This window comes from Columba livia, chromosome 1, assembly GCF_036013475.1.
Source record: "Columba livia isolate bColLiv1 breed racing homer chromosome 1, bColLiv1.pat.W.v2, whole genome shotgun sequence".
In the NCBI taxonomy this organism is placed as follows: domain Eukaryota; kingdom Metazoa; phylum Chordata; class Aves; order Columbiformes; family Columbidae; genus Columba; species Columba livia.
In genome coordinates, this window is record NC_088602.1 from 191,380,126 (window position 1) to 191,668,483 (window position 288,358).

At 36.7% G+C, this 288,358-nt stretch overlaps 4 long non-coding RNA genes across 5 annotated transcripts in view; 2 read left to right on the top strand and 2 right to left on the bottom strand.

The window, feature by feature from the left end:
- Positions 1–1,734, bottom strand: part of LOC135578972 (uncharacterized) — a 10,594-nt gene extending 8,860 nt beyond the window's left edge. Inside the window, exon 1 of the long non-coding RNA XR_010471100.1 lies at positions 1,426–1,734. This is a non-coding gene — a long non-coding RNA (uncharacterized LOC135578972). The remainder of the gene's footprint in view (positions 1–1,425) is intronic.
- A 39,829-nt stretch (positions 1,735–41,563) lies between these two features.
- Positions 41,564–116,226, bottom strand: LOC135578222 (uncharacterized). 2 transcript variants are annotated; one of them, XR_010469597.1, is made up of 5 exons: positions 116,001–116,226; positions 107,882–107,960; positions 97,039–97,097; positions 96,040–96,145; positions 41,564–43,963 (listed from the first exon to the last, which is right to left on the bottom strand). It is a non-coding gene; the product is annotated as an uncharacterized LOC135578222 (long non-coding RNA). The 2 variants fall into 2 exon arrangements; XR_010469596.1 differs by lacking the exon at positions 41,564–43,963 and having other exon boundaries at positions 93,326–96,145.
- Positions 104,793–165,934, top strand: LOC135578223 (uncharacterized). The gene is made up of 4 exons (XR_010469598.1): positions 104,793–104,863; positions 140,925–140,999; positions 161,557–161,653; positions 165,647–165,934. It is a non-coding gene; the product is annotated as an uncharacterized LOC135578223 (long non-coding RNA).
- Positions 165,935–204,998: 39,064 nt separating this feature from the next.
- On the top strand, positions 204,999–217,301 carry LOC110364687 (uncharacterized). Its single transcript, XR_002423612.2, has 2 exons — positions 204,999–205,477; positions 216,834–217,301. It is a non-coding gene; the product is annotated as an uncharacterized LOC110364687 (long non-coding RNA).
- The last annotated feature ends 71,057 nt before the right edge of the window (positions 217,302–288,358 follow it).

Here is a 288,358-nt window from a genome sequence, read left to right on the forward strand (position 1 = left end):
CACGTGCTCCCGCCCGCCGTCACAACAAACCATTAAAAGCAGCAGCTTAAGACTGATTTAGGACCCTCTGGTCTTTAAGTGGTGTCTGACTTTTTTGATCTGCTAACTTATCACAGGTGGATGAAAGGGGATCTCGGAGACAATTAACTGTGAATTCGACAGGTTCACTGTTACAGGGAGGGACAGCTAGTATTTTACCTAGGAGGGCATTAAAAAAGCAACATTTGATGATTGCCATGGCAAAGGCATGAATGAAAAGCAGAGGATGAAAACATGTTCTGCTTAATAGCCATGCAAAAATTCTGCCCTAAGTGTCACATCCTCCTGATTAAATTCTCAGTTTAACCCTTGATAATGTTGTGTTTCAACAGCATTAAATATTCTATGACAAATACAAGCACAAACACAGCTAAAAATGGCTGGGAAAACATCATGCATAACAAAACTCCAGCAATGGCTGTGAAAGTCATCATTTTCAGTAAATAAACTAGCTATATCTTGTTCAATAAACCTAATAATTTTAGAAAAAGTATTCCAAATTGACTAGGTTAATATTTAAGGTTATTTTTCTTTCATGGCCTTCACATGATCTTAGTATTATACTTAGCAAAGGCTGAGACACTGAGGTAGGACACCCATGTCAATACCTCCAGAGGTAGCCAGCTGAAGTTTCCCACCATGGAATTTCAAAGTAACTATTATTTACTAAACACTAATAACTGTTATTATTATTTTGATAAATGTTATTGTTAATTTCAAATAGCATCAAATACATAATTTCAGGTCAACAGCCACTGTTCCTTATCCCACAAATTCCTTATTCCACATGAAAAAAAGGATGATAATTGCACTATTTTTTGACCATGAATTTTTTCTTTCTTGAAATAGAAAATTGGTACATGAAGTCATCAGACAATAAAAGTCCACCCCTACTGTATGCTTAACCACTGAACCAATATGTCTTTTTAAAATTCCTCCATGTGAGAATCGATAGGTTTGGCTGAACAGACGACTGCTGCTGCCTGTGGTAGGTAGTGATTTATTGGCAATTTGTAAGAAAGGAAAAGTCATAAAACATTTCATTTCACGTATTTTTTTATTTATAGCTAAGGCAACTAGAAAAAAATGCTGTTCTCTGATTTTATGAATTAACAATACATAACACTGCACTAACCATAGTAGGACAAAAAAGGATCTTTTCCACAGAAAACAGAAAATCCTTTCTTTTCCTCCATTTTAAAATCCTCTCCTTACAGATGCAACTAAGTGTGGCCTTGGAGGGGCCACATGTCAGCTAACATTCTGCAGTTGCTGACGTTTGCCCCCGTCCCCTGACACACCTAAATATATGCTGGTTTTGCTCATTGTAGGACAAGTGATTCTCAAAGACAAGGTAAAGAGGGACAGATAAACAGGAAATCAAACCTGCTCACAAACGTAGGCAGCTCTACCAAGACCACCTGGCTTGGAGGAATTGCAGCAAGAGGAGACCATCACTCTGGTGCAGTTGGCTCTACAGTGTGTAGTCTCACACTGGGCTCTTTCTTAGTATGGGTCTGCTTTTTTTAGTCTCTCAAGGACTCTAGACCTGCCATGATGCAGTATCTTGCCTTTGGGCATGGTAAGCTCTCAAAATTAAGAAACAGCAGAACTGGTAGGATGACTTGTATTTGCTAAATCTCTGTATTTACACCACTTTAGCTTCTTAAGACAGTCTCCAGATGTAGCCTGACTTTCTGCTCCCATGTTAATTGCATCTGTCTCTGCAAGGGATGTCGCTTACTTGTAATTTTTTTTTAATATTACAATCACTTTCAAGTCTTATATCTGATACAGTCCTAGAAAAAAAGTAACATAGGAGACTGATTACAACGTATGTATTTTTTTAAGAAGGCAAAAAACATTTTTAAAAGATAAATTAAAATGTAAATGATCAAAATCTCTCCAACTAGTGGATTTTATTTTTTTTTTTGAGCGCACATTCCCCAAAGAATAAGGAAGAAAATAAGGGAGTCTCTATACTGTTGGAGGTAACCATTGCTAGTAAAACACTCTTTCAGCCTCCTTACTCTGTTCCAGTTGTTTGTACTATTTATTGGATCATAAATAATAAATCTCCCCTAAATTTTTTGGTGTTCCACTTAAGTAAATGCTAAGCTGTTGTCATGTGGCCTCTGCCTGTGCTGCCTTCATCCCTGTCCATGACTTCATGACAACATCCTTTTCTGCATTTAGGTTTCCTTTAGAAGAAGACTGAGCATGCACAAGTGGAGCCCTCATGCTTTCCAATAGCCTCTCTTATCTGGATAGACTAAATCAAGCATCAGGTTGCCTCTACCTTGAACAACAGCCATTGTTGAACTGCCCTCAAATGCAGCAGCCCTGAACACACCAATTCCCTCTCTTGGTACTGACATCAGTTATGGCTGTTGATTGCACTTTTCTTCCAGAAAAATCTATATATGAAAATGCCGACCATGGAATGGCCCCTAAAACATTATCCTTTCCTCTTTTTGGTGCCTTCTAGAGAGCTACTTCTGCCAGAGTGTATTCAAGAGAATGGTAATGTTTAATAGCTAGGAAGTAGGAAATAGAAGAAATCATAGAATCATGTAATGCTGCTTTAATTTATGGAATGTAAAAAATGAGACAAAAATATAAGTATGTTTCATATTTACTAGTACAAGAAGTGTAACAGAATGCTGGGCTGCGTTATCCCACTCTACTCAGAGCTTGTCAGGCCACACCTGGAATGCTGTGTTCAGTTTTGGTCCCTGCTATACAAAAAAGATGTGGACAGGCTGGAGAGGGTACAGAGAAGGGCCACAAGGGTGGTCAAATGACTTGGAACTGCTGTATGGGGAAAGTTTGAGAGAACTTGGTTTGCAAAGCCTTGAGAAAAAGAAGGCTTAAAGTAGACCTTATCACCATGTTTCAGTATTTAATGGGTGGCTACAAAGAAGATGGAGACTCCCTTTTTATAAGGAGTCACATGGAGAAGATGAGGGGTGATGAGTACAAGTTGCTCCTGGGGAGATTCCAATTGGATACATGGGAAATTATTCACGCTGAAACTAATCAGCCACTGGAATAATATCCCCAGGGAAGTGGTGGAGTCCCCAATACTGGACATTTTTAAGATTCAACTGGACAGGGTGCTGGGCCATCTTCTCTAAACCGTGCTTTTACCAAGAAAGGCTGGACCAGATGATCTTTGTGGTCCCTTCCAACCCGGTATTCTATGATTATAATGTACATTTTTGCGGTACACAGCTTACCCTTGAATGACCAGTTTAAATAGCAACCTCTTGTATTTAAGGTACAGTGACCCCTAAAATGGTTCGCTCTTGTGAGATGGTTCCAAGTCGAGATTACTGTACTTGTGTTCTGCTGAATCATACATACTACCATAAGAATATAAAATATTATTTTATCCATTGACATTATCATGTACATAACATCACTATCCTGAAATCTATGTTCTTCTCTTAACATTTCAAGCTGGTATTTTCCACTTTCACCTTGTCTTTTAAAAAACTTGTTGGCATCAAATAAAAGCATATATTGCATTTGCTCTTCTGAATTCTTTTTTCTAAGATGACTGTACAAGATAGAAGACATTGAAGTGCTGTCAGTTTTCTCAGGGTAAAAAAAAAAAAAAACAAAACTGGCTTGTAGCTTGTCATTTTAATGTCTTAGCAGTCTTTTTGGTATTTAGCAAAAAAAATGGAATTTATTTCAGCTTTTCACTTGTTTTGATATTTTTTTCATTTAATATTGCATAATTATTTTTTCTTTCATTCCCCTATCTAATGTAATGGATGTGATAAAGAACGATTCAATAACTTTCATTGCAGAGAAACCTTTAGATGATTTCTCATTCCATGCTTGTTTTCGGAAATGAATACCTATTTATTAGAGTTATTTTTCCAGTTAGTCTGTTAATATGTACCTTTTCTACAAGAAAATTTCTCTTAGTGAAACATGCGCATCAACAGAAAGAGAAAAAGAAAACCTGATAAAATTAGATTAAATAAAAGTAATGAAAATTGCACCATTGTTCTTTCATACTGATTTCTTTAAGTTTTTCTTATTAACATCTCTTAGACTACTCTCTCTTTTTACTTCTGAGACTCTTTACAAGTCCAAGTATAGTTCCAAGGAAAACAACTAAAGGAGTCAGTTTAGTTTCCATCTTACTTGGCAAATGAAAATTCTGGAGAACTGGAGGCCTGAAACTGCGCAACAGCTGACTCACTCTGTTTTCTCTTTTCCTTAGAATACAATTTATATCTCAAGGACATAAACAGAAAAAAAAAACCCTGAGGAATTAAGTCTTTTATTTTTATTTTTAAGAAACAGCTTCATTATGTGATATTAATCAATATTTCCACAACTTCTCAAAGAAAATATTAGAGTAAGATCACAGACAAGTAAAACTATGACATTAGCTAAAACCTTTTGAGGTCTTCAAACAAATGGCAGCCCTGCACAAACTGAAGAGCCTCACGGGACTGCTGAGTAATACTCACGTTATTTCCTCTTTTTTATCCTCATGTGCTTTTATATATATATATATATATATATATATATATACACATACATAAAAATTTTGAGTAGCTCACACTGTTAACAGTAAAGGTGCGTGCTTTTAATAAGAAATATTACTGTTCACGAGAAACTTTATAAATGAGATACACCAATTGATTTTGATACGATGGTCACTGTCAAGATCAATTTTCAAAACATTTACCTTTCTCACATTCTGACTAACCAGACATAATTTCTGGATAAGCTGAGATAAACTGTGCTTTGACAATCTAAATATGTTTTAAATGAATTCAACTATTTTATGGTAATTGCTGTTAAGTGTTTGTTAATGAGTTGTTTAGACTGCATCTCACTTTGTGCAAAGCTATATTCCAACACCACGAACCCAACAAAAAATCTCAACTGTCCTTAAGTATACATTTGGCCTGTGCAAGTCCTTAGGGATGTGAGCTTTTGGTTTTTAATTGACATATTTCATAGCACAGCCCTAGACTGCCTTAAGCCTTGACTATGCCAACCACCCTGCCCTCATTTGATTTTCTTCATGTTATTATGATGGAATGTCAACTCAGACTTCCTTGTTTTACTGCTTTTAAGTACCAGTCTAAGACTCTAACATCTGCCTCTGTTGTTCTGGCCTTTAATTTAGTCTACTGTCCAGGAAGTGGCCTATTTAATACCCTCTCCCTTTTAGTTAACTAAACCTAGCTTGAAATTTCTAAAAGGAAACAGCTGCACTTTGGTAAAACAACAAAATCACTGGATACACTTCCCTTTCCTTCCTGGGACTGAGGGGGAGGATGGATTGCTAAAACAGAAACAGACATTTTGTGTGCTAGAAGGTGGCTATGCAACCTTTATTCCACACAACATCCAGATTTTGCCTTCACCTAAGATTTGGTCTTACGCATGAAGGAAAAACCTGGCACAATGGACCCCACAAGTAGAAGTCCTTTCAATTTCTGAAAATAAAGAGTTAAAAATTGAACTGAAAAACAATGAAGTGTAGTCCAGATTTTTATTTTCCAGTATTCTCCCTGACTTGCTTAGACCACACAGTGTATTTTCCAGAAAAAAAATCTCATCTTCCCTAAGAGCCAAGCTGAATAACAGAAAATTGTGGCAGTGTAAAAGCAAACTAACAGGCTGTGTCACTTACTGAGAGAGCAGAATATCTGGCAGCAACTACTGACCTCTCATATTATTTCTTAACTTTGTTACTGGGAATTCCAGCTGCAGTCAGGTCCAGCATCCTCATATATTTTGTTGCTGCTTTTGTGCAATATCATCACAACTCTCCAGTGTAATTATCGGAATAGGCAGCAACTCTTACCAGTGGGGATTCAGGGAAGGGTGAAAAGTTCCCTTTCGGCTCCAGTGATACAACCCAATGCACAAAGTGGTTTTAAGAGAACATGTTATAGGGAGGAAAAGCCTTCCCGTGCTGCCCTCTCATCTATGGTTTGCAGCTGCATTGGGTGGTACTTACATCTGAGGCAGTCTTTCTTTGCAAACATACTGCACATTCATTATGATTTCTTTTAAAGGCTGGATTCCTCATATTACAGAAACTCTGGTTTGCTAAAATAATCCTAGTTCTTCTATATCCAGAATATCTTTCTGAGGCTTTTGACAAATGTGGCCACATTTCTGTCAGACAAGATTAGCTGGGAAAAAAAAAAAAAGTATCAGTTTTCTAGGAAGTATAATATGTTGGCCTCTTCTCATCAACAAAGCATGCCACAGTTTGTGTCTTAGCTGCCCAAGACCTTCTCCCTCCCAGCACGTGTTGCTGTGGCAGCTGAGTCAGTATTTCAGTACCTAGATATAATATCTGAGACTGGTAGCAAGGTTCTTCTTATTAATGAAATTGCAAGTATATTTTCAACTTTGACCACATTTTGACAAATGGTAATAATATCTTCATACACAGAATGATTTTTTTCATTTCAAACCTGACATCAGTATCAAATTTCACACAAGCCAGAATCTAGGGAAGGAAGTTCTCTACCTATTACCATAATTCTCAGAGCTAGTTGCTGAAAATTCAGTAAGAAGGATAATAAGAAATATTTGTTGGGCGAATTCAGAGATATGCATTGAAAGACCATACTTGATTGTACTTCACTATTGGATTGTATGTTAAGAGCTGCTTGCCTGCTTGGCATGTTGATACTGTGGTCTGCTGGGTGGTGGGCAGGGAGGAGGCCACATCCCTTATCACTTCACAGCTTTCTCTAACACTTCTGCTGCTGGCCTGCAGAGCTGAAGAAACGGTGTGTTGCACTGGGAAGGCAGGAGCTCCCTACACTCCTTTAAGCATGTGAAAAATGGAATGAGAGGTAAATCTCCCTGGACACTGAAGTAAATCTCAGACTCTGGATGAATAAATGGCACCTACTGTCTTTTTCTCTAGCAGGCTGGCACAATTCACGAAAAACCCTTTAGTTCTTGCCTTCAACGCTCTTACTAAAGAAATGGAAACTTATCTTCTCAGTAGGGGTTGGTGAAAATGTATGACAATTATTTTTTAACCTTGAACAGGTTTACGTTTTATTTCATACTGTTCACATTAGGTCATCAGTGAGACTTCAAGAAGCACACAATTAGAGGAACATCTGGAATAAATTCATTCCCAGGAACAGAAATGATACAGGACAAATGTAGCAGGCGATACAGAATTTTTACAGAGAATGTCACCAGGTACCTCATGACTGTGCAGTTGCTGAAGTTTTTCTTGTGCTTTCCAGTACAGAATAACTTTTCCTTGGTATAGGTTCTTGTGCACAACTGCAGTACAATGAAAACCATTGAAATTTTGTGCTGGGTTGTCACTATGATTTTCCAACTGAGACTTTTTTTGCTACTGGATTTTTGAACCTTTCTATGATGAATTAATAATACAGATGAAATATCTATCCACTGTACATAACACATCTATCTTGTTTGGATGTTTTGGACAGTTTAGAAGTGTTGATAAGTGGTAGCAGTTCCTCACCAAAGAGCAGAATATTCAATCATTAAACAAAAAAGAAAAAAAAAAAAAAAAAAAAAAGGGGAGGATTCATAATGCTCAACTTCAGACGATTTATTCAGCCAAATGAACTAGACATATGGCTACATCTACTGTAGGGAACAAAACACGGAGAAAGTAAAGACTCAAGGCAAAGTCTTGTAATTGCCCTCATTGCTTAATTCTTAGTTCACACCTAATGTGATTTAGACCTGCTATCCCAGGTGACAGAGTAAAAAGTGTTCCTTGTAGGTATTCCCATTATAGTTTCAGGCTATAATGTTCTACTCCGATAAGCTTCAACATAGCTTTCTTAGTACTGCAAGCTTATCAACATGAGAAAAATACTCACAAAACAGCAATTATTGTACAGTTATAACTACAGTAGTTATAACTAGCAGTGATGGTAATAACTGGCCTCCAAGGGAGCATTTGCTGCCCAGCCAAGGCCCAGGGCTTAGCATTATTTAGCATGGACATAAGACGGCCTGACAGCTCAGTCTCTTTATCAGCTATCAGTTCCTGACCTTGTTTCATTTACTAGTTAGGTGTATCCATATTCTCCTTTTATTTCTTTTAATGTCTGTGTAGACATATAGGTTTCACCAGGCAGTGACTCAGGTGACTTAAAATGGACTCATTCAACTGTCCAATTGAGAAGACTTGTTTCTGTTGGCTGAGAAAACAAACCAAGGAAGATATTGGAGTAAATATGTAGCCTTAGACTGTAGGGTCTTATTGCTCACTGTGGTTGCACAATCTTGTCCACAAAGCTGGCTGAGGTTTTGACAAGTATAAAGGCAGGATGGTTTAATTTTATTTTTGTGCCTGTTTACTTTTCTTCTTGCTTTCAAAGAATGGAAATGAAATTGGAAGAACTCACAATTTTTATCTTTCTCTTTGAGATACACATTTTCTTGTTCAAATTAGTTTGTCATTTATAACTCCAGTGTAACTGTGGCCTGGAAAAGTGGCACAGGTAATCAGAAAAATGAAAACTAATTTTGTACAGTTAAATAGACAAAATTTGTACTATTCAAAGCGTTTCATAACAGGCTTTTCCTAATAAATGTTTTCAGTAATTTTAGAACAGGCCTGCAATTATTTTAATACAAGAATTTTGTCTTTTACTTTGGTCTCTGTATAAAATATTGGCCTAATATTCTCAATCCATTTGATTAAAAAAAAAAAAAAAAAAAGACAAAACTGTTCCTAGATGCTTTCACAGGCAGTACAGGTGTTAGAAAGAACGTCTTCTTGTTCTTAATGGTTAATTGCTAGACATATTTCTGCAAGAACTAACTACTTACATGTCAGTGTAGCTAAAAAATAAATTCAGGCAGTTATACAATGTGAGAGAAATGACACACCAACAGAAAATTACTTCTGCTAGTACTGTGTTCAAATACATCTTTCCTCTCAATTTGTGGGAATAAAATATTTACATACTTATTTTTGAATTTCAATACGAATTTTTCAGAGGTTCTGCTCTCTTTCTTTCCCTCACCTTCAAGATACAGCATATCTGATCTTAAAAGACCATAAAATTAAAAATCGTACATGGATGCTTGCTGTAATCAGCAATACGTATGTTAGGAATCTAACTTTCAGGTTACCTAGAGCTCAAAAAATTTAAAACTACTTATTTGATTAGCAAAAATCGGATATCAGAAGAAACTGGTGAGAGTAAAATATGTGCAGCTTAGCATTTACTATATTTTCTGTTGTTGTTGTTTTGGGGTTTATTTCTCAATAAATTCTGCATCTTGACTGACTCCAAAGCAGAGTTTAATTTTTTTCTGAATGCTTTATGAATATGTTATCAAAATGTAATGATGACACTAGATCTTACAGGAAAAAAATAATGAGTGGTATTTACATACAGAAGTTTGGAGCCATTGAAAAGAATAACATGATATCTACCAGTTCAGTCAGGTGAACATTTCATCATAACAGTGTACAAGGCAGTCTTAAAAAGAACTGAAGTTCACATTGAACTAAACTTTTTATGCCGTTACTTAAAGCTATTTACAGAAAATATTCTTTCCCCACATGTAAATAACCAACATTGTATACAGCAATTCTCAAGTCTGGGCAAGGAATCAGTCACCACTAACACAATAGCTGAAACACAATTGTTTCTTCAGGGAGAGCAGAAAGTTGTGCACAGCAGCTGGAGCTTTAGGGAAACTGACAAGTTACGTTTTTATGACCTGCTTGAAAAAAATCTGTTTCGACATTTCAGGAATTACCACAGCTTCTGGGAGAAGCCAAGCAAACAGTCTGAGCCCAACAAGCCAGTACTCTGTGTTGAAGTTTAATTAAGCCACCTACTGAGAAAACTACCATAGGGGAAGCTCTTCTCTGAGCGTGGTATTTTCAAACCAGTGGAGAGCATCCAGAGAAGACAGCAGTTTCAACACCCAATATATTTGCCCTAGTTCCTATGAATTACACGCCCTATTTCTTATGAATTATGCATATTTAAAGCTTAGTTAGGAATAATGTTCAAAAATTTGTTACTTATGATGCTGAAATAGTCAGTGTATCAATCCATAAATTAAGTACATGTTTTACCCACCCTACTATTTCAATTTTGTAATTGAGTGGCATAGTTAGACTTAAATTAGTTTACAAATTGCAGTTACCACAATCTATTTACTTTTTAAGCTTTTCCTGGTTTAGTTTTCCTCCTTCAATACCAGTAAAATTATAGAAAGTTTGGTGACATGCTGCAGTACATCATTTGTGTCCTTAGCATGATAGTGGAAGGAAAACAAGCACCACGTCAGACTGCAAAAATCATTAAATGGAATTAAAGATGTTGTGTGTAATAGGTATCATTTTATCTTAAATTAGAAAATGAGCTACTCTAGACCATAATTCATTTTTGAACTTTTCAGTTATATTTTCAAATAATTGTTCTTTAAATATTTTCTGTGATATATAATGAAGAAATTATCAACTATCTTTAAATAGATATTGCATTGATGTCAGTGGGACAGTTCCTGTGAGTTAAACTTCCTAAAGTTAGGACCAGATGTGAAAAGTTTATGTGAGGTTTTTTAAGTGTATGTACAGCTTGATATTCATTGGAATTTGCTAAAATTAGGTGTTAGATCATGCAAGGAAGTGAAACGACAACATTTTTCTTCTTACTCCTTCCCACGTATTGCTGACTTCAGAATTGGTCCCATGTTCTGCATGGCTCATGGAAACTGTTTTTCTTTTATTTTAGAATGGCAGTCCAGTAATATTAGTATTTTTGTGACACCTTTGTAAAATGTCTTCCACAACACATTTGTGTTTTATTGTTTCATCTAGTTCTATATGGCACTTTAAAATGTACATTTGGTACCTATTTTTTACAAACATTGTCTTATGTGAAAAGGAAATAGGTATTTTATTCAGGAAAGTATGCTAAGTTGCAATACTTTGGATTAGTGATGACCTGTAGCATTTAATTTTTGCTTTTAGTAATTAATCATTTTCTGAAAGGGAGGAAAAAGACGGGATTTCTCTGTTGATCTCAAGTGTAATCTTAGCCTAGCAAACATCCCAGAGGTGTTAGAGAACCATATTTTCATATACAGGCCAAATAAATACTTCGAGGTTATCTTTCACTAGCATATATAGTTTGCTTTTATCATCTGTCTACTGGGAAAACCAGAATATTTAAAAACAGACGTGTCATATAAGGAAGGTATAAAACAAATATGCTTTCCATAGATGAGTTCTACTACTTGCCAGTCACAGGTAGTGATACCTTCAGCTTTGAAAATTTAGTAATTTGTACAGAACACATGAAGAGGGTTTGCAAGGTTGTTCAGTTTACTGGAAACACACTGTTAGCATTTTTTTAAGTATGAAGAAATTCCATGGCCTGGGAGCTATTTTCTGAGACAGTTTCCTTCCTTTGAAGATTGTAATAATATTTCTCTATTTTTCACTTTTAAAACTAGAATCAACCTTCACTAAAATCACAGGAAAAAAGTTTTACTGGTTTCCTTGAAATCTTGAATGACCTTTTACTTCTTTGTCTAATACTGAAATGTTCTAGTATTCTCTAAGTCTTCTAAAACATAACTTCAGGGAATCTTTATTTAAGCCATTAAGTACTTCCCAGATTTTTTTTTCTTTTTTTTTTTTTAAGAAAAAGAGATAGTATTAGAATTAAAACCTTGAAAAATACTTTAGATTTATAAACATGATGTAGAAAATACGTGTTCTTCTTAATCAAGTTTTAAAAGCATTCACTAAAGAAAAGACATGAAATAAATGCACAAATTACATATGTAGTTTGTCCAAATGGTAGATTTTATAATGACATTATAATTCACTTGCTGTAATTCTGAGATGATAGCAAAATAATAAAATGAGATATCAGCTTTACAAATCTAAGTAACAAATGCTTATCATTAAAGGCTTTTTGGGGTTAAAAATTTTAAGGCTTAATAAATATATATGTATATATGTGTAGATGCAAAATGTTCCCACTGTACACACATATATATATGCTGAAATAGTTAAACAAATAGCTAGAACTAATAAGATTAAAATCCTGAAGAATAGAGTATACAGGCAAAAGATTCCCAGATTAGTTTCGCCAGACACACAGAGGTTATTAAAAGAAGCTGCCTATAAGCTTAGAAGCCTGAGCATCTGACAGGCAGAACAGGAAAAACAGCATGAGACATGCTGGGCTCTAAGTCACATTTAAACACCCAGTAAATGGATCTTTGCAAAGCTGAACCTTCAGCATCTGAGGGTTTTATTAGCTGTGTCAGACAAGGCAGGCTGCAGGGATCAGAGCAGGGTGAAGGGAGCAGCTATGGTGCAATTGATGGTCAAAGGGCCATATGTTCTTCCTGGTTGCACAGCATGTTGTGGTTTGTAGCCACAAAAAATGAAATCAATAAACTAGGTGAGGAATGACAATGGGAGTTCCACCGTAGAGAGCAGAGTCTGGACTGTAAGTGTCATCATGTCCCAGGAGGAACTGTTCAAGGGACAGAAAGGGAATGGGCTCCACCAAAGAAAGAACCTATTGAGTCACCGTCTGAGTCTGACCAGTACTGTTTCTCCTGCTTTGACCTGAGCAGAAATAGTGAATGATGGTATCCGTATACAAATAGCAGGAAGTGAAGCAGTGACCCAGTTTGAGTTGTTTTGATTTAGTGTACGGATTTTTCTTTACAGGACTGCTAGAACAAGATGAGTTCCAGTAACCTGACTACTATCACCTGTATGAGAACATTGATTGGATTAATTACTTCAAGGTTTCTTACACATGACTGTGATACACTTAAATAAATGTTCTTTATTCAGCTGTAGATTTTACTGCAAACAATACTAATAACTAAGAATATTCTCTTCAAAATTTACAAAGTTGTGTTGAAGGTACTATAAATGTAATTTGTGATCATGTTAAAAATTAAAATAATAGTAGCTACTTATTTACATTTCAGTTGAATCAGAAGAGAAAGCATGCTCAGGCTCTTTGTTTTTGTTTTTGCCATGTACACGATTAGGTCAGACTCTTAGGTAACTTGGATTAGTGTCCCTGTGTAGTCTGCAAATAGGATATCTATAAATAACCTTAAATCATGGTTTAGTTGTATTTTTACAGGATTACAAGAAGGGGACCAGAGTGAGAATATGAAGTGAGCATGAGGTAAATTTGTGTATGAGGTAAGAAGAATCACCTGGGGTTGTTTCTCACAAAGTTGACTTCAGTTCAAGGCTACCTTCTATTCCTTAGTTTTGTTCAGGTATAGGAGAAAAGTTTGTTTTCACTTTTATTCCAGTTGATCAGTAAATTATTACTGGAGCACTCTCTGTCTGAATTTAGAAAACAAAAACACAGATAAATTCAGATATCAGAGAAGAGAAGCTATAATGGCAACTGACAGGTATATCAGATCAGTCATTTGTCGTAACATCAAAAAAAGCTTCAGCTGAGGGTAGAGTTGGAAGGTTAAGCAATGTGCACTGTTGGGACTGTTTTGAGATGACAGCATAAATATTGGTTTGCTTGTTCAATGAGTTATGACCTTCAAAATGCTACAGAAATAAATAAATGCAAATGTCAAGATAAAGCCTCACCTCATAAGACTATCAATACCAAGAACAATTATTGCTGATTGTTTGAATTCTAGTGGAGAAAGGATGAGGACAAATGTCATTAGTAGAAGATTTGACTTTCCTGATTTTATTGAAATAACTTTTTGTTTTTCTAATTCAGAATTTTATATTTATTGAAAAATATTCATTTTGTACAGAAGGAATGGCCCTAGTAGTCTGAAAATCTGATTTCGGATCCTACAAATCTTTCCCTGCCTCAGGAAAGAAAACGTGCAGGAGGGAAACCTCGTGTAAATCTAACTACATAGGGTTTCACTGGGATATGTAGCACCCCATACTTCTTGTGAACTACTGGTATGAAATATCTGAGTACCAAACTTTCAGTGCTACTCCTGTATACATTTCATGTTTCATAAATTTTACTGGTGAATATGCTTTAAAATGAAAAGTTCTGTACTTTTCAGTACTATATCAAAACATAAAAGAAAACTATTTTTTGTTTTCAGTTATAAATAATAAAAATAAGTAAATACGTTTAGCTAGAAGTAAAATGCAGTTTTGTCTCAGATTTTCCACTGGTAAATTTTCCACTGGTTAATTTTTTAGAGATGGGTGGTATTTGTTGACAGTCTCAAAAAAGAAACCTGAAGGAAGAAAATCTCTTATATTAGAAGACAAATGTATTGTTAAAAATGGTAGGGTGAGAGAAAGTGAAGAAGAGGAAGAACAAAGTCTGAAAGTGATACAAAAATTTCTTTACTATGTCAGAATTGACTTTGAAAAGCTCTAATCTCAGCTCTTCACACCCATTTATTGTTCAGTCCCTAGCAAGACACTTAATCTTTTTGTGCTGTATCACTATTTCCAGAGTTGAAATTCTGTTCAGAGATTGTAGATAGTGAGTGACAATTTGGATGCTCTGGATAAACCTTTATACTTGTGATGTGTGCACCAGTGTGGGACTAGGGTCCCAGTGATAGTGCTGCAGGACAAGCAACATGAAAATTCATTTCTCTGTAGCAAAGCTGGTAAGACTGCAGCCTTCTAGAGGTATTTCTCTAACAGCCTATATGAGTAGTAATAAAAATAGACCTGAAAGTGACAATTCGAGGCCTTATCTCATGGGCAATTGTCCTGGGCACTATTTCCTATGAACTAGTCTCTGCAACAAAAATTTCTAGGGGGATTTAACAGCATCAGAGGAAATATTCTATTAATTTGAGGGTACAAGGATGTAAATACTGACAAGTGCAATGTTTGTTAAATGGAAACTATGGAGGCAAAAACAAACTACAATTAAACCAGGCAAGCACTGAAAGAATGCATAGCAAAAAAAATAATTTTACTATGTGGTAATTTTTTGTTTTGTTTATTTGGTTGGTTGTTGTGTTTTGGGTTTTGTTTTTTTTTGTTTGTTTGATTGTGTTTTTGTTTGTTTGTTTGTTTGTTTGTTTGTTTTTGTTTGGTTTTTTGTTTGTTTTGTTTTGTTGTGGGGGTTTTTTTGTGTCCTTTAGTTTCAAAAAACACGATTGAAGCAGACAAGCTGATTTTCAAATTATAGTGCATGATTTGGAGAGCTGGCATAGCCTTGTTCATTTATAGCATTTAGAGATCACAAGATAATAAATCTGCTTTAGTGAAGTATGCCAGGCTTTTATGTATACTCTCTTCCTGCTCTGCTAAAAAGTTTTGCTTCTCACCCTGCTTTGGGTGTTTAAGCTCAGTGACATTGGAATGTTGCTGTTGTTGTTGCTGTTACTCAATGTCATTTCAAGTCTCATATTGCAAGCAGTTTCAAAAGCTACAAAGTCTGAATAAATAGGCCACTTAAATTCAGGGTCATTGTATATTCATTTGTACATTCCTGAGTTCAACTGTCACTAAATGATGAGCTCATAGTCAGAAGCTTAAAAAGGAAAAAGTAATTTCTGTTAACTGTCTGTGGCTTAGTGAGTTAGCAAACAGGATTGAGTAAAAATAGGACAGTTAATCATCTGTAGTACAGACAGCAAAGCTGTTTGTGGCAGGGACCAGGTCACTCAGTGCTCTCTCGTTTCTCAGTTACTATTTGTTGTGTCCACACTAGAGCAGCAATGAACCTCTTACACCACTGGTGAAGTCAGGCAAACATTCCTCTTCTACATGCCAAACCCTCCGGACAATCTCGTCCCTGCCAGATCAAGAACTGCTTGATCCTTTCTCCTTGGAGTAGCGTGCATGAACGCAGAACTAATGTGTGTATATCTAAAACCAAACACAGTGTGGTGAATCAGAAGTGCAATTTAGATGAAAAATCTGTAAACATGCAAACGGACTTCTATGGACTTAACCATTCTCTTGGTCACCTCTCTTTCTGCCCACAAGAAAGGTGGAGAGAGAGAAAGCATAACTACAAAGTTTGCAGATTCTTTACATTAAAAAACAAAAACAAAAACAAACACACACACACACAAAAACAAACAAACAAACAAATGAAAAGACGTGCAGAATCATAAGTTTCTGTAAAGCAGAAAAGATGCCCAGCATTTTAGATCTTATTAAACTAGCTTGTTTGCTATTCACTTAGGGCTTGCTTCTGCCTCACTTGGCTTACACTTAGCAGCATTTTTGGGAAAATGCCATGTGTAGAATGAGACAGGGGATTTATTTTGAGATGGACATTTCATGATGAACACAACCCTGTGCTAAAGGCTCAGTGCAAATAATGAGTTTTGGGGACACAAAATGTTGTTTTTTCTCCAGAAAGTGGGGCATTGGCATCGTATAGTGGTTAGCTGCCTCTCAGCCATGCAACAGCTAGTTTCACAAATTTCTGTATGTACATAGGTAAATGCAGGCAGACAGTAGCTCTTCCTCCTTCAGGGTACATGAGGTGCACCTTATCAGGATGATGGAAGGACTGTAATCTTGAACTCATCCTCTTCTTGTTTGTGTCAGAGGGGGCCTTTGAAGCAAGGATCATGCTTATGCCCATATCTGTCAAGTTCATTCTCCCCCACCAGTATCTTCCATGGAGCATGCTGCGTTTTCTTCCTTTCCCCACAACACTGACTGCATGGATCATAGCAAAGATCCTGTGTTACTGTTGCTTCCAAATCGGTGGTGTCACTGTCTGCCTTTAGGAGGCTTAAATTGCTAAGGCTTAGTTCACTTCAACAACTGATTGGGCGTTCAACAATCAAACACAGGTCATTTGTGAAAATGAAAAACATATATTGCTCAAATCCAAACATAAATGTTAAATATTAACAAATATTAAAAATATATATGTCCTAATTTCAAAACATGTCCTCTGACAATAATTAGGAGGATGAGGTTTTTGTGGTTTTTGTAACTAAGTGCAGTCTTTATAACTCAGGAGGGTTATAACCAGTATGGTGCCCAAAGCTGACTGCAAATGTTGCAGTTTCACTATTTGTTCTCCAGAGCTTATGCTTCCATTATTTAGAAGCCCAGAACAATAACCTTGACTCCCTAAAAGTAACACTAAATAGTGCAGTAAGCAGTACTATAACAAATATTAAAGATGTTTCCTGTCCCACTGACTGTGAGACCTCCTATATTTACTATGGTCACTGATATGTCCCTTCCTGCCCATGAGATAATCCATTTGATATTTTGAAGCAGATATTTACTATGTGATTCTTGGGCCTCTGATCAGTTGGATTTTTAATTCTTTTCCTTTCTATCATAACAAAAACTACACTGAAAAATGCAGAGGTATTAAGTTATAATTGTTATGTTACTTTAGTCAATTTTCTTCATGGTCACTTGGCCTACTCTGTAATATAAGATATTTTATCCTCCAGTAAATTTTCAAATAAATATTTTGGATACTAAGCAAGGATTTTGATTTTTATTTTTTTCAAAATAAAGAATAATCCTGGAAACTGCATGAGAAATTCATGTATGCAAATCCTAGTCAATAATTGTAAGGCAAGGAGATTTTGCAGGCCTATTTTTGGAAAAGGTTAAAAAACTGTTAAGAGACCCACAACTTTGAGTATACAGCCAATAGAAGCTTTCCAATGTCTATGGTATATTTATGATGATATGTTAGTTGTTGAACAGATTGTTCTACTAGCAATTTTCTTTGTGATGGTCCTACTATGATGTTAGGCTTGCTAAAAACCAATAAATATATTAGAATCTGAGTTCATAGTGGTTCCACACCTTTTACAATCCACTGTCTTGATTCTAAAACAAGACTTTGTGTCTTTGCCTCATAGTTTTGGGATAAGACCACATTTGCAATTCAGATCCTTACAAACCACCAAATCTCACATTTCTTTCAAATAAAAGATGACTATGAGCTTTTTCACAATCTTCTGGAATTATTACTATTCAGGTCTTCAAGAAGGCCATAAACTGAACTTGAGTGGATAGATCGTCAGTGTAGAAATAATCCGAACTAAGAAAGTGTAGTAGAATAATCGTCTAAAAAAAGGTTATTTTTAATTCATGCATGAAGGTGACCTGATGGCTCATAAAAGATGAGCTATGATTGGGCTAATTTTCTTTTTTTTTTTTTTTTCTTTCAAGTAGATTACAAATGAGACCTTATGAGTGTCTATATAATAAATCTTTGTTAAAATTATTAACCTGATTAATTTCTAAAGTGGACTAGATAATTCCAATTATGAATCTGCAAATATCTTACAAGAAAAATTCATATCGCAACTTCTAAAACCAGCATTCATTTACTGACAATTGTTTCTTAACATTCCAGAGCAATTATTTTCTTTGCATTTGAATTATGTACTTACATGGATTTGTGAGGCTCATCCAGCAAATTAAAGGGTCTATCGTAATATATTTATATGGTCATGGGAAAAACTAACAGTGAGATTGTTGACCTTCCTAACCAAGACGTGGAACCGATACTGCTTGCTGTTAAAGAAAAATAATGTATTTTCATATTTTCATTTTTTTAATAATTTGACTCTTCAAGGAATGTCATGTTTTGAAACTGCAAAGAAGATTATTCCTCTCCAAGGAAGGGGTAACTTTATGCTTTCGGTAATTACTGGTGCTCCATGTGCTCACCCTACCAAGACCAATTACTGGAGAAGACTAAAAGAGCTTTAATTAGCTATGATGTGATAGATGCTCAGTCCCTGGTTCTATCTCATTATAAGGTCAACATTGACAAATACATTTTCTTAATGTTATTCATTGTATACTGGTAACCTTATAAACACAAGCTAGACTGTATTCACAGTACCATCTGATACAATCACTGTATTGGTAGAGAAGTTTGGAGCAGACTGACAAAATTCATGCTGAAAACTCCCTGAGAAGCCACTTCTAAGAAAACTCATATTATTTCAGAGGCAGTCAATTGCTTGAACGCATGACTATCCTTCCTATGACTTACAAAGTCCTCTTACTGAAATCACTGGAATTACAGATTGAAAAATCAATATGAAAAATATCAGGCTTGTAGATTGTATTTGCACTTCAAATACTGAGATGCTTGAGCCTTTGGCCATTCTACCATCTTGGTACTTAGTCTACCCAGAGCTTTGTCATACTAAGAATTCCCTTGCCCTTGCAGTTTGTATGCGTGGATTTGTTTTTTTTTTTCTTTTTTTGATTGTATGAAATGTAGCATTCCCAGATACTATGAAAGAGGTCTGAATATCAGAGAAGAGTTCTTTTTGTTCTCTGACACAGTCCCTTAATAAAGGGTCTCATTGCATTTCTCTTTTCCAGACTAACTAGTGCTCTTACATCAGGCAGTGTAATGCTTTCATTATGATGATTTTCTGTACAAAATACTATTCAACATGATATCACTATCTAGCTGTGCATTTGCAGTTCTTAAACTCTATAGAAAATCTGTATTAATCTGTTGGAAGTGTAGCTTAAAAGAGTTAGAAATCATGCAATATCTAGGGCAAAAAGATAACTTTTCTTGTCTCTGATTTCCCTGTTAATAATTTTACACAGGTATATGAAGTAAGTCCTCTTATGCATGGGTCTAGTTTGAATATAAACCAGTTATTCTCAGTGTAGGAAAAGGTGATCACTCTTCTGCTCCCATCTTCCTCTCAATGTCTTTACTCATATGAATTGTGATGAGTTTAATGCCAGAATCATGAGGAACAAAGAGAATATCATGCATGCAGCTATCTAGAGCAGTCACAGAAGTCGTTTGTGTGAATTATTCAAGCTACTGATGGTGTGCCACAGTGCCTGTTGCTACTGAAGTGGAAATAAAATCAATTGTGTACAATATGTACAGTAATATGTACAGCATGAAGGGAAAGCAGATGGCAAGGATGCATAAAACTTTAATGTCCTCCAATCTGTTTACTTATTTTAATCAGCTATCATAATCATCACCCACTGTGTGCTTTGTTTACATGGGGAAGTGCTGGTGTGATCAAGCAGAAGAAAATCCTGAGAAATGTGCCAGTTCCAAAACCTGATAATTAGAATTAGAAAGATTGTATGCTACAAAGGATTAGGGCAGACTAGATGATACCATGAAAAGTTACCTTGTGCTTAGGACTGCATTCACCCACATCAAAACTGAGGTGAAATCTGTGACAGCACGGATTTTGCAGGTGGCATGTATGGAAAGATGCTATATCGTCACTGGCCTGTATGGATCACATTTCCACATCCCTTGAAGTGGTAACATCAGCTTCTTTCCTAGATGAAGCATGCATTTCCCTCAGTCTTTATGTCCTTCATAAAGCACATAGATATTTCTAGCTGAAAAATCCAAGAGGTAGTCCTCAATATTATTTCTATGAAGAAAACGTGACTTAAATGGAGAATGTATGTCTTTCACAGATCTTTTTACTTACACAGAACTGAATGAGTAACTCACATTTCAGCTGAAAACTTGTTTTCCAATGCTGGAAGAGAAAGAATCATCCTAAATATTAACCCCTTCTGAGATTTAAAATGTTTGGTTTTGCACAACCATTTAAACCCCCAGTAGGGCCTTCAGAAGTGTGTTTGATAAACGTCTTAACCTGGAGATATCCTCATGATGTTTAGGGTGGAGGAAACCTGCAAATAGATTATAGTACAGAACAAGTGTGCATGAATTTGTAAATGTCACATTTGTTTTAGATTTAACTGCTCTACTCTGATTCTCAAGTGTTTGTTATAGTGCTGTAAGAATTTCTCATATTTCAGACTTGCTATAGAAGACTTTGCCCAAATGAACAAAATATACTAGGAAAGATAATAAATGCTAAGTAATACTGTTTTCATGACAGATGCCATTTTGTATACACTTTTAAAAAAAAAGAGGAAGGGAGGATGGCAGAGATTAATGTTCATATTTTAAAATGTGGCACAGATATTTTTATGTACTAAACCTATGTCACAAACCACTGAACTTATGACACCTAATAATATAAATGTATAGAAGAAATACTCTGAAGGAAAGAAAGTGGCGTAAGGGAAATAACTAGTGTTGGGCAAGATGATCAGGGCCCCACAGATTCGGCTTCTTGTCCAAAGTCAATGGAAGCTCCTTTTTCCTCTTCAGTAAGCATTAGGAAATGTATCTGCTATGTACTTTGACCCAGATTTTGTCATTCTTGCGTTAGGGAGATCCTAATCTATAATTAAAAGTGAAGCAGCTAATAAACTATGGAGGAAATAGTCTCACTACAGGAAGGATCACCTGTGGAGATGTGACTGCTGACCTGCAAGTGACTGTTCTGTGGGCTGCAAAAATGCTTGATGGGGGTGAAGATATGCATCCAGGAAGAATCTGATGACAAAACTAATCTTTGAAAGTCATTCTGGGAGGGATATTCCAATTTTCCTCCTACACAGATTCTTTCAGGAACCTTGCCTGTGTAATTATCTCCTCCTCTGTAAAGTGGGCAAAATAATAATTACCTTTGAGAGCTAATTCCTGTGTGTAATAATCTTGACAATACCTGCAAGATGCCTGCCTAATAAAGATGTGTATTCAAAAAATGAATATTAATGCCTTGAACTTACTTTAACAAAGGACTGAAAGTCTGTGGAGTAACAAACAAGTCAGTGACTGTGGCTGGATCCTTGCTCTCAATATGTTGTGATCTGAACTGGGGCACAATTCTTCCTGGCAGAAACTCTCAGCAGCAGAAAGGTAGTGAAGAGAAGAACTTGAATTAATTTCCTCTGTTGTCCTGTATTCACTGTCTGAAATGAATAGCCTCACCTAAAATGCATCAAATTGTTTCCCTTGCAAAATACTGTAGAGGGGAGAAAGGGAATGACAACGACAGCTCACTAGGTTGTTTCTGTGATGGAAAAATTCTGTGCCTCCTTTTACTGAATTCTACTTTTTTTTTTTTTTTTTTTTTTTTTAATTAGATTTTGTTTAACTTATAGAGAATTTCATGGAGGGAAGGAATTAGCACCTCCAGCATGCGAAGGTATCTTCTCATCCTCAGCTGACTAATGTTGAAGACCCAGGTAGAAAATGTCCGTTGGAAAGCTAAAAAGTCTTTCAAACATCAACAGCATTCCAACAAATGGAATTATACTACCATTCAGATACAACTCCTATAAATAAGGTATTTTACTTTATTGTAATTGTCAGATATCTACATGTGCTTTTATTTTTCAATTATTGCTCTCCTTATTAACACCTATACTTATGGCAAATTATATTTGAAAGGCTTCTTTTTTATCATTATGCCTACAAGCTCATTCTGGATCCAACAGCACATACCTAATTTGCAGGTCAGTTGAGTTAACTGTGATGGCTCCTATCTTAGCAAACATAGATGAAGAATGAATCAGAGAATTTGAAAGCAAAAAACCAGACCCTTAGGACCTGAGCATTTAGTTTAGCTCATGTATGCCATGAGATGCATGCAAACAGACTGGCAAAACCTTCTCAGATGAACTTCAGCAAATATGATGGAGTAGGAGTACTGCAAAGCCTGACTTGCCCAGTCTCAGTTGAATAACTGCTTAAGAAGTTTGAGACAGTCTATAAAGCACAGATAAGGCTTACAAATCCTTCCCTCAAACTGAAGGAAGAAAATCTTAATGTTTGGGTTACACCAGTTGACCTATCCTGACACTCAACAAACCAAACAAGACTTAGGAAGTGATTGAAGTACATCAGTTCAAGTGATAATTCCTTGACTATCAGAGTTTTATTCTATCCTTGCTTGACTTCTTACCTAAGTCTCAGGCTGCATCTCTTCACTTCTGTCAAGTTTATATGTTTAGAAATTTTTGAAAGATTTAATAACAAAGTATTTTAATTACATACACTCAAATAAAACCCTAATACTGACCTGCCATGATATTCAGCCACAGTTTAAAATCAACTCACGGGAAGACAAGGTCATGTTTAGTTTGGGGAGTTTTTACAACTACTTTATGTAAACTAACAAAGCTGTTAAGAGTGAATGGAAATTACATGAGAGCAAAGTAAGAGGTCATGTCAGGCAAAACTGTTTTTTTTTCTCCTTTTCAAATTAAAACAAATGCACTTAGACATTTAAATACAAGTCTGATAACACAGATGTAATTATAACAATTTCATTTGAGTAGAGAGTTTAGTATAAAAACATAAAAATCTTTTGCTTCAATTTTCCTTCCTTAACGTTGACCTGGACCTCTGTCCATTGTTTTGATAGTAACCACATGACCAAAAGTAAGATATTTAAAATCTTGCAATACTATGTCTTGGCAGAGCAAGATACAGAATAAATTCAGAAAAAGCTGTGCAAGAATTATGAGTTAATATAGGTCCCACATACAGTCCAAAACTGCTGTATTCCAAAGAGGCAAAATATGAAATGTAAAACAATGGCATAAAAGACTTATAATGTTTTCAAGAACTTGTTTTATAATTATAATGAATGCCATGTGTTATAGTCTGGTTTGAAAAAAAAAAAAAAAAGTCTGTTGAAACTAAAGTAAGTAAGTTATTACACAGTCATTTTATAAGAAATCTGGTGGTCACTGTTACATACAGTTGAAGTACATGATGCAAAATTTAAGGTGGGAAAAATATGTGCATGAAGCAATATACTTTTGCTGTGTTCAGCAGGAATATGATGGATTTATGTGAAGCTCCAGCACATACCCTTTGCTATCCCCCTTGTGACATCAGTTCAATGGTACAGATAGAGGAGATCATAAATACACTTAGTCCCAAATCCCAGCCTTCACTTTCAATTTCCCACTGAAGTGGAGTTCAATTGTTAAAAGGTACAGAACAGGAAAAGGAGAAGTAAGTTCAGCTTTTGTAGAAAATCAGGCTAGCAGAAATGACAGGGACTGAAACATCATCAGATGGGTATTTCTTTGTATTTAACAAACTATTCATCTATCAACGGTTGTTTACACAGAATACACAAATACATGGAAACCCATGAACAACACACAAAAAGCTCAAAGTTACATTAATTTATTAAAGCAGCAAAATCATGTGTCCGAAGGCTAGGAAGTGCTGGAAGAGAGCTACCTAGGTGCTATCAATTCAGCAGTCTTTTGTGAAGGCTTCTGATTTTTACAAATTACAATGTAATTTTAATTAAATGATTTTTTTTTTTTTTTCCAGGGGACCTCTGTTTCATTCACAGTACAGAGTGGATGATACTTACTTAATGAGCAGCTGCTCAATACTTTGTTTTTGTTTCATTGTTCAGCATGTGTGGTCCCATTTGTTATTTACCAGACACTAACAATCCAGATTCCTATTGAGAGCTATTCATTTCCTCACGGACTTTTCTGATTTCACTATCATGTAGGAGTACATCACAGAAGGCTTCTCAGCACCCCGTGACACCAGAGATTATGTAATTCCTATCAGAGATGGAGATTTGATATGTGAAGGGATTTAAGTCCAACATTTCTATTGTATGGCCATCAGACAACTTTATTTATTTGTAGACTGTAGACTGAATTTAGCTTTGTATGTTATATCTATCTATTCAAATATATCTCCCACTATAAGTGAAGTAGTTGGCAGAGCAGACTCCAGGAAATCTGATTAGGCAACTTTCTGAGACCCCTTCTCAGGCACTCTCTTTTTTTGGCATTCAGATTTTTTTTTCAGGAAATCAGTTTTCCCACCTGGATAACGTATGCACAGAAGCACAACACGTGGTCCACTTCCTAATTGGTGGATCCATCTCATACCTTTTTATTAATTGGAGAATTTAGAATCTGCCACTTTTGGTTAGTCCAGCTGTTACCAAAATTTACAACCAGGTGGTACCAATTGCGCTGAGCAGGTAGCAGATTTCTACTTCAGAATTCAGAAGTTCAGTTTCAGGCATTCACCACCACACACACACACAAGTACTCACTCAATTGTTTGCCATGTGTTAGCAGTCACAATTTAAGCTATTTTTGACTACTAGCCCATATTATTTTGTTCCTTTTTCTGGTTTCTGGTGCCATCAAGCTCTCCATTTCAATCTACCTTTTGTTTTATTTCAGGCCTCTTGCTCAAGTGAGATTATTTTCTCTTTCACATTCTCCAAAGCCAGAGGGAGACTACTGGAGAAGACAGTCTGGAAAATCTGGGATCAACCACCATGGGGAAGGTCTGTCCTAAAATGAATTATTCTGAGTACATGGCATATTTGAAACCAGTTCATCCTGGAAACTATGAGAAACTTATCCGTATTCAGTGATGATGAATTCAGAGACATGATTTTTCTAACATCTAAAAGTTTCTGCCTTGCATTTATGGACTACATTTTTTCACATGATTTTAATTTGACTTCATAGGGATTAATTTCTGCAAGCAATGTCAAGTCACATTCCCAGCACAAAATATATTCCTCTCCTTTATTGGGGCCCTTATGCTACCTTTTTACAGTAAAGGCCATTCATTAGTTTGGGGTTTGTTTGATTATTTTTTTCCCCACTGGCCAAACTAAATGTTTTCATTCAGCCTTATTTCCTTAAACATCTGTATCAAATTGTCTTATAATGATAATAGCAACTGACATTCCCATTGGTATGTGTCTTTGGTTCCAATTTAAATTTCAAGATGTCAGGAACAAGTTTTCATGCAGAAAAAATATGAATAATTGTCCATGCAGCAGGCTAGCAGATGTTCCCATTATTATTTTAAAGCATAGGGTACAAACTCTATGTGCTGTACTAGGGATTGAACATTTTGCCTAAAGAAACTGAACTCAGTCCCTCATCCAAGTAATTGTTTCAGTTCAGTTCTGTCATTCAACCATAGTGTTAGATATTTCTATTTTATTTCTAAATTACACCATGGCACCATGTTTTGAATGAAGCAGCTCAGTGTGCATGTTATTGAGCCTATATAAATTTATCAAAATACACAATGTACTGTGTTCTCCAGTTATTATAAAAAGTATATTTGAATGTCCAGCCATTATCTGGTTCATAAATATCATACTGCAAGTAGAAGAATTATCAGTCTTATGGAGCCGAGAGGGAAGTTTGTAGCACAGACCCTGATGTATTCCAATTGAATCACATATTCAGAAGTTTTACAGGGCTGGTTGAGGACTTGTTTTCATGAAATGTACATAACACAGTAAACATGTAGACTTATGTATTATTTGTATCAGTACAGCATCTCTATATCCACAACAGTTTAAAACACAAATTTGGATCTGATAATAGGAAGTGAAAGAACAAGATATTAATCACTGATATGGAAATACTGAAATACTGGAAATACCTGCTAACATGTTCTCATTAAGAACTCAAAAATCTTGCTTAGCTTGAATGGCCAAACTAAATTTAGGGCAGAATCTTTACAAGCAATGAGATGAGTTGCTGAGGTTCTGTTTTGTAGTAGAGGGCTATGTGCAGATGCTCATCTATTGTTTACTGGCAGCATAAGCAAGAGGTTATCCCATTCATTCCTGAAATGTCTCCAGCAAACAAAAAGGTGAAGGGACTGAAGCACACATTCCAAGGTTACTAGAAAATTGCTCACTAGCAAAAAAAGTTAAAAAACAAGTCCTCTAAATAAGAGTACTGGCTATTCCAGTACATTTTTTTTTAACTGAAAGAGAAAGAAGATAAAGAAATGAAAGAGAGTGAGAAAGAGAGAGAGAAAGAGAAGAAAAGAGAGAGAGAAAGAGAAGAAATGATGGAGAGGAACATGAACCAACAAATTTTAACATAACCTTTCAACTATTGCCTGTGATCTGGCCCAGTAGTAGAATACAGACTTCAGAATAAATTAAATCAACTTAAGTAGGGTAATTCTGTGATGACTTCGTGAAACAAATTGACACAGAAACCTGGAAATCTTATAACTGTTTTTTAGTAGATTAACTTCAGAGCTAAAAAAGGGTCACATGAGAGAAGTACCAGTGAAAGCTATAATAGGTCTACTGTGCTAGTATTGACTACTGAGATGTAATTAATGTAGTTCAGCTGAGGTAAAGCAGAAATACTGACCTAGAGAATCTCTTAAATATTTCAACACGTACATAAAAGAAGGGAAAGAAAAGAGCAAACAGCATCACTAAGTATTTTATTTAGACAGAAGACTGTTAGATTGTGTTTAAAACATATTGTGTCCTTATAAGTGCACTAAATGTTTTATTTTAAAATATTTTTAAAACACAAACTTTAGCTGTTGCTAAAGTGAAGTTTTCCAACCACAAGCATGCAGCCACCATACGTACTTTTATATCGACTATAGTTGCAGTAATATTGCATATCACAGTTTATGAAAAAAATTGAATATTGACTTCCTAATGATTACCTCTTGAAAATATTTAAAACACAGGAGAAGTGAGAATTTGCTATCTTCACTTTTTGCACTTTGTACTTCTTACTTTTTGAAAACAACAGAAGATAAAAACTGTAAAAAATCTTAAAACAGAGAGAACCATTTTTACTTTCACCTATGAAACTGTCAAACAAAAATGAAAGAAACTGAAAGGCGTGAACATGCAAAAAATAAAAATGGAATAAATTTAATTTAATAATACCATCTGTAATGTATGTGTACGTTTCCTCTATATCTGTCCAGGTAATACAGCTACAAATGGCTAATTTGTAGAAAAATATTTATAAATATGCATTGTATAAACAATTAATGCATCTTTGTTAATAACTTCATGAGATGGAAAACCTCTTGGTGCAATTTTTTCCTGATGTTTAAACTTGGAGCCTTTCAGTATATGCTAAAGACACCAGTGGTGCTCTCACTGAAGTTCTGTCTTGGTAGAAGTAATGTTGAAGTTACCATCTAGAATATCTTTTTTGCAGTACAGATACAGGGTACCTTTCTCAGAAGAAAAGCTCATTTTATCCATGTTTCTCTACCAGCTTGCTCTTCATGCGTGAGCTGACCTATGTTTATCATGACAAGGCTATCTGTATAGAAATGTGATTTCCATTGGTGTGGGTACAGACATGTAGTATGTGTTTAAGTACAACTAGTGTGAACTTCATTGATGGTCGACACAGAATGCAGAGATATAATCCTAGAGCAATAACAGATCCTGGTCCTTCCCACCTTGGACTTCACCAGCAGCTAGTGTAGAGGTACCAAACTAATCCAAAACTTTAAGCAGGTTTTGGACACACCTTGAATGACTGGCACAAATTTACAGTGAGTTCTCAGCATACTTGTGAGTTGTGGATGAACTGGATTTTCTGTACGTGTTCATATAAAAAGTAAATTTGATTTCTGGGATTCATATGACCATCTACACTGTGCTTACGTAGTGGGTGTGATGCATCCTGAACAAGACAGTGACCCTTCATATGCACCAACACATACAATAACTCACATATAGAAAATTAATTCATAGTGATAATTTACCAAGGTATTTCAGTGTCTAGCAATCTGGTGTAGCTTGATCATCAGCTGTCCATGAAACTAACCAGAAGAACTTTGGTTGTCTAGTAATGTGTTACTAATGCTCTGAACTTTTTGCATCTTCCTCTATTTTCTGTACTTTGCAACTGTTTTGAAGTACATCGGGGGCAGTACCATGGATTGAGCATGAATTACAGAGTAATAACAGCCCAAAAGCTTATATAAAGCTTTGAGCTAGTTATTTTTAAGTCTAGCTCCATAAAAAGACGGGAACTGCTTTGCTTGTCTGGAATCAGACGTAAGTCTGCACCGATTGTTTTGTTAACTGCTGCACTAGTTTTAATTAACCTAGTCCAGGGGTGTCAAAATCATTTTCACCGGGGGCCACATCAGACTTGTGATTGCCTTCAAAGGGCCAAATGTAATTTTGGAACTCTATAAAATTTATACTGTTAGAACTGTATAACATTTAACATTTATACAGTTCTTAAATTATGTTTGGCCCTTTAAGGACAATCGCGAGGCTGATGTGACCCCCAGTGAAAATGAGTTTGACACCTCTGGTCCAGTCACCCCTGGGCTCTCTTCATACAAGTTTTCTTTCTTTTTTCCCAAGGGTAGATTCTTTTCTACAAAGATCCGCTTGATTGGTTGGTTTGATTTATTAATTTATTTATTTATCTATATTTATTTTGTTTTTCCTTTTCTGAGTCTTTTATTCCACTAACAATTACTGAAATCCACATTCACAAATTAAGAATTGTGTTTCCTTACAAATGAGGTGCATGGCAACCTAAGAAAGATTTTATTTTCAGGCAAAAAAAAAAAATCCACCAAAAAACAGAAACAACAAAAAAAACCCCTTCAACCTTGATACAGAGGTATGTTTTTTGTCAAACGATCCACTGATTAGAATTCATACAAAATGTGAGGGTAAATATCACATGAAGTTGTGACAATACCCAAGAGTGAAAGATTAGCAAAGAGTGTAATAGGAGGTCAAGCATACAGTGACATTGTCCTAGAAGACTTCATGGTTCAGGAACTTTGCAAGACACACGTATGTGTGTTTAATAGTCCCTGACAGATTTCGTTTTCTTGACTATCCACTGGATAAAAGAGTTCTTTTTCAGGGGAGGATTTGAAATTACATCACACAATTGTGTCCCAACAGGAAGGCTAAGGGTACTTAATGGCCATCAGAGGCTCTTAGTTTTTCTTTGAAGGATTGTGTATGTATTTTGCAGTAATTTTTCATCAGATGAAGTACAGCAACAGTCCAGGAAGAAGTAGTGGGAATTCAAGATGCTTTTCACTAAGGTGAAAGTTCAGCTAGAAAATCAGGCTCTCTTTGGCACTCTCCTTCCGGTCTCCAGAATCTTTAATTATTTTCTTCATAGTAGCCCAACTTTGCAGGAAGAACAGGAAATTATTTCCCTACCTATTACAATGATATATTATGGTTCAGTTACGAAATGTGGGCTTTGAACCTGTTAGGCTGAGTGCTTTGAACCTTTGGCTTCAACACTGTGAATTAACATTTTGACAAGTGTGTGTGTGTATATATATATATGTATAAAACATGGTTACACCATAGTCCAAATTCCCTATAAATTGGAATAAGATCAAGCAACCCCCCTAAATCTTACCGGAAATTATTTTTCTCACACTGTTTCCCAGGTCAAAAACAGGGCAGTTTCTCACTTTGTCATGGTATGTTTCAGTTTTGTAGCCAGTCATTTAACAGCGTACACCTTAGATCCAAATTGACAGCTCTGGCAATTGCAAAAGTTAGAAACAAAGATAGAGCCAGTAGCAACAAACTGAGTGATTTCTGTTATTCCTTTTGAGTATTTTTAACTCATTATGAAGGCTTATCAAAGTGGAGTGGAGAGCATTAAGTTCATGAAAAATAAATTCAGTATTGGTAATATTTTAAATATTCTAGTACACGCTTGGCATTCCATATCTGCTATCGCACATTGAAATGAAGTGTGTTCAAAATGATGGTGTAATTCTCTCACTTATGACAAACAGAAAAAAAGAGTATCTCTTCTGATGTTCTGTAGGTGTCTTCACAAGCCCTTGAGCCTTTCATGGCCTTCAAATCCAGTTACAAAGAGAATAAATTTTCTAGGAAATGGAAGCGTTGGTACTGTGCTAACCTATTTTAAGCCTCAGGCTATTTGAAAAATCACATAGTTGCCATGTGTCTACAGAGCTAAGAATGAAATTCAAACAGTGCTGAAAATCCCATTTTGTGCATTGCTGGCAAAAAGATTCTCTATAAAGCATAACAGTGTCCTGTTTTCTTACCATCATCCCATTTTTTTCATAAATTAAACATACTTATTTTGTCAGCAGAAAATTGTTCAACTTTTTATAAATAATAATTACAGGAAAATGTGTGACATTATGGTTCATAAACATATATTTAACAGATACACACACATAAAAACTTATGTACATGCACATGTAAATAAATCTTCTGGTGACATAATACCATAAGAGCTATTGCAATATTAAAAATTCCAATTAATGTCAGTGTGACAGTGGCCAAACATAGGAACAGCTTGTCCAGAGAGGTTGCAAAGTCTCTGTCTTTGGCAATATTTAGATCTTGCCTAGACAAGAACATGACCAAACTAATCTAGTTGATTTTTGAGTGGGAAGTAGGAGTAGATTATTTCTATGATTCTACTATTCATTAAAATTACTAGTGAAATTAGTATATGTTAATATCCTCCAAGATAACTAAGAAAATACATTTTACAGAATCTTAAATGACAGAAAGATCCCCCTAGAAAGATGTTTCATTTTTTTCAGTCAAACGTCAAGTCATCACACTGATGGGTGAAAGTACGAATTGAATCCCTCATACTCTCCTTTTCATGTTCTGTTATCTTTACTGCATGCTAATTTTTCTTTCTTGAGAGGTGAGGCCAAACAGCCACATGGACTACAATGCCTCTTCAGAAATGAACGTCTTTGGTGAGACTAGCTGTGAGGAAATACAAAATTAGAAGATATTCCCAAGGAGGTACTGGCAACTGATAAAGCTAAAATTAAGTTGTGGGGTTTTTTGTTTGTTTGTTTCATTGTTGGTGGTGGTTTGTTTGTTTGTTTGCTTGTTTGTTGTTTGTTGTTTTGTTCTTTATTTTGTTCTTCTGCTTTCTAAGAAAATGTTGATTTTCAGCTGAAAAAAATATTGGGTTTTTTGTTTGTCTTTTTGTTGTTTATTTGTTTTGTTTTGTTTTAATTAATACAAAATTCAAATCCCCAAGTAAGAAAAACCACTGTTTAAGACCCTCAGAGAGTTAAAATTATTTTTCCCTTTTCTGAGAATTTCAGTCAGTCTTATATCAGTGTCACTGAGTGTTCTTTAAAACATTCACTTCTATTAAATCAAAAGGGAAAATCTACTGAAGCATACATTTTTTCATAAAATTATAATGTTACTAGTCTGTTGGTCTACAGCTCTTTAGATGTTTTTTCTCCTCTCCTTTCCAGATCTCTTTCTGTCAAGGGAGTATTTTTCCTTTGACTGATAATTAACATTAAAATTTTTCATGCCTTTCTTCTTCTAGCCTTTCCATGGCTAGCAATGAGGTGCAAATCCACAGGATTGTCTTTCAAGAGGAAACTAGATGGCCTGTAATATAATAAATTTTTACCAAATTGAGACATTTTCACAAGAATTTTAACACATTTCTGGTATCAGTCTTAAAGATTTCTTGATGCCTTGATGGTCACCTCTTGGGGCACTGTTATCTGAAGTTTCTCATTTTGGTGGTGGAACGAATGAAGATGTGATCTAAAAGTAACCAAGAAGAGAAGACTAATTTTGTAGCAGCTTTAATGTACCACTTCAGCCCATTTGCTCACTGTGATTATTTTTTTCTCATTCTCATGGAGATTTCTGGTATAGTCAGTTTACAGTTCTTAGTCTGGTGTTTCTATGCAAGGTGTTGTGGAGCAATGACCAAGTTCAATAAATTTTTAAACTTTTAAATACAAATCGACTTGTTGTGTGAGAATAAATATGCAAATCAGATTCAAAATTAACCTTTGGCTCTCAGCCAAAGGTGATTTGGGCTGCATAAATATTTTTTAATTATGTCAGTGGTTTTGGGCTACAGATACCCAAATTCTGAATAGCAAAAGTAGTTCGTTTTGAAAGGAAAAACAATGTTTAATTAAAAAAAAGTATTCTAATTGAAAACCATGGTGTCCGATTATTTTCTCAATGAGATGATGGCATTACTTAGGAAAAAATGAATAGCTGTCAGTGGGTAGATCTACGTGTGAAGCATCAGACATAAAGACAAAGAAAGCTGTATGTCATCCTATTTTTAACCATGTCTGAAACCTGATTACTATTTTTTAACAAACCTGAATATGGTAAAATAGAAATGGACAAGCTCAGCTCAGAATAATTCTGCACTACAACTTATCAAATTATACACTGTGTCTTATGACACAGGCAGGTCTGTGAATGTGAAACCAGGCAAAAATAGTAACTTTGTGACTTTTTTCCCCCTTTGGAGCTGTTTAAGCACTAAGTCCTGTTGCCATCAGAAGATGTTTCTGGGTACTTAATGTTAGAATTGATTTGGCACATAAATAGACTCCACTCCAATCTTGCACAATTGTCCAGGCTCTGCTATGAAAGCAGCGAATCCCCCCATGTTAAAGACACTTGAAAGCATTTGTATTGATTGCAATAATTTTAGGATGATATATTGAATTAAGTGGGTATAAATACTAATAAAAATCAACAATACAAGAAATTAGTGCTCTATTAAACATGAACTCAGTGAAAACATTTCAACCTTCACATTACAGACTCTTGTAAGAGAGACCTAGTCTGGTTTGTCTTAAATCGGTAACAATATAAGTGGTATCAAAAATGGGCTACTAAAATAAATGTCCACAATTAAATGCTTCAGGCATTAAAAACTCCAAAACTTCTCTAAATACTTATTTCTAAATCTGTTCTCAAGCTGCTCTTAAGGAAAGCTAAGGAAAATCCTATTTGTAAAAGAGTTACTGCGTTTCTGTCACCAAGCCAAACTGTTAAATTATACCATTATTTTTCCACAAGGGGCGAGTACATGAACCTAAAATGGTTAATTTCGCTTTTTACAAAATTTGTGTTAAAGAAGTAAAAAACCCTACAAATCAATATCTTATTTGTCTTATTCTCAGTTTCTGAAAAGATCTTTGTTAGTGCCTGGAAAGCAATTACATCTGAAACACAATGGACATCTTTGAATTCTGTTGGTGTATTCTAAACAATTGTTATACTTTTTGTAAGCTGGAGAAACTTCAAAAGTTTGGGAGATTTAGGTCAGTTGAATAATTAAATAGGAATGTTTTTCCCTGATCTTGATGAAAATGTTTTGATCTGTAAAACTAGGTTGGAACTATCAGAAGAACTGCTTATATGGGGGAATTTCTGTTGCCTCTGTTTCTGTTTAGCTGGAAAAAAATACAGTAACAGGCTGCGGAGAAACAAGTACAGTATTTCTGGCTTGGTGGAAGAGAGACCTGTCACACCCAGAACTAGTGTTCCATTTCTTATTCTGTCTGTGGGTTTTTCCCATTAAATTTACTTTACATTCATATCATAAGGTCTTAAACTAAACACAGACATTTTAAAAGATAATATATTTAACTTGTCATACAGATCTCTATTCATCCCACACAGTTGTGGAGAGGGCTAAGGGATAAGACATACCACATTAATGGACCACATCCAGGAAATTATGATGCTAATTGTCATGGCAGATACTGTACTAAAATACTAACTTTTAATATGATTCTGGAAGAGAATCTCCTGCAAGAAAAAAGGAGCTAGAAAGCCTTATCCTTATTTGGCTCTAATATAACATTAATCTTTTCTTCCATCTTGCAAACAAGATTAAATATCCAGAAGACAACAAGATTCCCAAAGCAATGCATCATTTTCTCTGCTGTTCTTCTGGGGTGCAAAAATCTTAATCTTATCAATTAATTTAAGTTAGATTATTTAACATAGAGATCTCTCATTACAGGGGGAAAATAGAGTAGCTCTCAGTTGTGGAAAAACTCTGCTTTTTGCAAACTACACTGTCACATTCGTGCATCCGAAGGTCGTTGATCTGTCTGAAATGATTTAAGTGAGGATTGTCCTGATTTTCCAGAAACAATGGTAATAATATTATTTCTAGTATGTAGCACTATTCACTTATATAACTTCCAGACAGTTTTACAGCTAAATGTACACAGCACTGCTGAAATGTGATTGCCAATGAAGTGGAGAGCTCAGCCATCCAATATGTAACACAACAGTGAAAATTCAGAGTGTTTCAGCCAAAGGAAAAGTCACAGTGTCAAAACAGTGCAAACCAGATCCTGTTTTTAGAAACTCTCTGAGAGATCTGCTTTTAATAAGCATGTTCCATTCAGGTTATCCATTTAAAAAGGATCTGTTCTGAGTCATGTGCTTAACTCTTGTAATCTGGGACTCTTGACTTTTTGAAACCTAAAGAACACCATGAGAAGTCTTGTAAATTCTTGTAAATAGCTAGGCGTAATGTTTGCCAACTTTCTGTTAACTAGGACCTCCCCAGTTAAGTCCCTTATGTTTTCAGACAACTAGAAAGCATATCTAAGCATATCTTAAAAAGTATTATTCACGACTTCCTCCTCCGAGTTCAATTGTTCCATCCTGAAAACAATGAAATATTTCAGAAACAAACCACACAATTAGAAATTAATGAGCATTTCAGAATTGCAGCAGCTCATGTTCTGTTATCCTAAATTAGCATTTTAAAATGCTTGATTTTACCCTACTGACATTAATTAAGCTCACCATGTGCTGATATATGACAAATTAAGGGAATTATTTTTTTTTTAAAGAGCTCATCTAGCTTTAATTACAACATACTGTACATTACACAGAAAATACTGCTCCAAACTACTGCTTTCAGTTCATATCTGATGTATTTAAATTAATTAATGGCTATAATTTAAAATGATTAACAAAGAAAAAAGATAGTTAAATTGGATAGTTTAAATTGCTCTATGTCCAGCTACTTGAGAATGAGATAATTATTGTCTCACAATACTCATGGGAGACAGAAGAAAATCATTGACTAAATTAATGTGGCATAAGCTAATTTTATATTTCCACACTGTCTGGATAATTCTTTTTCAAATCTGACAAAGTCTTATGTGGCATATCCAGTCCTAATTTAACAAATTGTCCTAATTCATTTAGAGTATGTAACAGTTTGCTTAGCATAACAAGAAATTAGATTCCTTTTTTCCTTTTCATTTGTATACCTTGTTCTTTTTAAATTAATTTCTTCCAAGAATCTAAACACGAACTTTAATCCCATTTACTTCAGAGCTTTAATTTTGAAAGGCAGTTAAGCAAGTCTTTTCTGAATCAGGGCCCATTTCACTCTATCTTTCATTCAGAGTCAGCGAGTGACTATGTTTCTTCTATGGATGGTGTTTAAAAAATGCCAATGCAATGGCTAGTTAGGTCTGCTTAGATGCTTTAGTTAGTAAAGCTCAGCTAGTCTGGTGGTCTATTAATAAACTGTGGTCATGCGGACTAGTTTGGGATCGCTACCCAGCCCTGCATTTGCCATTAATGTGTGAAGAAGAAGTTTCGTGGATCGCTTACTTATTAGTTAAGTATAACTATGACCTCACTGTAATCTCCCCATCAAAACAAAACAAACAAAAAAAAAAAAACCAAAACAAGCCTAAAATCTGTTCTGAAGTATATCTTGAAAATTTTACAATTATTTCAGGAATGTAATTATTTTTTGAGACTAATTCAATTGTATCAATTTCTTTCTGGTAAATATACAATAAAAGAAAACTGAAATTAAGGAGAATGAAAAAGAGAACCTTCCCCCCCTAAAAAAAAAAAAAAAATTCAAAACCAACCAAACATTAAAAAACCACACACAACCACAAATTAACAAACAAACAAAAAACAAGTAAGGGACAAATTGAGAAACTTGATTTAAGCTACTTGGGATTTCCTTTCAAAGTGCCTAAAAATGAAGTTTCAGGGAATTAACTTAAATATGTCAAGCAAGCCATTTGGATCTTGCTCAAAGTCAATATACAGACAAATCACTCTATAAAGTCAATAAACACAGTCTCCTATGTGATGATAAAGAATAGAGAACTCAGATAAATATCAAACTGGAAGAGGAGATAAAAAGCTAAAGTGAGATACATGAAAATGTGAACAAAAAGATTTATCAAAGACCATCTCATGAATTAGCTACATTAGGGAGAGACTGAGCATCCTGCTGACAGTTGAAACTTCAAAATGTAGTATGCATACAAAGCAGATATTTCAATAAAAATAAAGTAAAAATAAAAGAGTTGACGTTTAAGCTTGGGAGAGTCAAATAGGCCATATCATTCCAACAATTAAATGTAATAAATTTGGTGTGAAAATAAGAAGCCTTATTTTTTTTTTTTTTACTTACCTCAAAACACTTCAGTACCTCATATATTCCAGGATGTGAAGTTATTAAAAAAGTATCTCTAGCAATGACAGGCTGCTCCCAAGCTGTTTTATAGATAAAGAAATAATAACAGATAAAGAATTCTAAGCACCATTTGGAAGTCTGAAACTAAGGTGAATCTCCAGGACCTGTGGATATCTACTGTGAATTTTGTTGGATATTTAAGGAGGTCCCTTGGAGGGGACTTCTAATTCTGTTGTAGACCCATTTGCTGTAAAGAGTTGATCTTATGTTGATTTTACAGGGCAAATTACCTGTGAATCATAAGAAAAAAAAAAAATAGAAAGACACTAGCAACCCAATTAAATTCCACATTCTCCTTTCACTTAAACACAATTCAATATAAATTCATAGAGGACAAAACACTTCATAAATAGTACTCAGAAGAATTGTTCATGGTGCCGGATCAAAAATTAATCAATTTCTAATGCTTTCACTGAGTTTAAGCATACTTGTAATAGAATAGGACAGAACTCCCTATTTAACATCCCTTACGAACACTTCATTTCCTGCCTGCCCCCAAGGTACTTGATGGTTGGTTTGTCTTTATTTAAGGCTAAAAACTACTGTCTGGATCAATAGGGTTAAATTAGTCTTGTTTGAAAGAGGAAGAATTCATGTCCATTGTGTTTTTTTCCTGTTGCCACTCACCATAGATTATGTTGCAAAGAGAGTAAGACCCAATGAATCCATCATAGAGATCCAACTTGGAAGAACACAGCAGAAAATATCTTTATATGGTGATGATGCCATGTTATTTTTATCTAACCTGGACAGTTGCTTAAAATAAATCCATAAAGCAATCTATGATTTCAGGAAACTGTCTGGCTATGACGCAAATAATGCCTAATATAAAGTGCCAGCGAAATCTACCTGACTCGATAAAATAATTTTACCAGAAAACACTTGCATTCTATAACTTATTCAGGAACTAAAATTCCATAAAATCAAGAAGATTTCAATAAAAACTGAATACCAAACACTGATCTATCAAACAAAGAAACATCTGAAGTGCTGAGAAGAAACACTATTCTTTAGTGTGTATTTATGTTTGTGAGGGAACCAATCATAATTAGGTGAAGTTTTGAATTGAATTATCCTTCTTATTTCAATGTTATATAAGAATTCACTCTGACAAATCTTTAATAGGTCCAGAGAAATTCAAGTAAAATGCAAAAAAGATCCAGAAAAGCAAAGTTTATATGAGAAACAAGACAATTATTTGTCGTAAACTAAAGAATGCTTAATGACAACCATATCAGTAAATCTCCCTCAAGACAATTCAACTCTTTCAGAAGGGCCTTTGACTTTCCAGAGCTTTAGGCAACCTTACAACTAAATGAATGTTTATGTTTTCAAAACTGAGTGTTACAGATCATTAGTTCATGATGTGAATTCTTGCCTTTGGGATATTTTGAGAAAATCTATTATTTCATTGATGTTATGAAAGAGTTCTACCATTCATGCTCTATAACTTCCTATCATCAAAAAGTCATAAGATATTTCAGTACAAAGAGTTAATATGTGTGTATAACTGCTCTTTGGGCTTTAAAGTCCTAATGAGTTCAAGAAACACTGAGCTACAAACTAAAGAAAAAACTCTTGCAGCAAATGCTGACATAATAAAACTTAATGGTTTTCTCTGACTCAGCTATCTATGTGAACTAGCAAGGAATGTCCATGTAGATTTTCATGCTGAGAAATTCATAAAGAGATTTTTCATTATTATCCAGGCCAGCAATTCAATCTTTCAATGTCTCCACATAGAGTGGATATTCTGGACAGCAAAAGAACAACTTCGGTCCATTCACTCAATGTTCTAGCACTTCTGTGATGATTTAGGTAGAATACATTTATTCTCTATCTATCTATACAACTCACCAAAAAAAAAAAAAAAAAAAAAAAAAAAAAAGAGCTAGTCTTCCAGATTATTTTTGCATCAAGACAAAATGCATTTAAACCAACAGAAATTATCTGTGAAGGATTTACTGAAGACATTTTAGAAGTAAAGACAGAATGTGCCAGGACAGTCTAGGATCAATACCATTTTGTACAAAATGGAGCCCAAACTTAACCTTGATCTCTTCATTTGTGGCGTGATCCCAGTTTACACAGTGAATTAGGCAAAGTGCACACAAATGAAAACAGTGAAAGATCTTAAATTTATAAAATCTAGGAACAAATAGATATAAATAGCTAGTAAATAGCCACAAAAAATCATAATAAAAATTGTTTTCAGAAGAAGAAGGGGAGAGAAAGAAGAAATGTCACTGAAGTTTCTACAAGTTGCACATTTTTTTCTCTTACAGTAGTCTACAGATTTCTTTTTAAAATTGTTTCTTTAATATAATTTGGGATTTTAGGACTTAATCTCTATCTTGTCTTCATCTTCAGATTACAGAAACAATATACATGTCATTCAACTGTATCTGTGATGCTTTCACGAGACCTGAGAGACACCAAGAAACAAGGAAAAGGCATTAACCCTTAAGCATTTGCCAAAAGTATTATATCGTTACCACAGCTATTTGTATTCTAAGCAACAGAAAATTATAGTACCTAAAGGGTTCTTGATTATAATCTGTTAATCATTGATTTCAAAGGTCTTTGGGGTAGACTGATAAATATTATTGTATGAAAAGTGTTTTAAATTCTATCTTTTAAGTAATTAATATAATAATTGACATTAAGAATGACTTGAGGTGGTGGAGGAAATCTGATATACGCTCAGGGAAAGGGGGGATCTGGAAAATATTCTGGCAGAAACAGATCTGTGCTTTGGCACAAGTTAGGTGGAAGAAAATAATTCCTGAACTATCTCGGTTTGACAACATGGATATGTTGTCTTCTCCTACCCCTTCCAAGGTGGAAAATTCCTCACCAATACATCAGAGTTCCTCTAATTAATTAGAAGTATCTCCTTAGAACAGCAGCATGTTTTAGTACCAGATCTCTTTAGCTGGCACAAATAGGCACACAGATAGTTTCCAGTTTATTACTAAATAGATTTCTGCCAGGAACTTCTCTGATTTCACATAAAAGCAACCCTTCCCCCAAAAAAGAAAAAAAAATAATCAATTTTGATGACTAGGATCAATGGTTTTCTTTCTCTTTCTAGTAGTTTCTTCGCAGTAGCTTCTGAAAAGCGCTTTAAACTGTCCATGGGGTTTCTTCACTGAAGCACTGATTCACAGTTGAACCTGATATGGTTATATTTCATTAAGAAAAAAATCTATAGTTAGAAAATTTGAAACATATTGCTGAAGCTGCATCTAACATTCTAGTAGTCATACTAAATATTTCAAGTGCCTGTATCTAATGAAAATAACAATTTGATAAATATTTGGAGAACTAAAAGAGGAAGGTAGGGCCAACAATAAAGATTCTGATGAGAAGCTCCTTCAAATCTGCAAATTTGAAACTCACTTCATGTTCTTTCCTCAAATGTAACTACTTACTGTGGGGATAGGGAAAGAAATGTGCATTCAGTTTTTCCATTTTTAAATACTATTTTTTTTTCACACTTCAGTCTATAGACCTTACTTTATATTATCAGAATTAGATTAAAAAGCTGTCTTTATATTTTCACTATCATAAATGAAAATAATTGCGCTTTTTCAGATTTAAATGAAAGATTACTGTTTCACTCTTTTTTTCTATTTCTTCATATATACCAGGAGATATGTGATTCTAATTTTAAAGGCTATAATGCTATTTTGGTATCTACACTGCACTTTATATATTTTTTTTAAAGAAACATATAATTTAAGTAAATGAAGCTACATTTGTACACCCATCGGGAAGGAGAAAACTATTATTTGCCACTATTGCTCATTAGTTGGGTTAGGAGGTAATTTTACCTTCTATCTTCATTTTGGATCAACAAAATATTACTTTTGTCACCTTATCACCAGATCTTCAACTATTTCAACTTACATACATTTTGTAAATTCTAAAATCTCAAAGTATTCAATCAAGAGGTGAAATTAGAAAAGAAATATATGACTGAAATAGTATTTATTAATATAATAAATATTTCTTATCTCTGAAGTGTGCAAATACATACACAGAGGAAGACACCAATTATCAGGCTTAGGTTTCTAGCTCAGAGTTCTTGCTTATTTATTTGTTTAGAACTTCTGTATAGATTAACAACTTACTGAACAACATCAATTTTACAAGCCTATGTTGGCACTACTAATAGAAGCCAGAACGGGCTGTATTCAAGGGATGCTCATTATACACACTTTTCCAGGACTTTGAGTGTGCTGGAATTGGTAATTGTTGTTGAATTCTAGAGTACTTCCATGGAAAAAATTATGAACTAGATATTAAATAAGTTAAAGGCTGCAAATGTAAAGGATTTAAGTTCATGACTGTGGTTTAATAGCCTATGGGAGCAGGGTACAAAGTGAGGAAGTGTGAGATGGCACTGGAGTTAGATCACACTCGTCCCATTATTCTTCTTCAGCTTCAAGAGTTAACAGCTGAAAAGGAGCTTTGATACTTGTGTTAGGCCTTGTCTTTTACACTGTGCCCTGAAAATGTGATCCAGTTGAATGGCAGTCATGAAAAAGAGCTGATAAAGCAAAACATTCCACAGAGTTAAACTGATATAAGGTTTTATTAGTAAAGTGAATATTATGGAAAGCCTATATCTACTTTTAGCCAGTCTTTAATTACCCACTATAAACTTAAACCAAAAGAAAAAGCACCAGGTATTATTATGTACTCTAAAGAGTACATAGACAAATGATAATAAAAAAACCCTAATCAAAAGTACTATTAATGCTCAGAATTGAGAAATACCAAAAAAATCAAGTAAACAAGATGTGAGGAGCTGAAGCAATCAATAGAATTCCAGCAATAACATCATATTTTACAATCCTGGTTTATTTTCCTGAAGGCTACAAACCCAAAATGATCCATTTTATTATTTCTTAATAGATTTAGCCTTTAATTTAACATTAATTTCTTCATCTTCTAGCAGTAAACAAAGTCACTTCCTGAAGTTTACATAAAGAATGAATTAATTCCTCTATCATTAGCTCTTAAAAGCAACATTCATTATGCAAAGCTAGAAAAGAACCATTATGAATTATCTGTCATTTTCATATGTTACACAAAATTCTGAAAAAGACAAACCCTGAAAACTATAGCACCAGAAAATACAGGAAAACCAAAGGATTTAGCTGGGTCAGATGCCTACACTCAGTCCTCTATACAAATTAGCATTTAAACTTTCTGTGGACTCCCACCATACTGCCAAGAAATTACTTCAATCCCAGCTTATTTATATGCACCTACAACAACTAAGGTAGCCTCACAACAGAAATCAGATGTTTTTCATTTAGCACATGTTGGAAGCTGTATCTGAAGCAGCTGTTCTTCCGTGAACCCATCACTAACAGTGATTTCAGATACCACCACTGACGTTGCACTGGACACAGAACAATTCACAGATGAGAGGCATTTTAAGAAACTACAACCTCCCTCCTATGAGATACATTTTTCTGGCTGAGAAACTATTAACTAATCATATAATAACTTGTCTTCTACTTTTAAAGAATTATCTGGTCAGCAAGAATAAGAGAGGAATTCTTAACCACAATATGTGTATTGCCCAGCTTTTCACAGAGGTAAAATGATCAAAGATTAGCACCAAATAGTGCAGCTTTTAAAACAAGCAACTACCATGCTAGTCTATTGAAACCTGCTTTGTTAAATCCAAAGAAAGAAGCTTCAGGTGAATGTTCTGTACTGTACCCTCAAGCACATCATACAGCTCTCTCAGCCCAGAAGGAGGGAAGCTCATAAATGCTTTCTGTGGTCTCCTAGTCTCTCTGGGCTGGTCAGTGGCTCAGAATAGCTCTGGTTGAAATTTAGTTGGTTAATTTCATATCTCAGTCCAATTTTTTCAGCTGAAGTTCCATAAGCCTGAGCTCCATTTCAATATTTGCAAGCACTGAGATCCCCTGTTTTTGACTTTGCAATTCCTCCTCTAGCTAAACTTAAGGCTTTTAGATGGTTTTACGGCACTCCAATATTTTTTACCCAGAGTTACAGGGATTGCAGAAAGCATGTGAACCTCATCTCCTCATTGTAAAGAGTAGGACATACCAGACATTGCAAAACAGTAAGTGAATGCCCATGAGTCAGGGTAGACAAGAATACCAGGTTGCTTAAGGTGTTGCCCTGTCATGTTTGTGTGACAAACCAGTTGCAGTATCTTTCTGCTTGAACCAGTATGATACCACATTTTTCACAGAAGAGTCAGTGTATGGTAATATGTGGCCATCACATTGTGCCCACTCACTAGAATAAATCTTAATCTTCCACATCCTTTTACTGTAAGTACTCTTGCTTTGGTATTTTACAAAGATACTTGGGGTGAAAAAACACCTTTCAGAACACTACACATGACAGTGTTTTGTATTGTTGGATTTCCCAGTGTTTAGAATCAACATTTGTTTGATTTTCTATTGACAAACATAGTAGTTAATTATTCATTCACTGATCTCCTTATAAAAGATATATGGTTAGCAGGTTTCTTTTAAAAATCTTCTAAGCGAAATGTTAGGCTTTATACATTGAGCATTGAAATACATATTTCAGGGTCAGTTCTGCAATACTGTAACAAAGAAAGACCCGCTGGTTTCATCAACAATTGAAATGACAGATTAAATTTTCTGTGCATAATTTTCAGTCTTTTAATTAGTAGGTACATCATATCTGTCTTCTTATTTTAATATTAAAACTTTGTAAACATATTTGTAACTTTGAAGAGTATTATGAACTGATACCATGGCAGCTGTCCCTAAAAATGGAAAACATTTCTGCTAAATGAAATTTATTTAGAATTAAAAGCATTCAATAGATTAGTGAACCAAGATGTATACTTGCAACTTCTATTCAGATAAGTCTCTCCCTATCTGAACTTAGTCCAGCAGCTTGATAGACTTCAAGTTGCAGTCATTGTGTGATGAAGTCTTGATTCCAGAATACCTGCATAAAATTAACATAAGTAATTAGCTGAAACCTAACTAGATTCTAGGCAAGGGATAGTAAACAAGAATGATCTTGTTAAATGAGTCATTTCCGGTTGGAGTAGATAGCATGTCTGTACTTAACAAAGATGAGGCAGGAAAGGAAGACACATCAACCATTATACAGGTTGCTATTAATCACCGTTTAAGACTAACAAGGATTTTATTTTGAGCATTATACTTCTCTGCCTAATATCAAGTCAAAGTACAATTTTTCACCACTTGCTGGAATATTAGATTACTTTCTACTTTTTCAGCATTTGGAGAGAAATATCAGGAGGATTTAACTCTGTTATGCTGTTGCAACAGATTTTGAACTGTCATACCCTATAAAGCTGTTGCCAGGACAGTGCTATTTCAAGCTTTAATAAAAGCTACTCTCACGTGTTCTCTAGTCCTCCACAGAGGAGTTCTGTATTTTCAAGGAAAGCTTAGGTAAAGTAACACTTTAAATTATGTCAAGCAATATGACCTACAAAGTAAAAACAAATGAGGGATATGATTTTCAGAAGAGGAAGCCTTGTTCCAACTCCAATGAACAGCTGTAGACGCTGGCTCAAGCTTCTTGGACTGTTTTGCTGAAATAATTATGAGTTTTAATTTGAGTCAGAGAAAAACTGCATTACTATACAACTTTGAAGATCTTGTCATCCTGAATAATATTAATTTCTATAAAAATTATTGCAATGTTGTCAAAAAAATAAGGTATTATCAAGCATCAAGCAGATGTTGAACCACATATGTGGAAGATAAATCAGGATAGCTACTGTTTTCCACTGTGGTTATGGTAAAACATTCCAAGCTAGCCAGAGAACAGGAAAATAGTAAAGCGTTGGCACAAGCACAGTTACTAAGCAGACACCATCACCAGATAACGGGTACAAGTTACTCCTGGGGACATTCTGATTGGATACAAGAGGGAAATTTTTCATTATGAGAACAATCAGCCACTGGAATAATCTCCCCAGGGAAGTGGTGGTTTCCCCAACACTGGACATTTTTAAGATTCAACTGAACGAGGTGCTGGGCCTAAACCATGCTTTTGCCAGGAAAGGTTGGACCAGATGATCCTTGTGATCCCTTCCAACCTTGTATTCTATGATTCTATTATTCTATATTAATAGCTTCACTTATGAAGATATTCAATGTAGACCATGTGGTATTTTCCATTGGTTTATGATTTTTACAGTTAGCACCTGATACTATGTGCAAGAACGCCCTTGAAGGGTGCTTGGAGCCAAGCTGATGCCCTGAGAAGGTGCTAAATAGAGATGGATAGCACAGAAGGAAGGAAAATAAACAGAATTTTATCCTTTTCAACTCTAATCGCAATGGTGATGAAGCAATAGGAGTAGTGATACCATGATAATATCTATTTATGGAATAGTGTATATTTCTGGTGCAATTAAAAAAAAAAAAGGAAATGGCTTGGGTAATACTTTTCTCAGTTGTTACTGTAAAAGGTTATGCTCTTCATGGTAAGAGTTCAGAATAACTTTTAAAATTCAAGAGGATAGTTGAAATAAATTTTCTAGGTCAAATCTCAGACAACACTATTTTCAATTTCAGAAATAGGTCTAATAATTTCTCAAAATTACCTTCTGCACAGAATCCCAGACATTGACATGGGCGTCAGCAGACAAAAAAAAGACTGAGGTAATTTTAGAAAGAAATTTCCAGCTTAAGAGAAAAGAATATAAATATGAAAACAAGGAATCTTAAAGTTACTGGCTTTACTGCTTCCAAAAGTGAGCAAAAATCCCTTCTGGGCACAGAACAAAGCAAATGAATGAGTTATTGAATCAAAATGGTTTGAGATACAGTGTCTACTGTGAAAAAGTGGGCGTACTCATCTCCCGTGTAAAGTAAAGGGAGCAATGAAGAAAAAAAGTAGGAACATTCTCACATTTTAAAAAATAAAAGGAAAATATTGAATAGACTCCATAGAACTTAGTCTTTGTCATTCACTGGAGATGTTGAGATGTGTTCCAACCACCCTGAAGACTTTGGAAGAGATGCAGTCAGTGCAGAAGTCCTGCTAGTATATCAAAAGACACTTTCAGATTAGTAATAGCAATGGTAATAATAATAAGTCTGACACAAGTTTTTACTGAAAAACCGAGAACACCATATGAATTGGCATCATATAAATCCTTCACTGTGGCCTGATCTGACCACAACAACTAAAGGAATAAAAGCAGTGAAGGCTTGGGGGTGAGAAGTGGTAGAAACAGTCTAAGCCACATCAAGATTCCTGGAACAGCTGCAATTGGACCCACTCACAGCTGTTTACCTTCCCATCAGAAGCTCCTGCCTTTACTACAGAGGCTAACATGGGGCCTTGTACAGTAATCCAAACTGCATTTTCTTTGATTTTCCTGATTATGCTAGGTTAAATAGCTGTTCCACGGGCAGCAAGACTTTTCCCTGCAAGAGAGGCACAGTTGGCACTAGGTGGCAGGAACTTCTGTGGCTGTCTCCAGACTGACTATCTCCATTAATCAAAAGCCAACCAGATTGGCTCTACATCTCAGTGATGCAGAGTGATTAACACCAGTGATGGTGGTTCTCCCAAAAGTGGTTCTCTCATTTAAAAGCAGGTGAGTTTCATTGGCTTATAAATTGATAACAGCTGATGATCCCACTCTGTATATCAAAATACAAGTGTTCAGACATGAAAACTGGCAAATCCTTTTTTTTTTTTTGTGGTGGTGAAGAAATTATCCACCAAAGTTTTTCATAAAATTTGTCTGCTTAACAGAACTTCCCTTCCCTCCAATGTTAAGCAAGCTCTTCTTTCCTCTCCATACAGTTCACCAATCCTTATGTTGATCTCTCTCTTACTAAAGTCTAGAAAATTATTATTAATCACTAATTGTCAACTGAAGTACAACCTTGAAGAAAGAAAGTTTATTGGCTGCTTCTTCAATGTCAAAAATGTTATATTTGAATTTTAATATTAGGCAAACTACTCAGTAACAGAAGGACTTTTCCACCCTTCTGCCTGTTGATCCATTGATCTACTGATCTATTGATCAACTGATCTATTGTTTGATCTATCTTTTACACATGCTGAATAATACCTTGTCTATCCAAAACTCTATAAGAAAGTTTCTGTCTTTTCCCACCAAAATGAAGTGATTTGATCCTAAATGTATTTCACATTAACATTGTTCTGTTCTTGATTTTATTGAAAGTAGTTCTGTGCCTTTTCACCAGTTGTCAAGCAACTCATTATGTAAACCATTAAAATGCATCCATAAGCTGGAGGGGGGTGGAAATCAGAAATACATAAAGAATTTGGTACAACTGCAACATAAATAGAAAAGACATTCCTGTTCTGTAACATATTTCCAAGCTGGCAGTTTATCAGAAACCCTCTCTAAAAAAAGAACCTCTCAGTTAACAAGCCTGGAATAAACTCTTACTCAAAACCAAAAGGTCTGACCCAGCTGTTGGCATTATTCATATGAAATATTTTACCGGCATAATCAAAAAAGACTTTAACATCTTCTTTCAAGTATTGTTGAATGCAAATACTGCAGGCCAAGCTCTTTCTTTCAAAATAAATGAGCAGTTGCAGAACAATAAAAACAGTTGAGGCAGTTAAGCTAAGACATGAAAAGCGGGATGCCAAGGCGAGTTTCTAAACCACATTCCAAGCATTTTAAATTCCTTTTGATTGTTACCACGAATCCACCGATTGTTGTGAAAAGGGTATGTTTCATCAAGCCACAGGCAAGGCCTTGAATAAGTCTGGCTCAGGGTTTGTGGCATTGATGTTAAAATGCCACACAGTCACAGCTATGCAGCAACTATTCCCAGTCCCACATCACCACTCTTTTGTAGGAGCACGTCTGCCTCTCTGCTAATGACATAAATTAATTCAGAAGATGCATTCAGGGACTATATGTACATTGCATTCTTCTCTACATGAAATACATTTATGATTTTAAAGCTACGCCACAAGTAAAACTACACTCTTTCATCAGACACGATTTTCTGTGTTCTCTTAAGGCTTCAAATCCTCCTAGAATTTTCCTGTCTGTTCCTTTTGTTTGATACTTCATGGAGACATACTGTCTCTCCATATTCTAATATGCTGTTTTATGCCACTCTAAGTACCAAAATAAGACTCTAAGTAGTTTAAACTGAAATGCTTCCTGCATAAATTGCTGTCATTCTCCGAACTAGTAATGGTGATGATAGCAGGGTTACTGGAGAGGATCTCGTAGGTGGGACCTCTTTAATACATTTTTCCCTGAATATATTTTCTTTCCCCACCTCAACATTTTGTTTGGGTGAGAAATATAAAAACTGTCTAGGGTTCTGGTCAGGCAGAAGCCTGTCCAGAAGAAAATCCTCAGTAAGTAGCTGCTGCAAACACACATTGATTTAGCAACTATCATGTATTCCGTCTTCGCTGTACAATTCTAGAAGACCTGATATCGAATGTGTTCAATGGCCTCATTTTAGTTAGTCTGGGGAGTCTGTCAGTGTATGTGTTTAGAAACACTTATCACCGGTCTGATGCATTGTGAGTTCATCAAGACAAGTATATCCTCAGTTTTGTTCAGAATTTCATGCATCAAAATATCCAGGAAATCAAATAAATCACATTGTCTTTGTTAATCATTATAGATTTGACCCAGGAGAAGAGCAGCAGAATGAGATGGCATTTTCTGCTTCAGAAATAACATTCAATTATATAATTCAAAACATACATGTTTTCCAATATGAGTGCAAAAGATGGGAGAACTGAATGCCAGTTGTAGGCATTCACCTCTAAATAATATTTCCGTGATGCAGATATTGCCTTTATCCTGCAGAAAGCATTCTCAATGTTACATGACAGAGATAAAACCTTAGGCAGTTGATTCCGTCATCTCTACAGACTTCACTTAGGTTTAAGAAGTAATAGAAGAAAATCTTTAACATAAAGTTGTATTGGATGGACTTCAAATGATCCAGTGAGCCTTGATATTTATCTGTTCCTCTTTGATGAGGTGTCTGGAAGAATTTCCTGCTTCTGCTGTGATTGAAAATGTTGAGACACTATCTAAAGCAGTTTCATAACTTTTCACTTCTTATGCTGCTTATAACAAAGAGAAATAGTCTTTGAAAGTTAGGGGAACTCCCTTATAAAAAGTTCCAGGAATTTTCTTAGCTTCCTGGAAGTTCATAATTTGTCTCAGTCAGCATTAGTAAGTCTTGAGTCATATCGTTTTCTTTTTTTTTCTGACATGTCAGGTCTTGCTTGTGTTTTCTTCACAAATGACTAGAGAGCCCAGGAAGAGCTTAAGAAACTAGAAACAAAACAGATGTCCCATTGTGTGCTTAGAAGTTTAACAGAAGAAAACAGAATGGAAGCATAAGGGGGAAAAATTATCTATATATCAGTTTAACAATATGACCATGTTGTTTGGAGGAATTCTTTTCCTTTGAAGAAACCCTTTCTGATCAAGAAAAACATAGATCTTCTACAGAATCTGCCAATGTGGAATCTGAAACCCCATGAGTTTTCATTGTGTGTAGAACACCTGATTCCATTCTAAAATGTATGTGCTTCAGTGAGGCCAGAAACATAATGATATAACCAGAAATCATTCTTACAATTTCAAAACCACCACTTTTAAGTTACTGGCGTTTTCATTATCATTTACTGAAATATCACATGCTAGGGTTAATGGACTCTACTTGATGTGTCCATTAGGGTTAGGACAAGGTCTAAAATCATAAGGACAATAGCTGTGTTTCTGTTCTCAAATCCTTTGCAGAAAGTTTGTAAACTGAAGCAGATAAAAGTTACTATTGAATCCTTTGACACATACAAAGCAATTAACAAGCCAAGAAAAATGTAATGAGAATTGGAATCTGATTTCTGATCCAGGTAGTGTAAATGTCACCTGTATGATAACAACAGTATTAAGAGAGAAGTGTTAATTCTAGAGAAAACAAAAGAAATCCACGAACATACAACGTTTTAAAAACTCCTTTTGCAGGCAATTTGAATAAAGATATAATTATGATTGGGACAACCTGGTACAAGGGAAAATAGAAAATACGCCAAATATTGTTTTTCAGAATAAACATGTTAGCAGCCTAATTGGAATTTTAGATCTCCTAGTACTTTTCCTCATTGAAGAGTTCACATTCAATGAGTTTTTGTGTCTGGAAAGGGTGGTAGGATTGAAGAAAGAAAGGAAAACTGGATCACAGAATAGAATAGACTCAAAAGAACAGGACAAAGGGGTGAAACTCAAAATGTCTGGGTCAAGGAATCTAAGCCAACATGCCAGTTTCTGCTGATACTTCTGTTACCAGCAAACATTCTTACAGAGGATGAACTTCTACTATTGCTAGCAGAAATTAGTTTATATGCTGGCAGTTAGATTCACAAATTTAATAATTATGGCCATACAAAGGATGAAAGTGACCACCTATATTTTGTCACCAAGTAGATTTTTTTGCATAGAAACTGTTTTGGGGATTGGCATGTCTGTTCTTTTTTTTTTTTTCTAACCTGCAATATAAGACACCTATTTCAAACATATTGAAGCATAACTACATTATTTCAAAAGATTGTAAATGAAGATCAAGAAACACCAAAACTGTGTTTTTCTGAGCAACCTAAATTAATATATTTTGTGTGTATGCACACGTTGACGCTCTTTAATTATTATTTTTTGTCCTCATTCAGTGTTCAGGAAGGCTACAGATGCGAATCAGGGTTGAAGAGTGAGTAGTGAAAGGACTTGCAGCTTCATCTATTGAAGAATCTGCTTTGTTCATTGTTTACTAAGTAAAGCACAATATGAGTGGAAGATTTGGGAATGTCTTCAGTTTAATTAGGAGAATCCTGGGGACTCCAAACCTCCAACAAATCTGATGGTGTACAAGCCTCTAACAGACATTTGCTAATTCGACACTTTACATTTTTCAGGTACCCACCATAATATCCTCGTGACATATTTGTAGAAATATGGAGCATTAATAGCTCCCTCTTGACTTACACTGAGCTGTATGTTGACAATTTAAGTGTTTAACTATTCTAATTTTTCTGAAAATACCACAAGCTCTAGACTGTTTAATGAGGCACCCTAAATTAGTGAAAATGTTTGACTATTATTTAACCTTGAGATATACAGACCCATGAATTTATGGAATAGAAATAATATAATCCCCCTCTCATTTCCAATATTAATTCCTCAATCTGTGAAACATTCACATATCATAGTGATAAATAGGATTGAAAACTCATGAGAAAATTAATATTCTGCCTCCAGAGCAATGTTTGAATAATGTGCATGAAATAGGATATTGGGCCACCCACTGAACAATAAAACAAAATACAAAATAGTTTCTCATTTAGAAAAACAATCCATCCTTTGCATTTATTGAAGCAGAGTCCTGATGAGGGAAAAAAAGTTATATGATCATGTAATTGAAAACGGTTTAAAACAGTTCTTTAATGTACCAGGAAATGCATTAAGATTTTAATCTTAATCCTCCACTTTTCTCAACACTTGAATGCTTCTCTACTAATACTATTTTTCCTTTTTTGTTCTTTTTATGTATAATTTTGTATTTCGGTCATAGAAATTTTCCCAGAACCACTTTTAATGTAAATTCTGTCGCTGTTAAACACTTTTTTCTGTTCCCAGTGTCACAACTTGTATTGACATAAACAGCTATGTCAAGATGACTTGTCAATATGTTTTCCTGCTTGTTCACTCTCAGATTATTGTAATATTCTGTTTGTGACATCCAAATCACTTACATTGCATAAGACTGCAAAGTTTTTAGAGGGTTATGGCTTTTCAGTTTACACAAGCTGAGGCAGTAAAGGAGAAAGAATTAGATGAGCTATAGGAGTATTCATTAATTTGCCATGGAAGTTTCCCTGCACAGAGGAAAATCTTGGATGCACAGCTGCTGTCTTGATGCAGTACAGACATGATAGGCACTTATGAAGCAGTTGTTTCAAGCTGCCTGGTCAGGGTCTGTAGGGGTATACTGTCTTCGGTCCTTCCTTGCCACCTGAAGGAAAACCAGCTTCTTGGAAACATATGGACTCAGTAATCCAAAGGTTAATATGGTTCAAAACTGTCTGGTGTTTTGCAGAGCTTTCCGAGTAAAGTGCTTCATGATCTCATCTGGAAAATTCCCCTAAATAGGCATAAGTAACGAAACCATGGATAGCCATTTTGTAAGCCTTCTTCAAACCAATGTCACAACATGGGTTCCGTGTGTGCAGGCACAAAAGGTGAGTGAAAAAAAAAAAATCAGCACTTTGACATAGTTAGTAAGCTGAAACAGCTGGACAGTGAAGGGCATTTAAACCTTCCTGCGAAAGGTCAGGACTAGACTGAGAATTGGGTCATGAAATATGTAGCTAAGCCAGCTACACATCCCTTAGTCAGATCATTCACTCTTTCTAAGCCCTTTAAGAGATACTTACAAGCTTAGGATGAGGCAATATCAACAGATAGGATTCCTACAAGTGAGGCAAATTCAACAAGCAAATTGTTCCATCTGTTTTTAGCAGTAGTGAATTTTTGTGGAAAGACAGCATTTTGTGAACTGTAGGCTTGACAATTTAAGCCTCTCCTCATACATGTCAGCCAGGTTTCATTCCAGTGTAGGGTATCAGCAAAGCAGAACAAGTAGCGATTTCTCAGATTCACTGTAGGGTTAGGAGCCAACTCTGTGTACCTTTGTAATTCTAATGACCACTAAAGATCAGAGTGCTATGCACATTGCTTCTCATTTACCTTCGCAATTTACAGCAAGCTAATCAGATAACAATTTTAAAGTTCAAACAGAAAAGGAAATGTTTCTGGCTGATAACACTTTTTATGGCTATTCTCATAGCAAAACTCTGGAATGCTTCCAGCTCAGAGGAATGTGAATGACTTCTTCGAAAGATATCTCCAGCAATTATGATGACTATCATAAAAGCATTAGAGGCATTGTGATAAGCTATATCTTGAGAAAAGTGACTACAGCAGCAATTAAAATCCACCCATTACAAAACAAACCAAAGATTGAACTGTGTCATGCTCTGGAAATGGAGAAAGGTTTGACAAGAACATTCGTATTTCATTTTGAATGTATTTGCTTCTTCCTAATGTTGGTTGCATGACACAAGACAGACCAGGACAACACTAGCAGAGTCTTCAGACAACTTGCTCTAATTTCAGCCTTAGGATTGCACTAAGTACCTTTTCCCAATGTCATCCATTTATTCCTCTGGCAGAAAAAAAAAAAAAAAAAAAAAAAAAAAAAGATGGATCCTACATTAGACTTTGAGTACTATCTGAACAGAAAAATACATTGTGATATGTTTGAGGTGCTTTGCATTCTCATTGTAGGGGCTACTACAGTATCAAAAGTAATCAAAGTATTATTTTCTCCAGCTACTGATTTTCAGTTTAAAACTTCGTGTTCAGAGGAAATAAAAAATCTGTAAATTCAAGAAGACAGATTTGGCATCTCCTCCAGTTTACATCACATAAAAAGGCTGATGCAAGGTATGGAAATGAAAAGTTCTGATGCTGTGGAATAGTAATTGTAGTTTGTTATATAACTTTGAGAGATAAAATATACTGTTTTGTTTTAATAGCTTTCAAAAGAATTTGATGTTATCCAACATCATCTCAGTGGTATTTGAAAGGTATGGATATCAGTCAGAGGTATCTCAACATCATTAAACTACCCTCTGATAGCAAGAAGGTTGCCAGAGGACACTTGAGGCCATTAAAGGAAGCCAGTTTTGCTTTCACATTCCAGACAACACTGCAGAACTGTTAAAAAATAACTGAGGCTACTTTGACAATACTACTCCAACCCTTCATAGCTCTCAGCATTCAAACTGTGCACTAGCTTAGGATTTTTCAGTACAATGCAAAAGAGCAATTATATACACAGAAGTATTTTGGTTATTAGTCATATTCAGTCATATGAAGTGTGTAACTATGAGTGTGTTTGAAAGCAAAAGTAGTATCATAATTCTTCACACCAAGAATACTCAAGAAGGGAAAGTTTGAATGTTTTTTTCTCACCTAAGAATTCATACTACCAAACACTCCATAAACCAGCTGCATGTGCATAGACCTTTTTTGCTGTTATTCCCAGAATGTCTCAGATCAAATTCTTCACTTTTATCCCACTAACAGTAATCCCTGTGTACTGCTTTATCATTGTTCAGATTGCTTCCACTGAAACCACGCAACTGCACAGGCATGACACAGATGCCTCTGCAGGAAAGTAGTTTTTCATTTATTTGCTAAGAGTAAACAAGTAAATGTTTCCTGCAAAGAGCTAATATGAGTATGTTCGCCAAGAGATGTTTCCTCACTCCCTGTTCATAGTTCTGAGGAAGTGTTTCACTTAAATAAGACAACAAATGGTCATATTTTCATGTTCTAAGAAACGTTATCAGATTCCTGAAGTAAAAATGTGGCTTGTAGAAGGTCTTGGTTAAAATATTTCCTCCATGGTCAAGATAAACTCTTCAATGTTAAATCCCTGTATAGAGAAAGTGAAACATTCCTTCTTCAGAGCTCTTTCAGAAATCAGGGGAAACAACACAATTTTTTCAAACTATTTCTGGAAGTTTTTATCAGGCCTTTAGTCTTTGCAAATTTCAGCCCATGCTATGTAGATTTTATCTTAGAAACAGACTTTTTTTCTCTGCATGTTGCTCCCATCCCTCAGTGGTTGTCTTACTCTCCTTGTGGTGCTCACTTTTCAAGGGCAATCTTTTAGCACATTTTTCCTCTGTTCAGGATTTATTGCAATCTCTCCATCTCTCTTTCCCTGGGAACCAAACTGACAAAGCCCAGGGAGTGACAAGGTTGGATACACAAGCAGGAACAAGTAACTGCCAAGAGGAGGTGAGGGAGGACAAGGAGGGAAATTGTTTAGGAGTGTCTTAAGAGGATATTGTTGCCCAATAATGAGCCTCAGCCCAATTATCTTCATAATTAGATGCTTGAGGTCAGCTCAAGTTAGTTGAGTATGTGAATAAAATATCTGTCCTATTTTTAAAAATAATATCTGCATCTGTGACCAGGGAAAGTGTGGGTCATAGAAGGAGTTTAACTGGTGGTAGTAATTTACATTTGAAAGTTAAGTTTGATTTAGGTCTTCACAAAATTTAGCCTGAGTTCAGAATTGACTCACAGAGACAGAGCATCAATATTTACATTAAATGCTTCAGTGTTCATGAAGCAAATGTGGCATCCTATATTTTCTTGTAAACATTCAAATTTCTTCTTGTTGCACTGCTTAATCAGGTGAACTATGCACTTGGGTAAACAAAATTACATCAGATGACCTAAGTAAATAATCAATAGACTATAAAGAGTAAATTTAAAAGATAATGTATCACCTGTTCAATGCAATGATCATTAGCAACCCAGTTATTTTCTGAAAGCATTGAAAAAAAATAGTGCCATATGACTACATTGAAAATTTCATATTCTGTTCATAATGCACTGGTAGATATATTTTTTCAGTGATGAAAAAGTTTTGAAATATGTTCTTATTAACCAGACATATTCTAATTAAGACTGGATGATTACCTTATTTAAAATACAGACTAGAATTTGCATATATTATATACTATTTGTTATGCATTACCACTGTCAAAAACAGAGAAGTACACCACGTTCAATGCTAAACCACTTCTGGGTTAATTTTATGTAATGTTCCTAGCATATACTTTGAATTTTAGGTTATATCAGTAACATAGTATCAAATTACATCAGTATGCAATAGTATTTACATAATAAACAAATTATTAACCTACATTGGACAGTGACCATAATCTATTCTTACCCTTGTCCGGTTAGTCTTGGCTAATGAGCCCTAAATTAATGAGCAAATACAGCTCTCACCAACATAGTTCTGAGTAATCCCACTGAGAGCAAAATTTGCATGCTGACAGGCACAGAGTTGAAACACTGTAGAAAATAAGGCTGAACATCCATTCAGCAGAAATCATTTGCATACATCTGTACTGGGAAAACATCAGGAATTTTTTTGTTTCTGAGTGGTAGTAGAACAGGTTACTCATAAGAACAAATATGAAATATTAGCAAAAGGAAACACGTTTTCTAGAAGACTTACAACCTTGTCCAGCTTGACATCAATAAATTAATGGCATAAATAGTGCTTTTATACTTCTTAATTTCTTCAGTATTGATTAGCCAAGTGGAAAGCAGGGATTTCTCCCACCTGTTTAGAAGTTCTTTATGTCTCATTTATTTAAAAGATACATTTATTCAGGATAAAGCACCCATACCATGATTATACATAAGGAAAGAGAGATATTCAGAGACATTCTGTACTTTCATGTGCAGCTCAGTCCTGTGAAAAGGATTAGAAGTGATTGAGGAAAAATGAGATTATGTGGAATTCAGAAGATTTGTGTCTACTGTTCCCAAAGCATCACTACTTAATGATATAAATTATCCTGTGATATACCATCATCCTGTGCACCGTATAATGCTAAGCCAGTTTGGCCTTAGTAGATCTTGGACTGTTTTCTAATATGCTTCAGTGAGAGGGACAGAGTAGTGCAATTATATGGTTATTAATGGACATTGCAATGAGTGTATCTGTTAAGAGACAATACGTTAAAAATTTATACAGATATAATATTGATAGTGGAACCATGTGTCTAAGTATTCTAGCACCCATGATGCTAGAATACTTAGATACTAGGTTTATGACCTAGTAAATGCCAACTGCTGACTTTTTCCCTGAAGGCAGAAGCTTGCGTGTGTGTGTAGATAATTTTAAAATTACTATTAATTTTGAGTGTCCATTTCCTACTAAGGACCTTCCTTTCCTTATCTCAGGCTCAGAGGCATTCTATAAAATCTCAGGGAAGGATGTTCAGACACCCACTATTACATGCCTGTGATATTACAGACTGCAGATAAGCTGTTTACTTCCATTGCCTACACGTAGTCTCTGAAGTGTACACTAAGATGCCCAGAAGTTTGTAAGATGTTCACAAGTTGTTAATAATTATGACTAAGAGCTTACAGGTGACTCACGGTCTTCTGTAGAGGCAACTGTAGGCCAGACAAGGTATCCTACAGCATCTCAGAACTAGACAACCCTGTCTCGGTAATGGTACCTAAACTAATATGTAATCAATGGAGTTTAGTTAATACAGTGGCACTCTTTGGTAAACACACATTTGGTCAACTGATGTTTAAATTAACTGACTTGTTGTCTGGGTTTGAACAGCTATATGACTTTCATAAATTTCTATTGACTATAAAGTCTAAACTATAATAACACTATAACATTTATAAAGCAGACATACACATTTTAGTAGCTTGTTCTGTGAGCTGAATCCCGTGCTATAGTCTCCAGAAGGGTCTGACTGCCTTGTGTGTCCCAAGTCTTATCTGGAATTCCTAGGAGATCTTAGAGGGCCACTGCTGTCTCTGTGGGCAAATGAATCAAACCCTGGATGTCTAAAGTCAGGTGAGGTAGATCCCTGACTCTAAAATATATCAGAAATGTTTAATTTGGATTTGTCCTCATACTTTGGTATTAGTGAGGAATCAAAAACATTTTAATAAACAGATCTTGTCTATTAAATGAAGTAGTATGCAATCTATAGGAAAAGACAGAATAAAACTTCCACGATGCCAAACACAATATAAATTCTCGTTCTGTTTTTAGATACATCTTTTAGTGGATATTTTGCCCACCATAATTAACTGATATAACAGATATTTGAATAACTATCTGATTGGTTTTTACTGAATTTGGGTGTCTTGTAAGAAGATATAGCTGTCCTAAATTGCTGTTTATTCTACCTTAGACTGTGAATACTAGCATGCAGCTTAAAAAGAAAGCCAGCTTTTTGACACAAGAATGCCTTTTTGGAGACTCGTTCAAACATTCAAGTGAGCTTTTCTAAGAGACATGTTCTTTTAAAAATCCTGAACTTCAAGGAAAAAATTATTTGAAAATGTCATCAATATTTCAATGCCTTATGTGACTTAGATAACTTAAAAGCAAACATAAAAAATTATCACAGTATCACAGTATGTTTGGGATCAGAAGGGACCTCAAAAGATCATCTAGTCCAATCCCCCTGCTGGAGCAGAAACGCCTAAGTGAGGTCGCACAGGAACATGTCCAGGCGGGTTTTGAATGCCTCCAGAGAAGGAGACTCCACAACCTCCCTGGGCAGCCTGTTCCAGTGCTCTGAATTATCCTTTTCTTTGTTACCTGCAGGGGGTAAAAAAATGCTTTTCAAAGGGGTTTTATAAAAAATACATGAACAGGGTAGCCTACAGAGTATTGTGTGTTGGAAAGAGTGTGTATCCAGAACAATCATTAAAAATCAGCCTAAAGAACTGTATCAAAATAATTAAGTTAGTAATTTAGTTACGTAGCACTTTGTATCAAAGTTCTCATGCTTTATAGAGGTTTGGTGTGTCCTGATTTTGGCTTTGATAGAGTCATTTTTCTTCATAGCAGCTAGTAAGGGGCTATGCTTTGGATGTGTGTGCAAAATAGTGTTGATAATACAGGAATGTATTAGTTATTGCTGAGCAGTTCTTACATAGAGTCAAGACCTTTTCTGCTCCTCACCCTGCCCCACCAGCAGGGTAGACTGGGGGTGCACAAGAAGTCAGGAGGAGATTCAGCTGGGACAGCTGTCCCCATCTCACCCAAGTGATATTCTATACCATATGATGCCATATTCAGTATATAAGCTGGGAGAAGAAGGAAGAAGATGGACATTTGGAGTGATGGTGTTTGTCTTTGCAAGGAACCACTATGTCTGATGAAGCCCTTCTGTCTTGGAGATTGCTGAACACCTGACTGCCCATGGGAAGTGGTGAATGGATTGTTTGTTTTGCTTTTCGTGTATGTGCAGCCTTTACTTTACTTATTAAGCTATCTTTATCTCAACCCATGAGTTTTCTCACTTTTACACTTCTGATTCTCTTCCACATCCCACTGGCGGAGAGTGAGCAAGTGTCTGGGTGGTGCTTACTTGCCAGCTGAGGTTAAATCACAACATGGTATGTTTTCCCTCTGTGTCAGGTAGGTGCTCTTAAATACAAAATGGAAAAATAACTTGTTCAAGGTTTTTAGTGGCTTGTGGTAAACATAATTGTCTCAAAAACAAACCTAAGTCCTATCCACCACCTAACACAATAGCATTTTATTGAAATTGTTATATTCCAGTTATATTCCAGTTAGAATGCCGGAAATGGTAAAGTTGTAACTGTCAAATAACATAATAGTTCAATGATCTTCAAGACACTGAATAAATTAAAACATCCCCCAAACCATTACCTGATTGATACAATTACATTTTTTTATATATAAGGTTCTTCTGAAAGTTACACCAAGGAAACTTTCAAATATGAAAGTAAATTTTTAAAGCACATTGTCAGACAAAGATGACATTGGAAGCATGTAGGCGTGTGATTCTATGAGTGTGGGCAGCCCTATTGAAATTAATAGAACTGCTAAATGGTGTCATAAAAATCCTATTGAAAAAACTGGAAATGCTTCCATAGACTTAAATGGGTCTTATCAGGTCCCATCCATCTGTGTGTTTTTGGGGTCATAGCCTGTGCTCTCATGATTGTGTTTTGGAGCTGTACCAACCTGTCCCTCTGTGTAGATGTGATTACAAACCACTTTCTAATCAACATTCCCTGTGCTCACTATGACAGAATTCATTACTGATTACTTAAAACATTCCTATACGGGTCTGACATTTTTCTGTGCCCATTGTAGCTATTTCACCCGTTTTCACACTACCACTATGTGGCTGATCATATTGAAAGATTTTTTAGAACTAAAACATATTACTGAATCCCTAGATTATATACCCTATTGGCACAGGACAGTTTATTTTTAATAACATGGACTAGAATAGGAACATTTTCTTACTAGCTGTAAGGTCTAAATGCCTGGCTGAAGATTCCTTTTAAGTAGAAGACTTTTTTTTAGATACCTGAATTACAACATTTGAAAAGAAAAAGCTTGGACTGGGCTCATATCCTAAGATCGTAAAGGAATACAGAATGGTTTTTGTGTTTACATTGTGCCACACTACCACACTGTGTGCCTCCTTCTGCCACTTACCACTTTTACTAAGACTGTAAATTCCATGGGGCAGAGATTTTCTTTTCGTTCTTTGTTTCAGCATTACCTGACAAGTGGGCTTCTAAGCAGAAATAACAAACAAAATGCAGTATATAACCTTTTTTTTATTACCTCTTACTGTAAATTTAGCCTTAATGATCACTGCAAGATGAAAAGCAGGGATGAGTTGGCCTCCCCTGTGTCCCTAGCAGGCTAAAATGTCTGGGAGTTATTGCCCTCATAGCTCAACGCTATAAGATGTGAGAAAGATTCCTTGGATAATTTTACTCCACTAATTAGGCAGATGAAACTTGTGAAGACCTAGGTCTGAATAAAGGTAATCAAGAACATTACGATCCAGACTGAAACATACAATACAGTGATACGAGAAAAGATGCGGAGATTTTAAAACTGAACCTTCTAATGAAAACACATGTAACATATGTATGTTTAGAGACTTATATTTCCAATGACATCTGTTTTGTTTAACACTCTTGTCTCCATGTGTAGACCACAGATGGACTGGCAAGCAAGTAAACATCATGTGCACAGAGAAAAATTATTTTTGATATTTTATAATGATATATAAGGATGATGCACACATTTCTGGAAAACATGAATAGCCAACAAAAATAGTGCTTTAATATATCTCAAATAACTCTCTCCCTGTCAAACTGTAACAAGGAAGAAGACCAGCATGCTTTTGGTTGATGCACTGTAAGGAAGGACAGCCGAACCATTGGACTAGAACTTCAAAGATCAGGACACCTGGCTCTGCCAACAGGTTTCCTGAGTGATTTTGAGTATGATGCCCATTAAACCTCAGGAATTCATCAGCAAAATGTGGTAACGTCTTGCATGACAAAGTTGCAAGGAACAACAACATGACGTTATGAAGTCTGAAGAGACTTATATGGAAAACAAGCTTGTCCCCTGTTTCCTTTTTACAGGCATTAACAAGCTGGGGATTATACACTGTGTCTGTAGAAATCAACCCTCACTCTAGTCAACATGAGGCTTGAATCAAAAATATTTTAAGTGTCCAGCTGTTTTCCTGATGACTGATGAAGGAAATACTTGTATAAAGAAAATACATAATCCTTTAACACTGATGGTACTTAACACTATTCCCGAACTGTGGATCAAAATCTGTTCTCTAGACTTTCAGCCAGATGGAAAAGCACAGCTGTGATAATGTCTCATCTTTCTTACCTTGCCTGCTGTTGTGAATGGTCCCTGGCCTGTGCAAAACCTACAGTTGTTCCTAGGAATTGTTTTAAATTTGCATGAACCATTAACGGCTAATGGTCCTAGCAACTTAGTGCCCTGGCCCTTAAACTGTGCTCAAATGTCATAGGACTAAAAAAAAGAGAGAAAGAAAAAGAATAAATAAAATATAAAAAATAAAGATAAAAAGAAAAAAAAGTATTGTATTTTCAGAATCCCCTCCAAAAGCATTTTGACACAAATTTCATTTCCCTGTGCTCTTGATCAGAGTAGATGGTGTTACCTAATTCATGGCAGGACTTGTTTTAAGGACAGGGTTTTAAACAGCCATTTTATCCATCTGATTGGTTCCCCCACCCTACTTAAAAATAAATTACTGTAATTTGATGTTACCTGCAAAATTTTGGTCTCAAAATGTTTCGTCAAAATATATTAAGCATCTATGATGGAAGGAACTGAGTTTTGTTTTCTTCGGTTTTTCTTAATCAAGGAAAGCTTCCAGTGTTTATTTTGACATAATTTTCCCCATTGTTTGCAAAATTGTTAATAAGTAAAATTTGTTGACTAATTAACTTTATTGACCACTCATTTTAAGCAACAGAGGAGTTAAAGTGAATGCTCACATGCTCTCTCTTCAGAAAGGTAATTTTTTTCTTCTGTTCTCTTTTTCTCTTTGTCTCTCCTTCTAGGTGTGAATAAATGCCGCATCATTGCCGGCTGGATGCCAGATACAGGTCTTTGGGGCTCTGGCTGCCTGATTCACTGTTCTAGCGCAGCTTCTCTGGGTCTATGCTTTTAGTTGGAAGCAATAGCTCTCAGAAATTGTATTTACATCATTCAGCATTTTCTAAGCCATTTCATTTGGTACAGTAAATATTAATCAATGGTCTTAGAGTTTGTCCAATAAATTACCAACGAAATACTTCATTAACATCATCACTGTAATAGATAGACCGTGTAGTATGTGACATTTTGAAATCCACTATCATGTTTCTTAGAAAATCAGGTGTATATATATCTTCAAAAAGTTAAAACCAATATTCAGAATTTTAAACAGGGTATAGTGAGTTATTACTTCCAAGTGTTTCTCCTTTTTACACCTTTCCTAATAATTATTCCTATAGAGATTTCACCAACAATTTTTGCTTGATATTTTTAAGGATATTCACATTTCAGACAACTACTGTTTACACATACCTGTGAAGAAATTCTAATTAAATCATGGATGTGTATACCAAAAATATATTGCTATGTGCCTGAAAAAAAAATCATGCTACAGACACTGCTTAGAGATTAATTAGTAACTGTCCAGAAGTCAGACTAAGAATATAATGCAATGTGAGATCTGATGTCCATGAACAAGACAAAGGTAAGTGTCTCACCACCAGTAACTGTACCTCCAGCAATTTTCTCCGGTTGTTATAAAAGACACATCATGTTGATTTTCTGCACACAGATGTATTAACAATATTTTGAGACCTACTACATATACTTAGTAAAGAGACATGGAAGCTGCCATGTCAGTGGATCTCAAATCTCTAAAAATATTGCCTTAAGAGCCAAGGATGTATTTTAGAGACTCATGATAAATAGAAAAGTTGTTTTAAAACTTGTAGATCATTACCTTTTTTTTCCAGAAACTAATAACATCACTATTTGCATCTTGTGACATTCACCCTGTGTTCCAGTCAAAATCATTATAGTTATGAGGACTAAACAAATGTTTCTTCAAAACATCTCACTTTTACAATTATGTTTGCCAAAGCAAAAATTCAGTCTCTTTCTTTAATCATTGTGATATACAGTTCCAAAGGTAAAGTGTAGCTCCTGAAATACATTTCCTAGGGTAGTCTGATTTCCATTGCCATATTATAGCAATTTGCTTACTTTTGTAGAACCAGCCATAATATTGTTTTTGAGAAATGCTACCGGTTGTACTTTACTTTTTCCAATATGATTAGCATTTGATTTTGATTCTGTTTTCTTAATTGCTAGTAATAAAAAGCAACAGAGTTCCTTATGTTCAATATTTTCTTTACCCACTGTATTATTATCAAGATTGGGATTGTCCATATAACTTTTAACCTGTTAATCTCTTTTGGCATATACATAATATAGTGTTTATTTGAAAACTATCTTCATCATTACGGAGGACTGCTTATCCTTTACAATGATATGAATTAGGAGACAAGTTCCTGTGAGTCATGACCAGTATAGTCAATTTCCCATCCCTTTAACCCTGAGGCCAGAGGATGACGGTACAAAGCATTTACAGTAGAAAATATTCAATTTATTTCATAGCCCTTCCAGTGAGCTGGTTCCAGGTGTTTCTCTTCACTTATCTGCTTAGTCCATGTCAGATTGGTAGTACACAATCAAAAAAAGTTAGCTTTCCAAATATAATCCAGAGTATTACATTAATCTGTGCAGTTCTACCGAATTTGACCTGTGTCAGAGTGCAGGTTCTGCTTAAAAGTACCTTGTGTTAATTCTCTGTCTGGCTAGTCTGATGTCAATGAAGTCATTCCTAATTCCTGCTTTTGCATGAACGAATGCTTCCACATAGACATAATCCCTGTTTTGTTACCTCATTACTATACCATCTAAACACCTCATACTCACTAATGAACCTTATCATCACAATAGTCTTTTTTCTAAAGATGTGACACTGACATACAATAAAAGATTAGTCCGAAGTCATAATGGGAATGTGTCTGTACTACATAATGTAGTACAAAACAGAAACACCCAGGATAGTCCTACTGTTCTCAGCAGGATAAACATCCTGCATTATTTGGTTCTGGCCTAATCTGTATTGTTTTAGATATTTGGGTGAGGTACTTTGGGTATCTCTAGGCTTTTCTGCAAATTTATTTTTAGATTCAGTCTAACATGGAGTTATTCAGAAATAGTTGCTGCAGAAAAGCTACTCCTCAATAATGCTCTTTGGATTCTACTCTGGAGCAAAAGAAGATAATTTATTTCAAAAAATGTTACAATTAGTTTCAAAATCCAGCTTATTTTATAGTGCATGGAATTCTTTAAAAGAACACAGAAAGGCAACCAATAAAATAAATAAATTTTAATAAAGTGAGAAAAGAATCTGCCTGGTGTCTTACCTCCTTTTAAACTGTACTTACTCCACATACTTTAAAGGTGTACATACTGTTAATACATAAAATTATTATCAAATAGGATCTGAAGACTGGTGAGATGGTAATAGTTCAATGCTATACGTAACTCTGCTTATAACAGAATTTTGAAATTCTGGGTACAAATAATGTGTACAGGGAAGCTTCAGGACACATAGGATCAAAATTTTGAGTTAAAAAATAAAAATCTCTTTCTCCTCTATAGCATAATTTATCAAACAAACTAGAATAGTCATTGGATGCTATGATGATTAGATGTTCTCTTCCTGCTCTCTGATGACCTCTATAAGGACACTCAACATTTTCAGAATTTCACCATTTTCCATACATGTGTCTCAGATGCTTCTTCCAAACCAAGATAAAACTTACACATTCAATCACAGAGATTTTTCAGAATACACTAGTTGGGATTCTGTTGAAGAAGAGACAGCATTGTTGTGGGAATACAAATTTGATTCTCAGTGTTGCCTGCGACTTACAGACACCCTTTGTCAGAACAATTTCCACATGAATTGAAAAAACAGGCACTAATTCCAAAGCTCAGACTTACAATTTCCAAAATTTACTATTTTGGTGTTTACTGTTAAACTCTAGAAAGGTATTTTTAAACAGTTGAGGGGCTGTACTTCAAATGGAAGAAGTGAGTTGGGATATGTTGGTTAGTTTTAACTAATGCTACAGAATGAGTTCTCTTCTGTTTCTTGTTATTCTCTTTCCTATTCTTTTTCATATTATTTTCCTCTGATTTCTTTTTATTTCTTTCAATAAACAGTCTTCATAATTTTAAATTCTGATAAAAATTTAGGTGGGAGAATGAGTTGCTCACAAACTCTGAAAATCCAGCACTCAGTACCCTGTTTTGGGACAAAACCTCTTGGAAATTTTGTCTTCATCCTCTTTACCTATCTTTTAATTCAAGTATGAAACACATATATTACTAGATCCTCAGCAGGACCAATGCTGTGTGGCAAAACAAGAAAAGAAGAGGAAGATTTGATGGCTGGAGGACATATGGCTCAATCAGTGCACACCACTGTCTGATATCTGAAAAGACTGAAAATTTTAGCATTGGTTGTAGCATTTTGAGAGAAACTGAACCTATCCCCTACTATTTTTTTCATGGAGATGCGGTGTGCCTGCTTGTTTGTAAATAACTGGTAGATGATGAAAATAACACAGCTGCTGTAAATAAAACAGCTCCACTGACACCAAGATATGTAATCTGTGGATCACTCCATAATGTCTACTGTCTGCATCAAGGTGCTGTGAATTTTAAATCAGGACAGATACTTAAGTCCTTTGCAATTTTTGCATGAAGGAATTTCTAACTCTTCTGCCTCTCCACACTGCACCCTGATGCTACATGAACTCAGCAACATGACTGAAAAAAAAAAAAAAGCAACAAAAACCAAAACCCTCATGTTGTAATCAAGTTGTTTATCTTCCATATGCCTCAGTGGAAAGAAATGTGTACATTAAATGTGTATGCATTTATGCATATTATATAAATATACACACATATTAAGTAGCATCTCATTTCCTCATTAACACTTATGTGTTTTGGCAGGCACTACAAAACAAACAGGTGGTCTGTTATAAGCTGATAGTGTTGTCAAAGTCTGAAGAGCTGAGGGAAAAAAGTCACGGTTTACATTTAGCCAAACTTGTCGTAATTGTTATTGGCACTTATTGCAATGAATCCTGTCAGGGATGGAAAGAAAGATATGCCACTTTGTCTGGCCAAAGAGAGAAGGGAAGAGAATGAAAATGTTTAGAACTTACTTGTATTTAAAGTCCTTTCTAGTGGAAAACCCATCTTGTTATCCTTCCATGTTTGTTTCATAAGGCATTTATACTTCATGAATTCTAATAGAACCTGGCCAGCTATATCACAATAATGTACAAACATCTGATGGAAAACTCTAACTACAAGGAACCACATGTTGTGTCTGGATGCTCACTCTAGTTCTGTATCCTCTTAACACTAAATCCCAGATGCTTCAAGGAAAGATGTGATCCCTGAAGTATGTGAATACTTGGATATTTCTATGCAGAGGGAGAAAATTTCTTCCCCATTCCACTTCTTCAAGCGGTGCCCTGAGAAGTCTAGATAAGTAGTACCTGTAACACTGCCACTTAAGCCACTATTTTTCCATTCCTCATTATGATACATTTAAACACATTTTTTTCTGAATAAGTATTGAAATCTTAGAGGGGAAATATTAGCCTTCACAGTAACTTATCACAGATTTCATGTGTTAATTACATGGTGAGTAAAATAATTACTCCCTTTATAATACTTTATTTCATTAATCACACAAAGATTTACACTTTCTTAAGACATCACACCACAGTGCAGTGAGTGTGCCAACTGCTAACATCACAGGTGGCAGTTTATTACAGACAGTCTGTGCACAGCCTTGATCGTGCCAGTGGAGGGGAGAGGACAGAATGTAGTCAGTACTTGGAAAAAACTGCTTTACATTATCTCGATATGCCAAATGATGGATCTCAATTAATAACCTGGAAAAAATGAACTGCAAAGATTTTAAACTAAATGTCATATACTCCCTTTCCTTTGCAGTGGGCAGGCCTCAGGATTGAAGCTGAGACCTACGCTTACTTTTCCTAAGAAACACCATTAACACATGCTAGCTAGCTGATCTATTGAGAAGTTGGGAACATATTCCTTTATGTGTTGTGCTGCCACAGAGTAGTCCACAAAGGGTGCATTTTTCACCCTTTCCATAAATTAACATGTTCTTATTCACAGAGTATCAGGATCATGGTTGGAGATTGACTTTCCTGTCTATTCTGTGCAGAGATTTGTCAAGAAATTAAGAGATGCATATTTTCACTTTGGACACCACACTGACATTTTTTAACATATGCTTATGTCTAGCATATCTAGTATTAGTCTGCAAGACAGCAAGAGTGCTAAATTGCCAAGAACTCCTCCCTTAGTGACATACGTATACATGCACATAAAAGTGAAGAACACTCAAAACGACCTTCTAGGAAACCAAGACCAGCATCTCAGATGATTAATTGTTTCAGCTAAAATTTCATACATAAATACACCACCAAGCAGGGTGTTTCAATCTTTGTGCATCTTGATCATGCATTCACAGGGACAGGTCTTGCTACTAATTTCCTGACAGAGACATTCCACAACAATAAACAAGAAATATACAAGAAATCTTCTCAAGTAGAACAACTAATGTTGTTACTTGAATGTTTTCCACACTTAATTTGATGGACTTTAATATAATACTAGTTTGTTACTACAGTGGAAAATAAATTACAAACTTTAAAAAAAACTATGTGCAGATTTCATTTCACTAAATCTGTTATTCTTTGTATCCATCCTCCCTCATAAAAAAGTCAGAAAATACAAAATGTCTGGTAGACTAAAATTGTGTCTGACTTTTCAAGTAAATGAGAAGTGCAGAGCTGGTAAAACTTCTGCTGTAAAATGTTAGAAAAAATATTGTCATATTCTGTTTACAGAAAACCTATGTTTGGGGATGTGTGACAGTGAAACCCTCTTAAGGGAGAAAAAAACAATCAACCAACCAACCAAACAAACCTCCACAGATTTACATAAAGTACTTCCTTACTGTTTTGGCTAGCTTTTGATGATACAGGTGAATCTGGTGATTAATGTTTTCAGGTTTCTATCCAGCCAAGATCTTTCTCAGAATTTGGTCCTGTCCATGTCCTCCAGTAAGAGGTGTAGGAGAAAGGGAGACGAAGAGACCAAATCATGAGGGTTTTACTTTGTAGGGGATGGCAACTTATGATCTATCCTTTTAGAAGTTAAAGCAGAAATACTGTAACTGCTGAAGTGCCTTTGAGCTGCCCCTGACTCTTGTGTGAACAAAAAAGGGTGCAGCTATGAAAGCAAGAGATATTCAAGCAGAGGTGTCCTTGCAGAAGTGCTCTGCTGCTTGCAACACAGTTCAGAAAGACAGTTCTGTCCCTCTGAACCCCACCAGAGACAGAAACGTTAGTGTTCACAAATACACTGGCTGCTTTGTGAAATACTCTGTGCAACCATAAACAGTAATTTTGTTCAAACTTAGGGAATGTGTACAACGTAGCAGTCTCTGGCACAGTGTTATGCAATGAAAACTGAAGAATCATGAAAAGTTATTTGTGCAAAAACTCTGTGCATATAATTCCAAGGCATAACTATAGACAGGGAGGGTCCTGGACCTCAGCTGAACTTCAGAGTAGCATGTCCTTTTTTTATCAAAAAGAAATCATACATTGTTGGGAGTCAAAGGCATGCTTGTTAAACAAATGCCAGCTACATAGAAATACTTGGGAAAAGGGAATTCTAGTGAACTGAGAAGAAACTGGAAAATCTGCAATCTGTGAATTGGATTCTGATGAATTAATAAGCTAGAAATTAGATTCTGGATGGTATTGGGTTTTTTTTAAACTTTCACCTAAACCCCAGTATGAACCTCTCAAACGCAGATGCTCCAATATCCAGTCACTGGGATACTGAGGTTACACTCACCTTAGCTTTGCAGCTGCGGTCAGGGGTGTGCTCTTGAAGTGAACCACTCACTCTCTCTCACTGTATTTTCGTATATGTTGTGAAACTCTCTCAAAGTACAAGATCTGGATTTTTTTCAGGTGAAACTGGGCTGTATGCAAAAGCCCAGGAGCATACACATTACGTTGCTGCCTCTAGTGAGCACTCAGAACCCAGGGCCAGGCAACAGCCAGGCCAAAGTAAACCCCTGAAATAAGTTCAACACAGTTGTGAGGGCTTTGCCAGCAGCTGTTTCCCCATCCAGGTCCACTGCACTGCACTAGTTGCTCATGTTGACACAGCCTGAGTAAACCTCTTATTTGTCTGACCAAGTATGGTGAAAAAGGGCTGGCTTTGGTTCCTAACTCAGAAAAAAAACTACAAATGCATGGATGTTGAGTAGAGAGAGGCATTTCCCTGCACCTCAGGCTAAGAGACATCTTTGTGGGTAGGAGATTAAGACACTTGCTTCACCGTAGGTTGGGCAGCTGTATTAGTGTCCTGAATTTTATGGTTTTCAGATGTCACTCTCAAAGTTTCTTCTAAGATGAGACAGATCTTGGGACTTCATTTAAAGTACTCAGAGAAACGAGCTGACATCACTTGTACTGCCTTGCATTTGCCAGAGGCTGAGTACATGTAAACAGTGACTGTACGTCAACTGATACTCTTGTTACCTTATGCTGACTTGCTTGCCTGCCTGTGTGTTTGCAGAGGTATACCAATTAGGCAACTGTGGTTACAATGCTTTGCTGCCCAGTACCACTGTTTTGTTGCAGGAGGCATTTGTAAAAAATGACAGATAAGACAAGAGCCCCAAAAGCTGAAGATTCACACAAGCCTGTGCTTTTGCAAGAAAGCTAAATGTTTTTCAAGTATATTTAAGCATGATTGAGTGCACCCTCAGCAAGTTTGGTGATATCAAGCTGTGTTGTATGGTTGACATGCTGTAGGGAAGGGATACCAACCAGAGGGACCTGTACAGGCTTGAGAAGTGGGCCTGTGTGAACTTAATGAAGTTCAGAAAGGCCAAGTGCAAGGCCCTGCACACAGGCTGGGGCAATCCCAAGTACAAATACAGACTGGATGGAGAATGGATTAAGAGCAGCCCTGAGGAGAAGGACTTGAAGGTGTTGGTTGATGAGGAGCTCAACATGAGACAGCAACGTGTGACTGCAGCCCAGAAAGCTAGAAGTGTGACCAGCAAGTTGAGAGAGGTGATTCTTCCTCACCTGGAGTATTGTGTTCAGCTGTGGGTCCCCCAACACAAGCGGGATATGGACTTGGAGTGAGTCCAGAGGAGGGCCATAAAGATGATCAGAGGGCTGGAGCACCTCTCCTATGAAGACAGGCTAAGAGACTTGGGGTTGTTCAGCCTGGAGAAGACTCCAGAAAGATCTCATAGCAGCCTTCCAGTACCTAAAGGGGATCTACAAGAAAGCTGGACAGGAACATGTTACAAGGGCATGTAGCAATAAGATAATGGGTAACGGCTTTAAACTGAAAGAGGGGAGATTTGGATTACATATAAGGAAGAAAGTCTTCACCATGAGGGTGGTGAGACACTGGAACAGGTTGCCCTGGGAAGCTGTGGATGCCCCATCCCTGTGGCAGTGTTCAAGGCCAGGCTGGATGGCGCTTTGAGCAACCTCGTCTAGTGGAAGGTGTCCCTGCCCATGGGCAGGGACATTGGAACCAGGTGAACTTTAAGGTCTTTTCCAATCCAAACCATTCTATCGTTTTATTATTCTACATGGATCAGTCAGTCTGGTCTGAACTCAAAGGCATTGTTCCATAAACAGTCAGAGTAAGAAAAGTAAGAAAATAGGCAACCAGTTGAATGACAAAATGGGCTCAATTTGTTTCCTCCTGTGTTTGTCTCCTGAGAAGCAGAGAATGTGCAGGATAGGAAGGGTAGAGGTTCACATTCACTTTTAGATTGGGCTAGAATGGTGAGTTGGGGCAAAAATTATTTTCTGGTCTGAAAGTCCTCTCCAGGCTAGAATCTTCAAATTTACTTGCAGTAATGGTTTGATGACATCTCAGGGGGGCTTTGGAGAATCCAAGAGCTGCTACCTTGAACATTTCTGCTTTCCTAAGACAGTCACGTAACATGCAAACACCCTCTAAACCAGGTATATCGCTAGCAGTAGCTACAATCTAGACACCAGTACAGGTAATGATAACCCAGTTCTCAGAAATTGAGTTAACATTCCTTCCTCTATCATTTTAATTTAAAAAATCACTGTTTTTATTTTATACAAAAGCATCAGTGGGAAAAGTGATCATACAAATCCATCTTAATCTTCACAAATGCTATTGACTGCTTCACTGAACATCTCTGAATCACTGTCTTCTTACACATGGGTTGAGTTCCATCAGTATTCACATAGACAAGTTCTAAACACCAACTATGAAATGGCAACATCTCGTCCTGCTGTTGAGAATTCTGCTAGAACATATATAGCTGTCCCACAGAGCATTGCCTTGCTGTTAGGTCACCTGTTGCTCTGACAAAGATTATTCAGGGGTGATTCCAGATAGAGGAAGGGTGATTTAGAGGTCAGAGTGCTCTGTCAGCAAGAGCGGCCGGAGCTGAAATTTGATGGACTGAATGCATGTTCGGAAATGCCATGCTTTTCTGCTTTTATTGTTTTGTAGACAGAGTTGTGAAATCTATATTGTAGAGGCTGCAATGTGAGCCTCAAATCAAACGATTGCAGCATCATTCTTTATAGTGTGACTTGGCTTTTTGCTCATTTTTTTGTATGCTGAATTTAAGAAGCCACATAAACACTGATTTTTCTTCTTTGTTTTCTTTTACCGTGTCCTGTTTTAGAAGTCAGATGTTTAAAATCAACATCAGTTCTATAAAGATACACACACGCACAAAAGAAAAAGAGAAAAAAAGAACTAGGCAGTGGAGTCTGGAATGTTTTCAATCAAGCTATAAATTTACATTGTTAAGAAGAGCCAAACCACAGCCACTGCTGATTTAAAGGAACTCTTGTACTTAGTGATCATCTTAATGAAGTAGAATGCATGGAAAACAAACATTAAGGTTTATAAACAGAAAGTAAATAAATGGTGCCCAGTGTTGGTCACCACCAATTCATTTATAGACTGTTCCACTCAAACCATCTGCTGCTAAAACAAAAAAGCACAGAAGCCCTTTGAAACTGTAGCTGTTATTACAGACTATGAAAATATCCCAGACAAACTGAAATTGAGACCCCTTGTCTTTGTGTGTATGTTTGTGCATACATATGTGTTTTCTTGTTGACATGTATTATTATAGAGGTGAGCTTTCTGCAGACATTGGACTACTTCTTTACACAAGCTATTTTGAGACCTAGAGTAAACTAAGCAACAGTTTGCAAAAAATCATCTCATCCTTACACAGAAGTTCAGTATGAACATCCAGTCCTGTAAAAAATGCTTGAATTTAAGCGGTTCATATGACTTGTGCCTGACCTAAACAGTTCACTTTTACTGCTGTAGGTGCTCTTAAGTTCTAAAAAAAATTACCCAAATAGTTGTCTGGAAAATAATGAAAATAACAATCACATCAGGGTCCCTGTGATCCTTGTAATAGCAGGTTATTGAGACATGTCATTGGGTAGAGCTAATATCTGTCACTAATTCTAAACACTTAGAATAGAACATAATTTTGCAATAAAATTTATTATCAATCCAGTTGAAAATGTAGCATAATATATTTCATTATTGTTTTACTATTTTTTAGTGACCAATGTGCTAAAAATACTATATACTAATATAATATATATATATATATATATACTAATATACTAATATATACTAATACTATATATTAAAGACAAAATCAGAAAATGCATATACCAAATCTCTTTGAATTTATTTGAGCCTCCTGTGGCAGCCCTTCAGTCAGAAATTCTAGAAAAAAATGTCCGTTGATTTCAGAATAGTGTTAGCCAAGCTCCTATACCTAATATTTGGCTAAATTATGAATTCTGGAAGAGTTTTTAGAATTTATTTTAAAATTTATTTTAAAAATTGCCCTTATTGCTTTGACTTAATAATAAGCATTCTATGAATAACTAAAATGTGTGTTATTCCTCATGTAGTATCTTTTCAGATAAAAATAATTTTCATTTCTTTCTCTTTCCCTTCTGTGATTTACCAGCTCCAACAATAATGTAGCTTTTCTTGTAACTTCCTGTCCTTTGTTTACATCCTAAACAGGGATGGTATTAAATTAAAATGTGTTAAAAATAAGTCGTATTCATTTATAAAGAGCTGCATTTTTTTTGGTGCAATTTGGGAAAAAGGGGCCACCTATCTGATGTAACATTTATTGAAATAGAAACATAATGTGAGGTACCTGCAAGGGAACACAGAGCGGTTTAGAAATTAAGTGTTAACCATGACCTAGTTTATCCCTTCCTACAGGGAGATTCTTAGCAGGAGAACTGTGATTCTTCCCAAGGGCTTTCTCTAGTGTTGTTCACTTGAACAAAGGGTTTCTTTTTCCCCAAGACAAGGTTCCTTAGATGCACAGGTGCTGTAATATCAGTTCCAGCCTTGGAGGACATGGATGCTAAAGCAGTTCACTGAAGACCATTTGCCATGATATTGCGAACTGAGGGTGTCTGCCATCTCATACTGCAAATGTAGAATTATCTCGTCTAGATTAGAGGACAATTTCCTCTAAAATAGAATTATGCATAAGGAAAGCAATAAACCACCTTTTTCTGTGGAAGAAGGAAGACACCTGCCAGTAGCAGTAAAGCTAATATTGGACTGTGGCAAGATATCATCCATTGAGTAAACAACAACTTGATAACATCGCAAAACTGCTTAGTGAAAAACCACGGTGACTCCTTTCAACATTAATTTATCTGCTGATTACCATTAAAGATGTGGAGAAGGAAAATAATCTGGTCTCAGTGCAAAATCTCCTTTGCTAATGAGGGTTCAGAAGAGCATACTATGTGCTTTAACTGTGCAACAAATATACCTAAGCATCTCTTCAAATAAAAGTAGCAGTTTTTTTTTTCTAAAAAGGTGTTTTCTTACAATTTAAAGCCTAGGACTTATAATGTGAAACTGGCTAATAAATATTGTATAAGACATACGTATCTGGGGAACATACTGTTCATGATCAATTGAAAATCAGGAAGGGAAGAACCTCGACAAATTCATTATTGCTGTAAATTATTATTCCAAATACAGTTTTGATGTTATTATTTTTTAAGATCTTTTAACTACATCAAATTCTCCTCACTGCTCTTCTGACTTATGTTGCATTCAAGCTAGTTTAAGGACATTTTTTTTAAAAAGTGTATCAGTTAAAGATCTTCAGCAATATGAAAATTGAATGTATTTGGCTAAAATGCAAAACATGGATGCATGATTTCTTTCATAAGATATCATTCTTAAACCTTAACTTCGTATTTGCAGAATATGGTGGTACAACTTCAACAGTCTAGAAAAATTTTGAAAGGTGGAAGCTGTAATAGTCTCTGCTGGGTAGCTATATAACAACGTACAGAGAAAACATTTAGTTCTCATTGGTTAGGTATTCAACTGAATATATTGACTATTTTTTTTTCTCTTTAATTGCATTGCAGAAAAAGAATACCAGAAAAGCCAGCAAAACTAAATGTAACAGGCTGATCTGAAAAGACCACTTCATATTTTGAAAGCAGACCTCTAATAAACAACATTAGGGAGCTGCTGAAAAACCTCAAACCCTCAAGAACTCGCTTTAAAAAAGAAACCTCACAGTGTTGGATGGTTCTTATATATCTTCATGAAACCACTACATAGCTAAAGAAAATCAACCAAAAGGCTCCCGTTTGCTTTCCTGGGCTCAGATAAGTCCTTCGTTCTATGACTGTGATGAAAAAGACAATAAAAGAAAATAAAAATTTAAAAAGAAAAAAAAAAGAGAGAGAGAAGAGGTGGTGAGAAAGGACTTCTGACTTCATATTCATTGTGAAATCTCCAATAAGTCCTCTCCACTGGAAGAGATACACAAGAAGGCTGTCAGCATCTGTTTACTGGGTTCCTGTGCATCAGGCTTATGAAGAATCAATCTTGAGGTTAAGTCTTTCTCATTGCTATAAATACTGACCATATTGTCTCTCTCCCTGACTCCATACCTAGAGGAAGGTCAGGCTTCCATAAGAGTACTACTTGTTAAAGAGACAAACTGACAAAGAGCACAGGAGAGCTGTGTCTGAAATAGAGAACAGAAGTTCTTCCTGTTTTCATGGCTTCTGAGGAGTTAAGACACAGAGCCCTGCTCATTTTGTCCAGGTCAAACCACAGCCCCCAGACAACGCTGCAATACAGGTACAAGCACCTCTTCTGTAAGTCAGTTCTTTGGCTTTTGGGGAGGTTGGCCCCTTGAGTTAAGTGAATAATGAATTGTAAACAGAAGAACTGTGTCTGTGGGTATTTCCACAAATAACTAGAGAGTGTAAAAATGTATTAGGTACCAATGAAAAGTCATGTGATTAAATGATATTGCTGCAGCAGCAACTCTAAGAGATGCTGTTTGTTTCCAGCATGTGCCTAAACCTATTTCAAGTATTTTTATGCTGACTATCCAGTTCAAATATTTAGAAGCAAGGACTGTATTTAGGCAGTAACAATATGATGCTAGGGTGAAATGATGTCCTAGAGAAGATTTTTCTTAGAAGAAAAGAAACTTATGACTTACTTAGTGATCCACAACTTCTAATAACCCAGGGCAGGATTTTGGGCTCTGTCTTTCTTTCTAAACTGTAGCTTGATTCCCTGCAGGAATGGGCTGGGGGACTCAATGGAACACACTAGAATTTTCTTCCTGACCACAATCCCACATCTCTAAAGAAAGCTGTGACACACAGGAGGATGTGAGGATGTGGCATACCCATCTCTCACCCCAGAATGACACTGGGGCTTCACAGGGCGCTGGTACCCAGCCCTGAGAGTTTGGAATTTGCATTTGGAAGAGCTGCACAGCTGATCTGTGTTCTGGAAGAGTCAGTCTTGTAGCTGTGGATGTTCGGGTAGTTGACATTTCCTTTTTATGACAGTAGTCTCCACAGTCTGTGCCAGAAAGCCGAATGCTGCTATCCCACTGAACCTGAGGCATAAAATAATCCCACCGGTCTGGGGCTTGTGCCAAAATAGAGAACATCTGCTAGATTCATCTGGGAAAAGTAATCATTCAGAATTTTTATAACTCTATACACTGCTGAGTTAGGACTTGATAAAGTAAAAAAATCGCACAGAATTCTGCCCTAATTTGGGCCTCCAGTGAGGCTCAATCTTTGACTGATAGGTGAAAAGCCACAGGAATGTTTGGCTGCATATTTCAACCTGTGATAACTAGTTGCAGCCTATTAGGGGGATGTTGAAGATTGCTGACTTGCTGGAACAGGTGAGATCCACCCTTCATACAAAGGACATGAAAAAAGCCATAGGGAAGAGGAAGTTAGCATTTGGAACAAATACTGTGGGAAAAAGCCTGTTGAGTAAGTTTTAAGTACAGTCACTGTTTTCAGTTATGCTTCTTCATGGTAAAATAAAATTCCAAACATGATGACTTATTACCTCACTGCAATGAGTGTCAGGGTGGAGATTCCTCTGGCTCACCCTGTTCTGTTAAGATTATCATATTCGGTTGGGAATGGAGGAAGAAACGTGCAAGAAAACAACAGCAGCAACAAAACAAACTAAAAAGAAGAACATAATACTATGTTTGTAGTATTCCAAGCAGACTTAATACAGAAAATACTGGAAGATTCATAGTAAATATTGTTTGCATGAAGACTACAGCGTGCTTTCCATTACTCTTGCTGAGTTAATTTGAATACTAATACAAATCATGTCTGCAAACTTTTTGCCAAATGCCTCTGTGATTATAAACTTGATCAGAGTGCTACATGTATCTCTTAAATATCCATTGCTAGCATCCAGTAACTGTGTAGTATATGAAAGAAAAAAATGGACACTGGCCAAAATGATAAGTGGATGGATTCCTATTCAGTAATCACCAGCAGACTAATAAGATGTGGATTTTTTTGCAAAACCTGAAACCAGCTTAGAATTGAAATCTGTTCCAAAAGTGGAGTTCTGAAAATATTCCTCTTCAAATCAGGTTTTCCTTCTTGTTCCTTAGAAACTTTGTCCTTCACCCTCTAATTATCTTACCACTAAAAATCTCTGAGAGCAAATGGATTTGGATCTTATCTTCTGTGACACTGAACCATTGTTCCAGAGCAACAATGTGAAGTCTTAATAAACAATCACTGTTATTCATGTAATTGCCTGGAGTTAGTCAGAAGTCATCAAAAGAGGAGTTCAATTCATTGGTCTGTGAAATAGCTTGGTGAAAGGAACATATGCATTTAGAGCTTGGTTCAAAAAAAGAAAGAAAACAAACCCACTGCTGTTAAATACCTCCTAGGTGGGGAACAAAATCAAATGAAGTTCCATTAATGTGTCCCAGGGCTGGAGATATAATAATCCCAAATCCTAGATCACTTCTAGCAAGCCATCAACACAAGAATCTCTTCTGTATAGAAACTGCTTGATGGGCTGGGGAGTTCCAAATGGCATGTGGCCCCACTTGTCGTCCATTATACATCTGTTGTAACAGGAGCACTGAATTACAGACAGTCTGACCCCAAACATATAGAAAATCATACAACTTTTTCAATGCTATTTTAAGTGAGTTTTCCAGAGTCCTACGTCAGGATACAGGGTTGCTATTCTTGCACAAATACTATGCACTACTTAGGAGAGATCTATTCTTAAATCCATTATGTTTATTTTACTCTAATGTAAATAGCAACAGATACAAATGTTTACAAAAGAGACTTAGTTCCCATATCCCTGCCAATGCCTTGCCAGCTTCCTGGAGGGAAACTCAGTGACACAGGCCTTTATTCACTGGAAGACCTGTGTATTTATTTGCAAACAAAACATTTACATGTGATCCAACGCCTATGATTTGCCTACAGTATGTTGTCATCCCAACCATGTTTGTTAATAGCAGACTTAACAAATCAGAGGGAGAACAAATGTCAAAAGTTCAATGGCAGATTGAAAGCCTGGGTGTGTCTAAAGCATTCACTATTATTTATCAACAAAGTCACATATAATAGCAAGACATCTTTTGTGCCTCTATGGCAAATGAAGATGGAGAGTAAATGATAATTGCTATACTTATACACAGTGAGCTTGTTAAGACTCTAGGACAAATAGTTGTTCTTGTTTCCTCTGTAGTAGGAGAAGGTTTTGAAATAGCTTTTCTGATTCATTTCAATGCTTGTGTTCTACTTCTTAAACTTTATATTGTAGAGTCACTCCTTTTTTAAGATTTCAGATTTTCTGCTCTTTCATCTTATGAAGAAATGGCAGCATCACATTGCCTGAAGGGTCTTATGCATAAAAGCATTAGTTTGCTAAGCCACTTTACCTGCTTCCTACTTTCATTTAATTATTTTAAATGTCTAACTCCCCTCACAGTCCGTGTATAATCCAGACCATGCATTTTACAATTGCTGCTTCTCAGCAGTCAGGGCTCTATAGTAGCATGAATTCTCCTTCTGAATATTTGAGATTATCTCCTATGAACAAACAGCAATTAAGAACTATCAAAAACACAGGTTGTATTTTCATGGAACAGCCAGCCGAAGGACATTGACCCTGCTCTGGAAAGGAGCTCTTGTGAGATAGCTCATACCAACTTCCCGTTGCTGATATGAGAAAATTAATGGTGATAAAGGACACATACTTTAATCTTCACACAGCCTTATTGTTCTGGACTAGTGTGTAGCTAACAGTCATTTGAGATGCTGAAGACTACTGTCAGTTGAATTGTTCTAATTCAGGGTCAATAGACTGGATCAAGGCACTAACGACATTCTTGCAGGGAACACATGTGGAACACCTAGCTCTAGTTATCACGTAACTAGAGCTCCAGGTTTCTTGGATGAAGGACCTCATCAACATGCCAACAGAAGACACTGACCACAGTTGAGTTTCATCAAGATTTGTGAAGCACTACACTCAGAATGAGTTTAATCCACAACTGGAAATAATACAGCTGTGTCAAAGAAACAGCCTGAAATAATCTTCCCATCTATTTAGCCTTTGTGAGAAAATTAATGCAGTATGGTGCTGTGCTAACGTAGCTATATTGCTCCTGGGACCCTCTGCAGAGAGCTGTATTGAGTCATAAAGATGTGGCAGCTACTTTAAAGTAGCTCAAGTATCTCATGCGCTTATACCTTCTGAGGCATACAGATTCCCAGACTGCAGACACGGTGGATGATCCATGCCACAGTGGGATTTCTGGAAGCAAGGAGATAAAGTCAGTTAGAACTCTACAATGAAAGCTAACTCTTCAAAACCATCTTTTAAGGCTGAAATGTCTCAGCAGCTTTAGCTCAGTAGCACACAAATACAGTGTGATTTTTGGAAACACCATTTCTGTTCCTGTGCTTAAACCAAAAGTGGTAGGGATAAACAAAAGTAACAGCTATATTTAGGACCCTGAATAATCTGCAGATGTTGAATTTTGAATTTTCTTCACTTATCAAACTTTTGCTGAAGCATCACAGTATAGAAACCTGTGCCTAACCAGTAAAAGACATTCCAGCAAAGAAAATATGAAGAAAGGATGAAACTGAGGGGAGAATGTTTTCCCAAACCTTCTGTTCTTTACCATTCCTCATATCAGATCTAACCTAACTAAAGGAATGGATTTGAAAGATGGGCTCTGCAAAGAGTGAAATGTTTCTAATTGTGGTATTGTATTACTTAAACTTACATTTTTCATTGCAACATCTCAAGAGTCCAGCAGAGAATGGAGAGCATTGACTTTCTGCTGTGTTTATACACAGTAAGACAAAGGTTTTGACTGTATCTTTAGATTCAGATGAGTATCAAGGGAGAATTTCAGAGGTTTGCAGAAAAAAAAAAAGGAAAGGAAAGAATAAATATAGAAAGGAACAAAATCTAGAGAAACAGGAATACGTGAACACCATCATCTTAGGCAAAGATTCTCATTAGACAACTAATCTAAAGAAATGGGGCAGCCAGGGTGTCATCCCATCACCTCCTCCAGCCATCTCCTAAGATAATCCAGATGCTACAATTGCATGTTCAGTGTTACTTTGACTGTTGAGATGTCACTGTTCTATCCATAGAAGTGTCTGGTCTGGCCCTACTTGGCCTGAACTCTTTACCAGAGAATAACTATTGGATCTGGGTGCAAAGCAGGACCTAAACTTAGTTTTGTCCTTGTCAGTCACATAATCACAACAGTTTGGCACGTCACATTAATGTTTAAAATTATTATTATCATCATCATCATTATTATCATTATTATTAATAATAATAATAAAGACAAGATATCTATGGAGCTCTTAGCTATCTATAGTGAGCTAGCAAATTCATAAGGAATTGCAGGACTGCCGTTTTGAACTTGAGAGCCTATCTCACTATTCTGCCCTTGAAGTTTTTAAATTATTCTCTTTATATTTGACCTGGACCTACATCTGCAGGTTGTGTTTCAACTTGTTTCTGCTAGTAGGCTTTTCTATAATTCTTATTTCTTGCTTCACATTTCCTGGTCATTCCTTCTCTCCTGATTCCTTTACTAAGTTCTCTACTTGCTAAATAATTTTTAGACCTTGTGGTCTGGAAAAGGTTTCTGAGGACTTGCAAGGATCCACTTTCAATTTTGCTAGGCAATTAAACTACAGAGATACACATGTGGAGAACTGCTAGATCTTCTTCTATCCTCTTAACCAAGAAGTCAATTAGTATGGGTAGGTCAGATCCTTCAGTAAATTATTGCTATGCTACATGTCCTTACAGAAGTAAATTTCATCCTGTATATTCTGACAGGTCCTTCTGACAGGACCTAGACTGCCTATTTTAAAATAACTAGAATAGCCTGGAAATTGATATATCTTTCTTATGAAGTTATTATTCTTAATGTTTCCAGAATGAAAAACATATCTACTCTAAGTTGTACTTCTGTACTTGCCCACATTTCAGTTTCAGATCAAATCAAACGCAAACCTAAGAGTGAATTGAACAACCACTACACAGGTTTTTTGTTTGGATGAAATGTGTAATAAATTTTTATGCAGTCTACTTTATCTTCTACTTCTAGAGACACTGAGTAAAAAAAACATAAAGCGAGAGAAATAGGTGCATAGTTTTGATTTTTCATTTTCTATATCTGCTTACATTAAAGCTAGAGGTAAAATTAAATCATAAATGTTACGAGCATTTGTCAGGCTAAGGAAAGCTATAGTTCAAAGAAAAAACAGTCAAATTGTATATTAATAGAGATCTAGCAGAGCAAGCAAGCTACTAATATCCTTTATCTGTCCAACACCAGAAGTGCAACACTCTCTGGAGCATGCATAGATTGTATCTAGAGAACATCAACTGATGTCGCTCTCATTGTTTTTTCCTACCTGAAATAAAGCAATGACAAAGGGAAAGTGAAATGGAGAGTAGTGTAAGTAGATACTGAGTTTAAGCTACTAAACCACGAATATATTCATGTTACTGCAGGTAGGTTGTCAGCCAGACTATACTCCAGTTCCATATTAAGTATGGTAATGTGCCATATTTGTTTCCTTATTCCTGTGCAAGAGGACTTCATGCAGCAGACACTGGGAATGACAGACTAATAGTTCCTTCCTTGGAATTGTAAGGGGAAGGCACTGTCATGTGTGTAGTATTTGCCTTATCAGCTGACTGTTTAATGTCTTTTAACTGATATCACCACATGAGAGATGTAATGAAAATAAAGGGGAAAATCTAAAATAAAGTTTCTATTTACCATGAAACCGTAAAATTAACCAGCAGCTGACTCACAAGGTATACCTTCATTACTGAATGATGTAGTGCAAACAGGAAAGAAGGGGGTTTGGTTCACTGCAATCTGTGGTTGTTCTAGGACCTTATGACAACTTCATGTCTTTGCTGGCATTAGAGTTTGCACCAGTAACTGGTACTAAGTCCTCACCTTCCATGCAAAGAACATGAACTGCAAAAGGACCTTGCAAGCATAGCAAGGGTGGTACTGACTCTAAGTTTTATTCCATTCTGCATCTGAAACTTTGGATCTAAAATGGAGAAAAGTGCTTTGAGCATGGCAGTGATGTCCTCATGGACATATCTCAAGACTTGATGTATAGACATAAAGCAAATATGCACCAAAAAGGGGAACCCCTCTTGTGCACTGAGCAGCTAATATCAATGCACCCACTATAACCATCACCTGCAACAGGCACTGTTTGTCAGAGTATACAATACATTCAACAAGTAATCTCAACGATGTGAAAAAAAAAAAAAGAAAAAAAAAAAAAAAACAGCAATGAAACTGACAAGTCCCAGTTATGCTCTGCTGATTTTAATCAGATGAGTTAATTAATGATTTAATTATTCCTTTGCAACCAAATATAGTGCAAATATTAACAAAATGAATTCCGTTACATATAGTAGTGAAATTTGGTGGAGATGCTGTCAAAGTTGTATTCACTGTACTGTGGGCGTGGCCTAAAGATGTTACATGTGGGGGAAGCTGAGTCTTATAGAAAAAAAAATACTTACAGCTTTCTAGAGACTATAACCTCTAACTAACTCATTTCTGGTTTTAAAAAAGTTGCTGGGTTGGACCAGATATAGCTGCAGCTTAAAGGGTGCCTTAGTGCAGAGCTTGGATTTGCTGATGTCTTGAGATTCAGTGCTAGATGCAGTATCAATTCTCTGAAATCCTCAACTACAGAATGAATACTTTCTGTCAGTCTGTATATCCCCTGGGGAAACATAGACGTCAAACTATTTCTGCAGTTGTCCTTCAGTGAAATTTTTCTCATACGGTTCTCTTTGAAGCTTGGTGTAGTAGTATGCTCATTAGAATCCATTCTCCTTCCCTCCTGGCTGACCAATTTCCAGTCATACCAGAGCTATTCTTTCTATATTTTCTGTGCCAGTTTTATCACATAATTTTATAAATTCAACTCTTTTCCTAACTAATGTTGATTTTTTTTTTTTCCCCCACACAATATAAAAGTCTTTTTTGACATGTTTCTGCTATCAGAAAGCTCCACTTTGTTCTCGGCAGTTCTGCAGGGTGATACAATTTGAATCCTGTAGAAAACAAACTGCCACTGGACTCACACCATAACTGCATCTTTTCATTGTCAGAAACCAGCCATTGTACATTTCACTACTATATGTAACAAAATTCATTTTCTTAATATTTGAACTATATTTGGATGCAAAGGAATCATTAAATCCCTAATTAACTCGTCTGATTAAAGCCAGCAGAGTATGACTGAGACTTGTCAGGTTTATTGCTGGTTTTGTTTGTTTGTTTGTTTTTGTTGTTTGTTGTTTGTTTGTTTGTTTGTTTCTTCCACATCATTGAGATTAATGTTGAATGTATTGTACGCTCTGTTAAAAATGTTGACATGATCAGGCCATCATGGATTGAATATTTATGTCAGAGACCTCTGATGATGACAAATGTCACATAGATTTGTTTTATAATCTGTTACAACACCGATGACATCAAAGGTACTACACCTGCCTAAGCACAAAGGAAGAACTACACCCTGAATCCTTATGACTGAAGTAAATTACATTTTTATCATTTTAATCTTAATAAGGAAGAGATTATGAAGAACTATTTTTTGGTGTATATTGAACAAAGTAAAAATTAAAGTCTAATTGAGAAAAATTAAATTTTTATCAAGTAGCTCTTCTCCTTTAACTCCAAATTTGGCAATGTTAGTTCACAGAGGTGACAGACACCAACAAAGGGAAATATAATCTCTCATATGATTAAAAAGTTTAATATCTCATGTTTGCTCTTTATGTATCAAAGCTAACCCCACTTGGAAAGGGGCTTTTGTAACAAAACACCAACATAGGTCAATCTCTAGGTTACACAGGTAAAGAAGGATGAGAAACAATGTGTTGCAGAAAACAGTTTTTGTATAGAGGTGACTTTACTGATCTTGGTAGTGAACCCAACTAATGAAAAAGTAAATTAAACAAACAAACAAATAAACAAACCTGTCGAAGTATGAACTATAATATTACTAACATATTACAATTTTGTAAAATCGAAAAATCTACACTTCAGGTGACTGCAGACATGCTTTACTCAGGGCATTTATTCACTCATCTGGAACTCAGTCTTTTTCCTACCTTTCTTTAGTGCATCAAACATTGTGATGGAAAATCCCTCAACTTATGATTCACTTTGCTTCTTTAAAAAGAGCATCTTCTGTTGGAAATCTGACACTTGGAGCAGTAGAGACAGGCAATTAAGGAGTAAGAGTAATTACAGGAGGAGAAAATATTATTGCACATACTACTAAACAATGAGACACTATTATAAGACATCCTTACAACAATGCAGAGGTTAATGCATTTTGAACATAACCACCCAAATACTTCTCACTCTTTGACCCAGTTTAATTACCCTGAAAATGAGTACAGAATAAAGAATTTTGATACTCAGTTGTAAGAGGCATTCATGAAAACCTATATTCTCCCTTCCAATTGAAATTCCATTTCCTGCCAGATGAACCATGAAGTGGTAACAGCTTGGGGCAACATTTTTGATATGAGAGCCCTCCTAGAAACAGGGCTTTTAGAGAAAGTGAGAACCAGAGAGACCAAGAGAGGCGTATACAATGAGAATTGATATAATAAAGGACATATTTTGTTAGAATATCTAAAAAATTATTTAAAAGGAGTTAATATATTACACAAATAAAGCTGATTGATTGCATTTGCAGTGTAGTTAGGCAATTTTAAGAGTGCCAGATCAGTATTCTCGTTCTATAATGCCCATGATAACTCATCATATTTGCTTTCCTACTTGTAATCATATTTTATTTTCTTTACCAGAATTCTACAAGTAATTGCTGGTGGCATATAGACTAAGTCACAGATGTTAGAACAAAAGATAAAACAAGTACACTGAATGTATATTTTGCATTTACACCAACAAAGGTTGTCAGCTGTTCCTTCCTTGCAGCTGTTTGAAGGTCTTGCTGTCCTGTCCCACTAGAATGTCTATGTGTTGAGAGACTGCAGTGTGGCAATGCTATTGTTAATTATTTCATTCTGTTTAATTGTAGTTAACATCAAGAACAACAGTCAGAAAATATGTGATATTAACTGTATGGTGTATTTTCGCAAGTGCAGTTTTCCTGAGGCTGGCAGAAGACTTCTACATGGAAAAACTAGTCTGACAAATGTCTATTTGTCATATCAGCACATCAGACTCTACAGGAGGGTGACTTCAGTTTATCCAAGTCATGTTTAAGGCTTAGTGGACCCTTTCCTTCACATCTGTACCGAAAATGGATCAAAGAGGCAATTTCTGATGCCTTTTTTAAGTTCTGAAATTTCATGAAACAGACATATTTAAACATTGCTTCATTGATAGCCAGGAAACAATCCAGAATACATGTTTCCAGGACATACCCTCACAGTCATTCACCATTAAAATGTGGCCTTTTACTTAAAAGGCACTGCTTTCAACAGAAACACTTCAATGCACCTCCCTAACACTTTCTACAACCGTCATGCAGAGCTCCCACTGGCTGCACCTGAGCCAGGATTTCTGTCCCAGTGTATCAGCTGTGGAGGGAGACCAGTACAGAGATGTTCAAGCACCATGACAGAGTTGCTTCCAGAGCCACGTGTCATTACATATCCTTGCTATTCTGGTGTGGCTGAAATCATCCTGGAAACAGCATAGCCAGCAGGTAAGTACCCCTAGCAAATACAATACTCGTGATGTGTGGTGATGATAGCGTGGCTGTGTCAGTGGCTTCACCATCTTGTTCACAGTATGTTTGTATACATTGATTCAAGCAGGGCTCTGTCTTGCAGGTGAGTTCAGATTACCACAATTCAGAGGTAGCTGTAGAGTTCCTAGCAGTGCTTCATCACACCAGGCACATCTGCTTGCCTTGTCTAGTAACAATTTTCCTCTAGATTTAGTAATTAGTAAAACACCTTCTATAAAAACAAAATATATTCAGTGGTGAATTTTGCCTCACTTCATATTTGGGGTGAAGTGATAAACAGAATTGTATCTTCAGTCATGACGCTGCAGACTTCCATTTAAATTAAGTCAATAGGAGATTTAACAATGACAGGACCTCAGGGCTGGACCCATAAAGTCTGTGACAAGCAATTGAGAAATCAGTCTTAGTTTGTCACTTTAAAATCAACAGTCTCAAGTGAAGGATAGGTTTTTAGATCCAAGGTTTGTACTAAACTTTCATAATAAAACACTGGACAGCCAGGCAGCAATGAACGTTGATTTACGGTTTAATGACAGCATCATTATCAGAATACTGAACCAAAACCCCTTATACAGTGGTCAATAATTTACCTGAGAACAGACCTTCAGTAGGAAAGAGCTAACCTGATCATGTGAGATCCCAGATTGCTTCTACTGTGGCAGAGACCATGTAAATAAATTTGCAGTCCTCAACTGGGAAAAACAAGGTTTTCCTGATCCTTGATACAAACTTTAATAGTAACAAGTTTCCAAGCTTTTTCTCAGTCAGTGACTCCTGCCGTAAAACAAAGTGAACACTGATTGATGAGGTTTTCAATGAAATCATATGGTGTCAAAAGAGGGAAAACACACATTTACACTAGAATGGAATACTGAATAATCGATTTTCAGATACTGGTAGTGTGACACAAATTAGATCGATTTATTTGCATGCATAGACAGGTGATGAAGAGAACTGGGGATCTTCATGCACCCAAACCTTCTTGAGTTATCATTTTCTTGGTGGATTTTCTTTGCTTTTGAGGTCTTTTTTCACCCCGTGGAATTTCAGTAACTTCTGGACTAGATGTGCATATTAATTTGTATGATGTTGTAAATACTTTTTATAATGTATTTTCCAGGATGTATGATGGGTAAAAATAGTTTTAAAAGTCTATAGAGTGATTTTATCTTTTGTCAGGCACATTTCACCCATTTTTCCATTGGCATATTCTTCAGGCACAGATTTAGAAATTCAGTGTGTTTCTGTTGTTGCCGTTGTTTTTCATTGTTAGACAAATATGTTGTTTGAACACATTTCAGCATATTAGTATTCAGAAATTATTTTCAGCTCACATACTTGTCAACTACTATATGTGCAATATGTCAAACCCATTAAAAAGATATGTTTGATATGATTTGAAACACTTTTCTTTTTAAGACAGGTAAATATATGCATAAGAGTCAGGTAAATTTGAGTGAATATAGTGTATCTAGCTACAAGTATTTGGTAGGCAGGCTGTGGCCTACCTTGAACTTTCAGTCTGACCAAAATATGTAACCTATCTAAAAGGTTTTGTTCTTCAAAATCTGAGTCAAGTTAACCTTGGCCAACTGCCAGACACCAACCCAGCCACTCACTCACTCCTCCTTCTCAACAGGACATGGAGAAAATAAGATAAAAATCTCGTGGGTCAGGATAGAGGCAGGAAGATCATTCATCAACTACCATGAGAGATGAAACAGACTAGACTTGGAGAAAATGAATTTATTTTGTTGCCAATTAATAGCAGAATTGGATAGTGAGAAAATGAGGACAAAAACTAAACTGCCTTCCTAGATCTTCATGGCTGGTACAATAATGAACACCGCCTCATTTGTAACCTTATAAAAGGTGTCACACACCATAAGAAGCAAGACTAGCAAAGGAAGGGAAAGAAAAACTTAAGTGACCAAAAGCCTTGTATTCTTCAGACAATTTTTCCAAAAGGAAAGTAAAAACTTGCTTCTTTATAAACTCTTCGAAAACATACATACAGAAGAGAGCAGGTTTGGATATGATTCATAGCTCTTTGCTGGATTTATTTGCTTTTCTGTATGACTACTGAGTTCCTCCTAAAACATGTTTTTTATTAGACTACTTGTATTCTATGAAGTTTCTTTTTCTCTCACAGGTTAGATGCAATGACATGGTTGCTCAGACTGCATAAAAGACCACAAACTAAGTCACTGAACACCAGCTGAAACTGTCCCATTCCTGCATGTGGCCAGCCCCGGGCTAGGAGGAGAGAGGTCACCCCACTCTCCACGCACCTTGACCAAGATCCTTCCAGGTGCTTGGAAAGGTACTCAAAGCTTAGACATCCCATGAAGTCTCCACAGGGCTGAGGTGGCAGATGATAGGTAAATGAATGTAAATTATGTGCTATATCTTACCTATCTCTGTCTTGCCTACAAATCAAGTAGAAGTAGACTGGGGTGTGAACTAAGGGGCAAAACACAAACTTTCTTTTCCCTTAAATTAAATTTATGTCTGGTTAGCTGAACCCCAAAACTTAAAATCAGAATAGGTGCAGCCAGGAAACTATTCAGAGACTGGTTTGGATATTCTAGTAAAGAGCATAGACTGAAGAGATATCTTTGACAAACCATGTTGTTTACAGGTCTAATGAACATCTGGTTGATGACCATGAACAAGAACTCACTTCTGAGGAGGAAGGTAACTGTAAGAATGATGTTTCAGATAGATAGCTGCTTCTTTTTCATTTTTTTCACCACCTGATCAGTGAGGAAGTGGTTGCCATTAAGTCAAACAAAAGATGGAACCACTGCATGACATTGGGAAGCACTCACCCATCTGAAAATGACAGAACAGTTTTAATTTCTCCTTTTCCAAGCCACATGGAGCAGATATTCCTGAGGCAGCAGTGCCAGAGAGAAAAAGTAAAAAGATATTGTAATAATGTCAGCTACATTAGGTACATTAGAGCCTCTCTAGAGTGAGATTTTGGGGAATACAGTTTACCACTACAATGCTGGTTATGCTGGTACATAACAGAAGACGCATCAGTATAGGCACAGAACAACTTGCCTCTGTTGTGTGCTTAAGCCAGGGAAGATTTCAGGAGCAGCTCAAGCACATTCATTATTTGCCAAATCTAGTCATACAAACTTGGTGTTTCTGCTCCTGGTAGAACACAATAAACTGTGCTACCTATAATGTACTTTCTGAAATGTTTCTTTATTCACTTCAGGTGAAATTCTATTTATCATTAAACTATTTATTCTAGTCTGGAAACTCACATCCATAAGCAATATTAATTAAAAAAAAATCCACAGAAAAAAACATACCAAGAAATTGAAAATAATGTTATTGAAACGAATCAAACCTTTTTAACATTAATCTCAGTTGTACACTGACTCAAAACTATTTTGCATTCAACAGCTCAGTATGGATTTGTTTCTCATACAACTTTTCCTCACTCTTCACTACCATCCCACCCTTTGCCCTTTCCCAGAGGCACCCCCACGGTGTCTGTGGGACTCAGCCATGCCCTGTGGTGGGTGGTTGGAACTGTCTGTGTCCGGCATGGGGCACCCCCAGCCTCTCCTCACAGAGGCCCCGCAGTCCCCTCAGCCAGTCCCTGGGCACGGACACATGGCACAATGACACAAGGACTCCAAAGAGCCAGAGGCAGCTCCTGACCACCTGGTGACGCCCCCAGAGATTTCTGCAGCCATGAGGGAAAGCTCAATTGTGGAGACTGGACAGTGTCACCTGAATTGTGATGAAGTTCTGAACATGCTGGTTGAGCACCAGTACTCACCAGTACTTGCAGTGTGAGATACTCACACTGCAACCAAGGCTCACAGTTATTATAGCTTCCCCAACAAAGCAGGATGCCTCTATTTTACTGTTTTATCTTTTGGTAGGATGTTACACCTATTTGATGGGATGTTACACTTTATCCACCAGTGGTTTTTCTCTGTCAGAAGAGTGTAGTACTGATAAGCAGCTCATGACAACTCCAAACATATGCAAGCAACTTTTCTGGTGATTAATGAGATGATTTAATACAACAGAACGGGGACATCTTATCTGACTGATAAAAGGCTGATCGTATCTGCTTCAGACTGTTCCTACTGAAAAAATGGAAGATGAGAGTTTAGATAAGCCCATGAATGAAAAATAATTTACTTCTCTCTTCTAATGGAAAGTGAGCATGAGGGATCGATTACTCCTGGTAATACAGAAATGTGTTACCCTTTGAAGGATCTGCATCAACCCTCCCCCTCTTTCCCTCATTACAACTAATTGTGTAATTTCTTAGAATTTATTTATACAACTATCAAGTCACACTTTTTTTTCCAGTAACATCTCAAAATTTAGAGATGAGTGTCAAAACAGAATAAAGACTTAAAGATAATTTATCAGGTGAATATTTTCTTTCCTTATTAATGCTCAGTTACTGCAGAAAACAACCCAAACAGTTCTTGTTATTAACACAAAGCACAATAGCCCTCAATAAATACACCAGATAAAATAGCACAGTGCTCCAAACATGAGTAGGTAATGTTAGCTTTGAAATGCCAGGACTCTCTTTTTTAAAACTTGGGAAAAAAGTTATCTTGGAACTTGTGTCCTCAATTTTCTTACTTTCCTGACCCTTACAAGTTTTGTCTCAAGCCTCCCTTTGGGGAGGCATTTAAAAACTTCCATGGCACTTAATTTTTGGAACATTTTTAACCTGTAAAACACATTAGGTCTAAAGCAAATATTACAAGGTGAGAGAGTACCTAAGTATTCTCTGGTGTACTCGATCAGCAACATTCAGAAAAGAGACGAACAAAGAGAACCTGGACTTTCTGCTCATCAATTCTATACACCATCAGTTTCAGATACCACTGGATGACAAACCCTGTCATATATATGTCAATCTCCATATTACGAGCAGTAAGGCTGTGTAACTCAATGACCGCAGCTGAGGACTGCTTTGAGAATTCTGTTTTTCAACACTTAAGAAAGTTTCCTTAATTTCCACCACTTAAAAGGAGAGTGGAAGAAAGTGCCCAGGAATTATTTTGTATGAATTGTAAATATCTAAAAATATTTTAGCTATTCACTGATAATTGAACTACAAAAAACAATTAAATACATTAAATACATAAATTAGAAAGACAGTTTCCTTGCCAGACTTTCTCCTCAGACCATCATTTTCTGCCTCATTTGTATTAATTCTTTTATAAATGACAGGGAGTACTGAGAAACCTTGAGAAATGTCATAGACAAAAATATATGCAGCTGTCCCCAAAAAGAACAGCAGTCTCTGTCACTTCCTACTTCATGTCATCCTTCCCCACATCCCAGCAAGATATCCAGCTCTCTCACTCAAACAAAGTTAAAAGGGCCACTTGTCTATTAGGAGGAAAGGATCATATTCTTGGATATTTTTATCACAGAGCTCATGATTATTTAATGAAGTTACAAAAGCATCAGTAGTGACAAATGGCAGGAAAAAATCATCATCTGGCAAAAACATGATTACAGAGTCCAAAATCTGTGGGAAAATACATATCACAACATGTATCATGGAAATATGTATCCCAAAGTAGTCACAGAAAAACTTTGGGGCATGGGAAGTTCTTCCTACTTATTTTAGAAAACTGCAATGCTTTCTGGCTTTCCATCGTCTTCACAGGTAATTGTAAAAAGAAAGGCAGATTTGCCCCAGACTCAGAGTTTGGATAAAACAGTATCAATTGTAAAGCTCAGTCTGCAAACCCAACACACATACCGAGTGCTGTACCTTGCATCCCTGGATGTGCTGCCAGAGACCCCGCAGACTGCCTGCTGGCGATCTCTCAGGCCGTGACGCATGACAGGCTAACTACTCTCCACATCCTACCAGTTTGGATTTTTGTGGGGCCTTGGGGTCACTGTCAGTAAGTAATTTGTTCTTTCCCTTAGGCAAGCTATGAACCCTGTTTTGAAGAACAAGAAAAAAGAACACTGAAACATAAGCAGCTGTTATGAGTGGTTATTAATAAAAGCACAGGGACCTGGGTAAAGCTGCAATATCAGACAATTTCGGAACAGTTGTATCTCGAAGGGTAAGTGTTCATAAGCAGCTGTAGCCAAATCCATAATGCATTACTGAGGAAAAGGGAAGACCCTTCTTCCTTTCCTTCCCCTCTGCAAGCTTCTGCTGCTTACTTGGCTCATCTGATGACACTATAGCTGAGTAACAGGCAGGGCAGTGACATGAACTCATGTGCAACCATGTGAGAGTCTGAGCTACTGTGAAGGAAGGATCACGTATGTGTCTAGAAGCAGAGGTAGTAGAAAGGAAGTGCAGAATGGAGGATGAGGGCAGAAAAAAGGAGGGAGAACATGGGAAGATTGTGTCTTCTGTTTGGATAGTTCAGCTGTCTCATGAAAACATGTCTATGAGGTGATTCCTGTACTGCACTATTTCACTGCATCTTGAGTATGTTAATTCCAGACCTGTGGTGGTTTTAGATGTGTTTTAAAGCCCCAACCTTTATTAATATTTAGCAATACTTTCTTTATTCTTTTACTTTGGAAATTAAGTCTAAAATGTGAACAGAATTGCTTTTTACACTGTTTTGCAATTTTCTCTAAATATTTTTTCTTCCATGCCTGCTGGATTTTGCTGCAGTACCCAATGGCAAAGAGCCATATACCATGTAAATTTAATTTGGTGTTTGCCTGCTTGATAGCATCCTGTTACTTTCTTCCTGAGCCACCAGTCAATTTAACTTTTGACACCAGGAGAAGTCAGGGCCATAACTTTCTACCCTCTTGAACTGCAATGTCTTCAAACTTTCCTTACTCAAATCTGCATTTCTTGCTCTTCTCCACTTTCTTCCTGATTTCTCCTCTTCTTTATGTTTATTTGCATTCCACATATGGAAACATTGGCATAGAAGAAAATTTTCTTGGTTCCCAGAATGTTCTTCAACCTATTTTCAACCTACATTAACAGAGATGTAAACTTGATTTTTCCTTATTGGACCATTGGGAATCTGGATGGCTGATTTAGTTGTTTGTAGGAGATGCAATCCTTTATACAGGAAAGCTAATGAAAACATTAAATATTAATATTGCATCCCTAATTGTATAATAAAGTGAAACATGTGCAGTTACAGTTAAAAACCTCAAGTCTAATTAGCAGTAGCCTAGAAAAATGTTTAAATGAAACACAGAACGTTTCGTGCTATCCAACTAACTCTGTTTCCTCATCCAGTTGTATTAATAATGACACTAATAAAATAATGTTAAAAAAATACAAAATATATGTGTAAATATATATATTTTTATTGTAAATATCTAAATGTCAGCTAAGGGATACCTTCAGGGTTTGGTAACAAAAGATTGCTTTGATTTATTATTATTGCTACTACACATTCTTTGTTTGTAGTGTTTATTTGTGGCTTTTATTTTCTGTATTATGGAAATATGGTAAAGAAAACAGTTGGAAAAGTCTGCATCAGCTTCTGAGTTACTCTGTAGCCTCACCAAAAAATAATCCCAAATTTATCCTGTTAATCTAATTAAAAAAAAAAAAAAAAAAACAAACACACACAAAAATACCCAAAACAACAAACACCCAACCAACTTAAAGCAAAACAAAAAATAAGAACAAAAACAACAAAAAAACAGGTTTTGAACAAAGATGTCACAAACATCACAAAGCCTTTTCCATTTCTTTTTCAAAAATCTCTGCTGAAACATCAGTGTCTTGTTTCGAGAAAATACTTCCGTGAGAGATAGGAAGGCAAGGAACAAGGTGACTATCCATTAGCAACAGCTTCTGTAGAATAGCCAGCAGTGTAAAACTAAAACCATGCTTGCCCATTTTCTCAAAGGTTACACATGGTTTCGGATTAAGAAAAACATCTTGTAATAACAATGCAAAGAGACTTTTACCTTTTAAATACAGACAAAAAGATGAAGGAATGTATTTGAATAACCAAAACACCTCCAAACCAAATAAACAGAATAGATATAGTTTTGTTTGCTCGTTTGTCTGTTTTTTTCTCCATTGACTGATTTAATCAATATTAGAACAAAGATTGGATAAAAAATTGCCCTTTGGTCAGGATTTTCTACAAGTGGCTATTACAGGGATTCTATTCTCTTTCTCAAAAGTTGCTCTTATAAAAGTTGCTCTTATTGCATCCCTGAGATGCAATTCCAAACAAAATAGATGCAACACAACAGACAATAATATTATTTCTTTTCTTTGCAATGTTTCAATGTAAATGCTTCATAAATATACAAGCTAAGTGCCTCCGTTGCTTATTGTTGAAACCAACAATAATACTAATATTATGAGGTCACAGAGACAGTATTTTCTGTTATTCTGGGGCACTTTTTGGTTAAATTTGAAGGTTTTATGTGCAACTGTAGCAAATCAAATGTGAATATGCTTCAGAACTGTTGACCTTTCCCTTCCTCTTACACAAACTACAAGCTTTAATTATGCAATCAGAGAAAGTTGATTGAAACTTAATATTGTCAATTTATTGATATTCCTTTCCAATTTGTTTCCCTTTTTCATTCGTTGTGGACAACTGTATCTCAGTGTTGAATTATTTATTTGTGATCAGCAGTGGTTTGACAAGGAAACGGTGTACCACTTTATCTAAATGAACAAACAACAGACTGATGAGGAAGTACATTTACGTAATGAGCATTTAATCTATACTTTTGAGAAATGCTTTAGGATTACTTTATCTAAAAATCACAGTGAGTATGACACTCACACTTTTTTTTTTTTTCCATTGCTTTAAAGTCTGGGTTAAATTCTGCGTCACTTGCACACTGAATTGAAAACAAAATATTGACTTTTCTCTCTCTAGAGTTTCTACAGGTGCTTTCCCTCCTCCTGCTTCATCATACAGAATGTACACGCATATTAGATTTGAAGCTTTACATACCAGAGATAAACGCTGAATTCCACAAGATAAAGTACCGAATTCAACACACACAAAACCCTCTGTAGGACAACCGTTTTAGGACAGGTTGTTTACAGAGGTCATGTTTCACTGGAGTGTATTTTCAGTTAATTTCAGTATTAATAACAATGTTTGAGGATTGTTACTTTCTTTATTCTTAATTTTTGCACATTTATGCAATGATGATGTGCCATAACAAATTTTAAAATATTATGAAAAAGGGCTACCACAAAATAATCAAGTTTGAGCTGCTAGGAGAGTTCAACTGAAAGCCAAAGCTAATATTCTTATTGTAATTCAAATTCATACCAGTTTCTGTGGCAGTTTTACCTTTGAGGTTTAATCAGATAAGAAGGTCCTGAATGAGCCATGTGACTAAGAGCCCGTGGATGTTTAATTGCTGAAAGGATCCTTACTACATTTGAAGCTGATGTTCACTGCAGATGAGCAGGAAGAAGGCTGGGAGACAGGCACTATAAAAACGTGTTTAAAATGTAGCCAGGGATTTATGCTGTGCTCCACTGAGTCCTATGTGCAGACCAGTCCATGGGACTCTTAGAAGCCAGGAAAAACTCAGTAAGAACCAGCTGCCCTCATCTTTGCCTGCCCTGCACCAAGGTGACCACAGTCCTGATCATGGAAACAAGAACGGTTTCTCTAAAAGAAACATTAGCAGAATGTTTAGAACACCAATTTGGGATGTGGTTTACCCAAGGCCATTCATGCCTCAATCAGGTGAAAAGGATGTTAGGACCAGGAGAGACATTTTCCAGGTAAGTTACTAGACTGGTGGTCAAGGTCTCTCCATTCCTCTCTGTGGGATTCAACTCATTCTAAATACAGATCTAAGCAAATCAGTTTCCTACTCAAAGTGGCTACTTTCCTCTACGGGCTATAAAAGTAACCTAAGGTGATGACCTCAGTCAGATTCAGTTCCAGACACTGTAGACATGTATAAATCCCACAGAAAGTCTTAAAAAATGTAAATCTTCCTGACACGGAAAAAAATAAAAAAATAAATTGAACAGTTAGAACTGTTACTGTGCAGTTTATCTTGCTCATGGCTGTTCCTTATGTTCTTCATCTCTTAGTGACTGTGAAGAGTAGTAATTCCATTTCTGGTAGTGGAGCTATCTTGATCTCAAAAGGAAATATCTCACCTCATGCATCCAAAAGTCACATCTGTCGGCAATTTCTTGTATGTCACTAAATCTGTCATCTACTTTCATGCCTGAGCATCTTATTTCATCATTCAGCTGATGGGACCTGAAATGATAATAAAAATATTACTGATACCTATTGTTAACTGTAATCTCAATACTACTTTTCTAGTCCTAAAGTTCATCTGTTTTTTATGCTGCTTCCAGATTTATGTCATCAACAGCATAGTTTAACTTTTGAGCTGAACCGACAGCTGCAATCACATGGCACTCTGTATCTATGTGCATACAGGCATGTATGCCCCAAAACCATATTTTTTTGGAAAAAGACCTATCTAGCAAACAATACCTTCAGAAGGCTTTACTCACTTAAGAAAACATATGCCTTTCACAATAATCTGTCTCTGCTTTATCCAATTCAGTCAGATTGAAACTCACACTGTTTCACTTAATGGGGACATATTCATTCCTTGACTTCACAGTACTTAAAATAAGTTCTGCAATTAGTCTACCAGTGCCTAAAGCAGCACTTAAGGAGAAAATAACCACTCCTAGTTCTTCTACCTAGTGATGTTCTACTTTGCACTATTAATATTACAGCAAAATGAAGCACATATCTTTCAAAAGATAATTATAGCATCATTTGTTAATTGCACATAAGACCATTTTTCTATGCAAGAAACTGTAAAATATAGAAATAATGTATATTTTCACATGACATTTGTCCAACTGCTGAGCATAAACTTTAAAGATACATTTCTAAATAATTGATAAATATATAATATGCGCTTAGCGTGTTTTTTAAAATTACTGTTTAAAAAAGATGACTTTCAATTTGACAAGTGACTTTATCATTTGTAGCCATAGACAGGAAATTAATATAATACATTTTATTGAGGTGTTCATAATCATTCATGGCACATGCCATATACACCTGTAACACACATGAAAATTTTATTAATAATTAATGAGCCCTAAATAAATTATGTATAAATTTACCTTTAGTGTAAAGTACAACCCTGAGGCTGATGATAAGCGTGAAGAATGAAGTATGAATCCTGCAACAGATTTACCTCTGTTAATCCAAATTTCCTATTAAGAAAATGGTTATTTTAATTGCAAGATAAGTAAAAAAATTGTAAGCCTTTATTATTTCAACAATGTCTCCTTCTGGACCTTAAGGTAATGATGATATTCTCATTTGCAGCCAGCTGCTTCCCTGCAGTTGCTGTGGTAGAAAATTCACTTCTTTGTGCATGTGAACATTTGCAAGCAACCATAGCAGTCTGTAGATGCCATACTCAGCTTAAATAATTCTGAATATCAATGTTTAGGAATCACAGCTACATATTTTTGTCATTTGTCCAGTTAAACATTAATGAAGCAAATTGCTATGATTGAAGATAATTCATTAAAAAAGGTTGTTCGAGGCTCTTTATGAAAGTTTTATGATTCATGCTAAAAAATTCGTCATGGGTACCTTAATAGTTTATTTCCTCCCTTCAGTGACTGGTATGACCTGGCCTGAGGAGCTGAGTGTCCTGCAAGACTCGGTTTACAATGCTTGACTTTACAGGTCCACCTGCCAACCTAAACCTCTTTCCATTTAAGAAACTGGACACTTGGTGGTACCTACCTGCTTCATATGAAACCAGGGTTCCTGATCTGGCCACTTTTCCAACAAAGGCCAATTTGGAACTCATTTTTCCAAATATTCTTGCGTAACTGGATTACAAAATGTTTCCTAGGTTCTCCCTACACACAGAATAATAGTATTCATCCAGAATCACGCCCAAGGCTTTTACCATGGTGATGGAAAACAGCTGTTCGACTCCTGAAGTCTCTGGAGGCAAGCATACTTATTTATTTAAAAGGTATCTTGATTGCAGAAGAGTTAGAAAGGCTGTTATAGCTGATCAAACAAAGGGAAAATGATTTGTTGAATAATTTATTTGACAAATATGGGCAAAATCTGGCAAATATATTGTTCATCAAACAGTGCTTGCACAACTGAATTGAAAAAAAAAACCCAGTTCTTAACAGTCATATGCCAATAAAGATTAAAACCTGTTTCTGGGTCAGACTGAAAAGGACTTAAAGGAATTTCCTTGAAGAGACCAAGGGACAGGTTCACATGATTTCAGCAATTAAGTTTATCAGTGCTATCCTCAAATTCTTTCTCAAAACCTCTAGACAGTGAAAATCCATAAATATCCTAGCTTTCATGAGTATATTCTCTAAGCAACTAACCTCCTTCTTCACTTTTATCAGATGTAAACAGCTTTGTATATATTTCACATGTAGGATGAACAGAATGATTTTCCATACTTATTCATGCTGAGGACCCTGTTCTTAGGATATATTTAATAAATTCCTGAAGGGGCAGAGTCCGAATATCTTGAGGGCCTCCAGTTTTATTCAAAGCTCAAGGGAAGGAAATGTGGCTGCTTTTACACAATGACCTTATAGTTTAAGAATACAGTAGGGAGAATTTCAGTTCTTTCTTTCTGGGGAGTTAGTGCACTTATGCCCTGATTCCCTGGAAAGGGCCTTTAACTACTTGTGACTTTGCCAGATTGACAATGAAACAAGCGACAGTAAATCTACACAATCATTAAAAATACTCTTTAGCCTCAGTGTCCTTCATTGTGAATAGACTGAAAAACTACCCTGTGTTCAGGCAGGGCCAGATGCTCTTGTGACCTGAGAAAGGGGCAGAAAGCAGTGTGATGGGACTGTGAGGCAGAAACGTGCGCAGTAGCCGCTTGTGTTTATGTTCCTCTCTCCCTCTTTCCTTCAACACTGTTCTCCCTCCCAAGTAAACCTATGACTGGTTAAGGTTGCTTCTTTGCAAGAACAGGTAAAACCAGTCTAGCTTTTCACTGTGGTGAAATGACGCACTTTCTGTTAACATTTCATCTCAAAAGTTGAAAGATATAGCTGAAAATCCTGTATGTTTGTTAGCACAATGTTTGTTAACGCTGGACTGGACATCTCAGGTATCTGATAGAGGGAACATTAAAAGTTATGAGTTTTTTTCATTCAAAAGCCAATAAAATGACAACCCCAATTTTACAGTTCATTCCTTCAGATAGGGAAGTCCATTGTTTCCTGGCTTGACCATGAGGAGCAGTTTAAATACTGCAGGAAAATGACTAGGTTTCTTTTTGTCATTCATACGGCTTTTTCTGGGGACAATTTCGTGAAAAATAATCTTGCCTTGGGTTACTTTTGGTGATACACATTGGAGTGTCAGGCAACACTGCACCTTTCTGGTTTTGCTGACACTTCAGTCTTAGAGAAGTAAAAGGTTTTGTGTAGGTATGCTGCATAGGTATGTAATTAAGACCAGGAAAACAAGATGAGTCCACAAACTGGTCTGTCTGTTGCATCAGTCTTATTTTGAAAGGGAGATTGACCTTTATTTCAAGCAACATGCCAGCAGCTAAGGTTCTTCCCTTTTGCCCTCAGTAGAGATACAGGTGTTACAACTCCACTAGGTTGAGTTTCAATACCTACATAGTGTAAACTGCTGTATGTAAGTACATACTGTTTTCTGTTCTTTGTCTCTAGGATCGAGATTAACATCCAATATTTTTTAAAGGAATAAGTGACACACTGGGTTACATTCTGCACAGAACTCTTACCATAAGCAGTGTAAGAAAGGAAGGAAGGAGAATTGGAGCTACCTACCTCAGAGAAAACATCTGCACAATCATCAGGAGGGAGAACTTGCCATACTTACGAACACATCTGGTAGCAGATTTTCTTATAAATGAATATATGTATTAGGCAATGACAGATCACTTGCTAAAAGTAACCTCCTGAGCAATGTTTGGTTTCTCAACATCTGTGTTTAGTTGAGGATTCCAGCTGAGGATAGTTACAATTGCAGTCACTAGAGGCTGAAAATTGGAATTAAATGATTAATAGCTTTCTTTTATTACTCAGCTAGATGATTCATATCAATTGCACTAATGCAGATTTGCATACAGTCCGGGTTTACATAATGATTTGATAAAAGTATGAGTATTTATTTAAAGGGAGGATTACAGCAAGTGTAGCTGCATATTCTCTCATTTCTTTCCTTGTTCTTATCATATTATTCTCCCCATCTTTCCAATTTCCTCTCTTTCTAAGCTTGTATGAATTTTTAAAAAATATGCACTTCCAAAACAGGATCCCAGAAGTGCCAGCATCTGCTGCATTTCTATTAACTGTTCACTTTAGTATCTAACATGACATGGACCAAGGGCAGGAGAAAGGAGAGAGTGAATATTGTTGGCAGAGATGGTCAATTATTCATTGTGAATAACTAATACAATGAATTTGTTCAAATAAATTATTTGCATTTTTTCATTATGTCACAAACTCCTAGCACCATGCACAAAATATTAAAATATGGCAGGCAAGCTACCATATAAAACTATATCTGTATCTATATCTATATCTATATCTATATCTCTCTATCTATCTATCTGTCCATCCAATTTCTTACAAAACACCAGAAGAAAAATCTTGGTTTACTTTCCCCCTAGTCAAACTGAGCTTTCTGCCCTGGCCCCAAGAGACTGAAAATAACTGTTTATATAATTTTGAGCACTGGTAAAAACAGTAATTTCTGGTGTGTCAAGTGAAAATGGTCATATGCTTAATTGTCATTCATATTTGAAGTTCTTTTTAGTTCAAATTCAAGAGATTTGCCTACAGAGGTGAAAATTGCATCTCAAGTATGTAATCCCACCAGTTAGACTGTACATATCTCTTCACCTAGTGGTCTTCCTGCATACCTTTTGATGTGATATTGTTACTCTCATGTACCCAAACTGAGGGCTAGATTCAGGTTCTCCTGTGGTTTTGCCCTGTCCCATCTGACTTTTAGCCTAGTAACAAAAAACATGTCCAATTAGGCTTTATCTGAGTCTGCATGGTGGATGCTAACACAGATAAAGATAGTTGAAAAAGTCCACCTGACAAGGGCCATTGCAGCATCAGTGTATTGCTGGTCCTAAAAATAATATACCCAGAGAAGATCAAGAGGTACGTGCTTGTGTTGCTGCAGTAAAATGGCTACATGATTTTTAGATCGATGTCACACTTCCCAGGTCCTGCTGGCTCAGTGCCTGCATAAAATGAGGTTTTGTCTGCCTACAGTGTCCCATGCAGATGTGCCCTTTGATTTTTCCCTAGACTGACATCAGTGCAATTTCCACTATCGCAGGCTTCACTGGACTGGAGTTTTCAGGGTATCCATTACCTTTTTCTCCTAACTCCTCTAAAATCTGATTATGGTGCCAGCTTTTCTGGCATATCAGTGTTTTTACCATTTTTAATTCCAACATAAGTGTTATTAGAGAAATGTTCTAGTAAATTTTAGTCATGGCACTCCTTATGTGGCATATGTAGCCTCAACACATATCTTAAAAATGGTTTGCTTTGACTAAAGTGTGTGTGTGTTGACACAACAATCACATGCCATTTTTACCTATAAAGCATATCTCGTTTGCATGTCATACATAATTTCATCTTTCCTCAGCCAAGAGTGCAAACTATGGAAGTGATTCAGAACATGAGACGGGAACCTGCACTCATTTACCCGATCCCATAATATCTCATGGAAACAGGAGATAAATGTGAAATCACTCATTTTATATTTCATTTAAACATACAGTATGAGGAGCCCTCTGTCAAATCCAGCAGCCTGATAAAACAAAGTATCCTGTGTTTATGCAGGACATTCATTTTTCAGATCCTTACAGAGAAGAAAGTTCAAAAAGTCGTATTCCCATCAAGGACTTCAATACCTTTATACATAGTTATAGAGAAGAAGATGACGGACTATTGGGTTACAGATTATGTTATTCCTGTGTATATCATTCTGAGACTCTCTGGCTGTTGCAAAATTTACCTCTTGGGATATACTGTCTGCACTGCAGTTCCTTTTTATGGAAACCAAGAAATTGGTATAGGAATTGCTTTATTTCCAGGTCTTCCCCTGACATGGATCTGACACGTTGTTTGCTGTTGCAACACACATATCATCTGTACTTTAATTTCCTTCCTACCACTCATGTAGCACTTCATTATGCATTTCTTACCACAGACACTGATTTGTACCACTTTATTTTTAATGTTTATACAGGGACACTTGAAATGGAATTTTTGACATTTAAAATTAAATCATTAACAGATTTTATTGCTTGAGTTACGTCTGTAGACTGGAGTCTTTGTTTCTAGAAAATTGATGATGTATTGATAGGTCGGCCCTATTATTATGACTCAAGATTATTAGTTTAGGAGACACTCTTAGGAATACATTAACTAGATATAACTGGAGACAATATTACAGATGAGTTCATGAAAATGAGTTTTTACCACTTAATTCACAGTTTTCTAAAAACCCCTGTTTCCATGCAAAGACCTTATAAAGAGGTCATCTATTCCACAGTGCTCAGCATCCCGCAGCTAGCAAAGAGACTACTTGTGAAATTTTCGTACCTCATTTAGATGCCTAAATAGAATCTTAGCACTTAGGAAAATCTAGCTTAATCAGGAGTTGATGGGTGAGAAACCTTTTGGAAAAAATCGCTGTTAGTTTACCAGTGATAGATTATCCAACAACTCTTACCCTATAATTTTGAACTACTATCATAATTTTTTGTCCAAAATGTATAATAGATATTTTTACAGCTCATTCACTAGCTGTATTACACACTGAAAGACCCCCAAAACATCACTGAAAATACTATGGTGTGACAGTGGAAATTTTATTCTCTCAAAGCTGGCATTTTGGTTTATACCAGTTGACAATACAAATGTAAATCACCATGGTTTTTCACAGGCTCTGCAAACCTTTCAATCAGAAAAACTATTTATGAGCTAACACTTAGACCAGAGTCAGTAAAACAGTGAGTTTCGTCCCTCACTTCTTTATACTCTGCTTTTCCAGGTTACCAAACGTTACAAGGAAATGTTATTTTGGATCAAAGATGATTAGTCAAGAGGATCAAATTCCCCTCATGAACACCATAAACAAGTCCAATGGGCTTTTTTTACAAATGGCTAACAATGAGTAGAGTATACACAGGACCCTGGTTGAAGATAGCAGTTATCCTGGTGGCAGAACAGAAGAAGGATGAGTAGGGCAGTCCCTAAAAAACAGCTGATAATTAAGGAGCGGTATCTTAAATCACATGGTGGGGTGAGGGGTTTTTTGTTTACACGTGTAAGAAAGGACATCTGTTTTACAAACAGCATCGCTACTCTTTTTCTGCAGGATAAGTAATAGGAGACTTGTGTGAATTGGCCTTTGTGGGTTGGATGGTAAAGAAATAGTTGGACAGTACAGAGAGTGTAAGTGTGTAAAGGAGTGTCATCCACAAAGATTTTTTTTAAATATTCCTTTCTGCCAAAGGGGAATATTGTTAAAGGAAAGTTGCAGAAGGAAGAAATATGCAAAGGCACATCACTAAAGTAAAGGAGCATTTCTGCAAAAATTCAACACAACAATGGACATTGCAGTACTTTTTAGATAGGTTTGACAGTGTTTAGTTCCTCAGATGCACTTAGTAGCATACTTAGGCAGCAAATTTCTTCACTACTAAAGCTCTTCCCTGCCCTCCTTGACACCAGAGTGGTCGTGCACAGATCAACATTTTGACACAGTTTGGCACAGAACAACTCGTGTTGCTCTAGGTGTTTATGGGCCAAAATCATTAATTTACTCTTGACTTTAACGTACCTCTCAAAAAAAATGCCAAAACCAAGCAGATAAATCAGCCCACATCTTCTAGGTCTTTATACAGCTGAATGTGGTTGTCTCTTGTAGAGCAGAATGATATCTTAACATAGTCTTGCCAAGGAAGGAAACACTTTATGTAAAAAATTCCTAACGGTGAAGTTACACAAGACAGCAAAGTCAATCACTACCAAAAGAAAAGGTCCTGCTCCTCCTCTTCTTTCATCTTCTTTACTGGCTCTATTTTTTGCTTAGCCAAATTGACTCAATAATATAACATCTATATGTTTTGGGGTTTTTTTTCCCAGGGAGTAAGAAAAGGGATTTTTTTTTTTTTTTTACTGTTTTCATAACAAATCCACTCATCGTTGAGGTCTAGAGACCATATAAGGAAAGAGGAATAGCAGACTGCTGAAAGCAGAGCTGAAGATCCCTGTGCTATATTTCATATAACCCCACCTCAAATATCTCCTAAGTTATTAGGAAATTAGGATGTTATTTCCTAAGACATTAGGAAAAGGCTCTTCACCCAGAGGGTGGTGGAGTACTGGAACAGGTTCCTCAGGAAGGTGTCACGGCCCCAAGCCTGACAGTGTTCAAGAAGAGACTGGACAACACCCTCGGACACATGGTGTGAAACGTGGGGTTCAGCAGTTGGACTCAATAATCCTTGTGGGTCCCTTCCAACTCAGGATGTTCTATGATTCTATGACACCTGACACCTTACATGTAATAGACCTTTGAATCCACTTCTCTGAACAACCAGTTATAAACACCTCTACTCCCTGCCGCATCACACTTCCCTTAGAACATCTTAACATCAACAGTGTTGTCCTTCTGTATTCTCCCTTTCAGTGAGAAAAACAAGGTCTGATTCTCTCATTATACCATTTGCTTTGATCAAAGAGATGAAAATATATCCTTCAATATGTGATCTCAGTCTGTGTTAATCATAGGCATCTTCCTGACTCCTCCTTAAGAATACACCTCTTAAATAATTAGTCTTGCTAAGGAAGGGGAAAGGATGGTGTTTTGGTTGGAGATTACGAGTATGACAGACAAATGCAGTTCTCAAGTGAGAAAAAGGTAAGGTGGACTAGAAGGAGGAGCTCTGGCATTTGTTTTCTAAAGGTTTTCACACATTTTCTCTGCAATTACACTAAATGCACTTTTGAAATTCAGTTGTGTAAAATAATGTTGTTTTTTTTTCCACAGGTTGTTAGAACTACCTAAAATTGGATATGACTGTCATGCAAAACCATGATTAACTGTAAATGATTATGAAAACTGATTATAGATTTTGTCTCAATAATGACACATCCAAGTGCTTTTAAAAGAGACAGGATTTATAGACCCTTGAGTCTGAATTTTTGTATACAGCTGATGGGAAACAGGAATCTGAAAGTCTTACTCTTACAAGGGGGTGAAAGGTTAAAAATGGAAAAGACCTACGGGCTGCCACAGTAATTTCAAGAAGAGAGAGGAAAGAAAATGTACTTCAAGGGGGGTGTTTCATAATTGGATTAACTAGTTATAAAACTGGGCTGCTGACACAAACAATGTTCCTCCTCCCTTCTTGAGCTGTTGCATTGCTACTAAGTCAGATCAACTCACTGACTCAGGTGAAAAACAAGGGATTTATTTATCTACAGTCAGCTTTCTGCCACTTTGACTCACTGAGAAGCCACGCAAATGCAGTGCTGATGCAAGTGATGACTGTGGAAACTACCCTAGGGGAATATGATGGAGTTTCAGAAGGTCAGAAACTCTCGATATTGTTGTCTGATATAAATAAGTAGTGTGGTCCCTCCTCTCACAAAAGTACTGTTTCATTTCTCTAAGGGGGTTTACAGCCTCATCTAACTCATTGTAGTGATTTTAGTTTCTTTGTACTATTTTTAAAAATCTATATTGTGGTTTGTTTTAATAACAAGTTCATAAACTATATTTATGATTCTTAGGGATTTTGTTATGTTTTACCACCTGCTGTGCATAGTTTAACAATTCTGGATAATCTAGATGCCACTCAATTAGCAATATGAGACATTTATTGAGACCCATACTTTTCTTTATTGAAACCTAGATTCTGTGATGTATGGTACCACAATTTTCTCAGATGATGAGTATCACTCACTGCAGCAGGCCACAAACTAGTTTTCCAAGCCTAGAAGAATCATCTTCAGGATAAAGTTACCGTACACATTTCTGTGCTACTGACCTTCACGGATCCAGGACAGCAGTTTGAAAAACGTTGAGACTTCCCAATGTATCAATGCCCATGAACCATAACACCATGGAAATTCCTTAATGGCCAGTTTAAATAAAAAATAACCTTAGAATTTACATCAATTAGCAATTTTGCCCAGGCTTCTGTCAGCTTTAATTATGGATGCCACTAGGTTCAATGAGCTATTATGGATGTCAATGACTAGCCCAGTTAAAGAATGTTTTACAACTTTTCTTTTTTTTTAATTTAGCCACCCTCTTCATTCTGTCCTCCACAAATATTTTGTGGTGAAAAGATTTTGGTAAAAGCATTTACCACTGGCTAAATACTCCTGCTTAGTTGCTAACTTATTTATGCAGGGAAATGGAATAAAACAGTTCTAATGCCACAGGGTAATGATAAAATAGACTTTGAATAGATTTGCCAGTTAACCAGTAGTCATGGGAGATGATGCCTCAAAGCCACCTTCGCAGCAACTGAGAAAGTTCATGCAACTCAGAGGATACAATCTTGAAAGTTCTTAAGATAGCCTTAATATCATTAACTTTACAAATACAGCTAGCGCCTTGCTCTATATAGCGCCTTGCTGCTAGCTTTGTAAATCTGTAGTACAAATTTACTTACTTTTTACTCACATGTCTTTATTGAAGAAATTCTTCAGCTTTTTTCCATCTGAGACTATGAAGAGGCTTAAAGTTTGGCTAGATGTTTTCGGTTAACATAAGTTAATAATTATGTTTCACTGCTGTTGTGACTTGGAAAACCAAATGGATCAGTCCTCACAGCTGTATTCACAAGTCAGTTCTGTTGATATTTTCTTTATCTGAAGTTTTCTCATCCCTGAATTCTTTTTGATCTGGTAGTGTCTTAAATCTCAAAGCACCCAGATGAGCATGGATACTCCAAGTTTACTGTGCCTATATAGGCACAGTCACTTCTGGAATACCTAACTTGCCTTGATCATGGCCTTAGAATACAACAGGAAATCACACTGATCTAGAGACCTAGAGGCACCTCCTTGGCCACTATGCCCCTAGGTCTGTTATTTTGTTTTCCCCTCTAAGTGTGCCTCAGTGTATTTTCTCCCAGTTCCAACTAATTTGCAATCTGGAAAGTCTACAGGGACTTTATTTTTTAACATGAGAATGAGTTTATAAAGTAGATTTTGCATGTCACTATAGAAACAAGCAGTTCTTTAACAGAAGCTCTGAAGCAGTTGTTATTTCATAGTTGATTAGTTGTGAAATATTTGAAACAGAAGAACAAGAAGCTCTAGTACAGCTTAAGAATATAGTGTGTCTTTCCATTCATTAGCACCGAGTGATGCCAAAAAACTGGCATCTCAAGGCAGTATTATCCTTCCAAGTGCATAACTGAAGTACAACAGTATGCAAATAATAATGGAAAAATAATTTTGTTTTAATTAGCACAACATGGGCTACAAATATCACTAATGAACTGTGTTTAATTGGCTAATTCAAACTTCCAGCATGACAGGAACTTATTTCAAACTCTTAACTGTATTCCCAAGTATCTACTAGTAGGCCAGGGAGAAAAAGAAATGTTTATCTCTACTTCCAATGCAGCCATTTCAGGATGAGATTGGTAAACAAGACAAGTGTTTTGTCCTCTCAGTTAACCCCTTCCATCCCAACTCAGAGAAGGCCTGTGCTGCTTGCCTCAACATGTAACTATCCCAATGGAAGGCTTCTAAGGAGAACATTCTGGTATGAAGTAGTGGATATAGATAAATCCTTGAATGACCACACAATGTAGCATCATGTAGAGATATCTGAGATCGTTTCAGATGACTCACATGGTTCTTTGGCACAGGGTAGTGCCATGAATAGGTAGGTTCAAAACCAGTAGAGACTTACCACTGTGATGTTGTAGCTGAGCTAAATAGCATGAACCTTAATTTGTCTCATCCCAGAAGCCCTCATCAAAGCATAAGACCTACAAAAGAGAAGAAAAAGAAATTAAATTTGTCCAGCTGGAGAAGTTAAATCTATGAGAGGAACAAGTCATTTTGAGTCTGCCAAAATGGATAAAGCCTAGTTTCCTACTGGTTTATGTCTCATGATTGGCAGTGGTCTGTTTGGAGATATTTTCCCCTGAGTGGACAAAATCTGAGTCTCTCTCCCACCCTTGTATTCAGTCACATGTAACAAATGGAGAGCTGAGCCTTTCTCTTTCTAGGAAGAAATGTACAGATTGCTTTACTCAGCTCTATTTTCTCAATGTTTGGGAGCATACTTTTGTGTTCAAGATTCCTACCCCTCTGACAAATTTATTGAAGATAGTTAGCATTTAAAGAGATTTATTTTCTTTTTTTGGTGTTGAGGAGAGGAGACACAAACAGACATCTGCATACAGAGGATGTTGCATAAACTGCACCTTCTTAGGACCTAGGACATTTTCTAAAAAATGAGCTTTCTACTCTGAATCTTCATGATAGTTTTAAGGTAGTGAGCATGACATCAGCACATACAAACAACTGAGCAGTCAGCAAGTCACATCTAAACATTGAGATACATCTGAAATGCCTAGTTATTGTGATAACAAGTTCAAATGGATCAGTATAGGCGATTAAGCATGAGCAGACGTGATAGTACAAGCTCAAGCTGAGCTGTTAAAAGATTATGGACATGTAACACAGGAGGAAAGATGTTACAGAGTGTCATTCACACCAGAACCAAAGAAAAACAGAAAATTGGTGCCAGTCAGAAAACTAAATAGGAAGCAGGCAAAAAAATTGATCAAATTTGAGTTAAGTTCAGGTCTAATTCAATGTATCACACCCACTTGGTTTGATATTGCAACACCAATGTGGTCCTTTGATAAGCCTTATAGGCTTTATTTATTAGTATGAAATGTATAAACAATAACAAATGCCTATGATGCAGAGTCATCTTAATGAAGCAGATGATTCAGCTTCAGTTACTTGTTTTTGCTTCGGTTTTTGTTTTGATTTTGGTGGTGCTGTTTTGTTTTGTTTTGTTTTTTGTTTGTTTGTTTGTTTTTGTTTTTCTTTCTTTCTGCTTGTGCCCTGAAATAAAACCAGACAAAAAAAAAGGTTTGAGAAATCTTCAGTTAGGAATCTGGGCTCAGACTCTTCTGACAGTATCTTAAAAGGTCCCTGAGACTTTTTAAGCAAACAAAACACTGCTAAGAAATTCTCAAAGGCTGTATCTTATTTTCATGGCATCTAGAGACTTTAAGCATCTTAGATTTATGAATGTGTTCAAGGACTTTCCAGAGTTTTATGGATCCTCAATTGTCAGGCATTGCTGAGTTGGGAGGCACAACACAGATACTTTTGTGTGTCTTGCATTTCTTTTAGTACTTTAATTTACACCACTGAAAGTAAGGATAAATTAAATGATTTTATTGTCTGCTTATATTTATTAATGTACACTGGTGGATTTAACTTATACCACAGTAGAATTTCTCTTCAGATACTTATAACATTATTAAACACTGCAGGGAAGGCAGACTTATAATAATAGGAAAAAAATACAGTTTTCTGCTAGGCTAAAATTGAAAACTAGATGAGGAAACAATTCATGTGGATATAATTTTTTGCATCTTCTGGCAAAACACAAAACTACAAAATAGTTTATTTGACCTGAACCTGACAAGGAAATTCCATTTGTATATTTCATTTATTAAGTTAATTTATCTTAATTACAAAACAAAATAATATGGTATAAACTTTCAAAAGTGGTTAGTTTAAAAACATGGAAATTAAATTATAATCTTAGATGGAAGAATTAGACCTTGCTTTCATAAAGTAATTGGTCGGGAGTCCTCCACTGAGATTAAGCTGTAGATTGAAAAGATGAGGCTAATAGAGTACTCTGCAAGCTCCTTGTCAGAGAAAAAGGGACATTTCCTGGACTTTTCTGACAGAATAGTCTAGAGAGGTTTTTCAGATAGACCAAACCTCAATCTACTTATGAATCTTACTTATGAGGAAGATATACAGGACTAGGTACCATCTGGCAAACATCTTTTCTACTAGTCACTTCAGACATATTAGCCTCTGCTACAGTTATTTCAAGTTTTTTACCTTCCTTTTAGCAATGCTCTTGGATGGGTTCATGGGTGATAAGGGAGGGAGGCAAAGAGGAGAGATAGATAGATAGATAGACAGACAGACAGACAGACAGACAGATTCATTATTGCTTGTTCTACTTAGAACTGTGCTCTCCATGACAAATTGCTGCAAAGCATACATTCTCCCAAGACAAATAATTGAGTCTCTTCTGGTGTAGGAGGGTTCTCAAGTCAGAAGAGGAGTAAATGCAGTGGCCAAAGTTCTGATTCATTATCTTAGTGTTGCCTCTGTAGCCTTGGGCATGCTGGTGATCACAAAATAAAATTAATTAGTTTAAATGTATTGTTAATGAGCTGCATATTTGTTTAAAGAGCTCTCTGAAGACAGTAGAATGAAAGTAGAATTAAATCTATACCACAAGGATTGTGACAAAGAAGAAACATGCATTATGTTGATTTATATAGAACCCAGGATGATGGCAACTTGATATGTGTAGAGGCTTCTGTAAACAATCACAAAACACATAGCAACTGCCATAATTATCAAGTCACTTATCTGGTGTTCCTGAAAACAATTAGTGGATTCCAAAACCACAAAAGGCAATTTAGAATTTACATATAAGATCAGTTTATGTGACTGATTACATCATGACACTTTTGCTTCACTCTATAGTTAAACTTGTCTCAAACATTCCTACTTTCCCACTATACACCCTGAATGGAACTAAGGCAGTGTTTCAATTGTTATTAATGATGAGTAATAAGCTACAGCTTATTTTCCCAGGTGATTTACCTCTTTTATGTGGTGCTGAAGAAGAACTTTAATTTTGTCACTCTTGTTACCAAGACTTCAACAGCAACAACAAAAGCACAGTAAGGAACCTGCCTGTATAATCAATCTGATCTTTTAATACACATGGGTTGACACATTTGACTCCAATGTGTAACCTTGGGAAAAACAAACAAACAAACAAACAAACAAACAAACAAAACCAATCTGTATTATGTTGGTTTCAAAGTCTGATGAAGGCCAAAGCTCTGAAATTTTTTTTATATTCCTGAAAGTTTGTCACATATATCCTAAAACTAAACACCATAAAATATTTTTAAGAGTAACAAATTTATTTAAGAAATGCTTTAATGGCTAGTAAAAGTAATCAAAATCTGCAAAGCTGTTTAGGTGTCCATTCCTAGTGTAAGCATTTAAGACCAGTCTATGAAGCCTGACAGGTTTCATCTCAGGGTACTGAGAGACTTGACTGATGTTATTGTGAGACATCTCTGTTATTTATCAATGGTATTGAGAATCTGGAAAGGTCCCAGTCACCTGGAAGCTAGCAAACATTACTGCAGATTTCAAGAAGGGCAAGAAAGAAGACCCTAGCAATTATAGGTCTGTCAGTCTTACTTTGGTGCCTGGTAAAATTATAGAGACTGTTATGGGAGTTATTGAAAAATACTCCCAGTCATCAGTCAAAGACAACATGGATTCATGAAGGGAAAGTCGTGCCTTACTAACTGAGAACAGTTCATAACAATGTTACCCACCTAGTGGATGGAGGAAAGGCAGTGGATGTGGGCTTTTGATACTGTCTCTCATACCATCCTCTTGGAAAAAATGGCCAGCATAGAACTAGACATGTACACATTACAATGAGTAAACAATTTGCTGAAGGGTCAGGCTCAAAGAGTTTGTAGTAAATGGAGTAACATTTGCCTACTGGCCAGTCACTAGTGGGATTCAAAAGGGCTCAATTTTAAGGCCTTTTAGAATCACAGAATCATTTCAGTTGGATGACACCCTCAGGATCATCGAGTCCAACCATAACCTAACCTAACTCCAGCACTAAACCAAGGTCCCTAAGAACTTTGTCTAAACATCTTTTAAACACCTTCAGGGATGGTGACCATGTGACTCAACCACCTCCCTGGGCAGCCTGTTCCAATGCCTGACAACTCTTTCTGTGAAGAATATTTTCCTAATATCCAATCTAAACCTCCCCTGGCATAACTTGAGGCCATTTCGTCTTCTCCTATCACTTACTACTTGGGAGAAGAGACCAACACCCACATTCTACCTGGTATCCACAGTCCTGAATGTTGCTTCTTGTAAGTATCTACAACAGTTCTTTTAAAGAAATGTCCTTTCATAACAACAGCCAAGAAGTTTGACCACTTACTCAGGAAAAGAGAAACACAATAAAGGGATCTTAACAGCATTCAACTTTAGTTTTTTGAGTATGACTAAGGTATGGGGCCAGTCACCTCAATCTATATAATTACTGCAAAAAGACAAGCTCCTCCAGGGGACTATTCAGAGCAGGAGTTTGACTTTGAGAGACAAGTAAATTATATGGCTAAAGTTAGGAGGACTGAATAACCCTAAGTAACCTTGAATAGCGGATGCAATTGCTTGTCTTGAAGAGCTGCTAGCCAACAGCCTGGCACATGTTTAATATGAGCCCAAGAACTCCTCCAGCCCCTTAAATAAACACTATTCAATTCAGACATAGGTGGGAGAGTACTGCTGGAATTATGAACTATGCGACATGAGAGCAGTTCAGAGCCTCAGACCTAGATTCACACAGGACAGCAGAAATTACAACAATGACACACATAAGCATCTCTGAATCCATATTTCACATTGTGACAAATTCCTGAACTCTCTTTGACACTGAAAATGATGTAGATAATGTTTTCCCATTATCAAATGTGTTATGACTTTGAACGCTGTAACATCAGCTATGATGATGAAAAGATTAACACTGGTCTCCACAAAATTACAGCAGAATGAGTACTTTTCTTCAAAATATAAGTGTTGGAGTAAGTGAGTACATCAGTACCGAAGACTTTAACATTTTGGATCTCAGACCACAGCTGATTTAATCTATGGAGACCTCTGAAGGCTGTTAGCAAAAATCATGAGATTTATAGAATATATGTATAACTAATAGAAAGAAATAAAGAAATAACTAAGAACATGAAGTAACAAGCTTAATAGGAAGAAAGGAGAAAGAACCTTTAAGCTCACATAATTTCTATTCTCCAGGAATATTCATCACAGGTATAAACTAGTAAAGGAAGAAAAGAGGAGGAAAGAATCATTAATCTCCAATAATCTGTATCCAGAGAAAGCCAGTGATGGAATTAACATGTACATTTTTTAAAAACTTCAAGAGTATGTTAAGGTCATGCTTCAACAATCAGTAATGGACAAACATTACTAGATAACAAAACAATTTGAATCTGATCTGGATTTGGTCCTGGTGACCAGAATACAAATCTGTGGAAATAAAACCAGTTCATGCTTTCATGCCAGCTCAAAGGGCAGAGGACAAGGTCACACCAAAGTTACAGTGTCGCAGGTAGCTAACATTCTGATCCGGCCTAGAACTTGTTTATGCAAAAAAGGTACATGAATTTTCTGAATAAGTTGGAAGCAGTAAAGTGGGTCTACACTGAAACAGTGTTTTTCGTCACACATAGTAATTTGAAGTCTATGAGCCTTATAGCCAGATTAGCAGTGTAGCAAAAGGCAGAGTTCTGGTAGGTGAAGAGGGAGGTCATCAAGATCTCAGGAACTTTAAAAATAATCCTGACTTGTTATGTCAGTACTGATATATTTACAGTTTTGGAAGACGATCCCTTTGTCAAGGATTCTTGATTAAAGAGGTACAGCAGTTATAAATGTAACAGCTAGCTCTTAAATGGATTTAGAATTATATTTTATTTCATTACTCTTGGTAATAGAGAACATTTTCTTCTGGAATCAAACAGATTTTGTGTGTTGTATTTCCTATATTCAAACCCACTACCTTTCTTTGTTCTCATTCTTCTCTGTCATTTTTATGGCCAGTAAGTTTGAAGTCCCTCCTGTAGTTGTGGAAAAACCAGTTTTAGTACTAGTTAAAGCTCTCAGTTAGGAAGTTCTGTCTACACAGAGGTGATAGAAGCTTGGTTTTCTTGCTAGAGAAAATGTTCATACTATTAAGTTAGTGCAGCTTGGAAGAGAGCCAGGGTACGAAGCAGAGCTGATGCCTTGAATTAATTCATTATATTCATTTCAGGCCGACTATCACTTTTAACATAGTTACTACTGTTATAGGAAAGTCCTTTATTGGTTCTAGTTAATAATCTTCCTGTATCTGATTTCCTATCTGCAAGATAAAAATATAAGTGTATTCAAATGATTATCTTTAAAATATTTTCCTTACAGAGATATCATATGCTTGAATGTTCTGGAGATTTTGAGAAGCCCATGTATTGTGACATTAAGCACAATTAAGACTCTTCAACTGACAGTTAGGAAGCCTGAAACTCCATGGTTGTCTGTGTTGCTCCGCCTCATACCTGAGGTAGTTTGCATTCCTTTAGTGGTTTTTGATATTACTCCTTCATATTCCCTTTTCATTTTATGTATATAAACATGTATATATGTATACAAATGCACTTATTTTCTCTCTGTGATAAAGTATGATTTTCTTAAATGTTTGTTATCTTTCTAGCTTACATTTCCATGCCATACCATCCCATTATTTTATATATCTCTCTCTGAAACAACTCAACAGATATTCATTTGTGAGTTTCATTAACATTCCATTAATCCAGTTTCCAGATCATTAACAAAGATGTTAACTACTACAGGACTTAGCAGTGATTCCTTTCCATACTATTATTTGCTTTCTCCCATTCAATACAATGCCATTTACCACTAATACTTATTAACAGACCTTCAAACAGCATCTTTAATCCACATTTTACATAGGCTGTTTTGAATTAAATTTAGAACAAGGATAGGTTGCTTTGTTTCTTCCTTGTGCAATACTGAACACTTGCCAAATATCGGAGCCTAATTCACATATTACATTTGCTTTATCTCATATTTGTCCCCCTTAGATAAGATCAATTGTACAAAAGGTGGCTATAAAATGGTGTGTGACCATTGCCTCCTGTCCTGTCACCAGGCACCACTGAAAGGAGTCTGGCTCTGTCTTCTTTATGCTCTCCCTTTAGGTATTTTCATACATTGAAAGTGGAAAGTGTACTGTTTTTATTCTTCCCTGAGCCTTCTCTGGGCTAAACAGTTACAGCTCTCACAACCTTTCCTCACAGGAGAGATACTCTTAGTCTCATAAACACCTTTGTGGTGCTTCGCTGGACTGTCTCAAGTCTGTCCTTGTTCCTCTTGTACTGAGGAGCCCAGAACTAAACACAGAATTCTTATCAGTGCTGAATAAAGAGCAAGGATCACCCCTCTTGGCTTGCTGGCAACATTTGTCCTAGTGTAGCCAAGGACACTGTTAGTCTTCTCTGTGACGAGGGAACATTGCTGACACGTTTGACTTTGTGTCCACCAGGACACCCAGGTCCTTTTCTGCAAAGCTGCTACTTAAACTGTCAAACCTGGCACATACTGGTGCATGGGTTTACTTCTCCAGCCTGTTGAGGTCCCTCTGAATGGCAGCACAACCTTCTGGTTCTATCAGCCACTCCTGACGATTTTGTGTCACCAGCAAACTTGCTGAGGGTACACTTCTGCCCCATCATCCATACTATTAATGAAGATGTTGAGTGGTATTGGTATCAGAATTGACCTCTTAGATACACTGCTAGTTAATGGCCTCCAAGTAAACTATTTATAAGATTTTGTTAACTACTCAGAAAATTCTGTGTGTTTCTGGTAAGCCTTAATTTACCTGATGCTTAAAGGAAAAAATGCAAGAGACATTATTATTATTTGTATTTTGATTTGTGTATATGCATATGTAAATTTTATGGACAGTAAAGCATAAAACTGAAAACCAAAGTGGACTAATATTTTGACAAAATCATGTAGATCGAAAAGAAACAGGAGAATAAACAGAAAAAAATGTAAAGCTGAAGAAAACTCTTTGTTTACCATCTCCCGTACATACATGAGCTTGTAGATAGGCTTACCTCCTCTGTCAGGTCTCCCTCAGCACTACTGCAGGTTGAAAGGTTTGTGATGTTGTGATGAAGCTACTCTCTAAATGCACCTTTCTGCTATAGTTACTTCACCAGCTGTCAGTTTTTGCCACTGCCCCAAATTTGCTTTAAATAAGTGAAACTTTAGTGCCGTGGAGACACACTGTTACCAACACTGAGCCAGCCAGCCTAGGTAAGTGTACCCATTTTGCAAGTACAGAAGAATTTGCATTTTGGGTGTTTCCCCACAGTGGGAGGTGCAGTGACTCTGAAGAGCTGGATGTGGGTTCTCTCACTCAGACAGCTGGTTGCAGCTGGCGACTTGAGTGCAGCATAAAGTTATCTTCAGAAGATGAATACATTAAGTAAAAGCAAAGCCAGCTCCTTCATCAAGTAGTGGAAGGCTGGAAACTGAAGCCAGGCAAATTTGATATGAAATTAAAACATGTGTGTAAACAGTTATGGCGATCAGTTACTACAACAGAGTACCAAGGATGCATAGTTCACATCCTGGTATGTCAGTACCTAATGGTAAAGGGTGCCTGTCTACAAAATATGCACTATCCAGAAATGAGTGACACTGAAGACAGATAATACATTTGGGTTGAAACAAGATGCTCTGATGGCTTTTCCTGATATGAATATAATCAGAGTCTGCTAGAAGAACTCAAATTTCTGCATGAACAGTTCTGACTGAACTATCTCTGAGCAATTTGAAATAGTCATTTATATGTGTTACAGCAGTTAGGTTTCCAGAGGAATGTCAGCCTGCTCCTGCAAAGATTCAGGGAGCTATTCTTCTAGAAAAAAAATAAAAAAGAGACAGTCCACTTTTAAAAGCAATCTCATCACCCTGCTGTGTCATGCTATACCCGACAGTGCCTCTCTTTTCATAAAGATGTCTAGACATCTGCTAATGCTCCTTGCTTTGATGACAACTTATTCCATATGTGTCCTGTCTCAGAGAAATTACACTGCCTGAAACTCTGGCATTTATTCAGGTTTCTATCTTTCAGATTGTGTATGCTCTCGTTTTGAATGTAAGTACTCCACTTCTTGCTCCTGACCTGTGAACCATTTGAAATCCAAAAGACCAGTTACGCATAAAACTGTCCATTTTAATGCTTTGATTCTGTTTTCCCATGAGCCTCTTTCACACCTGTTTCAGCTAGAGGACATTGCAGTGAGAAATATTTTTCTGACAGCCTTCTCTTCTGTCTATATTGCTTTTCTCTCTTGCGCTCCTGCATTCCTACCTTATGCCCTGCCCTCTTATACCTCTTTATTCATGGCCTCTGTGTACTAGACCTCTTCCCACCGTTTTTAGTTTAGTCCCTCCTTTGAAATGGTAGGGCAGGCTGGCAAGGTGGGTGTTTTCACAGCAGGGGATCTGTGAGGCTGCAAATCCTCCTCTCACCTGCTGAGCAGCATATGCTGCCTCCAGAGGAGCTGCTTGGACAAGACAGTGAGAGGACCTGGTCACTTGCACTTGTTTTATTCTGGTGCCATGATGTCTATGAAAGAGCAGCTGAGGCCAAGAGGGAAAAGAAGCCAGGAGTCATAGCTCTTGGTTTGCTAGGATATGCTGAAGCAGTCTGAAAACAGCAGCATTTTTCATGGTTACACCTCTGCCTCAGCAGCAGCTTTCTTTGTTGCATGTATTTTCAATTAGCAGAGGCCAAGTTACTAAACTTCAGCTCTCCCTTTCCTTCTCCCTCAACAAGCCAAACAAATTTGCCTACTGAGTTTAGTTTTAAGTCAACCATTTTATAGAGGGATTTGTGTTTATGCAGTGACAGCAAAGATGTAAAGTGAGCAACTGTTTTAGAAAGGCTTCCATGGAAGCTTCTCAGCATTGCTTGATGCCCTGGAGAGGTTTTTGGTGCTAATGTGACTCCAGCTCCCTGAGTAATGCTTTCCTTAACAATATTGCCAAGTGTTAATTAGAAAAGAAACAAGAAGTAGTTCTTTGACCTGGTTGGAGATCTGCATTAGAATTATGATTGCCAAGTCATTTTGAATTTTAAAGAAAATAAAAGGAGAGGGAGAAAACCTCTTGCGTTTGAAAAGCACACTGTGATTTTATACGTTATGTATCATGCCCTGAAAATGTCTTGAAAAGACAAAGAGAGAGAAAAGGACAGTCATAACCCTTATGCCAGTTAATACTTTACACTAGATAGTAATTTGCAGACATCAACCCGTTTTAATTGACCTTTAGACATATGATTAGACAGACAGTGAGCTCCGCTGACCAGCGCACATATAATTAACAAATAATAAGGTGAGGTAGAACTGGTTTAATCTCATTTCATCCCTGAGACTTTATCACCATTTGGCCTAGTTCCCTTTATCCATCCAGAGATAACAACAGCTTTATTTGGCAGTGAATTAAAGAATCATGTAGCTTTGCATTGCAATATAGGTCAAAGAAAAACAGCATATTTGGTGTTGGGCTGCTTGACAAGCAAAATGAATGGAGATTGGTGGGGATGGGGGTGAAGTGGTTGCAAAGGACACAAGAACATTTTAAGTCTATAAAAAGTGCAAAAGATTTGAAAGATTTTAATTGAAGCCAGACAGACAGTCTTGTGGCAATTCATTGTGCCACCGGGCAGGAGATCAGAGTTTAAATTCCAAACTAGCTGGCACAGACTTTGAGCAATGTGAAGACAGAATGTTTGGCCACTGTCCAGGAGGTTTCCCCTCATGATAATTTTAAACTGCACCTCCCATTTGACTCAGTAGCAAGAAACTGGATCAGAAGAAAAGTGAACCCTGTTTCACCTCCGGTCTCCACATAAGTAGTAGAACCCCTAACACCCATGTAAAAAACAGAAATAGATTATATCAGAGATTTTTTTGCCCCTCCCCAAATGATCTTTTTAATAGAAACAGCCTGTTTTCTCAGCTTCAAAAAGCATCTAAGTATTAGGCTATCAGATAGCCGGTGATCACCCTGATTTGACACCCAATTTATCCAGTAAGCTGCCCAGAACTGATTGAATAACTTCCATGATTTTCAAAATTTGTAAAGTCATCTTTCCATGTGGGCTGTGACTGTACTAACTCATCTGATATTGCACTAGGTTATTTCAGGACATGCTTCATCACATGAAACTAAAAATATCCCAGTGCCTCATAAAGCACTTAGCAGGTTTTATTAGAATTTTGAACTATATAATTTCCTTAAAAGTGGGTGGGTGCAGGTGTTATTCATGAGTAGCAGATAAGGCACAGTGCTACAACTCCCACTAGTACAAGCTCTTGCAGCCTTCATTTCACCAGTGACTGTCTGTACTCAGCAATCTGGCCCAGACAAGAGTGCTGCAAGTGATGTTTGCGCTTTCTCGATATGACACACTGTTTACATGCTGATCTGCAGAACTGTGTCAGAAGAATAGGGAAGGAGAGACTGTAGATAAGATAGATTTGGAGATCTTTTTGTTTTGATTTAATTGTTAGCAGAAATAAAATTAAATTTCCTTCTGGAATTGGGAGGAAGGGGAAGTGAAATAGATGTACTACCTATGACCTATTGCTGGGACAATCTAATTAGTGGGATTTATAGCAATGATCATTGAAAAGAACTATCTCTTATCCAATGGGAAAATATTCTTTGCCTCTCCTTTTCTCAAATAACTTATTAGAAAGAAATCTACAACTTGATAGGCTAGGAGCCAATTTCTGACCCAGAGCTTCAGTAGGGAGATTGCACCTTGAACATATGGCTTTTTGGAGACTAGTCCTTTACTGACTGAAAGCCAGAAAACTTGTGACCTTAGCTGGAGGAGATGCACTGAGCTCTTCACCGTCTTGAACACTGCCTGGCACTCTGTGGTTCACATATGTATACAGATACAAAACATAGATGTAGGTTTAAATTAGGAGTATAGGCCATAATGGTGATTCTGGGATTCTGTGGGGGAAAAAAAAAAAAACCTGTGTCTTTCCTCACATCCACATGCACTAAAGGAAGTGATATCAGCTTCCTAAATAACACCTGAACAGCTAAATACTCATACCTGTGCTATGGCTGCACAGGCACAAATGATTATATGGATGGAAATTAGTCAGGCAGGAGGCTTTGTCTGTAATTCTGTTGAAGAAGCTTTGCAATGTCATAGATAATGTTCTTCAGGTATACCATGCATTGTAAGGAGGGAGTTCATTGTTGCACTGAAGCCCTTTAGACTAACTCAGCAGAAAGAAAAAAAAGAGAGGAGAGAACTTAAAGCTGCTTTCATGAGTCTATGCATGCAGATAGTAGAGAACTAGACTACAAAAAGCTGACAGGATGGGAACAACAGAAATATATTTAGGATGGAACTTTAATTTGTAATCACACTACTGAGAATGAAAAAAAAAAAAAAAAAAAAAAAAAAAAAAAAAAAAACCAAAAACCAAAAAAATAGACAGCTGTATAATGCACCTTAGTAAGAGCAATGTATTAAGCATTATACCACTAGATTTCAGAATTAGGTTCTTCAATCAGAGTAAGTGGATAGATTTAGCTGATAGTTTTGATACCACAGACACATAATTCAGGGGTTTTATGGAGCTTCTTACATTGTCCTGTGCAAATACAGCATAAATACCACTCAGAAAACATCAGATATCTAGAAAGATAACACATAGAAATGGTAGTAATAGATCCTAATGTTTTTCTCCAACGGGCACACATTTCTGGTTTATATGAAAATGTCACCTGTAGATGAAGATAAATTTAGGATATTGAAATCTTCAGTAACTAAAGGGAATCAAAGAAAACTACACTACAGTCAGTTTTGCCATAAAAAGGTAAGAAACGTGTCTGGTAAGCTGAATTTCTAATGTCCTTTCTCTTGCAGTCTATCAGACAACATGAATGGAACTGCTGCACCAAGTCACTCAAAAGTAGAATTTGAAATACAACTTTAAGAAGCACAAACAGAGAAAGGTTAATTACACAAATATGTAGTCATTATGAAAAGACAGAATTGACCCAAAAGTATCTTCAATTTTTAAGTTAAAATATCTCTGGACAAATTTTTATCCCCCCCTTTTGTTAACATTCAGGTAAACTAATGACTTTTCCATGAATCATTCGAGGAAAATAATATCAGGCCTGTAGATTTTAATCATAGAACAAAATATATTTCATAACATGAGAACTGTCTAACTTCAAGAATGAAGTTCAACTTCCAGACTAAGAGACACAGAGCATAGCCATAGACACATTAGTCATTTTAGATGCCTCACAGCATCACACTGCATTTCCAGTTTCTTCTCCTTTAAAAATATAGATCATTAAGCTAATTCATGAAGTTCATTTACAAGATGACATATCTTTTAAAATGCACTATTATTGCAGATTACTTGCAAAGGAAAAGTTGACTACTTCTCTTTATCCCCTACATATATGATTGGTAAGTGCATAATTAATTTTTAGCCATGTGTTTTTGCACAGCATGTGAATGAGACAGTAAGATTTCCACCTTTCCTAATGCAGTGTTTGGTTCTGTACAGCTGCTCAAAGCACAGGGCTGTAGGTTCATGTTCCAGGCCACAGAGTGGTCAGCCACCATGCAGGGACACACAGACCTGTCCGGTGAGACATTATGATATCCACAGTTTGCCTCCTGACTCAGTTCCTTGTTCTGAAAACTGAAGGTCTGAACTGTCTCCAAAACAAGGTTGGGTCTCAGCAGCATAATTTAGGCATAGTTTTGATTTGGTTTGTTTTGTTTTTCCCCAAAATTATTAATATAGAACTATTTATTATGAATCATCCTCAAAACACAATAAGTTTCCACGTAATTATTCAGATGACTCAAAAGAAAGCTTATTTTGTAAGGAAACATGCTATTTTACTTCAGTCTTGAAGTGGGAAGGAGGAGATAAAGTGATATGATATAAAGGGCATAGAACAAATTGATGAGGAATTTTGAAATTATACTGAAAGTGTAAAAAAGGCCTTGTGATGAAGTGTATGTTTAACTGGATACATTAAGGTGGCTAAAGTCAGATTTTTAGAAATTACTAGTAATTTTGCATGCCTGCCTTTTGGTGCTCAGCTACCAACACTTAAATTGGGTTCTGGAAAAACATTAATATTTTCAAAATTGTATGCAAAACAGTATTCTCTCTATATATATATATTTTTTTTTTTTTGCCTATGTAATGCCCAAAGTTGTCCTTATATGTGTTGTAGACCAGCACTTCACAGTTGGCCAAAATGTGCCTGCACAACTCATGTATTTTGGTTGCAGGATGAATGCATGTTATAATTGGATTTTTAGATCTCTACATCCATTTCTGCAAATGGCTTAATTCAAATCTGGTCAGGTAGTTTAAAACACAAGTGGGGGAAAAAAAAACCCTGTTTTCTAAGCAATCTCAGAAAAATAACACAAAACAAACAAACAAACAAACAAACAACAAAAAAAAACCACAACCAACCGAACAAAACCAAAACCAAACAACCAATCAGCCAAAAACAAACAAACAAACAAACAAACCAAACAAACAAAAAACCACAAAAAACTAACAGAAAGAAAAGAAAAGAAAAGAAAAGAAAAGAAAAGAAATGCTTTGAATTCAGAGCCTCAGAGAAACAAAAATTGTTTTAGGTGCACGGTCATGTCGAATCTGGAATATGTTGTCATTGCCAAGTGGCTCCTCTTACTGGTGTTAAACTGACTGGACTAGTGAGCGGCATTATTGTTCATGCTAGTCATATGTATATCCCTCCCCAAAAACGGAAAAATATAAAGAAAAAGGTGAAAGAATAACATGATGCATAAACAAAGCAGTCAGCTTTGTATAAAAGAAGATAATAATTAACCTGAGTAGTCAATGTTGCTCATTTTTTCCAGGTAAGGCTTTACCATTTGCCATCCTTTTGATTATAAAGTTCACTGACTCTAATAACCACTCTTGGAGCCGGTGCTGCACTCTGAAATATGTCACATCATTTGAAGATGTTCAGGGTAGATAATTAGCAGGTGACCTTTAAAGTTATCTCTAAACCTGTTCTAATTTATTTTAAAAGAAAAATAATAATATTGCATGTGTAAGTCATCTGTGTATCAAAACCAATCATCTAAAGTAAATTCCAGTTCACCTTTAAGTATCCAAAGCTTTAAGCTTATTTACAGTTTTGATTTACTAATATTTAGAGAAAAATATAGTTTAGCAAATCCTGTCTGAAGTTACAAATCACATAATACAATGTTTGCCTTCTAAATGTCATATTGAAGGAAGCTTCTCTGGCAGACCAGAGTGTAGTACAGTGGTTGATTCCAATTTCTTAAAAATCCTTGGGAAGCAGGATAGAGAGAAAGAGGTGCAGCACAGTCATTCTCATGTTTAGAGCACACATTTCTGTACTTGTTTGCCTTCACTTTAACCACAACTTTTGACATGATGAAATGCCCTGAAGAATTATTTATTTGTATTGCACTGCATGTGTTGTCTTCATTATTTAAGATCCACAACATGCTTAGGAAAAGAAATTTGCTTTGACTACCTGTTATTCAATCAGTGTTTTAATTTTATATATTTTCCACTTCAGCAAATTGTACTAAAAGTACAAAAATGAATGTAACAACCAGGTAGTTTCTGTTAAAAAACACAAATTAAAAAATTCATTGCATCAGACTGTTCTTCCTCTTTCCCTTTCTTACATATTGGAACAATCACCATACAAATACAAACATTCAAAGATATCATTTTTATACATCCTAAACAGCTCAGCAAGCAGTTCCATTTATTGTGCCTACATCTTAAGTATTAAAGACCCACAGTGAGTTTGAATGTCTTAGGCTTGAAGACATTCTTTTTCGTATAAGACAGTACTTTAAGACTAGAGAAGATATGAGATGTTCTAAATCAGCATGTGTTTGCTGATAAAGGTATTTTTATGAGGAGGATCCTGTGCCAGTGAAGAACAAACAAAATTAAACTGCCCATGCCCTCATTAATGCCATATGGATCTAATATCTTCTACTGTCTTTGCCCTACCTGGATCTCAGATAAGAAGCTGAAACAGTTTTGTATAGTTGTGGAGCAAAAAGTAGATGGCAGGAAAAAAAATACATAGCTTGGATATAGACAGCATAATTATTTTTTTTTTCTAGTTCATATCATATTCAGCTATACCATGTATTTGTATATATAAGATAGTAAGACTCAATTTTATTTGTGTAGCTATTACTGTGCTTCAAGTATTTTTAATTTTAAGTGACTAAAAATACATGGAAAATGGTATTAAATATAACACTACACTACAGTGAGCATATCATATATACACCCAATTAAATATGGTATGGGGATGGATTGGTTAACACTTGAAATATATGCATCTCTTGTTAATATGATTCCATGCAGTCCTGATCAAAAGCCCTGAGGAATGAAATGAAGCCCCCACTTGACTTTGGGAGACTGGATCAGTTCCCACAGTGACCATACTGGGTCCTGACCACCCTCAGGCACTGCTCTGCAAAGGGCATCCCCTCAGGGTTGGAAATTAGTAGTTTGCATAGCCTGCACTATATAGCCTGGGCTGCACATCTCACACATGCTTAACTTTGATCTGAACAGCAACAGGGTTACTCATCTGCTCTGAAGATAAGCATACTCAAAGCCTTTAGCTTGGATCTTGCCTGTGGATGCTGACTGGAAGGTCATTTTGAGTTTAGTCAGGATCTCTTTGTTTATCCACCTCTATTTGATTTCCTGCATGGATATGGATCATTTTGGAGCTTGGAGGAAGTGTTTTTTGAAAATAACCAGGTGTCCTGCAAACCACTTCTTCCCAGCACCATCTCTCACAGGATTCTGCCAGGCACATCCATGAACTAGAAAGAGTCTGCTCTCCTGAAGTCACACATCAAACTGAATCATTACAGTAGATAACCACCTTCCTTTTTTATAAAGCATACACTGTCATTTCTATAAGGATGGACCTATAACTGAAGCATGTATAGACTCAGAATTGCTCTAAGCTGCTCTGGTTCCTAATGGAGAGTTGGTGACTTGTGTTATTTGAGTAAAAGCAATGAGTCCCTAGGTTATTGGGAAGACCTCTTTTCCACAGTAAGCCCCTGGTTTGGTTTTTGATTTCTTCAACCCTCTTCACCCTCAAAGGCAGGTGATGGCATGGTTAAAATATTATCTATGTATGATGTGAAGCACCTGCTTCATGGACACTGGAAATCCTGATGTTTTGTGGAATACATGAGCAAGTGCTCATCTATGAGCATTTTTGTACTGACATAGCACATGTGTAGAGCTGGTTTTCTACAGTTATCTCTAAATGTAGATAATGAAGATCATTCTTTCCAGATTATTGTTATTATTCTCGATTATATCTTGATCTCTATTATAGACCATAGATGGAATTATCTAACACTATTGCTTTTTAACATAGTTATCATCATGTCTTATTGACCTGTTTGATAGGACAGAATCCGGAAGAGGCAGATTTCCTGTCCCAACTAGCAACTGATAGTGTACTCATCGAACACACAATATTTCTAAACACTAATAAGGTATCTCCTGGGATATCTTGAATTGTTGTTCTCACTTTATGCTCTGGCCTTTACTGATTACTGAGGAAAAAGCACATATTGTATTTAGAGTTGATGTTTGGATGTTTATTATTCACCCAGTTATACCTATCACTTCATCGTCTTAGCTGGATGATTTGTGGTAATATAAACTTGTACTTCAATTTACACCCTTGTAAAATGAGAAAAAAATATTTCAACACAGTGTTCAAAGATTTAGGTAAAGTATATTCAAATATTTCATACTTAGACCTTTGCTCCCACTACCCCAGTGATGTCAGCTTCAATTTCCTTTCAGAGAACAGACATTTCTAGTTCATGTAGTACCAAACACATTCTCAGTCCTAAACAAGTTCTAAAATACATGACACCAATGTAAGCAGTAAGAATAATACCCATAAAAACAAATGAGAAGGATTTTAATGAAAATTTCCGCATACATTTTAGCATCTAAGAGCCTTCCTAGGAAATAAATTTGCAAAACAAATTCTCTAGTCTCAGTTTTCAGAAGAGCTAATTGTCAGCTAGGAGACTAATGTCTCACCACATGCAAAATGCTAAGAAAGTCAGAAAACAACATTTAAGATTTAGATTAAATATTATAACTCATGATAATATAGATATATTCTATGGGACTAACAATTTACAATGCTCTTTTTTCTGTTTGGGTATGTAAACATCAGCTGCGTTTTGGGTTTTTGGCCTTCTTCTGTTTAACAAAAATAGCAAAATTCACCACAGCAATTCAGAAAGAAATAAATTTGTATTTTACTCCTTGCTGTATAGTTTCAATATAAGATGTCAAGAACAGTTGTAATGGTTCAAGCCAGAGGGCTGTTTAGTATAGGATCCTGTATCTCTAAGGTAAGCCAATAAAGGATACTCAGTAAAAACACATACAAACGAGCACAAGTACACAGAAGGAGCCTATTCCTTTTATACTGCAGCTAACAATGTTTTGTGAGTTTCTTGAGCTGGTGATTGCCTGAAAACCATCATCTTCAGTTGATACCAATGCACGAATATGTCTAATTGTTTTCTGAATCCCCCAACAGCTTCTGGCTAGAAATTTCATCATATCATTAAGAATAGGATGAAAAAACCTTTTCTTTATATTAAAATTTTCATCCTAATGATATTATTGGATACACTTAATACTGAGTGGAAAATGGTGAATGCTTGTTTCCTATTAACTCTTTCATTTTGTAGTCTCAATCATCTCTTTACTAAGTTGAAAAACTCCAGTTCATTTCTTCCTCCATTCATAAGGCAGCTTCTCATGTATTCGAAAAAGAGGTTGGTTGGTTAGTTTTAGTTCAGCAAGATGCTCATCAAAATAATTTCAGACTGATATCTTAAGATTTTACATCTAATTTCCAGTGTTTCTTCTACTTTCATGACTTTTTAAAGTACTCACAAAGTGTGTAATTTCCAAAGAGTGTCCCTCTTTTAGTAACATCTATTAGTTTACTGTTGAGCTCCACCAATTATGGTGCTTTGTTTCTTTTGGAGTTTTATTTTTTTTTTCAGTTAGGTATATGCATAAGCACTGAACCACTGATGTGTTAATGTAAGCACTCTAAGATTCACTCCTTTAGCTGCGACTTTTAATGTCTTTGTTATTAGCATTCTTATTTTAATTTAATTTTCTTTTTTTTTAAAAAAAAAAAAGTAGAAAATAAAATATGCATTTTTATATGGCTCCTTTCATCCAACTAAGATAATGAATTTTAAACCTTATACTCACTACGACTGTTTTTTTTTCAATAGATACATCTAGAACTGTGCCAATGCACTGCCTAGAAGAGAATCAAGGATTACTTCTGTTCTTAAAAGTTTTCTGAATATTCTCCAAAACCTGGGGTTTTTAATTCAAAAACATAGTCTCTATACTATGTCTCTAAATGACCTTTATCTTATTTACTTGGATAAATGACCAGCCTAAAGGATCTAATTTACTATTACTGCTCCTTTACAGCTTCGCTAATCCCTCTTGACATTTTGTGGTCATAGCTGCTGTGAGTCAGATTGCCAGTTGTTTAGTTCTCTGAACAGTTCCTATTTGGGCATGGAAGTTCAGTTAATTTAAACTGGATGGTGCATATTGACAGTATTAACCTATTTACTTCAACTATATTTTTTTTAGTATATACCATCCTCTATAATTATATAAAAAATAAGCAGGTGTATGTTCATGTCAACCGATCTACAATGTATATGCAACTTCCCCTGTAAAGGGAGAATCCCAGCCTGTGTCACATAGTGCGTAGTTACCTTGAAGGCCATCCTTCTGATGCTTCTCCAGACAGAGCTGCCTTCTTACACGTAAGGAACCTGGAAAGGGTAAGTCTAGTGCTGAGCTTTCACAGAATCACAGACTCACAGTACGTTAGGGATTGGAAGGGACCTCAAAAGATCATCTAGCCCAATCCCCCTGCTGGAGCGGGAACACTTAGATGAGGCTACACAGGAATGTGTCCAGGCAGGTTTTGAATGTCTCCAGAGCAGGAGACTCCACAACCCCCCTGGGCAGCCTGTTCCAGTGTTCTGGTACCCTCACTGAGAAGAAGTTTCTTCTCAAATTTAAGTGGAACCTCTTGTGTTCCAATTTGAACCCATTACCCCTTGTCCTACCATTGGTTGTCACCGAGAAGAGCCTGGCTCCATCCTCCTGACACTCACCCTTTATATATTTATAAACATTAATAAGGTCACCCCTCAGTCTCCTCTTCTCCAAGCTAAAGAGACAGAGCTCCCTCAGCCTTTCCTCATAAGGGAGATACTCTACTCCCTTAATCACCTTTGTTGCCCTACGCTGGACTCTCTCCAGCAGTTCCCTGTCCTTCTTGAACTGAGGGGCCCAGAACTGGACACAATATTCCAGGTGTGGTCTCACCAGGGCAGAGTAGAGGGGAAGGAGAACCTCTCTCGACCTACTAAGCACCCCCCTTCTAATACACCCCAGGATGCCATTGGCCTTCTTGGCCACAAGGGCATGGTGCTGACTCATCATCATCCTGTTGTGCATCAGGACCCCCAGGTCCCTTTCCCCTATGCTGCACTCTAATAAGTCATTCCCCAATTTATAATGGAAGTTGAGGTTGTTCCCACCCAGATACAAGACTCTACACTTGCCCTTGTTATATTTCATTAAACTTTTCCCTGCCCAACTCTCCAGCCTGTCCAGGTCTTGCTGGATGGCAGCACAGCCTTCTGGCGTGTTAGTCACTCCTCCCAGCTTGGTGTAATCAGCAAACCTGCTGATACTACACTCTATTCCCTCATCCAAATCATTGATGAATATATTGAATAATACTGTCCCCAGTACTGGCCCCAGAGGCATTCCACTAGATACAGGCCTCCAACTAGACTCTGCCCCATGGAACCACGACTCTCTGGCTTCTTCCCTTCAGCCAGTTCACAGTCCACCTCACTACCCGATCGTCCAGACCGCACTTCCTCACTTTAGCTGTGAGGATGCTGTGGGAGACTGTGTCAAATGCCTTACTGAAGTCAAGGTAGACCACATCCACTGCACTGCTGTCATCCATCCACCTGGTTATGTCCTCATAAAAGTCAATGAGGTTGGTTAAGCATGACTTCCCCTTGGTGAAGCCATGAAGGCCAGTAGAAGTAGAAGTAGAAGTAGAAGTAGAAGTAGAAGTAGAAGTAGAAGTAGAAGTAGAAGTAGAAGTAGAAGTAGAAGTAGAAGTAGAAGTAGAAGTAGAAGTAGAAGTAGAAGTAGAAGTAGAAGTAGAAGTAGAAGTAGAAGTAGAAGTAGAAGTAGAAGTAGTTCTTCAACTGTGAACATACAGATTGCTGAATCTCTGAAGCACCAACCATGACACACTGAGTATCCATGTGCTATCACAAGGAGATTTGGTCTTTGCTTCTGTCTTTATTTAGTAAATTGCAAAATAATATCATTAGGCCATGAAAGGATCAAGCATACACTTTTGATATTTCGCACATTCATTTGGAGTACATTTATAAACAGAGGGTCTAGAAATGTTTTCTTCTCTGTGTATGTGTAAAAAGGAATAGTGCTTTGCCAACACAAATATGGAGGCCAATAATATGTTGAAGCAAAATAATTTTAAGACAATGAAGCTAAAGCAATCTGCTTTCTGAGTGTTTCTCTCTCTCCATAACCAGCACTTAGAATTATGTTGAAAAATCTGGACCTTCCTGACTCATGGATGCAATTTTCAGGCACACCCATAAGTTTCTGAAGTCGCATTCATATGCTAGACGAATTACACAATTTGAGCTAATCATGTACAACTCTTAATGTTGTTCATGGTGCCAGACTGAATCTGGAGTCACCCAAAACTAAATCATTGTAAATAACTCAAGAAGAGGATCAAGGGATTCTCACTTAAATGAAGCTACAATAGAACACATAAACCGTAATTAATTTGTAACCTGAGTAATTATAAGCATTTTGGAAGACCAGAGTTTTTTTCTGTTTGCATTTAATGTACAGGAAAAAAAAGGAATGCAGCTCTATATATTGTTTGTAATTGCATGCAATGTTTTTAATAGCATGTGTATATATTTCATCCGGATTTTTTATAATTATAATTTGGTTTACTTCTTTTGCTACCTCTTTTTGTGTGATTCTGCATCACTCCTGGCTGGGCTGAAACATACTGCACACTTGGTTTTCAGAGTCATATTTTAAATTGTTTGTATAGTTTCTGTTCCTCAATGACTAAGTTTTGTTCATACTTTTGAAAAGTAGCAGCTGCCCAGAGTTGCAAATGTCTAATTTTGAAGCAGAGGCATGAAGGTTGAGTGCTGGCATGCTGACGTGGCTGGTTGGTGCTCCAGCCAGTATTCTGACTATTTACTGACAGGTGAGGTGACTGTAAGTCCACTTTGCATGGAAGGGGTTTTCTCATATTTCTTAGAGAAGATAATTTAGCATGTATGCGCACGCGTCTTTAGTAATTCTCTTCCGAACAACTGAGAACTTATGTTGATTCAGACAACAGTGTGCAGACTACGTAAATGTATTATTTATGAGTAGTGCTCAGGACTTTGGGAAACACACAGGCGAACATGTTCCAGGTCCTTAGGAGCTTACATGTCTAATAGCAGACCCGACAAAACCAGTGGGAGCTGCAAACAATAGAAGGACAAATGAGAAGACACACAGATGTAGTTTTCAAGATCAAAGGTAAATCAGGTACTTTGTCGTATGTCTCCTTCCAGAATATTTCCTCACTCTGATAAGTAATCTGCTTCAAGCCAGTGGCATTTTCCTCTCATGGCAGAAAACCTCTGAACTACTTTCACAAACAACTTTTTTAGTCTCCAACTTGCAGCATGTCCAAGTTGTCCCATATGTGTCTTGCCGTGGATTTCACATCCCATGGAGAGAATCTCTCCATGGCTTCTCAGTTCTCCCGGGGCTAACACCTCATAAGTAAAAGAAAAAATACCACTCTGAAGAACATCCATATCTGATCTCACATAATTTGGATGTCTAAATTCCTCCTTCTATATTAAGATGTGTCGAAGACTAATTACTTCAGTTGAAGAGTAGTGAGTTTATGGCACTTTGTTGCCATATTGAAGGTTTGGGGTGGCTGAACTTTCAAGATCATTATTTTCTACTAGAATTAATAATACTTATGATCATAACCTAACCTAAATCCAAACATTTCAATGGCTGAATTGTATAGATGGTTGGTAAAACTTTAAAATTTATAGACGTGGGCTAGATATAGTAGAATAGAGAATTCATAATTTTGTTTTCATGGCAAATAGGGAATATTTGATCTAAAATTATGTTTAATACTAACCCTATCGATGAGTCTTCAAATGTCAGTGACCAGTCAGAAGGTTTAAATGTCACTGAAGCCCCATTAATAAATTTGCAATTTTGACATCTGTGCAAGAATATAGTCAAAAGTATGCAACTTTACAGCTCTTGAAAGTCTCAATTCATACAAATTCCATAGCTGCTTCCTAGTAAAACTCCCAGAACAGTCAGTCTTTCAGAACATGAAGTACAAAAATTAATATGAAGAACACTGTCAGCAACTAGCCTATAGGAAACTCTTACTGCTTCTTGTGAGGCCACATTTTTCCTCTCCCTTCAGTGTTCTGCCCTCCCCATCTACAGAATAATCACAAAAGCATTTGAGTCACATGTAGAAAGATCTTATGTGATCAAAAGAAAGGGAAGGGTATTCAGGTACAGAGAAGGGAGTTGGAAACTGACTTGGAGAAAGGATGAGTTAAATCCATTGTGCAGAAAACTGAGTAATGGGAACAGGAAGAGAAAAATATGTGAGAAGTTCAGAATGGAAATGGGAGCATGTACAAAAACTGGGATCAGAGCAGAAACAGAAAGGAAAAGGTCGGGACTGAAGGGAACAGGAACCTAGCAGAAGGGAATCCTGTGCTATAGCCTCTGTAGGAGTCACCTAGATAACGCAGAGAGTGCACAGTAGAAACCTCATGCTAGATGATAGTTTGTGGACTTGGAGAGCAACAGAATTAAGTTTGCTAGAAATCTTATTTGCTTATATGAACATATTTGTTATGAATCAAACCTCAAAATCTATATCTTGCATTTTCTGGAAGATTTTTGCCTTACTTAGTCTTCTGGGTTCTTTTTTTCATTTCTTTAGTGTGGTCTGTTAATTTTAGGTTTTGGGAAAGCAAATAGTATAAATTATTCTTTGTTTCGTTCTGTCATGTTTCCTCCATCCTTTGAATAGTTCTTTTGATTAACTGTTCATAATGAGATCTCAAATGGTTAAAATTGGCTAAAACTCTTTAACACGGATATGCTGAAAGCTCTTTGTAAACTTACTCTGTTTACAAAGTTCCTTGGAGACTTGCACAACGCTGTGTAAATTTGGCGAGCAGTAACATCATGAGAGAGTAAAATGGTAACTGAAATAACTCTCAATACTTCAAAAGCAATGAAATGATATCACATGTACAAGATTACAAGCTTTGAGTAGAAATACTTATGTAGGAGGTTCTTTTTTAAATGTGAATGTGATAGTCTCACCTCATCAAAACTACAGACTACTGGATAATTCTTCATTAAATTATGCAATACTCTTTCAAAATACAGACAATTGGGAGTCAGTTCTCACACAGAAGATCTTAAGCAAATACTTGTGACATCATCCTGCAAAAGGAAACCCTATAAAAATGGCTTAAATTCCACATACCATATAAGGAAACGTTACCTGGGGCCATTCTTTTATATTTTACTAAAAAATTAGGATATATAGAGGTGGTGTTAAGGTGTATGTGCCCTTCACATACCGAGAGCTTTAAGAGGATCTGAAGGTATTTATAATTTCTAACACTGGGGCCCTATTTTAACAGCAATTCCTCTAGCTTTTGTTCTGATTCCCAGGATTCACAGGCTTTCAGAATGAGAACAGACTACCTACATGTACGAGATTTTAGATAAGACTGCAACTGTCTTCATTCCTTGCATTTTTTGGTCTATATTTCCTGCTAATGTGATTTGAATAAGCCAGTTACATTGAAATCAGGTCCATGGTCATGCAAATGAGTTCCTGAGTGTGGATTTCTCTGTCTTCTGTGGAACTGTACAGGGAGGAAAACTGGTCTGCCGTTTGTTTATTCAAGGGGTCTGGACTGGATGCTGGTGTCATGCTTTGTGCTCATTTCTGAGATTCCATTTGCACTACGTTGGAGCAAGATTTCAGGCAGATAAAACACTTAAAGAAAATAAAGGAAGCCTGTAAAATACTGAAATGCTAAAGATACAAGCTGAATTTTGTTTTCTAGGTGCAGGCTGCAAACATTCCATTTAAACATGCAGTTTAAATATGAGATTTTTCTTAAAAAAAATGCTTGGGAGAATATCGCTTGGAGCTTGATGAAAATATCCCCAAATGCTTCTTATGTATAGTTTGTTCAAAAGTGTTATTATAAGAACTGTTTTATTTAACTGTTAAATCTCTCTATCAGTGGGATCATATCCACTATTAACCTTGATTCACACTAACCAGGCATTCCAGAAAAAAAATTACATACTTTTTAAAGTTGTGGGACTCCTTGATGCTCTTTAAGTGTTACTAACATTAAGAGAGAATAATTTTTCAGCTACCAGTTTTTCACATACTGTCACTGACAGCAGTTTGACTGCCTCGCCTCTGTGTGTTACACTCGTTTCATGCTCTGTAGGGATACTACATGAAGTCAAACAATTGGGATTTATTCAGGAAACTATGTGTAAGGCAAAGAACAACAATCCCTATTCTACTTGAAGAAGATATTCCTGAGACAACACTGTAGGTCTCAGTGTGCAGGGTGATGTTCCCAACTGCTGAATTCCACAATTATTCTGTAAGCAATGGAGATGTGGGCTGAATGGAGAGACTTGCCAAATTTGCTGTGGTAAGGATTGCTGGAAACAAACAGGAGTAAATATAAATGTCTCGGTATGTGAACACCTACAACAACAATTATCCACTCCCTCCCAGGCTTAGCAGGTTGAGTTCCCACATTATAATGCTCTTAGTTTTGGGAGAAAGCCAGGTATCAAATTCTGTTCCAGAGAGGAAAGAAAAAGATGAAACCCTTTAATGTCTGAGATATTGCACCAAAAATCATCCAATGTCATTTTATCTAAAGATACACAGGCAGAAGCTACACAGCACAGACTACATCTCAGTTTCCTTCTCTTTTAAAGGCAAAGCATACAACTGCAACTGCCGACATAAACATGCAAAATGTTGCAAATACTAGTTTTATTTTTAAAAATCCCTTGAAGATAGTATAGGTTATTATGATACTAGAAAACCTTAGAAATTATATATGTACCAGAAAACACTTTTTAAAAAGTACGGTTACTTGACATTCAGTTATTTTACCAGATCTAAAAAACCCTAATAATACACCCAAAATAAGAATGACTATAAAATTACATTTATGGCATCATGACAAAATCAGTTCTTCTCCCACACACTGTAATAATAGGAAATAAAAGAAAAATAATCAGTAAACTCTTGCAGCACTAAATTGTAATCCTTTACAAATATGAATGTCACTTTCCTTTATTTCTAGATGAAAATAGATTCTTTCTTAGTTTTCAACCTTGATGCAAGTTCTTTTCAAATTTCCTTTTGATAGTTATGAAACACTCTAGAAAATCTATGATTACCAGGCAAGCCTATTTTACATAGGAGGCATTCAGACACTGTAGTGACAGCAATAACAAAAACCTCAAGATAAGGAGATAATTGTTTATTTTCTACCTCAGTTTCCTATATGTGTTTCTTGTGGGAATGTTTTTGTCATTTAAAGCAGAGCAGGGCATCAGAGACGTAAGAACACTAGTGGGCATTTTTGTTGCATATCCTTTTCAGTAAACATGAAAAATATTTTTACCTAAAGAATTTTTTCCTGAAACAGTGACTTTATGTTTTTCTTCTTTCCAGTGTCTCCTTTTTCCAATGCTTAATTTTCAGTCTCTTACACACCCATTTTGTGATAACAAAAGTTTTCCAAGAGATCCAAACCCAGTGTCTGAACTGTTACACACAGAGCCTGACACTCCTGGTGTGAGTTCACAGCGCTCACATACAAATGCATGCCAGGAGTCCATCCAGCAAAACGTACCATTGTACACAGATCTCACAAGGAGATCAAGACCAAAGAAGATGACATTGGATCTTCCAGATACTTTTCCCAAACTTCCCATTGCTTTCTGCTGCAGGAAGTACTCATATTCAAATCAACAGGACTTCACACATGCTTAAAGACAGGCATGTGCACAATGGCTTTCTGAGCTTGAGGCCATCCTTTAGTTTTTTATTAAATAAGAGAAGCTTGTAATCTGATGTTAAATAGTGGGCCAGACCTCAATAACTTTATTTGGCTTTTACTCAGTCAATGCAACTCTGTTTGACTGACGACCTCAGGGTTTGGCAAGCCTGATTATTGTGAAAAACTTCCTGTACAGTATGTCGAAGCTGATATGTCCACTGGTCCACAAAGAACACAGCTGATGGCCCTGCAGGCAAGAGCAGTAAATCAGTTGCAGATTAGAGCTAAGTTCACTTATGTGGCACACAAAAGCTGTTCCTATTATAAATGGCTGGGAAAAGGCATACAGTATGACAGAACCAAATAACGAAAGTTCTTCCTCAGTGACAATGCCTGCAACATGATTTATTAGTTCTGCAAGTTACACGATACCCTCACTGGATTACAAGTCACCTTTAAATATTTTTATGCTATAACTTGTAAAATGATTACACAACACATTAATATGTTTTCTTTCTTTTTGTGCTTAATACAATGGTTTGGTTTGGTTTTTAATGGTGGTAAGAAAATTTTTCCCAATGAGCAATTTCTTTCTCACTATGTTAATGAACTGAAGATACGTTTAATTAAAGTCAGTGTCAAGAATAACTAATGTTTACTAGTACTTTGGGGGTCACCAAATATAAGTCTATCAAGATATGAAATACAGAATTATTTGTGTAAATATTTTATAAGCCAGTTTGTGCTCCCACCCACCCTTTTTCCTCTCCGCTTATGGTTTCAAAATCAATTTAAAGTGCTTTCTGCATCTGAAGATATTTCCTCAGAACTGTCATTTAAATAATGCATAACTTCCTACTGAAACTAAAAAAAAATATTTAAATCACATAATGAAAAAAAAAAACACTTAAAGTGGGTGGAGGCCGTCCTGTAAATTGCTGGAACAGATTTCTTACCCTGACGTATGTTTCCAACACTTTTGTCAATACCTTCAGCTGGCAGCACCATATGAACATCTCAGCCCTCCCTGGTCCCTACTTCTCACAGTTTCTCTGCAGCGGGGTCACTCGCACTGCTGAGGCAGGCTCTGTGTTGAATTCATTCTCCAGCTCCTTTCCATACGAACGAGACTGGATTTCACAACACTACTTAGAGCCCTCATGCACTTTGGGTGCCTGTCTCATTCAAATAGATAACAACAGTACATAACAACACACTTCACTTGGATGTAGTCATTCTAAACCTTCAGGCTGTCCAGGCTGTGAGAGGAGGAAGTAGTAGAGAAAGGAGTATTGCAGTTGTTCAGTTTAAATCCCTCAGCTAAGGCAGGAGTGTGAGGGCAAATGGAAACCAAAAGAAACAAGTTTCTATTGAGGAGTGTCTCTTCTTGCTCATGTACAGAAAACCGTATCTCCGTGTTAGTACAGGAAAGAGACACCACAGCATGTAGGGTCAAATCAAGAGCTTAGAAAACAAATCTCTATTTCTTCTGCTAAAAAAAAAAAAAAAAAACCACACAAATAAGTAAACAAAAAACCCACTCTACCTTTTATCCAAATCTCACTACATATCACAGGTTGAACTAGATCCAACCTCTCGGACATCCCCTTTTCCTCCCCTTTCCACCTGCTTCCCATGGGGATCCAGCACCTGGGTCTTCTATTTTCTGTAGCTGACCTGGCAGCCTTACATGGGAAATGTAACAGGATCTAGGAACACCACAAACAGGTGCTTTCTCTGAAGATTTGAATAGATCCTGTGAAGCTTCTTTCCCTGTGAGCAAGAACGCAATCAGATCTCAGTTTCATAATCCAAATAACAACTTACATAACAGCCATGCAGTCCACAATGGTAGACTGATGTCTTACAGTAAAGGGACATATAACACATTGTCTCATCAAGAGATCAGCACAGAGACTTCTCCCCTCTCCCCAGCCTTTATTTGTAGTAAAGCCTCAAACTGTGAAAACCTTCAATTGTTATAACTTCAAGTAACACAATGACTTCACATTTCTTAACCAGCAAATTATACCCACCTCTTCCCTTTTCTTTCCCCTTTCTCGGACATGCAATGACATCAGATCATGTTTAGTTTAATCAAGTTGTGGAGCTACAAACTTTCCTGAGAATATGTTAATTCCTCCCTGCTCAACAGACTAAAAGCATTTGATTTGACGTGACTAAAGTGTTACACATTTCGAAAAAATTTAAAGTGATACCCTGTAGAAGAGGAAGGAATAAAAAAAATGTTCTTGTATATTCTACATGACTGAGTGATTTATTCATGTGTTTTTTTTTTCAGTGTTCACAATCTGTTTTCATGCCTTGGTGCTAACAGTTGTGAACAAAAATCAACTCCAGTATTGTAGCATTAGTAGGGAACAGTCTAGCCTCCACCTAACCCTGAAGATAATTATGCTAAAACAATAATGATGAGCATTCAGCTAACTAGCTCTAACAAGGAAAGACTGCTGCTGCCATTCATCAAAAAGACCATTTGGATAATGAGGAGAGATGGCTACTGACATATTTCAGCAGGGGAGGCCATCCTGCTGGGAGCTTCTTTCAAAATGCCAAATTCTGTCAATTTAGAAAGCAAACATCACAGTCTCTTTGGTTTGTCCAGTGATATGGGGAGCAGACACACAAGTCATATAGTACCTCCCAAGTTGGAATACAGAGCTGGAAGAGATACCGAAGGAGAAAAAAATGCCGCAGCGTACATACCATTGTAGTCTTCAGCCTTGTGAAAGGACTAATTCTAATTATTAGCTTCATGACTCCTGTCAGTCAGGAAGAGCAAATCCTTTGCTTTCTGTAAGAAGCTCCTAATCTGATTATTGATTTACAATTCTGGTGATCAGTTAAAGAATTTTCATCTCAAGGATTCTGAACATCCCAAGTGGACAGACAGTAAAACAGCCATTTAGAAGAAAAGCTTTGCTTCAAATAAATGTACCTTTTCCAAACATGCTTAGACTAGCAAATTTTATGTGCCAAAATAAAATAGAAGAAATGTCACATATTTCTTCAACTTTTGTAGGTAGAATCTAATATGACAGACACTTTATCAGAATAGAAATCACAGCTGATTTTCTAAAATAACATGAATAGGGAAGATAATATGGCAAAGGAGTGTTAAAGCATAAATCAGTACAAATGTGTTGTACTGGTTTGTGTTTCCTATCTGAAGGCAATTTCTCCTATTTAAAATTTGTAGTTGCCATGATGGTGAGAAAAAGTGTTTTAATTCAACTGTGTTGTGTGAAAAATACATAAAAGAAGGTGTCTTTACATAGGAAAAATTGAGACAAAGGAAGTATATGTAGTATTTTCCAGTAACTTGCCATTGCAGGCAGCAAAGTTTCAGGTACCTTCCATGTGTAAACAGTCTTGACTGGTAAGACTTCTGTAACTTTTCTCATATTCATCTTTGTCACTGACAAACATACTTTCACTGATTATGGAGAAAATGCCGTCACAAACAGAGGTGATTTCCAGACTAACTGGCAAGTACCATGTTTGAAATTTCTTCAGGAATTCAGGGGCTTTTCTCCTTGCTGACTTGCCACACAAAGAGGAATATAATGACTCTTAAAATGCTCACTAACAACTGCAGGACTATAAGACAGAGAAGAAGATAACAGGTGAAAAAGACAAACACCTGGAGGAGCAGGAAATTCAGTGGGACATTCATAAAAGCAGACACAAGCTCAGTGAAACAAATCTTGAAAGGTTTCATCTACAGTACATAGAGGGTATAAAGTTCCTCCATTAAGTCAATCAGATCATGAGCCTGGGAACTGTTTCCAGAAGGACTTATTTTTCTCCAAGGACTGTATAAGACACCTGATGAAATTAGCTTCAGCAGGCTGAAATTCACTTCACAGTATGTTCTGTACAATGACCCACTCCCAAAAGGCTCTGTTAAGGATGCAGCTATTCTCTTCCTTATCCAAAGGGCCAGCTGCAGAGAAGCATGAAAACTGGAAAACTTTCTAAGGGAAAAAAATCTTTCTGCATTGTGCTGGAACCTGACATGAAATAGAATTAGTATTCCTCACCTAGAATTCAAATAAGCACGTTTTTCCAGTACTGATTGTAAAGCGAGTCTATGAGACTTTTAAGGTTTCAGTCAATACACTGTCTAGAAATAGAAAATGACACGTAAACTTAAGGAGAAGTTAATAATTTTTAAATCTAAAAATGTAATATGCATATACCTATGTTTCAGTTACATTAATTGGACCCTGTTACAGAAATGAGTATTTCTACTGAACTTTCTCTGATCATGCTGGAGTCACTGGAAGGGGCAAATAATAACATACTTGATTTCTTTGACAAGTTTGAAGGCAGCAGAAAAATCCACATCTTGCTGAGCGCTATTAGGGAGCAGATAACTACTGTTATAACTCACGTAAAAACTGGTATTTGAAACCAGTTACAAACTCGTCAGCTTCTTTTGGCACAACATGGCTTTTGCTATGTACATTTCCAAGTTGACCTCTGTGAAAGACAAACTGTTAACAGTGTTTATATTGTGTATTCCTAGTACTGATCAATGTTTTTTTTTAATGCTATGTAAAAAATGAATAAATAGAAATAGAAATATTATTTACCTTTCGTTGTGTCTTACGTGATCATTACTAATTTGATACAAGAAGTGGAATCAAAGGAGCCTGGTAGAAGGTTCTATATCTAATCCTTTCCCACGCTCAGTCTTACCTTGATCTCTCAAATGCTTTTATTCTCTCCTTAGGGCATGAATACTTGGCATTATAAAATTTACATGTCTGTGTTTTTTTAGGAGAGGCAAATTAGGCAAAAATTGACAACAACAAACTTCCATAGTGAAGATAGGTCATTTCATATTTCTATGGGAAAATCACACTCACTGTAGCTAAGTGTAAATGGTCACCAAATACATCTTGGCTCAAAACATGCGGCATAGTTTTACCTTAATAAAGTTAATTGTCTCTAATATTTGTGGCCAATAACAATAGCTCCTTTACTGTAAACACAGCCTTTTGGACTATATAGCATTCAAATACAAAACAAACAAAACCCTCACATTTCTCTCGGAGCTAATGATAAAACAAAAGAACAGGGTGGTGCCATGTTGGCAGCACCACCGGATTGCACTGATCTTTGTCATTTTTGGCAAATAATGAATCAACTAGGACCCTCTATAGACTTGATGTGAGGTTAGAGATATGATATTAGTGTAGAGCTAAAAAATACTGCTGTGATGTTTACAGAAAGCACTTACTCAGATTATTTTGTTTGAAGGCAATTAGAAGAATTCTCTGATCTTACTGGCACATGTTCTCACTGCAAACACTATGCAGTTGTTATCACTAACCCTGAAGAATGCAGCTATCGCAGCAGAATGCAAAGGCCAGTTTAAAGAGCTATTCACTATCTGTGTTGATGCTCATGGCTTATAAATCTGTTTTGCCACATCAGATCAAAATTATTGCCTCTAACCACTATACAGACAAGCAAAGGTTGTCAAGTACCTGCCAGTTTTCACAGTACAATTCACGTATCTTCTGGGCATTGTGGTTCACTCAGTGTTATTCATTCGCAGTATGCTTTCTGAAACACCGGTGTCCAACACACCACGGCTTTGAAGAAAACAGCAGCTCAAGCACAGAAAGAGAATGTGAGTCAGTATGATATTTTCTCATTAATATTTAACTTGCTTTATTTTATTTGTTTTCATTCCTCCCCCAAACCCAATTATGAACTGTTTCCTATCCACTTTGGTGATATTGGAAAACACTTATCTGTAAAGCTTTCCCCTGTACTATTCTTCCACAGAAAAAACAGGTTACATGCACATATCTGCATCTCTCTGTTTCACCAATGTGGACACAATAAAATACAATACACAAAGTCACTACATTTGTCACATGCTTGATAGACAGAAAGAGACAATCTTAAGATCTCCCATACTAAGCTGCAAGCACTAAAATATACGTGCAAGTGAAATCTGAAAGTATGCTGAAGTAGAGGTGATGTCCTTTTTTTTTCTTTTCCTCTTTCTTCTTCCAATTTGTTACATGAGTTTTCTTAGTCATGTTGGTTGTTTTCAAAACATGTTGTTTCCCATCAAATGCTAAAGACCACCTTGCCGGCACAAGGGAATGTCTCTAGCTGTAAGGCTTCAGCAGGAGATGGTACATCTCCTGTCACTTCTATTACTTCTGAAAACATCCTGTAAGGTTATATCAGGTTTGTATTTGTTTTCCCATGTGCACAGTCCTTGATCTAAGGACACCGTTATCCAGCTTGGATGCCCTTATTACCTTGAATTGAAAAAGAAAAATATTGGCAAGAAACGTTTAATATAAGATTAATACTGCTTCAAGTGCTGTCATACAACAGTAAGAAATAAAAGCTTTTAAAATGAAGAAAATGAAATAAATATTCTTCAAGGAGAGAGAAAGAAGGTAACCTTAAGGTTACAGCCCTTTCTGTCTGCAGTCCTCCCTACTGTTCCTGAACTCAGAAGAGACTTCTCAGAGGGCAGTTTCTTCCTCATGTGTTGGAGTCCCTGCTTTCAAGGCATTTTTGAAAATGTAAAGGGCAAGATCAGAGGGAGAGGAGAGAAAGATTTTCAGGTTTTGCAAGCTAGGTGTTGAACTCTTACAGGTGCCAAGTTTGCATCATATGCATTCTGATTTTTTTTTACCCACATGAAATAGACAGGTTGATTTCAGTCTCAATTTGACATTTCCCTTTCCAAGCCCAAGATTTATATTCATACTGTTTTCTTTCTCTGACTTTTTAAGAACATATTATGCTTCTAATACAGGAAGCCTCTTTCCTAAGTTTCTGTGTTCTAAGAGCTCTAACAGTGCACCATCATGTATAGTTCTTTCTACACACCACCAGACATCTCCTAGGAACAAACCTGAGATATCAGCCTGCAGTTTGAATGTAAACAAAGAATCAATGAAGTTAGTGATAAATCCTGCTAGGTATAATACAGTACAATTTTGCAGAACCAACACTTTTTCAGTGATTTTCACAACTCAACAAATGTGTACAATTGAATAGGCATCTTGGCTACACATGCACACATACGTGTGCAGACACCTAGCACAATTACTGTTCCTGATACAGAATTTTTAAAATATAATTTTATCTACTACAAAGTCAAAATCAATCAATCCAGCGCGATTATTGGTAGACAAATGACTTGCTTTGTTTGTTCCCACTTGAATATACCAAGCTGATTTTTTTTAATTCCAGAAAATGTGCATCTGCTTTCTGAAATGATCTCTCAGCCCTTATTTACAAATACAAATCATAGTCTTAAAAGTATTGCTGGTAACAAGGAAAATAGTTTTAATTGTAGACTGAATGGTCTATTTGTCCTGTGTGGACAGACCTCTGTTTATCTGTCTCTGGATAGACAGATCAGCAATGACATACTTATAAAGACTTATTTAGTTGAAGCATTAATTCAGCAGGAGAGCACTCTTTTTATCTTGCAGTGGATTATTTAAACTGTTGGCTACAAATTTAAAACACTGATTTTTTTTTAAGACTAAGGATAGGTTTGTTTTCCCACGTATTTATGCTTCTGATTGCTGTTAAACTTCATATATAATTAACTGGAAATAGTCATGAATAAAAAGCACATATTTACTTTATTCTTCTATTCATCATCATAAATGAAGTAGCGGTATGGGTACAACATACCAAGCATATTTTCAGAAGTTTATAGCAATAGAGTTGGATAAAACTTATCCTCCTGTGCAGACCATATAACATTTTTGATAAATAAGAATATGACAAACTTTACAAGACAATCTTGTGAATTTGTAAAGCAATCTGTTCAATGTTTCCTGGCCAGACTACGTCTAAGAAATAAATACTCTATTCCTCAAATTAGAATTGAAAATATAATACTGCACTTATGCACTTTTACCCTCCGCTACCATCTCTTATTCTGTTCTTGGTGACAAATGAGTTTGTCCTTTGATTTCAAGTCTACAAAAAATGTTTCATCACCTGCTACTCCATTTGCAGACATTTCATATATTTAGGAATATAAGTCAGGATTTTTAAAAAATCCTAATGAATGAATATAGGAGTTAAACACTTTTTTATTAGAACTAAAATCCTAACTGAATAAAAGAAATATAGTCAGAACACCGATGTTTTCCTGAGTCTGCAAGCAGACTAAAAGGAAAGTTCTGGGGAACTCTGATCATAGAATGAACTTTGGAGCTTAGTTATAGTGATTTAAATGCCTCTACTGCTAATTATTTCACTAATTGTTCTAGTAGAAACAAAAACATGGGGGATAAAAGGGAATTAATGTGTTTATTCTACAATTCTGAACCATTTTTAGTGCTTTCCTTGCTGACAAAAGCCAGCAAGCACCTTTTCAGATGGTTAATTTCAAAGCTTTTCTCAAGTCATAATAGCACAGCTAACATAGATTTCTGCAGCTTCACTGGTGCTCCGAAGTGTACATAGGCCTTATGCATCTAGCTATAAAGCTAGAAAAGGTGAGACAGACCCTTGTGCTGGTTTTGAAAGGCTTTCCCTTTCAGTTTACATATTTATAAACATGAATGAGGTCACCCCTCAGTCTTCTCTTCTCCAAACTAAAGAGATCTAGCTCCCTTAGCCTTTGATGTGATCTTTTCAAATTCCCATCATGTTCCTTAGGACAGTATTTTTTGTTTATATACAGATTAAAAAAGGCATGAGGTTCCTACCAGGGGTACAGAATGGGTACAAAACAAATTACTTATTAATCTTCAAATTATTCTCCCAAAAGAGAGGATATTTTTAATATATTATTACATCTGTCATGTGATTATTATTACACTTATTGGAACATAAATGTACTATTAAACTATTACAAAACTGGCACTAATTGCTAACTCTGTGTCTGCAATCTGCCAAGGGTTGAGCTGTTTCAGTATACAAAAGCAAGCATTTCTTTGCCAGTCCTACCTGCAAAACTCCACATTCAGGGTATTCGTGGGGCAAAATTTCCAGATTAAGCTGTGACAAAGATGGTAGGTATGCTGCTACTGACAAACTCCCTTCAGTTTAGCAAAACAGAGTGTAATATGTAGGAAATCAGGTCTCACTCATTCCCATGCCAAAGGATCTGAATTCCCATCCTATATGAATGATATGAGATTGATGTTTGGCTTAGTGAAGCCACTTCAGTGGCATTTGCAAACTGAGGTACTACATACACACAAGGGTAACAATGACTTAGCATTACCTTGTACATGTCCTTATACACAGTTCAAAAAGAGCTTTTCAAAGTTGTTTCTTTCATATTGCTGGACTGAGGACCACAGCTATGCCCAGGATACTTTTCTAGCCAGTGTCAGGATCAGAAATAAAATTCCACTTTCCTGTCCTCACTTGCTACAAAGAAGCTAGACACACAGATCTGTGAGAAACTGCCCACTCTGGACTGCATGATGTGCACCCCCTCATTGTCTTTATTGCCCAGGGGTGAGGACCACCCTGTTTCCATCAGTGCTCTGAGAACACCTCTCCCTTTCAGTTTGCATGAGGACTCTGTGCTGCTCTGTTGGTGATTCTGCTGTGCCCTATGCTTTTTGGACCTAAGGTTTCTGAAAGAAGAGGTTATGGAAAGAAAAACTTGCAATATCACACAGAGGGGACTGGACAAGTCGGTTTGGCCCTGCTCTTTTCCCCTGCTGATTTCCTAGCCTTGTCTATAAACAGCTGACTACCATCTGAGAGTCTGCATCTCTAAATGGGTGAAAAATAGATCCTATTCTATATGAAAAGTCTGTTTATAAAGTGTTAAGAAACTATGAATAACATTTTGGGGGCTACGTTGTACAGAGCTGAAGACATTGGATAACTGGTATTCAAAAGTTTTTCACAAGACTGGAAATTCTGTTTTGTGTTAGACTTGTGAGTTTCAACATTTGTTTCAAAATGCTTATTTTGAGTCTTGAAAATCTTTCATTTTACTAGTGTTTAACATTATGTTTTGATTGTGAACATTTTAATATATACCGATGCTGTTTTGCAACCTGCTTTTCATAGTAGAAATCTATAGTTTCGTTAAAAGGAAAAACTAAATCTTTTGTTTTAAAAAGGCTGAAATGATAATAATTTAATAGCCTGTGCTTGCCCATGTTTAGTTCTCAACTGAGCTATGTGAAAAAGAATCTTTCATTAAACTTCTGTTTATAGTGCTAAAATTCGGCCACTGCAAACACATGCAGGAATCCTATTGTAGATATTTGCAAAGCCAGCTGAGGCATGTAGTTCTACAAATTTCATTAGATTTGAGAGAAGTCATGAAGCAAAACACTTCTAGTCAGCTTTGAGCATTTCAAGTAATATGTGTGTTTTTAAAAGACAGCGTTTGCCCCACTGAGTTTAACTCAGGAATGGGCAGGTGGCCCTGAATGCCAAATGAGCTTCATAAGACAAAGAAACAGAGCTGTCAAGGATGACAGACAGTAGGAAGGGTACTTAGATCCTGTTTTAAAATAGATGTACAACGATCTTCTGATTCTTCAGATCTTCAGTGATTTGAAGCAGAACTTAAAGAAACCTTTCCCATCATTATTGACAGACATAAAATGAGCAAAACAAAAATCCTCCTCCCTGACCTCTAATAAATACGCTAGCAATGACCTTTCAAGATCAAATGGTAAAAGCAGAAAAAATACAAGATGCTTTTGAGAAAAATGATATAATCAAAAGATCATAGAGTGACTTCTTCCTTCTGAAAAAAATTGAATTAACAATCTTCTCCAACCTTGTTTGTCTGTTTTTCTCTAAAGTTATGCCAAATTATCTGGGGGTCTTTTATACAGTCAGAGACCCCGAATAATTTTTTCAGAGATGCTGTGTATGTGGTTGGATATTCACTACTATAAAAACAGTTCTTATCAAGCTGCATCACACCAGCCTGGATCCTCAGTGTTTAGTTGTGTATAAAAAACACATACATTTAGCAAACAGTTTTTCACAGTGTAATCGACAATTTATTAGCATGTTTGCATTCATGCTTGTACTTTTGTCCTATGTAAATTTTAGAAAGTCATAATGTGCAGTAGGGCCAAGGGTTTTTTACTGTCCAAATGATTTCCAAGAGAGGTGAAATTTTGTTCATTATTAGAAAATTAGAGCCAAAGATTTACTGGTTGTTCATAAATCCCTTTCAGGCTCTAACCAGAATCCTGCCCTGACACATACATCTCCCAGGTGTGATGGTCTGCATGCCACTCTCTCTCAAGTATCTCTGCATTGTCTAAGTACAGTATTGTCTCAATATCTCAGTATATTACTGAGTCAATACATTGAAAACCAGAAAAACATTTTTATATGGTTCTTATCTGTGCAAAGTCTAATATAACTGAAAGAGCTATGTGAAACAGCAGCTGGTAAACAAAAGCCCTCTTCAAAGGCTGGTGTTTTCATAGCAGGTGATTGCATTTTAATAGAATTCTCACAGATCTGGTGTGCATGCAGTCAGTGAAAGAAGTTCCCATAAGAGATTATGATAGGAAAAAACTAATTCTTATATGCAATTGTTTGTCATCAATAGACAGCATGTATTCATATTTTGACTTGTTGGATTTGATTTACTGCTTTTGCATATGTTTGCTTTAAAATGGATGATCAAAGCTGGCTGTGTATGAGCTGAATTTCTTCTTCCATGAAAATATGCATTGACCATTCAGTGACACTTCTCCGAAGGGAAGTACAGAGCCCTTCTCACCAACTTGATCCTTCTACCTTACTTTCCATTTCTCAGAAATTTTCTTTGGAAAGTTCAGCAAGTAATACACCCTTCTCTAGTCGCGCTAGAGAAAACAATAAGGCATTTATTAGTATCTTTGCCTCTTTGCCTAAGGAAACAAAGTGTATGTAATCATGTTCAGTTTGTGTCTCTCCCTACCTAGGAGGAAGATAAAGTTAGTGATACAGTTTGATAGATAAAGATCTGAAAGACAGTTTCTTCCAGCTATGATGATAAATAGGTAGGGGCTACAAAATGTCTCAGAACTTCCCATTAAAAGCCATGCTTGAATGAAAGGTTGAGGTGGCAGATGTTAGTACTATATACAGTAAAATCTTCATGAATGTCCTAATTGAGACTTTGTGCCCCAACTGTCAAAGCTGGTAGTCAAGAAGTCAGAGTTCTATAGGAAAAAAAATTTCCTTACTGCCAGTGCTCACAGAATCACCAGAGAGCTACTAGTTTAGTAACAGTTGTAGAAGTACAGGCTTATTTGTGGATTGCAAAACTGGCCCCTGGGAGGATGCTCAGCATCCTACTTGCAAAAGCAAAACAACTTCTCCTTTTGTTATCCCAATGCAGGAAAAGTAATGGCAGAGGACAAGGCCTGGTCTCTACAGATACTGTGACTGATGCAAAATGTACCCTCTTTAAGCAGTTTAAGCTATTTATCTTCAGAAACTTGTTCAGGAGACATCAAGGAAGAATCCTGCCTGCATTTGTTCTGAGGTTTTGGCTGAAGGGTAACAAGCCCTGGGCATAGTCTCTATAAATGCAGGCTTAGTCATTAGGATGGAGTCAGTAGCAAAATCCTCTAAGCTGGTTCTGTAATCATGTTACAGGATCTGTATAGCAGTGATTAAAGCCACTGCATGGGGGGCAGACACTTCCTACCTGTCTCTGTGGGTCAGCTTTATCATTGCTTTATGCTGTCAGGGTGTGAAGTGCACAGATGAAACAAATCACTGGCTGTGGGCCATGTGTCACTCAGGGAGCCTTGGATGTGAAAGTGTCACAGGGCACAGTGTATGTAACCGAGGAATTGAGCTTCCAGAGGGGAAGCACTGGCCAGCTAATGGGAAACAGCCAGAGAGACCATCACACTGGCTGTGCTGCTGATTCATGCTCATGTCTCAGTTTCGCTTCTCTGTAAAACAGGAATACTGGTAAAGTCTTCCCATATACCTCACAGGACTGTCAATAGAACTAACGAATTTCTGTTATCAAAGTGTACTGAAGATTTAACATTATAAAATAATTGGGTATAATTTTAAATGAGTTTTTGTGTTATTAGATACATACACTTGGCATTATTACTGAGTATGTACATGTGCTTACTAAAAAAACAGTTGTGGTAAATATATACTAGTATACCCCGGACAATACAATCATGTCCAGAAGCCTCACAGAGATGGCAGCTGCATAAATTCCAGCAGAAGATGCTGTTATGTTCCAAAACATTATCAACTTTACCTGCTGAAGCTGGGAACAATACATAAAATGTAGAATTCCACTATTTTCTCTTACTACACATTCACTGAAATAAGAATAGTTAAAATTCCATTCCTGAAACAAATGTATGTTACAAATAAATGCTTTTTATTATCTTTTATAATTTCTTTATTACTCTTGCTTATCTGTTCCAACAAGACTTAAGGATTCTGTTGCTGTTGTTGGGTTTTATTGTTATTTTTTAACTTGTTTGATTAATTAAAGAAGGTATTAGATATTTTTTTTTCCCCTGACAGTTTCTCATTGTGAAAGTAGGCAGGGAGTTAGGGATAATTAATACCTTGTATTTATAAAGCACTTTTCATTAACAGTTATTCTGGTTCTTTCCAGACAAAGCCTCTGTGATCTCCATTTTGCAGATGGAGTAAATAAAATATTTCTGAAGAATAAATGGAGAAGGATAAATAAATACTGTATAACTTAGGTCTCCTACAGAAGTTTAAGTAGATTAAGAAAAAATAACACAGTCAAGAATCCACACTACAGGTATTGTTCACTATTTATTTGACTCCAAAACTTTCAAAAGTGATTTCCTTTACCATGAGAAAGAAAATGATGGGGCTTTTTCTTGATGAATTTTTGAAAGAAGATATATGCCTCAGATAAATGATTAGTAGTGGGACTACTTTGCTTTAGGACAACTGTTCTATGAAGCTTTGAAGTTCTCTATCCTGGTTCAAGCAACAGCTGCCCTGTGTGTTCCTCCGCAAGGGCTCTCTGTCAGCTGAATGCATGTCACTTTGTAAAGGGAACACCCATTTTCAGTTCTGTGCATTTCTTTAGCCAACGTGGTCTTGTCAGTTTTGCAGTGGGTTTTGGCTCCTGCATATGCAGCTGTTTTTACTACTCAAGGTAGCTGAATGCTTACTCCACCCATTAGTTTAATAAGACCTGTAGTCAGCTCCAATTCCAGTAGGTCATTAACACATCTCCCACAGCAATACGAAGCCAAAATTGGGCAGGTTTGTTATGCCTGTTACAGCATGCATTGGAAATACTTTTTGTAGTTTTAAAAATGTCTTTATTATAAGTCATGTTCATAATAACTACAGTGAATGATCCTCCTTGCTACAGTAGCAACAAAAATGAATAGCTTCTCTTGTCTTTTTTTTCTGTATGATTATGCCTTAAAGTAGATATCATTCTCCTAACCTCTGAATTCTATTTCATAAACATATCAACCTAATAAAAGCACTACTGTGAATGGTTCCCAATTTTGCCTCCTTACAAGAGGAAGATGCCAAGGATTAATAAATACATAGGAACTACATCTGGCTCAGAAAGTCCTCATTTAGTAACTGGTGGAAGAAAAGGTGTCACAAACATCTGTTCTTGTAGTGATCTGCCAATAGTGATAGGACAAGAAAAAATGGCCTCAACTCGCACCAGGAGAGGTTTAGATTGGATATTAGGAAAACATTCTTCATGGAAGGGGCTGTCAGGCATTGGAACAGGCTGCCCAGGGAAGTAGTGGAGTTACCATCCCTGGAGGTGTTTAAAAGGTGTTTAGATGAGGTTCTTAGGGACATGGTTTAGTGCCAGAGTTAGGTTATGGTTAGGCTCGATGATCCTGAGGGTCTCTTCCAACTGAAATGATTCTGTGATTCTCATATCTGATTTTGTACTTTTTTTGGGACAGAATACTGGGCTGGATGGATCCTGTATGTCTTTTCTCCGGTTCTTAAAGGACAGGAAATAGTTATTATTTCAACATGTAAAGTTCAGCTGAAAAATGCATGGTGCTATAGCATGTAACAGCAGAGAGCTGATGTTTCCAGAGAAGAAAGCTGCTATGTGAATAACACACACTTGCTCATTTTTGTTGGTTTTTGTTTGTTTGTTTGTTTGTTTTCCTTTCTGAGAATGAACATGAGGCTATTAACACAATACCTGCCTATGACTGAGACAAAAGAAGAGCAATGTGACAGATACAAGAATGCAGGATATGGAGGAGGAGAAGATATTTATTCCATAAAGAGATCTGTTCAGTAAACCGGTCAATGACTGCTAATATACAGAAGAAAGGCCCTCATACAGAAAAGTAACACTGAGCTTTAGTATATTTTCATTAACTTCAGCATGTCTAAGCATTTGTCTGTGAACTGTTGCTGCAACGTGGAGGGCTGTACAGATAGACTCTATAAGAGTGAGCATTAGCAAGTGCTTTGAATTTAGCCATGGGCAGAGAAACAGTACTGCGTGCTCAAAGCCCAGTGCCCTGAACAGGGCTCCTCTCTTCCCTGTATGTTACATCTCTGTATTTTACTGACAAGATTATACAATATCTGTGTACATCTATTCTCTGAAAGTGAAGAAGATCTATAAATAAAGGATAAGAATAGGCTCTCTTTCATTGGATCTCACTCTTTTCTCTTAAGGTTAAAAAAAAAAAAAAAGGCAAGTAAATATGAATACGACACAGATAGTTTAAATGGATAACAAAAGACAATGTGCAAACTTTTTATCCTTTTGCTGTTACATGGGGTGCAGAATACAAATGCAGGTCTTCAGTCCAATTATGGTTTTGCAATTGCCATTATGACAAAATCTGCCATTAATGTGCCACTAATTTTGTTCAGATACCTTAGTGAAAAGTCCAAGGACAGAAAGTGCATGAAGATGGAGCTCTACCTCTTACTCCCAAAAATCTCTTCTCTGTTTCACACCTCAGCTGGTCTGCAGGGAACGTACAGAACCCTTTGACTTCTCTGGCTCAGAGTGTAATTCACCTAGGAGCTCATTTTCCCTTGCTCTCGCCCTAATTCTTCTCCCAAGCTCTACATTTATTTTAAAACATGGACAAAGAATTCTGTCTGAAAGTATAAAGAGAAAAGTAGGTCAAGGCATAAACTTACCTTGACACTCTCCCTTTAGCACTATCATTTAGTTGTAATTGAAATGTCATTTTTAAAATTGTGCCTTTTTTTTTTTTTTCCACAGCTCAGCTTGGAAATGAAATGTAATAACTCATTGCATTTTTCTGCAGATTTTCAATTGTAAGTGTTTTATTGTGCATTAGGTTCTTTAGAGCCCATAACATATGGTATATGGGGCATTCATGAGAATCTGATGTGGAGGTAAATTTGGTAGTAGTCACGTAAGTTCTGCTGTATAGATGGAAAGACCTTTATAGACCTCCAGGCAATCATATAGCTAGTTTTCACCTATGAAACATAAAATTGTCTTCCCAGTGGTAGCCGATAGGCTTTAGTATAGTACTCATAACATAAAAACAAGCAGCTTAATTGATAAAAATTTTGAATTCAGAAGAATTGCAAGCTTATGGTGGCTGGGAACTCTTTCATGATGTTTATATCTGTCGATTCTAGCACAATGGTTTACAATGTTGGCTGAGGCTTATAGACATCATCATAGCATAATTATAATCAGTAAATATAATTTAAAAAATCATCAGTAGAGTACTCATATTACCTGTAACATTCTTTGCTTCCTTCTAGTAGACCTGAGGCTGTTTAATGGAATTTTTTTAACTGGAAAAAAAATTGGTTTACCAATTTAATTTGTCCATGCCAGAATTAGATTAAAAGTGAACATTACGTTTGTATATTAATAATGGGTGGCTTGATACAATTTATTGGTTTAAAAATTATAACTTCCCTCAAGCTTCCAGACAGTACTTCAGAAAGAAAGTCTGAGCCTTGAGTTTTGTACTTCAGCTGTCACTAAAATAAGTACAGGTTATTTAACTCAAAAAAGAAGATAAATTTTTAAACAATGGAGATGCTGGACGCACTGTTTAAAATATCCTATTGGCAAGACTGTACCAGTTTAACCATACAGAGTGTCAATGGCCAAAAAATACTAGCCAGCAAAGGCTGAAAATCTGTTTAAGTTGGATGTAGATGGCTTGGGTTTACATAATGCTGCCAAGCTACTTTTATCATTGTAGTCGAGGCCTCAGCTAAAAGTTGTGAACAAAAACTAAGCACATGTAAACTTCTAAGACCTTTTACATTTGATCTAAACTCAAGCTGTGTTGACATTTCTGAGTTCAGAAGCTGTAAATTTTATGGCATTTTAAAATGTTCACATAAGCTTGTGTCTGTAAATACCCCAAGAAACAAAAGAATAAACAAAACAGAAGTCCAGAGTGAAGCACCAGAGTTCTGAGTGTACTTGGGGCAATCTTAAGAGATTTATTTCTGTTGTTATATTTCCAATAGCAGAAAAACTATAACGATACAATTATTTTACACCATTGTTAATAAATAACAAGGGTCTGGTCCTAATTTCAGTGAAAGAATGCTGATTTATATGCAGTGAAGATCTATCTCTTATTTTAAAACTTTCCTTAGAAATACACTGGTTGTTGGCAGGGAACAATTTTCTTGGTTTATAACAATGTGATATTGAGGGTAATCTCTCTATTCACAACTGACTAATTCTGCTTGATTCTGGTGACTCTTACATTATGTCTGTATGAACTGGAATCAGGCTGTAAATTGTATTTGAATATTGGATTTGCCTGTTTGCTGTGTCCTCACTTCAGTTTCATCTTGGACCACAAACGTGCAGGATTGGTCACAGGGCTAATGAGAAAACTTTAATTTTCATGTTCCTCTATGATGCAGAAGCCCCTGAACAAAGAGTGGACAACTGGTCAGGACCAGTCCTTTGTTTCAAGGCTGAACTGTGGGATGGAGGTAGCTGGGCAACAAGACACTGATACATCAGAAGGGCTGGTCAGAGGCTGTGACCTGACAGAACTCTGTGTTGATTTTAACAGAGAAGACCATTTTGTGAGGGACAGAAGTGCAGTGCAAGAAATAGTGCTTCCTTAGAAGCACTTTTTAAATGCCCAGCTAAAATCCTAGTGAACTTGCAGGTAATTAAAATCTGACTGGCCCATAATGTACGGTAATCTTGCTCTAACTTATAGGAACAGATGCTTCTTCCATATATATTCAATTTAGTGAATGAGTAAAGTGTAACTGTGAAGAGATCTCTGGATATATGGTAGCAAATGTATGAAACACAATGTTGCAGAATTTTACTTTGTGAGTTAGAGGTTCTCACGTGATGCTTACGAATATACAGTATATAGAAATTATAAGTTAAGGTCCAGATTCTACTAAAGAATTTAGCAACTTATTGAAGCTAGTTTTTGGCTCCTAGCAGCAACTTATTACATGAATAGGTTCAGAAGTCACTAGGGCTGTTCTGGTCTTTAATGGTTTTATGTTATACAATAATGAAACCACCAGCACGCTTCACAGTAGTACTTTTGTTTTGTGTTCATTGACTATATATCTTTTTGCCCAGTACAAAGATATCAAAGTTTTGACCTTTTGGACTACCCTTTTTAAATGGCTGAGACATTTATAGAGGAAAAGACAACTCACTTTGAATTAAGATAATAGAGTATGATTCTCATTATAAGAATATCCTCTTTAATCCTTGTGATTTCCCCAATGGTACAGTGTTGATGATAGGGGAGGGAACACACAGAGATTGCACTCATGTGAGAGAAACACAGCACAAAATGCTGAAAGACCATCTCTAAATAGTGCTTCAGTATCCCTATAGAAAAAGCACATCTCATTCAAAATGCAAATCTAACAGGCATAAACCTCAGTACAGCCACTTGTCTGAGAATGCAGCAGAAGTGTTTACTTTTTTTTCCTCTACTCTGAGGAGCAATTTATAACAATGATATTCATTCAGTCTAAGCAGTCTCTGGCACCAGAGTATGTATATCAGCAATTGTAATACAATCATTCACTACCAGCACTTCAGGCCAATAAAGTTTATTTCACTTGGAGTGCTGACATCGCTGTCTGCAAACAAGGCTCTGAGAACCAAGACAGCTGGAATGCCATTAAAGAGTATTGACTTTCTCTCTTCTTTTTTATCTTTTTCCCTTTGGTGGAACTTGAGTGCATTTAAGAATCTTAGTCACCTCCCAAAACATGAAAGCAAAACGGGCAATGTCTATTTTTATGTTTTCCTCCATGTATATCCCAAGTAACATAAAACAGTGAAGATTAAACCATGTAACATATTTGGGTAAGAAAAAAAGAGGTTTTATACATTGTCCAGATGGTTGTATGAGAGATTCCACAAAGGCTTTTTGTTAGTTTAAAACTGGCTCTGTAGGGAGGGGATGATTATTAATAATTTAGTACCTTTGGCAGGATCAATATGACTAATTTGTTATGTCTGCAGAGCTAATTCCTATTCCTTTGTAAACTGAAGACTTAAAAAATTGAAATAACAATTTAAAAGAAAAGCATTTCTAAGGATCAAGGGGAAGTGACTGATTTTGTCTTAAGATTAAGAAGAACTGATAATCTAAGAATATATTTAAGGACTTATTTACAGCTGTAACATGTGCAACTTGAAGAATTTGCTCCTGCACTTTATTTTTACTACTAAAATGGGATTTTGAAAATCAGACTTCACAACTGATGCATATATGAGTTATTTAAAATAAACACTTGTACACTAGCACCCACAGGTCTAATTCTGTCATGGAGACTGTGTGGGAGTCCTAAGCAATCCCTACTGTGAAGTTACATAGCTAGAGGAACATGGGATGTTGCATTCCAGTCAAAGGTGAGGGAGTTTGCAAGAAACTGGTCTTCATTTCCATTTCTTTCCTGAACTATTCAAGCCACTGAACACAGTGTGTCCCATAGTAATAGTGTATGTACTTCATAGAGGTTTCTGAGACATGAAGAAGTGCCACAGGTAAAAGTCTGCAAGGGCAGAAAGCAGACACACCTTCTTGTTTAAACAAAGGTGAGGAGACAAGTGCAAATCTATGGTGTGGAATTGCCCTGCACTGCTACCACTGGTATTCCTATTCATCTGCTCCATCTAATGCCTAATGCGCTCTCCTATGCTTGGCTCACAATCTTTGGCATGAACCTTCCCCAATAACAGACCCTTAGCAGTCCTCTCTCATTCTCTGGTGGCATTCATCACAGTTATGGGAGAGGACTGGTTTCCTGGTTGATCTGCATTTTCATGATCTTTGCATTAGCATTTCATGCCTTTGGGTCATTCTTTGTGAGACAGAATGCCTATCTCAGTGCCGTTGTGGGTGCATTGTCTGCCATGTAATGATGGCAAAACACCTCTCTGCAGCATAGGTTAAAAGGAAAGACAGAAACAGGATGTTTTATGGAGAAGGAGAATGACAACAACAACAACAAAAAAAAAAGATAAAAACGGGTCACACTCAAGAAGACATTTCCAGGAGAAATTAATGGTGAAGTTGATCTTTTGTGATGGTTACAGCTATTAAATAAAGAACAGAATATTATATTTGACTATAGCAAATACAAAAAGTATGCCAGTTTTTTGAGTGTACTACAGTGAGTTTCATTTCATACAAAGTGAAATGAAAGCTGAGTAATTCTTGCAAAATGTTTAAATAATACAGTTTAAATAAATACACTATACAATTCAGGAGAATTAAAATGTTCAACTTCAAATTTCAATAAATGTGAGTATAGACTTGCAGTACTTGCTGCAAAGGAATGTATTATACTGATGTAATTAAAATACACCTTTAAGATTTTAGTCCTCAGTCACTGGCAAAAGTCTCTGAAGCACAAATAACTTCAGCCTTCTATTAACACCTGAACCCTGGAACGAAAGTTATACTAAGATCAATCCCTATTAAGATGTTTAACCAGTTTATCTTTTTTTTTTTTTTTTTCGGGGGGGCGGGGGGAAATTTTTGGTTGTTTGTTTTGTTTTAATAATTGCCAAATTTGATTGGAAAAGTGGGAATTCAGCCTCTTTTCTAAATCTTTATACACTTTATTTGCTTGCAAGTACATCATTAGCAAAAACATATATATATATACCTGTCCTTAAAAGCAGTAAACTCAATTGTAGCTCAACATCTGGTTGGTTTGCCTTGTAAAGTGTGAAGAATAGCAATCTGGAGATTAAGATTTTTGTGTTCTTTCTCGTGCAAAAGTAGTAATTAAATAAGTTATTAGAAGAACTGGAATAGCCACTGCAAAATAAAGCTATTTTCATTGTATATGAAACAATTTCATTTATAATTGCAGTGATATTTAATAGATTCCCTAAATAAAAGAAAGTCAATGAAAATAATACTTTATAATGATGCCAAAAATTACACAAGGATAACTGTGATCCTTGGATTATTAACAAGAATAAGTAATCTCCATGTAAATATACGGACCTAATTTACTCCTTTATACACAGGCATAAGACATACAAGCATTCTGCTTTTCACATCCACATTGAATTTATATACAATTATATAAGCAATAACACCCTGCAAGACAACAGAAAATCTAGACCCCATGTGTACAATGGAGAACCATCACTTTGAATTTAGGATAAGAGTAAATATGAAATCTTTCTTTGACAGAAGTAACGAGAAGGATGTTGGTGGAGAATCCTGCCCAACATAATCTGCTAATGAATAAATGGCAACTGTCAGAAATGCTAATCAAAATGGAAATCTTTTTTTCAACATTACTTCATGATTTTTATTTTATAGTCCTAGAATGTTTCTGTGCCAATTGCTGGTGACTTGGTGTGGTTTTGGGCCCGTATTGCGTTATTTTTGTCAAAAAACATTAAACGATTAAATAAAGAGATTGCCAGGAAAAGTGTCACCCTTTCAGTCAGGGTTAAAATTCAGAACTAATTTTACACAAACCACTTGTTCTCCAGGATTCCTCTTACATTTCAGAGAGCTAATGTAATTCTGCAGTTGCAACACACTTCCACAATGTTTCTGCTTTTTCTTCTGTACACCATGGCAAAACACTAGTACATAATAGCTTCAACCTTCAAAAAATTTGCCTAGCATTTTTCTAAGGTTGCAAAGGACTACGCAAAAAATTAAGACTATGACCAACTAAAAACACAAATCCCATGCTGGATTCTTCTTCTCAACAGTAACCTATTAACATTTTTTTATTAATTAACGGGCCTAAGCTGACCTAGTACTTCAGGAACCACACCGTGGAGATTTTTAACTTTTTAGAAAAATTAATTTCAGCATATAAACTTACCAGCAGGAACAAACAGCTTATTAACAGAACCTAACACCATCCCAAAGTCATTGTGTTTCAAATAGAGAAAAATAAAAGGTTGAAATAAACCTTCTGGTGAAGGTATTTCTGTCTACATCTCAAACAAAATATAACTTTCAGAGTGGTGACTAGGTTGTAACAAAATCCTGTTCAAGATTTTCCAAGGGCTGCTGTTTGTCAATAGCAAAACAAAACCAAACCCAGCTGCAAGTTGTCTCAAATCCCTAGTCAATCTAGAAAATGTTGACTTTTATATTACTCTGGCTTTTCTTTGTTACGTTAAATATAACAAAAAAACCTCTCTGGGTTGCAGTGCTTCTAGAAACTTTGTTTTAACTGAACTAGACTAGAGATATAATTAGGAAAATCAAGGTAAGTCAATGTCATTTTTATACAGTATATTGAAAATAGTCATAACCAAATTACAAAAACTGCTGAAAAAATTGTATGTGGCTTGACACTCTCAAAGGGACCTATTGTAAATAATTATTTTCTTCCTGGAAAATACGTTACTATATTAGCTGGTTCAGGAGTTTTTACAAGGTTCCTTGCAAGTAAAATTATTGCATAAAAAGAAGCTTGATTATTTGAAAATGAGCCAGGAAACCCAGATTTTATAAGTGCAAGTTCACTATGACTTCATCACATTGTAGTTTTCTTCTGGCACTTCTTTCATGTCTTTAAAATATCAAGCAGTAGCTCCCAAGTCTGTGTCTAATTCTAAGGCAAAGTGCTTCACTTGTGCTTACACCACACAATGTGAGAGACATGGGCACAGGTGGCTGGGGGAGGTGGGAAAGAAACAGGAGAGAAGGTACTGTAGCACCTGGAAATCGAGCAACAATGATCTAGCAGGGCTGGTGTCACCTCTTACCTATGAACTGTTTCTGGAGGTTGCTCTCCCTCTGGCCGTGTGTGGAAGTACCTCTTGTGTCTTGGCCACACGAAGATTTTGCTGTGCAGCTCACAGGGCAAGTAAAGTTGCATAATCCTTCTCAAAAGATTCTCTTTGTAACCCCAGACTCTTTTCCAATTATGCTTCATTTCACCTCTTAGGAAAGGCCAACAGTAGGCCAATTGTTAGCCAATTTGGCTTTGTACTACTATGCTGTGTGAGTAACTATATTGTGAGGCACAACACATTTATCCCAGTAGAGAAAAGGAATTATTACCAGAAAGATTTAATTGCGCTTCTTTTAAATCCATCTAAAATATTTTAAATTATTTCTATTATCTCTACCTCACAGAATTCTTTAACTTTCAGTCTATTTTTTTAGCTTTTTCGATTAGTTTAGATGTGCTAAGCAGTAGATCAGTTTACATATATAGCGTCAGCCAAGCAGGGCCTTCTACGTTACACCACTAACTGAAGATCAGCCCTTTTCAGCTCATTCAACTCATTATAGAAAATTGTACTTGATTCGCAGGCTTTATAAAATTTTTCTCAGATGACATAATTTTCCTCTCTATCAAATTGACCTTAATAGTAGGTTATTTAGAGATAAGTCAGGAAAGCATCTCCCCCTTTCCACCAGAGACTGATAAGCTAATTTGTTTATCTTAGCTCTGAGTATGTTGAGAATGTCTTCACACTTTCTAAGGAACTGGGTTGTGCCACGTGAGCATAAGCCTATACCAAGTGAAACCCCAGCACTGAGCCCTGAGGGAACACAGAAAACACACTGCATGCAGCTGTAAAGGGAGGATATGAGCAGTTCCTCTAATCCTTGACCCTTCCTCCTCGTTTTAGATTCATTGTCCTCTGATAAGGAAGGAAGCTAATTACTTTGTCCAGGAACACTGGGCAGTCTTTGTCCATTCATTCCTCACCAGTACATCCAGATAAGGAGCAAGAAGATGCTAGTCTTAGCCACTTAAGTTATTTTTGCTTTCTCCTCATTGCAGTTTAATTGCCTTAGTAACTTTCAAATGGTTTCATGTCCTACAGCTATCCCACACAGTATGTTATGTACACATCCAGGAGGCAAGAACATTTTTCAGCATAAAATGATTGTTCCTGATAGAAATCTCCATTTGTAAAAATACCAAGCTCAGGAAGGATGCATAATTTCCCAAAGAAAGAAGCCTTTTTCTGTAACAGAAACTCAGAAAATTGTTCTAATTCTCCTGAAGGCAGGTCATTTCATCTAACTAACTGTTACTGCAGAGCTGTATAAATGCAAGTATTTCTGGGTGACTTGACCAGAGGGAAAACAATTAGGCTACATTACTGATCTGTAGTAATATTTTTACTTGGCAGCGGACATGCCTCTGTGGTTGCCGCCACATATAATGTACCCTCTTTAAAGACTAGAGGCTGGAAAAACAAACAGTTCAGAAGTGTACAGTACCAAGTCCCATACACTGAATGTATATTAGAAAACTGTATTTCAGTTGTGGATTCATGAGCTTGTTTTACCTCATTTCACACATAGTCAGACCTGCTGGTTCAGATGGCCTATTTTAGATTAACACAGAAACTGGTTCATTTTTCAAAGCTCAGCTAAATCATTACTGAATTTCCCTAATACATTGGAAAAATTATGGAAATGAAGCAGCGAGGAAGCATGACGAAAAGACTGGTGAAAAAACAGGTATTATGAACATACAAGACACACACTCATGTAGCTTATAAATACCTCTTTTATGCCTAAATGTACATGCAATAATAGAACTGTATGAAGACATCCATTCCCCAGAGTTTAGAAAAAGTATCTTTAAGATTACCTATGCAGCTTTAATTCAGCCTTCTTTTATATTTGCATTAGGATATTAACCTTAATGATAGAAGATGATTACTCATCTGAGAAACTGTTCAGAATTGTCTTTTAGGTTAATAAAGTGCGGTTATCAGAGAAAAAGCCCAATGGCACAATCTTCATCTACTTCCAAGAAGTCTTCAGTCTTCATGTACTTCATCTACCTTACACGTAGGCAGAATATTAATATTAAGGTTAGAACTTCTTACAGTGTTTGATACTAGAGATTAATACTTGGTTGCTTCACAAACATTCCTGAAGTTGTTTCTGCAACACCCCAATTAATGAAGGGCATTGTAACCTCCATTTTGCAAATGGGAGGGCAGGATAGAGAAGAAAGGTTAGATGTTTAAAGGTCGGAGTATTCGTGGTACTTTAAGGCACCCGGTTGGGACATTTATTTGATTTTCCTGAGAAGGTGATGTTGTACAGCACTTCATGTTTTTCAAGTTTGGGTTCCAGTAAGTTCAGTCGCAATTCTGAGAGCAGAGAATTTCTCATAGGTGCTTATGTGTCATGCTGGACATGTAGAACACGAGGACATGCAATTAACAATGACCTCAGAAAAGTCTGGTTTGCATGACTTGCTTAGCATCACATAGATGGGAAGAGGGCGGGGAGGAATGAAATTCCTCAGAACCATATTCAAAGATCTCAACAAGGAAATCCTCCCTTTTCTGTTTGAAGTCCCGTTTTAGTTACAAACAACCTTTTAATAATAAGACTTGATTTACTCTTTGAATATGCCTCTTATGCTCTGAATGTGCCAGGATTCCTGTGGAAATGATCACTTCACTAAAGACTATATCGTAATGCATACATATAAGGAGGCTGAATTAATACTACTTGAATAATTTTATCCTGGAATTTTGTAACTTCTGAGTCCTTTAAGTTTTGGGTTTGTTTTCTTTCTCGTATGTAGGCATGTACCTCTGTACATGTTTTGTATGTGTATGTGTGTTACTCCACCTTAGGGCATCACAGTGCCTTCCCATGTGTCCTGACCAGTGATCAGGGTCTTAAGGTAAAGAAGTAACTAAGAGATAGCAATCGCACTCTTCCATGCTCTATGCAGAAGACATAAATATAAATGTTTACCATGTCAATTTTTTCTATCTGCAGAAAGAAGAAGAAATTTCTGATAGAAGAAATCTAGAATTAAAAAAATCACGGCTCCATCCTGGATTCTAGCTGGAGCTTCTGTTCACCCCAGCCTTGAGTAATTTTGCATTTTCTTCTGTAATTATCCTTTTGCTATTTCACCATCCTGGGCTCTTTTTCCCTTCTATTTTCCTCTTGAAATGGTGTTAGTCCCAACTTGTCTCATTCGCTCTCTCTCTGAGTCTTTTGAAATTACTAAAACAAACAAACAAAACTCTCTTCCATTTTACTATTCCTACTATTTCCTTTTCACAGACTAGTTTTACAGTCACTTCCCACAATAATTGTTCTGTTCCATTCTACTTAAGCTTTCCAAACTGTCCTACATCCTGTTTGCTGTATTACTTTCCAGTTTTACACTTTGCCTCAGAGAGCTATCTAATTTCAGTGGTCATCCTTTTCCAGCAAAGCAGATGCCATTTCCTCCACTGCTTCCTTGATTCATATTGTTTTTCTTGTCAGACCGATCTGTACTTTGTCTCTTCACTAGATCATGGATGCAACTGCCCACACACCAGACTCCAGTCTCATTCTCCACAGCAAACCTTGTGAAGCTTTGTTTCCCTCAGGAATCCAGTCTCATGCTTCATTAGCCCAGTTTTCTGTTTTCCAACTTTTGATTCTATTTCTCTTTCTCCCCAAACCTATTGTTGCATCTATTTATTTGTTAATACAAACTTATTCCTCCCTCTCCTGTCTTGTGTTTCTCTTTATACTGTTTGGGGGAAGAGCCTAAGAGAGGACCAAAGGCACATTATTCAAACTACAGGATGAGCAGGTTCACTGCCTGTGGTTGTAATGGTAGGCTTGGTATTGCTGCTAGGACATGTACAAAGGTATAATCATGTATAAGTTTTCTAGAGAATTAGTCAAAGCAGGGCCTACAGAAGAGAGATGCAGCAGACAGATGTACTGTCCACACAAGAGTATGCTTAAAGGGTAAAGACTCTGGTACAAGGTGAACAATCTTGCTAAAAAGCAGAGTTAAAAGAAAGGAAGCCAAAGACGTATTTATGGTTCATGGGGTCTTCCTGTGCTGTATAATAGACAAGGTATGTAAAAACGCAGACTGGGATGCAAGTACAATGTAATATATAAGTATCTTGACCTCTATAAAAAAATAAGGGCAAAAAGACTTGCAAGGTTTTATTGGTCTCAGAAATCCTTCAGGGTGTTGTGCCAATACATGGCAAGAGCATACACAAGTTAGTATATGTTGGTTAGAGTGTGAGTGTGCTTGAACTCTGCCCTAAATCCTGGACTTAGTCCATGGTCGTTCTCTGAAAGAAAATATTGCTGGAGCTGAACAGCAGATTTGCCAGACCCAAGATCTCTAAGATTACAACAGGGGCAAAAAGACCAAACTAGCAAATGTTAAACAAAGAAGTTCAAACTCAGATAAAAGCGAGAATTGCATTTAATGACTTTTTTGAGTTTTCACATTCCACATGTTTAAGCCCAGACAGACTTAAAACCCAGACAAATCTGTTCAGCCTGTCCTCAGGGTGGCAAAAGGCACATCCCTGATATAAAGGCTTTTTCCTTTTCCTTCAGATAGCTTTTACATTCTTTCAAAGGAAAGATTTCTCTTGTTTAATATGAACAAAGCCAATATATTTTTCTCAAGCTTCAGTTTCAGAAATATCCAAATCATTCTGACTTAAATTAAAACACATATAAAAATAATGTAATTATGTGTAAGAAAGGCAATCAGCTTTTGAAATGTCAGCTCAATCATTTAAAATACAGCAAAATTATAGGTGACTGAATACAGCATGTTTTAAAGGGAACCTTAATAAAAGACACTGTTACTGCTTCCATCTCTAACACTGAAAACAATGTAGAATGCTCTTTTCCTGGAAGGTGTTTTACCTGTTTTGGAATTGTTTCTACCTTTGTTTGTTTTTCCAGTTTTTATCCGCACTGTGGAAAAAAAAATAAAATAAATAAAATTTTTTAAAAAGGCAGAAAACAACTCACTGCCTAAATTCAGCTTGTAAAGGAGAAAAGGTATTGCAAACAATTAGTGAAAACTGAGCTGAGGAAATATTCAACCACAGCTGCCTGTCTGCATGGCTACAGAAGAGATCGCCCTTTGCAGAACAGATTAGTCTGGAAACTCTCTTCTAGTGAATCTACCCACCCAAAAAATTCAACAATAGCAAGAATCTCCAGCATCAGCAAATTCACACATTTTTTTTTAATGGATTTTCAGTCAAAACATTTTCATTTTGATCTTAATATATGTAAGCATTTCCAGCTCCCAGCCCATGTAAGAAATATTCAGGAATAGAGGGGGTAGGCAATGTTTCAATTTCTTTGTTTTCTCTTCTAAAATATCTGAAGGTAATTCTAAATGCTTCTGGAATCTCTTTCAATAATGTGCTTTCTAAGACTCTTGTTTGCAATGGCATTTACTGAATGGCGTAGCTCTGTCCCTTTCATAGGCTCATGTACAAGCTTCCTCATTGTGCCTCACCCCAGCGCAGCTTGTATTCCAGCAAAACCGCAGCTGTAAATCTACTGTAAAACTTTTGAAAACAGTGTCTTTCCAGCATACTGTTTCCATTATCATGCTCTTGTTCAAACCTTGACATGGCCTAGCTTATGGGCCCCACTCACATTCTAACAGTTGCATGAAAAACAGCTCAGTGGAGAATGGAAAATCAAACAGCAGGAAAGATCTGAGAAACATTGGGAAACTACAGGTGGCAGAGCTCTCACAAGCTGATAACCTTGGAAGGATCCCTACACTCTATCTGTCTAAACCCTCTTTTATCAGTTTTGCTCAGGGATTAAACACTTTGTTTTGGAAAAATTAAATCAAAATGAGAGGGAAAATAAACCAATGTCATTTGGAAGATTAGGATGCATTTAAATGCTAGACATTTTGTCTGCCTAATTTAAATACCTGCTTTTCCTCTCAAAATATGTGTGTGTATACACATGAACTTATATACATATATGTGTATGCATGTACTAGTTTGTTTATAGAAACCTTGATTTGCACGCTGATAGCATAGTCAATTATTTCAAGTGAAAAGTGTTTGAATTTTTTCTCTCATTGGTAACTATTTGCATGCGATCTCAAACCTCACAATAGTTAATGTAGTTATCCTCAAAACACTCCTTAAAGGGTGGGACAGCTCCTGTGTCTGAAGAACTAAAACATGGGGAGCCACAGTCTTAGTGATTTACAAGAGTAATGTCTCAGATGGAATAGAAACCAAAACTGGATGAGCAAGGGTTTCAAACACTTCCTTTCTTTCGATATTAAAGACACAATTAAATGTATTTTTACTTAAATATGGGTAGATGTAATATAAAAATGGATATTCTATAAATTAAAAATCATGATTCAAAGTGATTCTTAAGCTTTCACATTTTTAAGACTTAAATCATAATAAATAAGATGTGTTTTCAAGAGCTTCTGAAACGTATATGAATCTTTAAAGAATCTTTTTGTTCTTTTGAATTTGGATAGACTTTTTCCCAGTTATATCCCCAGATTCTCAAGTTCCTTCCAAATTCTCCTCATCACTTGCGTGCAAGTTCATTATTTTAAAACCTGGTCTCACTGCCTCTGTGCAAATCCATACTAATTACACTGTTCAAATTGTATTTCACTGACACTGAGAACACCAGATAAAAAAGTTAAACCTGGGTATTGCTGAAAAGGGTAACAGCCGTAGCAAAAAGAGAAATAAAAAGGAAATAGTATGATAGGGAGTTTAAAAATAAATTCCCAGATGTGTACCTGATTTATATATTATTTCCTGTAATGACTGAAGGTTTTAATCACTTTAAATCAGAGGTTAAAGTCATTGTAAATTGTTACATTTTTAAATGTTCTAGAGGATTATTTCTCAGCTTACTTCTGGAGAGATGTGCGTTTTGTATTACTAGCTGGTACCTTTGGGCATCCTTCTATTCTGTCATAAGGGATCATGGTTTAAACTACTGCATCTGAGAACATTTCCAATACTGTTTTGGTGGCTTCCTGAAAGGTTTTTACCCAGACTTCAGGCTTTTCTCTTTGCTTTTTCACCAGAGGGGAACTCAAGTACAGAGGGTCAAAGAGATCTGCAGCATTTTTAGAGACTGGGACCTAAATGCTCCTGAAGAGGGACCAGCCTGAAAATTGAATAATCTTTTGCTAACAGATGGTCTTTCATGTGACAGATGAAACATATGGATAAAGGAAGATGGAGAAGTTTAAAAAGCTGCTGCCTCTCAAATTATTTCTGAGGTACATAGAACATTTCACTTTACATTGCTCTCAAAAGTATTCAAATGCTAATGGAAATAATAAATAAATAAATAAATAAATAAATAAATAAATAAATAAATAAAAATGCTACTTGACATTTGTTTTGCTTATCTTTGGCTTGTTTTTCTGTCACAATCCAATTTACCTGCACTCTTAATGTGCTATGAAAATACATGTTTATGTTCTCTGCATATTAGTAGTATTTCTCTCCCAGTGTAAGATCTTCACACAGAGTTTATTGGATACTTTCTATGGATGCTTTCTATTTATTGTATTCTGAAAGAGTCAGCTCAAGAAGTCCTATTCTTTCATCCAACATAGATCAGGCTGTTTAGTCTCAGCCAACTGCTCAACAACCCAGAGACCCAAACTGAGGTTATCTATCTTATAGGAAGTTAAGCAGATATATCTGCTGTCACCTGTCTTATTCAGTGTGTACATGAGGTTGCTTGGGTAATTAGAATGAAAATCTGTGCTGCACTGACATAGCACACAGATCAATGTTTCCTTCTCAGCAAACCAGCAAACCCAGATGGCACAATGTCTTTGCCTTCACAGTGTCTGAGTGCGATTGAAACTTGGCACTCAGTTCAGACAAAAAAGATTATCGAGGGACACAGGAGGGGGAGGAGGTGGGCAGAAAAACAGATGATAGGAATTTTTTTTGCTCCTGTAACCATAATAATAGGTCATCTTTACCAAGGAAGATCATACAATAAAGTTGTGAAGCTGTGTCATGTGACTAATAGTTCTTGGTTTCTCCAGCATCATCTTGGATCAAAACCACTCCTTTACACAGCATAGCTTTTTGCAAGATTAAAACAAAAACAAAAACACAACAAAAAAAAAACTCACAACAAAACAAAACAACAACAACAACAAACACAACTCAAACAAACAAAACAAAAAAAAAAACCCACCACTAACAACTTAGTTTTGTAAGAGCTTCAGCATGCACATCAACATGCTGATTTAAATCTGTACATACTCGGGTTGTAGCTACAGAAGAAAGAGACATCCTTTTTCTGCATGTGTTAGGGCAGCAGTTCATTTTAGATGTATCACTCACAAGCGTGTCTGTCTGTCAGACAAGCAAGGGCTTGGTTTGGAAGCCACGTAGGTGCTACCTGTGTGTCCTGTCACATCTCGAGGGTTTAAATGATGGATGGACAGTGTGCATTGTGACACAATGTGTGTTACACCTTTAATATAGTCCAGTATGAGTTTCACAGTGGGTAAGACTTTATATAATGTAAGTAACTTCTTATTATTCTGAACTGAAAATAGCCATGTAGACATATCCTTATCTGGTATTAAGTGATTTTGGAGTAACATGCTATCTAAGAAAAAGTAAGCTCATTCCTCTGGCCATTCTCAAGTGACTAAAACAAGAGAAACTTCAGTTATCGTGTCAAGGCTAACCTTTCTTCCCAGCAGTACTTACCCATTGAAATGCCATCACATGGCTTGTATCCTGCTATCTTGGGACTGTCATAAGCACATCGGCACCTGTCTGCTCATATTCTAGTGTTTAGAAGTATTTTGAGTGAACCATTAGCCTGTAACATATCCTATGTCATCCTCATGCCTGTGGATCAGTGGACGGTATTTTACCTATCTCAAAGCAAAACATCCCCAGGGAAAAGAGTCTGAAACTAGACATTTCTGAAAAAATCATCTGCCTTTACTGAAACACTTTCTCCTGTACAAATTATGAACCAGCTTTGAATCTGACCAGCTCATATTCAATGTCATGAGTCATCAGACAAAATCTACACAGTTGGTATTTATAGAGACGAATAGCAGTAAAAATGTAAGAAATAGGTTTATCCTATAATTCTCTACTTGAAATAGTTAAAAGAACTGTGTGGGAAAACCCAAGATGGGGGGCTACAATTAAAATATATCAGTATAAAAACCTTCTTTTTATAACTCCATACTCCTTGTCTGCTTTTTTTTTTTTTTTCCTACGCTACTTTTCAGGTTAATTATCTCTCTTTTAGACCTTAAACAACAACAAAAAAAGGATAAATATCTACATCAGCAAGAATTTTTTTTCTGCTTTCTGTGACTTTTAGCTAAATGTATGTTTATTATATAGAAGCACTAGAGCATGGTAATTTCTCTTGGAAAAAAATGACATTCAGCAAACAAGAAAAAGACATGGATAATGATTTGTATATATGTGCTTATTAATGCTCTACACACAAGCATGCACAAGCAGTATTTCTGGCAGTCTTGTGTGACAGTTACTGTTGGTGCACACAAATCTCAAGTACAGAACACTGAATTTCAGTAACTGACCACAAGGCCTACTTATCCAATCCCTTGTGGGAGTTCATGAGCACACACATCTGGCACGATGTTAATCATATTTGTTCTGACACACAGCAGTACACCAACTATTTCCCTTGGCAGATTACTTTCTATTACCCTATATAAAAATGGCTGACATCGTCAAAATGCTAATGAGAGATATATCAATTTTTATAAGAGCTTGGATGGCTTCCAAATATTTTTAAATGTACTCAACAGATTATGAAATATATTCAGTACATGGCTATAAATGCAATATGTTCACTTCCTTTGTTCTTGCATGCCTTGTAATCTACATTGGCAGAGATTAAATTTAAGCAGATGAAAAAACACCCCTAAAATATTGGTTTATTTTTACTTCTTTTGACTAATTACTTGGTTTTCTTCAGGCATTTCTTACATTCTAATTGAAAAAAAAAAATGCAATATCTTTACAGTATCTATATCAAGTCTGGCCCATTGCATTTTGAGCAGGAGGATGAAATTATGATTGGATTACAGAAATTAAACTCTAAACCAGTTGAAGTGTGGAAATACTTTTTTTTTTTATTATACCGTGATGAAAATGCTCTAAAATTATGCCTCTACATATTCTTTTTTAAAATATTTTCCTAACAGGATAGCTCCAATTTAAGGGTTTTCTCATAACTGAGACACCAATATTCTCAGATGAATATAGTGAAACACACACTCATGATCTACACCGAACAGATTTACCTTACAAGATGTAGACACTGGATTACAGCTGTGATATACTAATTCTTGAACAAAATTATCTACAGACACACAAAAAATTCACAACTGGAGATATCTTCTTTAGTCATTCTAATCTGACTGTAAAAAAAAAAAAAAGAAAATGAAGAAATGAAGCAAAGCAAATCGAAGAGGGAGAAGGAAGGAAGGAAGGAAGGAAGGAAGGAAGGAAGGAAGGAAGGAAGGAAGGAAGGAAGGAAGGAAGGAAGGAAGGAAGGAAGGAAGGAAGGAAGGAAGGAAGGAAGGCCAAGTAGAGGACAAGTAGGGGCATGAATCAGGTGAGTTTCTGAAAGTTCCGATAGCTACTTCTGGATCATGACCAATTAATAAGAAACTGATCTATTTAATGCTACAATTAGCTAATAGAATTGATTTCCCTAAGTATTTCTGTTGTTTATAGACCAAAAGCATTAACAACAACCTGTGGGAATGAAGTAATTGAATAAATCCAGTGATACTGTTCAAAAATATAAGTAACTTTCTCTGAAATACTGCAGATGTAGCAGCTCCAAGGTAAGATCCCAAACTCATGAAAGCAAATAGAAAAATTCTTTCTGGTTTCAGACAGATAAGCTTATACTTTTGATAGTTTCACCTCTCTTCTTTTTTCCTTAGCTATTCCTGAGGAAATCCATCTAGCCAGTGGAGAAGACTGTAAACAGATCAAAACATTATGGTTTACATTGTTTTAAATAGGATCTGTAAAACATACTGATTTTGTAACATGGCCAAAAAGGTCACATTGTCTTTTCTTAGTCTGATGTTATGAACAAGTATAATAATTCAGTAAAAATAGATTTCTGATAGAAGGAGGTACTCGCATGACTTGCAAGAAAGTGAATATGCTTGGTAAGTCTTCCTCAATAAGCTTTAATCATTATATACAACTCCAGAAAGTGTTTTATATTCTTTATTCTTTGTAATAAGCCACAATAGTAATATTGAAAACATCATAACCTGTAGAGTACAATGCATACATGGCAGAAGATGCTACACTACTTTTAGCATAACAAATGAAAAATAAATGCTAAATGCACTAAATGCTTAGCCAAGGTAATAATTTTGAATAACATCAATAAAATAATAATTGTGTCTACAAAGGTATGCAGTAAGATAAAGAATTTAGCTCCTGAAAGTACTTGTGTCTGACAGGATGTAAGTATTATTTCAATTAGTTTCTTCTTATGTCCACAGTAAATGAAAACTATTTCATTTGTTTTCTCTGATTTTGTGCATGAATCCTGAAAAAAAAAAAAACAACAACTAGTTATAGGCAAAACTATTCTGCTTTATCTCTAAATGCTCAGCTGTAGATCTAAGGGTGCTGACGTACAAACATTGCTGGATTTAAGTATAGAATTGTAATGTTTCTCCTCAACCTTTTGAACTGGTCTCCCAGAGGTTTCTGCATCAGTAACATCATCAGAAAAAAAAAAGAAATGGATATGGGTACTTTAGCCATCACAGTTCATAACCTTGTACATTACCTCAAACTCATCTTCAGTAGTGGCTTCAGCTATATGGCTGAGCTCTGTCATAGTTGTAGTATGGATATGTTTCATTGACTCTGCTAGAGGAGAGGAAGTTAAGAGTGGTTAAAACTTCACTCATGTTGCTAAGAGTCATCAAAACTCCCCTATCAGCAAACCAGCTTTGCAAATCTGTTGATCAGCATAGACAAAAACAACAGCAGCCTGATCACAGATACTTTAGTGGGTTCATGAGCTCATACTTTAATAAACAAAACATTAAGAAGATGTTCTACCAGTGTTGAGGAGATGGAGGGGGCCATCTGGTTTGGAAAGTCTCACAGGCACAAGAACAGTGACTTGTCACAATGGCAACTGTGCCATCCTTGCACTTGTGCTACTGGGACACAGAAGTCCCTCAGCAGACCATGGTCTGTGGCATGAAGAGAAATACTATAAATGCCCTATAAACAGGTATCAATAAGTAATAAAGTGTGGCTTGAGAATAGAAAGCATACAAGATGATTAGATTCTGTAAAAGTAAGAACATGATTATGGGGACACCTACCAAAATCCCACACTTGTCTTGGAAATGCATGAAGTTTCTGGTATGTCAATTGATAAGGTAGTATGAATTGGTATGGGGTATTCCCATTACTTTGCTAGAAACCTCAGTCTTGATTTGTAGTTTAGATAACTTGAATCTGAATCCAGACAGTAATGGGCTAGTTCATCCCCAGAAACAAAAATTGGGCATGTCCATACTTGAGAAAGACTGATAAAAATACGTTGATTTACATTATATGAAGACAAAGCATGTTATAAAGAATTTTTTTAATACAGGTAAATAACCAGAGAAATAACCCGAGATTCCAGTTCACTGAGTAGTCCTGTGAGATGGATTTTGCCCTTCTCTCCAATAATCTCCAGATTTCAGGCAAGAATTCATACCCAGCCACTGAAGCAATTTTAAAACGTCATTCAGAACACCAAGTTCTATGAAAAGCTGAAGCAGTCTGAGGTTAAATCAAACAGCAAGCCCTTGAAGAATGGTTTATATCATGCTTTATAAAGTATGATTCTCATTCTTAGAAGCATCTTGGTACTATTGTAATACAAGCAGTTAATAATAATAGGAAGAAGAAAAAGAACAAGAAGAAGAAGAAGCAGAAGCAGCTAATACCTTATATGAGAATACAAAACTGATTGTAGTGATGGGATTATAACTGATATTATGTATTAATTTTTGCTAATACAGAGCTGGTACTAACTGTACAATTTTTTTTTTTTCTAAATCAGTTTTATTCTTTTTATTCTGGACAACTTAGGCCAGACACACAAACCTTTATGAAACCTTTATGACAAATATCAGTTTGGTATTGCATTGCACAGTTGTGAACGTTGAAGCTGTAGCACACCTGGTAGAACTATGCTACGAGATGAGCAACTATAAACTGTTAGAAAAGCAACAGTAAGCTGTTGACCTTCATGTTAAGTTCAACTAATTTACTGATAACTTTTTCTTAGACTCTGCACCTGCTAAATACATACCATTGCCTTATTACAATTGTGAGATAGACTAATTGCTGCAAAAAGCAAATGAAATCTGATAAAGGAACTCAACTGAATCAGTGGCCAGCTAGTTACCTGTGATGGGACCTCTTCCAGTTCATAGCAGTATTGGTATGTGGATGAAGTACTGAAGCATGAGAAATGGTTATCACGAGGGCTGGATGGACATTTTTTGCACCAAGTATATTATTTAGAAAAGCCTTCTCTGGATTGAATTAATTATTTAAAATAACTTGCTTCATATTCAAATGCACTTAATTAAATACTCTTCATTAAATAAAGTATTTGAAGAATAGTAACAAACATTAATTGGACAATTTGCTAAGAATAATTTTTGCAAATATTTGAGCCCTACGGCTCTCTATTGATGGTACATATTTACGTGGATACTTGTTGAAATGAATGAGACTCTAAGATTATATTCATACTACAGTATGAAAATAAGACTACAAATGTTCTCTTCCATCAATGTAATTAGGCATGCAATGGTCAATTTTCATTTTCATACTACCAATCACACTTAGGGTCCATGACAGAAAAGTCACATGCAAACTGCCATAGTCCTGGACTATGCCACTTCGTGCATCATGGCCAAGAAAGATTTGAGAAAGGAGGAACTGCAATACTGTGTACATGGTTTATATAGTGTATATTAATGACAGTGAATATCATGCGTACGTCTACTGAAGACAAAAGGTAATTCAACATGTATTTTTGTTATATTTCTAAGCCATCATTAGTACATAGGATTTTAAGCTGCCATTTTTTATACATGCTTATGGAAACAAGTGGAGTTATCAAAGCAGTATCTTCAGACCTTTGGGTGTGGTGTGGGCATCCTAATCTTGTGGGTTTTAGAGCATTCTTTATTATGTCAGTTATCAAGGCCTCCAAGGAGAAGCAAACTCTGGCAGAATGCCTATAACCATCTGGATGAGTATGTGACATGATGACAAATGAACCAGTGGAACAAAACATGAGAAATCTGTACTTCTTCAATGGGCTTTGCTCATGCTTTTGTGCCTGGGGGTCCCTCCTGGACAATACTAAATAAATAAACAGAATGCAAAGTTTAAGCAAAATCTTAAACTAGAAGGCTAGGTAGAAGGAGGAGTTTGTTCACCTGTTTTTAGTTTTGTTTCTCTCAGTTTCAAAGATCTGGTATTTTGTAGGGGAAATATATGATCCCTAGACAGAGGTGTGGCAGGATAACAGAGTTTACATTAAAGCAACTTAAGTGTAGGACACCTACAAATAATACATTGAAATTGATCAATTTGGCAGAAATACAGTGTGTTTTAAAAAATAGTTGGCAAACAGTGGTCTCAACACGCACTACAAAGGAGGCTGATATTACTAGTTCAGTTTTACAAACTGAGAAACTGAAACTCAAATATCTGAGTCTACTTGACCATATTATGCTGCTAGCTGCCATTCTTACATCAGATCTATGATTCAAATTTGAGATTTCTATACCCACAATTTCATCTGAGTTCTGATCAATATTTTTCCATGGATGTGCAGAAATCTTATTTTGGAGAGCAAAGTTCAAATCTCTTCTTTGCTTGACCCTTTGCTTCAGAGAAATGGAATACACTTTAGAAAGAGGGTGGCCAAATGAGAAAATGACAGGATATTTTGATTTGAAGAATTTCTCCTAGTCAAGTTGTTTCACTCTCCATAAACAATTCATTTCTTCAGGAAAATCTTCTAATTAGATTTTGTTCTGTGCCATAGGAAGAGTTTAGAGAAAGCTCATGTTAAAACTTTTTTAATGTTTTTGGTCACAATATTTCAGATAGGAACTTCTGTCTGCTTCAGATCAAATAGACTCCATATTTGAATCTGAATTTCTTATCTACTAGGTGCAGACAAACTAATCACTCTGCTTTTTAGAAAGGGTAGTGTCCTTTCGCTACACAGAAACTGTTAACAAGATCAGAGAAGACTGACTTCAACATTCTTATTTTAAACAGGAAAGGCAGTTGGGTTTTCCTGCTAAAATCACAAAGTGTCAAATGCCATGAAGTTCAAAAAATATTTCAGAATAAAGAGGAAGTATCTGCATTCTGCAAAGCACATAGGAAAAATGTTAAAAGTTGTTAAAAGTATATTCCTATTGAACTCATCATGGAAACCTCTACTGACATTGTGAGATATTTTTCGACAATCCTGCTGCCTACCCAATGCCTATAGATTTTCCAGATTTATCTACATTTGCAAGTAAAAAATAGGGACACCTATTATATTATCCTGAGCTGTGGTAAAAAGCCACAGAAGAAAACAGATGAAAATATATTTCATTACTATTCTTCATGGTGTTTCACTGCTTGTTTTGAAGCAATTTATTTTGTTCTCCCCTATTTAGATTAAGCCATTAAAATCACCACTAAAATTAGATAATCCTTGAGAAGGAAGAAAACAAGGCTAACTCAAACTTCTCAGCTGACCTGCAGAAGCCTTTGCTGCTATCCCACAAATGTGTTCGTTAGCGTGACTCAGTGGGAGCCATGACCGATCATTCAATTAACATTTCTTGTTCTGGCTGCTGCACTAGACGTACAGCCCCAGATGTTCCATGAATAAAATAATTGTAATGTTCCTGAGAGTGTCTATTTGTATTTGTCACTTCTCTTCCTGAATCTTCTAGGACCCATCCCAAATCCTTTAAAGCTCGTCTGTCCACTTTTTTCTCTAAGGTGTTTCTGTCCCATAGGAGACCCAAGAAGAGAAGATATAACCCCTCAAAGAGTTGTTTGTATCAGGACCATGAAGATGAAGGGAGATCATCCCTAAAGAGATTTGCAGTCAAGAGATTATTGTGCTATTTACATTTTAATAGTGGTCAAAACCTAGGAGTTGTTAAACACTTGATTCCACTAGTTAGTGCTTCATCCATTTCAGGATTTAGACATCACTACCGTACCCCCACAGCATCCTGCCTGAAGAATGCAGGGCAGGCCAAACCATAAATATGTAAACTATTGTCAAAGGTCCTGAGACTGACATGTAGTTTTTGTTTCTGTTCTCCTCTCTTTTACTCGACACTTTTCCTTTTGTAACAGGCTAGCTGAAAATACATGTAATGCAAGCCCAACTACAACATCCTGAAGAAGACTGGCTCTAAGTCACAAAATAAAGATTGCTCCAAATAAAACATTCTCATCAGAGCAGATTCATGTTGTGCCATTAACTAACATAATTTTGTTCACAAGAAATTTTCCTCAGATTTCTGTGTCTGACTTGCTGTGAATTCTATAACGGACTGTAATATTACATTATTTAGACATTCTCAATATGGTGCCATAGATTTTAGTTGGCATGTGATTTTCTTTTTTTCTTTTATTTAAGAGAATCATAAACAAGGTAAGACAGCAATAGCTAGGAAATCACATTATTGAATAATAAAAAGAACTAAGTTGGACAGAACTCTGAAATTCAAAATATATGAGATATTAATAGTCAGGAAATCTGATTCTTAAAGATGAGCATGAGAAGGGAAGAAAATAGAAAAACTTCTGACACCAAAATGAAAATAGAAAGCTATTGTATGGAGGGTTTTTTTAACAGAGTTTTAGAAGAAATTTTAATGTGACCATTTACATAAAGAGAATCTGTTACTAGTGGTGTAAGGATCTCTTAAGTGGAAAAAAATAAAGTGCCTATGTGATAAGCCTATAAGATAAGCTTTACTGTCGTTGTATTTGAGGAGGGGTGGGAAGTGTTAGAAAAAGCTTTCCACTTAGAGAACTGTTTATTCTCAACTTAGGTTCACTAATTTAAATTTCACAGTTGAAGGTTTATCTCTAGCTGTGTGAAAAGTGCAGGCTCATACCGCAGGCAAGAATTTCACTTAATCTGCAACTTGTTTCTGTGTAATGATTAACCTGGGTAAAACTTTAAATAGTTATTGATCATTCCATTACCTAAGCAGCTGATAGAGCAGAGGTTAAGTTTATGGAAAATAACAAAGTTTTGCCTGGTTTTATCCTTCAGATTCTGTTCTGTGAATACTTGGGCCCAAATCTACAAAGCATGTGTGAACTTGTTTAAGAGTGTAAATAGTGTTCCTGAAGTCAAGCGTATTATTTGCTTACTTAAAATCAACATATATTTAAGAGTTGTGATAGATGAAGGTCATATCTGATGCAGCACAATGAAGCTTCAATGAAGTTAGTGTTAATCTGTATAACAGTGTATAGTTCCTACACTAAGAAGAATTTTACTTTCACAAAAGAAAATTTAGAGAAATCAATTTGATTCTCTTTTGATCAGGTGTGTTTGAATGAGGCAGATGATGGTTGAAGAGCAGAAAGTGTACAGGCAACATAAAAACCAGTTGTATTAGAAAAACTTAAAGACTTTTCTGCATCCTGAAGCTGTGAGGTTCATTGACACAGTGTGTGGATATTCCTATTGCTGCAACAACATTTATTGTTCCTAAGTATGCCACCAGGAACTTCGGGTCTCCTTTATGTTTAGTGAATAAGATTAGATTTTATTTACTTGCAAAATTTTCCATTATCTTTTTTTACCTGAGCAGGGCAAAAAAGGTGAAATGTATCTCAACCTACCTTTGGACAGCACCATAAAAAGATATATCATAAATAATCTAAGAATGTCTGCAAAATACTTGTTCCTGTCCATTTGTTAGAATAGGAGTGATAATGACTTGTTCACATTTAATTATCTGTATCACAGGCATGTAAAGCTATACAGAATGAGTTTCATTCAGATTACACCATAACCTTTCTACAATGATTATTTGTTTAATTACAGGTAACAGTGAGGGGGATAAAGCAGACCTCGGTGTTCTTGCTGGTATATTTAAGCCTATATAATTCAGTTCTTCTGCTAGCTCAAATAACTGATGGGTCACTCCATTGCTGAAAAACAGAACTGGAACACTTTAAGATTTAGTGTATCATATGTTTTTCTCTGAAAGCAGGGTTGCCAACATGTTGTCCTTTTCATGGCAAGTTGTGAAATAACAATCTAGTGGTAATAGGAATAGGATATATTTTAATAGTTCCTTTTTATAATCAATATATTCAAAACACTTGGTAAGCTAATATTCTTAACTTTGGTACACTGTAATAATGTTCTACAGAGGAACAGATACAGCTGTAGCTATTAAGGTCCTCTGTCTCTCTGAAATTTCCATCCAATAAAACCAGCTTTACTAAGTAAAGATAAAACTGCGGGATACTGGCTTCACTCTCCAATTTTAGTAATGACCTTCTACATTACAGAAACAACATCTGCAGCACACAAAACAGCAGTAGGGACAGGCAGATTTCAATTTAATGAGTCTCCTTACAAAGTGAACTTGGGAACCTCTTAAAGAAAATATGTATCAATATTAATGTATGACTGTCATTTTGGCCCACTGATATTAACACCCTAAATTTTACTTGAGTGTAAGAATAGGATAAATGACTTAAAAATATCCCACCCATGTTCTGTGAAAAAGTTTAATAATACAAAAAATATGTACATATGATTGCTTCTACCTTCCATTATTTAACCTCTCATCAAGTCAAGAACAGCACTGGAAGCACAGAATTGGCAAGAGTGATTGCTGTCTGTGATCCCGTCCAAAAGGGATTAGCAATCCTAGATTTAAAATGAAATGAAAAAGTTTTCTAACAAGATTTTTGTTTAGATCAGTACTGATAATTCAAGTATCTTCAAAACAGCATTTGGATTATCTGTTGTATTAGGAACATTTGTCTGGAGGGAGAGAAGAAAAGACTCCTGACACCACAGCAGTATTCTAGAATATGAAATGGTTAGTATTCCAAACTGCAAAAGATCTGACATTATGTTTGCTCTACATGGACCTCAAATTATAGTTCATCTGTTACTGAAGTCAGTGTAATCAATGGTCATTCTATCTGTATTGTAATTTGGATTAATCCATTTCTCATTTATTAATAGCCTTGCAAGTTTTGAAAAACACTGCAAAGAAATCCAAACTGTAATTTGTTGAGTGCAATGTGAGTCATGCCAGCATGTAGATATAGCAATGATACAGTTAAAATTGCTAGTTTTTTCTACTTTTAGAGATAGAGACTTATGTGATAACACACTGCAATTTTTTTTTTTTACACATGGCTTTGAGAAATACAGGTAATTATCTAGTTTGTGACAACTCATCATGGTATTTAGGTAGCACTTATTTCTCAGGCATAGGTATACACACTGTTAGGGATTTTTGAAAGAATCAAGCAAAATATGTGTGCCAGATATTTTAACTACTGACCAAGTATATTTCATTAAGCTGTTGGTATGGGATGACAAGAATGTATTGTAACGCTGTCACCACCTCAGCAGCCCCAGCTGCAATATTTGCCCAGCTGAGCACTGGATCTATCAAGCCATCTGAGCTTGGTCTTCCTTGGACAAGACACTCCTTTACTTCTATTATAAAAATCTTCTACTTTCCTGATGCAGGAAACAGATTCAGATTTTCCCCCTATTTATGGCCATGCATACTAAAAAAGAGTATTGTTTCTTCCATTGGGATGTTTTGCAATGGTCATTTTTCTCAGTTCTAATCATTGTACCAAGCCTTTTTTAATTAAGCATGTTTCACACTTCAACAGGAGAACTCATATGCCTGAAGTACTGAAATGTTTTGTAGAATGAAGAGACTGATTGTGAACTTACATTTTCTTCCTTCTTCTTTTGGGCTGCAGAAGCTGATCTAGTACAGGATAGGTATCCTTTCAGCTATCAGATCTCAAACAGTCCTAAGTTTTCTTGTATGAAGTATTTCCAGGTACATGTTTCACCTGAGGTATCACTAGGCCTGAAAACACTAAAAGTTTTGGCATATGTCACACATTTACAATAAGTTTACAAAAGGTGTGCTGTATTCTGTGCACAATTTTAAAGACATTTTCAGCCTGTGGATTCAGTCAAGAATCAACTCCATGTGCTCAAGGAAAGTTACTATCTGTATACTGATCACCTTGTGGTGTTTATGATCAGATTTCTCTAGAATACTGATTTGCCACAGCCTCTCCTAATGGAAATTATAATAATTATCATGGTCACTCAAGAATTTTGGATGCTTTCGTAAATTACTTTGGATTTAAAATAAACAGTGGGATTTGCATTTCTCTATCTGATCACACTCACAGAAGCAGAAATTTATTCTTTAAAGCTATTAATATAATACCAGAATCAAGGGAAAACAATGGTACCACCCTTGACATTAGCTGCCTATTCTTAGAAAGTAAGCACAGGACTGCTCATTTAACTTAGAACAAAGTCTAGGACAGGCATGATGTTTGGATTAAGAAAAACAGCAAAATTATATGGCTCAGTCGGTTGAATATATATGAAAAGTTGATGTGTGTAACAACAAATAATCTCGATTATTTGGCTATTGGATGCAAAGAATCCATGTTGAATACCTTGATCATTTTATTCTCAAAATAATGACAAATTCCTTCCCCTCCACTTTAAATCTGTGAGAGATAAAGAAAATGAGCACAGGGTAGCCTCCACTTAAATATGTCAACATTGTACCAGCCTTGTACCAAATCACCTGTTCGGACTGATGAATTAGACAGAGGGTCCTCCTGTCAGGTTTGCAAACAGAATCAAATTGAGGTGAGCTGCCAATATACTCAAGGACATAGCTACCATCCTGAGTGGCCTAGGCCTGCTGGAGGAATGGATTCAGAGTAGCCTTATAAAATTCCAGCACAAATGCAACTCCCATAACTTTTTTGTGAGGAAGAGCCCCTTGCAACAATATGGACTGGGATGGGAGACAGCTCTGCAGAACAGGCCCAAGAGGTCCTGCAGATATTCAGTTGAATATGAGACAGCAGAGTGCCCTGGAAGGAAAAGTACCCAAGGGCATGACAGTCTTCTGTGACATGGCCTGTTGATTAGGAGAATGTCCTCAGCTCTCGCTGGGCTGTGTCTTGAGTACTGAGTACTGTATCTGATCAGTTTGGACCTCACAATAGGGCAGACACTTATAAATTGGACCAAGTTCGGTACAGGGCAACCACACTGGCTGAATATACAGAGGAAGTAATCAGATGGGGATATCCTAGAATGCCATCAACATTGGGTTGTGCATCTTACATAGGATAATTAAATGATACCTGTAAATAAATTAAGCAATACATAATAGGTTAGTAGAGACAACGTAATGACTGACTTAACAACATTGGTGTAAACATGAAAGTCAGAATGCTTTTAGAGGTGGCATGCCACATGGTGGTATTATTAGCAGTCATTTACAAGTTTTATTAGACTTCTTTCCAGAAGGTACTCTTGAGCTGAAAAAAAAAATTGAGCCTGATGCAGAAATTTCTGGATAAATGTATCATCTGTATTAAACAAGCGGTCAGATTATTTGATTAGAATGGTCCCTTCTGGCTTGAAAATCTGCAACTTTACAAATGCATTGTAATTAACATAATGACTTGCTTGATGTGTATATTGCAGTACAAAGCCAGGCTACGTGTAAGGATGCAGGTAGCTGATGACCATAATGGTGTGTTAACTTCACAGATTGCGGGATCTGGAGATCACTGTGTTGTGGCACAACAACAAATGACAGTTTGTGAGCTATGAGGCAACTGTTTCTAATCCATTCAGGTTCTTATCATTTGAACCTACAGATGTGGTGGGCATCCACAATTTCTAATGAAGTCAGTAGGAGGTGCAGATATTTAGCAGACATGAAAAACACGCTCATAAAAGCTGTTAGTTATCTATTTCCAGAGATAAATTTGAATGACAATCCCATAATTAAATTGAGAATCCCATCCAGAGTAGGTCTGTTTTATAGTACATATAAACTTCAATGGAACATTAAGCAGTAGGCCTATTTTATATAGCCTTGCTGAGTATCTTATATGAAAAATTTGTGGGTTTGGAGGCATTTATGGCTACGCAAATTACTAACACACTGTAGACAGCATGTAGGATTTAGCCATTAGTTGGTTCTAATTTATTCTTGTGATGGCCTCATGTAGCGGGTTAAAAAGACACGCTGAAATTTCATTGTAGGTTGTCCACAGTTGAGGTGATCTCAGGTAGTTTTTCTTATGCTCAGATAGGAATACTCTGTCTGTTAGATCTTAATTACTGAAGTAAACTGTACTGAGAGCTAATCAGATAAGAGTAGTATGGGTAAACTTAATGTTCCTTCCCTGGACCTTGTTTTCTAAAACAGCTGATATCTAGTGCAATATTTAAGAAGATTAATTAAATTAAGCACATATTTAACTTTGTCTAGATTGGAGCATCCTTTCTTTAGGAAGATTTTTTCAGCGGGTATGTTAGAATCATCATTGTTATTTTAACATTTGAAACAGGCACTTTTGGAACATGATTTCTTTTATATTTTTTTTCAGCTTGATCAGAATGTTAAAAATTGTTGTTTGCCTCAGAATTTAGCTGAAGTAAACATAGTCCAACAAGCAATGAACTCATTTATTTATGGTAGTTTACAATGTTTTCATTGCACTGAAACTTAAATAACCCCTAATGGGTTTTATTGCCTGACAGTAATTTCTATTATTTATTGCTGCTAGTAATTGCACTTTCTTCTTCATATCACCATGTTCTTCAAATTGACCTGTGTACTGAAATTTTCCCAGTTGTAGCCCAGGGTAATACTTGTAGGATGCTTTCCAAGCAGTTGGTGGAGTAATAGGGGGGGAAGCAAAGACTCAAGGAAGGAATTCTGACTGTGCAGAACATTTAAGTAGTTGCCTAAAGTTAATTCCCATTTGAAATGGCTTATCCAGAAGTTATCAGCTTAAGTATATTATTTGAGATAAGCTTTTTCATGTGTGCTGAGCTGAATCAGTGCTCTGAGGACTTGGAACTGCATTTGTCCACACACCTTATATGCATAGCTTAATGTATTTTTGCAATATACACATACTCAGTAAGTGAGATCAGTTGAACTGTAAGTAAATGATACTCTATGTTGCCATGCCAGATATGAAAAGATAGAATCATAAAAAAGTCACAGAACAATATTATGATCCTGAAAGAGACTTGAATTTTATAATGTGCTTCTTGAACTCTCCATTTTGGAAAGCAACAGTTTCCCGTAACAAAGTAGTTAATTCTCCAGGTGAAGGGAGGACAGATATAATTCCTAATGGAAATTAGTTTAAGCACAAAAATTACAATCTGATAAATTTATACGAAGACTCCGAGGCACTAAAATTTTGGGAGCTTGAAGACAGTTCTGAAGAGACACAATTCAATAACAGTGTTTAAAATATTTTTGTCATTAATAGCCATAATGCAAAACAAGGGGTAGTTGCCTCCTTTAAACTCAGTTCTCATACTATAACAGATTCATGTGGTGTTGCTCTAATGACGTCAGAGGATTTGTTCTTCATTTACACAACAAAAGGAGAGAAGAATTAAAGCCTGTAGTGTAACACATATGCTTGGAACCTTAAATTTAATATTTTCTTTTAATTTTTGAATGCTTAAGTGTATTATCACTTCATTCTCTTTCCTCTTCAACATCTAGTTCATGTGAGCATGACAGAAACATTCTTCCTCCAGGATTCCACCACAGATTCTGTCATAGCAAGAAACTGAAGAGTTCTGCAGGCACAAAGAATGTGACTGAGTTAATAAACATTACATACTTCCAAACAAGATTAAATAGATACCCCGGGTTTTCACCAGTTGCTAATATCATGCTACAGTCTTGATCAGAAAGCCATAAAAAACACTTATGGATTTTTCTTGCAGGACTGTAATTACTGCTAGTCTGCTTTTTGTATCCTGCAGGATGGTGTGGTAATTATTTCACTGCACACAGCCCATTCATTTCTAATGACTTCTTCATTTGATATTTGAATGATTTCTACTATATTCTTTCTTTTTTGCATGATCTTAAAATAATATGCCATATAAAGAAAACAGAATATATATTTAAAAACTAAAATGGTACTTTCTAAATAAACTTCGAGATATGTGTGAGATTAACCCTTTATTTTTCTACTATTTTCCCCACCTTGCTAAGTGCAAGCAATCAGGTAATATTTTGCCACTGAAAAAATAGGTGAAACTGGATACAACCTTACATTTATTTCAGACTGGACGGCTGAAAGTGATTTCATGTAGGGTGTTGATCTTCTGCTACATAATAGTATGCAAAAAGCTACACCAGACTGTGAAGTTGTGTCTTCCTTAGCAAGTGCCCCACTGAATTCTGTCACATTTAGTTTCTCAAGGACATATTGTCAGCTTCACTTGGGGAAAGTAATATCCTGCCCTGTGAGCTGTCCCCTTCATAATTGTAGAACTGCTATTGAATAAGGTATTACTGAACAGAAGTGAAGGTAACAAAAGCTGAATATAACAGTGAGAATCTTTTATGTCCAATTATCATAATTTATTTCTCCACTAAGAATTTTAAAAATAACACAAAGCCTCTTTTTTTTTTTTTTTTCCTAAGTATTAGTGCATTTGGCTTCCAAACCAAACAGTAAGTCATAACATAATCATTACAAAATGCTGATTGATAAGAACTTTCACAGTATCTAGGGAAATCACCGCACAGGGCCCTATTCAACACATCTATAACAGGAAAAGAAAAGCTACAATTCTATAAGCTAAATTCATATCACAGGCAATACAATGAGTAGATTTATCTCAACTTGACTGCTTGGCCTGAAGACTGGATATAAGATGATGAAAAGAATAATGTTCACCTTGACTACTAAAATCAAAGTGACCCTACAGTTTGTCCTATCTATGCTGAGAGTGGACTTCTCACTCCTACCCCAATTTACATAAACAAAGCAAAAGGGATTAAGTCAGTTGGAGATTCCTTCAAATTCTTTATTCCAGCCAGGTGCATGCAGGGTGTAATTTTTCACAGGATTTGTGTAGCATGAACAGATACTCCAAAGGTTACTTCAGAGCAATCTGGTCAGCCTTCTGGTCTAGCTGATATTTGATGGAGTAATCTATCTTCCCATGGGATCACAGGTGACCTGCTAGCTAATTAAGGTCTCTAAACTAAAGGCATAATATTGTACAACATAACTGCTCCCCATGTCACTTCATCTCCTTACAGGATCCATACATTCTATTCTGAACTTTTGAGATAAAACAGCAATCTGGTGCAGTTTGAGCTACCACGTAATAAAACCTATACAGTTTTATTTATCACACTCCTGTTCTCTTCTGGTGTAGTTTTATCTAGTCTATTCTACTCAAGTCTATTCTGTTTATTATACATAGTATAAATAATATATAATTTATATTTTTAAATAATTTTATATAAATACATATAACTATATATTATATAGTTATATTCTTATGTGTTGTAAAATACATACATATGTGTTTATGTGTGTATTGCAATGTATTCTGCACACGCACACACTGTAGTATATATATTGGGTTTGAAGTTCCAGCTTTTGTGGAGACAACTGTAGAACTAGATCTCAGTTCTTTAATTTCACCCCTCCTTCCACTGAGAAGAGAAGTTACACGTGAATGGATAAGTAGAAAAACACTGTGCCTTTAAAATGAAAAGTATCTTATTCTCTTCTTTATCACCTCTTATAATACATATAGCTATATCTATAGAAAAGATATAACAATAATTCCCTAAAGGAGGTTACCTGTTTGGACAATAAGGGAGAGAAGTAGGAACCAGGGAAAATAAATTATATGATATATATGTGATGCACAACTCCTTTTAAAGTGCGTGGGTTAAGACTGGATGAGAAAGTAGATCTAATTGAGAAACGAAGCTAGGAACAGCAAAGTGAAACGAATATTTGATAATAAACAAAGAACAGAGGGAGGAAGTGAATGAAGTGCCAATGAAAATATTAATAATGCCAAGGCAAATGGAAGCCCCATTAGTGATGACGCTTACAGATGTAATCTCTTAAGATGACATGCTCCAGAGAAAGCTTTCCTTCAGTAATAAGAGTCAGGCAGTTCTTAGCAGAACTGTTTGGATTAAAATACCCTTCTTTTTCAAGGCCTTAGACTTTCCTGAGCTTTGTTTGTGTGGTAAAGCAGTTGTGGGAAGGACATGCCATGGACAGACCCCTTTTTAGCTCCAAGACACAAGGTATTAAAGAGATCTGTGTTTTTAGCTGAGATGCACAAAGGGGAGTTATGTAAAAGCGTAACGATAACATTGCTGTTGAATGCTCGAGCAGTGCACGTGTCCCTAGCGACAGTGTGAGAAAAGCAATAAGCCAGGCCAAGAAAATGGAAAAAGTGACGCCAAATTATTGTTTGGGGGCAGAGGGCAGAGAGACGGCTGTTAAATATCTGAGGGAGAGCAAATAACCAAGAAAACTACTTCTTAGCACAGAGCGCAGATGTTTTCTGTGATATTTCTGAAGAATGTATTAGCCTGGATGCTAATTTTGAACAGCATGTTTCACTGAAATGGTCTTATATGCACTTTGTACACAAATATTCTCCCCTAAAAAATGAGCCTTGGCAACACAACAGGTGATACATCAATAAATTAATTCTTGACATCTTTCGGCCATAGGACTGAAGATGGTGAGAAAATGCATGTAGTTTATTCCTAGCTGTAGACTGCCAAGTTGTCTTCCAATTAAAAAAATCGTACAAACATGCTCAGAAAGAATCACATCAAAACAAAACAAAATAAACCCTCATCATTATAAATGAAGACTATGTTTCACTAATGTACCTTTTGAAATGTTTCCATTTTATCTCTTACATCTGGCACAGACTGAAAATCATGTCTTGGGTATTAAATTACTCCAATCTTTTTTTAAATACAGAAATTAAATAGAGGGGCTACAAAAGGAAATAAAGTATTTTTAAAGGAACTAAACCTCCAAACCTCATAAACTCCAATAAGCTGATAGTATTTCCAACCCAGATTTAATTTCTACAGTTCCTGTTTCTCCTTACAAAAACTACCAGAGTATTTCTTAATTGTTTAATTAAGAAATATAATGAAGAGGTAAATGACACAGTATGGTTTATTTATTTACAGATTGCTTTAAAAATATTTCTATTTCAGAAGTTATGTGGTGCAAAAAGACATCCAGTGTGCCCAGATTTTCATTTAAATTTTTCAGGTCAGTCTCAAAGCTAAGCTGTCCTAACCACATTCTACTTCAAGAAAATGCAGATTTTGTACAAATTATGTGGTCTTCTTTAGCTCCAGACACACAAACTGTGATCTAACAACAAACATGATCTCTGGAAAGCAGAAAGCTGTTGATGCTGCCTTCTTGAAAATTTCATATGCCTTCAGGCCTTGCCTTGAGGTAAGCCCTTGGATGAGTTACAATCACTAACAATCACTTCCTTCTCTTCCTTGGTCAAAGTCGTGTTTCACTGTTGAATTTATCATTTTGTACATCTGATTGACAGACCACAGGTCTATATTTTTAATGAGATTTAAAATTCATTCTGTTTTCAGAGCTGAACTTTTAACTCTTTTTATGAATTTCAGTCCTGCAAATACTCACACGTATGAATAGTCTTCCTGCATGAGTGATACCATAGAACTGGAAAGGGGTCACTCAGAAGACTGAGGCTAATCATATGCCCAAGTGTTTGTAGAACTGTGATAATGTGAGCTACTACTTCTAAGAGCAACTATCCCTTGGTACACCTTTCATACACAAAAACAGAGACTCTAACATTCACTTGTATTGTAAAAATATTAAGAAGGCAACTCAGAAAGACGCTTGCTCCAGTCACATACCATGTTGCAGCAGAACTTTACTCTGCATTGGAGCACCTACTGTTCATGGGAGTACTTGGAAAATATTTACCTGCATATTAGAGGCACAACAAGGCATACCCACCATACTCTAAAAAAACATGAACACACATCTTGTGAGTTTCATGCAAACTAAAATCTACATAAGTGCTGACAGTGGAATGCTGTGCTTGCTAATGAACCCTTCCGAGAGACACTGCTCAGGACTGGTGCTGTATGAAGGTAGTCACACAGTTTTTGAATCAGTGCCAGCCTGAGTCCAGCTCCTTGGAGACCAAGCACAAACACACAGTATAGATACAGCCCTGAAAGTACTATGGAGCACCTCTAGGCATTTTGCCAACACTCTAAACCAGCAGTAAGTGCAACAGACCGCTGTGACTTACCTTCTGCTTCCTGACCTTCTGTGCCACCTCCACCCATTCCTAGTTCATTGGTACTCTCAGTAGGAATGCAGAGGCAAAGATTCAAGAGATATACTTATAAAGGGAATTCCCCTTAACCAGGAAACTTTCACTCAGTAACTCTCTATTATAGATAATCTATGCTGAAGGTTAAGCTGAAGTTTGACACTTACTTCAGAGACTTGCTGAACTCAAGCATTTTGTGGAGAAAGGTGAACTAAACTGTTCATATTATTCTTCTGCTTAATTAGAAAGGAAACTATTATTGTCATGTGTCAACCAAACAATATAATAAAAATATCACATACTGCTCCTGCTCCCATTCAGCCAAAACAAACTAAACTCAGCTAACATTAAACACCTAAATACTAACATTAACATCTGAGCTACTCACAGAAGTTGCCTTTGCAACGACAGGATACAAATAGGCCCCTTCAGAGTGCAATTCATTTAATCTTAAAATATGTAACTGTGATGTATGTAATGATTCTTCATTGACTCTGGAGTGTCAATATAAGGCTGGCTAACAGACATGAATTATGGCAGGTGCTCTGATGTAAGATTTTAATAATTGATTTTTAAGGCTAGAATGACCTGTTATGATCACCAAGTGTTACTTCCTCTGCAGCACAGGGTGAATCAGATAAGTAATATCAGCTTGAATCCAGTAAGTTTGTTAATATGAAATAATCAAAATAATACTCCAAAATATCTGCAGTTTTCTTAGTGCGTTACTTATAAAAATAAAAAGATACTTTTTATTTTACAGGTTAATACCAATAAAAACAAATAACTTGATTGCCTTCAGCCCTAAATAGAAGAACAGGGAAGCAGCAGAATTTTAACCAAAACCTTCAATTTTATTGGCTGTCCACCTTACAAAAAGGCAATCTATTTCCACATCTATCTTCTGTACTGGCCAACGGAGATAAATAAGTAGAGAGCAGTCCTCTAACGTAGTACATGTACACTTCCACCAGAAATCATGCGGAAAGACAGAAAAGTCAACGATTATCATTCACTCAGCTCCTATATAAACAGTGTGAAAAGGAGGTATAGGCTTCCAGCCTTGAGCCTTCTGGAACAGACCTTCTTAGACAAGATGCCTGCATAGCGTCAGCCCTATAACAACATGACATAAGCCAGTATAAGGTGACACTAAAGTGTTATTTCCCTGGTGTGCTGTTGACTCAGGACAGGCTTACATTAAAATCGTGAATACATGAAGAAAGTTTGGGCTTTAATCTGTGGTTCAGCTTTCGCTGTATAGCTTTACCTGGAGTGGCTAAGGCTGTCTGCATTCCCATAAATCATTTCAGATACTCTCTTTTCCTAAATATTAAACCTTTAGCAGCTGCTTTCACTGTTGATGACCTCTTCAAAATAATGCTAAGCAACAGTATTATCAAAGTATTTAAAATATTCTTCCTTTTCCCCCCCTCTTAATTCTACATGTATTTTCAGAAATACTTCCAGATAGACAGTCCTAAAAGGTGGCTTTGTTCTGCAGACTTAGAAGTGTACAGGTGTAATGCACAATTCTTCACAAAGATTTGGAAATCCAGCTTTGACAAAAATTACAGTGTCTATGCTTCCTAAGTCAAAAGCATATATTACCAAAAAGTGTGCTGGTCAGCACAACTCTTTGTCTTAGCTTTTTTGTCACATGAGTTTCTCTATGGACCTCTGCTATGACCACCAGCTTCTTCCAACAGGATCAGCTGATGCCCAGAAGCAGGGACTTTGGGGCCCATGGCTGCATTTTAGACTGCCTCAGTTTATCACACATTCCCAAAGTTATTTTACAGACTTACTTTCAGGACTTTCTTTTTCACTGTGCCTGTAAGCAGTAATTTGACCTCTATTTGATGGTCTTCAGCAGTACCACATTTGTCTGTAACATAGATATATATATATAAATATCTGAGATGAGTATTTTGCCAACTGCAAATTACTATTCTAAGACACTGCTGTTGCCACACAGGATAAGAACAGAGATTAATTGTATTATTTTCTTTAGTATAAGGCAATGTGAGATATTATTATTTCAGAGTAAAAGTTCACTATTTTGTACAAAATAGACTTTGAAATATATTATAGTTAATAATAATAATAATAATAATAATAATAATAATAATAATAATAATAATAATAATAATAACAATAATAACAACTTCCCAGCTAGAAGTTTATCAGTCTCTGCACTTATTTTTTAATTAAATTAATGGTCAATTTCATGTATCAAATATTTATCTTCTTTTAACCACTACAGGTTGGGTCCTTGACAAAATGAGGCATTTCCACAACAATCTTGACCCCCTTGTGCAACAAGGTTTCTCTCACTATGACGCAAATCTTAGCCTCTTCATCAGCACTTGTAAAACAGTTGACTCATACACCTGACTCTTCCCATACTTGTTCCTCGTAAGATGACAAGTTTCTTTCCCCCAAATAAAGGTCAAGGTAAACAAAAACAAAACAAAAGCCCTAACACTTCTGTAAGAAGACAGCCTGTGAAGAGCAGTGCTCAGCTTGGAGCTTCTCTGTTTTTTCTGAGTTGCTGATGATGACTTCAGTTTACTTGAAGTGATTTTTTGGACTGGTAGCTTTGTGAAAGTTTGTTTGTACTCAATCTAATTTCAAGAATTCTGCCATAGAGAAATTATGGGTTTTGCTGTAAATATTTCTGCCATCAATACCTGGCCCTTTTGCAAGAGTATAATGTGGTCTGGAATGCATTCAGGTTGCCCACATGGTTGAAAAGCCTGGGATCTTTTAGTAGCCTTTCTTATAAAGAATAAAAGAAAATGTCAAAAAGTCATATCGCTTTCCAGGGGAAACTGGGGTAATTTACCTACATGCAAGGTAATTTCTTCTTTCATTCCCATTCATTTTCACTATTCAGGCTAGTTAAATTCCCTCACGTAACCTCAGGTTGATTTCAGTATTTTATTTTCAGGGTGGAGAGCTTCCATGATTATTTTCTGTAAACTGCTGTACAGTGGGATTGTGAAATAGAAGGTGAGAGAGCTCAGCTGTGTAATTCTGGCACAATGAGCAGTTTCAAGGGATCAGAATCTTTGTTATGATTTAGGGTGAGTCCCTTTGGAAACTATCCCAATTTACATAGATTTTTTTTTTCTCCTTCTATTATTATTAGTTTTCTATTCACTGGGTACTGCCCATTGAAGTTCAGGGTTTTACCTGTAAGTGACATGGAAGACAGCTGAAGGAGTGGGGTCCTGCCTGTAACCCCTTTTCCTTGAGAACAGGAAGGATCAATTCCTTCTTATTCCCAGGATATTTGAAATGGTGTAGGTTGATGAATGGATTTCCTAAAGATCTGGATCTCACTTTGAAGTCTAAACTCCTCTAGTATAATCACAAAGTATTCCTGCTGCACACAGCTGATACTGTGTCAGGGAGTAAGCCTTAAGAGAGATCTACAAATACTTATGCAGAAAAAGCTGTTGCACAAGAGTGGTTTTGCAACTATTTTCACTTTTCATTTCCCTTAGTAAAAAATCATATGAATTCCCACTGCTCACAGTTTGGGGCAGCTACGTACCGGTAACTTACTTGGGATTTTGCGATACTGTCAAGGCAAACAAAAATCTCACATGTGAACTGTTTACCTGCAGAAGAAAGCAAGCAGATGATGGTAAAGCCCAGGAAGTAATGCACATCTTTGGAAAAAAGCCCAGAGAAAAAAACCTGAAAGATTATAGAACAACCATAAAAACATTCAAATTGTTACTGGATGATTTGAGAAGCCAAACCACTGCACTACAAATAAAACTATAGAACATGTATGCATGTTATGGAGAATAATGGAAACATTTGAATGGTCATTTGATCTAGTAGCTCTTTAGGGAAAGAAAGAAAGAAAAAACAACAACAAAAAAAAAGAAATTACATAGGGACAGAGTGTGCTGTCCCAAAACACACCTGTGAGTAGTTGATCATTAGTTACACCAACTTCAATGCTATTATTTCTGCAGCCATGTACTTAAACTGCTGTGTAACTTTAATACTAGGAGACCTGAATGTGGATGTCCTTAGCATTGTGAATTACACAATCTTTATTTCAAGTATGTTATTAAACAGTATTTCGTATTTTTAATATTTGCTTGCCAATTACAGTCACTTTCCATCTTGACACTCTTTGCAAAAAAAAAAAAAAAACAACAAACACTTCATTTTATAGGAAGTCTTGTTAAAAGTGATTCTTACTCAAAAGGCACTGCAAAAAGAAAAAGCCACTGATAAAAAAATGTCAGTTTTCCCTATCAGAGAAAATGTTCCACTTTAGGCAGACCCTTTGTATATTCACTTAGATTCACATCCTTATCAACAGTTCCTACAGTTCAACACTTCAGCTGATCATATTGTCAGTATTTAAAACCAGATCTTCCACCTGCCAGCTTGCTTAGTTGAATGATTTGCTCATATTATTGCACTGCTTGTACTGTTTTATGGGGAGTGTGGTGTTGATCAACACAAACTTCATGTTATTACATATCACTGTCATTTTCAGAGGCAATTTAAATAAATAAATGTAGCCATGAGGAGGATTTCATTGTGCCCCCAACCTGGTTACAGAACAATTAAACTCACTCTGGAAGAAAAACAGTAATGATTTGATTAACATACGGTGGTTGATGTCCAGCTGCATTTCTGACTGAAGTAGAGAAAGAAGCTGGATTTCATTTAAAAGGCCAAAACCACAATTCCACCCCAACGTACTGCAGTTAAAATTACATACATAAGCAAGTGTTTTCTAGTTATTCACGTAATAAATTTTCAGAATAGTTAAAATGACCCGGGTTTTATAAGATTTTATTGGAAATATTGCATTTACCTTTTTTAAAAAAAGCATTTCCATTTGCACAATCTACCTTTTTTTTTTTTTTCTTTAAAGGAGCATGTTTATGCAGTTGATAGAGTGTTTACTTTGATTGACAAGTGAAAAATTTTGCAAAAATGTTAAAGTTCCACTTTGTGGTGAAGTAAACTTTCTCCATATGGAAGTATGTAAAATAACTTTCTCTTTCAGAAAATCCTACAGTTGTTGGACTGTATGCCTAGGTCCTACAGGCTGCAGCAGTTTCTAACAGCAGTGACTCTAACGTCTCAGGATCCCTAGGAAGATATTTCTTCTTTACAGAGGTTTGAAGCCTGGGTCTGCCTCACAGAAAGTAATTGTGGTTACTCCTCCTATGATTCTCTTGGCTCTAATGCTCTGTAGATGTATTGTAGATGTATAAAGAAGTGGATCTTTATTCAGGCAACCTGAAATAAGAGTACCTGTGATGAAAAGAACATGAAAATTAGAAAAAATAAAGAAAAATCAGCAATGCAGACTGCTGACTTCACAAGGCTGTCAATCTTTGGCATCTTAAGCAGTTGCTGAAGAGAAGGTGCCATGATGTCTATTAGACCTGCCTACTGTAGACAGTCTACTTAATTAGCCATTGCAGTGTTTGTATACCACCTGCTTTCATTCTATTCCATGTTCCAGATTTCCTAGAGAGATATTTCCCATTATTCAGCAGAGTGAGGGATATCTATGGTCCTTTGCAGCAATTCAATAAGAAGTTATCATGGAAGGCAAGGCCATGAAGGCAATTGAGCAGAAAGAGGGCATTAAGCTTTTGACTGCAACTTGCACAAGTCTGCATGGAAGACAAAATCCTCTGTTCCCACTCAAAGGCTTTAGGGTTTGGTGTTTTTTTTTATGTAGTTGCATATTCTTATAGGAAAAAAGTCTGAATTTATAAACTGTCCTACTGAGACTCAGAAAGAGGGAGAGAAAAAAATGTGAGGTATTTCTAGGGTTTTTGCAAAGAGGGACTTCAGGCTGGAAAGGAAGCCGTCACAATCTTCCTCATCTCCAGAATGCCCAATGCCAAAAAAAAAAATAAACAAATCACACAAAACAAATCACACAAAAATCTGTAGTGGATTGTAATAAACTAGAATTGATTTCAACAAAAATCAGATGAAATGAGATAGTACAAAAGTAATAGTTGCTTAGCTAGACTTTACTTGTGGTCACTAGCAGGACATTTAAAAAATTGATACTTGCTGAGTATTTCTGTGATAACTACAATCCATTCCTACTCACAAAAAAAAAAAAAAAGTCAAGAGTTCTTTATTGATGTGCTACAGTCCTTTACTAGAACAGTCGCGTGCCTTGCTTTTGATATTTTCATAGAGCTGCATAGGTAAGCCTCATGTCCCACTTCATAACCCAAGTTAAGAGATCACAATTCTTTATGGTCTCTCACATTTCTAACTGAAATTACACATTTGAACATCTGAAAGCCTTTCACGGGGAAACCAGTTCACAGGCCAGTCATATCACGCCATCAGTGTAATCAGTGTTGCATAATAAAATAGACAAAAAGTTGCCCAAATATACAGAGCTTAAATCCACTGAAAGGTTAACCTGATGGAAGGCATCAAAAGAAAGCATTCACTATAGAGAAGGATAAGTGATATTCCATGTTGAAGTGATCGATAAAAAAAGAGAATTAAGTGTAGAGCTGCAAGAGATCTAAATGACTGAGTGACCAAAGGGCTTGCAGAGATTCTCAGAAGTTATCTTTCAGGCCCATGATGACTGCATTGTCTAACATAAGATGACAAATTAACACATACACTATAAGTATCTGTGCTGTCTGCACTGAAGGGCCCATGATTTTCAGGTGAATTATAGTGTTTACATCTTCCTGCTAAGGGTTTGCACACTCTGTACCTAGTTTCATTTATTCTGACCTGTGAAATTCTGTGAACTGAGAGGAGGAGAACAATTAAAGCATTAATTTCCAAATCACTCCAAGCTACCACTTAAAGCTGTTCCAAAGGTCAGGTCTACCAGCATGCCCTGGCAGCAGTGGAGGCTAACAGCATACTGGGCTGTAGCCAACAGATGAAGTGATTATCCTACTTTACTTGGCACTTGCTAGATGACATCTGTATTCTTGCATCCAATTTTAGGTCCCCAGAACAACAAAGATGCTGATAAACTGGAGTAAGTTCAGCACAAGGACACTGTGATGGCTGGGGCTGGAGCACTCGGCCTGTAAGAGAAGGCTGAGGGAGCTGGGCTTGTCCGTCCTGCGGCAGGACTGGCTTCAGTGGGACTGATCAGCAGTTCCCCCTGTCCATGGGTATCGGGGAGGTGAAGCCAGACCCTGCACAGTGGGCCATGGATGACAGATAACAGGCACAGATCAAACCAAGAGAAGTTCCAGCTGGGTATAAGGAAAGGATTTCCACTGTGAGAGTAACTAAACATTGAAACAAGTTGTGTGGAAAGGCCAAGGAATCTTCACTGTCAAGGGAGCCAGTAAAGTCCTGAGCAGCCTGTTCTGCCTTCAGTGTTGACCCTGCATGAAGTGAGAGTGCTCCAAGGTCCCTTGAGCTGGAATGACTCCGTCATTCGGCAGTCTGAATCAGACACAGAACACAGTGGGTTAAGTAAGAATGACAGTGCATACAGCAAATGAGAGAAGGATGGAGAGCAAGAGACATTCAAAATACATTATTGCTATGCACTGTACTTTTGTAGTCCTTTGTTTATTGCCATTTATACTCATTCTGAATGAAGGAGCATAGCAAATAATTCAGTGCTAGTGCTAAGAATTAAAAGGTCAGTTATTCTCTTCTTCAATACAGAGATTTTGGGAGTTGAGTGGAGGGGGTTGTTCGTAGTAGGAGCTTAATATTATTCAGAAATATTAACTTGCCAGGATAACATGGATCTAAAGCTGTTCAAGAAATCTGGTGGAGCCATAGGGTAACACAGAATTAATTCCCTTGGTTTTGGTTTAAGTAGATTAACAAAGACAGGATTAAAACCAGTAGACTCATGTAAAGATGGAAGAGATATCGTCATTTGTTACCTTACTTTTCGAGCAAAATTTTGGTGAAACTCAGTACAGCCCAAGTTTTAAACTAACATCTAGAGTTACACAGTCTGTCTTTCTTCTGCATGACTGTAAGATGCATTTTTTTTCTATGGCTTATTTTACCCTGGCCTATTTCTCACTAGCTCATTCCTTCCTGCTTTAATTGAGCTTCCTATGTCATAGTTCTGAGGTCATCTGCATTTACAGAGGACCATCACTTTAGTCATTATATCCTCTAGTCTTCAAACTGTTAAATTTCTACCACTACCAGCAAAGAAAAAAAAAAAAAATGTTATTTTGTTCCAGAAATAATAGCCAATGACTATTAATATGATGGGTAGGATGGCTTGGGAGCTTCAGTGATGCTAAATATAGATTAGCTTAGAAATGACAAAGAAGTCCAGCTTGTCTGGAAGAAGTGGTAAAATTCATCAATGTGACACATAGGTGGGATCCATGCAAATGTGGCGTAAACATAATGTGCTTGTACTGCGCTTTTAGAACAAGTTGTTTCACATCTGCTTGTTATTTTTTTGATCTTAGTTAGATGAAGCCATAATGGTTATTTAGTACCAAATATTAAAACTATTTTAATTACAGTTCAAATCCTCCGGCCAGATCATGAAGCAACTGACATAGTACTAATTGGCAACTAGGTTATATGTACACATCAAAACGAAGGTGCCATGAGGATTGCCACTTTAGATAAAATTGCCAAGTAAGATAAAAATAGAACTGCCAGCACCACGGCATAGCTACCTACATAGGATACAAATTTGGTCATATAAGCATGAAACTCCAGTGTATGGTTACATAATATGCTAAAGATCTACACCTTCAGCCTGATCAGAAACCTGTGGCAACACCTCTCAGCTGTTATTGTTATCTTATTCCAGCTGTATTCAAGAAAGCACAGTCAGACATTGGCTTGCATATAATAGCTATACCCTGTTTCAGTTTCAGTAGAGAAACAAAGTACTGGGTTTGCATAGTGGAAACTATTTTCACCTGCTGAGACTGGAACAGAAGAACACTGGCAAGCAGAACTGGAGGAGAGAAGCACTTGCACAATACTAAAAGCAGATGAGGTGGGAACCTCACAAGACATTTTTGGCTTTAAATTTTCATAGCAGCATAAGAATATGCTATGGTATATGCTACAACTCAGTTACAACTAGGCGATCTGGTAGGCAAACCAACAGTTTTTGTGAATACTGTATTCAAAGAAATACAGTTGGATTGGACTAGATGATCTCCAGAGATCCCTTCTGACCCTAACCGTTCTGTGATTCTGTGAAAATTAAGAGAGTTCACAACTTTGTTAGGCTTTTTTCTTACACATTATGAACCAACAGAAGTTACAAAGTATTTAATTATGAAGGAAAACACACCCACAAGTCATTTTAAAGAAAGCAAAGAATATTTAGGGATGTGACTGAGACAGAAATACCACCTCGTACTTTTTCATACTAGGAATGCACAGAATATTCACTTGCAATAGCTACTTTTGCTATTCTGATTTAAGACCTGTGTAGAAGAGAATTTTAAAACCTGTCAAGTTTTGTTGTTGCAGGTTTTTTACCTCATTCCCTGAAATTAGTTTTATTGCCAGGTGAGCTCTTTTGTCAGGATCTCTCAGCCCCATTTAACAGGCTTATACATGTTCCAGAACTTGAAAGACACACCCGATATATCATCAGTGTTGCCATCATTGGTCACGTTGACACTGGCTTCCTCCCAAATCAAATGTGAATGTCTTTTTTTTTTCCTCTCACTCTTTTTTTTAAAGTTTCTGTAAAAGAGATTAGTCAGTAGTGTAACATGAAAAAACAAAAACAAAGATCAAAAAACACAAAACAAAAAACACAACAAAACAAAACAAACAAACAAACAAACAAACAAAACACTCCCCAAAAAACAGAACCAAAGAACACAAACAGAAAAAAAAACAAAACCTCAGTTTAAAATAGTATGTAACATACGTTATTCCCATTGTAAATGTTCTAAGTGCCCAAATGAATAAAAATCTAAAAGAAGCAAGGAGGATACTCGTCAGAAATAGTGCAATCTGGTTTTTAGGATAACAGTTTAAACCAAATAAAGGCATATAATTCAGATAACTGATACTGATTAAATCTACTGGGGTTACTCAGCAATGTCTTCTTATTGGCCCCAACTCAGCAAAGCACTACACGTGACTAATTAGAAATACAAGCATGGGGACAGAATTTAAACTTTAGAACAACCATATGGGTGTTTACCGCATCTTACTAAATAAGGTTTTCGAGCGTTAGTTGGCAACTTTATTCTCATAGAGTTTTATACTCAGTTTGCTGGAAATGTCAATCCCATCAGTCTTGTGCGTTCTTTTCTCTTGTGCTCTTGTATTCCACATCACAGAGTTTCCATTTCCCTCTATAGGGGGGGATTCAAGAGGATATGCCAGTCAAGATGTATGTGGTTCATTTTTACACTTATATTTAAAACATAAAGAAATAGACTATTTCTCTGTTTATATAATTCAGTTATGTCTCACAGAGTTTGGTATCCCAGTAAAATAAAGTGTGGTGAATACCTGCACTTTTATGAGTGCCTTAGTACCAGATTTGAGGGCTAGAAATGAGAAGGACAGTGTTGTACAGCAATAGACTTCTGAGAAAAAAAATACTCTGCATTAAAATGGCATTAATATAGTTTTTTATTGTTTCTAAACGATTTACAGATTAAATATGCAAACAGGGAGATGGTTTTCCTAACTGCCAACTCTGCAAGCACAATGTGGGAGAGTCAAGCAAGAGTTATATAACTAATTAAAAACAAATTAATTTAATCAAAGCCATTAAGCACTCGTTACCTGTGCAGCTGCATTATCTATTCAGTTTTACCTTTATCCTCTTCCCTCTGCTGTATTGGTTACATACACTTTATTGTCTGAGAATAAACAATTCTTTTGGGAAAGGAAGAATTGTAATGCAAATAACAACATCAGTGGGAAAAGACAAATACAAACAAAGTACATAGGAAACATTTATTTCTGTACATTATTCAAGGCAGCTAGTTTGAATCTTCTCAGTTATTCATTCAGTAGACAAATACTTTCCTAGCACTTGTGGTCAGCCAGTTTGTTTCAGTGCAAAAAAAATGCAGCTTTTAGGATGACATAAGTTTACTATTTGAACAGGTGAGTAAAAGGTATTTTATTCAGCCAAGTAATCAGCTTCTGAAATCAGACACCTTCGAAACTGGGTGAGGTTTTTTAAGGAGCATTGGGAAACTTCATATTGCTTCAGAACTTTGAAGATTAATTTTATTGCAATGAAAGCCAGAGGGTTTACAAGTGAACATTAAAACCAGACAACATTTAATATAAAGAATAAATCTTGCAGACACTGTACATAATTTCTGCTTTGGGATTATTATTTAATGACATGATGGAATGAAAGGCTTTGCTTTTATTTGTATGATATTCTCCCTTAGAACAGCTGCTCAAGGCAAAATCCTGCCTTACAATGCAAGGTGTGCCAAGCTGGGAAAAGAACACAGGCAACCTCTTCCTTTTCCTCATGCACCTGTACAGGTCTGAGGCAGAATGGCACCATGTGTACTGGGAGACTTGAGGAGCAGACTGAAGGGGTGGCCCACAGTGTCTAAGTGAAATTAACGATCTTGTTCACCTTACTGGTTTGGAGAAAAGGCCCCATCCCTTATTCCACATATGCCTGTGGAAGTCTGACTGAGGCCACGTCTATGTCACACAATAGAGTGCCATGATGGAAACCTCAGGCTGAGAGACCTCAACTAAATGCACACCACGCTATACCAGGTTTTGTGGGCCTGGAGATACTACAGGTACAATAGTTTATGCTGTACACGGAGTATTAAGTATTGCCAGAAGACCTTCTCCAAAGAAATGGCTAACACCTAATTTCTGCCATCACAAAGAAATGTCCATGCTAAATCTAGAACTGGAAGCGGGGGGCTGGGGAACAAGGAGCAAGGATGCCAGATTTGGCTGCATGCAAACTTGCAAATTGGATAAAGAAGAGCCAATGGCTGACAGCTGAGAAGGTCAAATTGTCCTTGTGGCTCTGTCAGTTCTAGATCCAAGCCTGCCTTCATGCACCTGGCTCAGAAGTCTTTGCATGATATTCACAAAAAACTTTAGGAAGGATGGTGATACATACGTGTCTGTGCTACCACCAGTGTTGTTACATACAAAGTTGATGGAACCTAAGGCTAGCCCAAAAGTAACCTCCATTAAAAAAGGTGCCTGGTGGTGTTTTAGGCACTTGTCTCTTGCCATGCCTCAGCTGAGGCACTGTAGCATATATCTGGGTGATGTTGGCTAAAATGATACAAGATATTTAGGATACCCTGGGCCCTCTAGAGCAGTAACTTACACTGTTCTTACACTGGGGCTTACACTGGTTACCTGCAATAGCCTGTGTTAAGCTGATTGAATCCTTTGATAGCTATCTAAAGGTTGCGCAGACAGCCTCTAGTCAGAGGAGAGAGACAGGGATGGCCATAAAGTAGTTCATTTTACTGAAATATAAGTTTCTAAAGTGAATGAGAAAATAAGTTTTGAGGTACTTATCTCTCTCCCTAGGTGAAAAAAGGAGCCCACATGGCCCCATGAAAAAGAATTTCAGATAACTGAAGAGAATGGAAATGAATCTCACAATACAAATTTGTAAATCCCAGCTTTTCTTGATAAGCCAGAATAGGAATGTCAGCATTTCACCTTATTTCATTCTTCTTTTCTTTTTTATTCAATGTCTTGAATGTAAAGATATGACAATATTTAAAAAATAATTTAGAGGTAATTTCAATTATCAGTTTAATTGTACCAGTAATAGTGAACTAGCATTCGTTTCATTAGAAAACTAATCCGTACAAGAAAACAGTCTACAAGAAGAAAAATTACAAGAAAGGGAAGGCAAAATTATTTAATACGTAAAGAACACTTCGACCACTATTCTAAGTACTTTCCTCAGTTAACAAGAAACTTAAAGTCTGGATTAATTATAAAATAAAAAATAGGCCTCTCTGTGAAGAACAAACACAATTATTTGACATAAAGTGCAGCCTGAACTTCTGCTTTATTTACTTAATTTTTTCTGCAACACTTGTCTGCACTGTTTGATAGACAAAAACGTTAACCCTAATGTGATCATAAATACTCAAATGACTGTTGTGTCTGAGATACAACACAGTTCCTGCTCTACCCCATCAGAAGAGCTTCATTTATTTATTGATTTATTATTATTCATTTATTATTATTTATTGATTTATTATTAATAATAACAGTAATAATAATAATATTAAAGTAACTATGTGAAAATTAACACTTATCTGTATAAAGAAGTGTACAAAGCAATCAGGAATATTCTGCCAAGGTACAGAATCAGTAAAGAAACATGAATAGTAGGACTTCTCTCGTGCCCGTAAGAAATGAGGGAAGATAAGGTTTATATTTGGTAACACATTTTGTAACTGAAAAGTCAGCGAAAAGCCTCACTGGGTTGTGGGAGCAAGGCTGTTATAAGATCAATTGTACCTGTCATTTGGAAAGGAATTCTGGAAAGAGGAAATAGTTTCCCAGGTATTCAATCCGCATTCACTTCAGTTTTCATGTTTGTGGAAAATCCATGGAAGACACACAAAAGTGCATGAGGTCTTCAAGCTGTTACAAACCAGGCTGCTAATAATTATTGAAATATGGACCAAATTGTCATACCCAAGAGAAATGTAGTGTAAATCATTACACTCCCACCTACAAAGCATATGCTTATGGATATTTGCATGTTTTGTTTGAAATGAATGTGCCTTTTCCAAATGGTATTGAATTATATAATTCACAACTATCATCTTCCTCCGTAGAATCATCACGTATCACAAATGAGGAACTACATTCCCTATCTGTTCTTAATTTCTTCATCACAAAATGTTATAAGTCTGCTCTTGGAATCAAATTTATTAAAAAAAAATGGGGAAAGCATGAGAGTACTCATAGTTCTTCCTCTTTTTTTTTTTTAATTAGGAAGAAGGAAAATCATTGATTTCACAGGAAGAAATCACTTTACGTTAATATGGCTATGCAAGCTTACAACTGGTATGAGCAAAAAGACAATACAGACCTGTAAATCAAGCTAAGCAGACTATTTATTAACCCTATGTGGTTGGAACTTTTCTCTTTCTGAGTTCAAAGCTTACTCAGCACTCATGGCACTAAAGAAAAATGGTCTTCTCTGTGAAAAGTAAACTGAAAATTAGTCTAAAAGTGATACTGAGCAACTATAAAATGTCCAAATGGGAAGTCTGAACTTATAGTGTGTTTACGCATATTTTAATTGACAATTTTTATGCTAGTGAGTAGTAACAAAATACCAAAGATACAAAACTGATGTGGCACTATTCCCTGGGGGTCTCAGAGGGGAGACAAACACTAACCGCAGGTATTGTCATTGGCACCAGTGGTGGATCTCTAGCTAACAAAATTCACTAAACTAAATCACATCTGAAAATTGGGCCATATTACTCCTTGTGCAAAAAATATTGTTTCCTCTTCAAATTTTCGTTTCTGTGGAAACACTGTAAACTTCACAATGGACCAAGAAGACACATGTACTGGGAGACTGTTACTCTCAACACCCAGTCTCAGCAAAAGGAGTATAACTGGTCAGTGATCTTTCTCTGACTACTGATATGGCACCATGCATACACAATGTTTGATACTTCCTGTGTATTTTACTAACTCCACATTGTAATAATACTGTGATGCTCTGTTACTAGAGAGGGAAAAAAAAAAAAAAAAAGTCTGGGAAAACAAATCTTGTGCAGCAGCAATGAAAGCAACAGACGGAAATGCCAAAATGTCATCAAAGCCTATGGCTTACTTCATGGATGTCCCCTGCTCTGAACATATAACCTACTTATGCAAACTGGAAAATGGAATACAGCAGAAAATTCTCTGTACTCATTGAACTGAAGCCCTTATTTTGGTTATCAGTATATCTTTAGCACCACAAAGCAAGTAGCATCTTCTAAGATCAGGCTTATGCAATGATATTCATTTATGACCCATGGAAATACACTTGATATAATTTGTGACAGGTATGAAATGCAGTAGTTTATGAGATTCTTCATTTTTTTATACCACATACATTCTATTTACTCTACTTCTGCTTTACTGTATCATGTGCATTAAAAATACATAACAAAAATAATCAGAAAATAAAGAAACAGGAACAAAGAGTGTGTCTGCTCATGCTATGTTGGCTGACATGACAAAGCATTCTCAAGTGTAGGTGAAATACTGTAATCTTATTAACTTCTTCTGCTGGTGGAGCTATTGTGTGAGTGCTTCTACAACCCAACAAGCTGGGCTTGCAAATATCTCACTTAGCTTAAGAGTGACAATATGTGTCTTGACCGATACACCGGCCTCACTTCTGTTCCTGGCAAAATCATGGAGAAGATTGTTCTGGAGGTTATCAAAAAACACAGTAATGACAACACAGTCATTGACCCCAGGCAGCATGGGTTTGTGAGGGAAAAGTCCTGCTTAACAAACTTAATTTCATTATACGAAAAGGTTACCCAGTTAGTTGACCAAGGGAAGCCAGTCGATGTGATTTTTCGGATTTCAGTAAAGCCTTTGATACTGTCTCTCACAATATCCTCCTGGACAAGATGTCTAGCATACAGCTGGATAAACACACAGTGCAGTGGGTGAGCTGATAGGCTGATGGGCTGGGCTCAAAGGGTTCTACTAAATGGGGTTATGTCAGGCTGGCAACCAGGCTTTAGCGGGGTTCCATAGGGATCCATCTTAGGTCCAGCACTCTACGATGTCTACATAAATTAATTAGACTCAGGACTTGAGAGTTTGCTGAGGAGACTAAACTGGGGGGAGCTGCTGACACTCTCAAGGGCAGAGAGGCCCTGCAGAGGGATCTGGACAAATTGGAGAACTGGGTAATCACCAACCACATGAAGTTCAACAAGGACAAGTGCTGGATTTTACACCTGGAACATGGCAAACCTGTCTGTACATACAGACTGGGGGATGAGATGCTGGAATGCAGCTCTGCAGAGAAGGATCTGGGGGTTCTGGTTGACAGCAAGTTGAACATGAGCCAACACTATGCCCTGGCAGCCAAGAAGGCCAACCCTGTCCTGGGTGCATCAAGCACAGCATTGCCAGCCATGCGAGGGAGGGGATTGTCCTGCTCTTCTCTGGACTGGCCTCACATGGAGCACTGTGTGCAGTTCTGGGTGCCACCGCATAAAAAGGGTATAAAGCTACTGGTGGGTGTCCAGAAGAGGGCCATGAAGTTTGTGAACGGTTGGAGAGGAAAACATATGAGGAGCGGCTAAAGTCACTTGGTTTGTTCAGCCTGGAGAAATGGAGACTGAGGGGAGACCTCATCGTTGTCTACAGCTTCCTCACAAGGGGAGGAGGAAGAGTAGGCACCAAACTCAGGAGGGTAGTCATGGCCCCAAGCCTGTTAGTATTCAAGAAGAGACTGGACAATGCCCTCAGACACATGGTAGGAATTGTGTGGTTGTCCTATGCAGGGACAGGAGTTGGACTCAGTGATCCTTATGGGTCCCTTCCAAATCAAGATATTCTATGATTCTGTGACTTTATGATGCACTGTAGCCAACACTCCTTAGCACAGGCTACTGCTACATAAGAATCTGAGAGTGCCTGGAGGGGTTGCTTCTGGGACAGCCTCTTGATTTCTAGCTGCCTGCACTTCTCAGTTTTCCTGCACCAGTTGTAGCACCAAGCTATGTTGTTTAATATTAACCTACCCACCATAATAATCACTTTTCAAAACTATTTATGCCTCTGGTTTATGCAACATTCTTCAACAGTAAGTACTATCATTTAATTGGGGTGGGGGAAGTTTCCTTTTTTGTTTTGTTTCTGAGACATTTTACTTACTAAATCCTGGTTATAAGGCATTATAATCCAGCTCATGAAACTGTTGGTAAATGGGAGGCCAGTAACCTCTCTGAGGAATGGAAGAACTGAAAGTGGTTTCCATCACAAGCACAGAAAGATTTTGGAAGGTGTCTCCTTTGAATCCATCTTAACTGTAACAGAAAGACTGTGATAGCCTATCCATACTGAAAACCTATACCAGCAAACCTTCAGAGCTTTACATTTATACCAATTTCTATTTACTCCAATTTCCATTTTGGAAATTACTTTCCATTTATACTGACTCCACAATTTGTCAGAGTTTGTACCTGAATGAAATAAACTATATCTATAAATAAACTACATAAAGGACATTTTTGTTGCTTTATCTATGCTACCAATAGCAATGTTGCGTTGTGCTCTGATTTTTAATGTGCCTAATTTACTTAGCTATCCTGACAGAAATTTAGCATATAGACTAGGCTTTGCTTTCATTTCTTCCTTCTTTTGTTTTGTTTCACTTAACTGAAATTTCCTCCTAATTTACCTAAACCAAGCAAAACAAAAATAAGACTTATGTACTCAAAAAAAAAAACTTTATTTTTATTGGTTTAATTAACTTGTTTCAAAAACAAACACTAAATTAAACAAAGATGTATCTTTGTAAAGTACACAACAGAATGCCCAAAAAAATAATTACAATAAAGATAACTTTGTAAAATGTGACATGAACATGATATAGAAAGACCACTATAATACTAAGCTCTGAAGAAACACAGAGACTCAATTTCAGAGGAAGCTGTTTGTTCTCATTATAAGCTAAGCACATGAAAGAAATCTAAACATTGCAGCACTGCAGTGAGTCAGGTCTGGAGAGTTGCTGACATTAGACGTCAGGCCTGGGGGCCATATAGCCAGAGTACTGCTAACAGAAAGGATCAGGGGAACAGGACATGCCAGCGGGAAGGGCTGATGCTTGACAAAGAGAATATCCCTCTTCTTGCATATATATGGGTGATATTATTTGAACTAGTTTTTTATGAGTTTACAAAGATATACCCTGTCAGCCCTTAGCACACGTACCATTATCTATTTTAAGGGCTCATCTCCACTCCCACTGTTTCTGTCTTTAGTGCTAAACCCGCTGCTGTAATTACTGTAACAACTGTCTGTGTCACAGATCGTTTCTGTAAGTTTGCATAGCATTTAGCCAAAATGGAGCTTTAGTACTTCTTGAGGTCATTAATATAATACAAGTAAAAACATAATTATATATTTATGTGATTTATCCTTGCCATGTTTGATAAATTTTATTTTATTTTTTAATGAGATCTTTAAGTATCAGTTTGTAGTTTTAGCAAGATCACTCTAACATCTTCCCGAATGGTAACAGCCTCTTGACCTCTTGTGAAAGGCAATGGAAGAGAAAGCAGTATTTCACCCAGATATGTCTGACTGTGGACCAGAGGAGCATGTGAAGAACTGGTTGACTGTAAGTATTGACAAAATTAGAGAAAAATTACATTTGTATATCATAAGGGTTTTTTAAAATCGTACACATCATTATACCATAGGAAAACAAAGCTCTGCTGTATTGTAGAGCTTTCTAACAGTAAGCAGCTTGTTCTTCTTTCTTGTTCTTCAAGAATGGTTACACAGACTGCTCGTTTCATATCTGCTCAGTGAAAACAGTGCTTTTCAGAAGCATCAGAGATTTGGGAAGTTTCTGTGAACATTAGGGATTATTAATATATTTCTATAGTAAAATTGTCTGCCTCTTTAATTAATAAAAGCCATTAAAACCAAATATGTCCACTTTCGCCTTGCAAAATAAATAACTTGTATGGTTATTTCTTTACTTTTCAAGTTAGTTGAGATCTTTACATGAGTTAATGACTTACCTTTGCTATTACAGCAACTGGATTGCTTGCCCTTCAACTACCTTGAAGGATACAAATAGCAATTAGCTTGTGTTAGTCATTAGCAACTCACCATTTTAGGCCTTTTGTGCTGCACTGAAACAGGTATATTGGGAAATTATCATGAGCTTTGAATTCTTCTAATTTGTGTCATTCTACAGAAACTGGAGATGACTCGTCATACCTCAGTCACTATGTGTATTTGGAAACTCTTGGCTTTCATGGCTTAAGGAAAAAAAGAAAAAAAGAGCAAGTTTGTATTTCCAAGCATGAAATCAGTTCTGTGTGCCCACAGTATTAAGCATATACACAGCACACAAAATACCTGTACCATAATTTATTAGTGACCTTCAGAAATGCTGATGTAACAACATATATTCTGTGCTGAGTACAAAACCACTCAACTTCTGTTGAACTCCTTTGGACTGAGAACTATAAACATAATGACTGTGTACACACTTGATAAGGACAGAATTATACCATTTATACTAATATATGTTTATCTCAGTGTAAAAGTGCTTTCCACATATACAGAGTACAAGCCACATCTGTGAAAATGTTACTAAGAGGACTTCTGTAAGTGCAGAGTTGCAAACACTGTAGGGTTTGTAGGGCACATGTGCTTTGCTGATCCTTGTCCTTCCCTGTCCCTGTCCTTCCTTGTCCCCTGTCCTCAGTTCCAGAGGTAATGAGGCACAAAGTATGTCATAGGTCAGTACCTGATTGTTAAATCCCTATTTTTAAGTACACTGTGAGTTCCCAGACTAGTTTTCAGACCTTATAGGAATTGAAGGGAAGGGGATTTCACTTCTCAGTTTCCTTTCTTCCACCTCTGAAGTTTTGAAGTACTTTTTTCAATACCCATAGCATTTTTTGACAGTTTGTAGGATCTCTGGTGTGCTTTTATTGTCAGAAACACGTAACTGTGTGATTAATACAGTTTTGTCCTTTTAAGAGTTGGAGTACATGCTTCTTCCATATTTGCAGAATATCAATGCCCATTGTATTGATTTGTGGTACTACAATGAAGGTGAATAAACTAAAGAAAACAGCAATGAAAATCAGCATACGCTATAGGCATTCACAACCTACACATAGTGTCCCTGATATCTCTGGTCCAAGAAACGAGGCAAAGGGTTTATGCCATGGTATGCATCTGAGTGAAATACTTGCTATTGCAGATTTTCTTCTTTTGTTCTTGAAAACCACTTTCCCCATTTATTTGTATTATGTACAGCTTTCAAATTATTGGTTTTTTGTTTTAGTTTAGGGATGTAGAATTGAAAGAAATCTCTTCATTCACTGAATCCAGTCTGGTCTTGCAAACCATTTCATATGATCCCTGTCATAAATTAAACATATTCTATCATTTCTCTGGTTTCCTACCTCAATTACATCATAACCACTGCATACTTTTTTCTTTTACTTTTGTCTGGGTTTTTTAATATATTTATTCCAATTAAATATATACCATATTTTTCTTAAGCGCAAGGCGGGTTTGGTTTGGTTGGTACCTTTGCTTCTTTTTTTTTTTACCTTCCTAAAGTTTGTTTCACTTGCCTTTCAAGACATCAATAGGCTTCCTATCTTAAGGTTAGTTTGGTCAAACTAAACAACTGTCTGCATTTCCTACTTTAGGATAGACACCAATTCGTTCATAATTCTGGTAGCTAGCTCTAACATGAATATTTCATGCTTGTATATGTATAACAATAGAGGCATACAACTCACTGTTGCTTTATATAATTCCTGTCTCAAAAGTAAATAATTATTTGCCTGCAGTTTCAAAGGCAGTTGCAGTTGCTTTTTCAGTCTCTGTTCTAAATAGACTGAGTTTCTCCTTTGACTATGCTACTGACTCCTGGTTCTGTACAGGCTATCATCTCTTTAAGATTCGTGTAACGTGCACTGTCCTTCATTTTGCTTTTATTTTGTGGACCTTCCAGTTACTATTATTTCACCATATACTGGCTTTGTAATATACTTTCACTGACTATCATTCTATATAAGACTTGTATTGCCTTTCACAGCTGTAAATATTTATTACTAGTTTCGTAGTATGTGCATGCCAATTTGCTCCATTTTGAATTATTTTATTTTGCTAAATCTAGTAAATGTGTCACAGCTTCACACCATTCTTTTATTGGATGGCAAAACAATGATCAACTGTATTAAAACTAAGGTATTTTGGCATGTATCAGCACTTAGAAAAACATTGTTATTGAACCTCAATTATCTGAATTAAAAAGGCATAACAAGAAGTTCTAACACTAATTATATGCCATTATATTTATAGTCATAGCACTTATGCTTCTCTGCAGTCATGCTAGATGTGGTAGGACAGAAATACAGGTAATTCTGCAGTATCATCAGGGGAAGCAAGGTGATATGCGGTTGCATGTACTTATGTATTCTGATGTACTTATAGGGTGAAAAGCATCTCGGACTTTTACATAGTACTGTTCTGAAGTATCCTTTTGCTTAACCTCATGATGCCTTTCTGGACATAGTCTTTCATTTCCTTTGTCTTCAGTTAAGCAATCCCTCTTACCCCTGGTCTCATTGCCAGCAGCCACTTCAGACTGGAAAATCTGTGGAAACTTGTTCTCCTTTGCGTGTTCCTTAGAGCTGCTTTGGTAATTATGTGTTTGTTAAGAACATTTGAAGCCACTCATTTATTTATTTATTTGTTTATTTACTTACTTAATTACTTATCTATTTATTTGCTTGTTTATTCATAAAACCTCAGTGATTATAAAACCAAAGGTGGTTCTGAACTGTCTAAATCCTTTCTAATGGAGCATGCAGCCTCTTAAGGTTGCTTCAATCCTTAAGCGAGCATAAGTTAACCAAAAGTTAGCTTTGGAGTGTCTAGTTTAGAGAACAGCAGTAGACCCCCGTGAAAGCTTCAGACATAAACAGGCAGAACTGGCATGTTGGGCCTCCTGTAGGATAAAAGAAATGCACTGTTAAACTCACTGAGAGTGACAGTATAATAGTTACATGACACACTGGCTCAGCTCAGTGTGTATACTCAGAAGGCAAAGCTGTTTCACTATCCTTTGCTTTTATTCTAGTCTTCTTCATAGGTTACCATAAGAAAATATGTTTTCTAAAGTGAAGAAAAATCATCAGCCCTAATGTCAGTAGTAGTCAATATGGCTAAAGAAACTAGAGAAGCTTTTGGACTCCAGGGTTTTTTTAATGATTTCTGAAGGTTTTCTGAGCCATAAGCTTGTATGTTTTTGAAGCAATATGCATTGGTCTAATAAAATATACTAACTTTTCATTAAAGATACGTTTGCTGGCAACTTCAAAACAACATGACTATAATCCTCCCACTATAACTTATCTGTGAACATATTCAGTGGTTCACATATTTTTTATGTCCTATTTTTATGCCTGAGCATTTAATATTTCTCCATTAATTCTTATCGTGAATTGATTTTTTTTTTTACTATGCTGCTGTTTTAAGTTAGTAGAAAAGTCAGATTTACTGCCAAGAAAAGATGGAAACGAAATTATTCTAATATTCACTATTTTACCACCGGCAGAGATTTTCAAAATATATCAGCTTAATTATAAATTAATGTTTGGACAAAATCTTGAAATGAAGCTGGAGAAGCAACAAAAGGGGTTGTTTTGGATCCCCCTTAAAAAAAAAATAAAAAGCACACACAAAAAAACAAACAAACGAAACCCCCATCACTAAGACACTCCAAATAGGTAGATAGATAGATAGATAGATAGATAGATAAACCCACAGTGCTGAGCTGATAAAATTTCCTTGTTTTGGGCTTCATTGCACAATTTTTCCTGGTTTTTAGTCAGGCCTGCTTTTGTAGCAGATATTTCCTGCTTGTCTGTGTAATCTATTTTCACATTTGCATCTACCACCTCAACTAGCTTCTCTTTCATATTTCTCACTCTGGATCTAACCACATATCCATCTTGAAGAAAGAACAGGCTTTATCAGGAAATATGGCTCACATATAAAATGTATTTGGTAGTCTGGTATGTTTTTATTTTCACTTGGCTTGTGCAAGCAATTTTCAGAATCTCTTCAAACAATTTATAACACAGTTCATTCCTCCCCACAAAGGCCTGGAAAGTGACCACAGTCCTACCATTAGCATAGACTGAGAAGGCATAGGGCTTCTTTCTTTTGCGTGCACAACTCTGTGCATTGGGAAACTAAAACTTTCTGCTCATGAAGGCCATGGGCTTACAACTGTGAGCAAACAGAAATTATACTCTTATCCAAATGTTACTAATGTTTAAGCCATACAATGTTACAAATGTTTAAGCCATAGAGGCTTAAAGAAACGTGCAAAACAATGCTTGCTACTGCACTTTTTTGTTTTTAATGAGAGAGGATGAGGCATCTGTGTACTGTTTCTGACAGCCAGAAGTCATGAAAGACATATTCAAACCAGAATAGCTGCAGACCCATCCTACTACTTTATCATGGGAAAGTAAAGAGTTTGGAGGGTTTCAAATACACTAAAATCACTTGGGTTGTTCAGTTTGGGAAAACTGCAGGTGCTACTGCTCTGTATAAATACAGCGGGGTAAATTTTATGACTGGAAAGAATTTTCTGAAATGAAAGATAAGGTTACTACACAAAGAAAAGGGATAAAAGGGAAAAGAAATTCAATATCCTGAGGGACTTGAGACAAAGTTCCTACCTTTCCATCGGAGATCCTTGAACATCTTCCCAGTAGAGTATTTTTGTTTCACATCACTTAGCGTCTTTAAACAAGAGCATTATTTTCTTCTTTCAGAATTTTGAATACTTAGCTGTTTGAGGCACCAGGAAATTATACTCAATGACTCCAAAAAGAATCTTCCAGACAGTGTATGGCATTAATCTCATTTTCCTACAGTATAACAAACTGTAAGTGTCTAGATTAATTCAGTTTACCTAGACTCTTCCTAAAGCTAAATTAAAAAGATGGGCAACTTCAGAAGGTGATACATACCATCCTAAACTGCATATCTATTACAGAAATGTTTTTTCTCTAGGGGTGCTTATGATTTCCCATTGACTGTAGGGAACACCTAGAGATTAAATAAGACATCTTTAAATGGCTAAAGTTACATGAGGTGAATGCTGTCATATTTTCTGTTACTACTAGGATATCAGTAAAGGTTTCACCAAGCCAGAAGTTTGTAGTTGCTTCTTATGTTTGAATCTCACTTATTACTGATATTATGTTCAAATATATCTCACAAACTCCTCTTGTAATATGCTGAATAACTGAGTGAGAAAAAAAAAATCTCTGTTTTTATAAAATAATTTGTTCTGTGTATTAGAAGGCATTACAGTAATTTTTATACAATAGTACTCTGCGAAAATGAAAAAGTAGAGGAAAATGTAAACATGAAGTACAGACGGTCCTGTAGATTGGCACAACTACATAGAAATCCATATAGGTCAATGTCCATCTGTTAATGTGGTATCTTCAATCAAATGTATAACTCAAGGCTAGGCCTTCAGTATCCATGTAGGATAGAGAAGGTATGTTAAGCATACATCTTTGTTTGCTGGAGAATAAGAGGAGAAGTAAATTCAGTGAAACCACTGCCTCCTGCCCGCAGACAGGAGAGACGGAGAGATGCAGGAGGAATACGTTGAGCATGTCGACTGGTTCAGAATGTCTGCTACAAAGATAAAGACATACAACCATAGAATAATTTCATTTGGAGAAGTTTTCTGAAGGTCACTTAGTCCAACCTCTTGCTAAAAGCAGGTGCAGTTGGAATGGGTTTCTCACAGTCCTGTTCAATCAAATTTTAAATAACTCCAAGGGTGGTGTAACCTTCTCCAGTGTTTGTTCATGCTCATGGTGAAAAATGTTAATCTTATATCTAACCAGCATTTTCCACTTTCCAATTTGTGTTCACGGGTACCTGTGCTATCACTTCTCCCTTAAAAACCCAGTTCTCTGAACCTGCATGCATCTGTCCCTGGTCATCTTGGTGGTCCTTCACCATACTCACTCCAGTATGTCCATCTTCATGTCTTGTACTGGTAATTCCCAAATGCCACCCAGTACTCTGGTTGGGGTCTCATTGGTGTAGAATAACTACTTCCCTGGACCTTCTGGCTACATTCCTGCAAATGAAGGCCATTATGCGGCTGGTCACCTTCTGAGCAAGAAAGGCAAACTGCTTAATTAGGTTCAGCTTCTTGTCTACCTTGTTACCAGTCAGCATGGGTAAACAGAGAACTTCTAGCTGAATTTAAATGCAAAAGGAAGTATAAAAGAAGTAGAAGGATGATGGTCTGCCATGAAATTCTCTAGCTTGCTTGATATCTTTAAGCAAACTGTGAAACTGACTTTCACTTGTGTATTTCTCTTATCACAAATGAAGAATTTCAAGTGTTTTTGTTGCTCTAGTTATTCAAAGTATTTCCAAGTTGGTTAGCAGTGGTAAAATGCACTGTTCTGCACACTGATCATCCTCCATTTATTTCAATGTTTATTTTTGCTTGTACTTTCCTGACATGTGTTTCCAAAACATTTGACTGGGAATACCAGGATGACATCTGTGCTGATAGTATTGGGAAAAGTAAGCTAGTCTCCATATATGAACAACAAGGTCTGCACATTTTTAGAGAGATGTGGAAAAATAAAATTAGTAGCTGAAAAGCTCCAGACAATATTATTTGTAGTCGACTCCCTTCAATTTGCTTCTCAGTGTCTTATAATTCTGAAAAGGGACAAACCAGCAGTGAATAGAACAGGTCCATGAAACCATGACATTATGCTCTCCAAAGGAATCCTCTCTCCTAGCAAAAAAAGTGTATTTTCCTATCATATTCAGAATTATTCATTCTGGAGATGAATATTTTGTTTCTATGGGCTTGTGGATACAGCTGTTTGAAGCAACTTTTTGTTTGAAGCAACTTTTTTTTAGTCTACCAAAAATAAAAGTTCTGAAAAAGCTGGAATAAGAAAATATTTGGAGTCTCCTTTTTTATGTTTCAGTGAATTTAAATGGATAAATGAGTGAATAAATATTTTTCCCAATTGCTTCACTTTTAAGAACATATTTTAAGTGATTTTGAAAGCAAAAGTTTGTTCCAAATTGGTGAAATCAAGTGTATTTAATTACCTTTTTTTTTCTTTACTTCCAAAAAAATTGCCTTAAAATCACATGCTGGTTTTGGACAACTAGCATGTGACCTTTTGCCAAAAAAACAAAAATTACTAAAATACACATTTGGCAGGACAGCTAACAGAATCTCGGAACTTCCAAGAAAGAGAAACTCACTCCAGGTATTCTTCTGTTAAGTAAAGATGCTGGGCGTCAGGAGTGAAGACTGATTAGGTCAAAATATATTCTCCCTCTTCCCTTGATCAGAGTTCCTAATAGAAAAGAAGAGTCTTGCATTATTTGTTCTCATGATGTAGAAAGAATGCATAGTAATATAAGACTTCTGTCAGTGTAGTTTAAAGATCACCTTTATCTGGGACTATGAAATTATAGTAATATCAGCTTTGACAAACGCGAATTGTGACAGAGTGAGGAAGTGGATGTCTTTCCTCCTTGTCATCTATAGGTACATAAATATCTCTGTGGTTTTAGAAGAAATGACGCACCACATCCCTCTCTCACTGAATGCAAAGAACAAGTCCTCACCATGTGGAAAACATCCCCATAGCATCTGAAAGTAAATTGTCACAGAAAACTACAGCCAGTTCCACACATTTCCTCATAAAAAGATCAATTGGTCTCAATGTTTACAAAATCATTTTTCATGTAGTTTTAAAATCACTGTGTGAGCAGTATTTAATCACAGCTAGGACATATGTAAGGCAAAGTTTGTAAGTACAACAGGAAATGTTATACTTCATTAGATCAACGAGTACAGATGAAAAATTTCATGATTTCATGAAAGGTTTCAGATAGAATTCATACTTCAAACTCAGAAATAGGACATAGAGAAGGACACATGTAACTGAAGTTTTGCTTTTCTTTTTTTCTTCTATTATGGTAAGCAATCTTATACAAGATGTTATTGTAATTTACAAACTTTTCTGTGTTTTGCCTTTGAGCAATACAACTTGTGTAAGTACTTCAGACTGAAGATCTACTCTTAATCAGTTGATTAAGGAAGAAAAGTAATGGTAAGTTACAGCATGTATTGCTGCTACAAAGTTAAATGCAGTTTAAAGAAATGAAACTCAGTCATATTGTCAATAAAATTTTCTTTATGATCACTACTCTTCACTCTTCTTCTCAGAAACTAAGCAGAAAAAAAGAAATCACATATTAGGGCCAAAAAGACAAACAGAATATTTACTTATTTCACCTTCTTATTCCAGGAACTTTTATGATAACTGCCCATAAAACAGTCTGTCATTTAAGAAAAAGAAAATAAATAATTGTATGGAAAGCTATATTTCAGTGTCTTACAGTTTTCACTCCATATTTTTGGCTTTGCTATTATTTGTACACAGATACAATTTTGGCATTGTATATCCATAACAGAACTTTTTTTATACATTACACAACCTTATATATGTTAAAGAACTTTGTACAAAGTTGACTCGAAGAATGACTTGCATCAAAGTTGTGTACAGAAATGTCCAGGAAGAATTATTTGCAGTTTCATTCCATTTTCTGAAAGCCAGTGTGTAACAGCATGTCAGCAGCTGCAGATGCAACTATAACTATACTGAGGTGCTTGTTTGTGTGATTGTTTTAACAACAATCACAAAAATAACTGACATTTTTACAGGTAAAACTTCTACATTTATTGGTGTACTGGCACTTACTGGATTTTATAAAGTAAATAAATATTTTTAAAATATTTAAATCTAGTTAAGACTAGCCCTGCTCGTCTCCCCTGTGTATTTACATTGTTCAATGGAGAGGGTTTAGGGTGCTCAGTGCCTTATAGCATTGAATCCAAAATCTCTGTGGCAGTTTCAGCTCTCTGAGATGAGTAAGGTTGCTTTCTAATCTGCACTCACTATATTCAGTTCCTAAATAACAGTGAGAAGCACAGCTGAGACAATGCTGGATGTGTCCTGCAGGATTTGTCTCAGAAAGCACGACGTCCCCCCTCAAGTGGGCATTTCCTCTTCAGTGTAAGGGAACTCACAGCTTTCCCTTCTAGCAAACAGCAGTATCTCCAGAAATTGTCCACAAAGAAAACATCCTTCATCTCTGACAATTACTATCAGTGAAATAATTGGAACTACACTGATCTGCAACAACTAAAGGTTTTGTCACTTGTGCTTTACATAAAATAACACATATGTGCATAGGTTTTTATTAACTTATGAAGTGCATTTTTTTACATTTTAAATTCACACAGCCAAAGAAACTTTTTGTTAATTGCTTCTGTTTTAATCAAGCTGTCTCACTAAGGAGTACCAAGGGATGGGTTTCTTTCCAGAGGAGAAAGCCCAGCAGTAACACTCCCACTGATTACAAATCCATGTGAATGTAGAAGCTCTGGTGTTGCTCAGTAGTTACAAATGTTTAATGTCAGTCCAGCCAATGCACTTCTGCTGTTTATCTTTAGATAGTACTTGGCTTTGTTTTTATTTTTATGATAAAAGAGTGGAAACCTGTAGAGAATTAAGTATGTCAATATTTCCAAGGGATTATAAATAGAAAATCTTCAGACATATCTGCAAGCTGTTGAGTTCATTTTTTATTGTGAAATTGCAGTGGTTTTGGAAAATAACTTTGCTATTTCAAAAGAATAATTTTTTTTGCATTTCATGACACTGTAACACTCAAATATAATGGTTTAAATGTAAGTATATGAGATAATTTTCATCATGCAGACACTTAAGAGCTAGTATCTTGCCATTTTGTACAATAATAAGGAAAAGTGTAGCAAGAACAGGGTGAGCTAGATCTGTTCAAGTTCCAAAGGCACATAGAAACAGAAATGACCAACTTATTATGATTTTCTATACACAGATGTCATGTTATGCCACCACACTTCAAAGTAATAAATAAATCACCAGAGCATATTATGTCAGAATTTGAAAACTACCCTTAAAGCAATATCACAGTCTGCACTTTCTAGAACAGATATTTACTCTGCAATAAAACAGGAATAGCAAAAGCTCACAAGGCCTTGTACTCTTTGGCTTTCTGGAGTTTGGCAGGCTGTTCATCCACCTGACACAATTAGTCCCAACAATTAGACAATATAACAACGGAAACATATGAACTCTTTCTGAGAACCACTTTATCGTATGTTACATGAAAATACTGGAGGGCTAGGAAATGGTCAGACTGAAAGTTCAGTTCATTATTATTTACAATACAGCATGTATTAGTCTAAATGGATTCTATGAACAGCTATGCCATCTGTTGTTTAAGAAAAAAAAGAAAAAACAGAAAAAGAGAAAAATGAACTTAATTTGCTTCAGACAGCTATGGGGTGGTCAGGCTAGAATACTTGGCACAGAAGATGCTTAGAATTGGAAAGAAGTTTGCATCTGGGCTCTGCTCACAGCTTATTTAACTCATCTGTAACTGCCTTTGTTATCGTAAGCACTAAAATATATTTCTGCAGTTCTCCTTTGGGCTCGCTTTGGCTATTCCTGACTACCAAGAGAGGGGTCAAGGTTACGCTGGTCCTTCTATGGCTGGTACAGGCAGTCTGGGGCAGCAGTTTTCTGTAAGCAAGGCTTTCCCTGCAGACTGCAGTCTGCCAGAACTAACCCGGCTGCCAAAAGAAAAACAACAGCAGGGAGCAGGACTCCTGCATGCCAAGTGTTAACCAAGTTCTACAGTCAAGTGTCTTTTGCCTCACAGGGCTACAATCTGTCAGGCCAAGATGGCGTTTGGATTTTCAATAGAAGAAATTTTTGGGACCAATGCACTAGGAAAAGGTGAGATATAGTTGCCGCTGTCATCAAAAGTGCTTATCTTGGCTGTGTTCACAGATGGAGGACACAGCTCACACCACAGCTGGGGAGACTTCAGTGGTGGCAGATCCCTTCACACCAACATCACAAAGCAATTTGGCCTTATCAGTGCTGATAAGACATCATTTGCATTTGTACTGGAAGAAAACCCAGGACTGCAAGACATAGTATAACCAAGATGGATATTTGAGATTCGTGAAATAGCTTCCTGTGGACTCCTGTTTGAAGTAAACAGATTTGAAATCTACATATGAAAGGGCTTTTACAGCTACGGATTTTCATGGACTTTCAGAGATATTTGTGTTGGAGAGGCATATCTTACATCTGAGGAAAGCCAATGCCACGTTTCTTCTCCTGTACTTCTCCTGTACAATGCTATCAAGAGAATATGGTGAGGATTCAATGTGTTATATAAGTTTCTAGAATACACAATACAGAAATCATCTTGCAAAGTTAATAAAAAGCTCTTGGCTACCTTTAAATTTACCTGGCTTTTAACTAACTTAGAAGTGAAAAAAAATTAAACATTCACTGAAATGAAATGAATTTGAGACACTTCCTGAAGACTTTGTTGACATAAATCATTACAGTCTTCCCTACAGAATTTTTTCTTCAGGTGATAGGTATAATAAAGACAAAAGTCTTCATTTCTCAAATAATTCAAGTGTAATGTAATAAAGTTACTACTACAAGTTTAAACTTTTCCTTCTATTATCCAACTGACATAAGAAGTCAGAATGCTGATAAAAAAAACAGCAAATTGTTTGAGCCTTTAACCAGATATTGAACTGTTGCCATATAGAAGTTTTAGAGATAAAAACTAAGTTTAGTAACTTCCTACCATGAACCTTTTCCCTGTCTCCCCACCTGCTTTTATTTTTCACTTACTGACCTGCTTGGCTATGATCTGTACTGAAAATAAAATCAAATGATACATGGAGATAGAAGCCAACATTTCTAGCTCAATTTTTGCAGAATTCTTACACTTAATTTGGGTAAGATTTGGTAGGCTGAAATGAACTTTCAAACTTACCAAGGATTGTCTAACACTAATAATCCTGGGCAACAACTGTGGAAGAGCTTCAGGAAGCTTCAAATCCCTACAGTGATGTGTTTGCACTACCATTCACCTGGGAGGTCAGCTCATGCTAACGTAGCTCCTTCCCCCCCACATCTGTCATAGGGTACATCCATACTTGCTGTATAGATAACAAAAGTGTCCCTTTTTGTGAAAACCACATAAATGTGGTGAAAACCATGCCTAAATGCAAAAAAAAAAAATAAAAAGCACCTTGTTATAATTCTCTTGTAATCGTTGAACATTGACTTGAAAGGAGCTGCACCTATTTACACTATGAAATGGTCTTAGTTTACAATGTTTTGTTCATGAAACTGAACCGTTCCACAGAAGAGCTAAACAGAAACCCTGCAAGAGATTGCCAGTGCAAACACCAAAGTGTAACTGGCTTTCTGGGGATGTTTAGGCTCTGGAGTAAGGCTGTGAGGCAAGCAGAGGTATTGCCTCATTTTCCTTTAGCCCCCCTACGGCACAAACAGGGATTTTTGTCTCAGACGGGGCCTTCAAGTGAAATCAACCTTCATATAAGACAAGGAATCTGAAGGCAATGATTTAGACATTTTTATATGCAGACTGAACCCATAAATTAAATGAGACTTGCATTCTGATATTGCGTTACTATAACACGTTACTGTGCAATTACTGACTTACAGCATTCCCATCCAACATTCAGCATTCCTTGAACCTGGAATAAAAAATGCATCTCAAACCCAGCTGGGCCAGGTTTGCTGAATAAATACAAATATGTAATGTGTTCCACAGACTTTTAAAGACTTTCCCATTTATTGTAAATATTCCATTATTCTTTTCATAGATAATTTCTAAACCATTTCAGCCTTTTTTCCAAATTTTGACAGTTTAAGTAGGGCTTGAAGGATCTCTTAACCTCAAATGTGAAAACTTTGCTTAAGAATCTGTTGAATAATTCAGAGATATACAGCATTTTGTTTTTCAGCTTGTGTAAAAAGGCATGACTTCTTTACAGTTATTTCAAATATCTGGTGTGTCATTTACCCTGACTTAAAAAAAAAAAAAAAAAAAAAAAGTTAGTGTGACTTTGGTTTAAAACATGCTGTTCTTTTGAAGTTGCTATACATGTCTCTATGAAAAAGAGAAAAAATTAAATATCTGTAATTTTCTTCCTATTTTCCTGCATCTTATCTAGGAAGATGAATCCTTCAAATCGCTATGTAACATATATAACATCTATTACACATAACCATTACCTGCTACAATTCTTTGGCTGCAATACATCTTACAGTTCGGATGAGGGGTTGGCCAGTTACAAATATGATATGAGTAGGTATGTCAGCTCTGAACCCGACCTGAGGTCCCCAATGTATGTTTTACATTTCATAGTTAGAATGGCAATTGCATTTCTGAATGCTTTGTTTTTTGCTTTCCAACTGGAACAGAAAGTTGCAGGATAAAAGAAGAGATGTTTTAGAATATTGTTATCCTCTGTCTGTTGCTACTAGAAGGTGATTGGTTTTAAAACACATCTTTTTGAGACTTTCATCTAGTTTTAGAATTCATACATGTGACAGAGTTTTCACTTTCTTCTTCTGGAAGGGAGAGGAGGAGAGGGAGAGGAGGAGAGGGAGAGGGAGAGGGAGAGGGAGAGGGAGAGGGAGAGGGAGAGGGAGAGGGAGAGGGAGAGGGAGAGGGAGAGGGAGAGGGAGAGGGAGAGGGAGAGGGAGAGGGAGAGGGAGAGGGAGAGGGAGAGGGAGAGGGAGAAGACTCTCCAAAAACAAGTAGATGTGGAAAGCAACTAGGATTTCAAAACAGACATACAAGGCTCTTTTTTCATTAGATTACTAACTAATTAGTGATGCGTGTGCTGGCTAGGTAGAATGGGCCAGATTCTCATTTGGATTAAGTTGCATTGGTCAGCACAGCTAAGACTATTCATATAACTGGCTCAGCATTTACCTCTGCATATAAAGGGAAAAATGAGTTTGATATGTTTTGTCTGGAACATCTTGTTTTGGAATTATTATTTTTTTTTTTAATTCAACATATTCATTTATAAATATGAGCACTATACATAATAGTATTTGTTTTACATTATATCTTTACATTATATCTTTAGAAACAATTTCATGTCATGAATGATTGATTGGGAAATATCAGGTAAACTCAGCAGAGGAAGAGCACCAATACAAGCAAGTATTTTTGTCAGAGCAAGTGGGATTTTTTCCAATTATTCACAGTTTGCATTTAATCGGTACATGTCTAAGTTAGAGTCAGAACTTTCTATCGTGTGCTATGCTTCTGGACTTCCTGATTCTATCAGTTCTCATCATGACAATATAAAGAAATGGAAGATCATGCCTTACTTAAAACACACATTTGATTCTGATTTGTGCTTGCTTACTACTCTGCAAAACTGACCACTCAAAGCAATGTCTCAAGGGAAATGCAATGCAGTTACAGATCAGATGCTTATCTCGCATTAAGCCAAGAGACTTAAATCAAAAATCTTTAATGGAAGAGAAAGGATATATTCGCCATTCAAAGCTACACACTCTTATTCTTGCTTTGACACTCTGTGACTGCTCCCTGACTTTTCAACAAATGCCTTTCATTTCTGATGCCAACAACATCTGATAGTAAAATACCATGTATGACAAGAGCCTAATGCTGTATAGAAAATATGCCTACAAGCCTATCTAAAAAAATTACTTTTTATTCCTGTATATAACCAATCCAGTCATTCAAAGACTATAGCAAGTTCTTGTTAATTTAGAAATACACTTAGCCAGAATATAATTGTGGGTAATGCAAATCTGGGTGACTGTGGCTGGCCTAAAATTTGTTGTCAGCAGGAAGAAGATTAATTTAATTTACTCTCTTTGTCATGTCTCACTGGCTTCCTGTCTTTTTTGCTTGTTATCTCCAGTGAGCTGCTGCTGTCACTCTCAATTCACTTTCTACTCAGTTATTTGTTATCTGATGGATCTGTCTACACATTTTCCCAATATGACATTTTCCCCCCCCTGAACCAAAGCTGTTATCACAAAGCCTACACTACGGGAGAAAGCCTAGGCTGAACTTAGAAATGTAAAGAAGGAAAGAATAAGATTTATACAATTCCACAACAATGCTCAAGCCCAAGTACTCTGAGGAAAACAGCCTTTTTTCTTGTATTTTTTCCATGTAAATAAAAGAAGTAGAGATAAGATATGAAGGCATGTAGTTATATGCTCTAGGCCTTATGTCTCAGTTGTTGCATCTGTGGGAAAGGCCAGGAATAACAGGAGCACTCCACTGTGTTCAGAATAGTATGGTACATAGATGAAAAATTGTTAAGGGCATATTTATCGTATTTTTTTCTGTATGAGCCTGTTTGCAAAGTGTTCTTTGATCAGAGGATGTGGTGTGTCCTTCCTGCAGTGTTGGATTTTCACAGGATTACCCACTGTAAGAGGACACCCGCCTTTAAAACGTATATTGTATGTGTATACACATGTGTGTATGGAAGTGCTATTCCAACTACATTATCTCTGCCTGACTTGTATTACAGATTGCTCAGTAATACAGCTCTGTAGAGATTTAGGGACAAAATGGGAGGGCCAGGGTCAGCCTGCCTTGTTCCTTCCCCAGGGGAGCAAAGGAAAAGCTACTGTATCATTTTATACCCTCCGGCTACCTATAGGATATGCTTAAGTGCTTCGCTGAATTGCCTTTAGCAGTTGGGCTAACTGAATGAGTATACAGCACCAAGTGAGTGACAAAAATCTGTCCTTGGTGACTATTATTACAACATATGAGGGTCATGACTACTTAATTTCTCCCAAAGCTAAGAAAATTTCAGAACTGAAGGTCACCTTTTAGTGTGCTTACACACCATACATGTTCTGTTATAAAAGTAACTTCCCATAAGTACACCAGAACAAAATGTATATTATCACAGGTGTCCTGCTTTGGTGTAGGACAGAGGCTGTTCACCAAGGCCAGCTTTGGTGAAGGACCTCAACTCTGTAGGTTCCTTTTATTGCCAGGGGAGACTGACATTCCAAACAGGCAACTATAAGAACCCCAGCTGGGCTCCTATCCTACCTGAAATTGCCTCCAGGAGAAGTTGTGTTCTCATAGTTGACTACAGAAGGAATCAGAGGAAACCACGCTTCTTATGATGGCATAGGTCTCTGTTAGTTCTCCACATAAGTGTTAAGTGCCTCAAATACTCTTCAGAAATGCGTCATTGGTTTCAGGTGTGTTAGAGGTTACACTTATTCAAAACTGTCAGAACATGAGTTGATAAATTGTATGAGGCCTAAAGCGTGGCAGCAAACAATAATAGAGAGAGAATATAGAGACTTGGCAGGGATGTAATAATGTTTTCCCAGAATCTACCACCTGAGCTTCAAGTGATTCTTGGCTTAAGGAAACAGAAAATTACTAATAGTTTATACTTCTTTAAAGATCAGTCCTGAAAAACACTGTGACAAGAGCCCACTCTCTGATCTGCCAGCTTCCAAGCTAACAGCCTAAAGTTCACCTTTGGGGGTCTGTCGGCGCATACATCCTGGCAGGACAGAATAAAACTACTTGATTTATGGCTCAGTAAATCACCTGCTTTGCATTGCATGAAGTGATAAAAAGGTATTATCAAAGCAAAAAATGCAGATCATACTTTGGCTGTTATATAGGAAGCTCAGTCTCCAAAATTAGTCATGACCTGTAGTAAGCAGCGTGCTATGTCAAGAGCATCTCTAAAGGGAAAGTTACTTATCACTGCTAAAATGTAAAAGAAAGTTCTCTCACCATTCCTGGAGTGAGTGGGATGACAGTGAAGAAAACCTTTATATTGTTTCTGGAACAATGAGCTGACAATACATTGCCACTTATAGACAGCTGTGGCAAAGCTCCTCTAGCATTAGTCTCATCAATTTTTGCTGTTGCCCAAGCCAGCTGGAAATTTTCTGCCTGAACATTGATTTAACTGTTCTTTAAAAACAAGCAAATGAACAAAAAAATAATCTGGTATGTCTTCAAAGACAAATTTTTCTATTACAGGAAAGTGGTAGCTTTAATACCTTAAAAGAATGCTAGCTTACTTTTTTAAAAATACTACACACATTTATCAGTGAGAAACAGACACTATAACCACTGTTCTTACAGTTTACTCTGTAGGTGAGATATGGTCCATATAGTGCCTTTTCAAACATATGTACAACACATAAGCACATTCTCAAAGTATCCTGGAAGGTCACTGTAGCTAACACCACCAAACAAATGGAACGGGAGATCATTTTTAAGCAGAAAGAATAAAGAAGGAGGTATAAAACCCAAAACTTCAGTTTTTACTAAAGCAGGGAGACTCGAAATTGAGAATGAGCATAATTTGAAATTATCTGACAAATAAATGCATATATCTGGAGACTGTAATAAATCATGAAATCAGGGTGTGCTATTTTATTTCCATTGCTTAATACAAGAGTCAATGTTGATAATATTACACAATATTAGTGTGACCAGAACTAACATTCTGAGCTTTAATGTACTATTCAGTTTCACTTCTGTAATCTCTGTAACGGTTTTAGGTGCCATTCATGCTGTTAACCCACACACAAACCAACCACAATATTTTTTCAAATTATGGTCGACAGACCATCTTTGTTTTGCAGAGCTTGAGAAAGCAAGCAAAACTCATAGCTTTCCAAGACTTTTCCACCACTGTTTATTCATTTGTTTGCCATTTTCACTTGCCATCAACATTGTTTAGTGGAGCAGACTGGGGACAGGGTGGTAGCTAATTCTTGAAACAGCATTTTCATCACACTTGATACAAGCACACACTCAAATGTCTGAACCCATACAGCTGAAGGTTTAGTGTTCAACAATCATTTAATTCTAGTTTAAGTCACTCAATAAAACATAATCCTTTTTTCCCACTGTGTTTACTACAGTCAAGAAGAGATGAAATAAAAGTATCATTGTAGAAAAGCTTTTGCTAAATTTTTACTGTTTCACTTACAAGAAAAACATACCTGAAAGTAACAGCTAATTACTTTAAAAATAATTGTTACGTGACAGGAAGGAGAAATACACAATATACATACTGTCATGAAAGACAAAAGTGAATTTAATTTGTTACATGTACATTTCCCACATGAAAATCAGGCTTTTTCACAATACCTGAAGCCAGATTCTGAGAAGCACTTAAGAAAGGACTGGTCTCAGTTGAATAGCTAGGATTATTTTCATACAGCAAGTCAAATATGCACTATACGGGTGGCAAATGCCATCTTTATTACAAAAAGACACTTTAGAATACTTTAAAGCATTTGCATTTTTATTGTGACTACTTGCTGTAGCTTTTCATATATATAAACAATTTCCGTAGATACCATCAAGCCCATTTATAAAGTGTCATCAAATACAATAAAAACCTGTTAAAAAATTGAATTTTAATTTTTTGAATTGTAAAATTTTGTGGTTTTAAAATCAGGTATAGCTGGGATATTCCAAGGCTAGCGGTATATTATATAAGATCCCAGTGGGAACCCAGAAATCTCTTCTTTCCCAGAAAGAGAGTCTGTACTGGCAGAATAAAGAGACATGTTTTTTCCTTGTATTGCTCAAGGACAATATATCACTAATATGTGCTTTGGATCTGTTGCAATTTAAGAGAGTAAGGGGAAGACTTTTTTTGTCAACACATTTAAAAATATACATGTCCAATTACAAATTTGGGAAGTTATTTACAACCATATAAAAGTTTATTAATGGAACAGTTCAGAGGCAATAAGTGATGGGTAGAATAACAAGAAAAGTATATCTGGCACAATACCAAGATTTACAATATTCATATTGTCCAAACAATATTGTATAAAAGTGTTACTATAGCTGTTTCTGTTATTAGTCTGACTTTTATCAAATCAGAAGCATCTAAATATTGCATATAAATCTACATTCCAAATTTTGCTTTCATTTGGTTTTTAATATTGTGAAGCACAGGCATTAATATGTTAATAAAAAAGCAAATTGAAAAGTCTAGTGTAAGACAATTCAGAGACAGTAAAATATTATTTTCTACATCACTGTTTTTCCCATTTTGCAAGTCATGAGTGTAGTGGTCGGGACATTACTTTGGAAGCTAGGAACAAATTTCTCATCTTAATGTTGATCCTAAGTTCGGCCTTGGGCAAGTCAGTCAACACCTCTGGACTTCAGTATACTCAACAGTACAACACAGATAATAAATCTGTATACACACCGTAAATCCTTGAGAGCTGGATTACAGCATCCTAAAGCAATATTTTTGGAAGTGATTAAAAAGCTCCGCAATGTTCTCCAAAGCTTTCTATCTTATTCATTCTCTATAGATGCAGCCCAAACATTTCTCAAGTACTTCCAGAAGCCACAGTTAATTGCAAATGCTGTGCCTCAAATTTGGCTCTAAGATCCCAGTTAAAAGCCTCTGCAGTGCCTAGTAGTAAGGTTTTAACCAATTGTCTATGCTATCAAGAAAAAAAGTCAAGGCCTTCCCACACATCTGTGAAAAGCATAGCTATGCCTCTGAATTCAGTTCGTGCAGTTCAGCCTGGTTCTCCATGTTTCCACTTTCTGCATCTGTCCTCACACAAAAACCCTGGGATCAAGTGGATGTCCCACAACCTCAGGAGCCTCCCCAAGCACCTGTTCCCCAGCTTTCCATCTCTTTCTTCACGCTGGCCTCTCACTAGTCTGTCATCTTTCTGGATCTCAAAACCGGTAGTCAGGGCAGTGCAGAGCCATCCTGCCAAGAATAAGAACCATCATCTAATATGAGCCTTGGAATATATTTACTTCCTTTACGAATTTTGCATGGAGAACTTAACATAAATGGAAAATACTATTATCATCTTTCACAAGAGTGCTGTGAGTATTAAATAGTTAATGACCATTAGGCTTGGTTAAGTTTCATTTTGTAATTTTGGTTTCTCAATTCTAAAGTATTATTATAGTAGGTATTGCATCTAATTATCAGTCACCCCTGTCTGGAGGAAAGATCGTATATTTTAGCTAAACTAGTATTGCAGAATATCCTGTATCTCACAGCAAAGTTGTTACCTAATTTGGAATGAAACAATTAAGCACTGAATGTTCTTTTCAGGTCTGTTTACAGACTTCGTTCGTTGAATCAAATCCTTTTGGCATGAGATTCCTTTACAAATATATTGTTTGGACTTCTAATGAACTTTGGGAAGTTATGTGATCACTAGCAGACTGATACTATTACCACTGTGATATCAGCACGGTTTTCATTCCTAAGAACTTAAGCTTTATTCTGGGGAACTGTGAAGTTTGTTTACCTAAGCAAGTATGTTCATTAAAGATGGTTATGATATCTGGCAGGAGCAGAAAAGTAAATACTTATATTATGTCAATTAGCCAAATGTTCTTTGTCACTTTCATATTCTTTTATTAGATTAAAAAATCCCCCCAAATAAAACCTTGCTTGTACATGTTTCAACACTTGAAGTTTTGTTATTGGAAGTAAAGGTTGACTCTACATACGTAATATAAATTAATGTCAAGATACATCTTATATCTTGAAAAGATCGTGTCAAAGTATTATAAAAATAGAGAATTTATTTACAAAACTATGAACTTAAAAATAAAAGTCTGGATTCTCTGCATCTTAGCATATTACAGGAATTAGATGACTAAATTATGTACTAGAGGATGTATTTTAAAAGATACTGAAGCAAAAAAGTAAGGCAAAAAGAATGAATGTGAAAAGACAGTATATTCTAACAGATATAAGCAGATGAGTGCTATCCATAAAGACTTGTGGTAAATTTACACAGAGCCTTTTTCAAAGATCTTTGACTTGGTTGCAATAGGGTTTATGCCCAAAATGAGAATAGCACAGATATGTCAGCCACAGAGGTTTATTTGCTAGGGTATCTCAGGGGACTAACCCCAGCTTTGCTGGTTTTGGGACCCCAGCTCAGAGTACTGAGCTGTGTGTTTTGGAGGGATGAGTTGCTCCGAAGCTCACTGGGGACTCTTGGCACTGTGGGGTGGTACAGACATGCTCTCACACATCTCACATGTGGGTTGATGGGGCCCCTCTCCTTAAAAATTTCCCTTCACCTGGATCTCGGATTTTAGTCTGATCTGCCATTAATAAAAAGTATAATCAAAAGATAGGAATGCTGCATTTCATTTCCATTTGTTCTCTAGATTCTTAGAAATCCCAGACAGATGTTTTCATTCACAATAAAAAGGCATATGCAAAAATTAAAACTCAGTGTGTTTTCAAGAAGAATATAGAGCACTATGTTGACCTAGTGTTTCAAGATTGCTTTGATACACTGTACAGTTGTCATTCCACCAGAAATTTATTTTAAAACGTCATAACGTGGAACTCTAAAATTCAAGTCAACAACAGTATCCATAATAACAATGACTAAAATGTGGTATTTAAACAGTGCTTGTCCTGTTCAAAGCATTTTACAAATATTAATTCATGATAAGATGAAGAATAATAACATTTTGGATGGAACATTTTAAGACATAACCCTTTGATTAATTAATATTTATAGTGTCGGTTTTATCTCTGGTAGAATTGTATGTATTCACATGGAATTTGTCAGAATTATTTTGTCCCACTTTAGCTCCCCTCCTTTCTGGGATGTATTAATACAAATCTGAAACATTAATGTCTGGAAGAACATCACTTCTTATGCATTTTTTTTTTATATTATGCATTTTTATCTCTTGGATACAGTACTTTGTAGATTTTTGACATACAACTAAAAGCAGTAATGTAAAAATGCATCTTGGACCATTTAAAAATTACCCTTCACATAGCTGATCAGCACCTTACCCTGTGCAGCTCTCCAGAGGCCACAACAACTTCAAATTGTGAAAATGAGCAAGTGGTGAGAGCAGATGGGAAGAAGCATGGATGCAAAGAGTTCAGAATAACAACTCCTACTTTGCAAATACTTCAGAAGAGACAAGAAAATGATAGAGCCATTGAATGGGTCATGGCCCTCAGTGATCACCTGGATGATTACATGAAATATTTTGCCACCTGCTATAGCCGTTTTGTGCTATTCTTGAGACAGAGAGTGCTGTAGAGAGGTTCCTTGGAAAACTCTCTAGTGTGAGTAACAGCCAAACAGACTGTTCCTTCAGGAGCCACCAGGAATTCTCAGGTAGGCCAGATTTTAGGGTTTTCAGGTGAGTTTTTCTGTGTCTGATCTTTATAGATCCTGACCCAACACAAATGTCGAAAGCTCCTGCCCTGAGGCAGGCTGAATACTCCAAGGGCTGACTTAAACTTCCCTTCTTATATTAGATTTTTTGAAGGTAGATTGACTAGATAATCAAGTGCTTTGATATATTTTCTATCTGCTCACAAATCCTCTCTTTTTTTTGACATTCTCTTTCGTTATTGAACATTTCTCCTTTAAGGGTAGGCAGTGGTCCCAGGTAACATCAGTTCACTGTAATCCATCTGATTATAAAAAGACAGCCAATGTGTATTTCTATATCTTTGCATTGCCTATGTATATAGAGCCTTTGTCTGCATTTTTCTATATGACCCTAGTAATTTCTTTTGGGACCGTATCAACTCAGTTGATTGATGACTTCAGAATAACGAGCATTAATGACCTGAGAAAGATGTACTTATTTTTTCTTAGTAGAGCTGTGCTATGTCTCAAATGTTTTGTAGTGATTTTTGGAATTCTGGGTAAATGATCATTCTAAATATAAGCTGTGTTATCCTGGCTTAGTCATTCTGACAAAATCCAGTATTTTGATGCAGAACTTTCACTTAAGCAGTGCACCTCTGGCTTTCTACAAGGTGGTTTGGTATTGCATTGCATCATCTGAAATATTTTGCTATTCTCAGAGATTAAAAGAGTCACCTGGCAATTAAAAGAACATAGTACAAAAATAAGATACTAGGTGGGAGGCATTAGTATCTTCACGAACCTATATAAAGAGTTCAGTTCTTCTTAGGAAATAACACAGATCCTGTCTTTTCTTTGACATTCTCTTTTTGTCATAGCTACTGTTCAGATGACAGAATCATGAAGGGGCCTCCTTCAGCAAGTTAAAAAACCCAGACATAGTCTTTTTGTGAAATCTTTTAACCACAACTGAACACCAAACAAGGGCACAGAGATTCTGTTTCTTTGTGGTTGTTACATGGCTTAGTAACCATTGCAAAAGATTTATGCCTATACTTATCCTGAAAGCATCTGTTGATCCATTCCAAACATGCAATACTTACATTATTTCTCATACTCATCTTTTTTTTTTTTATCCCTCCCTGATAACTACTCAATTCAACCAAATTGATTGAAGATTTTTTTTTTTGCATCAGTTGATTTTGTTTGTCCTCACTCTTTCACATACCTGAGACAACAGGTAATCATAAGCAACCTTCAAACATCTCTTAAACAATAAAATTTTTGTATATCTGCCAGCTACTGTTAGTTACAACAAAGGCAATTATTCTTTCACGACATACAAATAATAACATACAAATCTTAACTATACTGCATATAATAAATTTACAAAGAACTATTTGCAGTTCAAAAGACCAAATGAAGTTTGGCTGAATATTTGATTTAAGTTTGGCTGACAAGTTAGTGGTCTCATACGAATATTTGTTCTAATCTTGAGTGTTCATCACACATATATATTTAGGAGATACCAGGTAAATAATTGTGTAAGGGCTTTGTGCTCTTTCTTCATGGTACTTTCTGGCAACAGTCCTGTTCCTGCTGCACTATACTACACCTGATCCTTTTGTCAATAAATCTACAGTACTTCAGGCACAGTATCATTTATTTTGCATTGCATATTTGAAGGTAAAAAATGTCAGAGTTTCATCTGTGGAATAAAAAAAAAAAAAGAACTTAGCTGATGAAAAAGAAAGTAGAGAGAATAATGAGAGCTTGCAGGTGGATTTGACTGAAATTTACATAAAGAAGTAAAGAGTAAGTTTTCCTTTTGGGAAGATAATAAAACTGAAGTGCTTCTGTATCTCTCAGTACTGTCTATAGAGAGAGTGGATGACAATATTAGTTCTAATATAAACATCTCATTTAGGTGGCCAAAATCAAATAAGATGAATCAGGGCTTTAGAACGGACAATTTTCTATTACTCATGTTATAAACCAAGTTTGGGAAACACGGCTGGATTTCTCTCCTTTGACAAGCTACACAGGGTCAGACTGTCAAAAGAGCTTATGCCTCAGCTTGCAGCTGCTCCAGAACAGTATTTTTTCAAGCTTTTCAGAGTTTGTCCACATGAGGATTTTCAACACATCAACCAGTGCCTATGCTGAACTTGCCTCAAAAAATGAATCACTTCAGCTTATGAACATGATATGAATTCCTCTGGAAAGATGGTCCTGATTCTAATTGCTAAAAATACTTCCCTTAAGGTCTATGTCTCTAAGTTGATTCGTTTGTAATTTAACAAATACTCAAAAGGCAACTGCTTATAAGTCAGAAGTCTATATATGCAAATAATATTTTATTTTATATAACAAAGCTCTGTATTCTTATTAGAATTTTCGCATCTGCACTAGTCTTTAAAATAAAACCATCTGGAATGTTTATCTTGGAAAAAAGAAAGTACAGAGACTTCTCTCCCTCCCCACAGTGGCCTGTCTACAGATATTGTTATAATTCAACATAACCTTTTAGATCATTAAAATGCCAGAGTTGCCTCAAGAAAGATCACAGTGTTCCTTTCCTCAAACACCTTGGTGATGTTGATTGCATAGCTCAACACTCTGTTCTGCATCCGGGAAGAGAGCGTAACAGAGGACCTGCCATCATTCACCGGTGTGCATGCAAAGTGTACCTGACACCGGCACCTCCTTGAACACAAACAATAGCTCTGTAGCTCTGCTCACTGTTTTCTTCATATAAACACACACTCTAAAAAAATAGAAAAGCTGGATTTAGTGCCAGCCTAGATGTGTATTTCTAAAGGTCAGTTTAATTCATCAGAAGTGGTTGAAAATATGTCAACTGAAAACATGCCTTTCTACTGGGTCTTTTTGCTCTTGTGAACAAATGTTTCTTCATGTTGAGTATCTACATAAAGGGCAAGTTCTCCCTGCAGAACTGCATGGTGCCTTTATTACTGATAGTGTGCTCTCAGTCCATATATAGACTTTTCCTTTGCACAGAAATAACAGTTTAAGTGTCATACTTGATACACTTCATGAGGTATGGGGGACACATGTCCCTCTTTTCCACAATATGAATGAGGAAGCAAACGAGGGTGTTATCTATTTTATCTCATTTTGACTCAAGCTTCATATTGGTGAACTAAAATTACCTGTATGAGAGGAAGGTAATGCACCAAAGGCACAGGGAGACAAGAGGCACAAATTATCAGCCGTGTAAATATGGAAGCTGGTAATCTCGTCTCCTTGGTATGTATGAGAAATGAGCAAGCTGCAGACTGTCCAAGAACTTGGTTAACTCAGAATGAGGAAGAAGTCAGAGAGAATTTGAGTCTGTTTCTGGGCAAAACATGACAGTAGTGATATTAAGAGTAACATGAGCAAGAAATTCGTATTTTTTTGCACATTCCTGTATGCACTGGATGCCAATGCATTATAAACACATTAATTCATAAAGACAAAGGCTTTTATTAATTTTTATTAATATACTTAATGGAATCTTTGTGAAGAATCAACATGTTCTGCATGATTTTTGTATAGACCTTTTTTCCCATAGATAGACTATGCAATAAAAAGCAAGCAAGCAAACAAACAAAGAAATAAAAACACAAAGAAAAATTATCTTTAATAAAAAATGGTTATTCTTTGTTTTTATTGGATTGTTACATTTTTTGGCAATTACCACAGCTTTATAAGATGTAGATATGCATAAGACTTGTCAGGACTAGCAGCAGAACATATGAAATAACTGTGGTAATAAGAATACTTCTGCATCTAACCATTACATGTGAAAGGGCTAATAAGAAAAAAATCACACTAAATTACTGCCATTTTTCCAGTGGGTAATAAGTAAATCCGCCAACAGAATATCAACTACAGAAAACAGGTGCCATTAGATTTAACTGCACAGGTTTTCATATCAAAGGCTGAAATGGGTTACACATTGCATAAGATTCTATTTTTAACATTAAACTCTTAGAAGTAGCTGCGTATCTCAAGCTTACATAAGAGTAAAACCAAGGACTAGTGAATTACATAGAAAACAATATTCGTATTAAAGTATTTACAAATGTAATCATACGGATTTTCAGGTATCATGGATGACAAGTAGTAAATTGGCTTAAGACATATTAAAAATATTGTTTTGCTGATTGAGTTTAAGACCAAACATGATTGAGAATACTATCAAAAGGGTATTATCCCATAGTTCCAAAGTTTTGCAGGAAAGGGCTAGAATGAATGCTATTTTGTATCAAGTGGTGCTATATCCACTAAGAAGTATCTTTTCTAAAGTTTTAGGTATCTTCCTTTTACATTGCAGGAATACAACAAGACTTTCAGACCATTACAAGCTGCAAAAGTTGGATTATAAGTTTCCTTAGACAGGACTGGAGACTGCTGAAGGGAGAGAGTTGAATTCATCACTCTGCTCAGGCCTCACTCTCACTAGAACTGTTTTAAACATTATATGAACTGAATATTCAAGCTAGGCCAAGGCAATTAAACGCATAAAAACCAATGAAAATCAGTGGCACTTACACCTCTATATCACTGAACTATTTTTGAAACTCTGTAGAGAAATAAGGTGTTTTTATATGTCACATGAATGCATATTAAATATACAGATACATATAAGTGTGCAAGTAACTACTACCTAGACGACTGCAAATGGCATGACATGAAGTCAAGCACCCTTCATGCACTGTTATGAGTTAAATGAGAAACGCAAGACCCTAAAAGCTTCAGGGTGATATCCTTCCATTTCCCTTTTGACAACTGCAGCTAATGACACTGGTTTGTACACTACTTCTTCGAGTAAAGCAGCTTTTGTGAGACGCATAAAGTGAACAAACCATTATCCTAAAGATTGACGTTCTAGTCATTTGCAACTCAGAAGCTATCAGCAGAAGTGCTGTAGAAACAGAAGATCAAGAACAAATGGAAAAATAAAAAAATACAAAGGAAGAAAAAAAATCCATTCATTGTTTTTTCCAGATTGAACAGATGTGGAGGCATACATTTGGCACCTGCACAAAATAATTGTAGATAATTGATTTGTCTGACTCAAAACCAAAAGATTTTATCTGTCGGTAAATATAAATTATGCTAACCTAAACCAAATATTCATTTATCTTCCAGTTTCTAGTCCTTGTGCACCTTTAGTTTCTTATGAATTTATAGAGTATAGAGCTCAGAAACTTTGAAACAAAGCCACAGTTGTAATTTTTCTGAAAACCTTTATTTTCTTTTCTATGTTTTTCACTATTTGTTTTCCTATTTTATGAGTATTTATGAACCTGTGGACACTCTTTTGTGCTACAGTTGTGTGGCAAACAAGGAACCATGCAAAACCTGGAAGCTGGGACAGGTAACACAGGAGCAACACAGAGATAGTATTCAGACATGTAGGGGTGGGCTTGGTAAAGCCAAAGTCCACCTGGAGTGGAAGCCCATCTGCCAAGGGACATGACAGGCAACAAGGAGGACTTCTACAGGCACATCATCAGTAAAGTGAAGTCAAAAGAAAATGCAAACCTGCTGCATAATAGGACAGGGGAGATGGTGACAAAGGACACAGGAAAGGTAAAAGTATTCAATGCTTTCTTCACCTCAATCCTTACCAGTAAGACTGGCCTTCAGGATTCACAGGTTTCTGAGACCAGTGAGAAAGTCTGGAGCAAGGAAAACTCACCTCCAGTGGAGGAGAATCAGGTGAGGGAATATTTAAATAAACTGAATAGACACAAGTCCATGGGGCCCAACAGGATAAACCCATGAATGCTGTGGAGGCTGGCCAATGTCACTGCCAGTCTTGATAACTTTAAAATTTCAGTCGTGGTGAATGGAGGAGGTTCCTGAGAACTGGAGATGTCACTTCTGTCTTCAAGACAGCAAGCAGAGATCAGCCTTGTTTATATCCTAGGAAAGAGATGGAGCTCTTGCAGAAAATTCAGCCAAAGGCATCCTGGGCTATATTAGGAGAAACATCTCCAGCAGGCTGAGAGAGCTGATTTTTCACATCTCCTCATCACTGGTAAAGCCACATCTGGAGTATTGTGTTCAGTTCTGGGCTGCCCACTACAAGAGATATGGACATGCTGGAGAGAGCCCAGTGAAGTGCCACAAATATGATTATGAGACTGCAGCATCTTTCACACAAGAATAGGCTGAGTAAGATGCAATTGTTCAGCCTGGAGAGGAGAAAGATTGAAGGATGTCATCCATGTGTCTAAGTTTCCGATAGAAACATGCAAAGAACACAGATCCAGGCTCTTCTCAGTAGTGCCCAGTGACAGGACAAAAGGCACAAATGAAAATATAAGAAATTCTGTCTGAAAAAAAAAAAATACTCTGAGGGTCATCTCTGGGACAGATTTCCCAGAGACACTGTGAAATCTCCATCCTTGGACATATTAAAAAAATGTCTGTACATTGTTCTGGGTAACTGCCTCTAGGTAACTCTGCTTGAGCAGGGAGGTTGGACTAGGTGATCTCCAGAGGTCTCTGACAACATTAGTGATTTTGTGATTCTGTGACAGTTGCTTCAATGCTTGAGTTATAATTTAACTTTTTTCCTTATTAATTTTTTCTCAGTCTTTTTGACTGTTATAGAGATGAATTTACTAATTCTTAGAGTTTTCTTTTTCATTCTTTGTTTTTCTCCATCAAGAGGCCAGTGACCTTAGACCTCCATGGCATAATACAAAGGAGGCAGAAAAATTTCTGAATGTGTCAATTAATTTAAAGTTGAAAGAAGTAAAATGTTGGTACAAAAAAAATAATTAATATGCCATGGAGGTCCAACAATGTTGTACCAACATTTTACTTATTTCAACTTTAAATTAATTGACACATTCAGAAATTTTTCTGCCTCCTTTATATGCATCTTTTACAAAAAAATCTCACCACCTTCCATATTTTTCTTTGCAAACAGGACACTTAATACAAATTTCTTCTTGTGCAATAGAAACACCTGGAGATAGCAAGTAGTGAGTGAGTGGTCACAGATTCAACTCTTGAAAACTCTTTTTTGTATCGCCTTTAGTTCACACCAGTCCTGAGGTGAAGATCAAGAAGTTCAACAATACAGCTAAGCATTAGTGCTCTTCCCAGCTCTTCCCAGCTCTCACAGACACCAGTTGTGTTTAACACTGACCACTCAGCACTGGTTCTGCAGCCAGCAGCACAGGAGTAAACACATGACACAGTGACACCAGGTATATTAAGAGCACTCCGAGAAATTTTGACATAAGTGCAGTGCAGTAGTTCTCTGCACTCTGTGACTTGGTATATCACTGTGACTTTTCAAGTTATTTAGATCATTGGGTATTCACAAAACACCCTTAATGAACAGAAATAGATGATGGCCATGCCCTGGCTGGAATATCGACATAATTTAGTGACGAGATACCCTGTAGGAATCCTAACAAGGCAATTCAAAACCTAGAATGAAAATTATAAGTAGGTTTTGGTTTCATTGCCTTCTCGGATTATTTAGCATGACTTTATTCATATGTCTATTTATACTTATGAACATGTCCTGGAATAACTTTGCCACTATAGTACAACATCCCCATTGTAAATACTTTCCAGCAGGAACAAGAGAAGCCAGTTTCCCAGCCAAGAAACCAGACTTCAGCAGGAAGTGATCTCAGTAGGCACATCCTTCGCTTCTTGAGTTGCTTGTTTGAACCAAAAGTCAAACGAGGACACATCAAAGCATACAAACTAAAGTAAAATGTGCTACAAATTAAAGGGAAATCAGTGAAAAGGAGATATATAAAGTACACTAAGTTCTCTTTCTTATGTCGACAATACACACTTCTACAATTAAAATAGTAAATTTTTCTAATTTATGTACTGAAGTGATAAAGCACCATTTAACTGTAAAAGTTTTCCAGATATTATATTGCAATTTAAATACACATTTGGATTAAGGGGTGTGTTTAAAAAAAGCATCTGTCTTCAGGTGAAAAATGGTTGTAAAACCTTATACAATGGTATGAGGCATTGTAACACACAGATTGGATTTCTGCCAGGAAGCAAAGAAATTTTTTTTTCTTTGCCTGTACGTTATGCTTAAGACAATATATGAAAGATAAGTTACAGAAGTATTTGAAAATGACAAAGGGAAGACTTGGAACATATTCTTACCTTACCAATTTGTGAATGCTCATTTCACTTTTTGGCTAAAATTTGAGGACAGTTTATGAATCAGGGCTTTGTAAGTATCTGACAATTTTCAAGGATTTTTTTTTAATATCATGGTTACAATTATTTTTTCCATAAGGCACCTACTTATTTAGCAGCTATGATGGAAAGATACTTTGAATATTGTAGTTGATACTTTGTGGTTTCCATCACTCGGTATACAGCCCTGTATTTATTGTACATCATTACCTGCTTCCTTGTGATCTTTTTTGTGCTGCTATCAGTGTAATACCTGAATATACCAGAGATGATAATGAAAAACTCTTGATAACATCTGTGTGAGATTTACTGGCATTACTACTTCCATGTCTCAGGGACAGGAGAACTGAGAAGCACAGAAATGTTACTGTTAGAGTCCAAGTCATTCCTAAGCATAGTGTTTATCTTCATCTAGTCCTCACCTAACTCTTTACAGTAATCTCCTTGTAACTTCTTCTCTTCCTTTAACTCCTTACCACTGTTCATTCTACACAATGGTGAATCCTTGCTTTCTAGGCAGTGATACAGGAAACGAAAGACAAGCTCATAGCTATTTTTCAGTATCTAATATGAAAATAATCCCTGATAGCTGAGAGTGGCAACTCTAAGAAAAACTCTGCTCAAACTTTCTCCTGTTAGACTTAAGCATGCCTAGTCCAAATGAAATCTTCAAATAGTTTCTCTACACTAATAATCTCTATTGTCAATGTGGCTTTAATGAGTCTCTGAGATTTAACAAGATTCACAATTTGGCCAAATATTCACAGATGTGGCAATAAGTACATTTCTGACATCACAGTGGCCTCAACGTATTTGTTGCTAGACAGAAAGTATAAAGTAACTCCGTGCAATACTTACCAGCAACTGTGACATTGGGAATTTAATGCAAATTTCTTGCTCTCAAAAAAAAGCAGACATATCCCATTTGATTGAAACTTCTTTCCCTTTCCCTCACTAGCGAAATTACACAGGAGGGAAACTTCAGCTTAAACAGTTAAAGTTTGGCAACCTTATAAGCAAATGAAAACTAGCATGCTACAATGGAAATTATTGGGCAACTTTATAGAGCTTCTGTTTCTGTTGTTCATAATACATAATGAAGTAGATAAACAAACAAACAAACAAAAAAAACTAGGGAAACATACAAAGTGTCAGGAAAAAATAAACTTTCCTGGTGGTTGTAGAGAAAATAAGTCAGAAAAGAGTGAAGAAATTAATAAACACATCTTACTGAACCCTTTAAAGAAAACAAAATTCTGAGTGGGAATAGTTTGATTTTGAATTCAATTTTCTATCTAATTTTTGCTCTATTGTTAGTCTATAACACTTCTCTCTTAAGGACTCTTATAAAATATGTGTGTCTTTTTTGAACACATTTCATGCCTAATAGAGAAGACATAACTGTATTAACACAATCGTTAAAAATCTTCAACGAGTAATGATTAATTTAAAATATTAATCTATTTATAATTAACTTTACAAACCTGCTAAGGAACAGTACAGGAAGAAGCAAAAATATATTGCACTAATTTTCAAAATCACTTGCTTTTTTTATATTTAAGGAGCACAGAATTATTAAAAAAAAATAAACAGAAAGTCTGGCAATATTATTGAGTGTGTCAAAATACTGAACTGTGCTATAAGCACTTGTGTCTGCTGATTCTCCGTTTCTTGAGAATTAAGAATTTTACAAATGTGGAGTTTCTTTTGACTTCCATGAGTCTAATTCAGGCCCTTGATGATGAAACCATATATTAAGTCATTTGTTCCATGAGAACTTTCCAATCTGAAACATTTTAAGGGCTACCAAAATCTCAGAAAAATCTGTGAGACCAGAAACCAAAGGGGTATTTTAATCCCTCATGCAAGATTTCTAATAGGTTTTTTTTACACATAGGCTGGAAATATCCAGTGGACACCTGTACACAACACTGATGAGAAATCTGCTAATTTCTGATATGCATCTAAGAGTATTTCCTCTGGGTTTTTTGATCCAGTGACAAGCATGAAGTACAATAAAGGGGGGGGAGGAAAGTGGGGGAGGGACAAAATATTTTCCAGAAAGCAAGAAGAAGTTCTTTACTTTGAGATTAGCACATATTCTGGAAGATAAAAATTATATATATATATACATAAAGAAAAACACTCCTCAATTTCTTAAAACCTATTACTATATATAATGATATTTTATCATGTCACCACATATACACTCTTCTAATTGTCATCGTATTCATTCAGAAATCTGTTTCTTTGCACAATTTTAAGTTTTCAAACCAACTTAAGAAGGAATCAAAGTCCAATTTCACTAATTTATTACATACCATATGCTGGCTTTTCTAGAGATAGTAATTTGCTAAACAATTGAGAAATTATTTAGTACATGAATGAAACATATACAGAGGCAGAAAAAGTAATATTAGATTAGAATCCTAGAAGAAACCAAAGATCTTAATAAAATCTAAATGCATAAGACTATGAAAATATCGGGAAAAAAATCAAACATCACAAATAGTGGAGCTAAACAAAAAAAAAATCTCAATAATTAAATTTCTGGTAACTAAACTAAAATAAGAAAAAAAAGAAGCAAATCTATTTTCTGTGGAAATGCACATGAGACACTTAGAAGTTTAAGCATACATGTGGGATAAACTTGTTGAAAATGTTCTTGAAACCAATGGAAACAAAGATATGGAGCATCCTTCCTAAAAAATTAATTAAAAAAATAAATTCACAAATATGCAAAGCCAGGTGTGCCAATAATATGCAGGTTTACATCAACTTTGCAGAGGAAAATTGAGATTTAAATGTGGTCTACCAGAAGTGTCACCAAGAGTTATAGCTTTCCCAGATAGAGAAGGCTAAGTTTTAGCAAAAATGGGTCATTCATAGTTTGGGTGGAAAACAGTTGTTACTCATTATTCTGATTATGACTCAAAGATGAATAAAGTTCTCCACACAAAATTCAATGATATGGGTGGAGCTTTCCTTTGAATGTTTGGTTTGTTTGAACTCAGTACTCAAAATAAAGCTTGAGGAATAGGAATCCACATGAAATGAAAAAGTTAATGTGGATCTCTATTGAACTAATTTGCTAAGATTACACTGCTTTTGCTATAAAGCTCAAAAACAGAAAACTGCCCAAAATTCAGAGTAAAGAGGAGACATTTATAATAAACTTTCTAGAACACTCAAAAGTAATTCCATGAGTCCAAGAATACTATAATTCAATAAGAGTTTTTAATTTGCCACACTGTAAGGCATAGCACATCTCCAGCTTCCCACAATCCACTCACAGCATACCAAAAAAAAAACTTTACTGAGCTGGGAGTCAGGCTAAGTCAAGTCTTAGCTTTTGGAAGATATTTTGGAAGCAGAAGCCACTAAACCAAAGTCTAGGTGAAAGTGATAGCTATGTCCAATCAAATCTACACCATATTTTCCTCAGGAATATAACCTTTGTATCTCTCACATGAACCTGAGTCCATATTAGAAAAGCATTCTCACCATGTTTTATAACAACCTGTTATGCCTACCTAACATTCATCAAAGGTGATATTTCAGTTAAGACTGGATATTCAATTCGGAACTCAATTTCCTGATTGTCTCCCATTGAATTCTGGTTCACCACATGAAGCATTTTCAAGAGTGTGAGAAACGGCTTCCCTCTGGAGGACAACGTGCCAAGACAAGATGGTTCAGGGGTGCCCATCTGGTCCTTGTTGCTCATGGGCATTCTAAAGACATGGAGACAGGTATGTATGAAGTGTTCCTGAAACATGTGAGTTATGGAAGTCCTGCCACCAGCACTAGCTGGCTTTCTTCACTTGTCTGGCTCTGTTCAGTCATACAACTTGCTAGCATCACTGTAATGTACTTGATTTGATACATTAAGCCCAGCTAATTTTTCTACCTTTCATCAGTAAGAAAAAGTCTTTAACTGCAGCAACCTAACACTTTTTCCTAATAACTTCAAATAATAAGTTCTGAGGACTTTTTGAGTAAGTCTGCATAAAATGAACCTTTCTGTACTTTACTAAATGCCTTGAATTATCCTATGCAGCATGCTTAAATATCACCAGTGGTATACCACAGCTATATAGGCACATGCTGTGCTTGGAGCAAGCACCTCAAGAAGTTTCAGAGGGGAACTGCTCTACACCTTTCCCTGATAACACCAAGCTTATCCATTTGTCAGAGAAGTGAAAATGTACAGTAAATTGTTACCAGTTTGTGAAAATGGTTTGGAAGCAAATAACCTTCAGAATGTTGGGCTTTATGTTAAACAGATAGATAAGAAGAGGGTAGATGTCGATAAATATCAATTTTGACATAGATCAAAAGAAATTTCACATTGAGGAAAATTCCTGAAAAGCAATGAGTTTGAGTGATTCATAAGATGGATCAGTGAAACTGTGTGCAAAACAGTAAATAATTTGGATTTGCTAAGTTTGGCTTCTCAGACTAAACTTCATGTGAAAAGAATGTGATTAGGAGAGACCGTTGATCTCTAATAATTTTCTGACTTCTCTGTTTCTCCATATGTGAAATAAATATATGCATGTGTTTATTTATTTTATATCCAGTTATTTATTTGTGTATTTATGTGTATATGAACGTATAGGGCTTCTTTTTCTTTTACTGTATTTTATTTTCCTCCTTCACATTGTACCTATCTCTTTCTTTTAGCTATTCCTCTTCTCTTCTGAATGTCTGACCAGTTTCTCCTCTCTTCTGCCTACCCATTTCATAGCTTTGTTCAGCCTTTATCAGCCTTTCCTCCACATACAGATGCATCTGTGTGTCTCCCATTTCAGCATCTGGATTCACTAAACCTCTCACTGAACATTTCTCTCCAAGTGAGATCAGAGGCAGCTTCTGATGGCGTTGGAAAAAGAAAAAAAAATAAAATAAAAGACAGGAAGAATGCTCCAGGCTACTAGCCAGCATTTTTGGTTGTCTTTCTTCAGAGACTGTCTATTCATCTGAGTTTGATTAAGAAAGATAGATTCTCTTAAGCAGTAATAACAGATCCTTGTTTGTTTTTTTGTATTCTCAAAGGCAACTAAATCTACTGATGTATGCAGACACGTGGGTCTTTTGCGTGAATAATGATGAATATTTCCATATTCTACTGCATTTAACTAGCAGGTTGTTTACAAGATGAAATTAGTCTACAGAAGCTAATTTCACCAGCATCCTTCAATGGAGAGAGAGACATTCCTCTGTAAGGGAGTTGTAATGTCTAAGTGGAGAGACGTTTTCACAGTGTGCTTTATCTGATCTGTGAGGTGCAACCTGCAATAAAAAGGGAAATATATTTGCACTCTTCCTGTATACCACACATATCCTTGTGCTGGATCTAGCAACTGCTCAGTTTTGTGGTACTGAACTGACTAAAAACTGACTGAAAACACCCTTTTTTTTTTTTTTTTTTTTGGAGTGGTGGTTTTCAGTTGGATCAGGGAACTGGTCCAGCTAAATTCACAATTGCACAACCTGGCAAATGGATTGTACCACCAGAAACAGGATGGCAGGAAAGCTCAGGCACCAGCAAGATGAAGGGAGGCCATGGTGTCACATCCTGATGGCTGCCTACACTTAGGTCACCTATAAAGGTTTGGCTCTGAGGAGACAGAGCTAGTTTTCTTCACTGACCACAGAGGGATCCTAGAAAGTCAAGCATGCTGGTCTAAAGTTAGGTTTTGTCACTACTTTTCCTTCAGTATTTATAAATTCTCCCTAAAATGTTTCCCAGTGAAGTATTCATCAAACATCAAAAATTTTGCCAACTTAAAATTCTAGCAAATATAATATCTAACACCAAATGTTTATTGCATATATCTACAGAGAAGGAAGGTGTACAATATTTCATCAAACAATTGAGGGGTGAAAAAATACCTTATTTGCCTAAAGACACAGAAAACAACCAGTCTTATTGCACTAAATTGTAAAATAAATAGTAGGTTCCATTTTATCTTGCTTTAGCTCTGAGTTTAGAATATCAACAAAACCTAAAAACTGAAATAAAGGTTTGGCTTATACCTCCTCTCAAGTCAGCTTCTACCCTGCACAAACCACTTTTCTTCATGTTCGTTTCTCAAGCTAGAAATTACACACATACACACACACGCGCGCGCGCGCGCGCACACACACACACACAAAACAATATGGAAGAGACCTAGTATTTTTATTCACTTTTTACTACAAAGCAATTAAAAACAGAATGGAAAGGAAAGCAATTTTTTTATTCAGACAGTTTGAACCTGTTGTGCTTTGTTATTTTTAATATGTATTTAGTGCAAAAACCTGACACAATATTAAAGGTCATTATTACAGATTAAACTTCTTTACCATTTGGCTAAGACCTTAGGTCCTAAACCGCAAACATGTAATATTCTTACTATTAAGTAAAATGTGCAATCAAGGGACATTCAAGTTTAGTAAAGTAAGAATGTTTATAATCTTTTTTGAAAACTGGGTCTAAAAGAGAACATGAGCATCACTAAGTCCTCCAAGGAATCATTAGACAAAACAGGAAAATAAAATATGGCATTCTTGATATTTTCCAGGTACAAGATCAAATGCAAGAAAAACAAATTCTAACAGAGAATATAAAGTTTTTGCACCAAATATTACAGGTTAATAAGAAAGAAAAAAAAAAAAAAAGGGGGGGGAGAAAGCAGAAAACCACAAAATTCATTGCTATTTTCCTCATCTATCATTTTTTAGCAGGTCAGTCTAAAGGATTATTACTTAGTGAAAATAACTGTTGTACAGAAGCTGTTATCTCTCTAAGCTTTTGTTTTCTTTTTCTCCAGGTGAATTAGGCTTACTATATTCAACTTTCACCTTTCTTCTTTAAGGAATAAGTTATGGTTTATTTACTTGTAGAAAGGAATAACACAGAAGCTCTTTTCCATAAATATTTTCTATTTGTTTTATTTATTTGTATAGGTTCCCTCTCTTCTGAAGAAGCCTGTTCACTTTAGTTAAACCAATGTCCAACTTAGGACAAGTACAATCACTTCAGCTGATATCATGCTGAAATCAGGAAACTGCAGCTTTTTTCTTGTCAAAAGGAATAATAAAAAAAAATCTTTAATATTTGTCTGCAGGGCACAATGACTGCACAACAGCCAGTGTACCAACATTGCTCAACAGTGAAGTTTCCAAGTATTAAAAAAAAGTCTTGTACAGGTTTGACTCTCAAAATGTAATAAATACTGGAGATTGTCGTCTTCTCAGGTAACATAGTCATTATAAATGACAAATGACAGGAATGAAACAGAATGTTCTTCCTCACTTGGACAAATTCCCTGTCACATTTACATTTTGTGTTACCAAACATCTTATTCTGACTTGCAACCTGATTGTTTCCACCTTTAAAAGTGGAGAACACTAAAGTTTTGGTATTTATGTACTACATGAGAGCAGGAAGGATCAGTTTGATAAGTATGCAGCTCCCCACAGGCGTAATCCATATGTGCTCACAGCCGAACACTCTCTTCAAAAAGTTTTTGACTGCAATCTGTTTCTTAGACTTTGCAAGTACTGGTAATGCTCCTTTATTATAACTTTTCTTCCTGATTTCAATAAAGTTTCAGATGGCTTATTTTCTACAATTCTTCAACCATTATCAGCTAATTACCATTAATCAAAGGATCTAATATTATGTCAGGCATTCTAAATCAGTCAGTACCGAAAACAGTTCATAGTACTGAACCTTAGTCAGTTTTACCATTTGTAGAGGTATTTTTTGTTCCTTAACAAGATCACCTATTTGTGTCAAAAAACATGTATATTCTAGCAAAAATTCTAGATAACTGTAAATACACTCCAAAGAGGGAGAGGGAGAAAGACATTTCTTATTAAATTACATGTAATATTAAGAGCATAGTAATATATTAAAGCTTTTAGACATTTTCAGTTTTTAGTAAGCACTGAAATTTTCTATTTATGATCTTAGGGACAAGTGTGGAGGGGAATTTCGCAGCTGGGTAAGGGACAAGTGGTGTACTCCAGAAGTTCAACATTAAGTCTGCCTTATCCAGGAACAAAGGTTGAAGTCAATGTTACTCAGCCTTTTGTCTTTATTTTTTCTCTCAGGTGATCAATGTCCCATAGCACCATAGTTCAGAGAATATCTGTAATCTTCCCCCTCCCAAAATACCACAGCAGAGCTGTCTTGGCACTTAAGATATTCTTCCTTTAATTTCAAAACTAACATCACTTTTCTTGAGGTCATAGCTGAAAAATTCCACTCCTGCAAGTAACAACATAGTACAAAAGAGCAGATGAATGAAAGGAAAAAAGAAATAGAAGGAAAGCTGCCTAAAGTTAGTAATTTACACATATTTTCCTAACAGATAATCACAAGAATAAGTGACACATGTTAAAAATTACCCCAGGCAACTATAAATTATGCACTTATGCTGGACACAGCAAGAAATTCTATTACTTCGTTACTATAGAATAGCCTCTCTGAACCATATGTAGTAGCCATATGCTATCTAATAGATACTTCACACAGTTCAGATTGTGATAGTACAGTTGGTCTGAACAATTATTCATGCATCAAAACACAGAAGAAACAAGAATCTACATTCACTTAATGAATCCATCAATGAGTGTCGCATATTATAACTTACCCCTCCACTCATCAGTATAACTGTAGCTTATATGGAATGATAAGGCAGAGACTCATTCAAAATTGTATAAAGGAGTTTATTTAAACAGGTTGCATACAATCACATGCATAGCAGAAGTTAGGAAAAAGAATACGTTAACTTTCAATAACTGGGGATGCTGCTGGAACACTGCAAGAGCAGCAGCAAGGAACACCTGTGGTAGGATGTAGGTAGACCTGGAGTTCTGTGCAAGCCCTCCTACAGCCACTCCAGTCAGAGCATGGCTGAAATTCTAGTGTTCACAGCCTCATACACCATGTTGAAAGGCTACTTTATAAACTACAGTCATTTTTGCCCTATCTGAAAAACAGGGCTTCTGGAACCTATGCTGGGCAATGCTGCCTGAAAGAGCCCTTTACATGGACCAGATCACCAGTGCCATTCACCAATTCTGTAATGTCTGGGTACTCCTTAACCCCTATAGTCCCCAACACTTCATTTCAGCCTAACCAGTTTCCAGAAAAGATTTGGCTGTGTTACAGGGTCAAAAGCAAACTATGGGTTTCAACCTTTTCTTCAAATTAAGGAGAATAAGGAAATTTATATTAAAAATGCATTTTACCCAGGTATTTTTAAAAATTAGTAATTTGAAGGAAGAGTTAGAGGAATATGATGAAGACATTCTGTAGTTAAATGGACATTAGTACACCTATTTATTTGGTTTCTGAAACCAATGCCAGGCAGGCTGACAAAAAATGATGAGTCTGAGATATGCTGGTGGACACCTTCTTTTGGCTTCATTGTGTGGTATGGGTTCATATGAGTATATTAGTAAAGTACTGAAAGTCTCTAAACAGTGGAACTCAAAAGGAGGCTGGATGAAGGGTAAAGGAGTTTGACAGAATAACTTACAGTGAAGACAGTCTTCCACTGTAACATGCAGCAGGTCTGTTGAATCCTACAAAGACAACATATACTTCAGTCACTGTCAGTGACTGCACAGTGTTAGACCATTCTTGGCTGCTCTTTCTAAAGTTGTCACCAAGGCCATTTCACCACAGGAACCTCATGACAAAGTGCCATTGAAGATAAGGTCATTTTAGTTTGCATAGTACATATAGCCACGCACACCCAATTCAGCGATCAGACAGAAAACTCCATGAATGTCATAACTCACTTTTTTGGTCCACAGTGCAGTCCTTCTACCACACTCTGCACACACAAAAATTTTCACAGACAGACTAACTTTTCTGATACTGGCTCTGAAAGCATTTTGATATTAGAAAACTTGAGGAATGTTACAACAAACAAACAAACAAAGGGACAGATCATTGGAAATGCCTCTTTTACACATCTCAGCCACACTGAATAAAAGAACCAACATGCTGCATTTTCTAAAAGTCAAAAATTAGACATGTTCCATGGTTCATGGAGATTCTGCATGCAGGTATGTGTGGTTAACTACATAACAAGAACTCCAACACACAGTGCTGAGCTCAAAGCATATTGGCATCTTGGGCACTCTGCCAATGACCAGGAAGTTAAGAAAGCAGCAGAAAATGTATCATGTATAATCACATTAATAAGCCAGAAGATTTCACTAGAATCCTACATTTTGTATGGAAACAGGATTCCTAAAGCAGTGAATCCATGGTGATACAGGCTGTCCCAAATCAAAACCGAAGATGTGAAGCCAGTACTGTACAAATGGAAAATAATGACTCTGTAAATTATTAAAGTCCTTTTAGTAAGTCAGATGAACAATCAATGGTATATGACAGAAGGTCTCTCTGACAATACATATGGTGAGTCAAAAAGCAGTCAAAAAGAGCAGAGCAAAAGCAGTTCAAAGCAATATCCAGAGAATGATGCCTGTGTGGTAACACATGACATGATTATGTACACATCAGGATATTTTTTTAAAAATACCAGAACCCTATGGATGTTGTGGTGAGAGAATTCTTTGCCTGTCACACTGAATGGCTGGTATCTAATGACTGATTATGTCTATTGAAATCTAGAAAGAAATTGCAAATTATAAATCTAATACATTTTCTAATTATATTTCCTGAAAATATAATACAAGTGAGGGAACGATAATTACTTTGATAGCAGTAATTCCTTAAAACTTCCTGAAACCTGAGATTCCTGCTCTTTGGTTCCTTGAGGAGACAATCACTGTCTACTGCTTGTCTATTTGTACGTCCCTAGAGTGGGACGGAAAACATGACCACTTTGGTCTACAGGGCAACAGAAGTCTAGATAGCCTGGCTTGCAACCAGCCCTCAAGCTGCAGAACACATGGTTCCTTTTTGTATTAATTTGGATATACTCTCTTAGCTATTCCAACTTTTAAAAATTTTTGCTCTTTTCATAAGAATTATAAATGAGTGTAAAGGAGAGTAGGTGTTCTTCAATGTGTTCTGTCACCGCTTTATGCTTTTTGTCTTATTACTACACTTACTACTATCTTTTACACATTGAATGAATCCTGAAAGAAAATGAGACAAGTTGAATGGCATGTACAATCAGCCATAACTGGAAGCAGCACTTGCTTTGGTCTTGTGTCACTACCCCTGAGCAAAAAGAATGTGTTTTCAGGGTAAAGGTAAAGCATTGTGAACAGATACCTTCTGCTTATTTCTGTCCTAAAAAGGTTTGCTTTTACATTACTAGACCTGTTTTGAGGTCATAATCTCTGTATTAACTACAAGTGGAGACAGAGCAGAGCAGGTTATTCGGGAAGATCTCAGGTGTAGAATAGATTTTGACTTTTCCCTTGAATTAAGGATCCCCTCTGTGTTTTTTCATCCATCATTTTAAACCAAGCTAGATAACTCGTATCTCAGTACACTTTCATAGGGTGTTGGTAGTTGAATGTGTCAATACCCCTGGTATCTCAGTACCTCTGTATTGCCTCTTTAATCCACACCTTTGTAGATAAAGACTTCTGTGATTATTGTATACACTGTTGTATCAATTCTGGAAAGGAAAAACAGAAAACTGTGAGTTTTGAAGTCATGTTAATGAAGATACTTCAAAAATAATCATTAAAAAATCATTAGCGTTCCCATAAATCAAAATATAGTAGACATTATCTTCAGAAATCTGATCTATCTGGATAAGAAAACATTAATTCATTAAGGCACGTGTAACTATGGCTGTCTCCTTTTCAATGAATTGGGCATTATCACAGTTTGAGAATGTATGTTTAAATAGATATTAAGAAGAAAATTAGTAGCTGCAAAATATTAGTCCCAGCGATCTGTGAACCTTTAAGGTCCTGAAAACACACTCTCTGTTGGTGTAAGCATTGGTCCACAAAGGCTTTTGGGTTTCTTTCAGAGGATATTTTTGCTTGTTTTTTGACTATGAAAAAAAAAAAAAAAAACAGAAGCCTGAATTCTGTCTATCCGAGCAGCTTCTCACCTGTGAAGCTGATAAATGGTTGGCTGGTAGCGTACCACATGTACTAATTTTTCTGGTATTGAAAAACTGCTAGTTAAGTCATTCCACTGTGTGACATCAGTTTACATTGCTCCTGGGCCTGTTCTGTCATGTCTGGGGGGTATGTCAAACTAGTAACATTAAGATGATTCAAGCAATGCTAATATAAATCATGCTGTTTTACAGTAACTGTATATTTTCTACACTTATTGTTGTATCTTGTCCCAGTATAAACTTTACCCTGAAAAATCTTCGATATCTATACCCACAGAAGACAAGTTGAACTTTCCCACTGAGACATTTTCAGGGCAGCCTGCAAAGAATGTACCATATATTCCAAGAATGCATTCCCTCGCCTCTGCTATTTTAAGTGCACCTTAGGAAGCTATGATAATTACTGTGCTCATCAGCTGTAGTAATTGTAGGGAAGAGTGTTCATATCAAACAGAGTTCTCATTGCTATGGTAACACAGCCAGTAATAACAGTGCAGACCATTTTAGAACAGGGATCCCCAGTTAGAAATCTGAAGCACCTGCAGGTGCAAAGGATTTTTCCATCCCACTCCCTCCTTGAAATATCTGTACTAGAACCAAAGTCCTCTCCTAACACTAAAAAAGTCAACGATTTGGGAAAAAAGAAAGAAAAAAAAATGAAACCCTCAAACACACAGACTGTAAGAGCTGATTCTAACACTACCCTGCTTGCTGTTAGATTGTCACTGCTGTAACAAGAATAACTTAAAAATAAAATAGCCAGAGACTGATATGAAGGACCCTTTTTACATTTATGGCAGTGTAACGCAGCCTGAAAGTGGGTGTAAATTATAATGGAATGTAGGAGCTAAATATAATCACATTCACAACCACTTTAAGGATCCTTCATTTTAATGGAACTATGAAAGAAACTTAGGCTTATCAACTTTTAGAAGTTATTCCAAAGTAAAGCTGAGTGACACTTTTAAAGTGCCGTGGCTATTCTGAAGTAGCTCTGTATGTGGGAACTCTTATTCTGCAGAGTGCTTCCTCTGTCCCTCTTTCAAATTTAACTTAATCCACTTGAGACAACCAGAAAAAGGCTCTTATTGCAAGCTATTCCAGTCAATTTCCCAGCGTAGCTTTTTACTGTAAGTGCAATCAAACCTAGTGACTTAAAGTACTGGTTTTAATGGTCTATTCTAATGCTAGGACTTCCAGGAACAATGGAAATTGGCATTATGAGCAATAGCATAGAAATGACAAAAGTTAATTTTCAGAAACAGGAAGTCATTTCTTGCTCGTTTGAGAATTCAGTCCACAGTGTGATTTCATTTTGAAAGAATTCTCCCTTGATGCAAATTGTCTATCATAGACATTTTTAGGGAGTGCCGAAAGTGCAGTTATATTTATATATTGGAAATCCTTTCAACAGCAACCCATTAACAAGGTTCCAGCCTTGCCCACACTTAGACTTTTATTTCCCCTCTCATCTTATGGCTACTGTTTCCTCTGTTCTACTGATTTGGCAATTTGTACAGCCACACTCTGCAACAGAACTATAATGACAGTGATTTAAAAATACACATATATAGCTCAGACTCCCTTTTTTTCAGTAGGCTATTTCATAGGTCTGGTTTAGATCACAACCCACAAACAGGCTGTATTTGTAAAACTGGATAGCTGGTAACCTTGGCCGAGATGGATATGTGAGGACCATGAGAACTAACTACTGTTGACAGGAGCCTCCTAAGTTTTCCTCAAGGAAAACTGTACTGTTAGTGAGAGGCCAACCACCAAGTGTAAACAGAGAAACTTATACAGTAGACTGAGACTAGAAAGATTTGCCATCTGTGTTTACACCTAAATGCCATTCTGTCACCCCAATCTAAACAAGGACAGTGATCATAGTGCCCCTAGGAAATGGGCACAAAGCCAAAGTGTTGTGAAGACATCAAGCTTTCTCTGGTTTTGGTTTCAAGTTTTATCTCATCCAGACTTTACGACAAGGAAGTTAAGGCCAAGAGCACTCAGTATTTTGGATACAGGCACCACTGCTGGCCATTTGCACCAGCAGAGCTCTGGGACAACCACAGCCCCAGCTGAGCTTCTGAATGATATTTTACAGCTGTAGGCTTCACCCAGATGCCTGCAGAAAGATGAGTCTCTCTTTTGACATTGTGCAACTTATGAACAACTGGGATTTTTTACTTACTGATTGTCTGTAGTCATCTGTTAACTGCACATGCCCCAGACCACAGGAAATTAGCCAGGTTTACATGTTGCCTGTATTCTGACAGTGTTATGGATCAATACAAGAAGAGCATTAACCTCACGCTGATTTCCCAGTGTGTGAATTCAGTATCAAATTTCTGTCTGATTGTTGCTGAATGATCACAGGACAAGAACTGGGTGTTAAATGCTTGATTTCACTGAAGGCAAAAAATACTAAATTTTTGTAACAAACAATCTTGGGTCAGATTTTCAGCTTTGTACTTCTGATGATGCAATACAATGTGGCTTGCTTTCCAATATACATTTCCCAGTGTGATGAAATCCCAAGTGGGGGAGTAGAATTGTCTGTATCTATACTAGATATTCCTATACTACTATGTTATACATATACCACCTGAGCATTCCAGCATATGGGCAATTTTGGAGGAGGTATGCAGCTAGACTTGTTGTAAATCATTGGTCCTTGAGAGCTCAATGCAACAAAAACTTCAAAGTAGTCTGTAAACTGTTCAGATCTGCATTGCAACTGATACAGAAATGGTCTTATTCATCATCAAGGGAAATGGTCTTATTCATCATCAAGGATGAAAAATCTGCACAGATCTCTTTTGGTCACCAACCAGGAGAAGACAGAGAGTACACCATCAGGCCCATCTTGTCCAGGATAGTTGAAAGTCCTTTAAAAGCCTTTAGGATTTCTTTAGGATTTTAACTGGGGGGTGGGAAGGGGGAATAATCTTGTTATATAATACTAGATTGTTCCAACCACGGCAATGTAGTTACTATTTGGGTATGGATTAGGTTTCTAGACTGAGTTTTAAAGTTTGGCTTTTGTTTCACGTTGTTCTTTAGACTGCAAGAGATACAGATTATTGAATTCAGTCTCAGTCTAATCAGGCAAAAGTTTCACCATCTACAGATGGGCCGCAGGGACTCACAGAGGTTTCAATATGATATTTTGTTACCATTCTCAGGTGGAAAAGAGACATATCCTCCTATATTTATACCTGTATTCGCAAATTAAGAATTACATAAACTGAACCATAAGCACACTGTAGGCTTTGAAAAGTCAAATTGAACACTGGTTTTTTTTTTACTTATTGATAATTTGGCCTTTCTTATTGCTCATAAAAATTCTTTTGTAACTCTTATTCCATTATAACAATTTTAACAATTCCATTATAACAAGATAATCTACCTTTTATAAAGATGAGATATAAACACAGTCTTTAAGAAGTAGCATGAGTATTTCTTTCTCCTTTTTTCTTTTCTTTTTGAAGCCCTAAAATCTGTTTCAAGATTTAGCTGAGTTAGAAACTACTAACTACAGGGTTACATGACTCAGTGTAGAGAAAGCTTTGCCTTTCATCAAAATTTATCCTCATTTGGCTGAAAGGTTAAGTATTTTAGTTCCAAATTCCATATGGCATGTATTGTGATCTGTGTGTCCCTACATGCCTTTTTATAGCATTAGGGACATAAGACTGTAGATGCTACTCCTGGAAGTCAAGACCTGCATTTTAGCTCATTAATCTCTAATTTTTTTCCTGGTGTCCTGTTACTTGCTCTGATGTTACATTACTAGACACACTTATTCAAGTTCCCGCTATCAAGAATGGAAGAGAACATGATTCCCCTCCCAGACACATACTCTTCTATTTGTTTTTGTTGTTTGTTTGTTTTAAAATTTTTGCTGTTGTTGTTGTTTAATTACACTGTCTTCATTTCCTGATTATTCAAATCTGTTTTTTCTAAGATTATGACTTTAGGAGTGAATTGTATAAGCACCTATGAGTTTTACATGTTTTTGAGAAAAATGTTGTCTACATTTTCAAAACTTGTAGCTCTGGGGCAAGTAAAAATCATTCCACCAGTTTTAGAAGGAATTCTGTGTACTAACAAGAGACATTTCAAATACAAGTTGCAATACTTTAGGGGTGGGGTTTTTTTGTTGTTTGTGTGTTTGGTTTTTTCCCCACGCAGCAGTAAATAAGCATGTTTAGTTTTGATTTTAGAGATAAAAATCTCAGTAGTGTTCAGTGTTCATGTTTTGCTTGTTCTTCTGTTGGTTATATGCTCTGTCTGAGCTAACAAAAAACACCAAAAAAGAAACAAACAAAAAAATGAAACATAAACTTCATAGCTATGTTCCACTCTAATAACTCACTAAGTTCTCTTTTTAACTGAGCCTATTTTTTTCTAAAACTGTGTGCAGATGAAGGATGTTCAACAACACAAATGTCAACTGTCCAGATGAGATAAGTGTAAGAAGGCAAAGAGACATAAGTACCTAATATGAGATATAGAAAATAAGGACAAAATAAAAATTATTTTAAGGTCAATTTCAGAGACAATAAGTAAATACAGTAAATGTCATTGGAGACATCAGTAAGTGTCAGTTATACAAATGTTATTAGATTATAGTATACATGCAAGTATTTCATTGCCATTAGCAATTTCCAGAAAATGTTTCTTTAAACTCCATGAGTCAGTTGCTGACTCAGCTTTTTATGTAACTGAATAGTCTGGTTAGCCATGTGGGAGAGTAGGCCAGACCAGCAGTGCTCTCTTCTTCCCAGAATTTGTCACCTCCTGCCTTCCTGTTCTCCAGACTCACTTCCTTGGTCCTTGGGAGAAGTTACACCTGGAGCAAAGACCGCAACCCTGAACGACTGTGTAGCTGAACAGCTCTGAGCACTCATTGCTTCAAGGGGGACTTCATACTTGCATTCGTCCTTCCCGTGGAGTCAACAGAAGGACAAAGCCTAAAACATCTGTCACAGACAGCATTACACCAACTAGGATGTAACCAAAATAGATTTGGCAGTGGTGACAGACAAATCCTGGAACAAAAAGAAACATGGAAACATACAGTTTAATGGCAAAATCCTGACCATTTGGAAGTCAGAATCCAACTGACTTCAGAGGTAGAATATCACTCATTATTAATCAATGTATTTTAAATGTGCATACATAGGTATGTATATGTGTACACATACACATTCATATTAATTACGTACCTGAATCAATATTTTACATTCACCAACAATGCTTCATAACTAAAGTGTATGTATAATTAAAGTTCTTGCAGATGTATTTTCCACCACTCTGCAGTAAATCACAAAATGTGAAAAAGACTAAGACGTCTTATTTTTGAATTATATGAGTGCATTTGATGCTTCATAGAATCCATTTAGGGCACTTTTAAAGCCTGTTGTATTGAAAATGTGTAAATAAAAAATTTAATTAAACCATGTTCCTACTTTAAGCACTACTTTATGTTAATGTCTTTCACTCTTTAATATCAATGCCTAATTCAGAGATCCATTAAAAACCCATGATATTTATTGAATGCAAAAATTCCAGTGTAAATAACCTTTGTAATTATTATACTCTTTACAGACATAATATGAATAGTAAAGCTAAAAATAAAAATTAATACAACTATAACCAAGTCTAGTTTATACACATAAAAACAGGGAGATTTTAATTAAAAAAATCACAATTATAACTGATGAGAACAGCATCTGCCTTAAAGGCTGATTTAATATTATTTTTGTAATCTTCATTCAAGATTTTACCCTCTCAATTCGGTCATTGGTCTGGGCACATGCTTTGATTATAATACCAGATCTAACAGAGTGGCTTTGGACAAATCATTCCCAAGCTTGTTTTTCTTTCATTGTCAGAAGTATGTAGGGGAAGTAGATTGTTTTCTGTTTAGCTGTTTCTTGACTAGTAAAATGGCAATACTCTTCCTTATCTGCTATGTAAAGATGCTATAGGGATTTGATAGCTAATATTTGTAAAGTGCTGCTTGTGAAGATTAAAAGCAGACAACTGTGTGTTGTTTATTTGGTTTTATAGTTATATAAATGGCTTTCATTATAAAAATGGAACTAGAAAATATTCCTAAATGTTTTTAAAAATGAGGCCTTCTTATGTCCCAGAAACATGTTATGGTAGGTGTTCAAAGCAGATAGAGAGATGTGAAAACTGCAAGGTAGTATATGCACTACTAAATACGCTATATGTGATGCACTGCAAGTAGTGTTTTGCCTAATCACATTTCCTGTTATGTCCATTTAAAATATTTTTAAAGCAAAAAGTGTAAGAGACTTCATAGCTGCAGGAAATACCAGTAATTAGTAATAATGAATAAAAATATTTTTTTTTCACAGATATAGATGAAGATGTAAGATGATCATTAATTTGTGTGGTTTTGGAGGAATAGTTTCTGATAAGTCATGCATCTACTATGCTGATAAATGAAAGGGAACAGACGCCAGTTTTGAGAAGAATTAACTTGTAGCTGGAACATTTACAAACAATACTGTTCCAGTTTCTCACAGGAGCTTACCAGTTAGAGGCTATCAATGCCACAACTAATGCAAGTGAACAGTAAATCACCCACATTGGCCCAAATGGTCTTCCTAAAATCTTCCAAGTTTAGGTACCTGATATTACACGGTATGGGATAAAAATCTTCATATGTTTGGTTATCTGTGGGGATTTTAATGGCAGAGGAGTGCAATAAGCAGCTTGACCATGACTGATTACACCACTGCAAAGAGTTGGCAATGGATTGCATTTCAAAATGCTACATCTACAGGCAATTTCAGGCTGCAAAGAACACGCAAAGGAGAAAAAACTGATTTCCTGATTTCTGCAAAAACTGTAGTTGGTGACAAATTCTCCAGTAAGAGTGATGAAGAAAGGACAATTCCAAGGGAGAGCAAGAAAACATCCCAATCAGACTGTCATTTGGTTTGTTCAGCCTGGAGAAGAGGAGACAGAGGGGAGACCTCATCACAGTCTACAACTTCCTTGCAAGGGGAGGAGGAGGTGCAGGGACTGATCTCTTCTCTCTGACAACCGGTGACAGACCCCAAGGGAATGGCAGGAAGATGTGCCAGGGGAGGTTTAGGTTGGACATTGGAAAAGGTTCTTCACCCAGAGGGTGGTGGAGCACTGGAACAGTCTTCCCAGGGTGGCAGTCATGGCCACAAGCTTGTCAATATTCAAGAAGAGACTGGACAACACCCTCAGACACGTGATATGAATTTTGGGGTTGTCCTATACAGGGACAGGAGTTGGACTCGATCCTTGTGGGTTCCTTTGAACTCAGGACATTCCATGATTCTGTGATCATATGGGTTTCACAGAGTGCCTCCTTTGAATCACCTGATTGACAACAGTGAGATCCCCAGAATGAAGAGTCAGTTCTGGACTGATTTGTTTCTGAAATGGGAAGCAGAGGAAGAAGGAGGGAAGAAGGGTAGATCTTTCCAAACAACCAGCAGAGGAAACTTGTTCTTACTGCTCTTCCTGTTGCCACTGAGGCACAGGAATCATGGCTGTTTTGCTGCTACAGATCTTGTGTAGTACCAGGTTTAGTATTTGAATCACCTGGGAAGAAATAAAAGCATTCAGCTAGAATTAATCACTTGGAAATAATTGACATTGCGGGTGATGAAAAATTTATAGATGGCTTTTGAGCCTATACAAATTGTCAATGTTCTGAAATTATTGCATGGTGAAAGTTTGTATACTGTCTATTGAGTAGATAGATTAACCGAGTTTGTATCAATTAAACAGGTAATTGAACATATTACTATATCTCTTTCTGTGCATGTGTCTTGTTCTACAAAGTGGTATAAGAGTATTTATTTGTTATTAACGATAGACAGAGTTCTGAAAAGTACTATTTCAGTGCGTTCATGTCGTCAGATAGACAGTTTCTGGTTTATGGAAATGTTTTTATTTTGACAGTGAAGATTCCACCAGCTCATTGGAAATATCTTCTGGAAACAGACTTTAAAAAATATATAATAGAGTTCAAGATTGAGGAGACAACACCCTGCCAGGCTCCATGTGGGACAAGCCAGGTGCTGCCCATGACCACAGGAAGGACATGTCCTCATTGATGGACACCATCCCACAGCCCCTGGGCGGGGTGGGTGTCTACTTGGGGCCAGAGGGAGGCTGGTCGAGGTGGCAACAGCCTGGGGGTGCTCACAGGGCTCAGACAGACCTCAGGCGTTTCCTACTCTACAAGTATTAAAAGAAGCACATTTTGAGTTTTATGGAGGCAGCCCATACAGACCTCCTGTCTCTGTCGATAAGTGCCCCTGTAAGTTTACTCAGGACTTCTACTTCCTTGTAGTCTATTGAAATATGATTGTATCGGTGGAAATGAAGATTAATTCCTATCAAATAACTGAATTCACATTAGCTTATGTTATAGTTCAGACATATCACTAAAGGATAGGTATAGAATTAACTTTCCTTTCTATAGTGAATCCTGTGAAAACGTTTAGAAAACCAGTATTAACTCCTTAGCCAAATGTTAGGTATAAAATGGTTCTCAGGCTGATCTGAGATGCACATGGGAAAAATAGCTAATGAAAAAGGCGATGCTAAGTAAGTGTTCATTTTTTTTTTCTGAGACACTCAGTATCAACTATTTGATAGATAATGTTTACAAATCTAGGGAATGTGTATCTTGTGCTAGTGCATTATGAGGATAACGACAGTTCTGGGTCTTGTACAGTGATTCATTTAGGTAATTAATATAGTCATAAGGTAACAGATCTACTGTCAGTCTTAGAAATTATTTCTGTAGCAACTGAATGAAAAGTATCTCAGCTTCTCTTTTCCAAAAGGCAAATTTTTAGAAGTTTCATAATTCCCACCATACCAGTCTCTACCATCACCCAGGAATGTTAAATTGGTTCCTAGCAGAGATCCGTTTCAATTTACTTTTCAGCTTCTAGTGGAATCAGATATATCTTATGGCTCAACTTCTGGTGTTGAAAAGCTCAGATGTATGATTCTGAAAAACTGCTGGCTAGAGAAATATCTTAGCAATAAAAGCAGTAATGCCCACAAAATCAGTTCCCTGAAATCTGAAGTTTGTGTCCTGTATTCAGAGCAACAAGCCTCGTCTTTAAGGAAGGAAAAAAAAAAAAAAAAAACGCCAAAAAACTTTGCCAGAATTGCAGCTTCCTTACTTCACCGTATACTGTGATAACTCCTGTCAGAATCACAAACAACATTACTTGTGAGTATCTGTGCTAGAGCTGGTGTGTCAGCTTAAGAACCTAGGTAAAGAACTGAGCTTTCGTAACATTAAAAACTACATTGCATGATAGAGATGGCAGGAAGATTTACTAAAAGTATACCTGGAAATTATAGTGGTTTTGTCAATATTTCTTCCATATAAGCACTGGCACCCTGTTCCATGTTCACCCTGTCACCCCTGCATACAGACAAGGGCAGATACATCCACTGCTGACTCAGATCTTTGCAGAGCTAAGCTGCTCTCTGGTGCATTCTGGAGCTCCATCAGTCTCCACCAGATGTTTCTAACACTGGTATCTCAGGTAAATGCTTACAGTTAGGAAAGATGAATGGAAATGTCTCTGCACTCAGACACTATGGGACTTTGCAGCAAGTTCATTGTACAATATAAGCAGATCAGCAGGGAAAAACAGCTGGTGCTGAGCATATCATGTTACCACCATGTATGTTGTGGAGTTTTATGCTTGAAGCTGATTCTGGTCTGGTCCTTCCTACTGAATGTCCATTAGTTGCTGAAGTTCAGTATGTTCATTCCCAGAGCACATCTCTGAGGTTAGTTTCATTTTTCATTAGGTTACCAAAGTACAGTGAGCAAGGGTGTGCGCATGGGTCACCTCAGAAACACAGTCCAGATCTGAAGAAAAACACTAACGCAGACACACACATATGACTGTTAGATCACCTTCCCTCATACACAGCCACAGTGGAAGCTTATCCCTCCCAATTCTTCTTTAATTTTGTCCCTTGATTGTTACTTTCATGTCCTGTTTTCTTCAGAGTTGTTTGACTATGACCTTTCTGAACCTTTCACATACAACTTCCCATCACCTCTGTATGCTTTTTAAGTTTCTTATCCCCATTTTTCTCCAAAGCTAGGTTTGACTGCACATTTATTATTCAACTGCATAACACTTCAGCAGAACAGCTGCTGTGTCCAAGCTTCCTGTATTAAATCATCAGTTATGAGGGTGGGAGTTGGAGTTTGGGAAGAAGGAGGTGGTATTTAACAGAAAGAGGCACCTATTTAAAATATTTTTAAAATACATTTTTTTATTCTTATATGAGATAACCTAAAAATTCACTATATGCTTTAAAATATTGCCAGTCAGATGCATCAGAACAATGCTATTCCCAGAACTGAAAAACAGGCAAGGTCCTCATGGGGTAGCTGTGACCATGCAGGGTGTCTGGAAACACTTGAAGGAAGATGGGAGAAAAAGCCATTTCTCTGTCACAAGCTGGCAGAAGTGTAGTATAAATTCCCTGTCTTTCCTCTGCCTTTTCCCCAGCACGTTAGTCCTTAACAATATCATGTATACATTTAGGATTGAAAATATTTATTCTTTATTGTATGGCCAACACTTTTTTTTAACCCATGATAATCTTACATCATCACCACATTCTTTTCCAAACCTTTCCTCACCATGATCACAGGAGGGATATTGCAACACATTCAGACTATCATAGCAAGTTTGCCTTGAAAATCACTTCACATTTAACAGGGACCAAATTTCAGGAGGCCATTAACTATTAAAACTCTTACCTTCATATAGTGTATAGTTTTTTCTGAGTATGCACTTCATGGCAATGAGTCTGGCAGGGTGCTCATTGAGGGTTTCTGTCAGTTCTTCAACAGAACACCCCATTCACAGCAACACATTGCCAGCAAGAATACTGTGAGATGAATGAAGATAACAGAATGGATATAACAAAAGTCCTTAAAGAGACACACTGACTTGTCTAAGTCTTATCTGAAAGATTTCTATTCACTCAATCATACCACAGTCACAGACACCAGCCAGATTTCCAGAATTCTTATTTTGCTGTTTTCTTCAAGTGGTAGATGTTTACAGGGCATGATCAGCAAATAAAGAAAGAAAGAGAGAAGTTGAGAATTCTGGACTGGACTTTGAACCCCAGTTTCACACTCTAAAATTTCTCCTGACAAGCCCCAGACCTGATGAACATCACAGTGTGCTGTAAGAGGTTGTTCAGGTTCCCAGGGAGATAAAATGATATATAGGAAAGGCTGGTTTTGGAAGGGAGGGAAAAGCAGAGGCACGAAAACAGGGTACTTTTTCACCTGTGCCTTGAGGGCAGATTATGATGCTTTTTGTTTGGAAAACCAAGTACTTGTATATACAATTAAATCGATGTGTTGAACAGGAGCAATGACGGGGAAAGCTACAACTGGCTGTTAATAGAGCTTAGCACAACAGACAGACACTCTGTAGCTGTGTGCCCTACCATTATTTGCCTCAACTAAAATAACGGTTTTCTGTCATATCAGAATGGGGCTGCAAGTGGCAAAGAGAGTATAAAACAAGACCCAAAAGTCTTAGTTCTGCCCCTTTTTAATGCTAATTTGTCTACATGTAGGAAGTTTTTCCAAACTAAGACATCAGTTACACTAACACCTGGCTTTTCACAAGGGAAAAATGTTAGCAAGGCAGTAAATAGTGAATAATCCAGTTGCTGTTTTTAGTGTATACCATGGATATATGAAATTAATGAAGACAATAGCCTTTGACAAGAATGGTCTGTTTTTAGTGTCTAATCTAGCAAGGGCATCTGCCCACACTAAGCTCATAGAAAGAGTATGGCTATAGAGAAGAGTGACTCAGTTTGCATTCAATCGGAATGGACACCATCAGCACAAGCCAAAACGAAGTTGTGTGCTTCACCCTCCCAAGCCCCTTTGAAAATCCCAGGCACTATTTTTTTCTGCCAGATGGGTTGATGACAAATAGCAATCAGAAACACTCTGTTCTAGTGCTATTAAAACCATTACTGGAGGAATTCAGAAAAAAGCATTAGCATTCTTTCATTGTATTAAAATATTTTGTCTTTTATGAGCTGAGTCATAACAAGCTGAGACATATTTACTACTTAGACAACTTTTAAACATTATAGAGTACTTGCTCAGAATACTGCTACCAAAAGCAAGACAATTGACATTTTCAACCTTAATATGAATAAACTCCAGCATTAGTATTTCAACAATGCAAATGGCTGTGATACCCCTTCCATTAACACTACTCAACCAGGAAATTACTTCAAATTATGGTAGCTGGCAGCTATATATCTCATATTTATGACTTCCCAGCAAAGGCAACTCAGAGTGCAAAGGCACAGTTTACTACTATAAGAGTGAAACTTCCTTAGTCTTAGGAATTATTGTTTGTTTTAAAACAGATGAAATGACACATCACTCCTACTGAATTACACCATAAGAACTGTCAGTTGGCCATGTGAATTCTGTTTTCCCATCCTGGATTAGATTTATTATTGCCTTCCCTCAATCACTACAATCCACAGCAGTCTCCACTCTGGTGATGAGGACTAAAAATAGTTCCTTCCAGAGCCCAGCTCAGTAACTGTAATATCCAAACACACAGAGAAGGCAGATGTGCTAGTTAGTAGCTGAATGTTCTCTTTCATCACTTCCAGCCAAGAAATAAGGCCCCAGTGCTGGGCTTAGAATAAGGTCTCAAGTCTGAATCTGAAGTACTGGATCTGGATGGTAAGTTGCTTTTCAATAGTAGGAACAAACTCAATTACAAACAAACAGGCAACTCTAACATAATGAAATTCACTTCTGATCGGGGACAAGTAAACCCTTCAAAATAAATATATTAGAGGGTATATGAGCTCATTGAATAATCAGTCCAAGTAATAATATTAGCCATACAGAATTATTTAAAATCTGCAGGTATCTTTTTCATATTTTAAAGATATATTTCTTAATACATGTCTTTATTTCTTTGTTCAATATTGCCAGCCTTATAGAGAGAAAAGAGACAGTAGTCTGTTACTCTGTGAGTGGTCCTACTGAATACTGTGGAACTGAGCTACTCAGTATCAGCAAGAGAGTTAGAAGATGTATGTGATGCTGACTGTATATGGGTTTTCTTCTCTCTCTTTCTTCTACAAATCAATAAAAGCTTTTTAAAGTTAAAAAGTTCTTCCCAATAATGCAAAGTAAATCATATTATTTCTATGTTTTACACTCTTAAATGCTTTGCAGCTAGGCTCCATGCCAGGATTCTACTTCACTGGATCATTACTTGTATAACGCAATTAGGTAAAGACAAAGCATCCTGAATGAAAGCACCCTCAAGCATCTTCCCATACACAGACATGCTGGAGTTCTTTGGAGAAAATATGCAGAGGTTGATGCAATCCCAGTGACCCTTCTTTGGCCATTTTCCTCAGATTTTGCTGACATCAATGTTTTTTTGCCTAAGACCCAGCCTCAACATCCAGCAAATTCAACCACAATGCTGCATTTGTGCCTGCCCAGTATCAGAGATAGGCTCCAGACAGTCATGTTTGAAACCATGTGTATGGCAATGGTGTTTATGTGGAACCATTTACTGTCATTCAAAATGGTCCTAGGCAGAAGGGTGGAACACTCTGTCCAATAGGTCGAAAATGCAGAATGACTCAACTTGGTAATATGCTTATTGTATCACTCTTATATAAATTCTGTAGTATGGACACCAAAGAAAGCTAGAACAACACAGAATCAAGAACAAGGTTCTACACGGAGGTACAATAGAGACAAGGATGATACTGAACTCCTTTGATGTGTCTGTACTAATAAACCATGCTTATGAATTTGCCTCACTGTGATACTAAACTGCTAGACTGTTCCCTGGCAGATATTAGACACATTACAGCTACCACAATCACCCCAAATTCTCTGAGGTCATTTAGCAGCTGTAATTAGCCAGTGACAATTCCCAATAAACTGTTTGTCTACCTTCTTCTGGAGGCAAAGTCTGTTTACTAGCACTTGGTCCTGGTATCTAGAACATTCCTAGATCTGTTTAATATACTTCCATAGCCACCAAGTTTGTGATCACTACTTTATTTTACAGGAAACCTGTCTATATCTTGAATTAAGATAAAAAGAGATTTGGGAGTACAACAGGATTTGGTATTCCAGAGTAGTTTGCTGCCTCAGAGGAAACAGATGTTGCGATTGAGATGGATGGCTCTGAGGCTGATGAAGCTATCGTGGGAGATAAGGTGAGACATGGTCCCCAGGTACCAAAGAACTGGTGATAGCAGAACAGTTTTGAATCTATATCCCCAGGATGAATCCTAGCACCATTCCTCAGGTGAGGAAACTTGCTTTCAGAGCTGCTTGTTGTTTACTTTTTAGCTGTTGCATTGACTGTATTTTTTTCTAGGTTTTCTCTATCCCTGGGAACACAGCCAGTGTCTGGGCATGCTACCAAAACTATGGGCTAGCACTGCTAGCCTTGTTCCAGACCCACTGCAGCCTGACGACTTGGACATTTGTGCTCTGCCCTGCTCTAGTGGTTTTGGCTAGGCTTTGCCCCAAACTATGCTTTGTACTCATAGCAACTTGAAGATCCATGCCATCCTTTTCCTCTCACCTCCCTTCCCTCTCCAGCTTACTATTATCATTGCAGAAATCACATGCACACACTCATAGAATAACCAACCATTGTGTTTTCCTAATCAGAATTGCTTTAATTAAAATGGGGGAAAAAGTGAGTCAGGAGTAGTTTGCAGCTTACATCTGTGTCTAACACTTAAACAAAAAGTCATTGATTGTGCATAGGATTTCTGCTAATACTTCAAAGGCTGAAAAACTGGAACCGATCTTTAGCCTTAAGTGGTACAATAACATTCTCCAGATACTACTTCTCAGAATGGAAGGATTATCTTTTGGCCCTCCATAATTGCTACTGTTATGCTGAAAGAGAAGTAAATGGCATCCCTGGAGTATTGTCAAGAGACAGCAGAGTCTTCAAAAGGAGGCTGATATCAGTGTCACAACTAGTATGAAGGACAACCTCCTGAGGATGCATATACGATAGTCATCAGCTTGAATGGTAGCTAAACTGATCCTGGTAACCACTGAAGCTGCCAGTGAAAGAGGGCATTGGGAGCAAGTTAGGTTGCTGAGTGGAAATGGTGATGTCACAAATCTGCAGACAAGAATCATGCACCTGGTACTGACATCATGCACCTGGCAGCCTGCATACGTGATTGTCAGCAGTTGCACATACTCCTGATACAGACAGACACAGACTTGACCCAAGAACTGTGGACGTTTTGGACAAAGCTGGCCAGAACAACTACACAGGTTGCACAGGTCACAGTGGTGAAGAATTTCTCCTAGCTGCTGTAATGTGACACCCTTTCCTAATGATGTACTCTGCTATCAGTAAAAATGCTGTGGTGATAGAGCACAGTATATAAGTACAACTGAACAGCAGTACCCATGCATTTGAGGAAAGCACATAAAATAAGTTTCAAGAACACTTATGTACCATCCTTAGAGGGACTCAGGATTGTCCAGCTTCTCAATGTCCAGCAGTATGCCTACTCTCAGTGCTGGTTGCCATTCTGACCTTGACTTCCTCCCACACCACATCAAAAGCAAGACAAGCACCATTATAAATGGACACCATTTCTACCAACAATTAATTTCTTGCAAAGTGGCCAGTTCAGTCTTTTGCAGCTCCACATCTACATGTGCCCTCCTTTGCTGTGTGTGATCTGTCATGGGATAAGGTAAACCTGTCCCTAGAGCAAGGAGCCTTGCCCCAGTTGCATATAGCAGCTGCTCAGCCAGTGACAAGACTAGATTCATGCAGCTGTTGCTCTTACCAAGGAGACGGAAATAGTGTACTGGGCTTGCAGCAGCAAGATGCAGATGTCAATGATTAAATGCTATATATGAAACACTGACTGATTTCAGAAATGCAAAACTAGACCCCCTACAAAAGCCCTATGCAAACACTGTCACAACAAAGCAGGATCAGTTTCCCACAGCAAAGCAGCCGTCCTCGTTCCTTTGTCACAACTGACAGTGCAATGGGAGGCTGCCTGCATGTGAAAATAACAAGGGCAAGTGTAGGGTCCTGCACCTGGGGAGGAATAACCCCAGTCACCAGTACAGCTTGAGAGTTGACCTGCTGGAAAGGGTTATCCTCCTGCTCTGCTCTGTCCTGGTGAGGCCATATCTGGAGTACTGCATCCAGTTCTGAGATCCTCAGTTTAAGAAAGACAAGGAATTACTGGAGGGAGTCCAGTGGTGGCTACAGAGATGTTTAGGGGTCTGGAGCATCTTTCGTACGAAAAGAGACTGAAAGAGCTGGGTATGTTCAGCCTGGAGAAGAGAAGGCTGAGAGGGGATCTCATTAATGTTTATAAATATCTCAAGGGTGGATGTCAAGAGGATGGGACCAGGCTCCTTTCAGTGGTGCCAAATGGTAGGATGAGGGGCAATGGGCACAGACTGAAGCATAGGAAGTACCATCTGAGTATGAGGAGAAACTTCTTTACTTTGAGGTTGCCAGAGCACTGGAACAGGCTGCCCAGAGAGATTGTGGAGTCTCCTTCTCTGGAGACATTCAAAACCTGCCTGGATGCATTCCTGTGCAATCTACTCTAGGCAAACCTTCTTTAGCAGGTGGGTTGGACTAGGTGATCTCCAGAGGTCACTTCCAACCCCAACCATTCTGTGATTCTGTGATTCAGCAGTGCCCATCCGAAACATGGTTGTAGACCTTGGCATTTAGTGGCTCAAATCTGCACTGCTATATGACCCATGAATGGGTGGATATGGTATTAATGAGCACAGAGCCATGAGCCAAGGACGGTGGCTGTGGACGGACACACTCTCCTGTGTCACTGGAGCAAGTGTCTGCTCCCACCTGCTCTTCATCGTGCCAACCCAAACTTATTGCCTGTCCTGACAAGTGTTGCCTAATCTGTTTCGGTCAAAACGAGTCAATGAGGCAGTTTATCTAAAACCATTTAAATACTACTGCTTAATCTTTGCTAACCCAGCTCATTTGAACTGCAACAAGTTATGTCAGGCTTAATTCAAAACGCCAGATGGAAAACTGAGTTATGGTCATTGACAGACCCATACACCATTCTGCTGCCTTCTCTACTTCCCTGGTAACCTCTGTCAGGGGGACATGATAAAGCTTGCAAGACACTGTAACACCTGTTTATCTGAGCTATGCTGAACACAGAAAAAATGCAAATAATTTTCCAGCTTTTTTGTTTTATAAAGTAATTCAGACTAGGGAAAAATTGTAAACTGCCTTTTAGACAAAGAAAGGGTGGAGAACAATATATCCGCCTGCTTTCCCATTATATAAGCAATCGCCATTCTCGAGTGCACAAATAAAATAAGAGTAAATTGAAATAAATCAAATAAATTACATTGCATAGTTTCAAGCCCTACATTATGTCTTGGCTGTAATAATATACATTATCATTAATGGCTTTCACTTTACAGTGCTGAAAGTCAGATTTGTTGTTGTCATCTTCATTCCTTGACCTTTACTATGTGCATTGCTCACATGAAAGTATTAGTCTTCTGTCACACTTCAAGAAACCATGTAATAAGGTCAACTATGCATCACTCTAAGTCATCTAAGGCTATTTTAGTGTATTTGCTTTATGACAAATGTGTAAGATCACTGCAATTATCTACAATAGTAGTTAGACTTCATGCTATATACAATTCAGATTTCAATTATATTAGAAACACTAGTGCCAGAGGACTAGTGTAACATTTTATCGCCCTGAATTCAATATCCATTTAACTGACATGCAGCAAAAGATAATTTCAAGTTCTGTAATGAATATACATGTTCTAGAAAAATGTATAAATGAAAAAATTTTATTCCGTACCCTCCAATTAGAACTGCTTGTCTTCTTTTCATTCTTGATATACATTAGGATTTGCAAGGTTTTTGGGAGTGATGGAGCTTAGGTTTCGTATAAGACTTCAGAACTGAGAAAACAGTTTTACTGTTGAACATTTAAATCCCTACAGAGAGAGATTTGTGAGATACTGCAGTATATCAAAAAAAATCTGCGTTAAGAGTATGTTGCTTCTTGTATTAAGGAAGCTGGCAGGAAAAAAATGCTCTGTTCAGCAGCCATCACCATAAAATTATATAAATGCAACTACATTGCCAAGGGACCTCAATTTGCCAATTGAAGAGGGCAACTATATCTTCTGCTTACAATATATAAAAGATCCTAAGCACTTACTTCAGTGTCCTCGGTTTTTTGAGCTCTAACGCTTATTCCTTATACTGAGTATGGAGGATGCTTTTATTCTGTGGCTTTGCTGAGCTTTGCCATATCCTCTTTGACAGCAGTGAAAAGGAAAAAGAAGACACCTTTGTAATGGCAGTGGACCAGTGGAAAAGCCTCCATAGGAGCCATCAAGCAACTGGCTGGCCTCTTACCAGCCAGTTGCTTGATCAGAAGAGGTTCAGCAACGTGTAGCTAGCTGGTATCTCTGCTTTGCAAGTCAGAATGCACAGTAGCTTCAGCTCTTGCTACTACTCGTAAATAAAATGGTCAGGCTGAACCAGCACTTCACCAAATTTGATCTGAACCGTTAGATTAATTATTCTGTCTTCTATCCCCCAACTGCTGACCCAGACAGCTCATATTTCTACCTCTGCATTTCAAAATCCTGAGCACATTGTGGATGCCATTGGATCACAAATTATCATCAGCAACACAGGCAAAGGTCAGAAACAATCTAGTTGAAAGAATAACTTACGGAAAAAATGACCTCTTAAAACATGTTGCATGGGGTTTTTTTCACCTTCTGTGATCTTGAAGGTCTGATAAGGTTAAACATTGCTTCACTGGGAACAGATTGCCTAGTTATTTATGTTTTATAAGAGCTGGAGCTATAAACCACTAGAAATGGTATTCTAAGATTACCTATGCATATACGCATCACAGAGGTAGTGAAAGAACAGAATACCTCTCCTGTGAAAAGAGAAACTCAAACAGCTTATTGAGTTCCTACATCTACGTTACCAGCAAGATTTTGCCAAAGCAGAGAATGTTCAGAAAAGAGAAATGCGATCAAGGACTAATTTACTAAGTAAGATTTTTAAAGCCTAGTCTGGCTACAAAACAGTGTAATAGAGACCTGGCACCAATCTGAGTATACTAGGTGGAATATATATTATTTAGGGTTTATACAATAAAATGAACAAAGGGAATACATTGAATTAGTATCAGGAAAGGAAACAGGAACACCAACCCATTGCTGTGTAGGCATTTTAGGAACTGAATCACTGGCACTTTTATGCCAGTCTCAGTAACAGACCAGTGCATTGAGCTCTTAGGAGCATTCTGCAGAAAGCCTGTTATGCTCTGCTGTGGAGAACAGCCAGTTCAATGGCAGGGAGCAGCAACTGCTTTTCTAGCTCTGATTTTTATGTCTGTTAATTTTCTTTGCAGTTCTGCTGTGGGAAGAAGTCTTGATAATAAAAGTTATTCTGTATAAAACATAAATTCCTATAAAATAAATTATAGGCTTTGTAATAAAACAGAAAAGGCAGTTATATTCTTCCCTGGAAATGATTAATCAAGCTTTCTGCAGTGAAAAGTTTTGAAAGCACATAAAGCACACATTTTTACAGAAAGTGTAAGTTTTCTCTGAAGAAATGGGAACTATTACACATCTGTGAAAGTTTATGCTGTTGTCCTTATTTATTTTTGTTTTCATAATGATGCCTTATTTAAGGACATGAAACTACTACTGTTTCTGTTTTGTGCATTACTTGTGCATAACAGCTGAGCTCCTTCTCCTAAATGAGAAGAAAAGTGTTTTTACAACAGTACTCCTGTTGACTTACTGCTTTCATTTTTCAGCCCAGTTCACTGAAGGTTTTCCTGCAGCCGTCTTACTAACTTTGAAACTGTAATTTTATCAGCAAACATGTCTTTCCCACCCATATGTGTACACTGCTCACTACCTAGTGAATTAGGAAAGCAGTGTATAGTAGGACATATCCTTCATGAGGATCCTGAGTGATTCTTGTGCATGTCCTATTCCTGAGTCAGAGAATGACACACACATGATACAGGGCTGATATGGGGTTACTAGACAGCTGCAGCCACCTGTATCAGGTCTCTACAAATCACACTTGCATGCCCGTCCTGTATTTCACAAAAAGGCTGTGGGATTCCTTATGAGCTCTTATTCTTCAACTCACAGTAAACAACACAGACACACAACTATACAGTATCAGCATTATTTATTCATGTCTGGATTCCCCAGTTAAAAGCCAGACTGCATTTTGCTAGCTGTTATGTACACACACGGGAAAATACATATGTACTGAGGAGTCTAGTAGCAACACATACCAAAAATAGCACAAGAAGAAGAGGCACATGCAGGAGTAAGTTGCCTTTATCTGCAGAGCAAAATCAAAGAGAGCATAAGCCAGGTCAGTACTGTGATTACTAGGTCATCATCTAAAATATAACTTGCTGTCACTATATACCCATTATTTTTTCTTAATATGTCATATTTAAATAATCCACTTAATAAAAGGACTTAAAAATGAGTAAAGATTCATTTGCAATTATGTGCATAGGCAAGGCATTAAACTTATCAAAAGATGATGGTTATATAAGGTCTACATGTCAAAATTCAGATATTTAATTCTAAACACTCTAAACATACATCTTCACATCTGCAAATTCTATATTACACTATTTTTTTTGTCAGAGGGCACACCATTCTGTCTACATAAATCTGCTCCCAAATATTCGGAATGGGTATTTTGCATAGTAAACACAATATTAATTTGGTGTGCATAGATTAGTTCAACTTAATACTATTTTACCTTATACGGCATCAAAACATGTTCATTATTTCCCTGGGGAATACAATCAAAATTCTGTACACAGCAGCTTGGTTCGTCTCTATTAGAAATCAAATGATTCAGTCAAAATGCAAGAGATAGTATTTTGTGTGTTTCATCTAGCACAATTCAACTGGAGCAAATACAACATAAAACTTTGGTCTGATAACACTGGTCTCAGTCCAGCAGAAGATACGTGCACTCTTCCAAACCATTTAAGCAGCAAGAAACTGGATTTTCTCAGCACATAACATGTCTATGGCCTGAGGAAAATGTCTTTTACAGTCCAGTTCCATGATCTGTTTAAGACAGCAAGACACAGTGCTGTGATTGAAAAGGGCCATCCCACCCTTTTCCTAACACCAGCCTGCTTAGTTCCATGACACCACGTATCCTTCAGGCTGTGGTAAAGTGTTTGTGTAGCTTCACTCAAAATAGCCAGGAAGTGGTGTCACTTCAAAAAACCCCAGCAAAATGAAAATGTGTTGGATCTCATGGGTTTGAATGAGAAACTGTATGAAATGAGAAAAAGGGGGAACTATCCCTTTTGGTGGATGCTCTTTCTAATAAGACCTGAAATAAGTCTTCCATAGCTTAAACATATTTTCACTTTTGGCTTATTTAGAGAATTGCCCCAAAATTGTGGGGTTTTTTTTTAGATTTTTTTTACTTTGTCTATGGATCTGCTGTCTCAGGTTATTTGTTCCTCAAGGAACTCTTACAAATCCAATCACAAATCTACTCATAAGTCTGCACAGAATTTATTGGCCAAAATTTAAGGCACATGCTTTATGACAAGGTGCTTTTCTACCAGCCACGTGGGAAGAGTAGTCCCAAACTGTAGGGCCTCTCAGACTTCATGACTGCACTTTTTCAGAATGTCTTACATGAAAAGCCTCATGGTACATGTTGATCAGAGCCTTCTCCATGAAGGAAGCAGCTGTTCTTGGGCTCCAGGACTTTATAATCATTCTACATACCCCAAGCTGCCATTGGTCTGGGCATCCTACTCAAGGCATTTTTGTAACTCTTCATGAAGATCTCTATGACTGATATTTCTAGAGATACTCCACTCTTGGTAACAGTAGTTTCTCAGTTTGACAAAAGAGCATGTGGAACTTTCTTGCACTTTCAGACATCAGGCGCATTTGGGCTAGAAATGCAGAAATGTGAACAAAGTGTTTCCCACGTAATAAAAATTCCTGTAGAGTACATTGGAAGTAACTTTAGCCTCCAGCACTACTAGGTGTGTCCTGTCCTGCCACTGCCATTTCTTCTGGCTGCCTGTTCTGAGCTTTTTGGCCTCCCAGAGCTCCCAGTTCTGACTTGGAGGACTGCCAGATCTCCTTTGCAGGCTCTCCCATCTCCTGGCTATTGGCTGTGACTCTTCATAAACTTGAATCGGCTTTGTTTCTCTCCAAGTTATAATTACACTCCAGATCTTTTTTCAACAGGAGACCACAGAGGAAATAAGATCTCTTTAAAACAAGGAATATCATAGGAAGCTTGTGAAGTTCAACATCATTTGTGATGCCTGGAATAAATCTCAGAATAGGAACTTACAATTAATTGTAAAAAATGTCCTTTTTCACCTCGGCTGTCCATCAGGTGCCACCAAGCCACTCTTTCAGCCCCCCTCTTCAGCAAGGCAGGGAGAGAAACTAAGTTGAAAAAGTCATAGATTGAGATAAAGGCAGCAAGGAAACAAAAAATATTTGTTCTCTATTTCCCATCAGCAGGAAATGTCCAGACACTCCCTGGGAAGTAAGGCCTCAGTACACACAGCAGTTGCTTCAGAAGACCAATGTCTTACTTCGAAATGTGACCCCTCCTCCTTCTTCCTTTCTTTTAGATTTCATTGCTAAGCGCAATATCATGTGGTATGTAATATCCCTTTGGTCAGTTTGGGTCAGCTGTCCTGGCTATGGCCCTTCCCAAATTTTGCCCACCCCCAAGCTGCTGACCTTTGGAGTGGGGCTGGATAGACAGCCTTGATGCTGTGCAAGCACTGCTCAGCAGCGGCCAAAACATGGGTGTGTTATCAACACCCTTCTGGCTACAACTACAAAGCACAGACCGTGGGGGCTGCTATGGAGAGAGGTGACTCCATCCCAGTCAGACCCAATGCACCTTTGTTGGTGTATACATTTGAAAGCCAATCCTGATTTTATCAAATGTCAGACTGTTCAGTCTACTGAAACTGCTTAATTCTACAGACAGGTTGCAAATAGATATTTTAACTATGGGCAAGGAATATTGGACTTTGTTTCCAGATTCGATAGGCAGTTAATTGGTTCTTTGATTGGCTTGACATGCCAGTACTTCCAAAACTTTAGCATAATGTCTCCATAAACAGTGAGTGGGGTAATTCTGTATTCTAGTTTCCACCAGCTTCCACCAGTGATCAAATGATAATTTAAAGTATCTCAAAAAGTAAGTATAAGTGGGAACACATAAAGACAAAATATTAATTTAAAAGTTTAAACGGTTATGGAAATTTTTGTTTTCCCTATTCTAATGGTCAGTATCACAAGAAATGTTGATATAATTATTGAGTGGATATTTCTGTTTAAAGCACCACAAGCTTAGGACAAAGACTGCTTCAGTAGTAAGACTACAAGATCAAAGTCAAAAATGCTTAATTTAGTTATGATGACAATTCTGTTAATCGACCAATTTCAAAGGTATGCAACTTCAGCTATTGCAATTGCTTCCTTTGTAATTAGTGACTTTTCAAAGAGCTTGTGTTCTCTCTGCAGATCCTTTCAACTGACCACTGTGTCAGCACCATAACAAGATGAGTGGGAAGCTGCTCTCCTGAGAGAAGACTCATGCAACATTCGTTAACCCGGTCTACTGCTACCATGAACCAGACAGTTATACACAACAGAAAGTCCTGAATTTTCTCAATTGCTGTCTTTTATAGTAAAACAACAACAGTAGATTAGCTTTTTGAGACAAAGATATATTTTCTTATACTCTTAGAAATTATTAATACTCTTGGAATTTATATTTTTTGTAACAGATCTGCATCAAGTGTAAAAGTATTGATAACTTTTAAATGATCTTCCAAACTGTAATTATGAAAAACAGTGCTATCTTGCCACTGTCACTTCCACTGGGTATATTAAAAAATATATTAAAAAAAAAATCAAAACAGAAAGAGCACCTTTGTAGTAAACCAGCTATCTATATAGCTTGAACATATTATTCCCTCTCTCATGTAAATGCTGCCATATTGCTAAATTCCTCAGTCAGGACAAAATTGCCATTATCTTCAATGAGGAATTCAAGACTGGGATGTTAAGATCAGATGATGGCTGAACAGTGCCTTTATTTTGTCATTTGTGTATCTCATATTTACTAATTGATTCTCCAATGACTATTTGTTATTTATGGTAGCACAACTATTTTTTCATAATTTTATTGAGTTTCCAGAGGAGAAAATAAACTTTGGAGGGGAAACATATTACTATTATCTGGTTTTAGGAAGGAAAAAATAGTATAGAAATGGTCTAAGATATGCAACACCAGCTAGAAAGGAGTTATTTTATCACTACTTGGAATAAATGGTCACTGAAAAGAGCACAGTCTGGAATGTTTTCTCACAATTCTAGCTTGAGCTAGTAGGACAATGTTTGGCAGAGCTCAGCTGTCTTCATAACAAAATGTCTCTGCACAAATATTGCTCATTACAAATTAAAAACAGTAATGGAAAAAGCTACAAATATAGAGAAATAAGACAAAGAAAATTCTGTTTGGTGTTGAACAAAGTTTTAGAGAAGAAAAAATATTTTTTAAGCTTTTTAAAAGATGAATTATAAATTGATGGTCTTATCACAAATTATGCAAAAATAAAAGTATATTGGTTAATCTAGTAGAATAAAATGCATCACAGTTACACACAGGAATAAAAAAAATATTGATGCTATACTACAATCTCAAAAATAATAAAAATGCTTATTATATTATTATCTTATATCAATATAAATAAGCAAAAATACATCAGTAACAGTTGTCTATGAAAACATTTTTCAATTTGGTTTCCAAAATAATTGTTAAATTCATCTTTACTAAGTACTTCTTTGTGTAAAAAAAAAAAAAACCACACACAACCAAAAACATAATAAAACCAAACATGTGGCAAACAGTTCAGTGTTTCATTGCTTGTTTGTACAGTTATATAATTAACAAAAATGCGTATTTGGGGTTCCTGTGGTGTTTTTTCTTGTTGTAGACAAGATAGTTTTCAAAATACATTGCTACTGAAAGTGAGTTAAAAAATTCCGAAAGATCTAATTTTGATCTTTTATTTGATTTTTTGAAATTTGGCTCAGTATTTGTTGCTCACAGGACTTAGGAAACTGATGGTGAGATTTCTTATAAATGCACCATAGATCTTAGCATAAATCACAAATTGTTTTACTCATTTTTCATTATCTCTTAATCTCTCCCTTTAAAAGCATACAGTGACCAATTGAAAGGCAAAGTAGCAAAAACTCCTTTCTTTTACCTCACATCTCCCACGTCCCAACCTGATGACCAAAACCTCATTCCCTTCAGCACTTCCTGTCAGATCCAAACCACAGGACACACTTCACAGTTCTGCTGCAAATATGCAGAACCTCTGCATCAGTACCCATGACCTTTCTCTGCTGCCTATGGGGCCTAAGACAGAGTCTGCTGAAGCCTAGTCAAGGTTTCTATTAATTTTGAAGGCCAAGAGACCAACATCCTTGTGTATCACTCTAAGTACACTCTTCCCACACACCTCTGGAAATACCACTCTTGACTCAGATGTGACTACTGTCCATCTGAAACCTCTTTCCCCATCAACAGAACCACCCTGCTGATCTGAGAGGTAAACCCAGCTTATTCTTGCTGCCCAAATTCATGAACAGCTCCAGGGCAAGGTCCTCAATTTGTCAGAGTTTCTGTACTACAAATTCGTTCTCCTGCTTCAGGTCTGGCAGCACAGCCTGTTTCTCCAGACCCAGCTGTGATGTACTTACAGCGGAAGTTGTTAATTTAATAACTGAAAACTTGCTGACAGTGTTCTGCTTTTTCCAGCACTACTCAGGATCAGACTCAATCACACAAGCGCCATAAAGAGGAATAAAACCAAGGTAGGGAGATGGCAACTCAAGTCTCTGCAGCAGACAAGCCACTTTATCTCAGGAAGGTCTACTGCAATGTCATAGGCAATTACTGTAAAGAATGAGCAGCACACCTGCTAACAAGGATTGCCTAGACATTTTAATGTGACAGAAAGCTTTCATCTCTCTTTTAAAGCCAAATGGGTCCAAAATCACTGAGCAATGGAAAACTGCACTGTCTTACGGCAGGCATCACCATAGTTCTGCAGGAGATGACAGATTTGAACAGCAAATCACAGATAAACATATTTCTGTGACATCACCTGGTGCAGCATCTGGTGCAGGCACCAGATACAAGACTCTGAATATGACCAGGAAATGTGTCTTATTTTCAGGAGTTTTACCAGCCACAATTTTTTTTTTTTTTAATTGGAAATATTGACTTGGGAAAGTACCTTAATTGATCGATTAAATCGGTAATGTCGTCTCTAAGCGAACAAGCCAGTCATGTCTTTTGTGGCACACATGAGCCATAAGGAGTCCTTGAGGCACTGAAGAACTCCCATAGCAGGAGTGCGCTGCTGGGTTTCTACACATGGCTCCTTCTCTCCCATGAGCTCCCCCAAGGCAGAGAGGGAGCCTGGTGGGGTTCCCTGCCTTCCCTGCTTTCAGCAGTGCTGCAGAACACTCTTGTACAGCCTCACGTGTGAGTTTTGGCTCTGTGACATCTCGGATATTTCTCATCCCTAGCAATAGTCCAAAATTGGAACTAGCATGATGACGCCTTTCCCCCCACACACACTTTCTGTGATATAGCTATTTGCCTTTCATTAAAATATATAGCCCATAGCATCTAGGTTTTACTCTTGTGTCTTCTCAGCTTTCAGATGTGTCTATTACAGTAAACAACTTGTTTATCTAAAAACTCTACATTTGAAGCTCACAGTCAGGAAAGGCTTTGTTAGCTGTAACCCTGCACTATAAAACAACAATTAACCTATCTTCAGATGAAATTATTTTTAGAATATACTCCAGACATGTTTAGTCTGCTTGACATACATTTGCACTCTCTCTGTCTTCAAAAAACACAATGTAAATATTTATTGCAGGTTCCTGATTGTAGGGGTTTTGCTCTGATTGCAAGTATGACATTTTAAATCATGTCTTTATATTTTTTCATATTTAGGGAAGGGAATTAGTATAATTTCTTGACATATTTATCTCTTTCAGACTGAACTACTGAGAGGTCCACTTACAAATTGTAAAAATTTTCCATTAACATAATTTATTAATAACTGTGTATTATATTATTCAGATAAATCAAAAAGGAAAATATCATTGATCCTTTCCATTTCTAAGAATTCTGTTTCTTTATCAGTTAGTTTCATATAGTCATTGACTACAGGGTCAATGTGTATTTTTGCAATGATTGGCAATGTACAGATCATGTTAATAACAAATAATTAGCAAAAAATATCTTCCTGGATTTGCCTACTGATGTGGAGTAAAATGGAGACTGATCATATTGTAATCATCTCACTCTTCAAGTGCCATTGCTCCTATGGAAGCCTTACATTATCTTTGTGAACATGATATATCAAAATGATGTATACCTGTCCTCTGCACAATGTGTACACACACATTTACATAATCACTGGCCTCTAGTAGGACTACAATAGTATAAAAATGGAATCCAAAGTTCTTTGCATTAGGATAGGAATTACAACCAAACTGATCAGAGATGTGCCTATGTAACAGTTTTTTTCCCCTTGGAAGACACCTGTTCAGTGAAATCAAAACATTCTTCAGATTTCTTGCCGAGCTTTTGCTCACCCACCTATCTTCTTACTAGTAACTTGGAAGGTTCACAAAAAGCAAAATTCAGCTGACAAACCAAAGTTACTTGAAAAATCTGCAAGACCTCAACAATGTGGGCTCTATTCCCAAGATTTTCGTATGAGGTCCTCAGAAATGCATATCTTTTATAAGGTGAGAAGTCCTGTCCTTGTGAGGTCTCAAGGACCCTGTACCTTGGGGAACTACGTGCTTTCTTATGAAGGCAAGGATGTTGGGAACTTCATAATTCTTCCACACACACAAAAAAAAAAAAAAAAAGAAAAAATCCTATTTCCTTTCATCTGTTAAGTGGCAGGCAGAGTTGCAGTGCCTATTTTAGTTTACTATAAGCTCCATCCAAATTTTTTGGCAATATAGTCATATTGGTAGACTTTGGATCTAACCTGTAACCTGTTAATAATGTTGTTCTGTGTTCAGTAACCCTGACACATATGAAATATGTTAGGACTATTACTTGACAAAGAATATGCAGAACATTGTGCATGAATGCATGAAAATACCATAATCTAGTGGATATGGTACTAAAGTAGTAGCCAGTGGACCACTGCTTTCTTCTCGGATCTGCAACAAATATGCTGGGTGATCTTCACTAAATCATTTCTGAGTGCCCTATTTCTCCCCCGCCATCTTTTGCCTGTCTTTCATATCAGGAATAACATCTCCTGCTCTGTGTGTGTGCTATGACTGGCACAGGGGCTTCTGGGTCTGTGTCAGTCAAAGGTGTTAAAAGGAATTTTGTCTGTTTCTTTACAGAAGTTTGCTGTATTATTCACAAGTGAGAATGCTACAATACATCCCAGCCCAGCTGACTTTGCAATAGTTAAACCTTTGAATAAGAATGCCTGTAGCCTCTAGTACAGCACCAGCACTGTAATATCTGTGAGCACTGCACTGTTAAAAAATAAATGGGTCATTTCAGATTTCTTGAAAGGGACCAGAAAGATAACTTTAGTGGTAGAAGTCTCCTGTATGAAATCTTTATGTTAGCTAAAGCCCAGTCAGCTCGAGCAGACGCAACTCCACAAACATTGCTCAGGCTCGACCTCTGTGGAGCCAGGATAATCATCTCCACCTTCATTCCCTTCTTGTGCTCTGCTCTCACTGCCAACAAAGGGGTCAGTTACTGCAAGATGTTATGGTGGTTTCTGCAGCGCAGACACTTGTCTGCTGGAAACAAGCAGTACACTATTGACACGGAGGGAAATGCCAAATTGCCACAAATTGCCTTATACAGCCACACCCTATGTAAGCATGGATTCATGTTCAGAGCCTCTTAGATACAGTAGTGCTTGCATGAAATACATTCTGTATTTAGTTCCTTCATGCTCAATAATGGCTTTTTATAGATAAAATATTTCTCTTGCTTAGCAAGAATTAAACATTAAAAATCATTGCTGCTGCTACTGAAAAAAGGGGATTTAATGTAATGTAAAAGTAGTATTTTTAACAAGCATATATAATTATTGGTTAGAGAGCATCTTCTGATTAGTATTCCACTCCTGCTTTAGCTTTTCACCCAAGTTTTTGGGAGTGTCATTAACTTACTATATAATTTGCTTCTTTGTTCATTCAACTCAATCATGCAGTTTACTGTCTTGTGGAATGTAGTCATTTTCGTATAACATTTTCCTGAGAAATGTAATTTTAAAAAAACCTGACAAGGCACGTGAAAATTTAGAAATACACCAGAAATAAATAAAAGACAAGCTTTATCCTTATTGTCAACTAATCAATTCTACAGAGTAATCCACTGTTCTTACTAAACTTCCAAATGGGGTAGGAACAGATGAGATAAATGAAACAATGAAAAAAGTGCAACAATGGCAGACACAGATTTTTCCAAATACATGAATATAGATGGAGAACAATGTAACTGAGTTGATTAATTTATAATCATTTTAGTTCTGCCTTTCTGATTCCACTGCAAATTAATACTTAAATTTTGGAACTACCATTGTTAAATAATGCATCCTTATCTTTTATTTTTGTACATGCATTTAAAGGAGAAGACTGTGAAGAAGACTGTGAACTCATGCTTCTCTGTTTCTACAGTGAAATTGCAATGTAAGTCTGAGCATAATCAATTCCATGTATTCAGAATCACAGAATTACAGAATGGTTGAACTGCTCCAAGGATGGAGACTCCATGACTTCTCTGGGTAACTTGTTCTAGTGTTCAGCTGCTCTCACAATGAAAAAGCATTTACTGATGTTCAGACAGAGCCTCCTGTGTTTCAGTTTGTGCCTGTCGATTCTTGTGCTGTCACCAGGCACCACTGAAAGGAGCCTGGATCCATCTTCTTTACACTCTCCTCCCTCCAGGTATTTACATACATTGATAAGATTCTCCCCTGAACCTTCTCCAAGCTAAACAAGTTACAGCGCTCACAGCCTTTACCTCAAAGGAGAGATGTTCCAGTCTTATAATAATCTTCATGGCCTTTTGCTGGACTCTCTGTAGTATGTCCAGTATGTATTTAAAATTATTTTTTATTGACAAATAAGCACGACAGTTATTACAAATCTTTAAGTATTTTTGTCAGAATCTGATCAACAAACATAAATTCACAATTTATCCAAGCAGCATTCCAAACCTTCTCCAGAGTTGAGAGATGTGTATTGCTCAGATGGGGCATATCTGAGCCCTTGCTTGTAGATTGATGTAGTTGGAGAACTGCAGGCCCACGAGAGGCAGAGGCAAGGCCCTGACAACCTTCAGCACTTAAGCATGGATCCACTCTCCTGTTCATGAAACCTAGAAAGGGGAGGCACGGAATAGGCTAAACAACACCAGAAGATGTCTCAAGATTAGTTCTCTATTTCAATATCAGGCTTAACACTAGACTAGATCATTTTAATGGAGTCAATCCTCTTGTTGTCAGGTATATTCTTTGGACTGGGTTTAGAGTATGTGGATATTAATGGGGAAACTTCTTCCCTGCAGTTATGCTGTGCTCGTACCACTTTCATGTATTGTCAACCTAAGTGATGCGGTGTGATGGTGCTGTACAGACATGACAGCTGTGGAAGGGCTTCCATATTTTCAGACATGTGTTATTTGCAAACACTGGTATGCAGGCCCCGATCTTGAGAGCATGTCACACTTTAGGACACCTGTGGGACTAGTCTGCCCATGGGACTAGTTCAAGTGCAGATTTAGCTTTTGAGCCCAAGCTATAGTCAAAATACAAACATTTATGTGCGTCAAAAGTGTACTAGCACTGAAAGTCCTTCCCACCAGGAAGCATATTAACGGCCAGTGTTTTTCATTTAGTATAAAATCACTAAAGGGCAAGGAAATTCTTCAGCCATCACTGCCACACAGCACCATCTGATATGACGTGACCTTCCTTTTCATGTAGCTGTTCTCCACCTTCCCTCATCTCTCAGTTCTCTTTACACCTTGACTGAATTTGCCCTTCTGTTTCCATTTTATCAGGCACTGGAACCTGCATGAGCAGATTCGCTAATATCATTGTCAGATACAGAAGAAAAAGTCTAGCCTGGCCATACAGCAGAGGAAATAGAACAGTCAGATTTGGCTTAGTGATTTCAAGGAACTTTTTCAAACCCACTGACAGCAAATAACATCTTTCTATTGAAATCAATAGGCTCTGGATTAGGAACTGGGTTTTTAAGATTACTCATGGCACTTCAGTGTGGTCTTATGTTGTTTAAATAGGTTGAGAAATTCTGAAGAAGCTGCTAGCCTTCAGCTTTGTTTATTCCTAGCTAAATACTGTACACACTAAGAGATAGCTTGTTCCCTTCTTACACTAGATGAATCTGAATACCAGTCTTCTCTGAGTTGGACCAGGTGTTTTATGTAAAGTGAATAATTATCAGCATTCAGCATCAAACTTGATCCCAATCTTCATTTTAAATAGAGTGCAAGTCCACATAGTGAAAGACTACAAAACTGTATCAAATTTATCCATAAGGTCACGTATCCTTTATGTTACAGCATTCCCATAATAAATAAACTTGCACCTAAGAGCAGGCATTCATTTTTATAGTTGTCTGTATGTAATTTCAAACTGCTGATATGGTGCTGCCTGCTTATATTCCTACTGCAGACACAGAGTCAGCACAAAGCCTAATAGCATCAGCAGTTGATGATATCTATAGGTATGTGTAAAATGGGGTAGGAGAGAAATACTGTGATTGATTGGGTTTTTTTGTTTGTTGTTTTGTTTGATTTTTTAACCAAATAGTCATTGTCAGGTCTTTTGCAGTTTCTGAGCTATATAAGGAACTTTCTTTACTTATTTTTCTGTTGGATTTTAAATTGACAAAATATCAAACATTTGTGCTACTACTGAGCAGTCCTACTAAGTCAATAGACACAGAGGCAATGCCTTTACATACAGAGATTTTCTATCCTGACTTTTAAAGGACTTAACCTATTTTCCTTTGAGAAAAAGTTTTCTTTGTTTGTTTGTTTTTTACATATTGAACTTTGTTTGTTCATCTCCAGAATCACAGTTACTGAAGAATTTTAGTACCACTGTTTTCCATGTGTGGCATAGTTCATTATTTTTTCAAAGAGTTTTCTATGAAACTATTGCTCAAAACACTGACTGTTGTGATGCAGGCAGTACTATAAATTTCCTCTTTCCACCTTGCAATAAACTTGTGTCCTTGTGTATGGTAAATCTGCCTTTCAGTGAGCACACTCCTCTGAGAAAAGTGTGACCAAAGTAGCCAAAGTTCTTTGACATTCCTGAAGTGTGGAAAGAAAGAAGTACTAAAGGCAATGACAAAATTAACAGATGCATCTAATCAAAACCAGTAACTGTTTCAAAGGTGAAGCATAATCACCAGCTGTGGTGTATGTATATATACACCAAGTATTAAAGGGACCTGGTAAAGAGACTTTCTGGATATACAACATGTGACAGGGATGCATGATCCACACTTGATTTTGTTCCATCACCCTTTCTGAATAAAAAGCTATAGAAGGGGAGTCAAAGGAAAACTCTGTCACGAGAATTCTCTTGTTAACCTCCTTAGTTTTTGTTCCCATAGCATTTTTGGTGGGGATACGGCTTATTCCTTTATGGAAATAGACTCTGAAACTGCAGCTCTGGGCCCATGCAAGCTTTTCACAATGCCAATCTGTCAAGACTTCCCCAATGCCAACATCCAGAAAGATAAAATTAACAGAAACCAACCAGCTTTGCTGAGAAGTATGTTAAATTTTCTGCCAGGATAAGAAATTATATGTATCTCACATGAGAAATTATATATATATCTCAATTATCTGCCTGCACAACATGGAACAACAGCCTACAGATGCGAGTCAGACTGCTCTCAAGGAGACATCTGCAGAGACTAAGAATGGGAAGAAAGAGGTTTTCTTGAGGCTGTTGAGTTCAGTTCTGCACATGAAAGGGAGGAAGATTCACATGCAGATCTGGGAGAATTCTGCCATCTGAGTGACATTAAATTTCCTATGTTAAGAAAATCTTTTCAGAATTAACTTTTTTAAAGTATTTCTCAAGCCAGTTTAAATCAACAGAAACGCCCAAGATGGTATAGAAAACATTTCCACCAATTCAGCAATACCAGCAGAGTGATCAAATAGAAACTTATGTGGCCTAATTTTTGTATTGTATTGCATTGTACTGTATTGTGTTGTACCATATTGTATTGCATCATATTGCATTGCATTGCATTGAATTCAGCTGTATTGTATAGTATTTATTTTTGCTTATTAAGTACAATCAACCCTGAAAGCTGTGGGAACTTTTTTTCAGAACTTTCCATGGGTTTCTGTGCGATTCTGGGCACCCATAATAAGAACAGATCTTTCAATAATGACTAATTGTCACATTAAACCCATTGACTTTGCCTCATGTCTATTACCCTTTTTGCCTGTAATTAATAAGCAATTGAAGAACGAAAACCATGGATTATTATTATTATTATTATTGTTATTATTATTGTTTTTCACTTAAGGTCTGATCCTTCAAGCACGGAAATCTATGGAAAAACTCTTCCTGACTACAGTCAGTGGAGGATTTACACTAGCGCTGCATTAGCAGAAGGGGTTTTGATTCATTTCAGTAACTATTTCCACTTAGAAGATTTCCAATTCCTGTAGTCATCCTTTTGCAAAAACAAGGTGCCTTCATGTTATCAAGGCAGAGCAAATATCACCATGTGGTGATCAAAAAATCCTGTAACCCAAGAAAACATCCCATCAGTGACTCTACAAAGCAATAATTATGTGCAGTTCAGGAAGCTAGTGATGTACAGTGTCTAAAACATTGCCAGAATACAAAAAATGATATTTATACCCAGGTCATATTTTAAATACAGAAGGATGTTTATAATCGCATCATAGACAGTCTCACATTCAAGCCCGTTCATTAATTTCAGCCATTCATATGGGCAGCCAGCTTAGAAAAAAATAATTTTTATCTACAGATTATTTCAGACGTATGTTTAAATGAAGACTGTTTATGACCAATTCTATGGGGCCTGAGTACACACTATGACCTGTGGTGAAGGCTCTAGGCCCACAAGTAACTTGACCATGAATACATGCAAGTTGATTATTGTGTGCATTTGAAGACAGTGAAAACTGGTAGGTTGCTGTGCTGCTCCTGAATGGAGTTTCTGAGAGCAGCAGCTCTTTTATTAATGTCAACAAATCATCCTCTTGCATACCTAAGGTTCAATTTTTTTCTTTTCTTGTCCTCTGCAATTTGGTAACTAAGGTTACCTAATCTAATATGGCTATCTATACGAACAAAGCAAATATACAGAACCCTTTCTCTGGCACTGATGGCAGACAGCAGAACACGGCCAAGAGACCAGCAACCTCTCCCAGCCCTCACAAGAAGATGGCTGCATGCAAACCTCCTGCTGCAAACAGTCTGACTGGCCCATGCATATTTCTGCCCTGTGTCCAGGAATTGCTAACGAAAATGCTATTTGGTGCAAGACAAAACCATGCTTGGAACTGCAGTTTAATGATGCAGAAAATTTGAGTTCTGGAGCCTGGGAAAATTCCTTGAGACTGTTTAATTTACTAGTGTGGCTCCAGCCTCAGGCTTAGGGTCTTCCTTTTAGCCTTTTGCCCTATTGGAAGAGATGGGTAAAATCCTTGACGTTGTGCATTTTAAGGAAACATTGAGTTGTATGGTACTTAAATCAAATTTAAATATCTGCTATAACATCTACTGACAAGAAACCAAGGAAAGAATTTATCCTTACTGAACTGCCAAAACATAGCTGTTTATAAAGTTAGTTTAAAGTGATTGGCATTTTTCTCAGGGCTTCTGGATAACTTTTCAGAGGCACTTACTTACCTCCACTGTATCTACAGGGAGAAATGGTTTGGCATCCCAGCACTGCATGTCGCCTCAACTACTTGTTTCTGTCTTAAACAGGAACACCACAGAAACAAGGCACTTTGTCTCGGGACTGCAAACGCTGATCAGAGTCAGTGATGCTACATAAACCATGATTTGGAATACTCGTAGTCCAGCACATCACTCCCCAGCACTGAGCAAACTGTGCTAGCCTGGTCAGGGTCTTTTTCTGAGCATTCACCACAATACACACCCTTCCTGCAACCTGTTACTCAAAGGAAGAGTTGAGCTTTCAGTTACACACTTACAATGGTGTAAACACAATGAGTCATGTACAGAGCCAAAATAAATGTCACCCGTAGTTCTTGCTCAGAGTTACATTCCCTGCAAACTGTCTCATGCTGTCAAATTATGAACCCATGTCAAATGTCTTGCAACTGATAATTCAAGCTTTCAAAGTTTCCTAGCTATTTTTGACTGTAAATGACTATAGAAAATAAACTTTGAAATAATGACATTTTTTTGCGGTCCAGAGTAGTGGCTGATTATATTCCAAGGAAGAATGAAATTCTTCTATCACTGATGACGGGTTGGCAACATCATTTTTTAATGGATATATATTACTTTGAACTAAGTCTTTGCCATCTGTTCTGCTCCGTAATTAGGAATGTAAAAGGAACATATTTCACAATTATATCACTAAAACGTATAATGTTAAGTGACTTAAATGCATATGTATGTTCTCTGAACAATGTAGCATGCATCTGTGATGTTTTTCTCATGTTTCAGAAATAAATCAGGATGGATGGAAGCTACTTAGTCATTACACAGTAATTTTATTGATTGTCAACTACATTCACAAAATTCACTGCATTGTAGAAGGAAGATTCTACTGTATGAGAACTTTAAACAAAGTAGTACTATATGTGTATAAAATTGAAATAGTTCCTATAGAATCATTTTAATGTCTTATGTCTTTAAAAAATAAATTTACCAAAATATAGCCACATTTCTGTAACCATATGTTTCCTGCTGTTTAATGGGCAACTGTGAGATTTTACTGTAATCTCTTGGGATTTATCTGAATGGAGAAACTGATCTAATGAGTCGTATAAGATGTCAGATGTTGTGATGTCATCAGTGCAGTTACTCTTCATCCTCAGCAGAGGATAATCAGACATGAATTCTGCATGCAGCAAAAGTGTCATCAATTGAACAGTATCAGGGAAGTCCTTCTCATCAATTGGAGTTAATTTGGTAGGAGTTTGGAAACAGTTTAACAGTTAATTTGTTACAAGTTTTCAGTAACAAGACAAAAATTTAGACAATGGTAATTAGGTTGAAGCCCTACAGACATGTATTGGGGTTTCTGTGAAAGTTAGGGAACTAATTTTTGAATTATATTCCAACTTTCTAGTGTCATCTTGTCTCGAACCTTATGAAGCCAATCGGAAACCCTTCTTCCTCATGTAAATCTGAAGTGAGGGAAATGTCATCACATGCAAAGTACCTTCCCAGTCCTGCTATACTCATGCTACCATAAGAACTTTCATAGGATACCATGTGCTCCATTACTGAGAAGCATATTTCAGGTATCAGGTTTCCACCTAACTCAAACCAAACAGCATGTGGGAAATGTAGCAAAGTACATCACACAAGAAGTACCACACTATGGCCATTACACGAACCCTTCACACTAAGGGGAAACAGTACGATGAGTCACGCTCTCCGCTTCTGCACACTTTGTGTTATCTGTATGTTTAAAAGTACCTCATTCAGATTGTCCCAGAGATTTTGGATAATTCCAAGAGGAATTCTGTCTTATTGTGTCAGCTTGCATGCCATTAGTGGAAATGTTTGTACCGTAAAAGAGACTCCACACGACCATAATCCCAGCACTGGGAATCACATGGCTCAAGATTGTATCGCAGACTGAAGAGGACTGTTTACTACATTTTTGCTCTGCTCTGTCTCTGTATCAACCAAGATCCCTGTGTGGGTGTTGTGGTTTAACCCCTCATTTCCCTTCAGTGGGATGGGGGAAAGAATCAGAAGGCTAACAATGAGAGAACTTCTGGGTTGAGATACAGACAGATGAACAGGTAAATCAAAAGCTGCACACACAAGCAAAGTAAAACAAGGAATTCATGCACGACTTCCTGTGGGCAGGCAGATGTTCAGCCATCTCCTGGACAGCAGGGCTCCATCACGTATAACTGTTACTTGGGAAGACAAACACCATCACACTGAATGGCCCCCCCTTCCTTCTTCTTCCCCATCTTTGTATGCTGAGCATGACATCATATGGTATGGAATATTCCTTTGGTCTGTTGGGGTCAGCTGTCCCAGCTGTATACCCTCCCAAATTTTTGTGCACCCCCAGGTGCACATCACAGGTGAGGTGGTGTGAGAAGAAGAAAAGGCCTTGACTATGTGTGAGCACTGCTCAGCAACAACTAAAACATCCCTGTGTTATCAACACAGTTTTCAGCACAAATCCAACACATAGCCTTGTACTAGCTAGTGAAGAAAATTAACTCTATTCCAGCCAAAACCAGGACAGTGGAGAACCTATAACTCTGTGATAATATATTGTAAAGAGTTGTTGTAAGGTAGTAAAATCAACTCAAATATGAAGCAATAAATATCTGAGGAAAAAATAAACAAACAAAAAAACCCACACAACAAAAAAAACACCACAACCTTAATCTCCACTACAGAATGGGAAAAAAAAAAAGAAGAAAACAAACAAACAAACAAACACAGTCCAGGTTTACTACTCAGTAATTCCCTTGCCATTTGAAAGACAGAAACATCTGCTGCTGCGCTAAGTGACATATTGGATACGTTGATCATTTCTGACTTCAGCAATCATTGTCAGTACACCCAAGAGTATTATCACCAAGCTCAGGGACATATGGATAGTTTGGCCATTTAAAATGGGATGTGGGGGGCAGAAGAATTTTCACAAGTGGTAGTTACTACCCTGAAGGCCTCAAATAAATCTCTTACAGGTCAGTTTTTATCTTTTTTTAGATAGTGCATTTGCAACGCACACTATCTCTCCAGGTGTTGCGCTCTGACATTTTATAAACAGAACGACAGCCTCAGTACTATGCCCTTATGTTTTTCTCAGCCACTGACACAAAAGCAAGTATCTGTTAACAACCTGTCACGTGGCAAAGCTGAAAGAGTGATCTTTGGAAACAAACAGAACAAAGCAATGACATGAGGAAGCCTCACATCATGTGTAGGACAGCAGTCTGGAGGTCAGGAGATTTAGGTTCCTTTTTTAGTCTTTGGCATTGGCTTAAAACAGTTGATCTCAAGCAATTCACTCACTTCTTCTCTTTTGCCTCTATTTCTTTTTTCAGATGAGGGAGTAAAGTTTATCTCATTTGGCAAAAGGCACAGCTGAATGGTGGAAGAGCCATTTCTTCATGCCATGTGTTAAGACTCACTCTGCTATTAAAAACAAAGACCCATAAGGTGGCCCCACACAGTAAAGGTTATTATGTGTACCAGCACAGCTAAGTTTTCAGAGCCACTTGGTGTATAATTTCCTATATCTCATAGTCTCCTGGGGTTGAATTCCTATGATGTTCCTGTGTTTAATGACATTAAGACCCAGGATGATTTTCCCTTTGGGGACTTGTACAAGTATTTGCCAGCAACTTTAAAATACTAGCTGCAAGTTCCCCAAAACTTAAAAACTGCTACTTGCACCTTTATGAAAGTCTTGGTAACAAACTAACAGTATCTTCAGAAGAGGAAGCAACTCATTTTGCTCACAGCATGTGTGTATCAGGGATGGGTTTGGGCAGGGGGGTCTGTCAACCTGTAACTTACACTCAGTTGTGTCTCTGAAATCACCTGACCTCCACTTCCATTTTGCTAGAACTTCTGAGATGTTAGTCCTGCTGAACAATTAGAGTTGACCATAAGAAGAGTAATCTAACTCCTCATAGAGCCAGATGAGAGCATCTTTTTTTCCGGTCACTTTTCTTTACACCATCAAAGGTGTGGATCAGAGGCTCCATTATTAGCATGGCTGTGGTCCATTTTTAATAGCTTTTGTTGTTCTAGCTACAGGATCTGTTCACCAGGTAGGCCCTACTGACTGCTGTAGGTGTGTTATACCCACACAGCAATAACAGTAATTGGGTGTTGCAATGGTTAATGTGTGCTGCTCACAAAGGATTTAACACCTACTACAGGTTACCTCTTTAGTGTTGAGACTGAAAAAATTGCTCCGGTTTGGTTTGAAACTATACTCCATTTTTCAAGACTGTTTCTGCTTCTTGCTGAGACATTTCCTACAGAGCACTGTCAAAGGACATAATTTTTTAAGCAGAATAAATACGCAGTAATTTATCAATTCACAGAAATGTTGTTGCTAAGAGATTATTGTAAATCACATGCACCTCATGCACATCCCAGCAGGGGACCCCGACAAGGTTCCAGGGCTGTTGTTAAAATAGAGCACTCTAATTAAGAAAATGATCAAGCTCTGAATATACCAGAGGTGATTTTGTCTGCTTTAAGCCATCTTATTACATTACAAGAAAAATGTTGATTAAATGGGAAACATTTAACTTCAGGGTTAACAAGAAAATTCTGCCTCAATTGTTCAGAATGCTAGTCACAATGAGTCTGAAGAAAAGCCTCTTGGAGGTGATGGTAGTATGTGGAGCTCTAGATCACCCTTTCTGTTGTCAGTCAGTGTTTAATCTTAAAGACTGATTACAGAAAAAGGTAGTGAAAACTCTTACATGCAGGTGG